Genomic DNA, 243,224 nt, shown 5'->3' with positions numbered 1-243,224 from the left:
TTGAAAATTTAATTGAAGAGTCTTTCTCTCCACTCACTAAAGGACGTCCTGCTCCACACTTTCCAGCACTCTCCTTTCTTCTGATCTCATTCGTGGTTAGTTTTTGTTTTTCTTCTATTTCCAGAGCAGTGCTCAGTTCTCTTATGGTGGTGATCTTGAGTATTGAACCCTAACCTCTGAAGTCCTAAACCTCAGAGGCTCAAACATGAGATTCTTTCATAATCACTATGCTATTTCCCTGATGCAGTCAGGTTCTGTAATAAATTTGAACCTGGGTCCTTGTGCATGTTAACATGTGCACTCAGCCAGGTGCGCCACTGCCCGGCCCCCATAAGTAAAATTTTAAATTATAAAATAGGGAGTCGGGGGTAGCACAGCTGGTTAAGCGCACGTGGCGCATAGCGCAAGGACCGAAGGACTGGCATAAGGATCCTGGTTTGAGACCCCGGCTCCCCACCTGCAGGGGAGTCCCTTCACAAGCGGTGAAGCAGATCTGCAGGTGTCTTTCTCTCCCTTTCTCTGTCTTCCCCTCCTCTCTCCATTTCTCTCTGTCCTATCCAACAATAACAACAACAACTACAACAAGAAAACAACAAGGGCAACAAAAGGGAATAAATAAATATAAGAAATAAATAGAATAAATTAAAATTTTTACACTATCTTTTTACTTATAGTATAATAAAGTAATAAATGGGATCTGTAAAGTAGTTCACTTGGATTGTAGTCCATTGCACTCTTTTGTCATGTACATTACCCACTGAGTTCCTATGGTCTTTTTCAATCTCTTTCTCTGCCTTAAAAAAACAATATTTTAAAAATTTATTTTGGGTAAAGTCAGAGAGAAACTGAAAGGGAGGACAGAGATTGAGAGAGAGAGAGAGATACTTGCAGCACTGTTTCACTTATGAAGTTGCCCCGTGCAAGTAGGAACTGTGGCCTTGATCTGGTGTCCTTGTGCATTGTGTCAAGTACAATCTACCAGAGCAGCCACTGCCTGGCCTCTACAACAACAACAATTATTAATTAATATTATTTTACTAGATGACATCTAAGGACCTACAAAGTTTGGACATAATATCAACAAATCATTGTGTTCACAGTCTATCTCTGGAAAACCCATTAAATTTAATTAATTAATTTCTTTATTTTTGTCAGAGCACTGCTTAGTTCTGGCTTATGATGCTGCTCAAGATTGAACCTGGACCTCTGTGACTCAGGCATGAGACTCTTTTTGCATCATCTCCCCACCTCTCTCTAATACATTTTATAATTATTTTATTTATTTATTTATTTATTTATTGCCTCCAGGGTTATCGCTGGGGCTCAGTGCCTGCACTACGAATCCACTGCGCCTGGAGGCTATTCTTTTCCCTTTTGTTGCCCTCTTTGTTTATCATTGTTATTGCTGTCATTGTTGGATAGGACAGAGAGAAATCAAGAAAGGAGGGGAGTACAGAGAAGGAAGAGAAAGATAGACATCTGCAGACCAGCTTCACCGCTTGTGAAGCGACCCTCCTTCAGGTGGGGAGCTGGGGGCTTAACAGGGATCCTTACACCAGTCTTTGCATTTGGCGCCATGTGAGCTTAACCCGCTGCACTACCGCCCGGTGCCCAGTTATTTTATTTTTTTATTAATGAGAGAGGAGGAGAGAGTACCAGAGTATGACTCTGGCATATGCTGTGCTGAGGATCAAACTTGGGACATCATACTTGATAGTCCAGCTTTATCCACTGTACCACATCCTAGGCCACTAGAAATACATTTTTAAAATTATTTTATTTTATTTTTAAATTTTTATTTATAAAATAGAAACACTGAAAAAAACAGGGTAAGAAGGGTACAATTCTACACAATTCCCACCACCAGAACTCTATCCCCTCCCCTCCCGATAGCTCTCCTATTCTTTATCCCTCTGGGAGTATGGACCCAGGGTGATTATGGGGTGCAGAAGGTGGAAGGTCTGGTTTCTGTAATTGCTTCCCAGCTGAACATGGACATTGGCAGGTCCATCCATACTCCCCAGCCCTCTCTCTTCCCCTAGTGGGGCAGGGCTCTGGGGAAGTGGGGCTCCAGGACACATTGGTGGGGTCGGCTGTCCAGGGAGGTCCAGTTGGCATCATGGTAGCATCTGGAACCTGGTAGCTGAAAAAAGAATTAATATGGGAATCAGACGGTAATGCAGCGGGTTAAGCGCACGTGGCGCAAAGAGCAAGGTCTCATCCAACTCTGAGGTGCCCGCGTGAATAAAGATTTGTGTTTCCTCTCCACCCCGCTCCGCTCCGGATCTCCTCTCTCTCCTCCGCGTTGCAGCCAGACACTGAAGGATCCCCTAAGGATCCCAGTTTGAGCCCCAGGCACCCCACCTGCAGGGAAGTCTCTCTGCAAGCCGTGAAGCAGGTCTGCAGGTGTCTTTCTCTCCCTTCTCTGTCTTCCCCTACTCTCTCCATTTCTCTTTGTCCTATCCAACAACAATGACAACAATAATAACTGCAACAATAAAAGAAGGACAACAAAAGGGAATAAATAAATAAAAAGAATTAAAATATAAAGCCGAAAAAATTGTTGACTAATCATGAACCTAAAGGCTGGAATATTGCAAATGAAGATTTGGGGTCTCCGTTTCGGAGATAGCTAGTAGGCCTATTTTAGTTATATTCCAAAAGGCCCATGACTATACTAGTTTTTTCCTGAGCCTGATATCTGATGCAGGTGAACCCAAGTTATTATCTGGAGAAATGATGTCATGGCTGGATAAAGGGAGAAATATATTTTAAACCCTATTTTTCCTCCTTCTCCTTCTTAATGAATCAATTTTTTTATTTGCATGGCCAATAATCATTTGTACTTTTTGCAATTTTTGTTTAATATCCCTTTAATAGGCTCTAAGCTCCCCAACCACTGGAATAAAGGTTACAAAAGTGGAAACTGGGGGCTGGGTGGTGGCACACCTGGTTAAGCGCACATGTTACAGTACACAAGGACTTGAGTTCAAGCCCCCAGTCCCCACCTGCATGGGGAGAGCTTCACAAGTGGTAGGCACGTCTGCAGGTGTCTTTCTGTCTCTCTTCCTCTCTATCACTCTCTTCCCTATCAATTTCTGATTCTATCCAATAAATAAATAAATAAATAAAGACAATAAAAATATTAAAAAACTGAAAATTTTCACCAACAGCCATTTCTAGAAATAAAGTGTTCTTTAAAAAAAGAGAGCACATTTATTTGTATTTATTTGTTAATGAGAAAGACTGAAAGATTTGAGCATCAGTTTGGTATATATGCTACCTGGGATCAAACTTAGGACCTGGTGCCTATCAGTCCAAAGTTTTACCACTTCCCAAGTTGCTGGTCTAGAGCTTTCTTTCTTTCTTTTTTATATAAAAAATTAATAATTTTAAATTTTATTTATTTTCCCTTTTGTTGCCCTTGTTGTAGTTACTATTGTTGTTATTGATGTCGTTGTTAGATAGGACAGAAAGAAATGGAGAGGAGAGGGGCGGGGGAGATAGCATAATGGTTATGCGAACAGATTCTCATGCCTGAGGCTCCAAAGTCCCAGGTTCAGTCCCCCGCACCACCATAAGCTAGAGCTGAGCAGTGCTCTGGTGTTTCTCTCTCTCTCCCTCTGCATCTCTCTCAAAAATAAAATAAAATATTAAAAAAATAAAGAAATGGAGAGAGGAGGGGAAGAAATAGAGGGGGAGAGAAAGATAGACACCTGCAGACCTGCTTCACCGCTTATGAAAGGACTCCCCCTGTAGGTGGGTAGCCGGGGCTGGAACCGATATCCTTACGCCAATCCTTGCACTTTGCGCCACTTGCGCTTAACCTCCTGTGCTACTGCCCGACTCCGTTATTTTTTTATTTTATTTTATTTTATTTTATTTTATTTTATTTTATTTTATTTTATTTTATTTTATTTTATTTTATTTTATTTTGCCTCAGCGTTATTGCTGGGGCTTAGTGCTTGCGCCATGAATACACTGCTCCTAGAGGCCATTCCCCCCCCTTTTGTTGCCCTTGTTGTTGTAGCCTTATTGTGGTTATTATTGTTGTTGATGTTGTTCGTTGTTGGATAGGACAGAGAGAAATCGAGAGAGGAGGGGAAGACAGAGAGAGTGGGAGAGAAAAATAGACACCTACAGACCTGCTTCACTTCCTGTCAAGCAACTGCACGGCAAGTGGGGAGGGGAGTCCTTGCGCTTTGCGCCACGTGCGTTTAACCCGCTGCGCTACCGCCCTACCAACAATTTTTTTAAAAAATCTTTATTCATTCATTCTCTTTTGTTCCCCTTGTTGTTTATTGATGTAGTTATTATTAGTGTTGCTGCTGTTGATGTCATCGTTTGTTGGATAGGACAGAAACGGAGAGAGGAGGGGAAGACAGAGGGAGATAAAGATAGACACCTGCAGACCTGCTTCACCACCTTTGAAGCGACTACCCTGCAGGTGAGGAGCTGGGGGTTCGAACAGGGATCCTTTCTTGGTCCTTGCGTTTTGCGCCATGTGTGCTTAATCCGCTGTGCTACCGCCCAACTCCCTTAGCTTTTTTTTAAAAAAATATTTATTTTCCCTTTTGTTGCCCTTGTTTTTTTTATTGTTGTAGTTATTATTGTTGATGTTATTGATGTCGTTGTTAGGACAGAGAGAAATGGAGAGAAGAGGGGAAGACAAAGAGGAGGAGAGAACGATAAATACCTGCAGACCTGCTTCACCGCTTGTGAAGTGATCCCCATGCAGGTGGGAAGCTGTTTGTGTAAGGGAAAACTGCTTAATTGTAATGTAAAAGGCTTTCCTGTCCAAGGATCTTAAATCCGAAGTTCAATCATCCACATCACCATTAACCAGTATAGCTGAGCAGTGTTTTGGTTAAAAGACAAAAAACACTTATTTCCATGCATGAAATTCAGGTTTGATATGCCACATATGTTACAGGTATTGGTGCTCACGTCTGACTGTCTTGCACAAAAAATAAATATTAAAACTATTATCTTTTTAAAAAGTAGTTACAGGCTACGTTTGTTATGAGACCTCACCAGCAAGCCTGAAAAGGTCTGATGAGATAAGCTAATAAATGACAGCTTTATTATTTTTATTTATTTTTATGATTTTTTAAAGATCTTATTTATAACCTTATTTATTAATGAGAAAGATAGAAGAGAGCAAAAGAACCAGATATCACTCTGGTACATGTGCTGCCGGGAATTGAACTTCACACATCATGCTTGAGAGTCCAATGCTTTATCCACTGTGCCACCTCCCAGACCACATGAACTTTTAAATTTATTTTATTATTATTTTAAAATAATTTATTTTCCCTTTTGTTGCCCTTGTTGTTTTATTGTTGTAGTTATTGTTGTTATTTATGTCATCGTCGTTAGATAGGACAGAGAGAAATAGAGAGAGATGGGGAAGACAGAGTGGGGAGAGAAAGATAAAGACACCTGCAGATCTGCTTCACTACCTGTGAAGCGACTCCCCTGCAGGTGGGGAGCCGGTGGCTCCACCCGGGATCCTTCAGCTGGCCCTGCGCTTCTTGCCACGTGAGCTTAAGCTGCTGTGCTACCGCCCGACTCCCTATTATTATTTTTTAAAAGCAGTAGAATAGTTTAATTGAAGTCGGTTTTTTAAATTTACTTTTAAAGATTTCTATTTTAATTAATTAATTAATTAATTATTGCCTGCAGGGTTATTTGCTGGGGCTTGTCGCCTGCGCTACGAGTCTACTGCTCCTGGAGGCCATTTTTTCCCATTTTATTGCCCTGGTTGTTGTTGTTGTTATTGTTGCCATTGATGTTGTTGTTGCTTAGGACAGAGAGAAATGGACAGAGGAGGGAAGACAGAGACGGGGAGAGAAAGATAGACACCTGCAGACCTGCTTCACCGCTTGTGATGCGACTCCCCTGCAGGTGGGGAGCTGGGGGCTTGAACCGGGATCCTTAGGCTTTGCGCTTTGTGCCACTTAACACACTGAGCTACCACCCGATCCCTGAACTTTTTTTTTTGCCTCCAGTGTTATGGTGCCTGTTCCTGGAGGCCCTTTTTCCCATTTGTTGCCCTTGTTGTTTATCGTTGTTGTTGTTGTCGTTGTTGGATAGGACAGAGAGAAATCAAGAGGAGGGGAAGACAGGGGGCAGAGAAAGACATCTGCAGACCTGCTTCACCGCTTGTGGCGACCTCCCCCTGCAGGTGGGGAGCCAGAGGCTCCAACTGGTATTCTTACGCGGTCCTTGAGCTTTGCACCATGTGCACTTAACCCACTGCGCAACCGCCCCACCCCCGATAAATAAAATAAAAAACGATAGGTATTTATTTTAATACCTATCCAGGTTACTTATCTATTTATTATATATTGGATAGAGACAGCCAATCGAAAGGGAAATGGGGAGCTAGGGAAGGACAGACCCCTGCAGCACTGCTTCACTCGCAAAGCCTTCCCCTGCAAGGTGGGGATGAGGGGGCTCAACCCGGGTCCTTGAGCATTGTAACATGTGCGCTAAACCAGGTGCGCCACCACCCCGCCTCCCCCCTTTAAACATCGCACTTGACTACCTGTTAAGGGTAAGAGGAGGCATAAGGAGTACGGAAGGCTGAAGCGAAAGGACTAACCCCGCAGCCCCCAGAGACCTTGCGCCCCGGGGTTCTGCCAGCTCACTTGGTAAACCCCACGAGCTACGTGAGGACGCAGCAGCGTGCGCGGCCCTGGGGGTGGCGCCCAGGGGGAGCTGGGAAGTGACGCCGGACGTGCGTACGTGCGTGCGTACGTGCTCGCTCACGGTGGCGGCGGCGGCGGATCGGAGAGGCCTGATCCGGGGACCGAGCTGGGACCGGGCCCCGGGCGGGGGCGGTGCGAGCGGCGCCCGTCGGATCCTGGGGGCGGGAGCGGATCCGGGGTGGGCGGTACTGGAGCGGAGCCCGGGAACGAGGTGGGGGGCCCCAGGGTCTCGGGTTGGGGGGTGGAGCCGCACTTCGTCGCCGCGGGGGTGCCGGGACTCCGGCCGCAGTGCCGCCGCCATCACGGACTTCCTGTGGGACAAGCGCACGGGCCTGGCCGCCAGAACGGTGAGCGCGCGGGCGGGAGGGGCGCGGGGCCGCACGGGAAGATGGCGACCGCCAGGCGGGCGGGCGGAGGCAGGCGCGGATGCGGGGCGAAGCGAGAGAGGCGGTGGAAGGGGTCGGCCGGCCTGCGCTCTACCTGGGAGGAAGCGCCTCTGGGGCCGGGGGATGGAGGAGCATCGGAGTGGTGCCGGGGAGGCGAGGCCACCCTGTCACTTGGGCGCTTGTGCGAGAGTTTTCACCCGAGGACGTCTGGAATTTCTGAGAAAGGGAAAGTCAGTCTTGAGAGCTGAGACGAGTTGCAGGAGAGAACTGCTCAGCGGTGGTGGGGAACTTCGGAGGCAGTGTGTGTGAGCGGGGGCAGTGCTGTAATGGACATAAGCAGGACTGGAGTGCGTCTTCTTGGCTTCCAGCCAGGCAAGAGGAAGTCGGCACCTTTCTCAGTTTGAGAAACTTGGCATATAAAAGTAACTCAGAATGGAGGCCAGATGGTGTCAGTAAGCCTTTTGCACACCTGATTCTCACCCCGCCCCTGGCTCCCAGGCTTATATCCCTGGGTCTGTTTCATTTCATTTTGCCCTCCTGTTCTCTTCTTTCTGGATTGTTGCCGAGACACCCCCCCCACCACCACCACTGTTTCCTTGAAGGAAAAAATAAAAAAGTTATGCACCATGCCATAACCATTCCAATAACTGGAAGGTGGCTAGCTCTTATCCATGTAATGCTGACATTAGTTAAAACCCAGTTATTTTGTACTTTTTCTGTTTAAAACAGATCACGGCTCGGCTCTGCCTTATGATGGCATTGAACCTGGAACCTCAGCATGAAAGTCTTTTTTAATTTTGAAAAATATTTATTTTCCCTTTTGCTGCCCTTATTGTGGTTATTGATGTCGTTGTTGTTGGATAGGACAGAGAGAAATGGAGAGAGGAGGGGAAGACAGAGGGGGAGAGAAAGACAGACACCTGCAGACCGGCTTCACCGCTTGTAAAGCAACTCCCCTGCAGGTGGGGAGCGAACCGGGATCCTTATGTAGGTCCTTGCGCTTTGCGCCTCGTGCGCTTAAGGAAAGTCTTTTTCTATAACCATTATGCTATGTCCTCAGTCCTATTTTACACGTTTTAAATGCTGCAGAGGAAAGACCAATGGGAAGCTGAGTGTGACTTGGGCCCACCTGTATTAAAATCTCTTGAGGGAGGTTTGACCAAAGGTATGAATATACGTGTGTGTGTGTGTGTGTGTGTGTATGTATATGTATATATATGCAAGGAAGGGAGCAGAGAGAGAACCAGAATATCACTGATAAATGCCACTGCAGCTTGAGAATCCCAATACTTTATTTACTGTGCCACATCCCAGGCTGATGTATGAACAGTTTTATGAAAGCTCAAGTAACTATACCTAAATCTCTGGACTTGCTTAGGTATGATATGCATCACTATATGTTGAAACCTGGTAAATTGAATTTCTGCCTTCAGGACATAACTGGTCTAGATAAGAGGACAAGACACTCTTTTTAAGATTAATGTTGGGAGTCGGGCAGTAACACAGCAAGTTAAGCGCAGGTAGCACAAAGCACAAGGACCAGCAGAAGGATCCTGGTTCAAGCCCCCAGCTGTAGGGGAGTCGCTTCATAAGCAGTGAAGCAGGTCTGCAGGTGTCTTTTCTCTCCCCCTCTCTCTTACCCTCCTCTCTCCATTTCTCTCTGTCCTATCTAAGAGCGACAACAACAATAGTAACTACAACAATAAAAAGAAACAAGGGCAACAAAAGGGAATAAACAAATACTTTTTTAAAAGAATGTTAGTTAATTCACATGAGACACAAAAAGACAGCACCAGAGTATCAGTTTGGCATGTACAATGCCAGAAATTGTACTCGTGCTTTTAAGTTCAGAAATCCAGAAACTTTTCCTGGCTCAGGCCACTTTTTTTTTAGATTATTTCTACAAAATAGGGATAGATAAAATGGAGCAACTTTCAGGTACATTGGGATGGGGGATCAAACTTGGAACCTTGGGCTTCTTCCAAGTTCAGTAGCCTACTTACTTTGCTACCTCCCAAATCCCTAGATTGAGTGACTCTTTCTTCCTTTACTTCCTCTCCTTTCTCTTTTTACTTTAATTATTGGATAGAGACACACAGAGAGAAATTGATAAGGAAGGGGGAGATAGGGAGAAAGACACTTGGAAACTGCTTCACTGCTTGTGAAAAGGTCCACACACAGAAGTGGGGATGGGACTTGGTCCTGGGTCCTTGCACATTACTAACATATGTGCTCTCTGCCAAACCCCCCCCCCCAAAGATTGATTTGCCTACTAATGAGATTGAGAAAGAGAACCCAGTGCAGGGATAGATAGCATAATGGTTATATGAAAAAAGACTTTCATACGTGAGGCTCCAAAGTCCCAGGTTCAATCCCCTGCACCACTTTAAGCCAGAGCTGAGCAGTGCTCTGGTTAAAAAAAGAGAGAGAGAGAGAGAGAAAACCCATAGTATAAATCTGCTACATGTAATTCTGAGGATTAAGCTTGGAATTTTGTGTTTGTTAAGTTCATTGCTGTAGCCACTGTTATACCTTCCAGCCTGTATCACTTTTAATTTTTTTAAAATTTTTTTATATTTATTCATTTTCCCTTTTGTTGCCTTTGTTTTTCATTGTTGTTGTAGTTATTATTGTTATTGATGTCATTGTTGTTGGATAGGACAGAGAAATCAAGAGAGGAGGAGAAGACGGGGAGAAAGATAGACACCTGCAGACTTGCTTCACTGCCAGTGAAGCGACCCCTTTGCAGGTGGGGAGCCTGGGGCTCAAACCCAGATCCTAATGCCAGTCCATGCGCTTTCCGCCATGTGTGCTTAACCTGCTGCACCACTGCCTGGCTCCCTAATTTTTTTTTTTTTTTTTTTAGAACCATAGAACCTCAGGCATAGTGGTCCAGGAGGTGGCGCAGTGGATAAAGCACTGACTCTCAAGCATGAGGTCCTGAGTTCAATCAATGGCAGCACTTGTACCGGAGTGATGTCTGGATCTTTCTCTCTTCCTATCTTTCTCATGAATAAAATATTTAAAAAAAAAAAAAGAAAGAACCTCGGGCATATAAGTCTTTTTGTGGGGCTGGGGGGTGGCGCACCTGGCAATGCGCAAAGACCTGGGTTCAAGCCCCCAGCCCCCACCTGCAGGGGGAAAGCTTCACAAGTGGTGAGGCATGTCTGCAGTACTGCAGGTGTCTCTCTGTCTCTCACCCTCTATATCCCTCCCTTCCGTCTCAATTTCTGACTGTATCTGTTCAATCGATAAATAAAGATAATTTTTAAAAAAAAATTTTTAAAAGCAGTCTTTTTGCAACACCAGTTTGCTATCTCCCAGCCTCATTCTATTGAGGTTTCTTTTTTTAACATTTATTTATTTATTCCCTTTTGTTGCCCTTAGTTTATTGTTGTAGTTATTGTTGTTGTTATTGATGTCATTGTTGGATAGGACAGAAATGGAAAGAGGAGGCGAAGACAGGGAAGACAAAGAAGGGGAGAGAAAGAGAGATACCTGCAGACCTGCTTCACCACTTGTGAAGTGACTCCCCTGCAGGTGGGGAGCCAGGGGCTGGAACCGGGAATCCTGTGCTTTGTGCCACATGTGCTTAACCTGCTGCGCTACTGCCCGACTCCCTCTTGAGTTTTAAGGAGCTCAGCTCCTTAGAACTCATCCAAGGATGAGTTGTGTTAGTCTCCATCAGTTAAAGCTTCACTGGTCACAAGCTATGGATGGGCCATATCTAGAGGTCTTTTTGATTTTTAAGTCTATTATTGTTATTATTTTTAAGATTTTATTTATTCATTCATAAAGAATGATAGGAGGAGAGTGGCGGGTAGATAGCATAATGGTTATGCAAAGAGACCTCATGCTTGAGGCTCCAAAGTCCCAGGTTCAGTCCCCTGTCCCACCATAAGCCAGAGCTGAACAATGTTCTGGAAAAAGAAAAAAAGAATGATAGGAGAAAGAACCATACATCACTTTGATACATGTGCTGCCGGGAATCAAACTCAGGATCCCATGCTTGAGAATCCAATGCTTTATCCACTGCGCTACCTCCTGGACCACTTATTTTTGTTTTTTAAAATGTTTATTTGTGATGGGGGTGAGAGAACCAGAACATGTTATGCTAGGATCTGAACTCAGGACTTCACGTTTGAGGGTCCAACACTTTATTCATTACACTACCTCCTGGGTTGCCTGATGGTCTTTATGAGCTATGTTAGTGGAAAATTAGTATAGATTTATTATTGTTATTTAAATGTCATTCATTTTCTGCCAGAATTAGAAGGTGAATTAGGAGTGGGCATTGACATACTTGGTTGAGAGCACATGTTTCTATTTGGGGATCTAGGTTTGAGCCCCTGCTCCCCACCTGCAGGGCTGGGGAGAATGCTTCACAAGTGGTGAAGCAGGTCTGCAGGTGTCTTTCTCTGCCTCTCATCTCCCCATACCCTCTTTTTTCCCCTCTTTATCCTATCAGATAAAATTTAAAAAAAAAATTAAGACACATAAATCTGATTGAAAACTAGGAAATAATTTTCACTGAGGAGGAAAGATAAAACCAGAGGAAGACAAGGAAGTTGTAAGTGGTGTAAAGAGGGAGAAACAGGACTGGGGAGATAGTGCAGGCAAATCATGCCTGTGGCCCAAAGGTCCCAGGTTCAAATCCCTGGCACTATTGTATGCCAGAGCTGAGCAGTACTCTGTGTGTCTTATTCTGTGTTTTCTCTCATTTAAATAAAATGAGTAGGGAAGAGGTGGTCGTGTACATGTTATGTGTGAGGACCCTGGTTCAAATCTATTTCCTACCTGCAGGGGGGAAGCTTTATGATCAGCGGACCAGTTGTATATCTTTCTCCTCATCTCTCCCTCTGTTAGAAAAAGAAAGGGGGGAAAAAAGGCCATTATGAATGGTGGATTCATTGAGCTGGCACTGACCCTCAAGAAAAAAGTGTTCGGGGTGCTGGGCGGTAGTGCAGTGGGTTAAGGGCATGTGGCAAAATGCAAGGACCGGCGTGAGGATCCTGGTTTGAGCCCCTGGCTCCCCACCTGCAGGGGGGTCGCTTCACAAACGGTGAAGCAGGCCTGCAGTTGTCTTATCCTTCTTTCCCCTTCTCTATCTTCCTCATCTCTCTCGATTTCTCTCTGTCCTATCTAACAACAACAACAGCTATAACAACAGTAACAATAAAGACAACAAGGGCAACAAAAATAGGAAAAATGGCCTCCAGGAGCATAGGATTTATGGTGCAGGCACCAAGCCCCAGCAGTAACCCTGGAGGCTAAAAAAAAAAAGTCTCCTATTGGAGGTTATATTGTTATGTGGAAAACTGAGAAATGTTATGCATGTATAAACTATTGTATTTACTGGCAACTGTAAAGCATTAATCTCCCAATAATGGAAAAAGAAATCTTAAAGGGAGTTGGGCAGTAGCGTAGTGGGTTAAGTGCACATGACCCAAAGCATAAGAATCCCGGTTCGAGCCCCCGGCTCCCCTCCAGCAGGAAGTGGCTTCACAAGCGGTGAAGCAGGTCTGCAGGTGTCTTGTCTTTCTCTACTCCTCACTGTCTCCCCTCCTCTCTCCATTTCTCACTCTCCTATCCAACAACGACAACATCAGTAACTACAACAATAAAATAATAAGGGCAACGAAAGGGAATGAATAAATACCAAAAATATTGAAAAAAAATATTTAAAAAAAAAAGAAAAAGGGGTCGGGCGGTAGCGCAGTGGGTTAAGCGTATGTGGCGCAAAGCTCAAGGACCATTGTAAGGATCCTGGTTCGAGCCCCCACCTCCCCACCTGCAGGGGGTTCACTTCACAGACGGTGAAGCAGGTCTGCAGGTGTTGATTTCTCTCTGTCCTTTCCAACAACATCAATGGCAAAAATAACAAGAAGGGCAACAGAATTGGGAAAAAGTGGCCTCCAGGAGCAGTTGATTCATAGTACAGGCACTGAGCCTCAGCAATAACACAAGTCTCCCCTCCCCAGAGATTATTTATTTATTTATTTTTAAGATTTATTTCTTTATTGGGGAATTAATGATTATTTATTTATTAACATGAGTCAGAACGTCATTCTGTTGTGTGTAGTGCTGAGGATCAGACTCCAGACCTTGTGCCTTTTAAGTCCAAAGCTCTTGCCACTGCATCACTCCGAGGTCATAATAAATCTTTTTTTTTTTTTAAAGAATGTATTTATTCATGAGAAAGACAGGTGGAGAGAGAGAAAGAACCAGACATCACTCTGGTACACGTTTTGCTGGGGATTGAACTCAGGACCTCATGGTTGAAAATCCAATGCTTTATCCACTGCGCCACCTCCTGGACCACAATAAATCCTTTTAAAGGGAGAATTAAAAATAAAAGCAGCATAGTACTTCGGGGCCAGCCAGTCCTGAGCATTTGTCACTATCTCTGCTTTTTTTTTTTTTCTCCCTTCCAGATGCCCCATCCCCGAAGGTACCATTCCTCAGATCGAGGAAGCCGTGGGAGTTACCATGAACACTATCGGAGCCGAAAGCATAAGCGAAGAAGAAGCCGTTCCTGGTCAAGTAGTAGTGACAGGACACGGCAGCGCAGGCGGGAGGACAGCTACCACGTGCGTTCTCGGAGGTAAGACCTTGGGAAGAGAAACTCAGAATGAAGCTCAGTGATGTATTTGTTCATCAGTTACTTGGTAATTACATGCTAAGGGAGTGGGTGAAAGTGACATTGGATAACAAAATAAACAGATATGGCCCGGGAAGTGGAGCAGTAGATAAAGTGGTAGACTCTGAAGTATGAGGTCCTGACTTTAGTTACCAGCATCACATGTCACAAAAGTGATGTTCTGGTTCTTTCTCCTCTCCTGTTGATAAATAAATCTTTTTTTTTTTTTTTTTTTAAGTGCTGTTTGACTCATGGCGCTGAAAGTGTTCTAGAAGAAACATCCAGAGAGTTTAGTTAGAGGAGGCCAGAATTTGTAGTCCAGGGCCAACTTCCCAGAATACATAACATCTCAATTTGTCTGAAGTGGAAAGGAGAGGTTTCTTAGGAAGAGGTAAAGCGTATGCCAAAAACTAGGGGATGAGGGTTAGCTCATAGCTAGCAGACAAGACAGAATTGACTTAGTGGCATATTCACTTGGGGGAATGATTGGGAGGGACAGTTTGGTGCACATTCTTGTGTTGGTCAGGGATAGGCTGGAGGAAGATAAGGCTCTTTGTCCCATGGCTTCACTGGAGGGGAGGGGCATTCCCCACAGTAACTGGTTCTGCAGATGTTTATTCATGGGTCTTACTTCACTTCTTTGGTCCTTGGTCCTCTTAGTGTAACTTGATAAATGTCCGAGAGCAATATTTCTACATAATCTTTTGTCCTTACTTCTTGAGGAGGACATTGTCACGTGGTGTGACAAGTACCCTGCTGTGAACTGATACACCTGACGGGTGTTTGTCATCCGATAGCAGCTATGATGACCGATCATCAGACCGGAGAGCATATGACCGGCGATACTGTGGCAGCTACAGACGAAACAACTACAGCCGGGGTCGGGGAGAGGCCTACTATGACACAGACTATAGGCATTCCTATGAATACCACCGGGAGAATAGCAGTTATCGTAGCCAGCGCAGCAGCCGCAGGAAGCACAGGCGGCGTAGGCGACGCAGCCGAACCTTCAGCCACTCGTCTTCGGTGAGTACTAGCCCAGGCCCTTCTCCCCCTCTTCTTCAGGTTCTCTGGGACCCTGGTAAGTGAGCAGTATCCTTGTTCTCAGCTGAGCATTGGGGCATGGACATTGAGGTACACTCTGAGTGTGTCTCCTCTCTTAGAAGCTCTCCATCTCTTGGAGACCCTGTATCTGCTTTGGAGATGGATGGGCACAGAACACCTGGCCCCGTGCTCTCCCTGGCATGCTGGGTTTTCCTCTGTTGGGAGCAACTCCTTAGCCCCGGAGGCCTCCACTCTTTAGTGGGGACCCTGCTTGTGCCTTTCTACCCCAAGCCCTGGGCTCTGTGGCTCCCTCAACAGGTGGGCTCGGGTGGGGGAAAGGGGAGATCTGTGTCTGCCTAGAAGGGCATTGTGTGGAGCATGGGGTCGTGGGTGACACTGGCAACGACACCACTTCTCCGCCCATGCCTATTCCTGTTCAGTTTTTTGGGTTTGGGACTTGGGATTATGCGCCACTCTCTCCTCCCCCCAATCCTCCTGACTGCATCTGACATGTTCCCTTCCACTGTCCCCCATCATCGTCTGTCCCCCCTGGCTGGGCGCCTGTGACCGGTGACCCCTACACCACCCACCCCGCCTCCCTCCGGCCCCCGCTCCGACACCTGGCTTGCTCCGACCCCCCCCGCCCCCCGACAGCAGCACAGCAGCCGGAGAGCCAAGAGTGTAGAGGACGACGCTGAGGGCCACCTCATCTACCACGTCGGGGACTGGCTACAAGAGCGATGTACAAGCCAAATCGTAACAATCCTATAGCCTGTAATGGTCCCATAGCCATCTTAACGTCCCAAGCCAACCCAAGTCACGGCCTCTTTTGCCTTTTCTCAGTGGTGTTATCTGGGTGGTTTGAGTTGCTGTTGAGAATTGACCTCTGCTGTCCACTCCCAGCTCTCATGGCCCCTGGGTTAAAGGTGGTGGGAGTCATGCAGGGGTTTTCTTCCCCTGTGACCATCTGTATCTGTTCCCCTCCTTCATCTCACCCCAGGTTACTTACCCTTTTTCTTCCAAATATGCTCATTCCTCTTCTTTTCTTCCTCCCTCTCCCCGACCCTGCTCTTATTTATTTCAGATGAAATTATAAGCACCTTGGGAGAAGGGACGTTTGGCCGAGTTGTACAGTGTGTGGACCATCGCAGGTAACTGTCAGCCCCCTACTCCATACCTTTAGGGCTTAGAGGTGTTACCTGGGGTTCTTCTGGGGATAAACCAAAATTAAGACTTTTTAAAATATTTATTTATTCCCTTTTGTTGCCCGTTTTTTTGTTGTTGTAGTTACTGTTATTGATGTCATCATTGTTAGATAGGACAGATAGAAATGGAGAGGAGGGGAAGACAGAGGGGGAGAGAAAGATAGACACCTGCAGACCTGCTTCACCGCTTGTGAAGCAACTCCCATATAGGTGGGGAGCTGGGGGCTCGAACCGGGTTCCTTACACTGGTCCTTGTGCTTAGCGCCACCTGCGCTTAACATGCTGTGCTACTGCCTGACTCCCAAATTAAGACTTCTTAATCTTTAGACAGTCACACTGAGTCAGAGATATTCTTGAGAATCTGACACAAACCTTTGCTGCCAATCTACAGGGGTGGGACTCGAGTTGCACTAAAGATAATTAAGAATGTGGAAAAGTACAAGGAAGCTGCTCGACTTGAAATCAATGTCCTGGAGAAAATCAACGAAAAGGACCCTGACAACAAGAAGTAAGCAGAGGCACATGTGAGGAATCAGACACATGATCTCTTCAGAGGAAAACCCTTGCCACCTGGTTTAAGCAGGCATGGGCATCGCCCTTCTCGTCCATTCTTTTTTGGTTCATCATCTTAGAGTAGTAGCACATTATGGCAGGAAGGGAGGTTCTGTGACATTCTTGCCAGAGAGTCCTACACTTTATCCACCTCCTGGACCACACTGACATTCCTTCACCCCCTGAGCCCCTTGTTTTTAGGGCAATTATAGTGCTCTGTGGTTTGCCTCAGCCTAGGAGAGCCTCTGTAAGAATATGCCGTAGGAATGGCTTAGACCAAGAATCAACATTTTCACACAAAAATGAATTGAGCTTTTAGTAGTTAGAATTTTATTAGTGAGGTTAAAGTCATTTACATGTAATGTTCCTGTTCACATACATTGGTACTTTAAATATGGAAAATGAGCATTCAGTTAAAGACATAATATATATAAACATGGTCTCAGTGGTGCCTAATGAGGAAGGGACTTTAGAAGTGACAGTGTAACAATTCAGAGTCCACACTGGATCTTGACACTTAAACAGATCTTTTGACAAGCAGATTTTTTTTTAACCTGTAACATGACAGGAAAATAACTTGAAGTTGTGTTTTTTTTCCTTTTGTTGCCCTTGTTTTTTTATTGTTGTTATTGATGTCATTGTTAGATAGGAGTGAGAGAAATGGAGAGCGATGGGGAAGACAGAGAGGGGAGAGAAAAACAGACACCTGCAGACCCGCTTCACTGCCTGTGAAGCAACTCCCCTGCAGGTGGGGAGCTGGGGCTTGAACCGGTATCCTTACACTGGTCCTTGTGCTTCGCACCATGTGCGCTTAACCTGCTGCGCTACTGCCCAACTCCCTTGAAGTTGTTTTTGAGTCTTCCCAGAAAGCTCAACTGGGTTTTGTTAATAATACTAGAGGGTATGTTTTTATCCAGATGATATGGGATCAACAGCTGTGCTGTCCCTGTTTATTGGAGGTGAGGTGGGCAGGTGGGACCTCATCAGACATTCTCTCCTCCCTCATCTCTCCCCAGCCTCTGTGTCCAGATGTTTGACTGGTTTGACTACCATGGCCACATGTGTATCTCCTTTGAGCTTCTGGGCCTTAGCACCTTCGATTTCCTCAAAGACAACAACTACCTGCCCTACCCCATCCACCAAGTGCGCCACATGGCCTTCCAGTTGTGCCAGGCCGTCAAGTGTGAGTGGGGTGGGCCAAGGTGAACTTTGGGGCAGCCTCTTCCTCCACAGAACCTCTCCCTTCAGCTGTGCACAAGTGAAGACCTGACACAGGCAGCTCAGGTATCCATACCTGTAGCTCACACATTTACTGTCTTGTCAGCTCCTCTTTTGACTCAACTCCTTGATTGCTATCTTCATCACTAAATGCTCTTGACTCCAACCCAGCAGGAGCTGGAAGAGAAAGCCTCTGAAGTTAAAGTGCTTAGTTACTTCTTCCTTCTCCTTCATTTATGTCAGGCAGTAAGCTCAAGGGTTTACATTTGTCTGAGATACGGTGCTCTCTGTTTCAGGTAGCGCAGTAGAAATCTGGACTGGCACATGCCGCTGCTGCTGCTTTATGACAATACAATGTCACATAGTCCGCAAGGTGCCAGATAAGCACAAAATGATACAAAAGTACAAATAATACACAAAATATGTACATGGGACATATGTACATATGTAGAATAACAATATAGGAAGCGTGCATATGGACATATGTAGTCCATATTTTCAAAAAAAAACTGTCCAGTAGTCACTTGGGCATAGCCTTCAGCTACAGAGAAACCGACATGCTATTTATTACACTAGCATTCCTTAATCCTTTTCTTCCACCACTCCTAAAGTAGTCTGCTGACTGTGAGCATGACTTAGAGCAGGCATTTCATTTGGATGTAGAACAGTTGAAAGTAGCCTAGTGACCATGGACCCCTCCCCTCACCAGCCTTGAGCAAGGTGACCAGACCAGCTGGTGCCAGTTAGCTCTAATCTCCCAGACTGTGCCTGACCTGGCATTCTCCCCTGCAGTCCTCCATGATAACAAGCTGACACATACGGACCTCAAACCTGAAAATATTCTGTTTGTGAATTCAGACTATGAGCTCACCTACAACCTAGAGAAGGTAAGATGGTCAGGGTCTACCCTTTGGCCCGGGGGTGGGAGGGGAGGGTAGACATCTCCACCACTTTGCCTTTTTCTTTTCAGTGTCCCACATGTTCTCCTGCTCTGGCTTCAACTAATGAGTAAAATTACAATACCAGAATGATGGGAAAGGGGAAAGTTAAGGCGAGTTTAAATTATTAGAGATCTTAGGAAAAGGGCCCTGGATAACTTTCCAGTAAAGGGAAATGCTTTGGGTCAGGAAAGCTCACCTCATCAGTGTGCCTGCTTTGTCATTCCCCAGGCTCAGCTTCTATACACACACACACACACACACACACACACACACACACACACACACACACACACACACACACACACACACTGAGGAAGCTTCTATAATGTGGTTTCTCTCTGCCTCTATCTAAACAAGTCATCTTAGAACAGTGAAGCCCTAGCAACAGGGACCAATAAAAAGGGTGAAAATGCTTTTAGCCTCTTAGTTTGGACTTCCTTCTTCTTTTTAAATGTTTATTTCCAAGAGATGCTGAACTTTCTAGACTAACTGGGAAGAATGGAGATCTTGTAGCCAAGGATGCTCTTTCTCTCAGCCACCCCTTTGCTACTTAGTCCATATTTTCAGAAAAATTGTCCAGTAGTCACCTGGGCGTAGCCAGCTATAGAGAAACCGACATATTATTACATTAGCATTCCTTAATCCTTTTCTTCCGCGACTCCTGAAGTAGTCTTCTGAGTATGGGCTGCTCAAAGATATTTTAAAAGCTTAGGACATTTTAGAGAATAGTGAACAGTCTCCAGCAGCAGAGAGTCATTTTCTTCCTGTTTTGCTCCTAGAAAAGAGACGAGCGCAGTGTGAAGAGCACTGCTGTTCGGGTGGTAGACTTTGGCAGTGCCACCTTTGACCATGAGCACCATAGTACCATCGTTTCCACACGCCATTACCGAGCACCAGAGGTCATCCTTGGTAAGGGGGTGGCACAAAGATGTCCCAAGTATGTGACATAGTGTGATGTGAGAGTGGAGCTCCCTAGTTCTCATAATGCTTTTTTTCTGTCTCACGTCACCCAGAGTTGGGCTGGTCACAGCCTTGTGATGTCTGGAGCATAGGCTGCATCATCTTCGAGTACTATGTTGGCTTCACTCTCTTCCAGGTAAGTTGTGATCACCTGAGATAATGTGATCTCGTCTTTATGGTGTCTCTTAGGACCAGCCTGCCTGCTCACTCCACACTGCTTATTTTCCTAGCAGATAGTCAGTCCCCAGTGTTCTTTTCCATCCTCATGCCCGATTCTGTCTTTCTTTCCCAGACCCATGACAACAGAGAGCACCTAGCCATGATGGAAAGGATCTTGGGTCCTATTCCCTCCCGGATGATCCGAAAGACAAGGTGAACTTTAAGTGGGGACTTAACCTTTTTCTGTTTTATTTCTATAAAACTGGCCTGCTTCACATAGTTTTCTTTAGTATTTCTCCTCCAGCTACTCCCAGATAAGGAGATCGGGGCGGGGGGTTATCCCACAATAAGAAGAAACTTCTGATTCCTTAACTCCCCCTTCCCCTCTAGGAAACAGAAATACTTTTACCGGGGTCACCTTGATTGGGATGAGAACACATCAGCTGGGCGCTATGTTCGAGAAAACTGCAAACCACTGCGGGTGAGCTGAGCTAGGGATAGATTGTCCATCACCTAGAGGTCACTTCATTCTGAGGGTGGTTTACTCCTAAATACAGTTCACCAACAGAGGCTTGGGAAGGGGGTTGGGGGTGGGGACAGATATCCGTAGAAGAGATATGAGGCAGTTTTTATTTATTTATTTTTATTTTGAGGCAATGGTTAGTCAGTCATACATGTCTGCCTTGAGCCACCCAGAAAAAACAGTGTTCTGGATTTTTTTTTGCCTCCAGGGTTATCACTGGGGCTCGGTGCCTGCACTATAAATCCACTGGTCCTGTGGCTGTTTTTTTGCTTTTTTTTTTCCTCTTTTGGATAGGACAGAGAGAAATTGAGAGAGATGGGGAAGATAGAGAGGGGGAGAGAAAGATATACACCTACAGACCTGCGCCACCACTTGTGAAGTGACCCTCCTACAGGTGGGGAGCTGGGGGCTCCAGCCAAGATCCTTGAATGAGTCCTTGTGTTTCATACTGTGTGTGCTTAACCCACTGCGCCACCACCCTGCCCCCTGTTCTGGTTTCCTTAGGTCAGACAGAATAAATTACCTTCAAAGAGCTTGCACTTTAATAAGGAACTAAAGATTCATGAACTTATCAAGGATGTTTAGAGTATGGAGGAGTAACCATGCCAGTGGGGAGGTAGACTGGGATGTAATGTCAGGGATACTGGTCTTTGTGTTGCTAAGGCATCACTCATGTGGGTAAGCAGAACCTTGGTTCTCCAAGATTGAAATCTGGGGCCTTGAAGACAGGCTGTGTAAGGCGCTGTGCTTCACCTTTTATCTGCCCTCCACCACCAGCGGTATCTGACCTCAGAGGCAGAGGAACACCACCAGCTCTTCGACCTGATTGAAAGCATGCTAGAATATGAACCTGCTAAGCGACTGACCTTGGGTGAAGCCCTGCAGCATCCATTCTTTGCCCGCCTCCGGGCGGAGCCACCCAACACCAAGTTGTGGGACTCCAGTCGGGATATCAGTCGGTGACGATGAGGCCCTGGACTCCCCCTGCATCTCTTACAGCAGTGGGCGTCCAGTCCAGGACACTGGTGCTTTTTTATACAAGAGAACAGAGCCAGGGTCCACTCCTTCCTCCTGGCTCCCTATATACCTGTGAATATGTGAAATAGTGTAAATACAAAAGAACTGGTAACTACCGCCTCAACCCCTGCTTTGTACAGAATGCTACTCTACCCCCAGCGTTACCACTCTCATCTGCCTTGTCCATCCAGTTGAATGGGGGCAGAATGAGGTAAACAGATGTGGCATCTATCCCGTGTTTTATAAGGAATTTTGTACAGTCTTTGTGAAATAAAATTACGTGCTACATCTGACCCCCATCCCTGGAAGCTGAGATGTGGGGGTGTTGGGGTGGCTGAAAGGCTAGGCCTGCGCTCCCACCTATAGAGCCACCTCCCTGTCCAGGTAACAGTTTTGTGAGATGGGTTGAGTTTCCATTCCCACTGGGAAGAGGCTAGGGGTGTGGGTGTGTGTGGCTGTGTGTGTGTGTGTGAGAGAGAGATATGGATGGAGATGGGTTAAAGGTTATTGCACTTATCTGGAAAAGTGATAAATTTCAAATCCTTAAGCTGGACTCTGGGTTAAGCCAGAAGCCTGGGAGAAAAATTTATTAGTCTGGGCTTCCCTCCAGAGTTGCACCAGGCTGGCTGAAGTAGTCGCTTGTCCTACATCCGGGCAGGACCGGTTTTGCGCGGGGCCTGCTGGGAAGTGTAGTTCGGTGGTGAGTCACGTGTGGTCTTGCCTGGCTACGCGGAATGGGTAGGAGGGGTCACGTGAGGCTCTTCCGTCTGGGCTGCTACGCAGGCGCATTGCAGCTGCAGAAATATTCAAGGTGCTTCCGGTATGCGTAGCCAATCGGTGCGGAGAAGCAGAGCGGCTGCAACGGGGAGCGCAGCCAGTGCCAGGGCAGGGGCGTGGGGGCGCGGGGCCACCCAGCCCACAAGTGCAAACATGGCTCAGAGTAGAGACAGCGGAAACCCTTTCGCCGAGACTGGGGAACTAGACAACCCGTTCCAGGTGACCTGCGCCGCACACCTTTGGGTAGCAGGGCTGACCCCATGGTTCTGGAGGAGGATTGGGGCTATCGCGTTCTCGTGCGTGACATCTGGCTCGGGGAAGGGCCGCCACGTGGGGATCCTACACCTGTGAGCGCGCGGGAGGCGGGCTTTGCCCAGTGAGGAAGTGGCGTGGCGGGGTGGAAAGTTGGGGCGAGTGTTGGAACGTTGAGGCCCCCAAGGTGCAACCCTTGGAGGCACAGGCAGTACATAAGCAGATGCTTCAGCCAGTGCGTCCCGGCACTCGAGGTGCCAGTTGAGCCCTAGGTCTCCACCCGCAGGACCCGGCGGTGATCCAGCACCGACCCAGCCCGCAGTACGCCACGCTAGATGTCTACAACCCTTTTGAGGCCCAAGAGGTGAGTTTCTGGAAACAGACTTCGGGAGGGCAGAGTTAAGGCGGGTGTTCCTTAAGCCCACCCCCTTTGGGTAGTGGGGCCTCTGTGCAGAGACAGGAAGTCGCTCTGTGATGGTAGCTCTGTGGGAGGGGCCAGCCAGAGGATGCCTGATCCCCGTAAAAATCAACAGCCCATCCGGTTTGAGCTTTTTTTTTTTTTTTTAAATATTTATTTACTTTCTTTTTTGTTGCCCTTGTTGTTTTATTATTGTTGTTATTGATGTCGTCATTGTTATATAGGACAGAGATAAGACACTTGCAGACCTACTTCACCGCCTGTGAAGCGACCTCCCACAGGTGGTGGGGAGCCAAGGGCTCGAACTGGGATCCTTAGGCAGGTCCTTGTGCTTTGCGCCACCTGCGCTTAACCCACTGCGCTACCGCTGACTCCCCCTGGTTTGAGCTTTTTTTTTTTTTTTTATTTCTTTATTGGGGAATTAATGTTTTACATTCAACAGTAAATACAATAGTTTGTACATGCATAACATTCTCCAGTTTCCCATTTAACAATACAACCCCCACTATGTCATTTATCATACTTCATGGACCTGTATTCTCCCCACCCCAGAGTCTTTTACTTTGGTGCAATACGACAATTCCATTTCAGGTTCTACTTGTGTTTTCTTTTCTGATCTTGTTTTGCTCTTAATGTGGGCCCTGTCAGCATCAGGAGACTGGGCGATTGTGCCTCAGGACTCCACCTGGGAAGGTTGCTTCCAATAAAATAAAGCATGTGATTGGTTGGAACCAGGAAGAAAACAAAGTGTGCTTTTAGAAGTCAGGGAGCCGAGACGATGAGACCTATTTGCCCCAATGGGTTAAAAATCAATAAAGAGCCAGGTAAAAAGCCAGGTCAAAGCCAGGTAAGCTTTGACTCTTAGTAAGAGTTTTATGTGTGGGGTGGTGAGGGCTGCTGTAGGGCACCCCAGAGGTTTCTGACAAAAATTCAGCCTGAGGTCTGGCCCACTGACCCAGGGAAGGGCTGCTGCTTCTGGGTCTAAAGGTTATCGGGCAGATGTCTACTGCATTCTGTGATCCTCAAGGTCTTTTCCAAACCCAACAGCCATCAGCACCCTACGAGTCTCCTGCCCCTGCTTCGTTGCCACCCCCCTCAGCAGCTCCCCCCTTACAGCCCTCCAGAAAGCTCAGTCCCACAGAACCCAAGAACTATGGTTCCTACAGCACCCAGGTGAGGGCCCTGGGGGCTGGGGGCAGGGAGAGGCACCAGACCTTGGGGCTCAGGGCTCACCTTGCCCTCTGCTCACCTTGGCCAGGCTTCAGCTGCAGCGGCCACAGCTGAACTGCTCAAGAAGCAGGAGGAGCTCAACCGGAAGGCGGAGGAGTTGGACCGGAGGGAGCGGGAGCTGCAACATGCTGCCCTTGGGGGCACAGCTAGTAAGCCATCCTGAGCAGCTTGGAGGCAGCTGTGGAGCAGCTCAGGGACTTGTCTGAAGGATTGGAAGAACAGAAAAGGACCTAAGAATTTGGAGTCTAACAGATTGATGAGTTTGAATTATGGTGTTCTAACAGTGGCCTCTGCAGGCAGGAGAGTCTGTTTTGTTAATAGTTTGTAATTGATTGTATCATTGTGAGGGTTAGCCAAGGTCACATGTCTAATGTGTTTGACACAGTGCCTAGAAGTGGTAGGTAGCAATAACCAGACTCAGAGAGATAGTCTACCAACTAGTGCACAGGCCTTGCCATGTGCTTGGTCCAGGTTGCAGCCCCAACACCAAATGTGAGATTCCATGATACCAGAGGAAGCTCTGGTGCTGTCTTGCTTCTTCCTTTCTGACTCTCTCTGCATGAAAAAGTGGCTTATGGGGCAGGGGTATGTAGCATAATGGTTATCTTCATTCCTGAGGCTTCAGAGTCCCAAGTTCAATCTCTAAACGCTAACAAACCAGAGCCGAGCAGTGCTCTTGTAATAACAATAATAATAATAATAATAATAAATGTATTTTTAAAAATAAAGTTAAAAAGAGGCCTATGAGTCATGTATGTACAAAGCTCCTGCTTTAAAAAAAAAAAAAAAAGTAGGGGCCAGGTGTTGGCATAGGATTCGAACCCCTGGTCTGTATCTGCAGGGTGGGAATTTCACAAATCCCAAATGGTACAGCAGGTCTGTGTATCTCACATCTCTCTCTCTCTTTTTTTTTCTTTTCCTCTATCAAAAAATTAAATAAAAATAAGTAAATAGCATTAAATACTCATTGTTATGGTATCTGTTTCACCTCCACTGTTCTCTTTGTGCCTTACAGCTCGACAGAAAAATTGGCCTCCCTTGCCTTCTTTTTGCCCAGTGCAGCCCTGCTTTTTCCAGGACATTTCCATGGAGATCCCCCATGAATTTCAGAAGACGGTATTTACCATGTACTACCTCTGGATGTGTGAGTATAGGTTTTAAGAGCTTGAACTTGTCCCCTGCCCTGAAGCCCACTTACCTCAAACTAGAGATTTTAGGACCAGAGTGATAGCTTAGTGGCTAGGGTATGTGTCATACTGTGTGTGAGGCCTGGGTTCAAGCCCATGTACTACATGGAAGCACCACAGCATCAGGGAAGCTTCAGTGCTGTGTGGTATGTCTCCTTTCTATTCATCTCTCCCTCTCCTTAATAAAACTTGTTCTGGAAATAACTCACTCTGATGGTGTGCTGCTTTGCCATGTATGCATGCAGGTTTGAGCCCAGCCTACCACTCTATGGGAGGAAGTTTCAGTGCTGTGATCTTGTTGACTCTGCCTTTCTGGATTTTTTTTTTCCTGCTTGGAGGTGGTGAAATTGTGTATGAGTGAGACCCTAGTGTGTGTGCGTGTGTGTGAAACACACGCACACACACACACACACACACACACACACGTGAAAACCCATCCTAAGCATTTGAATTTAATAATTTCTCTAAGGGTCTTCCTAGTTTGTTCCCTTTCTGGTAGTGAGAGCCAACTCCAGCCTTCTAGTGAGTTGGTGTTCTCTCCTTATCTAATCTACTTGGTCCACCCCCACCCCTAATAAATGTATTCTGCATCCTTTGCATGTCTTTGCAAAAAGGGGCTTCCAGATGACTGACACTTGATTCTCTTTGCCCTGTTGGGGATCCTGTGGAGGCTGGAGCTGCCTTCCCATGCTGACTCTGCACTTCTGTTGCAACTCTCCTCATCCTGTTCCTCCATTCCTTAGGCAGTACCCTGGCTCTTCTCCTGAATTTCCTTGCCTGCCTAGCCAGCTTCTGTGTGGAGACCAACAATGGTGCAGGCTTTGGGCTCTCTATCCTCTGGGCCCTGCTCTTCACGCCCTGCTCCTTTGTCTGCTGGTATCGCCCCATGTATAAGGCGTTCCGGTAAGTGAGGATGGTGGTGACTAGGGGATCTTGAATGAGCTATCCATTTCTCCTCCACCTCTAATTCTCCTTGCTTCTTTCTCTCTCCCCTCCCCCCTCCTTAGGAGTGATAGCTCATTCAACTTCTTCGTCTTCTTCTTCATTTTCTTCGTCCAGGATGTGCTGTACGTCCTCCAGGCCATCGGCATCCCAGGTTGGGGGTTCAGGTCTGTGAGGGTGCCAGACACCCACATCCTTTCATCTCATTCCTTGAGGCCAAGTCAGTGGTCCCTGAGGTAGGAGCTACTCACAACGGATGTGTGGTTTCTGCTCTTAGCAGTTTTTGTTTTAAGTTTTATTTGTGAGAAGGAGGGAGAGAGAACCAGAGCATCACTGGCAAGTGATGTCTGAGCCCAACACCTTAGTCATTGTGTCACCTCCTGGGCCATGGTGAACAGTGATATTTATTTATTTACTTATTTATTTTATTATTATTATCTTTATTTATTTATTGAATAGAGACAGCCAGAAACCAAGAGGGAAGGGGGGGAGATAGAGAGGAAGAGAAGCAGAGAGACACCTGCAGCACTGCTTCAACATTGCAAAGCTTTCCTCCTGCAGCTGGGGACCGGAGACTCGAACCTGGGTCCTTGCGCATTGTATGTGACATGTGCACTCAACCAGGTGCCGAGCCCGTGATATTTATTTTATTACTTATTTGATAAGACAGATTGAGAGGGGGAAGGGAAGACAGAAAGGGAGAGAGATGCCTGAAGCCCTGCTTCACTGCTCAAAAGCTTCCCGCTGCAGGTGGATTCTTTTATTTATTGATTGATTGATTCCCTTTTGTTGCCCTTGTTGTTTGTTGTAGTTATTATTGATGTCATTGTTGTTGGATAGGACAGAGAGAAATGGAGAGAGGAGGGGAAGACAGAGCGGAGAGAAAGATAGACATACCTGCAAACCTGATTCACCGCTTGTGAAGTGACTCCCCTGCAGGTGGGGAGCTGGGGGCTCGATCCGGGATCCTTAGGTCGGTCCTTGCGCTTTGCGCCACCTGCGCTTAACCCGCAGCGCTACTGCCCGACTCCCAGTGGATTCTTAAGACTTGAACTTGGGTTCATGCTCACTATAACTTGTGAGCTCAACCAGGTTTTCCACCACCCACCCCTTGGACAATGTTATATTTATTTATTTAGAATTTATCACTCTGGTACATGTGCTGCTGAGGATCGAACTCAGGACCTCATGGTTGAGAATTCAATGCTTTATCCACTGCGCCACCTCCTGGACCACAGACAATGTTATTTTAATGAAAGCTAGACCACACTTCCAGGCTTAAAGGGCCCAAGCAGAGCTCTCAGCAGGCACATACTGAGGGGTGGAGAGATGGCTCACTAAATAGAGAGCATTCTTTCAGTGTGTGAGGCTCTGGGTTCAAACCCTGGCACCAAATAGGAACACCATGGGTGGCACCAGGGGGCTTCATGGATACTTAAAAAAAAAACACTAATTGGGAGTCGGGCTGTAGCGCAGCGGCTTAAGTGCAGGTGGCGCAAAGCACAAGGACCGGCATAAGGATCCCGGTTCGAACCCCAGATCCCCACCTGCAGGGGAGTCGCTTCACAGGCGGTGAAGCAGGTCTGCAGGTGTCTATCTTTCTCTCCTCCTCTCTGTCTTCCCCTCCTCTCTCCATTTCTCTCTGTCCTACCCAACAATGACAACAACAATAATAACTACAACAATAAAACAACAAGGGCAACAAAAGGGAATAAATAAATTAAATAAATAAATAAATAAAAAACACTAATCACATTAAAGAGACTGTTCAGCAGCAGTAGCATACATGTGTGAGGTCCTGAGTTCATTCCTTGGCAGCACATTTTAAAAGCATGGTTGTACATTGTTTAATATGAAGAAGTTTCCAGGAGGCACATGGGTCCAGTACCCTAGGTGGAAGTGGGGAGGCAGGGTCCTGGGCAGAGAAAGGTCTGCAGTGAGGCTGTTGAGGACAGGCTGGAGAGCGGTGAATTGTGGTCTGGAAGTGGGTTGAACTGTAACAAGGGTGTTGTTAGGGAAACTGCCAGACTGATCAGGGTAGTGAGCCCTCACAGCAGAGGGCTGTGGGTGGGCAGAGGGCACAGTTGTGACCCGGTTGATAGAGAAGTTGGGAGAACAGGAGACAAGTCTGCCTCCTGACCACGTGGCACCCCAACCCTACCCTGACCTCTCTGCAGTGGCTGGATCTCAGCGCTGGTGGTGCTCAAGGTCAACACAGCAGTGGCTGTGCTGATGCTGTTGGTGGCCCTCTTCTTCACCAGCATTGCAGTCCTGGGCATTGTGATGCTGAAGCGGGTGAGGCTCCACAGGTGGGATGGGAGGGGGCTGCCATGCATCCCAGTGGCTTAGGTGGAGCATCCAGAAGATCTTGGGAAGACAGGATTATGGGCAGCTTTTCAGCTATGGCCCTGGGGCAAGAGTTCCCATTTGTGCCGGTGAAGGGGGGTGGGGGGACAGGAGTCCCTACCTGGTGGGGGTGGTGCTAGATTGGAGGGCACACATTGTGTGTGTGTGTGTGTGTGTGTGTGTGTGTGTGTGTGTGTGTGTGTGTGTGTGTGGTTGCTGGGTGGTGTCTAACCTCTCCTGGTTTGGCCCTGTTTCTGGCAGATCCACTCTCTGTACCGCCGCACAGGTGCCAGTTTCCAGAAGGCCCAGCAAGAGTTCGCTGCTGGGGTCTTCTCTAACCCTGCCGTGCGAACCGCTGCTGCCAACGCAGCTGCTGGTGCGGCTGGGAACGCCTTCCGCGGCCCCTAACCAAACCCCTGGCTGTAGTGCTTCCCTGGCCCTGCCACCTGCGGGAGTGATGTTGGCTGGCCCGAGTCCCTGCAGTCTCCTGGGACTCAGAGAGGCTCCCCTCCAGAGCCCTCAGTCCCACAGTCACAGCTGTTGGGCTTGAGGCTGGGGTCCTGGGGGGGGCCACATGACCCAGTCGCTGCCTCCACCACCTGCCACCAGGCCACAACACTGTCACCTCTCTTCCACGCCCCCAATCACTTACCCTTTGCTGTGCCAAGGCTGTTGCTTCGGTTATTTAAATAAATTGAAAGTGGAACTGGAACTCAAAGCCTCAGTTTCTGGGACTTTTTCAGGGTGCACAGGCCGGGTAACAGAGGGAGTGGGAGCAAATCCCCCTAAAGGGCAGGCAGGTGGGCCGGGTTAGGGAAAAATCCTGGTGGCGCCCTTGAAACAGAGGACAGCCCCGCAGGCTGGGCGTGGGCTGAGGACTTGAGGCCTCCCTGCCGGGCTCCATCCAGAGCCTTTGCCTCTGGGCTTCCGGGTGTGGCCGCGAAGTGCCCCTGGGCTGTCAGGCCAACAGTCCCCACAAGAGGGAGGCCTTGGAGCTGGACTACAGCTCCCGCCGTGCCCCACGCTGGTCGCCACGCCCCGGGCCCCGCCCGCTCCGTCGCGGTGCGGACCCAGAGCCAACACAGCCCAGCCGAGCCGAAGGTGGCTTGCGGGCCTCTCCCTGCCAGCGGTGCGACCCCTACGGGAACTGCTGGCAGGGCGCCGCGCCCAGAGTCCCCGCCCGCCAGCCCTCGGCTGCTCCCCGCCTGTGCCACCGCCCCTCCCGCGCCCCCGCCCCTTTCAGCCACCGCCCGGGCCGGCCTCCGCATCCAGCGGCCCGGGAGATGCGATGAGCCGGTGCCCCCGCGTCCCCGCCGCCGCCCTGGGCACGCTGCCCTCCCAGTGCCCGTGGCAGGGGGGGAGCGCTCCGCGGTCCCTCCGTGACGCCCCTTCCTCGGGTGCCCCCCCAGCTGGCGTCCCTGAGCCATGGCCCAGGGGACCCGGCCAGGGGGTGGGCTCTAGAGCGCCAGGGTTGGGGAGGAGGGAGTGCAGGGCCCCGGACTCCTCTGCTATGCTCCCGAGCGCTCCAACTCCGGGGGGCCGAGTGGGGCGCCGGGAGCCGGGCAGCAGGCATGATGCCCTCCCCTAGCGACTCCAGCCGCTCGCTGACCAGTCGGCCCAGCACCCGTGGCCTCACCCACCTCCGCCTCCACCGGCCCTGGCTTCAGGCCCTGCTTACCCTCGGGCTGGCGCAGGTGCTCCTGGGCATCCTGGTGGTCACCTTCAGCATGGTGGCCTCCTCCGTCACCACCACCGATAGCGTCAAGAGATCCTGCCCATCTTGGGCTGGATTCTCGGTGAGTTGGATGCCCCTGGGTGCCACAGAATCTTGGGGCGGAGATAGGAGGATGGGAGGCCCCTCGGCCCCAGTGCCCCCCACTACCACCACCAGTAGCTGCAAGTCCACATCCCTGGCCTGTGCTCCCCCTCTGGCCCCACCCTGTCCCCTCCCATGGTTGGGTGCTCCTGCAGGATCCTGCCCTGCCAGGCTGAGCCTGTGCCCACTCTGTCCCCAGCTGGCGTTCTCCGGGGTGGTTGGCATTGTGTCCTGGAAGCGGCCATTCACTCTAGTGGTAGGTGCCAGGGTCATGCCCACTGGGTGGCCGGTGTCCAGCACCTAAGGGGATGCCCACTTGTGCCTGGGAGGGGGTAGTGGGCTGTGCAGCTTGGGCCAGTTAGGAGGGTGGAGGGACGATCCTGGGGCCCCTCGCCCTGATCGTGTCCATTCCCTGCAGATCTCCTTCTTTTCTCTGCTCTCGGTGCTCTGTGTCATGCTCAGCATGGCTGGCTCTGTGCTGTCCTGCAAGAACGCTCAGCTGGCCCGAGACTTCCAGGAATGTTCCATGGTGAGGTTTCAGGGAGTGGAGTTGGGCAGTGCTGGCAAGGGCAGTATACAGAGGTTTTGCTCCTGTCTCCTACTACCTTGTTCTCATGCTCCCCCTAGGAAGGGAAAGTCTGTGTATGCTGCCCCTCCATCCGCCTTCTCCGGCCCTGCCCAGAGTCTGGGCAGGAGCTGAAAGTTGCTCTCAACTCTACCTGTGAGGAAGCCCGGGGAGCTCTCAAGGTATGCAGGCACCCCACTTCTGCCTGTCACTTCTGAGCCCCCAAAATGGGTGGGATTCATCATGCTCCCAGCTGCTTTCACACCCTCCCCCTCCCTCCCCCAGAACTTGCTCTTCAGCGTGTGTGGACTCACCGTCTGTGCTGCTGTGGTCTGCACCCTATCCGCCATTATCTGCTGCGTCCAGATCTTCTCCCTGGACCTCGTGCAAACAGTGAGAGCAGCTGCTGCAATGTGAACTGGGGGTGGGGGCATGCTAACCACAGAGCATACCCCTATGGAGCAAGTCCTTCTGCAAGGCTACTTAGCTAGTCCAAGGGAGGCCCAGGAGGGGACTGATGGGAAGCAGATGAAGTGTGGGGAGCCAGCCAGGGGCCACAGGAGGGGGATTTAAAGAGGAGGGATTTCCAGATGTGGAGGGCAGATCTGGAGGGGCTGAGTTGGGGCAGGGGAAGAAGTTAATGCCTCTGGCTGAGGCTTAAGGCTGGGTACCAGGAGTTGAACTCCTGGGATTCAGGCTTGATAATTGGGTGGCTTTCCAGCAGCTGGCCCCAGAGCACTCTGTCTCTGGCCCCCTGGGCTCCCTGGGCTGTGTATCCTCGCCCCCTGTCCCTCTGCCACACACCATGCTGGATCTGGAGGAGTTTGTGCCGCCTGTGCCCCCACCCCCCTATTACCCCCCAGAATACACCTGCAGCTCAGAGACTGACGCACAGAGGTGAGTCTCAGGGGGCCCAGCAGGGGGAACCTTTGTGTGTGGGGCCTCCCTTCCAGGTTGCCACCCTCTCTCTCCTCACCAGCATTACTTACAATGGCTCCATGGACAGCCCGGTGCCCCTGTACCCTACTGACTGCCCCCCTTCTTATGAGGCTGTTATGGGGCTTCGAGGTGACAGCCAGGTGAGGGCTGGGGTGTGGGGCAGGGTGGATCAGGAGTCTGGGCAGGGAAGGATGCAGTTCTCAGGACCTTGGTGACTCCAGGGCCCCCTCTGTGACCTTTGATCATCCCTCCCATGGGGGGGGGGGGAGTCCTCGTTCCACTTTACAGATGTGGAAACCAACACTCTTGTCAGGGACTGACCCCAGTGACAAAGCACTCAGAGGTGCTGTCCAGCCCGTGAGAGGGAGCTGTGTAAATGTAGGTCAGGACCCTGACCCCTGTGTTCCCTGCAGGCCACTCTCTTCGACCCTCAGTTTCACGATAGCTCCTGTGTCTGTGACCGAGTGGCCTCCATCGTGGACGGTGAGCCGGACTATAGAGAGAGTGTGGGTGGACAGGAGTTTCAGAGTTGAGCTAGATATTGGGTGGGGCCCAGAAGTTTCCGGATGGGTGTGAGGGTGAAGGGTCACGCTTCTGCGGGGACAGAGACTGGCTGCAGCCTGGGGAGAGGGAGGTGGTAAAGAGGAGGGTTGCCAGTGCCAGGGGTGCTGGGTGGAGAAGGCTGGTCCAGCCCGCACTCGCACTCGCAGGGCTGGGTGTACGCCTTGGGGACAGGGTGCCCCTAGCGGCCAGGAAGGGAGGAGCAGGCGAGGCAGCGGGGAGGAGCGGCTGAGTGCCCCCTGCTGCCCACAGTGTCCATGGACAGCGGGTCTCTGGTGCTGTCGGCCATCGGGGACCTGCCCGGGGGCTCCAGCCCTTCGGAAGACTCGTGTCTGCTGGAGCTGCAGGGCTCGGTGCGCTCGGTGGACTACGTGCTCTTCCGCTCCATCCAACGCAGCCGCGCCGGCTACTGCCTGAGCCTGGACTGCGGCTTGCGTGGCCCCTTCGAGGACAGTCCCCTGCCCCGCCGGCCCCCGCGCGCCGCCCGCTCCTACTCCTGCTCTGCTCCCGAGGCCCCGCCCGCGCCCGGCGTGCCAGCCGCCGCCCGCAGCTGCCACCGCCTGGAGGGCTGGCCGCCCTGGGCCGGGCCCTGCTTCCCCGAGCTGCGGCGCCGCATCCCCCGGGCGGCCAGCAGGCCCACAACCACCCCCCGCACAGCCCCACGGCGCTTCAGTGACAGCTCGGGCTCGCTCACCCCGCCCGGGCACCGACCAACATGCCCCGGGCCCCCATCCCCACTGTCGCTGCCCCGCTCCCACAGTGACCCGGGCATCTCCACCTTCAGCCACACAGGTAAGCGGGACTGCCGGCTCTGGGGCGTGGGGGTGGGGAGGTGGGGGGGAGGGGTGTCTGGTGGGGGGAGAGGCACAGGACCCTTTTCGAGCATCTGACTTCCCCCCCAAAATAGCAACAATAGCTTGTTTGTAGAAAAGGAAGGTTGGGGGGGGGGCGGGATACCATAATGGTTATGCAAAGAGTCTCATGCCTGAGATTCCCAGGTTCAATCCCCTGCATCACCATAAAGCAGAGTTGAGCAGTGCTCTGGTTTAAAAAAAATTTTTTTTTGACTTTTCTTTTTTTCTTTTCTCTAAACTGCCAAAAAGAGAAAGTAGATAGGGGGTGGGGATCGACAGCATAATGGTTATGCAAAAGAATTCCATGCCTGAGGCTCCAAGGTCCCAGATTCAATCCCCAGCAACACTACAAACCAGAGTTGAGCTGTGCTCTTGTTAGAAAAATAAAAGGGAAAAAAAGGCCAGGTTGATAGCTCAGTGGATTAAGTGCACATGGTGTAAAGCCAAGGTAAGGATCCCAGTTCAAGCCCCCCATCCCCTCCCTACCTGCAGAGGGGGGTTGCTTCACAGGTGGTGAAGCAAGTCTCTAGGTATCTCCCCCTCTCTGTTTTCCAGTCCTCTCTCAATGTCTCTCTGTCCTATCCAACAACGACGGCAGTAACAATAAACAAAAGGGGAAAAATAGCCTCCAGGAGCAGTGGGTTTGCAGTGCAGGCACTGGCCCCAGCAATACCCTGGAGGTAAAAAAAAAAAAAAAAAAGGGCATGGTAATGGCATATTGGGTTGAGTGCACACATTACCTTACACAACCCGGCTTCAGCCCCCTGGTCCCCACCTGCAGGGGGAAAGCTTCACTATCAGAGAAGGAGTGCTGCAAGTATGTCTCTCTTTTTTTTTTCTCCAGGGTTATCACTGTTGGGTCTGGTTCAGGAACTATAAATCCTTTGCTCCCTGTGGCCATTTTTTTTTTCTTTCTTTCTCTGTCTCTCTCTCTCTCTCTTTTTTTTTTTTTTTACCAGAGCACTGCTCAGCTCTGCTGGTTTATAGTGATGTGGGGGATTGAACCTGGGACCTCGGAGTCTATTTGCATAAGCATTATGCTACCTTCACCCACTCCTTCTTCCTCTTCTTCTTTTTTTTTTTTTTTTCTATTTTATTCAGTGGGACAGAGAGAAACTGAGAGAGGAAGGGGCAATAGAAAGGGAGAGAGAGAAAAAAAGAAAGAAAAATTTAAAAAATTAAAAAAAGAAAAAGAAAGGGAGAGAGAAGATAGTCAGGAAGGTGGTGCAGTGGATAAAGCATTGGGCTTTCAACCATGAGGTCCTGAGTTCAGTCCCCTGGCAACAGATGTACCAGAGTGATGTCTGGTTCTTTCTCTCTTCTTGTCTTTCTCATTAATAAATAGATAAAGGGAGTTGGGCTGTAGCGCAGCGGGTTAAGCGCAGGTGGCGCAAAGCACAAGGACCGGCATAAGGATCCCGGTTCGAACCCCGGCTCCCCACCTGCAGGGGAGTCGCTTCACAGGCGGTGAAGCAGGTCTGCAGGTGTCTGTCTTTCTCTCCTCCTCTCTGTCTTCCCCTCCTCTCTCCATTTTCTCTCTGTCCTATCCAACAACGACAACAATAATAACTACAACAATAAAACAACAAGGGCAACAAAAGGGAATAAATAAATAAAATAAATATAAAAAAATAAATAAAATAAAAAATAAATAAATAAATAGATAAAATCTATGAGAGAGAGAGAGAGAGAGAAAGACATCTGCAGACCTGCTTCACCACTTGTGAAGTGACTCCCCTGCAGGTGGGGAGTAGGGGCTCTAACCTGGGTCCTGGCACATGATAATAAGTGCTCTTAACTGGCTGTGCCACTGCCAGGCTCCCAGTGTCTCTGTTTCTGTCCTCCTCCCTTATCAATTTCTCTGTCATATCAAATAAAATAGAAAAAGAAAAAAGAGGGAGAGAGACAGAGATACTACAGCACTGCTCCACCACTCATGGAATATTTCCCCTACAGAAGTTCTCCCGTAGTAGCCTGGGGCATGAGCCCTGGCCCCTGGCTGGGTAATGTGTGTGCTCTACAGGGTGAGCACTACTTCTGACCCTCAGGATTGGGTTTTTGAAACCCAGTTTCTGACCTCCCAACTCAGGCCAGTTACCTAGCCTCTCTAAGTCTCAGTGGAGTTACTGAGAAATGAGATAGTGTGAGCAAAGCATTTGGCTCTGGCATACACAATACCCACCACTGCCACCATGAGGGCTGAAGGATATGAGCTGTGGCAGTTCCTGTGGGCCTGAGCTTTCGCTGGAGCCTGGGGAAGCACTGAGTGCTCCCTCTGAGTCCCCTTCTCTCTCCTCCCCAGCTGACTTCAGGGACATTTATACCGAAGTGCTTGAGGAAGAAGCTGCTTCCATTTCCTCTACAGACACAGGTCGGGCATGTGGTTGATACCAGGGAGTGGAGGGCTTGGGTGATGATATAGTGCCTGGCCCTCTCTGCACCTCCCACCCCACCTCCTCTCTCTCCAGGACTCTGTTCTGAAGCCTGCCTCTTCCATCTAGCCCCATGTCCTTCCCCCAAGCTGCTACGTGCCTGCTCAGCTGAGAAGCGCCGCCCTGTGCCCACCTTCCAGAAGGTGCCTCTACCTTCCGGCCCTGTACCTGCCCGCTCCCTGGGGGACCTGAAGGGCAGCTGGCCAGGTCGGGGCTTGGTCACTCGCTTCCTCCAGATGTCCAGGAAGGTCCCGGGCCCCAATGGAAATGGAAGCCATGGGCAAAAGCAGGTAGGAATTTGGAGACCTAGGGTAGCTACCTGGGAAAGATGAGAACCTCAGGGCCACACTGATGTCTCTTGCTGGGTGTCCTTCTAGGTGCCAAGGAGCCCCTGGGGACGGCCAGGCAGGGAAAGCCTCCACCTCCGCAGCTGTGGTGACCTGAGTTCTGGCCCTTCCCTGCGGCGCCTCCTCTCTGCCCGCAGGCTGGAGCGAGGGAACCGTCCCCACAGCCTCAGCCTTAATGGAGGCAGCCGGGAGACCGGGCTCTAACTAAGCAGCTCCACCAAATGCCTCTGCCACAGGCACTAGCTGATTGGGTGCAGTGGCCCCCTGTACCCCCTCATACTGGCTGGCATTGTGGGAAACGTGCTGAGCAACCCCAGAAGTGTCCCAAGCCCTCCCGCCTTCAGGGCCTCTGCTGCTTCCTCTGCCTCTGCCATGGGGGCTGCTGTGTTGTGCTGCATGGGCTTTGGGGCTGCAGAAAGACACCCTGCTTACAGCACTGGAAGGGGAAATGGCAGAAAGCCCCCCAGACCAAAGAGGAGTTCTGTCTGATCTGTCAGGGACTCTGGGACCAGGGTGGAGTTGTATCCTGGGGGGGGGGGGGGACTAAGGAGCTGTGTGCTTGGATGACAGGGCAGTGAGGCTCGGAGCTAAGAGGTGGGGCACTCTGGGTGGCTCTCAGTTCTGCCACCTCTAGCTGCATGACCTCAAGCAAGTTATTTAACCTCAGTTGCCTGATCCGTGAACCTATGCGGACGAATGTTTGTGAAGCTCATGACACACTTAAGTAAGCCTTCAATAAATTTCACTTCTTCCCATCTCTTCTGGCTCATTTTGTATCACCAGTAGAATTTCTCCACTATTGAGAAAAAAGCCCTTGTAGGGCCTGGGAGGTGGCGCAGTGAGTAGGGTGCTGAACTTGGAAGCATGACATCCTGAGTTCCATCCCAGGTGCCAGAGTGATACTCTGGTCCCCTCCTTTTGCCTCCAGCGTTATTGTTGGGGCTCACTGGTGCCAGCACTATGAATCCACTGCTCTTGGTCTCTTTTTATTGGATAAGACAGAGAGAAATTGGGAGGGGAGAGGGAGAAAGAGAGGTAGAGAGACACCTGCAGACCTGCTTCATGGCTTGTGTATTGACCCCTCTACATATGGGGAACTGGGGGTTCGAACCAGGATCCTTGCTCAGGACCTTGTGCTTCATACTATGTGCATTTAACCCAGTGTGCCACTATCTCTGTCTCTGTCTCTCTCGTATTGATAAATAAAATATCCAGGGGCATGGCTGTGGCACACCAGTAGAGCACCTAAGTTACCATGCTTAAGGGCCCAAGTTCAAGCCTCTGGTCTCCACCTGCATGGGGAAACTTTATTTTTTCAATTAATTCATTAATTAATTAAATTATTTCTTTTTAAATTTTTTAATATTTATTCACTTTTGTTGCCCTGTTGTTTTATTGTTGTAGTTATTGCTGTCATTGTTGGATAGGACAGAGATAAATGGAGAGAGGAGGGTAAGACAGAGAGGGGGAGAGAAAGACAGACACCTGCAGACCTGCTTCACCACTTGTGAAACGACTCCCCTGCAGGTGGGGGGGGGGGGCTCAAACAGGGATCCTTACACTTTTGTGCTTCGCATGCTACCGCCTGAACCCCTCCACTCCACTCTATTTTTTAAAATATTTTATTTATTTATTAGTGACAAGGATAGGAGGAAAGATAAAGAACCAGAGTGGTCTGGGAGGTAGCGCAGTGGATAAAACATTGGATTTTAGGGAGTCAGGTGGTAGTGCAGTGGGTTAAGCACACGTGGCACAAACTGTAAGGACCAGCCTAAGAATTCCGGTTCGAGCCCCCGGCTCCCCACCTGGAGGAGGGTTGCTTCACAGGTGGTGAAACAGGTCTGCAGGTGTCTTTCCCCCTCTCTGTCTTCGCCTCCTCTCTCCATTTCTCCCTATCCTATCCAACAACGACGATATCAGCAACAACAACGATAATAACTACAACAACAATAAAAATACAACAAGGGAAACAAAAGAGAAAATAAATAATATAAAAAATTAATTTAAAAAAAGAGAGCAAGGACCGGCGGAAGGATCCCGGTTCAAGCCCCCGGCTCCCCATGTGCAGGGGAGTCGCTTCATAGTCGGTGAAGCCTGTCTGCAAGTGTCTGTCTTTCTCTCCCCCTCTATGCCTTCCCGTCCTCTCTCCATTTCTCTCTGTCTCATCCAACAAAGATGACAACAATAACTACAACAATGAAACAACAAGGGCAACAAAAGGGAATAAATAAAGATTTAAAAAAAAAGTTAAAAAAAAAAACATTGGATTCTCAGCCATGGGGTCCTGAGTTCAGTCCCCAGCGGCACATGTACCAGAATTATGTCTGGTTCTTTCTCTTCTATCTCTCTCATGAATAAATAAATTCTTTAAAAAAAAAGAGAGAGAGAGAGAGATAGGACCAGACATCACCTTGGTACATGGGCTGCCAGGGATTGAACTCATGCTTGAGAGTCCAACATTATTCACTGTACCACTCTCAAACCACTACATTCCATCTTTCAAGCCTCTCTTTTGTTAGCATGTTTTTATTATATTTTTTAAATGATTTTTTAATTTTTTAAAATTTATTCACTATTTACTTATTTATCAGAACACTGCTCAGTTCTTGCTAATGGTGATGTGGGGGACTGAACCTGGGACCTTATAACCTCTAGGGTGAAAGTCTGTTTGCATAACCATTATTATATCTTCCCCACCCACATATTTTTTATTTTATTTATTTACAATTAATTTTTAAAAAGATTTAATTTTTTTCTTTTTCTTTTTTTTAAAATTTCTTTATTGGGGAATTAATGTTTTACATTCAACAGTAAATACAACAGTTTGTACATGTATAATATTTCCCAGTTTTCCATATAACAATACAACCCCCACTAGGTCCTCTGTCATCTTTCTTGGATCTGTATTCTCCCTACCTACCCCAGAGACTTTTACTTTGGTGCAATACACCAATTCCAGTTCAGGTTCTACTTGTGTTTTCTCTTCTGATCTTGTTTTTCAACTTCTGCCTGAGAGTGAGATCATCCCATATTCATCCTTCTGTTTCTGATTTATTTCACTTAACATGAATTTTTCAAGGTCCATCTTTGTATGGCTATGAACTGCCCTCTCAGTACTGCCTTAGCTGTGTCCCAAATATTTTGATAGCTGTGTCTTCATTTTCATTGAACTCATTTCGATTTCTTCCTTTATCTCCTCTTTGACCCAGTAGTTGTTAAGTAGTGTACTGTTGAGCTTTCACATTTTGGGAATTTTACTAATCTTTTGTTGATTGTTAAGTGTTGGTTTAATTCCAGTGTGGTCTGAGAAGATACTTGGGATGATTTCAGTGCTCTTGAATTTGCTGATGCTGTCTAACCTAACATATGGTCTATCCTTGAGAATGTCCCATGTGGACTGGAGCAGAATGTGTATTCCAGTTTCTTGGGATGAATGACTCTGAAAATGTCCAATAGTTCTAGTTCGTCTATCTCCTCATTTAGCTCCCTTATGTCTTTATTGATTTTCTGCCTGGATGATCTGTCAAGTTGGGAGAGTGCAGTGTTAAAGTCCCCTACTATGACTGTGTTGCTGTTAATATATTGCTGTAGCTCTTTCAGTAGACTTTTGATGTATTTAGATGGCTTCTCATTGGGTGCATAGATGCTAATAATTGTTAAGTTCTCTTAATTGACTGATCCACTGAGCATTAAGTAGTGTCCATCCCTATCTTTTTAATTTTTATTTATTTTAAGGTCTATCATGTCAGATATGAAAATAGCTGTACCTGCCCTTTTTTTGTGGGCTATTGGCCTGTATGATAGTTTTCCATCCTTTCACTTTGAGTCTGTGTTTGTCTTGTTTAGTTAGGTGGGTTTCCTGTAGACAGCATATTGTTGGGTTGTGTTTTCTGATCCATCTTCCTACTCTGTGCCTTTTAATAGGTGAATTCAGGCCATTGACATTTATTGATATCAAAGACTGAAGATATTTTAATGCCATTCTTGTAGATTTTTAGAGTATTCTAATATGTGGCTTATTTATGGTGGTCTGACTGTAGGAGACTTTTCAGAACTTCTTTCAGGGCAGGCTTGGTGACAGTTGATTCTTTGAACTGTTGCTTGTCTGAGAAGGTTTTGATGCTTCCATCTAGTCTGAATGGCAGTCTAGCAGGGTACAGTATTCTTGGCTGAAAGCCTTTCTCATTGAGCACTCAGTAGATATCTTGCCATTCTCTTCTGGCCTGTAGTGTTTGTGTGGAGAAGTCTGCTGCTAATCTTATGGGTTTTTCTCTATAGGTGACTCTTTTGTTTTTCTTTTGCAGCCTTCAGGATCCTTTCTTTATCCTTATTCCTTTTCATTCTAAATATGATGTGTCTTGGTGTCTTTAAGTCTGAGTTAATTCTGTTTGGGACCTTCCGGGCTTCTTGAACTTTTATGTCTTTGATGTTGTCTAGACAGACGTTCTAAGAAGTTATGGCCTGAATAATGCTTTCTTCCCCTCCCTCTCTTTCTTCTTCTTTTTTGTTTTTTTATTGTTGTAGTTATTATTGATGTCGTTGTTGTTGGATAGGTCAGAGAGAAATGGAGAGAGGAGGGGAAGACAGAGAGGGCGAGAGAAAGACACCTGAAGACCTGCTTCACCGTCTGTGAAGTGACTCCCCTGCAGGTGGGGAGCCAGGGTCTTTAACCAGGATCCTTCTGCTGGTCCTTGCATTTGTGCTTGTGCCACATATATTATTTCTTTTGAAGTCATCCTATAGGTCTCTGTTGTTGTTTTCAGTATCTCTTAATCTCTCTTTGAGATCTCTTACTTCTTTTTTAGTTATCTCTAATTTGTCCTCGATCTTGCTAATTCTGTCTTCAGTAGCATTTATTCTATTCTCTCTCCCCTCTACTGTTTTCTGTAGTTCATCTATTTTGCTACCCTGTTCTGATACTATTTTAGCTTGTTCAGCTAGTTGTGTTCTTAGCTAAGCTATTTCAGTTCTTTAATAACCTTGAGATAATTAGTGTTTTTTTCCAGAGTCTCATTTGTTGTGTCTGCATTTCTGATGACAATTCTTTCAAATTCTTTACTCACTCCTGTGGTTATTTCCTTAGTGTTTGGATGTCGACCTCATTATTATTTTTATTTGTCTATTTATTTCCTTTTTGTTGCCCTTATTTTTATTGTTGTAGCTATTGCTGTTGATGTTGTCATTGTTGGATAGAACAGAGAGAAATGGAGAGAGGAGGGGAAGATAGAGAGGAGGAGAGAAAGATAGACACCTGCAGACCTGCTTCACTGCCTATGAATCCAACCCCCTGTAGGTGGGGAGCCCGGGGCTGGAACCGGGATCCTTAATCTGGTCCTTGGGCTTTGCGCTACATGCATTTAATCTGCTCCACTACCACCCGACTCCCAACCTTATAATTTTGTGCTTCAGCCTTTGGGGGGCTTTTACCTGGACTCTTGTCCTAGTTCACTTCTCCAATATTTCTTCTTGTTGGTTTGACCATTTTATATAGTATGTTATGAGGTCCCTCTCTCAGTACTTTTCAAATTACTGATCACTCTTGCCTGGATTGACTTGTGTCTAAGTAAGGTAATTAAAGCATTCACAGTTGTGGAAATTGACAGTTGTTTCAGTATTATTTTAATCCCTGAGTTGGAGCTTAAAAGATTTAAGAGGCTTAAAAGCCTCTTTTGTTCTGTTCTTTTTCTTCCCTGTGGGCTATGAGAGCCCGAGGGCTTTTAAACTATAAGTAGGCTTCTTTAGCTCAATCACTAACTCCAGACCAAGAGATAAAGCAGGATATGGCAGAGATAATCCAGTGGTTATGCAAAGAGACTCTCACAGCCCCACCACTAGGCCACCAGGTATAGATCCTCTCCTGAGTTTCCTTGTTAGTTCACTGTCCCCTGGTGTCAACACACACACACACACACACACACACACACACACACACACACCCAGCCTCCAGATTCTGAGGGCAGTAGCAATGGAGACTCACAGTTGCATTTGGTGAGTCTCTGGGGAGTCATCTCCTCCCTTCAGCCGTCCCCTTGTTGGTGGAACAGACTGGCAGTGGTGTCTCAACTGATAAACTGCGAGACTGTTACCAACCACTTAATCTCTCCCTAGGCTCCTCTCTGTCCATGAGCCACACGTGTTTGCACTCACAGGTGATTTGTTGGGTTCCTGAAGTCGTTCTAGTCCTGTCTTGTTGCGGTCCCAGGTGATCTCCTTTGGTATTCCTAGTTGACCCGGGAGAGGAGAGAAAAACCATTTACTTATTTTTAAATATTTATTTATTTAGTCCCTTTTGTTGCCCTTGTTTTTATTATTGTAGTTATTATTGCTATTGATGTCACTGTTGTTGGATAGGACAGAGAGAAATGCAGAGAGGAGGGTAGACAGAGAGGGGGAGAGAAAGACACCTGCAAACCTGCTTCATCGCTTGTGAAGCAACTCCCCTGCACGTGGGGAGCCGGGGGCTTGAACCGGGATCCTTACACTGGTCCTTGCGCTTCGAGCCATGTGTGCTTAACCCGCTGTGCTTAACCCGACTCCCTTTATTTATTTATTTATTTATTTATTTATTTATTTATTTATTAATGAGAAAGATAGGAGGAGAGAGAGAAAGAACCAGACGTCAGTCTGGTACATGTGCTGCCGGGGATTGAATTCAGGACCTCATGCTTGAGAGTCTGATGCTTTATCCACTGCGCCACCTCCCAGACCACAATATTAATTTTTTAACCAGACACTACTTAGCTCTGGCTTATGGTGGTGCTAGGGATTGAACCTGGGACTTTGTACCTAGCCTCAGGCATGACAATCTTTTTACGTAACCATTATGCTTTCTCCACCCCCTGAATTTTTAATTAATTAATTAATTTTTACAAGAGCACTGTTCAGCTCTGGTTTATGGTGGTGCGGGGGATTGAACCTGGGACTTCAAAGCCTCAGGCATGAGAGTCTGTTTGCATAACCATTATGCTATCTACCCTCCGCCCTGAACTTTTTTTTTTTTATTTATTGATTGATTGTATTTTTTACCAGAGCATTGTTCAGCTCTGGTTTATGGTGGTACAGGGGATTGAACCTGGGACTATGGAACCTCAAGCATAAGAGTCTCTTTGCCTAACCATTATGCTGTCTACCTCGGCCCTACTTATTTATTTATTATTGGATAGAAACAGAAAGAAATTGAGAAGGGGGAGATAGGGAAAAAGAAAGAGACACCTGCAGCCCTACTTCACCACTCATGAAGCTTTCCCTCTGCAGGTGGGGTCCAGGAGCTTGAACTCAGGTCCTTGTAGACTGTAATATGTGCATTTAACCAGGTGTGGTACTGCCTGGCTCCTGAACTTTAAATTTTTTTTAACATAATTATAGGCTAGGGGTATAGATCGACTAAGTTGGAGGTATGGCTTGACCTGCCAATGACCATGTCCAGCAGAGAAGCAATTATAGAAGCTAGACCTTCCACCTTCTGCACCCCATAAAAATTTTTGGTCCATACTCCCAGAGGGATAAAGAATAGGGAAGTTTCCAAAGGAGGGGATGGAACACAAAATTCTGGTGGTGGGAACTGTGTAGAATTGTATTCTTGTTGGGAGTTGGGCGGTAGCGCAGCGGGTTAAGCGCATGTGGCGCAAAGTGCAAGGACCTGCATAAGGATCCCGGTTTGAGGCCCCGGCTCCCCACCTGCAGGGAAGTTGCTTCACAGGCGGTGAAGCAGGTCTGCAGGTGTCTATCTTTCTCTCACCTTCTCTGTCTTCACCTCTTCTCTCCATTTCTCTCTGTCCTATCTAACAATGACAACAACAATAGTAACTACAACAACAATAAAAAAAGACAACAAAGGAGAAAATAAATAATTAAAAAAAATAATTGTATCTTTGTTATCTTACAATCTTGCTAATCATTATTAAATTATTATTAAGGGGCTAGGTGGGGTGATGGCACACCTGGTTGAGTGCATATGTTACAATGTGCAGGGGCCCAGGTTCGAGCCCCTGGTCCCCACCTGCAAGGGGAAAGCTTTGCAAGTAGTGAAGCAGTGTTGCAGGTGTCTCTCTCTCTCCCTCTCTGTCACCCCTACCCTCTCAACTTCTGGCTGTCCCTATCCAGTAAATAAAGATAATGAAAATTAATAAAAGAAATATTATTTAAAAATTTAAAAAATAATTAATTTTAAAGTTTTTAAAAATTTTTCTTTTTTTTTTTTAATTTTTTTTATTTATGAAAGGATTAATTAACAAAACCATAGGGTAGGAGGGGTACAACTCCACACAATTCCCACCGCCCAATCTCCATATCCCACCCCCTCCCCAGTAGCTTTCCCATTCTCTATTCCTCTGGGAGTATGGACCCAGGGTCATTGTGGGTTGCAGAAGGTAGAAGGTCTGGCTTCTGTAATTGCTTCCCCGCTGAACATGGGCGTTGACTGGTCGGTCCATACTCCCAGTCTGCCTCTCTCTTTCCCTAGTAGGGTGGGTCTCTGGGGAAGCTGAGCTCCAGGACACATTGGTGGGGTCTTCAATCCAGAGAAGCCTGGCCGGCATCCTGATGACACCTGGAACCTGGTGACTGAAAAGAGAGTTAACATGCAAAACCAAACAAATTGTTGAGCAATCATGGACCCAAAGCTTGGACTTTGGAGAGGAAGTGTTAGGGAGGTACTCACTGCAAACTCTAGTGTACTTCTGCTTTCTTACTTTGGTGCCATACTCCAAACTCAGTCAATTTCTGCTTTGCGTTTCTACTTCTTTTTTTTGTTTGTTTTACATGCATAACATTCCCCAGATTCCCATTTAACAATACAACCCCCACTATTTCATTCATCATTTTTCATGGACCTGTATTCTCCCCACCCACCCACCCACCCCAGAGTCTTTTACTTTGGTGTAATACTCCAATTCCATTTCAGGTTCTACTTGTGTTTTCTTTTCTAATCTTGTTTTTCAACTTCGGCCTGAGAGTGAGATCATCCCGTATTCATCCTTCTGTTTCTGACTTATTTCACTCAACATGATTTTTTCAAGGTCCATCCAAGATCGGCTGAAAACGGTGAAGTCACCATTTTTTACAGCTGAGTAGTATTCCATTGTGTATATATACCACAACTTGCTCAGCCACTCATCTGTTGCTGGACACCTGGGTTGCTTCCAGGTTTTAGTTATTACAAATTGTGCTGCCAAGAACATATGTGTACACAGATCTTTTTGGATCGATGTGTTGGGTTCCTTAGGATATATCCCCAGGAGGGGAATTGCAGGGTCATAGGGTAGGTGCATTTCTAGCCTTCTGAGAGTTCTCCAGACTCTTCTCCACAGAGGTTGGACCAATTGACATTCCCACCAGCAGTGCAGGAGGGTTCCTTTGACCCCACACCCTCTCCTGCATTTGCTGCTGTTACCTTTTCTGATGTGTGACATTCTCACAGGAGTGAAGTGATATCTCATTGTTGTCTTGATTTGCATTTCTCTGACAATCAGAGACTTGGAGCATTTTTTCATGTGTTTCTCAGCCTTTTGGATCTCTTCTGTGGTGAATATTCTGTCCAAGTCCTCCCCCCATTTTTGGATGGGGTTATTTGTTGTCTTGTTGTTGAGTCTGGCAAGCTCTTTATATATGTTGGTTATTAAACTCTTGTCTGATGTATGGCATGTAAAGATCTTCTCCCATTCTTTGAGGGGTCTCTTGATTTGGGTAGTGGTTTCTTTTGCTGTGAAGAAGCTTTTTAATTTGATGTAGTCCCATAGGTTTATACTTGCCTTAGTCTTCCTTGTAATTGGATTCGTTTCATTTATGCGGTAAAAAGTTCTTCCAATATTTTCCTCTAAGTATCTGATAGTTTCTGGTCTAACATCCAAGTCCTTGATCCACTTGGAATTTACTTTTGTATTTGGTGAAATACAGTGATTCAGTTTCATTCTTCTGCATGTTTCAACCCATTGTTTCCAACACCATTTGTTGAAGAGACTCTGCTTCCCCCATATAATAGTCTGGGCCCCTTTGTCAAAGATTAGATGTCCATACGTGTGGGGCCTCAATATTAAATTTTTTACTTAAAAAACTTAAAAAACAAAACTTATGAGAAAGGAGAAAAAATCAGTGGTCCGGGAGGTGGCACAATGGATAAAGCACTGGACTCTCAAAGCATGAGGTCCTGAGTTTGATCCTGGCAGCACATGTACCAGAGTGATGTCTGGTTCTTTCCCTCTCTCCCTGTCTCTTATCCCTCTCATTAATAAATAAATAAAATATTTTTTAAAGAAAGGAAGATAGAGTCAGAGCATCACTCTGGAATATGTGATGCCAACAATTGAACTTAGAAGCTTATGCTTGAGGATCCAATGCTTTTTTTTTATATTTATTTTATTTATTTATTCCCTTTTTGTTGCCCTTGTTGTTTTATTGTTGTAGTTATTATTGTTGTTGTTGTTGTTGGATAGGACAGAGAGAAATGGAGAGAGGAGGGGAAGACAGAGAGGAGGAGAGAAAGATAGACACCTGCAGACCTGCTTCACCACCTGTGAAGCGACTCCCCTGCAGGTGGGGATCCGGGGTTTGAACCAGGATCCTTATGCCGGTCCTTGTGCTTTGCGCCACCTGTGCTTAACCCACTGCGCTACAGCCTGACTCCCAAGGGTCCAATGCTTAACTGTGTCACATCTCATGCTACTAAAGTATATCTTTTAAATTTTATTGATTTATTTCAATTATAGATAGATAGGTAGCACTGTTCAGCTTTGGGTCATGGTGGTACTGGGGTGAATTGAAAAAATTTTTTTAAACATGTATTTATTAATGACAGGAGGGGAGTATTGGGGGGAGAATCAGAACAGCACTCTGGCATATGAGGTGCAGAGGATCAATCTCTGGACCTCATGCTTGCAAAACTTCAGTATACTACCTGGTGTACCATCTCCTGGGCCACATTAAAAATTAAAATATAGGGAGTCAGGTGGTAGCGGGATACATTGTATCGACCTTCCCGTGGTGCATCCCGTGAGTACCCATTCATTGGGGAAACTGACGATCCTTCCTAGCCGACTGAATCCACATGGATCCCAGTCACTTTCAAAGCCATTAACTGGCTACGGAAGAAGGGCAAACGCTAGAAGAAGAAGAAGGTGGTAGTGCAGCGGGTTAAGCACATGTGGCGTGAAGCGCAAGGACTGGCGTAAGGATCCCGGTTCGAACCCCCCCCACACCTGCAGGGGAGTCACTTCACAGGTGGTGAAGCAGGTCTGCAGGTGTCTTTCTCTCCCCCTCTCTGTCTTCTCCTCTCTCCATTTCTCTCTGTCATATCTAACAACAACAACATCAATAATAACGACAACAATGAAACAAGGGCAACCAAAGGGAAAAAATGGCCTCCAGGAGCAGTGAATTTGTAGTGCAGGCACCGAGCACTAGCAATAAATAACCCTCGAGGAAAAAATAAAATATATACACAACAAAGTGTACCCCACCCAAAAAGAAGACACCCTACAGCATGGGGAAGATCTTTACATAACCAACATACATCAGACAAAGGACTAATAACCAAAATACATAGAGAGCTAAGTAAATTAAGCACCAAAAAAAAAAAAAAAATCTAGCAACTCCATTAGAAAATGGAGCCAGGACATGGACAGAAATTTCACTGAGGAAGAGATCTAGAGGGCCAACATACACGTGAACAGGTAGTCAAAGTCACTGGTCATCAGAGAAATGCAAATAAAGACAACAATGAGATACTACTTTGCACCTGTGAGAATGTCATTCATTAGAAAGGACAGAAATGACAAATGTTGGAGAGGATGTGTAGAAAAAGGGACACTTCTGTACTGCTGGTGGGAGTGCAAAAATGGTCCGACTACTGTGGAAAGCAATCTGGAGACTTGTCTGGACACCAGAAATGATCCTGAGGGGGCCGCGAGGTGGCACATCTGGTTGAGCGCACATGTTACAATGCACAAGGACTAGGGTTTGAGACCCAAGTCCCCACCTGCAGGGGGGGAACTTCACAACTGGTGAAGCAGTGCTGCAGGTGTCTCTTTGTCTCTCTCCTTCTCTATTACGCCCTTCCCTCTTGATTTCTGGCTGTCACTATTCAGTAAATAAAGATAATGAAAAAAAAAAAACCTTCTTTAAAAGAAGTTTTAAAAATGGACCTAACCCTACAACTCAAAAATTCCTCTCCTAGGAATTTACCCAAAGGAAACAGAAACATCTATCAGAAGAGATAGAGCTATGTATATCTATGTTCATATCAGCACAATTTTTAATTTCCAGAACCTGGAAGCAACCCCCAAATGTCCAACATCAGATGAGTGGCTAAAAAAACAAACAAACAAAAAAAAACATGTTATATATACACAATAGAATACTACTCAGATGTTAAAAATGTTGAAGTTGTCTCCTCTGCATCCTCTTAGATGAAACTTGAGGACATAATATTGAGTGAGAAGTCAAAAAGAGAAAGACGAATACCAAATGATCTTATTTTTAAAAAATATTAATTTATTTCCTTTTGTTGCCCTTTTTGTTTTATTGATGTTGTCGTTGTTGGACAGGACAGAGAAATGGGGAGAGATGGGGAAGACAGAGGGGGAGAGAAAGACACCCACAGACCTGTTTCACCACCTGTGAAGCGACTCCCCTGCCAGCGGGGGGCTGGTCCTTGCGCTTTGCGCCATGTGCACTTAACCCACTGCACTACCGCCCGGACTCCCATAATCTTACTTATTAACAAGACTTAATAAAGTAGGGATGGGGAGGAAGAGCACAAAGTGAAACATGGACTAGAAATAGTGTATTGCACTAAAGCAAAAGACTCTGGAGAAGGAGGGAGAGGGAGAAAATTTTGGGGGCCTAGTACATAATGAAATTGTATGTGTCACCGTAAAGCAGTAACTCCCTCAAAAAAAAAAAAAGACAAAATTTCAATAAATACATTCACATTCTGTTATATTGTACTTTACAAGCACTTGATAAATGATTAATATATGAATTTATGTTAATTGAGGTGCAGCTAATATCTGTAATAAGCACACTTCAAGATTTCAGAAATTTTCTGAAACAAATGTTTTACTTTTTTTATTTTTTAATTTTTAAAATTTTTTAAAGTTATTTTTTAACTAATTAATTTCTTTTTTAAATACTTATTTTTTTTCCCTTTTGTTGCCCTTGTTGTTTTATTGTTGTAGTTATTGTTGGTGTTATTGATGTCGTCATTGTTAGATAAGACAGAAAGAAATGGGGAAGACAGAGAGGGGGAGAGAAAGATAGACACCTGCAGACCTGCTTCACTGTCTGTGAAGCGGCTCCCTTGCAGGTGGGGAGCTGGAGGCTCTAACAGGGATCCTTATGCGCTTTGCGCCAGGTGCGCTTAACCCACTGCGTTACCTCCTGACTCCCTACTTTTTTTTTTTTTTTGACTGGAGTAAAAAAAAAAAATCCTGGAGAGTTCTTATGCTTAGTAATACATGCACTTAACCAGATACACCACCACTTGGCCCCCATGTTTTACTTTTTCTTTTCTCTCTCTTTTTTTACCAGAGCACTGATTAGCTCTGACTTAACGGTGGTGCAGGGGATTGAACCTGGGACTTTAGAGCTACAGGCATGAGAATCTCTTTGCATAACCATTATGCTATCTACCCCTGCCCCATATTTTACTTTTTCAATTAATTAATTTATATTGCATAGAGACAGAAATTGAGAGGGAAGGGGGAGATAATGAGAGATACCTGAAGCACTGCTTCACTACTTGTGAAGCTTTTCCCTTACAGGGGTTTGAACCCAGGTCCTTAAACAGTGTAATGTATACACTCAACCAAGTAGGCTATTGCCTCCCCCCCTTTAAGTTTTTATGTATTCATGAGGGAGAGAGGAGAGAGAGAGATGGAGAGAGAAAAAAGAATCAAAGCATCCGTGTGGTACATGTGTTGTTAGGGATTAAAATTGGGACCTCATGCTTGAGAGTCCAATGTTTTATCTACTTAGTGTCACTTTTTGGACCACTGAATGTTTGTTTATGCTATAGGGAGATAGAGAACCAGAACATCACCCTGGCATATATGATATTAGGGATAGAACTCGAGCTTCATGTTTGAGAGTCCCGTAGTTTATCCGTTGTGCCACTCTGTGGTCCACATTAAAAGTTTCTTTAAAAGTCTTTTTATTATTTTTATTTATTTATTGCATGGAGACAGCCAGAAATCAAGAGGGGATGGGGAAACAGAGAAGGAGAGAGACAGAGAGACACCTGCAGCTGTGCTTTACCACTCACCACTTGTGAAGCTTTCCCCCTGAAGGTGGGGACCAGGGACTTGAACCCAGGCCCTTGTGCACTGTAGTTTGTGCACTTAACCAGGTGCACCATCACCTGGGCCCCCAATTTTTTTTGGCATGTATTTATTAACTGGCTAGGTGGTGACACACCTGTTTGAGTAAACATATTACAATGTGCAAAGGCGGGAGTTGGGTGGTAGCGCAGCAGGTTAAGCACAGGTGGCTCAAAGCACAAGGGCTGGTGTAAGGATCCCGGAATTATGTTAAGTGAGCTAAGTCAGAAAGATAAAGATGAGTATGGGATGATCCCACTCATCAACAGAAGTTGACTAAGAAGATCTGAAAGGGAAACTAAAAGCAGGACTTGACCAAATTGTAAGTAGGGCACCAAAGTAAAAAACCTGTGGTGAGGAGCAGACATGCAGCTTCCTGGGACAGTGGGGGGTGGGAGTGGGTGGGAGGGATGGGTCACAGTCTTTTGGTGGTGGGAATGGTGTTTATGTACACTCCTAGCAAAATGTAGACATATAAATCAGTAATTAATATGAGAGGGGGAAAATCAATTGTATGTCTCAAAGTTTTTCAAAACACAAACTGAATCTTTTTAATATATAGGCTGTGTATTTGATATGCGGACTCTCTCAAAAGCCTAGACCAAGTAGATTAGAAGCATCCAATAGCACAGCTATATACAAGATACTGGATACTGTACAGCAAACCATAACAAAAGGACTTTTCAAAGTTAACCCAATTACCAAATAATGTGATGATAACATTAACTATCGATTGTCTTTTTGAACCCTAAGACAGCAGGAACCTCACATCTCCACTATAGAGCCCCTACTTCCCCCAGTCCTGGAACCCTTGGATAGGGCCCACTTTCCCGTATGCCTCTCCCAATTCATATCAAATAATATTGCATCCGCCGATCACAACCTAACCAACGCAACGATTGCCACCTCAACATGCTTCACCTCAGACTGTGTCCAGAGACTTCACGTGTGGAATGACAACCCTTCAGCTTCATTACTCGGGTGAGACCTTTCCTTTTATAGTACACTCTAATTTCATCTCAGGTGGTTCACTTTCTAACAAAGTCCCATAACCTAGATATACACCAGTTTCTGTGAGAGAGAGCTTATGTTCACACGTATCCATAAACTACTGCAAAATATATACCTGAAAGCAGAAGTATACTAGAGTTTGCAGTGAGTACCTCCTTAACACTTCCTCTCCACTATTCCAACCTTTGGGTCCATGATTGCTCAACAATTTGTTTGGCTTCGTTTGTTAACTCTCTTTTCAATCACCAGGTTCCAGATGTCATCAGGATGCTGGCCAGGCTTCCCTGGATTGAAGACCCTACCAATGTGTCCTGGAGCTCAGCTTCCCCAGAGACTCACCCTACTAGGGAAAGAGAGAGGCAGACTGGGAGTATGGACGGACCAGTCAAAGCCCATGTTCAGTGGGGAAGCAATTACAGAAGCCAGACCTTCTACCTTCTGCAACCCTCAATGACCCTGGGTCCATGCTCCCAGAGGAATAGAGAATGGGAAAGCTATCAGGGGAGGGGGTGGGTTATGGAGATTGGGTGGTGGGAATTGTGTGGAGTTGTACCCCTCCTACCCTATGGTTTTGTTAATTAATCCTTTCTTAAATAAAAAATAATAATAATAAATAAATAAAGATATTTTACTGGGATCTGGATTGTGACACATGCTCAAAGACCTGATTTCCTCTTTCTTTACCTTGTCCAGACCACCCAGCCCGAGATAGTCACCAGCTTCCCAACAATCTATTTTCCACTATCAGGTGATATATATTGTGTGACATTGAGGTTCTATCATTGGGGATAGAATCATCTCCATCTTGGGGCCGGGTGGTGGTGTACCTGGTTGAGCGCACATGTGACAGTGCCTAGCGACCCGGATTCGAGCCCCCGGTCCCCACTTGTAGAGGGAAAGCTTCACGACTGGTGAAGCAGGGCTACAGGTGTCTCTCTATCTCTCTCCCTATCTCCCCATTCATCTCAATTTCTGGCTGTCTATCCAATAAAGATAACAACAGAAAAAATTATCTCCATCTCCAAACTCCTTCGGAAACCTGGATTAAATGCAAATTGGATCACTCTATGCTTGAGTCAAACTGCCCCCTATAGGGGCCTTTGAATCTGCTTTCCCGAGCAAGAAAAGCTCTATGCTAAGCCCTGGGGAATGAAGAAAACATACTTGTTATGCAAAGACTTTCCTACTCGAGCCACAGAATTTTCTAGTCTGATCTGTGGCACCACCACAACCAGAGCTGACCACAACAAGAGCTGAGCGGCCCTCTGGTTTTTAAAAACAAACAAAAGAAAAGCTCTGCCCTACAGCTGTTGCAGGTTTTTGTTCCACCCATTCCAACCGCACCTGCAGTGTTCTTTCAGTTGTTAACCACTACCAAGAGCCTGGGTTTGCTCATCGCACTGGCTCTAACATGCAGTAGGTCCTCACTCGATAACTAAACACCCATCACCGAAGTGGGAGGAAGGGGGGGGGGGGGCTCTAGTAGCGCTCGCATGGGAGGCAGGGGCGCAGCCCAGAGATGGCGTCACCCTCCCAATCTTGAATAATTTACCATCACAACAACTCAGCCTCACGGAGCACTGGGATTTAGCCAGGAGACAGAAGGTAATAGGGCGGAGACTGGGGTTCCCAGTGGGCCAGCTTCTGAGCACTGGATGTTCTCTTTGCTGAAGCTCCCTAGGGAAGACGCTCCAGAACCCTGCTCATCTCTGGCAGGCCAGAGTACCGCGTCTCCCCCATCCATCACGCAGAAAATCTACCGCTTCTCTAACTCAACAACCCAGCAGATTGAGCTAGCACTCCATTTGGACTGGTCAACGAGAGCTGTCAGTCTTCAGGATGACCAATCAGATATGTGGAGAAGGCCTGTGTCCCGCCCCTCAAAACAGACCGCCGCGGCTGCTCAGCAGGGTGCGTCTCCCGCCGGGTGGCTCGCTGGGCTTTGACCCAGGGCTTCAGTCATCGCACAGCAGGTTGCGTGCGCGCTCCGCCCACTAGCTTTGTTGGCTGGCCGCAGTGGCTTCCTGCGGGTTTGCACCTCAACTCTCCTTTCTTGTCAGTTACTTTACTTTTTTTTTTTTTTTGCCTTCAGGGTTATCGCTGGGGCTCGGTGCCTACACCACAAATCCACTGCTCCTGATGGTCATTTCCCCCATTTTTTGTTGCCCTTGTTATTTTTGTCATTGCTGTTATTGGATAGGACAGAGAGAAATGGAGAGAAGAGGGGAAGACAGAGAGAGGAAGAGAAAGATAGACACTTGTAGACCTGCTTCACCACCTGTGAAGCGACCCCCTGCAGGTGGGGAGCCGGTCCTTAAGCGGATCCTTGCACTTCACGCTAAATGCGCTTAACCCGCTGTGCTACCCTGCCCCCAGTCAGTACTTTCCATTACACCAACATTGTGGAGATAGTATTTTACAGATGAGGAAGGGGGGAAGAAATGTTGCACCCTCCTCAGCTGGGGAGCTAGCACAATGGTAATGTGAAGAACCCCAGTCCCACCTGCATAAGGGAAGCTTCGCAATTGGTGAGATAGTGCTACAAATATATCTCTCCCCACCCTTTTTAATTTCTCTCTGTACTATCAAGTTAAACAAAAACAATGGGGTTGGGGCCGAGTGGTGGCATACCTGGTTGAACGCACATGTTACAATGCTCAGGGACCTGGATTTGAGCCCCAGGTTCCCACCTGCAAGGGGGAAAGCTTTACAAGTAGCGAAGCAGAGCTGCAGGTGTGTGTATGTCTCTCCCTCTCTCCCTCCCCCTTCCATCTTGATTTCTAGCTGTCACTATCCAATAAATAAAGATTTAAAAAAATAAGGCAGGGGTGATAACATAATTGTTATACAAATGTATTTTATGCCTGAGGATCTGAATCCCCAGCACCATCATAAGCCAGGACTGAGCAGTGTGCTCTGGTCTGCTTCTCTGTCTCTTCTGTGTATCTCTCATTAAAATAAATATTTTAAAAAACAATAAATAAAGGGTGGGCAGTGGCGCAACAGGTTAAGCGCACATGGCTCAAAGCTCAGGGACTGGTGTAAGGATACAGATTGAAGGAGTCTGGTAGCGCAGCGGCTTAAGCGCAGGTGGCATGAAGGACCAGCGCAAGCATCCCAGTTTGAGCCCCTGGCTCCCCACCTGCAGGGGAATCGCTTCACAGGCGGTGAAGCAGGTCTGCAGGTGTCTATTTTTCTCTCCTCCTCTCTGTCTTCCCCTCCTCTCCATTTTTCTGTGTCCTATCTAACGACGACATCAATAATAACAACAATAATAACTACAACAATAAAAAAAAAACAACAAGGGCAACAAAAGGGGGGAAAAAGGATTCTGATTGAAACCCCTTGCTCAACTACAGTAGGGATGCTTCACAAGTGGTGAAGCAGGTCTTTCTCTCCCCTCTCTGTCTTCCCCTCCTGTCTCAATTTCTCTCTGTCCTGTCCAGTTGTTATGGAAAATAGATGAACACAGAGTGCATACTCTCCTGATTCATCCTATGTAGATATTTTAATCTATGTGCCTGGTAGAGATTTATATTTCCTCTGTGATATAGGGATATATAGCCTAAGTCTCTGTGCCTGATGGGTCTCACAGCAAACAGTAACTGTAGTTGCTACCCCACTTCCCCTCCACGTTGCTAAGCTAATAGGCCCAAAGGTGCTTAAAGATAAAGATGACTAGGGAGGAATTCAGCTGTCTCTGGACTGATACATAGAGGCACTAGACCTCCCCTTCTCTGCCTATACCAAGGCCACAGATAAGAAGCATGTATAGCAATTACATGAAAGATTGCCTTTGTCTGTTTTCTGCCTACTTTGTATTAGTGAAATAAATCTGCTCCCTCTGTCCCTTTGGGGAAGGAGACAGATAAAACTGTGGGCTTTTCCAAGGTGCAGGGAGTACTTCCCAGAGTGATCCAGAGTCTCCTATACACTGGTGTAATAAACTCCTCTCTTTCACAAGAACCGGCTTTAGTCTTGTGCTTTGGAGATCACTTCTGCAACACAATAAAATGGGGAAAAAAATGGACTCCAGGAGCAGTGGATTCATAGTGCAGGCACTATGCCTCAGTGATAACCCTAGAGGTAGAAAAAAAATTAAAAACACTAAATTATGTCTTTAATAAAAACTATATAAACAGGGAGTCATGCGGTGGCACAGGGGGTTAAGCGCATGCACATGGCTGAAAGGGGATGGACCAGCATCAGGATCCCCTGGCTCCCCACCTGTAGGGGAGTTGCTTCACAGTCAGTGGAGCAGGTCTTCTGGTGTCTATCTTTCTCTCCTCCTCTCTGCCTTCCCCATCTCTCTCCATTTCTCTCTGTCTTATCCAACAACAATGACAGCAATAACAATAACAATAAAACAACAAGGACAACAAAAGGGAATAAATCAATAAATAAGTATTTTAAAAAATCTTTAAAATAAATAAATAAATAAACAAACAAAATATTCCAGTCTTCTTTTTGTACTAGCAGCCTCTGGGTAAACCATGTGCACAGTTAAAGCTGGGATAATGGCACAGGTGCTGGTGTGTGGAAGGAGAGAATTTCTTGGGCACAAGGACATCTGATCTGCACCTGAGAGTTGATAAAGGGCACAGAGGGGACTAAATGGAGGTGATGAGTGAAGAATGTATCCTGAGACAGAAGGAATGTAAAACTGGCTGGGGGCTGGTCTTTCTGCCTCAGTGTCTTAGTGTTTGACCCCTAGAGTCTGATTCAATTGAGCAAAGTGAAGTGTTAAAAAGTGTGACTGTAGGGAGTCACGTTGTAGTGCAGCGGGTTAAGCACAAGTGCAGGGACCGGCGTAAGGATCCTGGTTCAAGCCCCTGGCTCCCCACCTGCAGGAAGGTTGCTTCACAAGCGGTGAAACAGGTCTGCAGGTGTCTTTCTCTCTCCCCCTCTCTGTCTTCCTCTCCTCTCTCCATTTCTCTCTGTCCTATCCAACAATAACAACAACAATAGTAACTACAACAATAAAACAACAAGGGCAACAAAAGGGAATAAATAAATATTAAGAAAAGTGTGACTCTGATGTTGTCATTTGTGTGCACCAAATTCTCTAGCAAATTTCTATCTCAGAATTAAATTCAGACTTTATATTTTATTTTAATGAGAGAGGTACAGAGAGACAGAGAGAGAACACTGCTCAGCTCTGGTTTATGGTAGTGCTGAGGATTGAACCTGGGAGCTCAGAACCTCAGGTATGACAGACAGTCTTCTTGCAAAACAATTACTACACTGTCTCCCCAACCCAAAATCCAGACAATACATCGAATAAAAGAAAATAAATAAAAATAATAAAGAAAAGGCAATCAGGAGCCATGGATTTGTAGTGCTGGCATGGAGCCCAGTGATAACTCTGAAGGAAAAGAGAGAGAGAGAGAGAGATTGAGAGAGACAGGGAGAGGGAGAGGGAGAGGGAGAGAGATGGAGGAAAGAAAAAGAAAAAAATGTGTATTTATTTATTGGGGGGTTAATGTTTTATAGTTGACGTAAATACAATAGTTTGTACATTGATAACATTTCTCATTTTTCCACACAACAATACAACCCCCACTAGGTCCTCTGCCATCCTGTTCCAGGACCTGAACTTCCACATACACACACCCCAGAGTCTTTTACTTTGGTGCAATACACCAACTCCAGTCCAAGTTCTGCTTAGTGTTATCTCTTCTGATCTTGTTTTTCAACTTCTTCCTGTAAGTGAGATTATCCCATATTTATCCTTCTGTTTCTGACTTATTTCACTTAACATGATTTCTTCAAGCTCCATCCACGATGGGGGCTGAAAACAGTGAAACCACCATTTTTACTTTGAAAATGTCCAATAGTTCTGGTTTATCTACCTCTTCATTTAGCTCCCTTGTTTCTTTATTGATTTTCTTCCTGGATGATCTGTCAAGTTGAGAAAGTGGGGTGTTAAAGTCTCCTACTATTACTGTGTTGCTGTTGATATATTGCTGTAGCTCTTTCAGTAGACGTTTGATGTATTTAGATGGCCTCTCCTTAGGTGCATAGATGTTAATAATCATTAAGTCCTCTTGATTGATTGATCCTCTGAGAACTAAGTAATGTTCATCCCTATCTTTTTAAACCTTATTTTAAGGTCTAATGTGTCAGATATAAGCGTAGTTGTTCCTGCCCTTTTTTTGTGGTCCATTGACTTGTATGGTAGTTTCCATCCTTTCACTTTGAGTCTGTGTTTGTCTTGTTGAGTTAGGTGGGGATTCCTACAGACAACATATGGTTGGGTTGTGTTTTCTGATCCATCTTCTTACTCTGTGCCCTTTAATATGTGAATTCAGGCCATTGACATTTATTGATATTAATTATTGTAGATTTTTAGAGTGTTCTGATGTTTATGGTGGTCTGATTATTTACTTACTTATTTTTTGCCTCCAGGGTTACTACGAGGATTTGGTGCCTGCACTACATATCCACTGCTCCTGGAGGCTATTTTTCCTATTTTGTTGCCCTTGTTGTAGTTGTTATAACTGTTGTTATTATTGGATAGGACAGAGAGAAATCGAGAGAGGAGGGGAAGACAGAGAGGGGGAGAGAAAGACACCTGCAGACCTGCTTTGCAGCTTGTGAAGCGACTCCCTGGCAGGTGGGGAGCTGGGGGCTCAAATTGGTATCCTTAAGGCTGTCCTTACACTTTGCACCATATGCACTTAACCTGATGCTCTACCACCCAGCCTCCCTGATCTGATTGTTTATAGGAGACCTTTCAGAACTTCTTTCAGGGGGGTTGGGTGGTAGTGCAGCCAGTTAAGCGCACATGGCACAAAGTGCAAGAACCGGTGTAAAGATCCCAGTTCAAACCCTGGCTCCCCACCTGCAGGGGGTCACTTCACAAGCTGCAAAGCAGGTCTGCAGGTGTCTATCATTCTCTCCCCCTCACTGTCTCCTCTCCTCTCTTCATTTCTCTCTGTACAATCCAACAACATTAATGGCAACAATAACAATAACGACAACAACAAGGAATGTAACAAGGGCAACAGAAAATGGGGGAAAAGAATGCCCTTGAGGAGCAGTGGATTTTTGGTGTAGGCACTTCTTCTTCTAGCGTTTGCCCTTCTTCCGTAGCCAGTCAACAGAGTCAGGTTGAGCCTGATGTAAAGTTTCGAGACCTCCTCTGGGCTTCTTGAATCTTTATGTCTTTGGTATTGTCTAGACTAGAGAAATTTTCAGCTATTACGGCCTGGAGAATGCTTTCTTCCTCTCCTTCTCTTTCTTCCTCTGGTAAGCCAATAATGCATATATTGTTTCTTTTGAAGTCATCCCATAGGACTCTGTTGTTGTTTTCAGCATCTCTTAATCTCTTTTTGAGATCTCTTACTTCTTTTTTAGTTGTCTCTAATTCATCCTCAATCTTGCTAATTCTGTCTTCAGCCTCATAGATTCTATTCTCTCTGCCCTCTACTGCTTTCTGGAGTTCATCTATTTTGTTGCCCTGCTCTGATACTGTTTTAGCTTGTTCAGCTAGTTGCCTTCTTAGCTCAGCGATTTCAGCTTTCAGCTCTCTAATAACCATGAGATAATTAGAATTTTCTTCCATATTCTCATTTGTTGTTCCTGCATTTCTGATTACAATTTTTTCAAATTCTTTACTCACTCCTGTTATTATTTCCTTAGCTAATGTTTGGATGTTGAACTCGCTGTTTTGTGCTTCACCCTCTGGAGGACTTTTAGCTGGACTCTTGTACTGGTTCGAGTCTCCAATATTTTTTCTTGTTGTTTTAACCATTTTATATATTATGTTATGAGTTCCCTTTATCAGTACTTTTCAAATTATTGATCACTATTGCCTGGATTGACTTGTGTCTAAGTAATTTAATTAAAGGGTTTACCGTGGTGGAAGTTAACAGTTTTTTTCAATCCCTGAGTTGGAGCTCAGTGGTGTAAAAGCCTCTTTTTTTTTTCTTCCCTGTAGGCTATGGGAGCCTGAGGGCTTTTAAACTGTCAATAGGCTTCTTAGCTTTATCACTGACTCCTGACCAAGAGATAAAGCAGGGTGTGGCAGAAATAATCCAGTGGTTATGCAAAGAGACTTTCACAGCCCCTCAGCTATGCCAAGGAGGTATAGGTCTTCTCCTGAGTTTCCCGGTTAGATCTCTGTCCCCTGGTGTCCCTCCCTGTTGCTGCTCCAGATTCTGAGGGTAGTAGCAATGGAGACTCAGAGTTGCACTTGGTGAGTCTCTGGGGAGTCCTTTCCTCCCTTCAGCTGTCCCCTTGTTGTGGAGCAGACTGGAGGTGGTGTCTCCACTGATAAACTGCTGAATGTTAGCAGTCACTTAATCTCTCCTTAGGCCCCTCTCTCCTCTCTGTCACCAGCCACGCGTGTTTGTACTCACGGGTGATTTACTGGGTTCCTGTGGTCATTCTAGTCCTGTCTTGTTTCGGTCCGGGTGGTCTCCTTTGGTATTCCTAGTTGATCCGGGAGAGGAGAGGAGAGGAGAGGAGAGGAGAGGAGAGGAGAGGAGAGGAGAGGAGAGGAGAGGAGAGGAGAGGAGAGGAGAGGAGAGAAAGCGATCTGCAGCTGCTCGTAGCTCCGCCTCCGGAAGTCGAATCCCCTCAAGACCTCCTTTGAATCTGGAGAGGTGGCAGTCATTGACTTTGTGGATCATAGTCTGTCTGTAGCCGCAGGGGCAGTTCGGGTCATCTCTGGCTCCCCAGCGGATGGAACATAGCGGCGCACTGGCCATGGCCTGTTTGATAGCGATTGAGGAGGGCCCAATCATAACGTGCTAGGTCAAAGCCAGGTTGACGCTTGCAGGGGTCTGTGATGAGGTGTTTGTTCTTGACCTCAGCTGACTGCCAACTCTGTTTCCAAGAGTCTGGAACAGAGAAGTTCAGTGTAGGCGTAGGGGACCAGATTGGGTGATGAGACGTCAAGCGTTGGACAGGGTGGGTGAAGATATCCGCGTATATTGGCAGGTCCGGTCGAGCGTAGACGTGGGAAATGAACTTAGATGATGCCGCGTCTCGAACGACTATCTGGTGGGGCGATGTTGCTAAGAACTGGCAGCCATGGAACCAGGGTGGAACGGATGGTTCCAGAAATTATCCTCATGGAGGAATATAATTTGGAATCGACCAAGTGGACATGGGGGCTACAGAACCATACTGGGGCACAGTATTCTGCAGTGGAATAGCATAATGCCAGAGATGATGATCGCAATGTGGAAGCGCTCGCGCCCCATGAGGAGCTGGCCAGTCTTGCAATGATGTTATTCCTCGCGCCCACCTTTGCTGTTTTTATGAGATGTTCGTGAAATGACAGGGTGCGATCGAGAGTAACGCCAAGATAGACTGGCTGGGCTTCATGCCGGATTCTCATATTGTCAAGCTGCACATTAAGCTCACGCGAGGCCGAGGCATGGTGTAGATGGAAAACAGATGATACCGTTTTTGCAGTGCTAGGGATTAGTCGCCATTTTTTACAGTAATCAGATATCAGAGACATGTCTTTCGTGTTTCCTTGAGGATGTCGAACTTGGATGCCTGAGTTGCACAGCAGATGTCATCGGCATAGATGAACTTCCTTGAAGAAGTTTCTGGAAGGTCATTGATGTAAATATTAAATAGCGTAGGAGCCAGAAGAGAGCCCTGGGGGAGGCCACTTGAGACAAGTCTCCATCTGCTAGACTTGTCACCCAGATGCACCCGGAATCTTCTGTTTTGGAGAAGAAACGATATAGTGTTGGCCACCCATGGAGGCAGGCATCTTGAGAGTGTAAGCACTGAGCCCCAGTGATAACCCTGGAAGCAAAAAAAGAATTTCTTTCAGGGCAGGCTTGGTGATAGTTGATTCCTTCAACTGTTGCTTATCTAAGAAGGTTTTTATGCCTCCATCTAGTCTGAATGAAAGTCTAGCAGGATACAGTAGTCTTGGTTGAAAGCCTTTCTCATTGAGAGCTCGACAGATATCTTGTCATTCTTTTCTGGCCTATAGTGTTTATGTGGAGAAATCTGCTGCTAATTTATTTTTTTATATATTTATTGATTTTCACTTTTGTTGCCCTTGTTTTTTTTTTTGTTATTATTATTGTCGTTGTGGTTGGATACGACAGAGAGAAGTAGAGAGAGGAGGGGAAGACAGAGGGGAAGAGAAAGATAGATACCTGCAGACCTGCTTCACTGCCTGTGAAGTGACTCCCCTGCAGGTGGGGAGCCAGGGGCTCAAACCAGGATCCTTACGTCTGCTGCTAATCTTATGGGTTTTCCTCTATGAGTGACTCTTTTTTTTTTTTTTTTTTCTCTTGCAGCTTTCAGGATCCTTTCCTTATCCCTATTCCTTGAGAGCTTGTTTGGAGGTTCTAGCAAGGGAGCGCAGCTACTCATATACCCTTGACCGAAGACCGGTCCATCTCTATTCGGGAAGGTCGTCCTCTTTGTCCTCTTCGACGGAGTGCACAGCTTTGGGAGGGATGCACATAGAGTGGTGAGGGAGGAAGGGGACACCTGCCTAGCCAGCCAGATCTACTGAATCAACCCTGGCGATCAATGGGGTGACAGATGTCACAGCCAGATCACCCTCACATCCACCTTATCCTTATTCTTTTTCATTCTAAATATGATGTGTCTTGGTGTCTTTAAGTCTGGGTTAATTCTGTTTGGGACCCTCTGGGCTTCTTGAACCTTTATGTCTTTTATGTTGTCTAGACTAGGGAAGTTCTCAGCTATTATGTCCTGTAGAATGTTTTCTTCCCCTCCCTGTCTTCCTCTGGTAGGCCTATAATGCGTATATTATTTTTTAAAGTCACCCCATATATCTCTGTTGTTGTTTTCAGTATCTCTTAATCTCTTTTTGAGCTCTTTTACTTCTTTCTTAGTTTTTTTCTAATTTGTCCTAATCCTACTGCCCAGCTCCCTATATATATTTTTAACCAGTTTTTTTTTTTACTGCTCAGATCTGGCTTATGGTAGGTAGTGCAGGGAATTGAACCTGAGACTTCGGAGCCTCAGGCATTAGAGTCTCTTCATATAATCATTATGTTATCTACCCATGACCCTTAATTAGCTTGTTTTTTTATCTTTATTTATTTGATAGAGACAGACAGCCAGAAATTGAGGGTGGGGGAGATAGATATGGAGGAGACAGAGAGACATCTGCAGCACTACTTTGCCACCTGTGAAACTCTGCAGGTGGGGACTGCGGTCTCGAACCTAGGTCCTTGCACATTGTAACATGTACACTCAACCAGGTGCATCACCACCCAGCCACCTTAATTTGTGTTTTAAATCAGAGCACTGCCCAACTCCAGGGATTCCTCAGCATATGATGAAACTCCTCTAGAGCAGTGGTTCTCTGCCGCCCCCTACAGGCCAGTTTGTGAACTTAGTGAATATATGTTAGAGCTCACTTGGTGGAGTGCACACTTGACCATGCTTGATTATCTGAGTTTGAGCTTCCAGACACCCCATGGAAGCGTCAAAGGTGAGACTCATAAGCTGCAGAGTGCTGGTGTGGTTTCCCTCTTTCTTTCTCTCTCTCTGCCTCTCACTGTCTATCTAGCTGGGGAAAAAACCAAACAAAACTTCAGAGTTTTCTGGGCTGTCTCGGTGGTAGCACAGTGGAACACTGGTCTCTCAAATAAGAGCTGTGCATGTCCATGTGCCAGAGTGATGCTCCATTCCTCTCTCCCTCCATCCCTCTATACCTATCTCTCTTATAGACAAATAAAATAAATTTTATGTGTTTTTAATATTTATTTATTCCCTTTTGTTGCCCTTGTTGTTTTATTGTTTTTGATGTGGTCCTTGTTGGATAGGACAGAGAGAAACGGAGAGAGGAGGGGAAGGCAGAGAGGGGAAGAGAAAAGATAGACACTTGCAGACCTGCTTCACCACTTGTGAAGCTACTCCCCTGCAGGTAGGGAGCCGGGGCCTCAAATGAATGTTATCCTTTATGCTGGTCCTTGTGCTTTGCACCACCGCACTTAACCCGCTGAGTTACTGCCCAGCTCCTCCTTTTTTTTTTTTTTAAAGAATTTACTGGGAGTGGTGGAATCATGCAGGAGTGAAACCCCAGCAATAGCAAAAACAAACAAACAAACAACAACAACAAAAAAAACCCCTCTTTTCTAGTGATGAGATTATGGACTTATAACCAGGCAAATGATAAGTCTTGGTACCCTTTGGAGGAAGTATTTACATGTTTAAGGCAGGGCAGATTAGTTAGGACAAAAGACACCTAACCCCAATGCCATCTCAACACCAAACCAGAAGAACTTGTTGAACTCAAGATTGACCACTTCTTTAAGGTCCAAATAACAAACAAGAACTGGAAGAAAGCAGATGGAACCAAAATGGTGACTGAAATGTCCACTGGGAGACCCTGAGCCTCACTCTACACTCACTGTAATAAAGTTTCCACACTGGGGGGGGGGGTGTCCTATCATGCACTTGAGGCCATGACAGTTAAGTACAAACATGTTAAGTACATGTTAAGTACGAACATGATCAGAAAAGAGGAGTGCCCTGGATTCTTGGGCTCTGGGAAAACGTCATGTTTTCTAGGAAACCTGCCTTTCCTGAGAGAGAGCCCTTATCATATGACTCCCTGAAACTAGCAATATGCAGTTCACCCACACAGAGTCAGCTCACACCCCTCTGAGTATATTCTTGCTTCTCCCCATTTCAGTAAATCTCAGCTACCACTTACTGGTGCTTTTGTCCCTCTGTTCCCTCTGAACTGTGACTAGAATCTGTCTCCAGGTTCGAAAGGCACTTACTCTCACCTTGTATTTTCTTTTCTTTTTTTTTAAATATTTATTTATTTCCCTTTTGTTGCCCTTGTTTTTTTATTGTTGTTCTAGTCATTGTTGGATAGGACAGAGAGAAATGGAGAGAGGAGGGGAAGACAGAGAGGGGAGAGAAAGATAGACACCTGCAGACCTGCTTCACCGCCTGTGAAGCGACTCCCCTACAGGTGTGGAGCCGGGGGCTTGAACCGGGGTCCTCATGCCCATCCTTGCGCTTCTTGCCACCTGTGCTTAACCCACTGCACTACTGCCCAAATCCCTATATTTTATTTTTTTATTTGATAGGACAGAGAAATAGAGATGGAAAGGGGAGATAGATGATAGACAGACAGATAGATAGGCAGGCAGGCGAAGGACCAGGTGGTTAAGCATACACATTACAGTGTTTGAGGTCCCTGGTCTCCACCTGCAGGGGGGAGGTTTCATGACTGGTGAAGCAGGACTGCAGGTGTCTCTCTGTCTCTTCCCTTCTCTCTCACCACCCTTTCAACTTCTCTGCTCTACCACCTGGTTCCCATGAGTGGGGTTTTTTGTTTGTTTTTACCATAGCACTGCTCAGCTCTGGCTGATGGTGGTACTGGGACATCATAGGCTCAGGCATGAATGTTTCTGTATTCCCAGTCCTCCTTAACCTTTTTAATGCTATCGAGACCTCATGAATGCATAATTCTGCTGCCATTAAGACAAATTCTGTCTGCCTGTTTATGGGTGGGAAGACACCACAGCACAATTCTAGCATCAGAGTTTCTCTCAGTGCCATAGTGCTCCCATGTGGTCCTGGGGCTCTAGCCTGGTGCCAGGTGATGCCTCATCTCTAAAATGGAACACTGACAATAACTGCTTGTGAGAATGAAATAAGACAATGCAATGAAGTAGTTTCAGTCATCCACTCAATGAATAGTAGGTCTTGTAACCTCTGATTTTATTTAGAAAATAAAATGCCAAAGGCAAATAACATTGTGAGAGAAATCTGAGAGATGAAACTGGCCAGTAGGGGGGATAATTATAGACTGAAAGAGAAAATCAAATGACCTGGGAGATGGTGCAGTGGTTAGAGCATTAGATTTAAAAGCATAAGTCCTAAGCTTGATTTATGGCATCACGTGTCAGAGTGACAATCTGGTTCTTTTGTTATTTCCTTCTCTTTCTTATGGATAATATGTGGGTGGAGAACCTTAGCTACATCCTAGGACCCTGAGATCGGACTCATCTCAGGATTGATTCTTCAGTCACCATAACTGAAGAAATCTGAAGAAATCTAGAAGGATGCACCCAAACATCTCGAGATGAAGAAGGTGTCAGGTGTGCCACTGATCAAAATATTTATTAATAGGGAGTCGGGCTGTAGCGCAGCGGGTTAAGCGCAGGTGGCACAAAGCGCAAGGACTGGAGTAAGGATCCCGGTTCGAGCCCTTGGCTCCCCACCTGCAGGGGAGTCACTTCACAGGCGGTGAAGCAGGTCTGCAGGTGTCTGTCTTTCTCTCCCCATCTCTGTCTTCCCCTCCTCTCTCCATTTCTCTCTGTCCTACCCAACAATGACGACATCAGTAATAAAATAATAATAACTATAACAACAATAAAAAACAAGGACAACAAAAGGGAAAACAGATAAATATAAAATTTTTTAACAGTTTATTTTTTCCCTTTTTGTTGCCCTTGTTTATCGTTGTTGTTGTTGTTGTTATTATTGTTGTTGTTACTGATGTCCTCATTGTTGGATAGGACAGAGAGAAATCAAGAGAAGAGAGGAAGACAGAGGGGGGAGAGAAAGATAGACACCTGCAGACTTGTTTCACCGCTTGTGAAGTGGCTCCCCCTTCAGGTGGGGAGCCAGGGGCTCCAACTAGGATCCTGTGCACTTTCCGCCATGTGTGCGTAATCCACTGTGCCACTGCCTGGCTCCCTCTGTTCTTATTTCTAAATACATACATACATACATACATACATACATACAGAGCGAGAGAGAGAGAGGCCTGCAACACTGTTCCTATGAAGTTCCCCATTTGCAGGTGAGGAGAGCAGGCTTGAATTCTGGCCTTTACACATGGTAATAAGTGCACCACAACCTGCCCCCCACCTCTTGTGCATGTGTGCTATCTTGTTTTGTTTATAGACAGACAGACAGACAGATAGGCAGAGACCATATCACCAAAGTTTCCTCCAATATGGTAGGGATCAGGCTCAAATCATAGCAGAGCAGTGCACTACTCAAGTGAGTTATTTCACTATCATTGCTGCCACCCCCCCCATCACTTTGAGAAGAAAGAAGGTGTAAACTACATGTACATGTATGAAGAAGGAAATAAGGAAGGGGAAGGTGTTCTAAATAAGGCAGGGTAAATATCACAAGTGCTTAAGAAATGCTTGTGGAATGGATGAAGTGGGAGAGACAATGAGGTACTGCATATAATCTGCACAGTTCCCTCACAGGAGTGAGCCTGTGAGAAATTTCCAGTAAGAGCAGGATATTGACAGAGTGATGCACCTTGAGCTGCCAGATAGGATGAGTAAGCTTTTCCTTGAAAGAACTACAGCTCCCACCACCAACACTGGCCCAGCTGGTTGCAATGTCCTGAGGCCTATAGTTTTACCAGATGCGGGTTATCACTTCCTTTTAAAGATAAAACCATGGAGGCTGAGCAGTGGCACACCTGGTTGAGTGCACATATTACTGATAGGGATGCATATTCCTTAATATAACCTGCACTCATATTTCCCTCTTATCAGATCACAAATGGGGCAATTGCTGCTGTCCCCCACCCCCACTTGCTGGGTAGAACAGCACCAGGGGGCATCCTTTGAGATAAGAGCTGTTAAGGAGGGCTGAACCAGGGGGTCAATTCTGGCCTGAGATAATTCCATATGCTCCTCTGCCTAGTTACTTTGTGTCTGAATAACACATTGATTTTTTTGTTTAAATATTTACTTATTTATTCCCTTTTGTTGCCCTTGTTTTTTTATTGTTGTAGTTATTATTGTTGTTGTTATTGATGTCATTGTTGTTAGATAGGACAGAGAGAAATGGAGAGAGGAGGGAAAGAAAAGAGAGGGAGAGAAATATAGACACCTGCAGACCTGCTTCACCACCTGTGAAACAACTCCCCTGCAGGTGGGCAGTGAGGGCTCTAACCAGGATCCTTATGCTGGGCTTTGGGCCACATACCCTTAACCCACTGAGCTACCCCCCCACTCCCAGAACATTGATTTTTTTGACACATCCCTGTGAAAGTTCTTTCATCTTGTCCTGCTCCTTTGAAATGAAAATGTAACCATTATGTAACCATGTTGAAAAATACTATTTATTGGTCCCGAGAGGTGGCGCAGTGGCTAAGGCACTAGACTCTCAAGCATGAGGTCCTGAGTTCAATCCCCAGCAGCACATGTACCAGAGTGATGTCTGGTTCTTTCTCTCTCTCTCTCCTATCTTTCTCATTAATAAATAAATAAAATCTTTTAAAAATCGCTATTTAAACCTGTGCTGTTCCTTTGTTCAGGGCAGAGAAACTTTCTGAAGAGATTTGTTTCTCCTGCCCACTAGTGTAATAAAACTCCTCTCTTTACGCCATAATTTCAGTTTAAGCTTCATGTTTGGGCATAATTTCTGCCTGTATTCTCCTCCCTACCGAGCCCAGAGTCTTTTACTTTGCTGCAACACGCCAATTCCAGTTCAGGTTCAACTTGTGTTTTCTCTTCCGATCTTGTTTTTCAACTTCTGCCTGAGAGTGAGATCATCCCATATTCATCCTTCTGTTTCTGACTTATTTCACGTAACATTAATTTTTTTCAAGGTCCATCCAAGATTGGCTGAAAATGGTGAAGTCACCATTTTTAAAGCTGAGCAGTATTCCATTGTGTATATAGACCACAACTTGCTCAGCCACTCATCTGTTGTTGGACATATGGGTTGCTTCCAGGTTTTGGCTATTACAAATTGTAAGAACATACGTACACACAAATCTTTTTGGATGGGTATATTGGGTTCCTTAGGATATATATCCGGGAGAGGAATTGCCGGGTCATAGGGTAGGTCCATTTCTAGCCTTCTGAGAGTTCTCCAGACTGTTCTCCACAGAGGTTGGACCAACTGACATTCCCACCAGCAGTGTAGGAGGGTTCCTTTGACCCCACACCCTCTCCAGCATTTGCTGCTGTTACCTTTTCTGATGTGTGACATTCTCACAGGAGTGAAGTGGTATCTCATTGTATTTCTCTGACAATCAAAGACTTGGAGCATTTTTTTTATGTGTTTCTCGGCCTTTTGGATCTCTTCTTTTTTTAAATTTAATTTAATTTTATTTATTTATTCCCTTTTGTTGCCCTTGTTGTTTTTTTATTGTTGTAGTTATTATTGTTGTTGTCGTTGTTGGATAGGACAGAGAGAAATGGAGAGAGGAGGGGAAGACAGAGAGGAGGAGAGAAAGATAGACACCTGCAGACCTGCTTCACCGCCTGTGAAGTGACTCCCCTGCAGGTGGGGAGCCGGGGTTCGAACCGGGATCCTTATGCCGGTCCTTGTGCTTTGCGCCAACTGAGCTTAACCCACTGCGCTACAGCCCGACTCCCTTGGATCTCTTCTGTGGTGAATATTCTGTCCATATCCTCTCCCCATTTTGGATGGGGTTATTTATTTTCTTGTTTTTGATTTTGGCAAGCTCTTTATATATTTTGGTTATTAGCCTCTTGTCTGATGTATGGCATGTAAATACCTTCTCCCATTCTGTGAAGGGATCTCTTGGTTTGGGTAGTGGTTTCTTTTGCTGTGCAGAAGCTTTTTAATTTGATATAGTTCCATAGGTTTATGCTTGCCTTAGTCTTCTTTGTAATTGGATACATTTCATTGAAGATGTCTTTAAAATGTATGCGGAAAAGAGTTCTGCCAATATTTTCCTCTAAGTATCTGATAGTTTCTGGTCTAATATCCAAGTCCTTGATCCACTTGGAATTTACTTTTGTATTTGGTGAAATATAGTGGTTCAGTTTCATTCTTCTGCATTTTTCCAACGCCATTTGCTGAAGAGACTCTGCTTTCCCCATGTAATAGTCTGGGCACCTTTGTCAAAGATCAGATGTCCATAGGTGTGGGGGCTTACTTATGGGCTCTCAATTCTATTCCACTGGTCAGTGTGTCTAATCATGTTCCAGTACCAAGCAGTTTTGATGACAATGGCCCTATAATACAATTTGAGATCTGGTAGTGTGATGCCTCCAGTTCTGTTCTTTCTTCTCAAGGTTGTTTTGGCAATTCTAGGTCTTTTCTGGTTCCAGATAAACATTTATAGCATTTTTTCTATTCTCCTAAAAAATGTGCTTGGGATCTTGATGGGAATAGCATTAAATTTGTAGATGGTTCTGGGTAGTATATTCATTTTGATGATGTTAATTCTTCCAACCCATGAACATGGAATATCTTTCCACTTCTTTGTGTCTTTTTCTATTTCCTTGAGTAATGTCTCATAATTTTCAGTATACAAGTCTTTCACTTCTTTGGTTAGGTTTATTCCTAGATATTTTATTGTTTTTGATGCTGTAGTAAAAGGAATTGGTTTCTGGATTTCAATTCCTTCTAACTTAGTGTTTGCATAGAGGAATGCCACTGACTTTTGAATGTTAATTTTGTAGCCTGACACCTTACTGTATTGCCTGATGATTTCCAAAAGCTTCTTGCTGGATTCCTTAGATTTTTCTATGTATATTACCATGTCATCTGCAAATAGGGAGAGTTTGACTTCTTCTCTTCCAATCTGTATCCCTTTAATTCTTTGCTCCTGCCTGATTGCTATGGCAAGAACTCCCAACACTATGTTGAATAGTAATGGTGATAGTGGGCAGCCCTGTCTAGTACCTGATCTGAGGGGAAATGCTTCCAGTTTTTCACCATTGAGTATGATGTTGGCTGTAGGTTTGCTATATATAGACTCTACTATCTTGAGGAATTTTCCATCTCTTCCCATTTTTTGTAGTGTTTTGATCATAAAGGGATGTTGTATTTTGTCAAAGGCTTTCTCTGCATCTATTGATATGACCATGTGGTTTTTGGTCTTGCTTTTATTGATGTGGTAGATGACATTGATTGATTTACATATATTAAACCAACCTTGTATCCCTGGGATAAAACCCACTTGGTCATGATGAACAATCTTTTTAATACACTGCTGTATCCGGTTGGCTAGAATTTTGTTCAATATTTCAGCATCTATGTTCATCAGAGATATTGGTCTGTAGTTTTCTTTTTTGGTTGTGTCCCTGTCTGCTTTTGGTATCAAAGTGATTTTGGCTTCATAGAAGCTGGAAGGGAGTATTCTGGTGTCTTCAGTCTTCTGGAAGACTTTTAAAAGTAGAGGTATTCTTCTTTGAAGGTTTTGTAGAATTCATTTGTAAAACCATCTGGCCCAGGACTTTTATTTTTGGGAAGGTTTTTGATAACTGTTTGAACTTTATTAGCTGTGATGGGCCTGTCCATGTTATCTAGTTCCTCTTTACTTAATTTTGGAAGTTCATAGGTACCTAGGAAATTGTCCATTTCTTCCAGGTTCTCTAGCTTGTGGCATATAGTTGTTCATAGAAGTCTCACATGATATATTGAATTTCTGCAGTGTCTCTTGTAATAGCTCCTCTTTCATTTATGATCTGATTTATTTAGGTCGCCATGTGCGCTTAACCCTTTGCGCTACCGCCCAGCTCCCTGTTTTTGTTTTGTTTTTTTCTAACCAGAGCACTGCTCAGCTCTAGCTTATGGTGGTGTGGGTGATTGAACCTGGGACTTTGGAGCCTCAGGTATGAGAGTTTCTTTGCATAGCCATTGTGGTATCTACCCCCCATTTAAAAAATAATTTTATTTATTAACTCAAGATAGGGAGAGAGTGAGAACCAGAGCATCCCTCTGGCACATGGGATGACAGGGATTGAACCCATCACCTCAGGCTTCCAAGTCTAGCACCTTATACACTATTCCACCTCCTAGGCTCCAGAAAGAGCTAGTTATGTCTGGAAAGTCTTCACTAAGGTGACTGAAGAAAGAGAGGCACAACCATGCAGCTCTTGAGAGCTCACTGTGTTCTGGGCACAGGAGAGCCTGGGAGGCTGTGGCATCTCACCACTTCACAAGTGAGAGTCTAATTTGGCCTGGTCCTCAGTGTCTCTCATTTAATTATGTGCTGTCCATGTGGCCCCTTCAGGGAAGTGCCCTCCTCCCTGCACTGTGGAATTACAGCTTTATTCACTTCCTGACCATTGTGCTACTTTACACAATCCCAGTTGTGTGACTTAGCATTGAACTTCTTCAATTTCCCAAGATGAAATTGCGTCTGATGATGAAACTAGGCAAGCCCTAGTCTATTCAGATATGATTCTGTCATGAGTCTGTGCAGGGCCAACTTCTGGTCAGGCAAGGATATGCTCAATAGAGCACACATTATATCATGTACAAGGACCTGGGTTCAAGCCCCTAGTCCCCACCTGCAGAGGAAGAACTTCATAAACAGTGGAGATGTGCTGTAGATGTCTCCTCCACCTTTCTTACTGTGCTTCTATGTCAGGAAAAAAAAACAAAAAAACAAAAATACACCGGAGCGGGGCCTTAGCACAGTGGGTTAAGCACAGGTGGTGCAAAGCGCAAGGACCGGCTGAAGGATCCCCGTTCGAGCCCCTGGCTCCCCACCTACAGGGGAGTTGCTTCACAAGTGGTGAAGCAGGTCTGCAGGTGTCTATCTTTCTCTCCCCCTCTCTGTCTTCCCCTCCTCTCTCCATTTTTCTCTGTCCTATCTAACAATGATGATATCAATAACAACAACAATAAAAAAACAAGGGCAATAAAAGGGAAAATAAGTACATAAATAAATTAAATAAATAAATAAACCACTGACCACCTCTTTGGTAAAACCATGAAGATGCCTTAATCTTAATTTTTTTTTTTTAGTGATTTCTTTTTCTTTTTTTTAATATTTATTTATTTTCCCTTTTGTTGCTCTTGTTGTTTTTCATTTTTGTTTTAGTTATTATTGTTGCTTGTTATTGATATTGTCGTCGTTGGATAGGACAGAGAGAAATGGAGAGAGGAGGGGAAGACAGAGAGGGGGAGAGATAGACACCTGCAGACCTGCTTCACCGCCTGTGAAGTGACTCCCCTGTAGGTGGGGAGCCAGGGGCTCAAACTGGGATCCGTAAACCTTGTACTTTGTGCCACGTGCACTTAACATGCTGCGCTACTGCCCCACTCCCTCTTTTTTATTTTTCATCTTTCATTATTTCATTTTATTTGCTTTTTGGATAGAGAAACTGGAAAGGGGTAGTTGGGGGCGAGAGAGAGAGAGACACCTGCAGCATTGTTCCATCATTATTATTATTTTTAAGATTTAAAAAAATTATTTATTCCCTTTTGTTGCTCTTGTTGTTTTATTCTTGTAGTTATTATTGTTATTATTATTGTTGGATAGAACAGAGAGAAATGGAGAGAGGAGGCGAAGACAGAGGGGGAGAGAAAGACACCTGCAGACCTGTTTCACTGCTTGTGAAGTGACTCCCCTACAGGTGCGGAACTGGGGGCTCGAACCGGGATCCTTATGTCTTGCCCCACCTGTACTTAACCACTGTGCTACCGCACAACTCCCTATTATTATTATTTTTGTCTCCAGGGTTATTGCTGGGGCTCAGTGCCTGCACTATGAATCCACTGCTCCTGGAGGCTATTTTTTTCCTTTTGTTGCCCTTGTTGTTTATCGTTGTTGTTTTTTTTTTTACCAGAGCATTGTTCAGCTCTGGTTTATGGTGGTGCAGGGGATTGAACCTGGGGCTTTGGAGCCTCAAGCATGAGAGTCACTTTGCATAACCATTATGCTATTTACCCTCCGCCCTATTGTTGTTATTATTGTTGTTGTTATTGCTATCATTGCTGGATAGGACAGAGAGAAATCCAGAGAGGAGGGAAGGACAGAGGGGGAGAGAAAGCAGATCTGTTTCACCGCCTGTGAAGTGACCCCCTTGCAGGTGGAGAGCTGGGGGCTGGAACCAGGATCCTTTTGCAGGTCAGTGAGCTTTGTGCCATGTGTGCTTAACCTGCTGCACTACAGCCCAACCTCTTTTATTATTATAACCAGAACACTGTTTAGCTCGGGTTTATGGTGATGTGGGAGATTGAACCTGAGATCTCAGAGCCTCAGGCATGAGAGTCCATTTGCATAACCATTATGCTATCTCCCCCACCCCCACACTAAGAAACTCTTTGTACACACCTGCTACTGAGTTAGTCTTTTTTAAAAAATATTTATTTATTTATTTATTCCCTTTTGCTGCCTTTGTTGTTTTATTGTTGTTGTTATTGATGTTGTCGTTGTTGGATAGGACAGAGAGAAATGGAGACAGGAGGGGAAGACTAAGAGGGGGAGAGAAAGACAGACACCTGCAGACCTGCTTCACCACCTGTGAAGTGACTCTCCTGCAAGTGGGGAGCCGGGGGCTCGAACCGGGATCCTTCAGGCGGTCCTTGTGCTTTGCACCATGTGTGCTTGACCCACTGCGCTACTGCCCAACTCCCCTGAGTTAGTCTTTATGCATGAATTTCTGGGTTAGTGAAGCTTCCCTGCCTTATGAAGTGCTATCTGGCCAAGACTGTGTCCTTTCTTCCCACTATTCAGAAGGGACACAGGGATGAGGAGACAGCACAGCACAAGAGCTTATCCTGAGGTTCTAGCACCTCTCACATGGTGTCAAGGTTCAAATTTGAGCCTTGCACATGGGAAGGCACATGTCCTATCTGGTGAGCTATCTCTCTGACCTCAAAAGTTCTCTTTTCCATCCTTTCTCTCTCTCTCTCTCTCCACTCTCCCTTTTTAATTTTTTAATTATCTTCATTTATTTATTGGATAGAGACAGCCAGAAATCAAGTACGAAGGGGGTGATAGAGATGGAAAGGGACAGAGAGACACCTGCAACACTGCTTCACCAATCGCAAAGCTTTCCCCCTGCAGGTGAGGGCCGGGGGCTTGAACCCAGGTCCTTGAGCATTGTAACACTCCATCAGGTGCACCACCACCCAGCCCTCCTTGTCTTTCTATTTGCTTATTTATTTCATTTAATTAAAAATAATAATCTACTGCTTCAATTTGAGCGACATACATTTCTTTAAAAAATTAATTAATTTGATAGGACAAAGAGAAATTGAAGAGATGAGGGAAGGGGAGACAGAGAGATGGGGTAGGGGATTGAGAGAGAAAGAGAGATACCTACAGCCCTGCAAGTGAAGCTTCTTTGCTGCAGGAGGGTACTGGGGCTTGAACCCAGGTCTTTGCACATAGTAACATACGCATTCAACCAGGTGAGCTATCACTCAGCGCCTTGTTTATTTATTGTAAATATTATTTATGCTTTTTAAAAAATATTTTATTTATTTATTAATGAGAAAGATAGGAGAGAGAGAAAGAACCAGACATCACTCTGGCACATGTGCTGCCAGGGATCAAACTCAAGACCTCATGCTTGAGAGTCCAAAGCTTTACCACTGCGCCACCTCCCGGACCACTATAAATATTATTTATGAAAAAGAGGAGAGAGAGGGTGTCGGGCGGTGGCACAGTGGGTTAAGCGCACGTGGCGCAAATCGCCAGGACCTGCGTAAGGATCCCAGTTCGAGCCCCCGGCTCCCCACCTGCAGGGAAGTCGCTTCACAAGTGGTGAAGAAGGTCTGCAGGTGTCTGTCTTTCTCTCCTCCTCTCTGTCTTCCCCTCCTCTCTCCATTTCTCTCTGTCCTATCCAACAACAACGACATTAATAACCACAACAATGTTAAACAACAAGGGCAACAAAAAGGAAAATAAATAAATAAATAAATAAATAAACAAACTTAATTTAAAAAAAAAGAAAAGAAAAAGAGGAGAGAGAAAGTGGATTATTACACTGGTACATGTGATATCAGGGCTTGAACTCAGGACCTCATGCTTATTACCTTATTACTCAGGACCAACACCTTATCTTTTGTGCCACCTCCCAGGACACCAAAGATTTTATTTTATTTTAATTATCTTTATTTATTTATTGGATCGAGATAGCCCGAAATCAAGAGGGAAGGGGAGATAGAGAGGGAGAAATAAGAGAGACACTTGCAGCACTGCTTCACTACACACAGAGCTTTCTCCTTTCAGGTGGGGACCAGGAGTTAAACTTGGGTCCTTGCACATTACAACGTGTGTGTGCCACCACCTGGCCCTCCATTATTATTTATTTATTTGGCAAAACAGTACTCAGGTCTGGCTGATGATGGTGCTGGGATTGAACATGGGACCTCAGGGCCTCAGGCATGACATCTGTTTGCATAACCATTGTGCTATCTCCCTGGCCCTATGCATTTTTTTTTCCTCCAAGGTTATTGCTGGGACTTGGTGCTGGCACTACAAATCCATTACTCCTGGTAGCATTTTTTCCATTTTTATTGGATAGGACAGAGAAATTGTGAGGGGAAGGTTAGAGAAAGAGAGACCTGCAGATCTGCTTCATGGCTTGTGAAGCAACTCCCTGCAGGTGGGGGAGGCTGGGGCTCGAACTGGCAAACTAGCGCAGGTCCTTGCACTTTGTACTATGTGCACTTAACTCAGTGTGTTACTGCTCGGCCCCCGGAAGTTCTTTTTCTTTTTTAAATATAATTTTAAATGGAAACTTTACTTATTAAAGATTTTACTTATTTAGTCATGAAAAAGATAGGAGGAGAGAGTGAGAAAGAAAGAACCAGACATTACTCTGCTACATGTACTACCAGGGATAGAATTCAGGACCTCATGGTTGATATTCCAGTGCTTTATCCACTGCACTACCTCCCGGACTTTCTATCTAACTTTACTTAGATAAAAAAGAGAGAGAAAGAGAGGGAGGGAGAGAGAGAGAAATGGAGGACTCGAACATCACCTTGGCACGTAGGATGTCAGCGGTCAAACTTGGGACTTCATATTTCCAAATCCAGCACCTTACTCACTGCAGCACTTCCCAGGCCCTATTAGCATAATTTTTATGAGTATTACTTTACATTCTCTTCCCCGGAAAAGCTTTGTGCCTGCTGTGGCTCCCATTCTCCACTCAGGTTTTAATCTAGACGCTTCCTAAAGTTGTCATCCACACTTGCCTTCCGTAATTTCACAGGGCGGATAAGAGCCAACAGCCTGGAGCAATCTATCTGCCCTTTACGAATATGGGTGCAACTGCTTCACTTCCTGTATCACGTGACGTAACTGGATCATCACATGACCCATCTGCTCCTATGTGTCTGGAATGAACGCGCCGGGCTCACCACAGGGTACCGCAGGGAACTGCAACTGTTTTCAGTGAATCCTCAGTTCCTTGGAGGCTCTGAAATTCTACAGTCTTCCCTTTGGTGATCCTGGGGCGATGGAGCTGTCCAATCGTTCTAGAGAGGTGCGTTGACCCCGGCTCGCTGCTGATCTGGTTCCACAGCTGCTGGCATCCTGGCCAGACCGGCCCTGGTATTCAGTGAACAGTAGACTCGATTCAAACCCAGGGCATCACATCTGCTTGGTGGAGGGAGGGAAGGGGTGCCAGGGAAAAACAGGAAGGCAGAGGAGTGGATGAGCACCCTTGGTTGGGACCAGAGGGAGCTGTCATTGGCAGGGGCTTGTCCCATCCCAAGGAAAGGTAGCAGGAGAGCTTGTGGGAGGTGAGCCCAGTGGAAGCTGAGCCCTGACTAGGAGAGTAGGTGAGGGCAGAGGACTGCCATCTTCTTTTTAAATTTCTTTATTGGGGGCTTAATGTTTTACAGTCGACAGTAAATGAATCATCTTAAGTGAAATAAGTCAGAAACAGGAGGATTGCCTTCTAACCTCTCCTCATTCTACCTTCAGGAATGCCCCAAGCCCCTGAACAGGGGAGGGGCCATGGCTGCCAGCCTTGCAGGACTGGTGCTACTCCAGGCAGTGACAGGGGTACTGGGTAAGTTGGGGAGGAGGCTCTTGCTGTCGTGTGGAGGTGTGGAGGACCTTCCTTTCATTATTTTTTTTCTCCCACCAGAGCACTGCTCTGGCTCATGGCTCATGGTAGTGTTGGAAATTGAACCTGGCACCTTAGAGTCTCAGACATGAAAGCCTGCTGTACTGCCAGTAGTGGTACTCCCCCACCCCATTCCTTATGTGGGCTTTCTCTGTTTTAGATGGTCTTCTGGTGTAATGGAGGTGTACTTTTGTAGTTTTTTTTTAAATAAATAAACTTTATTTATTTATTCCTTTTTCCCTTTTGTTGCCCTTGTTGTTTTATTGTTGTAGTTATTGATGTCGTCGTTGTTGGATAGGACAGAGAGAAATGGAGAGAGGAAGGGAAGACAGAGGGGGAGAAAAAGATAGACCACCTGTGAAGCGACTATCCTGCAGGTGGGGAGCCGGGGGCTCGAACCAGGATCCTTATACCAGTCTGTGCGGTTTGTGCCATGTGTGCTCTGGTTTATGGTGGTGCGGGGGATTGAACCTGCAATTTTTCTTCTGTAGGTGTTCATTAAACTCTTTTGAGTGATTGAGGCCCATATTGTGGTGGGAGGTATACAACAGGAACATTTTTGAAATTGAATTCAAGGCCAGCAAAACAGTTACTGGATAGTGAGCTGCTTCCTCAAGTGCGTGATCTTGCATTGAACCTGGCTCCCCACTGCATTGAAGGAAATGGTGCTGTGGTCTCTTTCATTCTCTTTGCCGCTGTCTCTATCTAAAACAAACAGACAAAAAATAATAAAAATTAAAAAACAACACTTGAGTTAAGTCTTTCCAGCCAGCCAGCACCCTCCTCCTTAAGCCTGTGCCTCCTTCCTCACAGCTGCTCGCCCTTGCATCCCCAAAAGCTTCGGGTACAGCTCGGTGGTGTGTGTCTGCAATGCCACCTACTGTGATTCTCTGGACCCCTTGACCCTGCCTGCTCATGGCACCTTCAGCCGATACGAGAGCACCCGCAGTGGGCGCCGCATGGAGCTGAGCAAGGGACACTTCCAGGCTGACTACTCAGGCACAGGTATCCCTTGTCCCTAAGCCCAGCCCGCCTCCTCCTACTGCTTGATCTTGCTTGGTCCCCACTTCCCCATGCGCTGACATTGTGCCCGTTGTACTGCCCCTAGGTCTGCTGCTGACCCTGCAGCCTGATGAGAAGTTCCAGAAAATAAAGGGGTTTGGAGGAGCCATGACAGACGCGGCTGGTCTCAACATCCTGGGCCTGTCACCCACGGCCCGGGATTTGCTGCTCAGATCATACTTCTCTGAGGAAGGTGGGCAGGAGGGGGGACAGGGTGTAATACATGGTGCAAGTGATATTTTAAATATCCTTTACTAACATATATGGTGGTATAGGGGACTGTACCTAGGACTTTGGAACCTCAGGCATGAGAGTCTCTTTGCATAGCCATTATGCTATCTACCCTTGCTGATGTGCGCTCTGTCTCTTACCAGAGCACTGCTCAGCTCTGGTTTATTGCATATCCATTATGCTATCTATCCCTGACCCTGATGCTCTCTCTTCTCTGATCTTTCCTCTCCCCCTGATCCCCTAGCCCTGTCCCCTCTGACATCTGGGTTCTCAGTTGCTGCCTTGTGAGGAAGATTGGCTTTCCCATTCTGCATCAGGTGTTGGGTACTCTTAGCTTCACCCTGGGCCTGGGTTCCACTACTGCCTCCCAAGCTAACCTCCACTTCACCCCCATGATTGGTAGCTAGGTACCGCAGGCTCTCACAGCCCGGTCTGCTTGTGCAGGAATTGAATACAACATCATCCGAGTCCCCATGGCCAGCTGTGATTTCTCCATCCGCACACATACCTATGATGACACCCTGGATGATTTTCAGTTGCTTAACTTCAGCCTCCTGGAAGAGGATGTGAAGCTCAAGGTGGACACTCTAGCTGCCTCCAGTGTTGGAGGCACTGAATTCTGGGAGTGGTGGTGGTGGTGATGGTGGTGGGAGAGCCCCAGGCTTAAGCTACCCTCAGGGAGACACAGCCCCTGGCCTCTACTTTGTGTGCTGTCCTGAGGCTGAGGGAGGAGAGTGAGGGCTGATGGGCAGGCCTGCTGCACTGGTCAGGCCAGTCAGAACTGGGTGTTCCAGAGCTGGGTGTCTCTCTCCACTACCTGTTTCTAGATCCCTCTGATTCACCAGGCCCTGCAGTTGTCCCGGCGCCCTGTGTCACTCTTTGCCAGTCCCTGGACATCGCCCACATGGCTCAAGACCAATGGAAAAGTGAACGGGAAGGGATCACTCAAGGGCCAGCCAGGGGACCGCTACCACCAGACCTGGGCTAGATACTTTATCAAGTAAGACAGGAGAAAAGACCATGTCAATGAGCGCCATCTCTATCCTCGACACACTCCCCACCCCCCACAACGCTATCTGGGCCTGCTTCTCCTTCCATCCCTGACAGCTCTATTTTCTTTTAACAAGAGCACTAGTTCTTCATTAAAAAAATTTATTATCTTTATTTATTTATTGGACAGAGACAGTCAGAAATCTAGAGGGAAGGGGGAGATAGGGAAGGATACACCTGCAGCACTGCACCACTTGCAGAGCCTTCACTCAACGAGGTACACCACTAACTGGCTCCCAGTCCTGACACCTCTCAACTCACCTTTCTGCCTGATTCAAGTCTTCTCTCACTCATCAGGAGCCCTAGGCTCTGCCCCGCTTCCCACTCTGGGCTGAGCTCACATACCCTGTTCCCCCCCCCCGTCCAGGTTCCTGGATGCCTACGCTAAATATAAGCTGAAGTTCTGGGCAGTGACTGTGGAAAACGAGCCCACTGCAGGCCTACTCACTGGATACCCCTTCCAGTGCCTGGGCTTCACACCCGAGCACCAGCGAGACTTCATCTCCCGGGACCTGGGCCCTGCCCTGGCCAACAGCTCCCACAGGGATGTGCGTCTGCTTATGCTGGATGACCAGCGCCTGCTGCTGCCCCACTGGGCCCAGGTGGTAAGGCCAAGGTCTCCGGGGACTCACCACCCTTGGGTTTAATACCCACATGACTGACTCCCAGAATGCCTTCCTTAGCTCTTGAGCAACCTGGACTGGACTCAGTAGCACCTCTAAAGTGCGGGTGGTGGCGTGGTGACATCTTCTGGACCTCCAGGGCTCCATGAAAATTTTAAAACATTAAATATTTTGTTATTTATTTTAACAATTTATGAAAGAAAAGAGAGAACCAGAGTATCACCTGGGCAGGGATCAAATTCATGCTTGAGAGTCTAATACTGCACCACCTCCAGGATGGTTTTATTATTATTTACCAGAACATTACCCAGCTCTAGCTTATGTTATGGAGGATTGAACCTGGGACCTCAGAGCCTCAGACATTAGTCTTCTTGCATAACCTCTAATCTACTTCCCTTGCCCTCATTTATTATTATCTTTTAAAGATTTATCATTTATTTACTAGTGGGATGGGGTGAGAGAGTATGTGTTATTTTGGTACATTTGATGCCAGGATTGAACTCAGGACCTCATGCTCTTCGTCCAACCCTCTAGCCACTTGGAAATCTCTTGGGCTTCAGTATTCATTTATTTTCACAAGATCCAGAAAAAGAAGCTGACCATCTCTCCAGCATATGAAATACCAGGGATTGAACGCAGGACCTCAGGCATGCAAGTCCTGTGCTCTCTGGCTGCCCCAGTTACCCCTTTTTACTCCCTTTGGTTGCACTCCACCTGTCGCTGCTCCCCAAACTGGCTCTTCCAGACCCCATGCAGGGGCAGGTTCAACAGCTCCTTCCCCAGAAGCCCTCCCCTCTCATCCAGGTGCTGGCCGACCCTGAGGCTGCCAAGTACGTCTATGGCATCGCTGTACACTGGTACCTGGACTTTCTGGCTCCAGCCAAATCTACGCTTGGAGAGACACACCGCTTGTTCCCCAATACAGTGCTCTTTGCCTCAGAGGCCTGTGTGGGCTCCAAGTTCTGGGAGCAGAGTGTGCGATTGGGATCCTGGGACCGAGGCATGCAGTACAGCCACAGTATCATCACGGTGAGCCCCTAGTACTCCCTGGCATTCCCACCTGTTCTCGGGGACAGCAGACTCTGGTCCCCCCCTCCTTGCCTTGTCCTCACAGATTAAGTACCTTCCATGCTTGGGACTCAGGCAGTTCCACTGGCCTTGATGGCTCAGCTTCTCTCTTTCTCTTGTTTTTCCTGTTCACACATGCTCCTTCCACACCTGGGGTGCACTGTGGCCCCCATCTACCCATGTGACCCTGCACTCAGTCCTCTAGGGACTGGGTGTGGAGTTGGGTATCTCTTGCCTTGTTCTACTCCCAGAACCTCCTGTACCATGTAGTTGGCTGGACTGACTGGAACTTGGCCCTGAACCCTGAAGGGGGCCCCAACTGGGTACGCAACTTTGTGGACAGCCCCATCATCGTGGACATCCATAAGGACACATTCTACAAACAGCCCATGTTCTACCACCTCGGCCACTTCAGGTGGGTGGAAGGCAGGCTGTGTATCACCTGCAGGAAGGAGCAGGGAAGCATCTGGGGTGGGGACCTGGGATGGGCACACATCTCCCTCTTACACCACCTCAGCAGGAAGTGACTATCTGGTATCAGAGACTCAGGCTAAGCCTGATGCCCAGGCTGGGTTGGGAGGTGGGGGGGCAGAGCAGGCATTGGGCACAGGGCTGAGCTGTGCACAGGATGTTCTTATTTTTTGGTAGAGACAAAGGTGCAGAGAGCGCCACCACAGCACTGAAGCTTCTTTCAGTGCAGTTGGGGCCAGGCCCAAACCAGTGTTGTACACAGTCCCAGTGAGCCAGCCCAGTGTGCCTCTTAGGCGAGGCATGGATGGAAACTGAATGAGGCAAGGCCGGGGCTCCTGACCACGCCTATTCCCCCACCAGCAAGTTCATTCCTGAGGGCTCCCAGAGAGTGGGGCTGGATGTCAGCATGAAGACAGACTTGGAGACAGTGGCGCTTTTGCGCCCTGATGGAGCCGCAGTGGTGGTTGTGCTGAACCGGTGAGGCAGTGGGTGGGCTGGGGAGTGGACTGCCCATAGGCAATATGTGTGTCTTGGTGTGGTGACTCTCAGCTTCTCCTTTCCCCAGCTCCTCAAAGGACGTGCCTGTCACCATTAGGGACCCTGCCCTGGGCTTCCTGGAGACCATCTCGCCTGGCTACTCTATCCACACATACCTGTGGCCCCGCCAGAGCCCCTGATGGCAGGCGGACATTGGAGCTCTACCTGGTATTAAAGGGAGAGTAGGCTGACTCGCTTTCCGTGTTTAACAAGGGCACTGCAGGGCCAGGAGCTGAGGTGACGCAGGCCCCGAGGCAGCAGTTTGGGCAAGTGACTCACTCTCTTCCAAAGCTGGTGCCAAGGCTTGGAGACTGAGGGAGACAACCTAGAAACCCCAGGGCCCTCCCCCCACGTGCCTGTATGAGCGAGTGCTATGTGCTGACTGCCTGTGGACACTGGGTCCAGACTCATTGTGAGCGCACCACCTCTAGACAAGATGGGGGTGAGGTTGAGGGAAGGGAAAGGAGACTGGGGAAACTGATCCCCACCCAAAATGGAGTGCTATTCATTTTCCTGGAGAGACCCAAATGAGCAGTGCAGAAGCATTGGCAGGGAGCAGCCCAGGCACCTGTGGGTAGGCTCAGGCACCCAGGCAAGATGGCAACCTCTCCCAGGAGAGAGGTTCTGACGCCAGTCAGCGTGAGCAGGTTTATTCTGGAGTGGCACCCCATTTCCAAATATGTCACAGTGGGGAGACGCAGGGACCTCTGGAATGCATGGCAGTAGAAAAATCAGTCCTGGCAGCTGGAGGAGAGCTCACTCCTCGTCCTCCTCCTCAGCCATGCCCAGAGCCCGTGTGCCCAGACCCCGTGCTGGTGACGTCCTCTGGATTGAGACAATGCCGCTGAGCAGGGCATAGCCCACCATGGCCACCAGTCCTGCCAGCACTGATAGGACCTGGTTCCGACGCCGGTATGGCTCATCCTCTGTCTCTGGGGCTGCTGGTGTCTGATGTGGAGGTGATGCCTCAGCTGAGAAGTGAGGAAAGATGGAGTTAGTTCCTGGACACCCTGCCTGCTGTACCTGGGGGTAGCCCCCTGCACAGGTTCCCAGGTACCCCTTACCTCCATCCCAGGGGAAGTAGAGGCTGAGGATGTGGGAACAGTAGGTGCAGAGGTTGTGAAGGCCCCGCAGGTGGGCTTGCAGCTTTCCACTGGGCAGTTTGGCTTGAAGCAGCAAGGCCAGGTAGCTGAAGACGAAGGCATCCAGGGAGGCAGGGCTGGGCACACAGAGAGGGAAGAATGTAGGCGACAGGACAGAGATGGAATCAGGAGCAAGAGTCGGCCCTCAGAGGTGGGCTCTAAGCAACTGGGGGCCACACCAGGTGAAGGGAGGACAGGACATGCCATTCTGGCCCTGGGGTGGAGAGAGATGTCTGGTGGCGCCAGCCTGCCCCTGAATGGGACTCTATCCCAGGGCTGCATAAAGGGCACATTGAGTGCCCTAGAGCCTGTGGGCCCCTCCTGTGCCTGGCAGCCCTCCCTCCCACTGCAGAGGCCTTGGCTCCACCTCCTGCCCCACTGTCACCAGGACCACCATCCATCCCAAGGGGCTCATATCCACAGCCAGAGTCCATCCCACAACCCCCTCTCAACCTCTACCTTCTTCCAGACCACTTATTCCCCTAGAGTCAGACTCACGCATCACCAAAGAAGAATTTCTGAGTGCCCAGGCGCTGAGAGAGAAGGGTCAGACATTCCCGGGCCTCCTGGTACAGCTGGAAGGAAGATGTAGGGAGGCTTCTGGCTCTGGACACAGGGATGCCTCCCTCCTAGGCACCCCCTAGCTCTACCTCCTTCTCCAGCTCCTCCTCGCTCTCAGGTCTCTGCTCTCCACACAGAAGCTGCAGCCGCTCCATGTGCTGCCGCTGCATGTGGCCAGGCAAGAAGAAGTTGAGGGGAAAGGGCATGGCCTCTGCATACCACTTCCGGGTCACCTCCACATAGTTCTTGGTGTCCACCCAGAAAGTGTGTATCTGGAGGGGGTAGGCAGGTTGGTCTGAGCTGGCACACCTGCTGGGTCCCCTGAGATGCTACAGGCCTATGCGTGAGGGGAGGGAGGGGTTCTTCCCACTGCCCCCACCCCCCAAGTTCTGAGCACTCACCAGCACTGGAAGTAGCTTCTCCTCCAGCAGAGACATGAAAGCCAATGTGTCTGCTCCTTGTCGGGCTGACAGGTCATAATCAGCGTTGTACTTCTGCAGGGGAAACTTCCTATGAACTTTGGGTCCTCCAGGTTCTGGCTGGTATCGCCCTCACTAGCCTGAGGGGGAGAGCAGGGAGCTCTGCCTGCTGAGGCCCGGTGCTGGGGCCCAGCCAGGAGCCTGTTGCTGTTGGCAGAAAGCCTGTGCCTTGAAGCCTGTTGGCTTCCTGGTCCCTGTACCGTTGCGGGGAGCAAGGCTTGGCCACAAGCTCAGAGCAGCTCCCAGAGTCTCCACGGAGAGTTGGCAGCCTGCCTGCCACGGCCACTTCCTAGCAGTAACTCAACAACTAGGCAATGCCATCCCCATGCTCCCCAAACTGAGCAACTCTCAAGGCTTGTTTATTTGATACCTAGTGTTTGGCTCTTTGCCCTGTTTTATTCTTCAGCCCAGGTGTAGCCACATGTGCATTCTGTCCCCCCAGGGCTCAGGCTGCCACACTTCTCCAGGCTCCAGTGTTTGCTCTTTAGCACACCCCTCTACACCTATTTGAGGGAGCTTTGTCCCCAAACAACCTCTTTTTTTAAAAGACTTATTTGTCAGAGAGGGTGGGGAGAAGAGAGAAAACCTCATGCTGCAGAGTCTAATGCCTTATACACTGTGCTCGCTCCCAAGCCATTCTAGCTAACCTCTTGAACACGAGCCTTAAATCCCTCTAAACCTCTCAGTTCCTCCCCATGCAGAATGGAAGTAATGGGGGCCAGGTGGTGGTATAGCTGGTTGAGCACATGTGTTACCATGCACAAGGATCCTGGTTTAAGTCCTCTGTCCCCACCTGCTGGAAGGAAGCTTCATAAATAGTGAAACAGTGCTGCAGGTATCTCTCTGTCTCCTCTATCTCCTTCCTGCTAGATTTCTGTTTCTAGCAAATGGTAATAATAGGATGGAAGTAGTGATCTTTTTTGAAAAAATTTTTTTTAACTTATCTTTATTTATTCGAGGCAGCCAGAAATTGAGAGGAAGGGGGAAGGAGAGAGAGAGAGAGAGAGAGAGAGATGGGCAGAGAGACACCTGCAGTAATGCTTCACTACTCCTGAAGCTTTCCCCCTGCAAGTGGGGACTGGGGGCTTGAACCCCGGTCCTTGGGCATTGTAACACATGCACTCAACCAGGTGTGCCACCACCTGGCCCTGATATTTCTCTTTTTTATTAATCTTTTTAAGGTTTTATATACTTGATAGAGGAAGAATTTGAGAGGAAGATAAGAGGGACACTTGCAGCACTGCTTCCCTCTCTGCAGTTGGGGATCAGGGGCTTGAACTCAGGTCCTTGTGCATTGTAACATGTGAGAACCAGGTATACCACCAACCAACCCCCTGGTGGCTTGGTAACAAAAACCACAAATACATCTACGTTGTAACAAAAGGACTGGGCTCTTGTGAAACCAGCAATCCTTCTATCCCAAGGCACCTACCTCTTTTCGAAGTTGGGTGATGATTCTGTGTGGCACAGAGATGACCTCTCCATTACTGGTCCGAAGGGCAGGCAGACTTCCTGGCATAGAGAAAGAAGTATGCGCAGCAGACTCTCCACTTTCTGACCATCACACATAATTGTACTATGTCCCCATCTGTCTACTGCTCCTCCCTTAGTACACCCTACCCCCACCATGTTGGATACCTGAAGGGCTCCTCCAGGGGTTAGTGATCTTGTGCACCTTGAGAGGAACACCAGTGAATCTGGCATAGGTCTGTAGAAAAGGAAGCAGAAGGCAGAGGCTAAGGACAGGCCTCAAAAAGGATTCGAGGGGATTACATTGCTGAAACTTTTTGTGTTATGGTCGGTGATTACTACTTGCCACATACATAGACGTACTCAATCCAATTTTACAACAGGCTATGCAGGATTCCCAGAGCTCATGAGCACATCCAAGGTTAAAAGTCAGGAAAATCGGGGGGCCAGGTGGTAGCGCAGCAGGTTAAGGGCACATGGTGAGAAGCTCAAGGACCAGCGTAAGATCTTAGTTTGAGCCCCCACTCCCCACCTGCAGGGGGGTTGCTTCACAAGCAGTGAAGCAGGTCTGCAGGTGTCTATCTTTCTCCTCCCCCCTTCAAATTTCTCTGTCCTGTGCAGCAACAACAGCAGTAACAACAACGATAAACAAAATAGCCTCCAGGAGCAGTGGCTTTGTAGTGCAAGCACTGAACCCCAGCCATAAGCCTGTAGGCAAAAAAAAAAAGTCAGAAAAATCTCTCCCTCTCTCCTCTCAGATCATCTCCCTGGTGAACTCCTATTTTCATTCTCTTCTTAGAAACAGTGGTCCACACTCTGCTTTGGCAATCTTACTGTCCTGTTGCTACTGATACTCTCACATCCTAAACCTTCTATTGTATTAATCTGCTTTGCGTTTATTGCCTTTTTACAAGCACCTCCGGAGGAGGACTCACTGTTTAACACCCATGCACGCTAATGTTTGGTATTTGATAGAGACCTAGATATACACTTATTAAATGAAAAAAAAAGAATGAATGAGTGAACTAGTCTGACCCCATAGCTCTGTCTACAGAGCTTGGCTGTGGCCCTTCTGTTAAATAAGAAGCTCAATAAATGCTGTTCAGTGAGCAAGAAAGGGAGGCAGGGGAGAAACAAACACGGCCAAGCCCGAGAAGCCTGAGATCGTCCAGAGTTAGAAACCTACCAACGGAGATACAACGCCCAACGCGAAGTGCTGGCCCCCAAGGTCAAAGTCAGTGATAGGTGAGCACGGGCCAGCACCTACCCCCCTGAACCCTCCGACAAGGCCTCTTTCCATTCCTGTACAAACCCAAACTTGTATTAAGGCAGCTGGCTGCCTCAGTTTCCCTCCCTGCTCCCGGGCTGAGGCGGCCGGGCAAAATTCGGATGAGTGGCTAATCCGGGCCCCCGGGCCCCTCCCCAGGCCTCCGGGACGCCGCAGAGGGTGTCGGCGCTACCCCTCACCAGTACTGTTAGGCTATCCAGGTCCACCGACGGGAGCCCCCAGCCGCCGGACCAGCAGAACAGCTCCATGGGCGCCGCCATCTTGCTCGCCCTCTGCCCCGGAAGCTCCTCCCCCGGCGCGGCCGCGCTCTCCCGCGGGGACCCACCCTCAGTGGCGGCGCGGCGCGGGGGGCTGGGGAAGGCCCTCGGGGAGGCGCAGCTCCTGCGGGCGGAGCGGGCAGCCTGACAGCGAGGGTCCGATTTTAGTGTTTCGGGGCCGGGCGGCAGCCGGCGAATACGGACACGGCTCTCGCAGGGGGCAGAGGCCCTGGCCCAGGGTAGTCTCGGAGGATCCGGGCACCTCGGGGAGTCGGGACGCTTCGGCCGGGAGCAGTCCCGAACCCTGGACACGACGACGGGCTGTGGACTGGAGGGGCCCGGGCTCCGGGGGCAGGGGTGCGGGCTCTCGCTTATCTTCACGCGGGCCGGGCTTTTCCCGCGCCTCTCAGGGCTCGGCCCCCGGCAGGGGCTGCGGGGGGGTCCCCCGAGCCGCATGTTTTCCACAAGGCGTTAAGCTTGGAGCCGGCCCTGCGCCGCCCGTCTCCATGGAAACAAAACAGGGGCGGCGGCCTGCGGGACCTTGGGAGCTGGGAGGGGCGCGCGGGCGTTGCATTGGCAACGGGGCCGAGGCGAGCCCCCTCCCCCTCCATCCGGGTCACGGCCGTCCCCCCCCCCCCCCCCCCGCCTGACTGACCCCTGGCCGCTGCTGTCCGGGGCGTCCTTTCTCGGCGGCGTCGCATCTCAGTGACCGCGTTTCAGGCCGTCCCCGCTCCCCACCCGCGGGTGCGGCCAGACCCCAGATTCCCCGGAGGGAGTGGAATGGAAGCGGGGCACACGTCGGGAGGCTCCCGTACCCCCCACACACCATGAAAATAAACACTTGCTGGGTCCGAGCGGCCAGCCTCTTGCCATGTGGGCATCCCCTGAGCCCTCCAGCCAGCGCGGCCACTCCCTTGGCGTCGCCTCCTGCCGCCGGTGCAGTCAAGCCCAGTGTCTGGCGCTGCCTCTGCCAAGGGCTCCCGCCTGCTTCAGCCCGGGCTCCCAGAGAACAGTAGCAACCGGCTGGGGATATCCCCGGAGCCAGGGGGCACCTGGACCGTCGGGGGGAGGCGGGAGGCAGGCTTGCAGGACTCTGCCCAGGACCGACCCCAGAGCCGGCGAAGCCTCCTGGGTGATTGGCAGCTCTTTGTTTCAGCCCCCCCTCACGCCCCTGCCGGCACCCCCCCCCCCCCGGGCTCCCCTTGCAGTCCCTCCGCCCCCATCTCTTGCGCTCTCCGCCTCGCCTTTTCCCCTCCCCGCGCTTGCTTGCCAAGGCAGTGAGCCGGCCGGCCGAGCGGCATGGAGACGCGGCAGCTCCCGGGGGCCCCGGCCCTCCTCCTCCTCCTCCTCCTTTGCACCCTCTCATCTGCCAGTCAGAACCTGGAGGGTAAGCCTGTGCCCGGCTGCGAAGACCCTCTCGCCGCCTCCCTCCGCACTTTTGAACAGGGGGTGGTGGTGGGGAGGAGCGCTGAAACGGAGCTAGCTGGAGGAAAGTGGGGGGAAACTAAGGTCCCCTGAGGAGTGGATATCAGGCGGCGGGGGTGGCAGTGGAACGTCTGGTTGGCAGGGGACTCGGGCAGGGGACTTAGCTGGACGCCAAGGCTGCCTACTTGGGCTGGAACCCTAGCATCCCATTGCAAGCACCCCACGGCCTGGACGGGCAGCTGGAAAGTGGGGCGCTGTGTGGGCTCCTGGGCTCCTGGCTGCTCAGGACGGGTGGGGGTGGGGTGGGGTGGGGAGTGAGCTGTCCGGCCTCTCCCGGAGGTCTGGTGGTGGGCCGGGCCTGTGGAATGGGAGAGGGGACTGGAGCGATGACACAGACACAGATTCTTCGCTGGCTGGAAAGGAAACCACAGATTGGTCGAGACAGCGGAGACCAGGAGCTGGGTCTCCACTCCCGGAGGAGACAGCTAGGCGGTGCGAGGGCCGCAGCCCTCCTCAGCGGGCAGCTCTTCTTATCCCTTCGCGCGTGTGCTGAGCCCCCAGGCCGGCAGGAGGGGCCCTGGGATGTGGGGGTGGACCCAGCCGGGTGGAGTAAAGGGAAACCGCTTTCCCATTTCGGGGCTGCGGGCACCTGGTGACCACTCTGCCCGCCATCAGCACAGCGGTTCCCTGGCGCTACCTGGTGGGGGCATCTAGCATCTGCATGGCGCTCTTTCCAAATTACCAGTTGAGCCTCGCTAGAGGTGGTTCCCCAAAAGGTGGCCAAATGGAGAGAAAGGAAGATACAGGGATTGAATTTCCAGGTGACTAGCCTAGACGGCTGTTAAAAACATATCTTTATTTACTGTCAAATGTAAAACATTCTTCTTCTAGCGTTTGCCCTTCTTCCGTAGCCAGTCAACAGCGTCAGGTTGAGCCTGATGTAAAGTTTCGAGACCTCCTTTGAATCTGGAGAGGTGGCAGTCGTTGACTATGTGGGTCATAGTCTGTCTGTATTCCCCAATAAAGAAATAAAAAAATATGGACAGAAAAAAAAAAGAGGATAAAAAACCTTATATTTTGGGTAGGGGTAGATATAGCATAATGGTTATGCAAACAGACTGTCATGCCTGAGGCTTCAAAGTCCCAGGTTCAGTCCCCTACACCACCATAAACCAGAGCTGATCAGTGCTCTGGTGAAAAAAAGAAACATATCTCTTGAAAAAAAATTTTATTGAGCCCTGATCAGCTCTGGTATATGTTGCTGCTGAGAACTGAACTTGTAACCTCCTAGCCTCAGTCAGGTTCCCAAACCTGGCATTATCTCCCCACCCCCTACTACTTTGTTGGTAAAGGATTTGGCACCCTGTTTATAGTGATTTTGGCTTGGGGGCCGCTTCCCTGGAGGCTGCTGGCTCCCAAGGATTGGGATGGATGAAAGTTCCTGAGTCCAAGCCTGAGTCTCCAGGGTCCCAGGTTCAATCCCCAGCACCACCATAAGCCAGATCTGAGCAGTGCTCTGGTCTCTCTGCATATCTTACTCTGTATCTCTGTTTCTCTCATTAAAATATTAAAAGTGTTATTAATTTATTCTTTTGGGTGGGGGTAGATATACAAAGAGATTCTCATGCCTGAGGCTCCAAAGTCCCAGGTTCAATCCCCCACACCACCATAAGCCAGAGCTGAGCAGTGCTCTGGTTTTTAAAAAAAAGATATTGAAAGGGAAGGTGGGAGATAGGGAGAGACCTACAGTACTGCTTCACTGCTTGTGACACATTCCCTCTGTGGGTGGGTGTTGTTTTCGCCGGGCTGGCTTCACGGGTGGGTAACAGACGACCAGGGACTCATGGTCGAGCTGTTCGCAGTATCTCTTTATTCATGCAGGACGCAGCGCAATCTAAGCCGAGCTAGACTAAAACTAACACAACTACCAACTAACTAAAACGAACAATGTTGTCCTTACATACCTTCCAAGTAGGGTGTAAACAGGATGTGATGTAGAGAGGGTGGAGAGAAAAGTGACTGGTGAAAATCAGGGTGTGACAAGGAGAGGGGGCGGAGCAGGCAAGAATTCTATCACTGAACCACTAATGCCCTGGAGGGAGTGTGGTGCTTTATGTAAATATAAAAGTGATTTATGTAAATAGACGGCTTTGAATGGGATCAAACCAATCCCTATACAGGCATACAGGTGCTTGGTTACCCAACAGGTGGGGACTGGAGCTTGAACCCAGTTCCTTAAGCATTATGTGTATTTTCAACCAGGTATACCACTACCTGCCTGCTCCCCCTCCCACCTCCCATTTTAAAACCAGAGCATTGCTCAGCTCTGAGTTATAGTGGTGTCAGGGATCAAATCTGGGGTCTCCAGAGGTTCAAGCAAGGAAGTCTGTTGCAGAACCACCATGCTGTCTCCCTGGCGCCTAAAGGGGTTTCCTGTGTGTGTGAGGGGTAGCGTAGGGAGGGGGGACAGTGAGGCAGAATGCCCCATCTATGAAGGCCCCACAGCTTAGCAGGGGACCCACTCTTTGACCCCAAATCTTCCACCCAACTCACCCCTGCCTGACTAGTGATCGACCTGCTGACTGTGGCTGAGTCCCGGCAGATGGTCCCTGTTGTGGAGAAGATCCGGATGGCCTTACTCACTGTGGGGGACATCTACCTCTTGGCCACCTTCCGCCTGCCCCCCAAGCAGGGTGGTGTCCTCTTTGGCCTCTACTCCCGTCAGGATAACACGCGCTGGCTGGAAGCCTCCGTAGTGGGCAAGATCAACAAAGGTGACTGGTTCCCCCCACCCCAGGTCCAGGCCCCTTGTTTCTCCTTAGGCTCCACTGGCTATGCCCAGGGGCACCTGGTACAGGAGGCCTAAGCAGCCTGGCATGATGGGGTGTAGACTGAGAGTGCCTGTGGGAAGAAGGTCCTGGGGGCAGCTCAGAGGGATGGAGGGTTAGGTGCTACCTTGTCTGGAAACCACTGAAGACTTTGAATTAAATTTTTTTAATATTTGATAGAGACATCCAGAAATTGAAAGGGAAGGGGGCAATAGAGAAGACAAGAGACACAGACACACCTGCAGTCCTGCTTCAACACTTGCAAAGCTTTCCCCATGCAGGTGGGGACCAGGGGCTCAAACCTGGTCCTTGTGCATTGCAACATGTGTGCTCAACCAACTGTGCCACCACCTGCCCCCCTGAAGACTTTATTTTCACCATTTAAAGTTTTTCCAAGTTCATTAAAAATGGTTTTTTCTTTAGTTGATAGAACAGAGAGAAATTGAGGGGGTAGGAGGTAGAGGGAGACACACACACTTTCAGTACTTGCTTCACCTCTTGTGGAGCTTCTCCCCTGCAGGTGGGGGTCAGGGGCTCAAACCTGGATCCTTGCAGGATAACTTGTGTGCTTAACTGGAATGCCAGCAACATCCCACTCCTGCCCCCAAGATACTTAAAACCTAGGTGTGAACCCATCTGGAGATAGTTACCCTGTACTATACCTATCCCATACATGGTGACAAGGGACACCAGGATAGCCAGAAGGATAGTGCAGCATCAGTAGGCTCAGCAGGGAGACTGGGAAGGCCACGTGCCCATCCTGACGCCCCCTCCCGGGCAGTGTTGGTGCGCTATCAGCGGGAGGATGGCAAGGTACACACCGTGAGCCTCCAGCAAGCCAGCCTGGCAGATGGGCGTACACACACAGTGCTCTTGCGGTTGCGGGGCCCCGCCTGGCCCAGCCCTTCCCTGCAGCTCTATGTGGACTGCAAACTGGCGGACCAGCACTCTGGTCTCCTGCCCCTGGCCCCCATCCCTCCCTCGGAGGTGGACAGGCTGGACATCAGAACTGGACAGAAGGCATACCTGAGGCTGCAGGTGAGCAGAGAGGGAGGAACAGGGGGACCTGGGGGCAGGGGGTACAGCAGTGGGAGCACTGCCATCCTCTTCTGTGCCCATCCCCCACCTCCAGGGCTTCATGGAGTCTCTGAAGATGATCCTGGGTGGCTCCATGGCCCGTGTTGGGGCACTGAGTGAGTGTCTGTTCCAGGGGGACGAGTCCATCCATAGTGCAGGTAATAGACCAGTGACTGCCATCCCCCTTCCAGTGCCTATGGCCTTTGGGGGGTGGGGGTGCCATGCTCTCCAGCCCCCCCCCCCCATGCTCACTCCTCCAGCTCATTCTGTTAACCCAGACCACCTCCATCTCTGTGATCTTCAACTCCGCAAGGGGTGGGAGTCCAAAAATCTCATGCTCACCAGATGCCCCCAAATTTGAAGAGAAGATAGATGAGTTGTGGTGGGGTAAGGTCAGTGATCCTCTGGAGGTGAAGGTTCTGAGCACTCACCAGCTAGTCTGTCATTAACCGAGTCCACTTCTCCAGACTTCTCTTTTGTGGAGCCAGGGCCTCACACAAGCATGATTGCATTGTTCCCAGGTCAGCTTTTACATTCATTTAAACAGAAAGCGAATGAGTAGCTACCACAGCACTGGAATTTCACCTGGTGCTATGGCACTTCTAAGTAGTGCCAGAGTTTGAACCTGAGCCACATTCACAGCAAGGCACGTGCCTTACCTGGTGAGTTCTTTCTCTAGCCCCCTAAGACTTATGCATTACTATGAAAGAGAACAGAAAAGAAGGGGGTAAGAGAAGACTAGAGCTCTGCTCAGCTCAGGCTGAGGTCTCATGTTCATCTGAAGATTGAACATGAGACCTCTGGGGAGCTCAGACATGCAAATCACATGCTCTAACATGCTGAACTATCTCTGCAACCCCCACTTAAAAAATTTATTATCTTTATTGGATAGAGAAAGACAGAAATCAAGAGGGAAGGGGGAAATAGAGAGGGAGAGAGACAGACACCTGCAGCCCTGCTTCACCACATGCAAAGATTTCCTCCTGCAGGTGGGGCCCAGGGGCTTGAACCCAGGTCCTTGTGCACTATAACATGTGCACTCAACTAGGTCTGCCACCACCCGGCCCCACCCAGCCCCATTTAAAAATATTTATTCCCTTTTGTTGTGCTTTTTAAAAATTGTTGTTGGATAGGACAGAAATGGAGAGAGGAGGGGAAGACAAGAAGGGGGTAAGAAAGATAGACACCTGCAGACCTGCTTCACCGTCTGTGAAGCGACTCCCCTGCAGGTGGGGAGCTGGGGGCTCGCGTGCTTTGTGCCACTTGTGCTTAACCCACTGTACTATCACCGAACTCCCCAGCCCCCCCCCTTTTTTTAATGCAGTCCTCCGGAATGAGCGCAGTCTCATATGCACAGTGCTGCTGAGTGAGTTGTCTTCCTGGCCCATTCATTCTAATATTTGTGAAAGAGGGGGAGAGAGAACCAGAGCATCACTGACACATGTGACACTGGGGGACTGAACTCAGGATGTCATGCTGGAGAATCCAGTGCTCTGTCCATTGCATCATGCCCCCCCCCCATCACCATTTTTTATTTCCCAGAGAGAGGAGGGGGAGATAAGAGAGAAAAAGAGACAGCATACCATGGAGCTTCTCCTGGTACTGTCAACAGTGCTTGAACCCAGGGCATCACACATAGGGTGATCTACTGGATGAGTGACCTCCTGGACTTGGTATCTGAGAGGGAGGAAGTAGGAAATGTCGGGGCTCCATTGGAGCCAGCAGTGTTTCCTGCCAGCCAGCCCTGCCCTTTACCACCACTCCCTGCTAAAAACCCCACCTGTACCCCATTTGCCCTTCCCTTTCCTCCTCCCCCATCTTCACCCTCTGACTTTGCCTTCTCCTCCTCTTCAGTGACCCAAGCCCTTCACTCCGTCCTCGGTGAGTTGGTGATGGGGTGCAGAGGGCATGAAGGGACAGGCTCAAGTTGGGGTGAACTGCAGGAGCAGGTACCCCAGCCCTGAGCCTCTGCTCATCTGGCCTGCAACAGGGGAGCAGACCAAGGCCCTGGTCACCCAGCTCACCCTCTTCAACCAGATCCTGGTGGAGCTGCGCGATGACATCCGGGACCAGGTTTGCGGGAGCAGTGGGGTGGGCACCCATCCTGGTGGAGGTGAGGTTAGCAGGTGCTCACATTCCCTTGGCTTCCCATCCACCCCCAGGTGAAGGAGATGTCACTGATCCGAAACACCATCATGGAGTGCCAGGTGTGCGGTGAGTGCAGAGTGGGGAGATGGCACAGGGCAGATGGGTTCCTTGTGGGGCTCTGACTGTCCCCCCACTCAATCTCACCCCAGGATTCCATGAGCAGCGCTCCCACTGCAGCCCCAACCCTTGCTTCCGGGGTGTGGACTGCATGGAGGTGTATGAATACCCCGGCTACCGCTGTGGGCCCTGCCCCACTGGCCTCCAGGGCAATGGCACCCACTGTGCCGACATCAATGAGGTGAGGGCATGGGGGCCCCCAAAAGCGGGGTGAAGGCTGGGCAGAAGCAGAGGAAAGGGCTGGATGGTTCACTGGGAAAAGCCAGTGTCTACAGCTCAGGCTTGAGCCCCTGAACCTAATGGGAAGAGCTGTGTCGCGGAGGAAGCTTTGCTGCATGGTTGGTCAGTCGGTCTGTCTCTCAAAAAGCAGCTCTGAGTAGAGAAATTGTGAGGGAGGCCCTTGGAGTTCAGAAGGGGTCAGATACTGGGAAGGATATTCCCTTGAGCTTGACCTCTTCCTTCCCCTTCCCCTCAGTGCGCTCATGCTGACCCTTGCTTCCCCGGTGCCCGCTGTATCAACACCATGCCCGGCTTCCACTGCGAGGCCTGCCCGCCTGGCTACAGAGGAACCCGTGTGTCAGGTGTGGGCATCGACTACGCCCGGGCCAGCAAACAGGTCAGGCTTGGGAGTGTGATAGTTCGCCTGGGCTGTGCCCTGCTTTGCCAAGTGCTCAACACAGGTTAAACACTGCCCCCCCCCCCCCATTGGAGAAAGCTTCAGTGCTGTGGTCTTTACTTTTTGTCTTCCTATCTGAAAGTCCCAGGGATGGGCAGTGGTGCACCTGATTAAATGCACATTACCAAATGCAAGGACCCAGGTTTGAGCTCCCCATCTGCTGAGGTGGTGTGGAGGGGAAGCTTCATGAGCAGTGAAATAAGTACTCAAGGTGTCTCTTTTTCTTTTCTTTTTGCCTCCAAGGTTATCACCCAGCTCGGCTCAGTGACTGCACTAGGAATCCACTACTCCTGGAGGCTGTTTTTTCCCTTTTGTTGCCCTTGTTATCATTGTTGTCATTGATTCATTATTGTTGGATAGGTCAGAGAGAAATCGAGAGAGGAGGGGAAGATAGAGAGGGGGAAAGACACCTGCAGACCTGCTTCACTGCTTGTGAAGTGACCCTCTTCAGGTGGGGAGAGGGGCTCAAACTGAGATCCTTATGCCAGTCCATGCGCTTTGCACCATGTGTGCTTAACCCATTGTGCTGCCGCCTGGCCCTGGTGTCTCTGATTTTTTTAAAATTTATTTTTTAATATTTATTTATCCCCTTTTGTTGCCCTTGTTGTAGTTATTGATGTCGTTGTTGGATAGGACAGAGAGAAATGGAGAGAGGAGGGGAAGGCAGAGAGGGGGAGAGAAAGATAGACACCTGCAGACCTGCTTCACCGCCTGTGAAGCGACTCCCCTGCAGGTGGGGAACCGGGGGCTCAAACCGGGATCCTTATGCCGGTCCTTGTGCTTTGCGCCATGTGCGCTTAACCCACTGCGCTACAGCCCGGCTTCCTCTCTCTCAATTTCTTTCTGTCCTATCAAACAGGAAAAATGAAAAGTCCCAAACAATGGAGCCCCAGTGACACAAAACATAAAAAGGGGCTGGAGGGAACCAAATGACAGTACACCTGACTGAGCACACATGATGCAGTGCATAAGGACCCAGGTTCAAGTCCCCCTAGTCCCCACCTGCAAGGGGAAATCTTTGAAAGCTGTGAAGTATCTTTCTGCAAGTATGTTTTTGTCTCCCTCTCTCAGTTTCTCTGTCTCCAGTAATTTTTTTTTTTTGCCTCCAGGGTTATCTCTGGAGCTCGTGCGTACACTACGAATCCACTGCTCCTGTGGCCATTTTTTTTTTTTGGGATAGGACAGAAGTTGAGGGGAGAGAGGAAGATAGAAACACACCTGCAAACCTTCACTGCTTGTGAAGTGACCCCCCCCACTGGTGGACAGCTGGGGGGCTCAAATCAGGACCCTTGCAGAGGTCCTTACACTTGGTACTATGTACACTTTACCTGGTGTACCACCACTTGTCACCTGTTTTTAAATTCTTTAAAGAAAGGGTGTGGATTCACTGACTGGCTCTGCTCTGGTGTGTAGTCTCAGGTTCCAGTTCATATCCACAGGTCAGCTTCCAGTTCCCCTCCTGCACCTGAGGGGATATAGACACACAGTAGGTGCCACCATGTGTCTGTCCCCAGGTCTGCAATGACATCGATGAATGCAATGATGGCAACAATGGTGGCTGTGACCCCAACTCTATCTGCACCAACACCATGGTGAGCTGCACACCTGGGTGTGTCCCCGAAGTGATAATACAACCCTCCTCTGCCGCCACCCAACCACATAAGGCAGCTGTTCTCCACTGGTCTGCTTTGGGGTCCTTGCTCAGCCTCTGTCTCCCTGTGGTCTTTAGCAAGTCAGTTGCTTTGAGCTGCAGTTTTCTTTGAAAATAAGATCTGGGGCCAGCAAGAGCTCACTTGGATGGCATGCTGCTTTGCCATGTGCATGATCCAACTTCAAGGCTGGCCCCTACTGACTAAATGAGCTTCAGTGTGGGTATCTCTTTCACTCTCTGCTTCTCTATTTCTAACTGGAAAAAAAAAATCACCTGAGTGGTGAAGCCCAAGTGATAAAGAGAGAAAATAAAGCAAAGCAAAAGCTGTGACCTCTTGAGAGCAGAGCCCAGAGACACCACTTCAGTGGGCATCAGACTGTGGGGCCCTCACCCACACCCAAGTGGCCTCTTTCCTGAGCCTGGCCTCCCACCCTCAGGGCTCTTTCAGGTGCGGCCCCTGCCGCCTGGGCTTCCTGGGCAACCAGAGCCAAGGCTGCATCCCCGCACGGACCTGCCAGAGTCCAGCCCACAGCCCCTGCCACATCCATGCACACTGTCTCTTTGAACGCAACGGTGCTGTGTCCTGCTTGGTGAGCTGGGCTATAGGGTGAAGGGGGTGGCCTCTCAGGCTTGGAAGGTGGATCTGGACCTGCTTGGGAGCAGAGCCATGACAGGGGAGAGGTGGGACGCAGGCTTGTCACCTCTCATGCTCTCTCTGCCACCCCAGTGCAATGTGGGCTGGGCTGGCAATGGGAACGTTTGCGGGCCCGACACAGACATCGATGGTTACCCGGATCAGGCTCTACCCTGCATGGACAACAACAAGTACTGCAAACAGGTGTGGGGCCAGTGGGCCTGGGCAGGGGTGACAGGGCTCGGGGCACCCCAGGGCTCATCCAGTCCCCCCCCACCTGCCCTTCCAGGACAACTGCCTTCTGACACCCAACTCGGGGCAAGAAGATGCTGACAACGATGGTGTGGGTGACCAGTGTGATGATGACGCTGATGGGGATGGGATCAAGAATGTGGAGGTGATTCTAGGTCCTGTCCCCTGGTCCCAAAAGCTGGCCCCACTCTGGCAGCTATCTGGTGCCTCTAACTCAGTGAATGCTGTGGTCTCTGGCTGAGTGGGGCCACACTGGCAGGCAGGGGTGGTGATGACCACCAGGGCTCAGGGACCAGACTGGGTGTGTGAGGGGTGCCTGACTCCTCTCTCCCCCCACTCTGTACTGTAGGATAACTGCCGGCTGCTGCCCAACAAGGACCAGCAGAACTCAGACACAGATTCATTTGGTGATGCTTGTGACAACTGCCCCAATGTCCCCAACAATGACCAGAAAGACACGGATGGCAATGGGGAGGGCGATGCCTGTGACAACGATGTGGATGGGGATGGTGCGGCCTGGGGTAGAGGGGGTGGGAGGCCTGGAAGAACCTGGAAGCAGGTGGGTGGAGGGTAGATAGCCTAATGGTTATGCAAAGAGACCCATGCCTGAGACTCCAAAGTTCCAGGTTCAATCCCCTGTACCACCATAAGCCAGAGCTGAGCAGTGCCCTGGTGTAAAAAAAAAAAAGTGAATTCACTATAAAAAGGGGGGGGGCTGAGTGGTGGCTCACCTGATTAAGCACATATATTACAATGCTCAAGGACTCAAGCCCCCACCTGCAGAGGGGAAGCTTCACAACTAGTGAAGCCATGCTGCAGGTGTCTATCTCCCCCTTCCTCTCAATTTCTGACTGTCTGAAAAAGGAAAAAAAAAAGAGAAAATAAAGAACCTGGCAGCAGGTGGAAAGGAAGCAGGGTGGCAGCACTCTGAGGAGGGAAGCCAGCCCGGGCAGGTACCTGCCCTGGTATAATTCTGCTGAAGCTGCAGTGGATACAATGGATGGAGCTGGGGCTCTCACCACCTTGGGAGAACTTGTGACAGGGTCCCCCATCCCCTGGGGATCACCTCATGTCTTCCAGGTATCCCCAATGGACTGGACAACTGCCCAAAGGTCCCCAACCCCCTGCAGACAGATAGGGACGAGGATGGTGTGGGTGATGCCTGTGACAGCTGTCCTGAGATGAGCAACCCTACCCAGGTAGAGGAGGCAAAGGGCTGGGATGGGCAGGGGAGGAGGTCCAGCCCACCCCACTCCCCACCCACTTCAACAAGTACTCAGGCCACCCTCTGCAGAGAGGAGGCTGAGAACAGGCTTCTCTCTCACAGACAGATGCAGACAGCGACCTGGTGGGGGACGTCTGTGACACCAATGAAGACAGGTAGAGTCCTGGCCAAATGGAGGGTCTGCTATCAGACACTTCACCACCCCTCGGCCTCCAACTCCCACCCCTTAAATTGAGCCAGAAGTCCTCCCCCTACCTGCCATCCACATCCACTGCTGGATGTCCCCTCCTCTGGCTGGCAGGCCCCAAACAGACTCCCAAGATGAAGAGGGGTTGGTTACAGGACCTGAAGAGTTTTTACTCAGTGCTTGTTCCTCTGGACAGCGACGGGGATGGGCACCAGGACACCAAGGACAACTGCCCCCAGCTGCCCAACAGCTCCCAGCTGGATTCAGATAATGATGGGCTTGGAGACGAGTGTGATGGAGATGATGACAATGATGGTGTCCCAGATTATGTGCCTCCTGGTCCTGACAACTGTCGTCTGGTCCCCAACCCCAACCAGAAGGACTCAGATGGTAAAGCTGGGACTGATTGGGGGGTGCGACTCTGCTTAGAGGGCAGTGGCGGGTAGGGAAAGAGATCAGGTGCCTACCTGTGACAGTCAAACAGCTGTCACGACTGCTCGATTTGTCCCAGGCAATGGTGTGGGTGACGTGTGCGAGGATGACTTTGATAATGACGCAGTTGCTGACCCCCTGGATGTGTGTCCCGAGAGCTCAGAGGTGACCCTCACGGACTTCCGGGCCTACCAAACTGTGGTGCTGGACCCTGAGGGTGATGCCCAGATTGACCCAAATTGGGTCGTGCTCAATCAGGTATAGGGTGGCAGGCTGGGTGGGGTCACGGCAGACTGGTTCTGGGTGGAAATGGGCACTTGGCTCAGGCTTCATCCTCTCCCAAACCCACCAGGGCATGGAAATTGTCCAGACCATGAACAGCGACCCTGGGCTGGCAGTTGGTATGTGAGGAACAGCCTGCTCTGTCACTGCCATGGTAACATATGTGCTTTACTGGGTGCGTCACCGCCCAGCCCCGCTGTCATTTCCAAATGGCATGAGCCTTTGAGGCAGAGGGCAGAGGTACACTGGCTACACATGCAGTACCCCCATGCTGCCTTGCCCTGATAGTCCCCCCCCCACGGCTCCCCCCTCCAGGATACACAGCCTTCAATGGAGTGGACTTTGAAGGCACCTTCCATGTGAACACGGTGACCGACGATGACTATGCAGGCTTCCTCTTCAGCTACCAGGATAGTGGTCGATTCTATGTGGTCATGTGGAAGCAGACAGAGCAGACATACTGGCAGGCTACTCCCTTCCGGGCTGTGGCCCAGCCTGGGCTGCAGCTCAAGGTCCAGCACCCTGCCCCTGTGTCCCATCCAGGTTCCCTCCCCAAGCCTAGAACTGCCCCAGCGGGAAGCAGGTTTTATAGACAACCTGCCAGGAAACTGGCTAGCCAACACTCTCTGCTGTGTCCCTCAGGCAGTGACATCCATGTCTGGTCCTGGTGAGCACCTCCGAAATGCCCTGTGGCACACTGGCCACACCCCAGATCAGGTGCGGCTGCTGTGGACGGATCCCCGCAACGTGGGCTGGCGGGACAAGACCTCCTACCGCTGGCAGCTGCTGCACAGGCCTCAAGTGGGCTACATCCGGTGAGGGGAGGTACCAAGCCCAGAGGCAGGGCCCAGCACAGACTTTCAGGGGAGCCCTGTGCCTGGCCTGGGGCCATCCCCACACTATCTTCCTACTTCCAATGGCCTGAGTAGGCACTTGCCAGCAAATACTATTCTGTGCTCTGTTTTCTCCTCTGGGCTTCCTAAAGGTGGTCGTAGGGTGCATCTGGGAGACCCCAAACCCCAGGCCAGTCTGAGAGGCACAGCCTGTTTAGGAGTAGAGCCAGGGACTGGCCTCAGCAGTCTCACCTGGAAGGAGCGTCACTTACAGAAGAACAAGGGGGCCAGGCCAAATGACCTGTCATAGCTTTGCATGTTTCCTGGGGGGGGAGGATGCTGGGGGACAGCAGCAGCTGAGAATTCAGGGACTTTAGCTGGTGCCCCTTTAAGGTGCCCAGGGCTGCATAGGCACCAGGACTGGGAATGAGGGGGGTGGACCAGAGCCTGGGAAGCTGGTGACTTCACCCCCCAGCCCTTTGTGCTCATTGCCATGGCAACCCAATCCTCGCCTGGAATGCGGCTGGGGCTTTGAGATGCAAAGGGGGCTGGACAAAGAGCCCGGGGGCCCCAGGCCTGAGAAAAGCACCCCCTTCCCTGCCTCCTAAGCTCCCCCACTCCTTCCCCTCTCATGCCACTGGGAGAGCTCCAGGGGCGCTGGGGAGGAGTGGGGCACTGTGCCCACAGTCACTGGAGCCATGCTGGATGCCCCTCTCCTGGACAGGGTGAAGCTTTACGAAGGCCCCCAGCTGGTGGCAGACTCTGGGGTGATCATAGACACCTCCATGCGTGGGGGCCGCCTGGGGGTGTTCTGCTTCTCCCAGGAAAACATCATCTGGTCCAACCTCCAGTACAGATGCAATGGTAAGGTTCCAGGCTGACCCTCGCCTGACCTCTGACCCTGGCGGGTGGGCCAGCCAGGCCTCTGACCTCAGTCACTGACCCCACAGACACCGTGCCCGAGGACTTTGAGCCATTCCGGAGGCAGCTGCTGCAAGGAAGGATGTGACCACATGGCGGAGGGATCCAGAGTCCTGACCAGACATGGGGCCTTGGGGTCCCAATGGGAGACCCTGGGGTGTTACCTCCAGTGCCTCCACCAGACGGCTCCGTACTCCCCCACCCAGCTGCCCTCAGCCCCAGACCGGAGGTGGCCCGCTGTTTGGAGGGGAGGCTTCCAAAGGCTACTTCTCAGGCACCAGCCCCAGGAACGGTGGCAGCACTTCGCCATAAAGTTTGTTGTTTTCTAAGCCACTACAGGTGCTTCTTTTAGGGGGTTTTCCGGGCCGCGGTGGAGCCCGGGAAGGAATCGGGAGTTTGTGTTGGGGGTTTTGAGGATGGCAGCCAAGCTGAGCTTGAGGGTCCCGCCAGGGCGTCTGCTGAGAGTGTGGGGGGGTCCGGGGAAGGAGGATGACCCCCCCAGGTTCACTTACAGTGGTGGTGGCAGCGGCGACACAGCTGCATCCCGAGTCTCGATGGCTGGCGTGGGGGCCGGGGGGCCGAGGGGGCCGGAGGCCGGGACGAGTGCAATATTGGCGGGGAAAGAACAACACTGCACCGCGTCCCGTCCCTCCCGCCCGCCCGGGGCCGGGACCCCGCTGCCACTGGAAGGCGGGCTGGTCGGGCACACGCTGCGCCCGCGGCGGAGGCGGGGAGAGCCGGGCTGGTGGGGACGGCCGCACGAAGGGGAAAGGCAGCTGGCTGAAGCCCCCACACTGGCGCGCGGTAGCGCTTTAAGTACTCAGATCCCGCGGCGCGAGAGTGGTCGCCATGGAGACACGTGTCCCGGCAACCGGACTGAATGGGTGTTGCCGGGCGACGCGGGGCCGCTAGGCCCGCCCACCCGGAGCACCGCCTCCCGCCCTCGCGGGGCTTCCCCGTTTCTTCGCCTCCCCGCAGGGTCTGCACCTAGCTGAGCCAGAGGGAGCCTCCAGGCCCACGCACCCAAGTATTTATTTGTTTAGCCTCAGGGCTCCAGGACTCCAGGCTGACTTTAAAAAAGTACAGATTTAGGGAGTCGGGCGGTAGCGCAGCGGCTCTCCACTTGCAGGGGAGTCCCTTCACAGGCGGTGAGGCAGGTCTGCAGGTGTCTTTCTCTCCTCCACTCTGTCTTCCCCTCCTCTCTCCATTTCTCTCTGTCCTATCCAACAATGACTACAACAATAAAGCAACAAGGGCAACAAAAGGGAATGAATAAATAAAAAATATTTTTAAAAGAATTAAAAAATACATATTTATTTTGGATAGAGACAGAAATCAAGAGGGAAGGGAGAGATCCAGAGGAAAGAGAGAGACCTGCAGCACTGCTTCACTGCTTTGAAGCGTACCCCCTGCAGATAGTGACCTGGATCCTTGTGCATGGTAATGCACCACCACCCAGCTCTTCTAGGCTGAGTTTTTCAGGTAGAGAAAGCATGAGATAGAGATAGATAGATATATAGATAGATATAGAGAGAACCACTGAAGGTCCCTCCAATGTAGTGGGACCTAGGGTTCGAACTTGGGTGCTGCACATGATAGACAAAGCATTACACTACCCAGGTGAGCTATATTGCTCGCCCCAAAGATAGATTTATTAACTTATTAACATTTATTCGATAGGACAGAGAGAAATTGAGAGGCGCTAGAGAAAGGGAGAGAGAGAGAGAGAGAGAGAGTGAGGCACCTGCAGTTCTGCTTCACCACTAGTGAAACTTCCTCCCTGCAGGTGGGAACTGGGGGGTTGAACCCTGGCCTTTGCAAGTAATAAAAGTGTGCACTCAGTCAGATGTGCCACTGCTCCCCCCCCCATAGACTGGATTATTTATGAGTAAATGAAAGGTCAGAGAGTTCTGGCATGTGGCAGTGCAAAGGATTGAATCTGGGGCCTGCCCAATTTCAGGTATGAGAATCTGGCCTGCCTTACCTAGCTTTTATATATTCATTTATACCAGAGTGCTGTACAGCTCTTTTTTTATTCCCTTTTGTTGCCCTTGTTTTATTGTAGTTATTATTGTTGTTGTTATTGATGTCATCGTTGGATAGGACAGAGAGAAATGGAGAGAGGAGGGGAAGACAGAGGGGGAGAGAAAGATAGACACCTGCAGACCTGCTTCACCACTTGTGAAGCCACCCTCCTGCAGGTGGGGAACTAGGGGCTCAAACCAGGATCCTTAGGCCAGTCCTTGCACTACCTCCTGACTCCCTTAGCTCTGGTTTATGGTGGTGCCAGGGATTAACTTGGGACCTTGATCTCAGAGCCTTGGGTGCAAAAGTATTTTGCAGAACCATCACTTTATCTCTTTGACCTGTCCTCCCTTTTTTTCTTTTCTTTTACCAGAGCACTGCTCTGGCTCTGGCTCATAGTGGTGCAGGGGATTGAACCTGGGACTCTGGAGTCTCAGGCATGCTAGTCTCTTTGCATAACTATTATGCTATCTACTTCTGCCCCCAAATAGAATTCTTTTTTAAAAATGTATTTTCTTTTTAATTTTTTCTCTCTTTTTTTCTTTTTTCTTGCCTCCAGGGTTATCACTGGAGCTCGGTGCCTGCACTATGAATCCACTGCTCCTGGAAGCTATTTTTTCTCTTTTGTTGCCCTTGTTGTTTATAGGTGTTTTTTTTTAAAATGGTTTTTAATTCTTTTTAAAAAAATTTATTTATTTATTATTGGATAGAGACAGAAATTGAGAGGAAGGGAAGATAGAGATGGAGAGAGACCTACAGCCCTGCTTCACCACGAAGCTTTCCCCCTGCAGGTGGGGACCAAGGGCTTGAACCTGGGTCCTTGAGCACTGTAGTGTATGTGCTTAACCAGGTGCACCACCGCCTGGCCCCTATAGTTTTTTTTTTTTGTTTGTTTGTTTTTTTACCAGAGCACTGCTCAGCTCTGGCTTATGGTGTTGCAGGGGACTGAACCTGGAACCTCAGGCACTGTTTTTTTTTTAAGATTCATTTTATTTTATTTTATTTTATTTTATTTATTTTCCCTTTTTTGTTGCCCTTGTCTTTTTTTATTGTTGTTGTAGTTATTATTGTTGTTATTAATGTCGTTGTTGTTGGATAGGACAGAGAGAAATGGAGAGGGGAGGACAGAGGGGGAGAGAAAGATAGGCACCTGCAGACCTGCTTCACCGCCTATGAAGCGACTACCCTGCAGGTGGGGAGCCGGGGGCTCGAACCGGGATCCTTCTGCCTTCTGCTGGTCCTTGCGCTTTGCGCCACCTGCGCTTAACCCTCTGCGCTATCACCCGACTCCTACTGCTGTTGTTTTTATTAGATAGGACAGAGAGAAATCAAGAGAGGACAGAAAGACAGAGAAAAGGAGAGAAGGACAGACAACTCCAGACTTGCTTCACCCCTTATGAGGTGATCTCCTGCAGGCGGGGAGCCCGGGGCTTGAACCAGGATCCTTAAGCCAATCCTTGTGTTTCGTGCCATGTGCATTCAGCCCACTGCGCTACTGCCTGCCCCCTCATACAATTCTTAAATAATTATGGGCAGATAATATGATGGTTATCCAAAGAGACTCTTATGCCAGGTTCAGTCCCCTGCACTACCATAAACCAGAGCTGAGCAATGCTCTGGAAAGACAGAAAGGGGGTTTGCGGGGAGGAAAGAGAGAACTACAAAAGATGGAAAAATCATCTCAGAAAGGCATTAGGGGTAGAAGCTATAGCGTCCCTCTGCCTGAGTCACCACTATCCAATTTAAGCTCTTTGGGGACCGCGTGGTGGCTCTCCAGGTTGAGTGCACATGGACCTGGATTCAAGCCTGAAGTCCTCACCTGCAGGGGAAAAGCTTCACAAGTGGTGAAGCAGTGAGGCGGATATCTTCTGTCTCCCTCTTTACCTCCCCTTCCTCTCAACTTCTGGCTATCAATAAATAAATAAAGAAAGATAATTTAAAAAAAGAAAATTGAAAAGAAAAAAAAGAAAGTAGCTTAATTTTAAGAGAGACTGAGAACACTGCTCAGCTCTGGTTGATGGTGGTGCTGGGGATTGAACCTAGGACCTCAGAGCTTCAGGCATGAAAGTCTTTTGCAGAACTGTTGTGCTGTCTCCTGCCCCCTCCTAGTAGTTTTTTTTTTTTCTTTGCTGGGGGGAGTAATGATTTACAGTCAACAGTAAAATACAATACTTTGTACATGTGTAATATTTCTCATTTTCAAAAAATTTTTTATTAATCTCTATTTGATAGAGAGCCAGAAGTTGAGAGAAGTGGGGAGACAGGGAGAGAGATGCCTGCAGCCCTGCTTCACCATTTGTGAAGCTTTCCCCCTGCAGGTGGGGAACATTTCTCAGTTTCATATAACAGTTCATCCCCCTCTAGGTCCTCCTCTGCCATCATGTTCCAGAACCTGGACCCCCCTGCCCTAGAAGCTTTTACTTTGGTGCAGTATACCACCTCCCAGTAGTTTTTATTTGTATATGTTTTTATTAATCATTTCCCCCTATAGAGGCTGATAGAGCGAAGGAGACCACAGCACGGAAGTTTTCTTCAGTGCAGTGGGGGCCAGACTCTTACCTGGGTTGCCCTTGCTTACATGGCAAAGTGGCGCAGCATCCAAGTGAGCTATTTTGCTAGCCTGCATTAGTCATTTTTTATTAGTGGTTTACTAGTGGTTTACAACCCCCACAATGTTTTAAAGGTCCTATTACAACCAGCACTAGCGGAGCTAAGGACTGTTTTATCCTCCTTTGTGCGCGTGTTTACTTTAGCTCTCAGCTCTGGCATCATGGGGCACAAGAATCTTGCCCTGGACCCCTCCCATGCAAGTCAGCTCAGGTTCTGGCCCAGGACCGGTTTTCTCAAGTTTTGCTTCTGTAGGTTGGTAAGCTAAAAGGACTACTGTCGTGAGCCCACACACTAAGCTTTAAGTAAGGCTGTGACCTCAAACCTCCCTTCTCCCCTTCAAAATACTTCTCGGGCTGTTAAAACAGCACACCTAGCTAGTGCACCTGCTTTGCTACATACATGTGCCCCACCCAGGTTCCAGCCCAGCCCTTCCCATATTGAAGGAAGCTTTGGTAGTCTCTCTCTCTCTGTTTTCTTTCTTTCTTTTCTTTTTATTTTTTTATTATCTTTATTGGATAGAGACAGTCAGAAATCGAGAGGGTAGGGCAGATAGAGAGAGACAGAGAGACACCTGCAGCCCTGCTTCACCACTTGCAAAGCTTTCCATCTGCAGGTGGGGACCGGGGGCTCGAACCCGGGTCCTTGTGCACTGCAACGTGTGCGCTCAACGAGGTGCGCCACCACCCGGCCCCTCTTTCTTTCTTTTAAATATTTTTGTTAATTTCTAATTGGATAGAGACAGAAATTGAGGCAGAGGAGAGATAGAGAGTCAGAAAGACACCTGCAGCCCAGCTTCACCACTTGTGAAGCTCCCCCACTACAGGTAGGGACCAGGTGCTTAAACCTGGGTCACTGTGCACAGTAAGGTGTGTGCTTAATAAGGTGTGCCACTGCTTGGCCCCTCTCTGTTTTCTTTCTTTCTTTTTTTTTTTTTTTGAAGATTATTTTTTATATTTATTTATTTTCCCTTTTGTTGCCTTGTTTTTTTTATTGCTGTAGTAATTTTTATTGTTGTTGTTATTGGCTGAGGTCTCTGGGGACCTGGCAATGGCGGAATTAGTCAAGGTGTTCGAGCTCTTGGAAGTGATGGCTGCACCTGGCTTATGGCTGGTTTTTCTGGCTCATACGATGTTGTGATCTGGAGTGGTGGTAGGGCTATGGGTGCGAAAGTATTTTGGTAATCATGCACTTAACCTGTCCCTCCCTCCCTCTCTTCCTTCCTTTCTCCTTCCATCCTTCCTTTCTCCTTCCACCCTTTTCTGCGTCCTCCCTCCCTTTTCTTCTTCCTCCCTCCCTTTTCTCCTTCCTCCCTCCCTCCCTTCCTTTTCAGGCACGAAGTCTCATACTCTCATCTGCCCAGCAAAACTTTTTTAAATCCCCCCGAGGCCCAGCAGGTGGCGCAGTGGATACAGCAATGAACTCCAAAGTATACTGTTTGCCAGAGTGATGCTCTGGGTCTCTCGCTCTCATAAATCAATAAAAAGCCTTAAAAAACAAATAGAAAAGATAAGAATACTTCCCAGTTTTCCCAAATGCACACTTTCACAGAGTCCTGCCAGCACCTAATGCCCCCCCCAAGTCCCATCTCATAGGTGACACCTCCCACTCGCGGCCTTCTCCTCACCTCTCCCCTCCCATTCCGATGTCCTCACACACCCGAGTCCCTTCCACATACCTCAGGACCCCACCCACTTCCTCAGGCACCTTCCCAGCTTGCCCCCAGGAGTCTCGCGAGCCTCTCAACCCTTCTGTCGTCTTTGGAGCCATGCGCTGCCTCCCCAGTTTCTCTCTGCTCCCTCTCCCCCCTGAGCTGTGCGGGCCGGCAGCGGGAGGCAGGCCGCGGTGGCCGCTAGAGGGCGCGCGAGACCCTCCGGGAGGCCCAAAGCAGGACCCTAGGGCTGGGCCTGGAATTGGGGTGTGGGGTGGGGGTGGGGTGGAGGTGGGGTGGCGACTTCTTCCCCGCCCCCTTCTAGGGAAAAGCCGGGAAGGGACTGAGAGCCCGCGGGGCGGGGCCTGTGGGTTTCTAGGGGAGTGCGTGTGACCCACTGGGAGCGGTTCAGAAGGGTGGGGCTATTCCGGGAAGTAGATGGGGGGAGGTCCCCAACTGGCACCTGCCAAGCGTGAACAAACCTTTTCATTTCTCCTCAGCCCCAGTAGTGGGGCTTCAGGGGCCCTAGTGATAGTTGGGTGTGTGAGTGGGGGGTAGCTTTTTGTCCAAGATCTTGGCCTAGCCCACTGTCTGTCTGTCCTTTTTCCCACCATAGCTAGTGCCAACTCCCCCCCCCCAATGTCACAGACTACATTCCCCATCCCCCAAACACTCACCTTCTGGAGCCAGGGAGTGGTGGTTGAAATCGGTGAGGCTGATTGGAGAGCAAACAGGTTGTGGGGGGTTGAGCGATTTGGAGCCCAGCACAATCTAGGGGTCAGGCATGGCTGGGGAGAAGGAAGAAGAGGGAGGAGGGAGGGGAAGGGAGAGGGGGCGGGGTTTTGTCACCTGTCACCTGCTCTGGCTGAGCTCAGGCGGGGGACTGGTATAAAGCAGCAGGCACTTGCCTGTGCACTCCACCCTGGAAGGCTGCCTCCCACCAGCGACCATGACCCCTGGCACCCAGGCCCCCTGCTGGCTCCTGTTGCTGTGTTTCCTGTTTCAGTCTGCAGGTGAGGGGCTCCGGTGGGGATTGCCTGCTCAGGTACTGTTTCTGTGGGGACCACAGCACAGGTCCATGTAGGTCAAAATAAGGAAGAACGAGGTTGAGAGGTGGCCTCAGAGCAGGGCCACAGGTAGCAAATTTCTGGGAGTCTGGATGGGGGTGGGAGTGGGTGTCAGGAGAGTAGTGTCAGGAGAGCTCAGTAGCGAGGAATGGACCAACCAAGGGAGTGGAGATTGCACTGGAAAAACAGATGAGGGATGGTGTTGGGTGAGGGTTCCCCAGTCCCCCTGGCATAGTCTGGACAACAGAGGATGAGTATTTTCCTGTGTGCTGATGTGTCCCCACCCCAATCCTGTCACCTTGACCTCCTACTGCTGTTTCCATGGCACCTGAAGTCGTCACAGGTCTCAGCTCAAGTACAAAGGCTGTCACCACCCTGAAAAACAATACTGAAAATGGCAGTGAGATGACAACAACTGGAAGCTCCCACCTAACCCATAGCCTTACCGCCACTCCAGAGCACAACACCGTATCAGCCATAAAAACCAGCCATAAGTCGGGTGCAACCATCACTTCCAAGAGCTTGACAAATTACACCACTTCTAGGTCCCCGGAGACCTCAGCCAATGCCACCACTCACGGACCCTCAGAGAACTCAGTCAATACCACCACTTCCAGTCCCCCGGAAACCTCAGCCAATCCCACTATTCACAGGCCTCCAGACCCCACTCACAGGCCCCCAGACAGCTCAGCCAATACCACCACTCATGGGCCCCCGGACAGCTCAGCCAATGCCACCACTCACGGGCCCCCGGACACCTCAGCCAATGCCACCACGCATGGGCCCCCGGACAGCTCAGCCAATGCCACCACGCATGGGCCCCCGGACACCTCAGTCAATACCACCACTCATGGGCCCCCGGACACCTCAGCCAATGCCACCACTCACGGGCCCCCGGACACCTCAGCCAATGCCACCACGCATGGGCCCCCGGACAGCTCAGCCAATGCCACCACTCACGGGCCCCCGGACAACTCAGCCAATACCACCACTCATGGGCCCCCAGACAACTCAGCCAATACTACCACTCACAGGCCCCTGGACACCTCAGTCAATACCACCACTCACGGGCCCCCGGACACCTCAGCCAATACCACCACTCATGGGCCCCCAGGCAACTCAGCCAATACCACCACTCATGAACCCCCGGACAGCTCAGCCAATGCCACCACGCATGGGCCCCCGGACACCACAGCCAATGCCACCACTCACGGGCCCCCGGACACCTCAGCCAATGCCACCACGCATGGGCCCCCGGACAGCTCAGCCAATGCCACCACGCATGGGCCCCCGGACACCTCAGTCAATACCACCACTCATGGGCCCCCGGACACCTCAGCCAATGCCACCACGCATGGGCCCTCGGACACCTCAGTCAATACCACCACTCACGGGCCCCCGGACACCTCAGCCAATGCCACCACTCACAGGCCCCCGGACACCTCAGCCAATGCCACCACTCACAGGCCCCCGGACACCTCAGCCAATGCCACCACTCACGGGCCCCCGGACACTACAGCTAATGCCACCACTCACGGGCCCCCGGACACTACAGCTAATGCCACCACTCACGGGCCCCCGGACACCTCAGTCAATACCACCACTCACGGGCCCCCGGACACCTCAGCCAATGCCACCACTCACGGGCCCCCGGACACCTCAGCCAATGCCACCACGCACGGGTCCCCGGACACCTCAGCCAATGCCACCACTCACGGGCCCCTGGACACCTCAGCCAATGCCACCACTTCCAGTCCCCCGGACAACTCAGCCAATGCCACCACTCATAGGCCCCTGGAGACCTCAACCAGTGCTACCAGTCATACCCAAGACACAGCTACTACTTCCAAGCATCCGGAGACCTCGACCAAGGCTGCCACAACCTCAGTCAGCAAGAGCACTCTGTCCTCAGTACCGAGCCACTCTACTGTCTCCATTGCCCACATGAGTCCCAGCACCAGAACGGCAGCCAGCAGCATCCACCATGGGGAACCTCTCACTTCCCCCAACAGCACAATCTCATATCTCCTCTCCTTGTTCTCCCTGTCCTTTTGCATTTCTAATCTCAAATTCAACTCTTCCCTGAGAAACCCCACAACCAGCTACTACCAGCAGCTGCAGACCAACATCTCTGATCTGGTGAGTGCCTGCTCCCTGCCCCCAGGCTCCTTGCAAGCAGGCTTTTTCCTTTCCTTTTCTTTCTTTTTTCCCTTTCTTTCTTTCTTTTTAAAGATATTTATTTATATATTTATTGGATAGAGACAGATAAATCAAGAGGAGAGGGAAAGATAGAGAAGGAAAGAGAGAGACACGTTACAGCACAGCTTCACTGCTCATGAAGCTTCCTCCCTGTAGGTGAGGACTGGGCAGTGGGCGGTGGGGTGAAGGGGAGGGGGACCTCTAACCTGGGTTCTTGGGTGTGATAACATGTCTGCTCTACCAAGTGTACCACTGAACAGCCCTGGAAACAGTTTTTGCAGCTCCGAGGACACCAGGTACCACCCTTTAGCCCTTTCCCTTTCCTCCCAGTTTCTGCAGATCTACGGAAAGAATTTTATGGGTTTCTACAACATCAAATTCAGGTAGTGTCCTGGGTATGGACTCTGGGTACATGTTGTCATGGCTGGGGAGGGACTCTTGTAGGCTGGATGTCCCAGCCCAGCTGCCCATTCCTCTGTGCCCAGTCCAGGGTCCGTGGTGGTAGACTCAATCCTGGCCTTCCAAGAGGGCACGATCGATGCCCAGGAAGTGAAGGTGCAGTTTAACAAGTATGCAGGCAAAGCAGAACAATACCACCTGAACATCTCTATGTTTAATGGTGAGGCGACTTTTGGGTGGCACGGGCACACCCCTTTGGCAGGATGGCCCTGACCACTGACTGCCCTTCCTTTCAGTGAACGATGTGGCCTTTCCTTCCCCGACCCACGTGGGGTCAGGGGTGCCCGGCTGGGGTATCGCCCTTCTGGTGCTGGTGTGTGTCCTGGTGGCAGTGGCAATGTTCTATCTGGTTGCCCTGGTAAGTGCCAGCTTCGGGTCCACTTGCAGAGCCCTCCTGCTGGAAGCCCCCTTCGATGGCATTCATGTCCCTGTCTTCCCAGGCTGTGGTTCAGTGCCGCCGGAAGAGCTGTGGGGAGCTGGACATCTTTCCCAGTCGTGATGCCTACCACCCCATGAGCGAGTACCCCACCTACCACACCCATGGGCGTTTTGTGCCTCCCAGTACCACCAGGCGTAGCCCCTATGAGGAGGTGAAGCTGGGGCCCCAGGGTAGAGGGGGGGAGACCTGGGCTGGGCAGAGGCTGGTGGAGGGGGGGAGACCTGGGCTGGCAGATCTCTGGGAAAACCCAGAGATCTTAGGAGAGAGGCTGGAAGGCCTGGGAAATAGCTCACCTGGGTACTGCCCTGCTTTGCCATGTGTGAGACTGAGGTTGGAGCCCTGCCCACATTGCATTGCTGGAAGCTTTGGTGCTGTGGTTTCTCTCTTTCTTGCTTGCTTTCTTTAAACATATTTATATATTTTAATAGGACAGAGAGAAATTGAGAGGGGAGAGGAAAAGAGGGAGGAAGAGAGACAGAGAGATACCTGCAGCACTGCTCTACTGCTAGTGAAGCATACCCCCTGCAGGTGGGGACTCGGGAGCTTGAACCCTTGAGTATGGTGATGTGTGCTCTCAACTGGGTGTACTACCACCACCCAACTCACTCTTCCTCTCTCCTTTCCTTTTTTTCTATTTATTATTATTATTTAGTTTTTATTATCTTTATTTATTGATTGGATAGAGACAGTCAGAAATTGAGAGGGAAGGGAGGGATAGAGAGGGTGAGAGACAGAGAGACACCTGTAGCACTGCTTCACCACTTGTGAAGCTTTCCCCCTGCAGGTGGGAACTGGGGGCTTGAACCCAGGTCCTTACGCATTGTAACATGTGCGTTCACCCAGGTGCGCCACCACCTGGCCCCCATTATTATTTTTTAACTTGATAGATATGAGAGAAATTGAGAGGGGAGGAGAGATAGAGAGGGAGAGAGACACCTGTAGCCCTGCTTCACCACTTGTGAAGCTTCCCTGATGTAGGTGGGGACCAGGGGATTGACCTGGATTCTTATGCATAGTAATGTGTGCACTCAACCTTCCCTTCCCTCCCTCCCTCCCTCTCTTTCTTTCTTTCTTTCTTTCTTTCTCTCTTTTTTCTTTCCCAGGGCACTGCTCAGTTCTGGCTTATGGATAATGCTAGAAATTGAACCTGGGCCCTTTGGTGCCTCAGGCATGAATAGCTTTTTGCATCACCATTATGCTATCTCCCTTGCCCTCTTTAATTCTTTTTCACTGTCTGTCTACCTCTCATGGGTGGGGGGAAAGGAGTTAATCAACAGGGGTCTGACAAGAGTGGGACCCTAGGGAGTCTGGGGAGGAGGCCCAGAGGACAAAAAGGTACCCCACCCCACACTTTCCATGACCCTAAAGCAGCCAGGTTCAGAGGCTGGGCTGCTCACAGGGATGCCCAGGGGGCGGCTGCCCGGGGAGCCCTCTAGGGCCTCAGAGCTGGCGCCTGTCAACACTGGTAAGCCAAGGCTGGTGGGTAGGGACTTCACCAAGGTGGAAGGAAACTAAAGAGGCCAGGAGCCAAGCCTGGGGGTTCAGAGGTTCCTGATAGGGGGTGTGTGTGGTGGTGGGGGGCTGGCCCCCTTCTCCACAAACTGTGGTCAGTGGTTATTTCTGACACCCCAGCTGGGGGGAGGGGAGAGGTGCCCATTTTGTCTTCACCTAGGAGGCCCTTCGTCGAGTCCTGCACACTCACACGAGCAAAGAGTGGAGGGGAGAGGGCAGGAGGAAGGGTGAGGGGCTGCTTAGGGCCCAGCAGAAGGCAGGTGGAAAGGGAAAGGCAGGAAGGGGGAAGGAGGGAGGGGGCCCAGGGAGGAGGCCTGTTTACAGTCACCTGGCCCTTGCTCATAGCAGCTGCTGGCTTCCAGTTAACCCCTTGAAGGCCAGCTGAGTTCCCTCCTGATCTGCTGTTCAATCTAGGGTGCCATCCAGGAGTCCCCCAAGAAAAGCCCTACTCCTCACTCTGTACCTCTTCCCCACTCCCACCCCTCAGGTGTCTGCAGGCAATGGTGGAGGCAGCCTGTCTTACACTAACCCAGCAGCGGTGGCTTCAGCCAACTTGTAGGGGCCTGTTGCCCACCAGCGTCCATCCAGCCTATGTCAGGGCCCCGACGAAGCCCAACCCAGCCCCTGGGGATGTGCCTGGAACTTGTGGTGCAGGGACTTCGAGAGACAGTCCAGGGGGTGGGAGAGGGTGCCTGAACATAGCTGAATAAAGCATGGGCCACTTTTGTGCCAACCAGTTTCTGGCTTGCTAAAATGGGCAGCTTGGAGTGTGTGTTGTGTATGTGGAGCACCCCACCATGTGGAGGGTGCTAAGAAGGGGCCCTGGCAGGAGGAGTTGGAGGAATGAAGGTCAGGAGTGGGGATTTGAAGAGTGACAGGCGTGGAGAGGTAGGACACTGGGACATGGGAGTGACTGAGGAAAAACCCGTCACCTGTCCCCTGTGCCATGCCCGGTGGCACAGGAGGAAGGAGGAAGCGAAACCTAGACAGGCCCCAGAGGGCCTGTGCAGAACCTGCCAGCCTGCCGCCCTGCCCTCACCTTCCAGTCCCTGCCTGGGCTCCAGCATGCCTGGGCTCCAGCATGCCTTCTTCTCCCATTGGCACAATGCCCCAGGCAGCTCTATTCTTAGCAGCTTGGGTGTGAAGCAAGTCCTCAGGTGGAGGTGGAGATAACAGCCACAGAGTCAACACAGCAGATAACCTGGTGTCAGTCCGGCTTGGGGCCAGGTGCCTCCACCAGAGGATCTCCCCTCCTTGCACTGCCCCCACTCCCCAAGCCTTCCCGCTTGCCTGAGGGCCAGCACCCTTGGGAATGGGGAAATGGTTCCAGTTCCCTGGTCCCAAGAGCCCTTACCACTTTCCCTCGGGGCCACTGCCTGGCCCAGTCAGGCCTGTCAGAGCAACGCCTGCACTGAGGTGCCCCCTGGTGGCCAGGTACTGGTGCCTGCTGGGAGCCCCTGGATTAGTACCCCTTTTTTCTGGTGCTGGGCTGAGTGGGCAGCCTTGGTTGAAGATGCCTTCCCTCAGTGGCTGGACTCCACAGTCACCCCCAGGTTGAGGACCCCTTCCTTAGTGGTTGGGCTGAGTGGGCACCCCATCCCTGGTGGAGGGCCCCTCCCCTCAGGTGCTGGCTGAATGGTGAAGTGAGCCCCTGCTCACTTCCACCCTAACCCAGAAACTCAGGCCTACTGGGGCTCAGGGAGGCAGAGTGCCTAGCATCACACTTTATTGTCTACAGACCACAACAGTCACAGCTGCTGCTTTACACAGGCCTGGTGCTACCCACTGCAGGGAAACAGAGGCCTCACCAGGCTCTGCCTATCAGGGCACACCCCTTGGAGTCCCAGGAAAACCAGGCACAGAAGAAGGCGTAGGTGCAGGACAAGTAAAGCATGCAGGGCGAGCGTGGGCAGAGGCATGCGTGGAGGGGCGAACCCAAATAAATAACGCAGGGGACAGGCAGTGTCCTCCATCAGCCACCTGTCCCCGTTGAGGCTTCATTAGCCTGAAGGAGCAGGAGACCCGGGGAGTGAGCACTCTGTGTGCCCCAGGTGCCTCTCTGCCATCATCCTGGGGAGGCTCTGGGGAGAAAGAAGGGGAGACTGTCTCTAGGACTGGGGCATTGAAGGGTGCCAAGGACAGGGACTTGAGAGAGCTGGGGGCCTGGAGGTAATGGGGGTCACCACAGGCGAGGCCCCACCAGGAGAAGGCCTGGGAGACACAGGGGGCCAGGCATGAGGCTGCATGGAGGGGGGTTTGGGGAAGGAGGTGCAGGAGGAGGGAGCAGTGGCACCAGGCAGCGGGGAGGGGGGAGGGGTAGAGGAGTGGGGGGGCTGGGGAGGGAGGTCAGTCGAGCTTGGCGAAGCCCCCGATGGTGACCTTCCTTTCAGACTTGGTGCCCACGGGCTCCTGCAGCTGCACGGCACCACCCCCGATAAAGCAGAAGGCTGGGCACACAGGCCCCGAGCAGTCCAGGGGGCACTCCAGCAGCCCTCGGAATGACACAGCGTCCAGGAAGGACACTCGGCCCCGCTCGTAGTCCAGGCAGATGCCCAGGCGAGGTGGCAGGGGCACTGTGCAGCCAGCAGCTGGCCCATCCCGCCCCGTCAGCCCGGTGTGTGCACTGGCCCCAGCACCCAGCAGGATCTTGCCCATGCCGATGGTCAGGAAGGCGAAGGGTGGGGATGCCTCCACTGTAGCATCTTCAGCGCCGCTGTCATGCCCGCTGTCTGGGTCGTACCTGCAGAAGTGGCCGGGGTGAGGGCTGGGGTTCCAGGGAGCAGATAACTGAGCTGATGTTGGGGGGAGACATGTTAGAGAGACACACTAGCAGTTTAGGGTGGGGTGGGAAAGGGGTGTTGAGGTGCAGGAAAGATGGGGTATTGGCCAAGCATCTGGGAAGCAAGGTGGAGGGGAGAAGTGCTGTGGGGTTACCAAACTGGCAAAGAACTTTGATGGTGAAGAGTGTGGGGAGGGGGGCTGGACGGTGGCACACTGGGTAAAACACACATTACCATGCTCAAGGGCCTGGGTTCAAGCCCCTGGTCCCTACCTGCGGTGGTGGGAGGGAGCTTCACAGGCAGTGAAGCAGCGCTGCAGCTGTCGGTCCTTCTCTTTCCCTGTCTCCCCCTCCCCTCTCAATTTCTGTATCTACCCCAAAGAAATACATACATAAACAAATATTTTTAAAAAGTGTGAGGAGTATGAAGGATGACTTAGGTACTGGGGACTGTGCAAGGGTGGGGGAGTGTCAGGAAAGGAAGTATGGGGAGAGACATGAGGTGGACTCATGTCCCAGCTGAACATGCTAGAGGGATGTGGGGCTGGGGACAGTGGGGTTCAGGGAAATTGGAGCTGGAGAAAAAGCATGTGAGGAGCCAGAGAGCTGTAGCCAGGGAAATGATGCAGTGGATAGTGTTGGACTTTCAAGCGTGATTTACTGAGTTCAATCCCAGGCATCATACGTACTCTGGTTCCTTTTCTCATAAATGAACAAGTAAATATAGAGAGGGGTAGGGGATGAACACTAGAGTGTTTGGGAGAAAGGGCTCAAGGAGAAATGAATATGAGAGAATTTTAGCACAGGAGGTGGGTGGCACAGTGGATAAAACCTTGAATTCTTAAGCATAAGATCCTGAGTTTGATCCCTGGTATCACATGTACAAGAGTGATGCTCTGGTGGCCTCTCTTCCTCCTCCCTATATTTTACCTCCATTTCTGTCATAAAGAAATTGGGCAGGGGTAGATAGCATAATGGTTATGCAAAGAGACTCTCATGCCTGAGGCTCCAAAGTCCCAGGTTCAATCCCCTGTACCACCATAAGCCAGAGCTGAGCAGTGCTCTGGTAAAAAATAAAAAAAAAATAAAAAAAAAAAATTTAAAGAAATTTAAAGAAATAAAGTCTAAGAAAAGAGAGATAAAGAGACTGCTAAGAGAAACAACTCAGAGGGGCCGGGTGGTGTTGGTGCACATGGTTGAGTGCACATGTTGCAATGTGTGAGGACCCGGGTTCAAGTTCCAGGTCCCCACCTGCAGAGGGAAAGTTTTACAAGTGGTGAAGCAGGGCTGCTGGTGTCTCTCTGTCTCTCTCCCTATCTTCTCCCGCCCATTCAATTTCTGGATGTCTCTATCCAATAAATAAAGATAACACACATTTTTCCTTTTTTTTTTTTTTTGCCTCCAGGGTTATTGCTGGGGCTCAGTGCCTGCACCATGAATCCACTGCTCCTGGAGGTCATTTGTTTTCCCTTTTGTTGCCCTTGTTGTTTTATCATCATTGTGGTTATTATTATTGCTCTTATTGATGTTGTTGTTGTTGGATAGGACAGAGAGAAATGGAGAGAGGAGGGGAAGACAGAGGGGGAGAGAAAGATAGACACCTGCAGACCTGCTTCAATGCCTGTGAAGCGACCCCCCTATAGGTGGGGAGCTGGGGGCTTGAACTGGGATTCTTATGAGGGTCCTTGCACTTCATGCCATGTGTGCTTAACCCACTGCACTACTGCCCGAACCCCCCAATTTTTCAAAAGAATTTTTAAAATTTTATTTATTTTCCCTTTTGTTGCCCTTGTTGTCTTTTTATTGTTGTAGTTATTATTGCTATTGTTATTGATGCCGTGATTGTTAGATAGGACAGAGAGAAATGGAGAGAGGAGGGGGGAGGGAGAGGGGGAGAGAAAGAGAGACAACTACAGACCTGCTTCACCACCTGTGAAGCGACCCCGCTGCAGGTGGGGAGCTGGGGACTCGAACCGGGATCCTTACGCTGGTCCTTGCACTTTGTGCCACATGCGCTTAACCTGCTGCGCTACTGCCCGACTCCCCAATTTTTTAAAAAAGATTTTACTTATTTATTCATGAAGATAGAAGGAGAGAGAGAGAGAAAGAAAGAACCAGACATCACTCTGGTACATGTGCTGTTGGGGGTTGAACTCTGGACCTCATGCTAGAGAATCCAATGCTTTATCCACTGCGCCACCTCCCGGAATTTTTTTTAAAAAAGAGAAAGGACTCAGAGTGAAATAAATATGAGGGAAGGTAGCCCAGGAGGTAGTACAGTTGCTAAAGTGTCTAACTCTCATGTATGAGGTCCTGAGTTCAATCCCCAGCATCGTATGAGCCTGAACGATGCTCTGGTTCTCTCTCACTAATAAATCTCTTTATTTACTTTGCCGTTTTACATTCACAGTTATTTATCTAATACAATGGAAATATAAAGGAAAAAGGTTAAAGTGTCTCAATAAGGAAAGGACAGAGCTAGCTTTCACTAATAAATAAATTTTTTAAAAAAAAGATTGTAGGGGGGTTTGGGTGGTTAAGCACAAGGACCAGCATAAGGATCCCAATTTAAGCCCCGGCTTTCCACATGTAAGGGAGTTGCTTCATAGGCGGTGAAGCAGGTCTACAGGTGTCTCTCTTTCTCTCCCACTCTCTGTCTTCCCCATCTCTCTCCATTTCTCTCTGTCCTATTCAACAATGACGACATCATCATGAACAACAATAATAACTACAACAACAAGAAAACAACAAGGACAACAAAAGAGAAAAAAAAAGATTGTAGGAAGAGGTGCTAAACAGAACATAGGGGTGAATAGGACACAGAGCTGGAAGGGCCGAATTTTAATTAACTAACTAATTAATTAGTTGAAATCAGAGCACTGCTCAGCTCTAGCTTATGGTGGTGCTGGGAACTGAACCTCGTACCTTGGAGCCTCAGGCATGAAAGTCTTTTGCAGGAGTCAGGCGGTAGCACAGTGTGGTTAAGCGCAGATGGTGCAAAGCGCAAGGATGGGTGTAAGGATCCTGGTTTGAGTCCCCAGCTCCGCACTTGCAGTGGAGTCGCTTCACAAGCGGTGAAGCAGGTCTACAAGTGTCTATCTTTCTCTCCCCCTCTGTCTTCCCCATCTCTCTCCATTTCTCTCTGTCCTATCCAACAACGACATCAATAACAACAATGATAACTACAACAACAATAAAAAACAAGGGCAACAAAAGGGAATAAATTAATTAAAAATAAAATAAAATAAAGTACTTTAAAAAAAAAAAAAGAAAGTTGGGTAGTCAGGTGGTAGCGCAGTGAGTTAAGTACATGTGGCGCAAAGTGCAAGGACCGGCGTCAGGATCCTGGATTGAGCCTCCGGCTCCCCACCTGCAAGGGAGTCGCTTCACAGGCGGTGAAGCAGGTCTGCAGGTGTCTGTCTTTCTCTCCCTCTCTCTGTCTTCCCCTCCTCTCTCCATTTCTCTCTGTCCTGAATAACAACAACAGTAATAACTACAACAGCAATAAAAAGACAAGGGCAGCAAAAGGGAAAATAAATAAATAAATAAAATTAAAAAAAACTTTTTTTTTAAAAAAAAAGAAAGTCTTTTGCAGAACTACTGTGCTGTCTCCCCAATTCAGGAAGGGCACGGATCAGGTGGTGGTACACTTGGTTGAACGTACATGGTACAATGCTCATGGACCTGGGTTCAAGCCCCTAGTCCCCATCTGCAGGGGGAAAACTTTATGAGTGATGAAGCAGTGTTGCTGATGTCTCTCTTTTTCTTGCCTTCTCTTAAAAAAAATTTTTAAAAACAATATTTACTTATCCAATAGGATAGAGACAGTCAGAAACTGAGAGAAAAAGGGGAGATAGACAGGAAGAGAGACAGAGACCTTCAGACTGGGGTCTTGAGCCTGGGTCCTTGTACACTGTTACATGTGTGCTCAGCCAGGTGTGCCACTACCTGGCCCCCTTTTTTCTTGCCTTCTTTCTCCCCTTTTACTCTCAATTTCTCTGTCTCTATCCAATAATAGATAAATAAATAAATATTAAAATGGAAGGGAAAAAAGTGTCAAGTGGGTGAAGGGGCTGTTTGAGAGAAGGCTTTGTGAAGAGAAGATGTTGAAAGTAGGGTGAAAGGGAGAAAGGATGCGGAGGCCTAGACTGGGTAACACTCCTGGGTGACATGTGGAGGCGGTGGGGAGGTCTGTGTCATCTGTGTTCAGCCACTGGTCTCTAATCTCCTCATCACTGAATGCCCTTGCACTGGCTCTGCACTGCCCTGACCCCAGGTACCCCCTTGGCCCCCAGGCTCCCTCTGGTTTCCCCCAGAACTCCCATTATTCCATGCTTCTCCCATGCCCTGGGGTCCCGCATCCATTCCAGAGAGCCTGACCTGGGGCTGATGACATCGGCAGCACCCTGGAAGCTCTCCTGGAGTTTGCTCTCCAGTCCAACGCCCACCTTGACGAGGTAGGAGGCTGGGTCCACGGCACAGGCCCAGTAGCTGCGGCCCTGGGTTACGGCCACATCACCCAGCACCACATCCACGCTCAGATGGCAGCCGGTTAGCAGGCGCTCGGCGGCCAGTAGCAGGGGCAGGCCTGGAACGCTGCGCACGGCCCGCTGGTCCTTGCTGATAGCCAACCGCTCCCTGCTGCTGCCCCAGCGGCCATCCAGGAAGAAGTGCAGGACTGGGAGTGGAGGGACAGAGGGGGTTCAGGGACAGACACTGGGGTCACGTGGCTTCAGAATGTGAGACAAATTCCCGGGGAGGGGGTGTGGGCAGGGGGATTAGAGGAAGCAGGGCCTGGAGAACCAACACAGGGGCAGGCAAGGGAAGAGAAGGGGCATCCCACATGGACATGGGATGCCAAGGAAAGTCTTAGTGCCAACCACTGGTCTTTCAGACCATGGACTTTCTGCTCCTCTCTATGCTTTCCAGAGACCCTCCAGCTGATACCTGTGCCCCATGCCATGTGCCGTGCCAGTGCCATACTCATTTCTGGGGAGTCCCTTCACCAAGATATATTGAACTGGGGTTGGGTGGTGGTACACCTGGTTGAACACACATTATCAAGCCCCAAGTTCCCAACCTGCAGGGAGGAAGCTTCACAAGTGGTGAAACAGTACTGCAGGCTGTTTCTCTCTCTCTCCCTCTCTCTCACTTCCTCTCAATTTCTCTGTCTCTATCTGATTAATAATAATAATAATAAATTTACTGAGTCCTTATTCTGAGCCAGGAACTCTGCTCAGATGGGACAAGTATCGCCTTGTTTATTTCTCACAAAAGGGGCCGGGTGGTGGTGTATGTGACAGAATGTTACCACGTGCAAGGACCCAAGTCTCCATCTGCAGGGGGTAAAGTGTCTCTATCTCCCCCTTCTCTCTAAATTTCTCTATCTCTACCAAAAATAAATAGAGTATTAAAAATTAATTAATTAAATGTATTTAAACTTTTTTCTCTCAAAAGCCCACAGGGGAGGACTATTTGGAGAGGGTGAATGGCTGTCCTGGTGTCCCACAGCTGGGGTTTGAGCCCCGGCAGTGCAGCCTGAGATGGAGAGTGGCCTGCTTCATCGCCTCTCCAGCCCCATGGAGCACTTACCCGGAGCAGGGGGCGTATGCAGGTGCACGTCCTCACTGTACTCTCCGTAGCCCGCCTTGTTACAGCCTCGGACGCGCAACACGTATACAGAGCCTGTGTCTGGATTCTCCAGCAGGGCACTGGTGCCCCGCACCTCCTCCCGCCGCTGCCAGTGTGCAGGACCCGGCTGGGCAGGTGTGTCGGTGCGCCGGAACTCAATGGTGTAGTGCCAGGCTGGGGGCGAGTGTGGGGGCAGCCGCCAGCACAGGAAGATCTGGTCATAGGCGAAGGTGCGCTGGGTGTCAATGACAGGTGCCTCGGGCACTGTAGGGAAGAGACAGTGTCAGTAGGGGGCCTGGTGTGAGGGGGACTGGGGGGGTCAGGAGAGGAAGCAGCGGGGCCGGGGGGGTGAGTGTGAGTGAGGGCATTTTGGGGAGAGACTTATGTAGATGTGCAGGGCCCACCTCTCGTAGTGGAAAGCAAGAATGTGGGTCAGGGACTGGGGTCTTTTGTCCTTTCTGGGCCTCAGTTTTCTCCTTTGTCACATGAGGGTGCCAGGCCTGAATGGAGAGGGGCCCTGGGGGGAGGCAGGCCAAGGCCACCGGAACCCAGGCAAGCGAGCACTGGCAGGGGTGAGGGCATGGAGTAGAGAAGGGCAGGCAAGAGTGGGCAGGACAGGAAAGGGGGACCAGCAAAAGCCTGAAGCGGGGAGCCCAGGGGGCAGGGCTCACAAAGGAGAGGGGGTGGGAGGCCAGGACAGGACGAGGCTAGCTCCTGTAGAGGCCAGGAGAGGGGAGCAGTGAGGGGGTGAGCTGCCTGCAGTGGCGGGATGGGGGACCCTGCGGGGGCAAGGCCCCCCAGGACAGGGCCACTGACTTGCCTGGGGTGCTCCGGAGCAGAGTCGGCGGTGGCCGCGGCCTACAAACAAAGAGAGGGAGAAGCGGCGCTGAGCGTGGTGGGGGCAGTGTGGCCGGGTGGGCTGGGTGCGGGCAGGGGGTGGGCTAGGGAGGTCCCTGGTGGGCACTGCCCCCCGGGCCCGCTGCTGGGGGAAGGGGGAGACTCTAGGTGGACATAGGGCCCGGCCGTCTCCTCACCTCGAAGGAAGCTCAGCTCCGTCAGCAGCTTCATCTCGCGCCCCACATCCAGCTGGCAGTGGCGGAAGGAGGAGCTAGCCGCTGGCCGAAATGTCTGCAGGGACTCGGTGGCCCGTGTAATCCTGGTGGGGGTGGTGATGGTCACATGTTGCTTCGGGGCTGCCCCCAACCTCTGTCCTCTGCCACCCCCCAGAGGCCTGACATCTATTAGGGGTCTCTTCCTCATTTCTTTGAGCAAGCCTGGTGACAAGCTTCAGGGCCTTGTCTTCTACTGGGCAGGACAACAGACGTCACCTTGAACATGGGCTGCACAACCTGTACCTCCATGCTCCTGTGCCTCCCACCCCTCAGTACCTGTTGTGCAATTGCTTGGCAGCCTGCACAAAGCAGGGCTGGTCAGTCTCCTTCAGCACTTCCTGGGCATAGCCCACCAGCCCTGAGCCATCCAGCAGGCTGCGGTGCTCCTGGATCTGGGCACTGAGGCGGGCCAGCCGCTCCTGTTGGCACTCCTCAATGGCCGCCAGCAGCACAGCCCGCTTCTCCTCCAGCGCTGCCCCCAGCCCTCGCACCAGCTGGGAAACCTCCTCCTTGGCCTGCTGACCGCTCACCTGCCCGGAGAGCAAGCGATGCTCACTGTCTTCATCAGGGCTGTGCCCACGCCAGCCTCAACACATGAGGGTCACAGTGGAGCTAGCCCCCCCATCTTTCTAAGAGTGTTGCTCATGGCACCAAAGGCACTTACACACCCTGATAAAAGCTCAACTTGTCATCATGCGTGGTGACCTTTCTGGATACGCATGCCACCATTCTGACTTCTCAATGACAGTCCCAGAGGGGACACAGTGGATAAAGCATTGGACTCTCAGGCATGAAGTCCTGAGTTCAATCTCTGACATCACATGTCAGAATAGTGCCCTGGAGTGTGCGCTCTCTCCTTTCCTTCCTCCCATTCATTGATGAATAAGTATTTAAAGAAAAAGACTTATGGGGTGGCCCACGAGGTTGGTGCAGTGGATAGGAGTTGGACTCTCAAGCACGAGGTCTCAAATTCAATCCCTGGCATCACATGTGCCAGGGCGACGCTCTCGGTATTCTTTTACTTTCTTCTCTCTCTCTTTTAACATTTTAAAATAAATTAATTTATTTATCTATTTGATAGAGATAGAGGGAAATAGAAAGGGAGGGGTAGGGGGGTTGAGCTGTAGCGCAGCGGGTTAAGTGCATGTGGCACGAAACTTGAGGACTGTCGTAAGGATCCTAGTTCGAGCCCCCGGCTCCCCACCTGCAGGGGAGTCGCTTTACAAGCAGGTCTGCAGGTGTCTATCTTTCTCTCCCCCTCTCTGTCTTCCCCTCCTTTCTTCATTTTTTCAAAAAGAATTTACTTACTTATTCATGAGAAAGATAGGAGGAGAGAAAAAACCAGCCATCACTTTGGTACATGTGCTGCCGGGGATCAAAATCAGGACCTCATGCTTGAAAGTCTAGTGCTTAGCCACTACACCACCTCCAAGACCACTCTTTTTTTTTTTTTTTTTTTATCTATTTTCCCTTTTGTTGCCCTTGTCTTTTTTTTTTTATTGTTGTTGTAGTTATTATTGTTGTTGTTACTGATGTCGCCATAGATAGGTAGGACAGAGAGAAATGGAGAGAGGAGGGGAATACAGAGAGGGGGAGAGACAGACACCTTCAGACCTGCTTCACTGCTTGTGAAGTGACTCTCCTACAGGTGGGAAGCGGGGGGGGGGGGGGGGGGGCGGCTCAAACCGGGATCTTTATGCTGGTCCTTGCGCTTTGCACCACGAGCACTTAACCCACTGCACTACCGCCCGACTCCCTCCTTTTTCCGTTTCTCTCTGTCCTATCTGGCAACAACAATATCAATAATAACAAAAATAATAACTACAAAAACTATAAAAACAAGGGCAACAAAAAGAGGAAAATAAATAAATAAAATATTTTTTAAAAAAGAAAGGGAGTCGGGTGGTAGCACAGGGGTTAAGCGCAGGTGGCACAAAGCACCAGGACCAGCTTAAGGATCCTGGTTTGAGCCCTCGGCTCCCCACCTTTGGGGGAGTCAGTTCATAGGCGGTGAAGCAGGTCTGCAGGTGTCTTTCTCTCCCCCTCTCTGTCTTTCTCTCCCCCCTCCATTTTTCTCTGTCCTATCTAACAATGGCGACATCAGTAACAACAACAATAATAACTACAACAATAAACCAACAAGGGCAACCAAAGGGAATAAATAAATATTTAAAAAGAAAGAAAGAAAGGGAGGAGGAAGTTAGAGATGGAGAGATACACCTGCAGCACTGCTCACCACTCATGAAGCTTTCCTCCTGCAGGTGGGGACTTGGGGCTAGAACCCAGGTCCTTTCACTTTGTAACATGTGTGTTCACCTAAGTGAGCCATCACTCATCCCTTCTTCTCTCTATATATACATAGATATTTAAAAATATTTATTTATGTATTAATGGGGGCTGAGAGAGGAAACTAGAGCATCATTCTGGCACATTGGATGCCAGGGATCAAATTCAGGACCTCATGATTAAGAATTTAATGCTTCCTCCACTCTGCTAACTGCTGGGCTGCAGTAAGTAAATCTTTTTTTATTTTTGCCTCCAGGGATATTACTGGGGCTCAGTGCCTGCACTAAAAATCCACTGCTCCTGGAGGCTTTTTCCCTTTTGTTGTCAATCATTGTTGTTGTTATTATTATTGTTGTCATTGTTGTTGGATAGGACAGAGCAGAAGACAGAGAGGTGGAGAGAAAGAGAGACACCTGTAGACCTGTCTCACTTTCTGTGAAGTGACCCCCCCAGCAGGTAGGGAGCTGGGGGCTCAAATCGGGATCCTTGTGTCGGTCCTTGTGTTTTGTACCATGTGCACTTAACCCGCTGTGCTACTGCCCAACACCCCTTTTAATTTTTTTTTTCTCCAGAGCACTGCTCATCCTTGACTTATGGTGGTTCTGGGAAATTAAATAAATCTTTAAAAAATAAATAGATGGGTGGTCCAGGAGGTGGTGCAGTAATAAAGCTTTGGACTCTCAAGCAGGAGGCCCCGAGTTCGATCCCTGGCAGCACAAGTGCCACAGCCATGTCTGGTTCTTTCTCTCTCCTCCTATCTTTCTCATAAATAAATAAAATCTTTTAAAAAATAAAATAAATAGATGGGTTGGGCAATGGTGTACACAGGAGAGCACACACATTATGTGCAAGGACCCTGCCCCCACATGCAGGGGGGAAGCTTCACTGGCATGGAAGCAGTGCTATAGGTCTCTCTTCCTCTGTATTTCCCCCCTCAGTTTTTTTATATCCAATTAAAATAAGTAACTAAATATTAAATAAAAAAGAAAGAAGTCAGGGAGCAAAGTGGTGGTACATGGTTAAGTATACATGTTATCATGCACAAGAACTTGCGTTCAAGTTCCAGAACCCCACCTGCAGGGATTAAACTTTAGGAGTGGTGAAGCAATGCTTCAGGTATCTATCTGTCTATCTGTCTGTCTGTCTGTCTGTCTATCTATCTATCTCTATTTATTTATTTTAACATTGTTGTGGTTATTATTATCATTGTTATTGATGTCATTGCTGTTGGATAAGACAGAGAGAAATGGAGAGAGGAGGGGAAGACAGAGAGGGGGAGAGAAAGATAGACACCTGCAGACCTGCTTCACCGCCTGTGAAGCAACTCCCCTGCAGGTGGGGACCTGGGGGCTCGAACCAGAATCCTTCTGCATGCCCTTGCGCTTTGCGCCATGTGCGCTTAACCCACTGCACTACCGCCCGACTATTTATTTATTTACTTATTTATTTATTTATTTTGCCTTCAGGGTTATTGCTGGGGCTCGGTGCCTACACTATGAATCTACTGCTCATAGAGGCTATTTTTTTCCTTTTTTGTTGCCCTAGTTGTTTATTGCTATTGTTATTATTGTTGTTGTTGTTGGATAGGACAGAGAGATATTGAGACAGGACGGGAAGACAGAGGGGGGAGAGAAAGATAGACACCTGCAGACCTGTTTCACTGCTTGTGAAGCAACTCCCCTGCAGGTGGGGAGCTGGGGGCTCCAACCGGGATCCTTATGCCGGTCCTTGCACTTTGCTCCATGAGAGCTTAACCTGCTGCACTACTGCCTGACCCCTCTATCTATCTATCTGTCTATCTATCTATCTATCTCCTCCTTCCTCCTCAAATTCTCTCTATCTTTATGCAATATAAATTTTTAAAAAATAAATAAATGAGTGTAAATATTTTTAAAAGGACAAACAAAAGAGACCATAACCACCCTAACTTGTCCCCCGGCTTCCCTCACTCTCCTGTGGCCTGCCCCCATGTCAGCTGATTCAGCCACAGAGGTGGGGTCTTGCCTAGCCCAGGAAATAGGTGCTACCCTCAGCAGGCAGCTGAGCATCAGAGCTCATTTGCTCCCTTCCTGAGGCCTTGCCAGCTTTCTTGATGGCTGTGCCCAGGGCTTTGCTGCTCCCGTCACCTGGTTAACGAAGACGCCCACCTCCACATCTCCCATTGAGCTTCTGCACCTGGCCTGTGCCCTCCCTCACCTCTGTGTGTCTCACGGTCTCCTCCAGTTTGCAGATCTGGGTCTGCACGGTGTCCTGGTTGCCCAGGATGTATGTCAGGCTCTTTGTCAGCTTGTCCTGGGGGGAGGGGGAGAGAAAAGTGGGCAGCATGCTCGGCTCCTAAGCAGCTGGAGGAGGTGCTGTGGACATTCGGGGCTTGTAGGGGCATCCTCACCTTGAGGGCCTGGTAGGCGCTGAGCACGGGTGTGATCTTGTGCCCGCTGTGAGTACGCCGCACTCGGCAGAGCTGGCAGACCAGTCGCTGGCACGTCTTACAGTAGTGGGTCACCTCTTCCTTGTGGTCTGGGCACATCAGGCCCTGGGGACAGAAAAAATGATGAGATGGTCAGCCAGTGGCTTGGGGAAGGGGTGCTGTGTTGTGTGTGTGTATGGGGTGGTGGTGGGTGGAGGGACTCCTTGCACTTGCCAGAGGAATTCACAAGGGAGTGGTGCTACACAGTGCCACCCTGTGGTGAACACTGGCTCCAACCTGCCCTTCCAATTTGCTCCAGGCACCAGAATTCTTTCTCCTCAGGTCTATTTATTTCACAGGGGTGTGTGGTAATAGCAAAAACCAGTGATAATAATTAATCGTAGTTTTGTGGCTAATAATTAACCTTGCCCACTTCAGACCCTGCTGTCTCCCCCGTGTCCAGCACTGCACCAGGCACAAAGGCGCTGGGTAAATATTTGCCCAAAGAGTGAGTACACACAGACCTTTCTCAATGCACATACACCTTTCACAAGCATTATCTCACAGGAGCCTCTTAGCAAGCCCACAGGTCTGGTTCCTGCAGGCCAGAAACAATCCTACTCATTCAGCAGTTGAGACAGCTGCTCAAGAATGTGCAACAGGGGCCGGGCGGTAGCGCATCCGGTTAAGCGCACATGGCGCAAAACACAAAGACTGGCACAAGGATCCCAATTCGAGCCCCCGGCTCCCTACCTGCAGGGGGGTCGCTTCACAGGTGGTGAAGCAGGTCTTCAAGTGTCTATCTTTCTCTCTCCCTCCCTGTCTTCCCCTCCTTTGTCCATTTCTTTCTGTCTTATCAATAATAACAACAATAATAACAACAACAATAAACAAGGGCAACAAAAGGGAAAAAATAGCCTCCAGGAGCAGTGGATTCGTACTACAAGCCCCCAGCTCCAGCAATAACCCTGGAGGCAAAAAAAAAAAAGTGCAACAAAGGGGGCCAGTGAGATACCCTGGTGATGCACAAACAGACTTTCCTGCCTAAGCCTCCAGGGCTCCAGGTTCAGTCCCCACCACCACCATCAGCCAGAGCTGAGTGGTCCTCTGGGTGAAATAAGTCCCAAGACTGGTCTAGCGTTTTCTCTTGCTGTTATAGTAAAAGCTGCCTAGTAATGCAATTACCCCTTCCCAGCGCCAAGAAGCCCACAGTTCTGGGCACCCCACCCCCTGCACCACCAGCCACCCCACCCTACCCTGGCTCAGGCCCTGTGAGGACTGACTCACCTTGGGGCGGAAGGAGAGGGTGGGCAGGGTGGGCTCGTGCTGGGCCTTCTGGGTGCCCCACGGGTGGAAGAGCTTGAAGCACTCGTTGCAGAAGGTGGCGCGGCACTCGGTGCAGCCCTTGGTGGCCTCCAAAGGTGGGGGTTTGCACAGTTGGCACAGGATGGCACCCCCTACACTCACACTCTGACGGTACCGCTCTACCACACGCTCCAAAGTCAGGTTCCGGAAAAGCCCGGCCAGGCCCCGTTCCCCCAGCTCCACATCACCCTGGCACGCCGGGCAGGGGAACATGATCACCTGGGGGTGCAAAGTGCCTCGCTTCCTCCCCGGGTATGTCCCGAAGCCTGTGAATGGACAGGAAGTGGGGAGGGGGCTTACAGGGTGGTCTGGGAAGCTGGCCCAGACTGCTAGAGCACAGCACTTGAAGCTGAGCGGTGCTTTGGTTTCTCTCTCATAGTAAATAAAAGTTTATTACTATTATTATTATTTATTGCCAGGGTTACCACTGGGGCTCCAAGCCTGCCTGATTCCACCATCCCCACTGGGCTCTAGGTAGAGGGTAAGATACAGAGAGGGAAAGAGAGGTGGAGAGAAAGAAAGACATCACAGTACCACTCCACCACTTGTGAAGCTCCCCTTATGTATTTTATTGGGTAAGCTTCCTCTCGGTTTCTTAAAATTCCTTTTTTTGGGAGTCGGGTGGTAGCACAGTGTGTTAAGCACACATGGCACGAAGCACAAGGACTAGTGTAAGGATCCCGGTTCAAGCCCCAGCTCCCCACCTGCAGAGGAGTCACTTAACAGGCAGTGAATCAGGTCTGCAAGAGTCTTTTCTTTTCTTTTCTTTTCTTTTCTTTTCTTTTCTTTTCTTTTCTTTTCTTTTCTTTTCTTTATTTATTAGAAAGACAGGAGGAGAGAGAAAGAACCAGACATCACTCTGGCATATGTGCTGCCAGGGATCGAGCTCAGGACCTCATGCTTGAGAGTCCAAAGCTTCATCACTGTGCCACCTCCCAGAACGCAGGTGTCTATCTTTCTCTCCCCCTCTGTCTTCCCCTCCTCTCTCCATTTCTCTCTGTCCTAATGACAACATCAATAACAACAACAATAACAACAACAACAACAATAAAAAACAAAGGCACAAAAGGGGAAAATAAATAAATGTAAAAAATTAAATTCCTTTTTTTAAAAAAAGTATTTATTGAGAAAGATAGGAGGAAAGAGAGAAAGAACCAGACATCTTTCTGGTACATGTGCTGCCAGGAATTGAACTCAGGATCTCATGCTTGAGAGTCCAATACTTTATCCACTGTGCTACCTCCTGGACCACTTAAATTCCTTATTTTAAAAAAATGAAAATTATGGCCCAGAAGGTGGTGCCGTGCACTCTCAAGCATGAGGTCCTGAATTCCGTCCATGGCAATACATGTATCAGAATGATGCTCTGGTTCTCTCCCCCTGCTCTCTCTCAAGTTAATAAATCTCTCTCTGGGGGCCTGTTGGTAGCACTAAGATACTTTTATTTATTTAAAATGTTTTTAAAGATTTTATTATTTTATTAGTGAGAAAGATAGGAAGAGAGAGAGAGAGAACCAGACATCACTCTGGTACATGTGCTGCCGGGGATCGAACTTTGGATCTCATGCTTGAGAGTCCAGTACTTTATCCACTGTGCCACCTCCCAGACTACCTTTTTTTTTTTTTTTTTATCATGCAGCCCAGGACTTTCAAGCACGAGGTCCTCTGTTCTGTGTCTGGCATCACATGTGCCAGAGCAATGCTCTGGTTCTTTCTTTCTTCCACTCTATCTTGTGTTAGTAAATAAATAAAATCTTGGGGGCCAGGTGGTAGCATACCTGGTTGAGCATACATGTTACAATGTGCAAGGGTTCAAGCCCCCAGTTCCCACCTGCAGGGGGAAAGCTTTGCAATTGGTGAAGCAGGGCTGCATATAGCTCTTTTTCTCTCTCCCTATCTCCTGCTTCCCTCTCGATTTCTGGCTGTCTCCAATTAATAAATAAAGAAAACAAAAAAATCTCTCTAAAATAAATAATTAGTTGGATGGGGGTAGATAGCATAGTGGTTATGCAAAGAGACTCTCATGCCTGAGGCTCAGAAGTCCCAGGTTCAATCCCCCGCACCACAATAAGCCAGAGCTGTGCAGTGCTCTGGTGTTCCTTTCTGTGTCTTTCTCTCTGTATTTCTCTCAAAAATAAAATAAATAAAATATTTAAAAATAAATAAATGAATAAATAGTTAATTAAAAAAAGGAGAGATAGCATAATGATTATGGAAAGAGACTCTCATGCCTGAGGCTCCAAGGTCCAGGTTCAATCCTTTGCACAACCATAAACCAGAGCTCAACAGTGCTCTGAGGGGAAAAATATATTTAAAAAGTGGGGTGGAGTGATGAAGTTCAAACAGAACCTGAAAAAAAAAAATTTGGTTTGGCTACATATATCTCAGAATAAATCTTGAAGTTGTGGTCTGGGAGGTGGTGTAGTGGATAAAGCATCGGGCTCTCAAGCATGAGGTCCTGAGTTCAATCCCTGGCAGCACATGTACCAGGGTGATGCCTGGTCCTTTCTCTCTCCTCCTCTGTTTCTCTTTAATAAATAAACAAAATCTTAAAAAAAAAATAGGGAGTCAGGCAGTAGTGCAGTGGCTTAAGCACAGGTGGCGCAAATCCTAAGGACCAGCATAAGGATCCCGGTTGGAGCCCGGGCTCCCCATCTGTAGGGCAATCACTTCACAGGCGGTGAAGCAGGTGTACAGGTGTCTTTCTTCCCCCTCTCTGTCTTCCCCTCCTCTCTCCATTTCTCTCTGTCCTAACAATGACGACATCAATAACAACAATAACTACAAAAATAAAAAATAAATAATTATTTAAAAAATAAATCTTGAAGTTTTCATTTTCTTTTATTTTTAAAATATTTTTTCTCTTTTATTTATTATTAGAGAAAGAGAGAAAAGTGAGGGCACATGGGGAAAAAGAGAGAGAGAGAGAGAAGTTGAGGGGAGTGTGGAGATAGAGAATGAAAGAGACAGAGAAATACCTACAGCCCTTTCACCCTGCAGGTGGGAACCAGGGGCTTGAACCTGAGTCCTTGAGCACTGTAATGTATGCGCTTAACCAGGTGCGCCACCACCTGGCCCGTTGGAGTTTTCTTTCTTTCTTTCTTTCTTTCTTTCTTTCTTTCTTTCTTTCTTTCTTTCTTTCTTTCTTTCTTTTTCTAACTAGAGCACTGCTCAGTTCTGGCTTATGGTGGGCTGGGGATTGAACCTGGGACTGTGGAGCCTCAAGAATGAGAGTCTCTTTGCATAACCATTATGCTATTGGGGGAGTTGGGCGGTAGCGCAGCGGGTTAAGCGCACATGGCACAAAGCAAAAGGACGGTGGCATAAGGAACCATTTTGCTATCTACCCTCCGCCCTAGAGTTTTCTTAATAGCAACATTACAGTGCTCATTTTTCAGTGGATTTTTTTGTTTTTATTTACTTATTTTAAAGATTTTATTTATTTGTTAATGAGAAAGATAGGAGAAGAAAGAAAGAGCCAACCAGATTTCACTCTGGTATATGTGCTGCTGGGTATTGAACTCAGAGCCTCATGCTTGAGAGTTCAATGCTTTATCCACTGCACCATCTCCTGGACCCCGATTTTTTTTTTTTTGTTTTTATAAAGCAGGTTTCTTTAAAAAAAATTTTTTTTTATTACTAGAACACTGATCAACTCTGGCTTATGGTGGTACAGGGACTGAACCTGGGACTTTGGAGTCTCAGGTATAAAAGTCTCTGAATAACCATTATACTATCTACCTCGCTCCCTTTATTATTATTTAAAAAAATATTTATTTATTTACTTATCCCCTTTTGGTACCCTTGTTGTAGTTATTATTGTTGTTATTGATGTCATCGTTGTTGGATAGGTCAGAGAGAAATGGAGAGAGGAGGGGAAGACAGGGGTAGAGAAAGATAGACACTGCAGACCTGCTTCACCACCTGTGAAGCGACTCCCCTGCAGGTGGGGATCCTTCCGCTGGTCCTTGAACTTTGTACCACCTGCGCTTAAGCCTAAACCGCTGCGCTAATCCCTGTTGTCTCTTTTTTTCTTTTTTACACCAGAGCACTGCTCAGCTCTGGTTTATAGCGGTGTGTGGGATTGAACCTGGGACTTGACAGCATGAAAGTCTCTTTGAATAACCATTATGCTATACCCCCACCCTTTTTATTATCTTTATTTTGTGGATAGAAACAGCCAGAAATCCAGAAGGAAGGGGTGATAGAAAGGGAGAAAGGGAAACTCCTACAGCCCTGCTTCACCACTCACAATGACTTGAACCCTGGTGCTTGCGCATTGTAACATGTGCGCTCAGCCAGGTGCGCCACCACCGGGTCCCCAGTTGATATTGTATGGTTTGTATGGTCAGTGTATGATGTGATAAATGTCCAAATGTCCCTTAGCCGAAAAAACGTTCCCTACCTCTGCTCTATATGAAAAACAAAACAAAACATTTTAATTGTATTAAAACTGTGCTCTCCTTCTTAGGGTCTGCCTGGGTGGTATTCCCCACTCCCTGAAAGGCAGTGCTGGAAACCCCGCGTGTCCTCCTGAGGAGCACCTTAGTACGCCTGCCCCCCCCCACCCCCGCTTCAGCCCACCTGACTTGAGGAGCCGGTCCAAGCGGTCTGGCTTGGGGAGAGTTCTGCGGGCCAGGCGGGGACTCCGGGTGGAGGGGGTGGAGGCGGGTGAGGTGGGTTCGGAGCTGGGGTCCCCGCTGTGGCCTATATAGCCCTGCTGGCCTAGCACCTCCCGGGCGCAGGCCTGGCACACGTTGTGCGTACAGGGCAGCACTAGCGGCTGCTTGTACATCTCTTGGCACACCGGGCACAGGAGCTCCTTCTCCATGTTCTTCATGCTCGTCTGTGGAGGGACCGAGAACTGGTTCAGAGCTGGGACACCCGGACACGTCTCCATAGGTCCACTCGGCTGTGCTTAGAGACCCACCAGGTCTGGGGAGCCAACTGCCCAGGACTCTCTTCCTCAGCACCAGTCCTGGCCTAGCTGGCAGACCTTCCCCGCGCCGGCTCAGGCCTCCCTGCGCCCTCCCCCCTACCCCCCCACACCTGCCCCAGCCTCAAGCCTTAGGTCCTGCACTTGCCCAGCCCCAATGGGTGTGCGGTCCCGCTGGCTTCCAGACCCCCTAACAGTGACCTAATGCATTTCTGTCAAGGACACCGCCCATTCTGCAACTGGGGCGCCCTGGGGTCCCCCAGTGCTGGCATCACAGCCCCCCAGTAGTTCCCCGTCCCTATCGATGCTGCCCACTTCATCCTGGGCTGGCGGCAGTCCCCCAGCTCCCCGCCGCCTCCCCCAGCGCCCCCACCACCCTCTGGGGCAATCAGGTCAGCCGCAGCCCCTCCGCAAGCCCGGGGGGCCGGGCACCCCTCCTCCCCGCCCCACCCCACCGGAAGTCCCCCTCCCCTACAGGGAGGCGGGGGTCCCAGGCTCTGCCCCACCCCCACCCTTCACCTTGGTCCCTCTCTTCGCAGCCATCCTGGTCAGGGGCGCAGCTGACACAAAGGAGGGAGGGACAGGGAAGGAGGGGGAAGGAAGTGTGTGTGGGGGGGGAGCAGGGTTGGCACCGCCCCTGGGAGAGTCGGGCACCGGTTGCCATGACGACCGCAGGCTCGGAGGCAGCCCCGAGTGGGGGCGCAGTGGGGTGGGGTCTCGCCGAGGGCCGCAGATTGGGAACTGCACTCTGGGGCGGCTGCTCACACGCATCCCCCAGCTTGGCCTCTGTATTCTGGGGAGCCATCCAGGTGGCACACGCCCCCTCCATGGAATCCAGCTCCAGAGTCCGAACCCAGCTGGCCTCCACCCCGGCACGCAGCTCCCTGCCCCAAGCGCCCCAGAACACGGGCGTCTCCACGGCACCCCACTCTGGGCGTCCCAGGATGCATCTGCTCCGACCTGTGCACCTACATCCTCCCGGTCCCCTCCATCCTCTGCTTCCATCAGCCCCACTCTGCTGGGTCCCCACCTGTTCAGGGTCTCTGTCTGCCCCGATCCCTAAATGCTCTCCCCGCCCCTCCCCTCAACCCCACCTCAACTCACACTGATGCGGACCAGTGCATCCATGATGGAAGTGAAGGTCTGCAGGTCCTCGCCCTCAGCCATGGCGCTGTCATGCCCGCCTGACCGCCCCCAGCTGCCCAAGCCCGGCTGTGGCTGCGAACCCCAGGCTGGATGCGGATTCGGTGGGGCCGCGGGAGGGTGGGGGTGAGGTTCCACTGCGCATGCTCCAGGGACCGCCTGGACCAGCGCGGGTCGGAGTAGGAGGTGGGAAGCCGTCCTCCCCCACGTGGTGCTCGGGAGGCAGTCGGGGGCTGGGTGGCTTGGCAGGGTGCTACAGGGTAGGGCTGCTTCGCACCTTCGCGAGCTCGTGCGTGGCAGGGAGGCTCGTTCAGAAGGAGATGGGCTCCAGCTGGGAGCACTCCACTTCGGCTGGGGAGGATTTGGGGGGAAGTTTGGGGCGCAAGTACTACATGGAGCACAAATGTTAGTGAGGACAGAGGTGGGTTAGAGGTCACGAGACGGTCCTAGTATCCTGAAGAGCTAAGAGCTGCTTGTCCTGGGAGCCAGTGGGTGCTGGGGCGGGGCATAGGGCGGTGGGGGGTGCAGGGTGTGACAGGGCGGTGGCCAAGGCCTCTCCTGAATGCAATACTCCCTCCGAGCCGGCAGAGGGCACCGCGCTCTGGCGCTGCCGGGTAGGAACAGGAAGGCCGGCGGGGAAACGCAGCCCCGCTGGAGCTGGCGCATGCGCACCGCTTCTCACCCCTGGTTCGGCTCCCTTTTCTGCACTTGCGGCGCGCATTGGACTCAGGGGCGCGGCTCAATGGGTAACTGGACCGGTGGGAATCCGGGGCGCTGTCGTGGGGCTGGAGTCGGGATAAGGGGGTGCTCGCTAGTTCTTCCCGCCCCCCGCAGAGCTGACGTGTCCTGAGCTCCAGGGGGCGGAGCTGTGGACCTGAAAGAGCAGAAGGACTTGGGGGGGCTGTGGCCAGGGCCCCGGGGGGCTGTGGGGCTGTGGCAGAGGCCCCGGGGAGGGGTTGGGGGCCGAGCAGCAATACCCCTCAGCCGTGGACCTTGACCCGCCGCCTCTCGTGCCCCCAGCAGTGGGCACGGGCACCTCGCTGGCACTGTCCTCCCTCCTGTCGCTGCTGCTCTTCGCGGGCATGCAGATGTACAGCCGCCAGCTGGCTTCCACCGAGTGGCTCACCATCCAGGGCGGCCTGCTGGGCTCCGGCCTCTTCGTCTTTTCCCTCACTGTATCCTTGGCTGCAGGGAGAATGGGTGCGGGGCAGGGGGGAGGCATATGGGATGGTATCTTTCTTGGCTCCTCCACACCGCTGTTCCCTGCTCCTTAACCCTGTCAACCCAGGCCTTCAACAATCTGGAGAATCTTGTCTTTGGCAAAGGATTTCAAGCAAAGATCTTCCCTGAGAGTAAGTGAAAATTGAGATGTGAATATTTGAACCTTAACCTTTATCCTATGACTCACCTCCCCAACACAGCACTTGAGGAGAGGGGATATGTTTACTAAGAGTGTGTGGAGATGAGTATGCCCCCCCCCCCCCCTAAGTGGTTAGGGGGGTGCCAGAGCATCATTCTAGCACCTGTGATGTCAGGAATCAAGCTCAGGACCAAACTTTATCCACTGTGCTACCTCCGGGGCTACCAGACAAATAATTGACTTTTGTTGTTTTGAGCAGAGCACTGCTTAGCTCTGGCTGATGATGGTGCCGGGGATGGGACCTCAGAGCCTTCTGCAGGATTACATTATGCTGTACCCCCAGCCCTAGGCCCAGTTTGTGTGTGTATATACACTTCTTGGGGTGTTGTTCTTTGTTCCTACTGGAAAATGCAGTAGGACTGATGTCATTGAAGGTCCTGATAGGAAATGAACCCGTCAGTTCCCTCTATTGGAGATCATCTTGAAATGCCTTTGTGTAATGAGACATATACCGATGGCAGCAGGAATCTGGACCACATTAAAATGACCACTAAAGGGGGGGGGAAAAAAAGACCAGTAGGCTGTTTTCTGTCTGCAGTGATTCTTCTCATTGCTCCTGGAGTCAAAAGTCAATGTTTGGTTACTTATGGGGAATTAAATCCATAAAGCAAATTAGGTGTAAAGGCCACATCACCCAAAGACTGTCATGTGGTCCCAGAGTGACAGCAGATGACACAGATCTTCTGTGTCGCCTCTGGTAGCACCGACTGGCCCCATGGCCTTGATTTCTTTGCCCTCCTCTAGGTCTCACTCCCTTCAGTCCTCCTGGTTGTAGGCCTCAGCAGCCTTTGAGTTTATCTCTGCTAGATTAAAAAAAAAATTATATTTAGCTATTTATTTTCCCTTTTGTTGCCCTTGTTTTGTTTTTTTAATCATTGTTGTAGTTATTGATGTCATTGTTGTTGGATAGGACAGAGAGAAATCAAGAGAGGTGGGGAAGACAGAGAGGGGGAGAGAAAGATAGACACTTGCAGACCTGCTTCACTGCCTGTGAAGCGACTCCCCTGCAGGTGGGGAGCCGGGGGGGATCCTTAAGCCACCGGTCCTTGCGCTTTGTGCCACGTACGCTTAACCGGCTGTGCTATTGACTCCCCCAGATTTTTTTAAAGTATCTATTTATTTATTGGATAGAGACAGCCAGAAATTGAGAGTCAAGGGAGAAATAGAGAGGGAGAGAAACAGAGAGACACTTGCAGCCCTGCTTCACCACTCGTGACGCTTTCCCCCTGCAGATGGGAATCAGGGGCTTGAACTTGGGTCCTTGTGCACTGTAATGTGTGCACTCAACCAGGTGTGCCACCGCCTAGCCCCCTCTGCTAGATTTTGATATTTGTATTTTATTTTTAAAAAAATATTTATTTATTCCTTTTTGTTGCCCTTGTTGTTTTATTGTTATAATTATTATTATTGTCATCATTGTTGGATAGGAAAGAGAAATGGAGAGAGATGGGGAAGTCAGAGAGGTGGAGAGAAAGACACCTGCAGACTTGCTTCACTGCTTGTGAAGTGACCCCCCCCTGCAGGTGGGGAGCCGGGGGCTGGAACCAGGATCCTTATGCCAGTCCTTGTGCTTTACACCACCTGCGGTTAACCCGCTGCGCTACCACCCAACTCCCTGTATTTTATTTTATTATTTATTTACTTCACCAGAGCACTGTTCAGCTCTGATTAATGGTGATTCTGAGGATTGAACCTGAGGCCTCTGAGCCTCAGGAATGCAAGTCTTTTCGTAGACCCACTATGCTATCTCCCTGCTCAAATGTTTATTTTGTTAATTTGCTTCTGAAAAAAAGAGGGCAAGTCCTTGGCCTCCTTTGCTCCCCAACTGAGCAGGTAGGGTTCACTTACACTTCCTGCCCCCTGCCCAGTCCATTCTGGAGGGATTTTTTTTCCCTTTTGTTGCCCTTGTTTTTTAGTGTTATTGTAGTTATTATTGTTATTGATGTTGTCGTTGGATAGGACAGAGAGAAATCGAGAGAGGAGGAAAGACAGACACCTGCAGACCTGCTTCACCGCCTGTGAAGTGACGCCCCTGCAGGTGGGGAGCCGGGGGCTCGAACCAGGATCCTTCCGCTAGCCCTTGCACTCTGTGCACGTGCACTTAACCCGCTGCGCTACAGCCCGACTCCCCCATTCTGGACACTGTACCCTAGAAGTGAGATCCTCAGCACCAGCTCTGGCTAGCCTGTATTGCACTGAGTCCCCTTGGCTAGCTTCCACAGGAAAGGTCTTGATGCTCTTCTCCAGACTGGAGCAGACTTACCTTTCAGACTGCTTGCTGTCTCCTCTTCGCTCTACAGGGACTTCCAGGGTGGAGGTGCAGTGATATGTGGGGCAGCACTAGTAAGGCATCTCCTCCTGCATTCTGGCCTAGACTAAGGCCATCTGGGAGCCTCCCTGCAGACAGGACTCACAGTGCTCCTGACTACTTTCAGATGCCACATAGGGATGTCTAATATTTGCCTTCTGCCCACCTTGTCCTTGTTCTCTCTTGCCTCCCCCCAGTACTGCTCTGCCTTCTATTGGCTCTCTTCGCTTCTGGCCTCATCCACCGAGTCTGTGTTACAACCTGGTAAGTGCTTGGCACTGAATCCTTCAGACCCTCCCCGCCCCTTCTCCATGTCCCTGAACCCTGAGCTTGGGTTCTCTTCCTGATACTGTGCCCTTTCTCCACTGGTAGCTTCATCTTCTCCATGGTTGGGCTGTACTACATCAACAAGATCTCCTCCACTTTGTACCAAGCCACAGCTCCAGTCCTTACGCCTGCCAAGGTCACGGGCAAGGGCAAGAAGAGGAACTGACCGTGTTCAATAAAGTTGATTTTTTGTAGCTCTGTGAGTCTTGAGTTGCTGTGGGGGCCTTCTGCCAACAGCAGTGTGGGTGTGCGAAATAGGCATGTGCTGTTTTCAGACCTTGGGTACAGGGGTCCAGTGGGGGATGCACTTCCTCCAAGGTTCATTCCTACCATTTACTGAATGTCATCAGTGCCAGGCACTTTGCCAGGCCCTGGAGTGGGCATGTGCTTGTGTGAATGTCTTGCCATGGGAAAAGGGTGTATGAGTGATCTGTGATTTATATTTTTTCTCTTTTGGGTCATCATTGGGGCTTTACCACTCCAGGATGACTTTTTCAGGTAAATGGAGAGAGAGAGGGAGAAAGAAAATGAGAATATGAAAGAGTACACAGCACCGAACCTTTCTCCCTCAGTGTAGTGGGGGCCAGGCTTGAACCAGGAATACCCATTCAAGTGAACTGCTTTGCTGGCCCGTGATCTGTGATGTTGACCTTAAGAGAAAGGGACTTCACTGCAGAAGGTCTGTCCCTCAGAAGTGGCCCTTTATCTTGATACTTACCTATGGGTGCCACTGCTACCTGTGGGGACTTTGTCCCTCCACCCTGGGCAAACAAGCCCTATATCTCTTCTGTGCCAGGTCTACAGTGGGAACTCCCAGCCCTGTGGCCCTCTTGGACCAGTGGGTTCTGTTCCTGTCCAAGAGTTCTTTGCCCCTCTCCCCTTGGTTTTGGTACCTTTTGTCTTAAGAGTTTAGGAGTTTCTTAGTTTTTTTTTTTTTTTTTTTCAATCACAGTGTATAAAACAATAGGATGTGTGGGGGAGATAGTTTAGTAGAGAGCACGCTTTACCATGTGGGAGGATCCTGGTTCCACCCCACCCCCCCTTGAAACAGGAGCATCATGCAAGCAGGGCACCAGGGGAAGCGTCACAGATAGTGGAGTGGTACTTTCATGTCTCTGCTCTCTCAGACTTTCCTGGTCTATCTGAAATTGAAAGGAAAGAATCCTCTGGAGCAGTGGAATTACACAGGTACCTCACTCCAGCTCCTAAAACAAACCCAATAAGGATCAGCTCAGAAAGATAGCTCAGAGTGGGGCCTGTGCCTTGCATGCACACAAACCAGGTTTAAAAAAACACTGGGGGAGTTGGGCGGTAGCGCAGCCGTTTAAGCGCACATGGCACAAAGTGCAAGGACCGGCAAGGATCCCGGTTTGAGTCTACGGCTCCCCACCTGCAGGGGAGTCGCTTCACAAGCAGTGATTCAGGTCTGTAGGCGTCTATCTTTCTCTCCCTCTCTGTCTTCCCCTCCTCTCTCCATTTCTCTCTGTCCTATCCAACAATGACAACATCAATAACAATAATAACTACAACAACAAAAAACAAGGACAATAAAAGAGAAAAGAAAAACCCTGGCACTGGGGCCAGGTGGTGGTGCACTTGATTAAAGTGCACATATTACCATGTGCAAGGACCCGGGTTCAACTCTGCTCTCCACCTGCAGGGGGATGATTCACAAGCAGTGAAGCAGGTATGTAGGTGTGTCTATTTTTCTGTGCTGTCCAATAAAATGGAAAAGAATAGCCACCAGGAGTGGTAGATTCATGGTGCCAGCACCAAGCCCAGAGAGCTTGCCTAGCAGAGCACACACTTGTGTTGCCTTAGGACCCAGGTTTGCGTCTTACCCGGGGAGTGCGGATTCCACTGGGTGTGATAGAATCTTCTAGGGAAAAGCCCATGCACACATAGCGGTGCCTTGGCACTGAGGGGAGACCTGGTGCTGTGATACATCACTCCCTCTGAATGGAAAAGCAAGTGGCCAGAGAAGAGAAATGCATGTGATACCCTGGCCACACACTGCCACTATGAACAAAAGTAATGGGGACAAGGCCACTGGCCTTTGCTGGCCATGGTGGAGATGGTGCGTGTAGCTTCTCAGGTCCTGCTTTGTGCTCTGGTATAAGGGTTCCTCTAACTAGTGTTCCCATATAAGGGCATGGAGACATCCCCCTTCAGCATGGGAGCAGTGCTTCATGATGGAAGTAAAGACCCTACTGGAACAAACACTCTAGAGTGTTGCCGGGTTGGGAGTTCCTGGTGTAACAGGAATGGGTGCAACCACGGAGCCCCAAGTGTAAGTGACAGACCTGTTAAAACTGGCAAAGAGCCTGACAGGTCCCAGAGAGGAAGCCACTGGCTGTGTGGGTGGGGGGGTGAGGGGGTGGATGAGTGGATGGGGCAACACTCCTTCCTGCCTTATATAATATGCTTTCCAATACCTAAGCGGAGGTGGGTTCCTGCCATTCTAGGGAGAAGGTGGGGAGTCTTAGATGGAGGACACCCCCCCACCCGCTTTCCTTATTGGCGGTTACCATGACATTTGTCTGCCATGTTTTGGCTTCACTCTGTTCTTGCTGCCCCATTTCTGTGACTCCAACATAGTGTGACCAGAGAGATCCTGGCCTTCACCCTGCCTCAACAGGGGCATTAAAGACTCACCCCGCAGTTTTCGCAGCCCCCTCCCTCCAATCCCAGACCCCCTCACTCAGCCTGTGGAAGTGTTCTGCTGTTCACCCAGACTGCCAGCAGAGGGCGCCACGAACACATGTCTTCCCAGACTGGAGCACCACACACCCGCCCCCAGACTGCCAAGGCTTGCTCTGTGCCCAGGGCGGTTGCTGTGAAAGCCAACCTCCTCCGAGGACCTGAAGGACCCGGTCCTTGGGGAGCGTGGCATGTGGGAGCCTCTATCAGTCTCCTGGCACCCCAAGCTGGAAGCAGCTTTATCCCTGAGACGGGTGTGGCAGTGATGGGTAGGGGGAGGCATCAGGGGGGGTGGGTGTGGGGGAAGCCAGCTCTCTAGGAGATAGGGATGAGAGTGGACACAGTAGGAGGGACCTGGCCACCAAAGTCACCTTCAGGCTAGAAGAGACCTCTTGGAGCAGAAAGGTGCCACGACAATACCCAGCTACAGGGCACCTGCTGCCAGCCTCAGCACAGGCCCAGGATCAGCTCAGGATGGGGCACTGTGCCCCAGGGGTGGGCACATCCAATGGGCAGGTGGCTGTCCACTTTGACTCCCCAACCCATGGGCCCCTGGTGCCTAGTTGCAGGTTGCCAGCATCTGACCTGCCAATTAGCCACCTAATCACCATCATCAGGGTGCTGTGAGGCCACCCGAAGCTTGGAGGTGGGGGTTGAGGTGCTGACCTCTCAGCCTCTGGCCCCCTGGGGCTCTGCTCCGCCCACAAGGCAACTTGGGAGAAGCCAGCAGGCGGCCCTGGAGGACACAGGGAAACCAGATGTTTCCTCTGGCTCCCTCACACGTGCCCTGACACCCCCAGCTCAGGAAACCGGAGTAAATAATTCCGGGTGGGTGCTCTGTGCAGGCAGGCAGGCAGGCAGGCAGGCAGGCAGGCAGGCAGGCAGGCAGGCAGGCAGGCAGGCAGGCAGGCAGGCAGGCAGGCAGGCAAGCAGGCTGCCTTGGGCCTCTGAGGCACTCAAGGGAAGGAGGGGACACCACCCAGGAAGAGGGCAGTGGGAGGGTGGGGCCAGCTGGGCATCCTGGCACTGAGGCCATGCAGAGGGTCAGGGTGGGGTGGGGGTGCCAGGGCAGGCAGGGAGGGTTGTCCACGCCAGACCTTGGCTCCAGCCCTTTCCGGCTTCCATTGTCCTTGGTGAGAACAGGACTGTGTCCTGTTCCCACTGCCAGCCCTCCCCACGTCTGCTCCCTGGGGGCTCGGGAAGGATGTGGGGGAACAAGAGAGAGCCAGAGACTGGGGAGAGATGCTGAGAGACACAGAATCAGATACAAAAGGGGAAAGGGTCGGTCAAAAGCCAGCAATAGTCTCATTGTGAGCTGGGAGCCCTGGGTATGGTGGGAACCACAGAGGAAGGGGAAGGTGAATCCCCTCCTCCATCCCACTCCCAGCTTATCCTGCCACATGCACACTGCCAGGCTCAGGGTCACTGTCACATCCCTTGGGCAGGCACAGTTAGTAGCACTGAATCACTTTGCATTAGGTATATTTCTTTCTTTCTTTTAAGAATTAATTTATTCATGAGAAAAATAGAAGGGGATGTTGTCCGGGAGGTGGCACAGTGGCTAAGGCACTGAACTCTCAAGCATGAGGTGCCAAGTTCAATCCCTGGTAGCACAGGTACCAGAGTGATGTCTGGTTCTTTCTCTCCTACCTTTCTCATTAATAAATAAATTATATATATATATATATATATATATATATATATATATATATATATATATAAAGATAGAAGGGGAGAGAGAAAGAACCAGACATCACTCTGGTACATGTACAGCCAGGGACTGAACTCAGGATCTCATGGCTGAGAGTCCAGTGTTTTATCCACTGCACCACCTCCCGGACCACTTTGGTACATCATTTTTTTCTTTCATTTTTTAAAAGATAAAAAAATTATTTATTCCCTTTTGTTGTCCTTGTTGTCTTTTTATTGTTGCTGTAGTTGTTGTTATTGATGTCGTTGTTGTTGGATAGGACAGAGAGAAATGGAGAGAGGAGGGGAAGACAGAGGGTGAGAGAAAGACACCTGCAGACCTGTTTCACCACTTGTGAAGCGACTCCCCTGCAGGAGAGCGTGGGACTCCAACCGGGATCCTTACACCAATCCTTGTGCTTTGTGCCACATGCGCTTAACCCGCTGCGCTACCGCCTCACACCCAAAGATTTTTAAAAGTATTTATTTATTTATTTATTCCCTTTTGTTGCCCTTGTTTTATTGTTGTAGTTATTATTGTTATTGTCATTGTTGGATAGGACAGAGAGAAATGGAGAGAGGAGGGGAAGATAGAGAGGGGAAGAGAAAGACAGACACCTGCAGACCTGCTTCACCACCTGTGAAGCGACCCCTGCAGGTGGGGAGCCGGAGGCTCACAGCCGGATCTTGCGCTTTGTGCCATGTGCGCTTAACCCCGCTGTGCCACCAGGATTATCACTGGAGCTTAGTGATCACACCATGACTCCACAACTCCTTTTTTTAGATAGAGACAGAGATATTGAGTAGCGAAGTGGAGAAAGAGGGACTCCTGTAGCACCTCTTGCCACTTGTGAAGCTTCCCTACTGCAGGGAGGACCAGGGGCTTGAACAAGGGTCCTTGTACATGGTAACATGTGTGCTCTACCAGGTGTGCCACCACCTTGCCCTATCATTTACATTTCTTTACCTCCTCCTAAGAAAGTGTTCCCCTTCCCTCCTAAAAAAAACTTTCTCCCTAACCCTGCCCCCTCCCCAGCTGTCCCCTGGCTGAGTACTACATGGCCACAATGCTATTCTGCTGTCAGGTCGTCTGGAAGTGAAGAGAAGCCCAGGTCCCTTCTATTTCTGAGTTTCCAGTGTGCAGCCCCATAGGACACAGTATAGTCATGCTTGGCAAAAGATCCTTGCAGGGAATTTTTCCTCTGTAGGCCCTGTTTTATGAGATAAAATCCTGTGATCATGGGCATTTCAGATTTATTGTGCTATTGTTCTTTTGTAAATACCTGACAACTAATTGCACAACAATAAACATTCACAGGTCGAGGAGGTAGCACAACAATTTATACAATAGACTAGTATGTCTGAGGCCTCAGAGGCCCCAGGTTTAATCCTTGGTCAGAGTTGAGCTGTGCTCTGGTAAAAGAAAAATAAATAAATAAATAAATAAATAAATAAAATATTAGTTTATGGAGTCAGTCCCTTCTCTTTTCTGTCAAGGAGCAGCAGTGTGGGCATCTGTAGCCAGGATTGGGGGTAATATCAGCAGCCTAAGTCTGAGGTCCTGTGTGAATGAGACCTGAGCCAAATGGCCCTGGGATGGTGGTGCTGGTGTGGGTTGTTATAAGCAGCCCGGCTCCAGCACTGCCTTCACCTTAGGCCCTCAGGAGGGTCAGGGCTGCTATTGAATTAGAACCCCACAGAGCCAGTCACCCACCCCCAAACCCCCCTTTCTCCAACAGGAGCTATGGAGTGGCTGCTCTCAGACTGCTTCTCACCTGAGGGCTGGCAAAATATCTCCCCTAGACAGTGTGCTGCTTTGCCATGCTTGGGACCCAGGTTGAGCCCAACCCCCAACACACACACTTGGGGAAAGCATCAGTAGCTGCTTTCTCTCTGCCTTCTCTCTCCCTCCCTCCCTCTGTCTCTATATGACTAAATCTGATTAAAATAGTGAAGCCCCAGTGATAAGACATACACACACACACACACACACACACACACACACACACACATTTGACTGTAAAATGGGGTTTGTAGCACCTCCTTCAGCAGTGGTGGGTGATGAAGCTGATATAGATTAATATTATTGAAAATATTTTTGTTGGGCTGAGGAGACAGCATGATGGTTATGAAAAATGACTCCCATACCTAAGGTTCTGAGGTTCCAGGTTCAATCCCCAGCACCCCCAGAGGTCACAGCAGTGCTCTAGCTAAAATAATAATAATAATAATAACAATGGGGCTAGGCAGTAGTGCAGTGGGTTAAGTGCACATGGAGCGAAGTGCAAGGACCAGCTTAAGGATGCCGGTTTGAGCCCCGGGCTTCCCACCTGCAGGGGGGTGACTTCACAGATGGTGAAGCAGGTCTGCAGGTGTCTGTCTTTCTCTCCCCCCTCCTCTCTCCGTTTCTCTCTGTCTTGTCCAACAACAATGACATCAATGACAAGAATAATAATAACCACAACAATGATTGGAAAAAAAAAGGCAACAAAAGGGGAAAAAATAGCCTCCAGGAGCAGTGGATTAGTGATGCAGGCACCAAGCCCCAGCAATAAGCCTGAAGGCAAAAAAGAAAGAAAGAAAGAAAGAGAGAAAGAAAGGGAGAAAGTCAAAAAGACACCTAAATCCCTGCTTCAGCACTCATGAAACTTTTCCCCTGCAGGTGGAGACCAGGGGATTGAACCTGGGTCCTTGCACATTGTAATGTGAATGCTTAGCCAGGTGTGCCACCGCCTAGCCACCAATTTTTTTAAATATTTATTTATTTCCTTTCTGTTGCCCTTATTGTTTTTATTGTTGTAGTTATTATTGTTGATGTCATTGTTGTTGGATAGAACAGAGAGAAATGGAGAGAGGAGGGGAAGACAGGGGAGAGAAAGATAGACACCTGCAGACCTGCTTCACTATCTGTGAAGCGACTCCCCTGCATGTGGGGAGCTGGGGGCTGGAACTGGGATCCTTAAGCCAGTCCTTGCACTTTACGCCACATATGCTTAACCCGGTGGCGCTACTGCCCGACTCCCTACTTCATTTATTTTTATTATTTCATTTTATTTTATTCAGAGCACTGCTCATCTTTGGCTTATGGCAGTGCTGGGGATTGAACGTGAGACCTCAGAACCTTAGATGTGAAAGTCTTTTTCCTGACTAGCAATTCACTTGGATAGTGTGTTGCTTTGCCATCTGCATGACCCAGGTTTGAGCCTGGCTCCTACTGTGTTGAAGGAAGCTTTGGTATTGTAGTCTCTTTCACTGTCTAAAAAAAAAGAAAAAAGAAAAGAAAAGTCTTGGGGGGCCATGCAGTAGGTAGCACAGTGGGTTAAAGCATACATGGCATGAAGCACAAGGAGGACAAGTGTAAGGATCCCAGTTCGAGCCCCTGGCTCCCTACCTTCGGGGGCGGGGTTGCTTCACTGGCAGTGAAGCAGGTCTGTAGGTGTCTTTCTCTCCCCCTCTCTGTCTTCCCTTCCTCTCTCCATTTCTCTCTGTCCTATCCAACAACAGCAGCAATGGCAATGATAACAGTAACAACAAGGGCTACAAAGTAGGAAAAATGGCCTCCAGGAACAGTGGATTCATAGTGTGGCACTGGGCCCCAGTGGTAACGCTCAAGGGAAAGAAATAAAAAAGTTTATTTTGCATAGCCACTATGTTATTTCTCCCTCCTGGGAAGAAAGTTCTTTTTCTTTTTCCTTTTTTTCACTGGGGCTTCATGCCTGCACAATTCCATTCCCGCAGGCTAACTCTTTGTAGATAAAGCGTGAGAGACAAGAAGAGAAAGGCAGCTAGTACCACTTCACTGCTCCTGAAGTTTACCCTTTTGCATGTGGTGGCTCAAGCCAGGGTCCTTTACATGTAGCCAAGTGCATGCTCTATAGAGTGAGCTATCTCCTGGCTCCTGTGAGGGATTTTTTAAAAAATATTTTAACCAGAGCACTGTTCAGCTCTGGCTTATGTTGGTGTGGGGGATGGAACCTGGGACTTTGGAGCTTCAGGCATGAGAGTCTGTTTGCATAACCATTATGCTATCTACCCTCTGCCCGGATTTTTTTTAAATGTAACATACAAAGCAAATGGAAATTTAAAAGATTACCCTTCAAAATGAGAGAGTCTTTCAGGAGATGATGACATTGATGAAGCCTTGGACTCTCAAGCATGAGGTCCTGAACTCTACCTCTGGCACCATATGTGCCAGAGTAAGGATCTGGTTTCCCTCTCTTATTCTTTCTCGTATCTCAGTCTTATATAGGTGAGGTCTTGAAAGGAACACCTGGTTGATCCCTGGTGTAGTATGGAACAAAGTGGTGCCCTGATTTCTCTCTCTTTTTCGTATGAAATAAGTAAATATTAAAAATAATCAAGGTCTAGGACTTAGAGAAGTGAATACAAGATTGGACAATCAAGCATGAGTCATATCTACCAGAGTGATGCTCTGGTTAATTCTCACTCTCTCTACTCTCTCTCTCATTCTCTCTCACCCTTCTGTTAATTTCTCTCTCTCTCTCTCTCTCTCTCTCTCTCTCCTGTTAATATATGTATTTGGACTTGAAATACACCTGGGGCCATCTGCTTGCCAGCCCCTCACTGTTTCTGCTTTAAGAGGATTGAGACCTGGTCCTCTGCTCATTCTGCCCAACTTAACCCTAAACCCAACCCCAACCCCAACCCCAACCCTAACCGTAACCCCAACCCTAACCCTAACCCTAACCCTAACCCTAACCCTAACCCTAACCCTAACCCTAACCCTAACCCTAACCCTAACCTTAACCCAGGCCAGGAGGAGGGCAGGACTTGACAGGAAGAACCCCTGCCAATTCCCAGCCTCTGTAATGACAAGAATCAACCTTAAAATACAGTTGGGAGGGGGTCCGGCGGTGGTGCAGTGGGTTAAGCTCATGCGGCACAAAGCGCAGGGATCCCGGTTAGAGCTTCTGGCTCCCCACCTACAGGGGAGTCGCTTCACAGGCGGTGAAGCAGGTCTGTAGGTGTCTATCTTTCTCTCCCCCTCTCTGTCTTCCCCTCCTCTCCATTTCTCTCTGTCCTATCCAACAACGAACAACATCAACAATGGCAATAATAATAACCACAACGAGGCTACAACAACAAGGGCAACAAAAAGGGGGACAAAATGGCCTCTAGGAGCGGTGGATTCATGGTGCAGGCACCGAGCCCAGCAATAACCCTGAAGGGAAAAAAAATAAAGTTGGGTGACCTGGGACGTCGCACATTGGCTAGAGCACTGTAATTGTAAGCATGGTGTCTGGAGTTCTAGCCCCAGCATCACATGTACCAGAGCAATGCTCTGGTGTTCTTCTTTCTCTCTCTCTCTCTGTAGAGAAAATCTCAAACTTGAAAGTCACCTGCTCAAGATTGTCCATGATGGTGTGGCTAGGGCTGACATTCAGATTAAGCCATGCCTACCAAGTTGCTTAACTGAGACCTGGTTATAACACACAGTTGCAACAACACAATACCTGGCTCCAAATGCCTCTGTGACCTCATCTTTCCACTTGTCCCCCTCAGTCCAGCCTCCCCCCCATTCCTTTTGCTATCTCCTATCCCCTGGAGCCCTGTAGAGCCAGCCACTGCCCCTCCTCCACCATGCATCATAGTGTATCTCCTGCCTCCAGTGAAATAGCTTGCCTGGATTGTGAGTTGCTTTGTTCTGTGACAACCCAGTTCAAGCAATGGTGCTGTGGTTGATATCACTCTCTGCCTCCATGTGAAAGAAAGAAAAGAAGGAAGGAAGGAATAATAAAGAAAGAGGGAGGGAAAGAGAAATAGTGAACTGGGGAGATAGCATAATGTTTCTGCAAAAAGACTTTCATGCCTGAGGCACCAAAGGTCTCAGGTTCAACAACCAGCACCACTATAAGCCACAGCTGAAGAGTGCTCTAGTAAAATAAAGGAAAATAAAAAGAAATAATTAAAAATGGTACACCCATATTTTATACTATTTCTCATGATTTGATATGTTTTTTAAATATTTTAGTTATTTTAATGAGATACAGTGGGAAAAACACACATACACAAACAGAAAGAGAAAGAGATCACAGCATTGTTAAGCTCTGGGGATTGAACCTAGGACCCTGGAGCCTCAGGTATGAACATGTTTTTATATTTATTTATTTATTTATTTTCCCTTTTTTAAAAATTTATTTCTTTATTGGGGAATTAATGTTTTACATTCAACAGTAAATACAATAGTTTATACATGCATAACATTCCCCAGATTCCCATTTAACAATACAACCCCCACTACGTCATTTATCATCCTTCATGGACCTGTATTCTCCCCAGCCACCCACCCCAGAGTCTTCAACTTTGGTGCAATACACCAATTCCATTTCAGGTTCTACTTGTGTTTTCTTTTCTGATCTTGTTTTTCAACTTCGGCCTGAGAGTGAGATCATCCCATATTCATCCTTCTGTTTCTGACTTATTTCACTCAACATGAGTTTTTCAAGGTCCATCCAAGATCGGCTGAAAACGGTGAAGTCACCATTTTTTACAGCTGAGTAGTATTCCATTGTGTATATAGACCACAACTTGCTCAGCCACTCATCTGTTGTTGGACACCTGGGTTGCTTCCAGGTTTTGGCTATTACAAATTGTGCTGCCAAGAACATATGTGTACACAGATCTTTTTGGATGGATGTGTTGGGTTCCTTAGGATATATCCGCAGGAGAAGAATTGCAGGGTCATAGGGTAGGTCCATTTCTAGCCTTCTGAGAGTTCTCCAGACTGTTCTCCACAGAGGTTAGACCAATTGACATTCCCACCAGCAGTGTAGGAGGGTTCCTTTGACCCCACACCCTCTCCAGCATTTGCTGCTGTCACCTTTTCTGATGTATGACATTCTCACAGGAGTGAAGTGATATCTCATTGTTGTCTTTATTTGCACTTCTCTGACAATCAGAGACTTGGAGCATTTTTTCATGTGTTTCTCAGCCTTTTAGATCTCTTCTGTGGTGAATATTCTGTCCAAGTCCTCCCTCCATTTTTGGATGGGGTTATTTGTTGTCTTGTTGAGTCTGGCAAGCTCTTTATATATGTTGGTTATTAAACTCTTATCTGATGTATGGCATGTAAAGATCTTCTCCCATTCTGTGAGGGGTCTCTTGGTTTGGGTAGTGGTTTCTTTTGCTGTGAAGAAGATTTTTAATTTGATGTAGTCCCATAGGTTTATACTTGCCTTAGTCTTCTTTGTAGTTGGATTCGTTTCATTGAAAATGTCTTTAAAATTTATGCGGAAAAGAGTTCTGCCAATATTTTCCTCTAAGTATTTGATAGCTTGTGTTCTAACATCCAAGTCCTTGATCCACTTGGAATTTACTTTTGTATTTGGTGAAATACAGTGATTCAGTTTCATTCTTCTGCATGTTTCAACCCATTGTTTCCAACACCGTTTGTTGAAGAGACTCTGCTTTCCCCATGTAATAGTCTGGGCCCCTTTGTCAAAGATTAGATGTCCATAGGTGTGGGGCCTCATTTCTGGGCTCTCAATTCTATTCCACTGGTCAGTGTGTCTATTCATGTTCCAGTATCAAGCAGTTTTGATGACAATGGCCCTGTAATACAGTTTGAGATCTGGGAGTGTGATGCCTCCAGTTCTGTTCTTTTTTCTCAAGATTGTTTTGGCAATTCTAGGTCTTTTCTGGTTCCAGATAAACATTTGTAGCATTTTTTCTATTCTCCTAAAAAATGTGCTTGGGATCTTGATGGGGATAGCATTAAATTTGTAGATGACTCTGGGTAATATATTCATCTTGATGATGTTAATTCTTCCAACCCATGAACATGGAATATTTTTCCACTTCTTTGTGTCTTTTTCAATTTCTTTGAGTAGTGACTCATAATTTTCAGTATACAAGTCTTTCACTTCTTTGGCTAGGTTTACTCCTAGATATTTTATTGTTTTTGTTGCTATAGTAAAAGGAATTGATTTCTGGATTTCAATTTCTTCTAACTTAGTGTTTGCATAGAGGAATGCCATTGACTTTTGAATGTTAATTTTATAGCCTGACACCTTACTGTATTGCCTGATGATTTCCAAAAGCTTCTTGCTGGATTCCTTAGGTTTTTCCATGTATACTATCATGTCATCTGCAAATAAGGAGAGTTTGACTTCTTCTCTTCCAATCTGTATGCCTTTAATTCCTTGCTCCTGCCTGATTGCTATGGCAAGAACTTCCAACACTATGTTGAATAGTAAATGGTTCTTCTTCTAGCGTTTGCCCTTCTTCCGAAGTCAGTCAACAGCGTCAGGTTGAAAGCTGTCAGGAGCTGCTTGTTGCTGGCTTTGAAAGTGACTGGGATCCATGTGGATTCAGTCGGCTAGGAAGGATCATCAGTTTCCCCAATGAATGGGTACTCACGGGATGCACCACGAGAAGGTCGATCCAATGCATCCCAGTAAATGGTGATAGTGGGCAGCCCTGTCTAGTACCTGATCTGAGTGGAAATGCTTCCAGTTTTTCACCATTGAGTATGATGTTGGCTGTAGGTTTGCTATATATAGACTCCACTATCTTGAGGAATTTTCCATCTCTTCCCATTTTTTGTAGTGTTTTGATATAAAGGGATGTTGTATTTTGTCAAAGGCTTTCTCTGCATCAATTGATATGACCATGTGGTTTTTGGTCTTCCTTTGGTTGATGTGGTGGATCACATTGATTGATTTACGTATATTAAACCAACCTTGCATGCCTGGGATAAACCCCACTTGGTCATGATGAACAATCTTTTTGATATACTGCTGTATCCGATTGGCTAGAATTTTGTTTGATATTTTCGTATCTATGTTCATCAGAGATACTGGTCTGTAGTTTTCTTTTTTGGTTGTGTCCCTGTCTGCTTTTGGTATCAGAGTGATGTTAGCTTCATAGAAGCTGGCAGGGAGTATTCCAGTGTCTTCAATCTTCTGGAAGACTTTTAAAAGTAGAGGTATTAGTTCTTCTTTGAAGGTTTTGTAGAATTCATTTGTAAAACCATCTGGTCCAGGACTTTTATTTTTGGGAAGATTTTTGATAACTGTTTCAATTTCATTAGCTGTGGTGGGCCTGTTCATGTTATCCACTTCCTCTTTACTTAGTTTTGGAAGTTGGTAGGTATCTAGGAAATCATCCATTTCTTCCAGGTTCTCTAGCTTGGTGGCATATAGTTGTTCATAGAAGTCTCGCATGATATGTTGAATTTCTGCGGTGTCTGTTGTGATATCTCCTCTTTCATTTACTATCCAATTTATTTGGGTCTTCTCCCTTTTTTGTTTTGTAAGTCTGGCTAAAGGTTTGTCGATTTTGTTTACTCTTTCGAAGAACCAACATTTACTTTCGTTGATCTTTTGTATGATTTTCCTATTCTCAATGTTATTTATTTCTGCCCTAACTTTAGTGATTTCTGTCCTTCTGGTTGCTTTAGAGTTCCTTTGTTGTTCTTCTTCTAGGTCTTTAAGATGTGCAATCAGGCTGTTTATTTGTGCTTTTTCTTGTTTCCTAATGTGTGCTTGCATAGCTACGAACTTCCCTCTTAGGACTGCTTTAGCTGTGTCCCAAATATTTTGATAGCTTGTGTCTTCATTTTCATTGAACTCTCAAAACATTTTGATTTCTTCCTTTATTTCCTCTTTGATCCAGAAGTTGTTAAGAAGTGTACTGTTGAGCTTCCACATTTTGGCACTGTTACTAATCTTTTGTTGATTGTTATGTGTTAGTTTAATTCCACTGTGGTCTGAGAAGATGCTTGGGATGATTTCAGTGCTCTTGAATTTGCTGATGCTAATTTGTTTGTGGCCTAACATATGGTCTATCCTTGAGAATGACCCATGTGGATTTGAGTAAAATGTGTATTCCAGTTTCTTGGGATGAATGACTCTGAAAATGTCCAATAGTTCTAGTTTATCTATCTCTTCATTTAGCTCCCTTATGTCTTTATTGATTTTCTGCCTGGATGATCTGTCAAGTTGAGAGAGTGGGGTGTTGAAGTCCCCTACTATGATTGTGTTACTGTGAATATGTTGCTGTAGCTCTTTCAGTAGAAGTTTGATGTATTTAGATGGCTTCTCATTGGGTGCATAGATGTTAATAATTGTTAAGTCCTCTTGATTGACTGATCCTCTGAGCATTAAGTAGTGTCCATTCCTATCTTTTTTAATCTTATCTATTTTAAAGTCGATCATGTCAGATATGAGAATAGCTGTTCCTGCCCTTTTTTGTGGGCCATTGGCTTGTATGATAGTTTTCCATCCTTTCACTTTAAGTCTGTGTTTGTCTTGTTGAGTTAGGTGGGTTTCCTGTAGACAGCATATTGTTGGGTTGTGTTTTCTGATCCATCTTCCTACTCTGTGTCTTTTAATAGGTGAATTCAGGCCATTGACATTTATTGATATCAAAGATTGAAGATATTTTAATGCCATTCTTATAGAGTTTTAGAGTGTTTTGATATATGTCCTATTTGTGGTGGTCTGGTTGTTTATAGGAAACCTTTCAGAACTTCTTTCAGGGCAGGCTTGGTGATAGTTGATTCCTTCAACTGTTGCTTGTCTGAAAAGGTTTTGATGCCTCCATCTAGTCTGAATGACAGTCTAGCAGGATATAGTATTCTTGGCTGAAAGCCTTTCTCATTGAGCACTCGATAGATATCTTGCCATTCTCTTCTGGCCTGTAGTGTTTGTATAGAGAAGTCTGCTGCTAATCTTATGGGTTTTCCTTTGTAGGTGACTCTTGGTTTTTCTCTTGCAGCCTTGAGGATCCTTTCTTTATCCTTATTCCTTTCCATTCTAAGTATGATATGTCTTGGTGTCTTTAGGTCTGGGTTAATTCTATTTGGGACCCTCTGGGCTTCTTGAATCTTTATGTCTTTGATGTTGTCTAGACTAGAGAAATTTTCAGCTATTATGGCCTGGAAAATGCTTTTTTCCTCTCCTTCTCTTTCTTCCTCTGGTATGCCAATAATGCATATATTGTTTCTTTTGAAGTCATCCCATAGGACTCTGTTGTTGTTTTCAGCATCTCTTAATCTCTTTTTGAGATCTCTTACTTCTTTTTTAGTTGTCTCTAATTCATCCTCAATCTTGCTAATTCTGTCTTCAGCCTCATAGATTCTATTCTCTCTGCCCTCTACTGTTCTCTGGAGTTCATCTATTTTGTTGCCCTGCTCTGACACTGTTTTAGCTTGTTCAGCTTGTTGCATTCTTAGCTCAGCGATTTCAGCTTTCAGCTCTCTAATAACCATGAGATAATTAGTACTTTCTTCCATATTCTCATTTGTTGTTCCAGCATTTCTGATTACAATTTTTTCAAATTCTTTACTCACTCCTGTGATTATTTCCTTAGCTAATGTTTGGATGTTGAACTCGCTGTTTTGTGCTTCACCCTCTGGAGGACTTTTAGCTGGACTCTTGTCCTGGTTTGAGTCTCCAATATTTTTTCTTGTTGTTTAAACCATTTTATATATTATGTTATGAGTTCCCTTTATCAATGCTTTTCAAATTATTGATCACTATTGCCTGGATTGATTTGTGTCTAAGTAATTTAATTAAAGGTTTTACCGTGGTGGACGTTAACAGTTGTTTCAATCCCTGAGTTGGAGCTCAGTGGTTTAAAAGCCTCTTTTTTTTTTCTTCCCTGTAGGCTATGGGAGCCTGAGGGATTTTAAACTATCAATAGGCTTCTTAGCTTAATCACTGACTCCTGACCAAGAGATAAAACAGGGTGTGGCAGAGATAATCCAGTGGTTATGCAAAGGGACTTTCACAGCCCCTCAGCTATGCCACCAAGGTATAGATCTTCTCCTGAGTTTCCCGGTTAGATCTCTGTCCCTTGGTGTCCCTCCCTTTCACTGCTCCAGATTCTGAGGGTAGTAGCAGTGGAGACTCAGAGTTGCACTTGGTGAGTCTTTGGGGAGTCCTCTCCTCCCTTCAGCTGTCCCCTTCTTGGTGGAGCAGACTGGAGGTGGTGTCTCAACTGATAAACTGCTGAACTGTTACAAGCAGTCACTTAATCTCTCCTTAGGCTCCTCTCTCTGTCACCAGCTACATGTGTTTGTACTCCCGGGTGATTTACTGGGTTCTTGTGGTCTAGTCCTGTCTTATTTCCGTCCCGGGTGGTCTCCTTTGGTATTCCTAGTTGATCTGGGAGAGGAGAGGAGAGGAGAGAAAGCCATCTGCTGCTCGTAGCTCTGCCTCCGGAAGTCCTTATTTTCCTTTTTGTTGCCCTTGTTTTTTATTGTTGTGTAGTTATTATTGTTGTTGTTATTGATGTCATCATTGTTAGATAGGAATGAGAGAAATGGAGAGAGGAGGGGAAGACAGAGGGGGAGAGAAAGATAGACACCTGCAGACCTGCTTCACCTCCTGTGAACCGACTCCCCTGCAGGTAGGGAGCTGGGGGCTGGAACTGGGATCCTTAGGCTGGTCCTTGTGCTTCACATCAAGTGCGCTTAATCTGCTTCGCTTCCGCCTGACTCCCACTTTTTTTTTTTAATATTTATTTTATTTATTTATTCCCTTTTGTTGCCCTTGTTGTTTTATTGTTATAGTTATTATTGTTGTTGTCGTTGTTGGATAGGACAGAGAGAAATGGAGAGAGGAGGGGAAGACAGAGAGGAGGAGAGAAAGATAGACACCTGCAGACCTGCTTCACCGCCTGTGAGGCGACTCCCCTGCAGGTGGGGAGCCGGGGTTCGAACCGGGATCCTTATGCTGGTCCTTGTGCTTTGCGCCACCTGCGCTTAACCCGCTGCGCTACAGCCCGACTCCCTTTTTTTTTTATGTAATCAATATGCTGTCTCTCTAGTCCATGATTTGATATGTTGATCACCTCCTTTTGCTTCTCCCTCTCCATCCTCCTCTTCCTCCTTCAACTCCCCCTACTATTTACTCATTTATTTATTTATAAATATAGGAAGAGAGAAAGAATCAGATACCACTCTTCAGGGGTACATGTCTGCCAGGGAATCGAACTCAGGACCTCATGGTTGAGAGTTGAGTGCTTTATCCATTGCACCACCACCTGGACCACCTTCCTGCTCCTTCTTTTCTTCTTCCTCTTCCTTTTCCTCTTTCTCTGCCTCTTCTTTCTTCTTGCCACTGAGGTTTCACTGAAGCTCCTTAATTCCAGGGTCCAAGTGGACCCCTCCTCACAATTTTACCAAATAGAAATAAGGAGAAAGAGAGTGGAGAGGCACCATAACACCACTCCACGACTCCTGAAGCTTCCCCTGTGCAGGTGTGCTGGCAGGGGGCTCAAACCCCAGTCCTTGTGTGCGTCGCTGGACAAGCGATCTCCCTGTCCTTCCATTTTTTTTTAAAGATTCTATTTATTTATTAATGAGAAACATAGGAGGAGAGAGAAAGAACCAGGCATCACCCTGGTACATGTGCTGCCGGGGATTGAACTCAAGACCTCATGTTTGAGAGTCCGATGCTTTATCCACTGCGCCACCTCCTGGACCACCAACTTTAATTTTCTTGTCTGTCTCCCACCAATTCTTTGAAGCAGAGACTTTGGAACATTGTTTTCATTGAAAGCTTCCTGGAAGGCAGAAGCTTTGTTTGTTTTATTCCTTAGAATACTGCTGCTGACTGGCAGTTCCTCAGGTGAATGACAGGGCTGTCCAAATAGCTCTCCTGGGTAGTACACTGCTTTGCTACATGTGAAACCCAGGTTCGAGCTCGGTCCCCTACTGCATTGGAGGAAGCTTTGGTGCTGTGATTTCTTTCTCTCTCTCTGTCTCTGTCTCTCTGTCTGAAACAATAGGCCCAGAGGAGCAAAGCCCCAGTGACAACAAAATCCCTGACAAGTTGTAGAGTGTCCAGTATCAGCCTGGGTTTACTGTCAGCTGCCTGGGCCTGAGCTCAGCTGCCTCCCCCAGGCTGGCGTCCTTCCCTCCCGGATCTCCCGAGTACACCTTCTCCAGGAAGCCCTGACTCACCAGCTCTAATCAGCCAAGATCTCTGTTCCCACTACCTCTTGCAGGGCTGCCTGTAATTTTCTCAGTATGTGCTTTCCTGATTACATGTATGTGTGTGTCCTGTTGCCTCTCTAAAACTGCGGGTGCCCCAAGGGCAAGGACAAGACCACGCCAGTGAGCCACCTGGAACCTTCCCCAAGGACCCAGAGCCACCTGGAACCTTCCCCTAGGACCCTGTGGGCATCCAGAAAGTTTGACCCCAGCCCTTGGCAATGCCTGCATGGGGTCACTGCATTTTTTAGGGATGGGATCATCATCCTGGGGAGACCCCTCCAACACTATTATTATCAACATTATTTTAATATATATATATATATTTAATTCCTGAGAGAGACCTTCGTGGGTCTGTACCTGGGACCTGGGATCCTCAGGCAGGAAAATCTTTTGCATCATTCTCATCACTGTGCTGTCTCCCCAGCCCAAAGGGACTTTAGCAGTGAGGGCCCTGGCCTGCCTTTCCAGCTATGCTTTCTGCCAGCACTATTTGTCCCATAAGATCTTTTGCCACACAGGATTACTCACCAGCCTTTGTTCAGGTTTTCCCCGTGCTTGGTATTCTTACCTCCACTCGCCCCCACCCCCCACCGCCTGAATAGCTCTGACTCATCTTCCACTATCCACTTCCGCCTCTAGGGCCTCTCTGAAGCCCCCTCCCCTAACCATCTGAACCTCCATGTTCAGCACACTTGAGTATGGGGGGGGGGTCGGAAATGGGGTTTCTTTCCCTCTAAAACCAAAGCTAGAACCCTCCCAAGAAATCTGAGCTTAGCTTCAGACAAAGGCAAGTCATCTCAGAGGGCAACCAGGGGCTGTGCTGTGGAGGCTGGAGGGGATACTTCTGGCCCTGGAACAACTCTTGGCAGCCCCAGCAGGAATGATCCCAAATGTACCCTGCCTGCATGACCTTTCATCCTTAGAGCAGTCCTGGGAGTGAGAAACAGCTTGTTGGTACCAAATAGAGAAAGGAAGCAGTGGGAGCCAGGTGATGGTGGACCTAGTTGAGTGCATGTTCCAATGTGCAAGGACCCGGTTTGAGCCCCTGTCCCCACCTGCAGGGGGAAAGCTTTGCAAGTGGTGAAGCAGTGCTACAGGTGTCTCTTTGTCTCTGTCTCTCTGTTCCCTCTTGATTTCTGGCTGTCTCTATCCAATAAATAAATAAAGATGGTAGGGGCTAGGTGGTAGCACACCTGGCTGACTGCATATGTTACAATGCACAAGGACCCAGATTCGAGCCCCCAGTCCCCCCTTGTAGGGGCAAAGCTTCACACATGGTGAATCAATGCTACAGGTATCTTTCTGTCACTCTCCCTCTCTGTCACCCTCTTCTCTCTCAGTTTATGGCTGTCTCTACCCAATAAATAAAGATAATTTTTAAAAGCCTGCATGGCAAGAAAAATTTCTAAAAAATAAAAAAGATATTGGGGCCAGGCAGTGGCACACCTGGTTGAGCACTCACACTACAGTATGCAAGGACTAGGGTTCAAGCCCCGGGTCCCCACCTGCAGGTGGAAAGCTTCACAACCATTATGCTATCTACCCCTGCCCTATTTTTTAAGCTTTTAAAAATGTTTTTGTTTATTATTGTATAGAGACAGAGAGGAAATGAGAAGAGAGAGGAGAGAGAGGGGGAGAGAGACAGAGAGAGACACCTGCAGCCCTGCTTCATCACTTGTAAATTTTACCTCCTGCAGGTGGGGACCAGGGCCTGATCGATCCATACCACCAGCCTATAGAAAATCTTTTCCTAGTGTGGTAGGGCTCTGGGGAGATGGGGTTCCAGGACACATTGGTGAGGTTGTCTGCCCAAGAAAGTCAGGTTAGTGTCATGGTAGCATCTGCAACTTGATGGCTGAAAAGCATTAAGATGTGGCCTGGGAGGTGGCGCAGTGATAAAACTTTGGACTCTTAAGCATAAGGTCCTGAATTCGATCCCTGGCAGCACATGTGCCAGAGTGATATCTGGTTCTTTCTCTCTTCTCCTATCTTTCTCATTAATAAATAAAATCTTGGGAGTCGGGCGGTAGCGCAGCGGCTTAAGCGCAGGTGGCGCAAAGCACAAGGACGGGAGGAAGGATCCCGGTTTGAGCCCCTGGCTCCCCACCTGCAGGGGAGTTGCTTCACAGGCGGTGAAGCAGGTCTGCAGGTGTCTGTCTTTCACTCCCCCTCTGTCTTCCCCTCCTCTCTCCATTTCTCTCTGTCCTATCCAACAACGATGACATCAATAATAACCACAACAATAAAACAACAAGGACAACAAAAGGGAATAAATAAATAAATATAAAAATTAAAAATAAATAAATAAATAAATAAATAAAATCTTAAAAAAAAAAAAAGAATGTGGTCTGGGAGGTGTCGTAGTGGATAAAGCATTGGATTCTTTTTTTTTTTTTTTGCCTCCAGGGTTATCGCTGGGGCTCAGTGCCTGCACCTCAAATCCACTGCTCCAGTTTTTCCCCTTTTGTTGCCCTTGTTGTTTATTGGTGTTGTTGTTACTATTATTGTTGTCATTGTTGTCGGATAGGAAAGAGAGAAATTGAGATGGGAGGGGAAGACAGAGAGGGGGAGAGAAAGCGAGACAGACACTTGCAGACCTGCTTCACCGCCTGTGAAGCGACTCTCCTACAGGTCGGGAACCAGGGGCTCGAGCGGGGATCCTTACACCTGTCCTTGCGCTTTGTGCCACATATGCTTAACCCGCTGCACTACCACCAGGCCCCCAGCATTGGATTCTTAACCATGAGGTCCCGAGTTCGATCCCCAGCAGCACATGTACCACAGTTATGTCTGGTTCTTTCTCTCCTCCTATCTCTCTCAGGAATAGACAAATAAATTCTTTTAAAAAAAAAAAGAAAGAAAGAGGAGTTGGGCTGTAGCGCAGCGGGTTAAGCGCAGGTGGCGCTAAGCACAAGGACCCACATAAGGATCCTGGTTCAAGCCCTGGCTCCCCGCCTACAGGGGTGTCGCTTCACAAGCGGTGAAACAGGTCTGCAGGTGTCTGTCTTTCTCTCCTTCTCTCTGTCTTCCCCCTCCCCTCTCCATTTCTCTCTGTCCTATCCAACAACAATGACAACAATAATAACTACAACAATAAAACATCAAGGGCAACAAAAGGGAATAAGTAAATAAAAATAAATATAAAAAAAGAAAGAAAGAAAGAAAAGCATTAAGATATAAAGCAGAATAATTTGTTTAATAGTCAGGAACTTGGGGGTCATGTGGTAGCACATTGGGTTAAGCGCACGTGGCACAAAGTGCAAGGACCTGTTTAAGGATCCTGGTTTGATCCCCCAGGTCCCCACCTGCAGGGGAGTTGCTTCACAGGCGGTGAATCAGGTCTGCAGGTGTCTATCTTTCTCTCCCCTTCTCTGTCTTCCTCTCTTCTCTCGATTTCTCTCTGTCCTATCCAACAACGAGCGACATCAACAACAACAATTATAACCACAACAAGGCTACAACAACAAGGGCAATAAGGGGGGTAAAATAATGGCCTCCAGGAGCAGTGGATTCATGGTGCAAGCACTGAGCCCCAGCAATAACTCTGGAGGCAAAAAAGAAAAACAAAAAAACAGGAACTTAAACGTAAGAGTATTGTGCACCACAATGTGTGTGCTCACCTGACTGACTCTCTCTCTTTCTTCCTTTCCTTTTCTTTCTTTTTCCTCTACCAGAGCACCATAAGAGCTCTGCTGGGGATTGAACCTGGAACCTTGGGGCCTCAGGCATGAAAGTGGTGTTGCTGTCCATGGTGCTCCTGTGCCATAAAGGTCCTCATTCCTAGGTTCCTTGGCCTCTAGAACAATTAAAAATACTTTAGGGAGTCAGGCAGTAGCGCAGCAGGTTAAGCGCACATGGCACAAAGTGCAAGGACCCGCGTAAGGATCCCGGTTTGAGCCCCTGGCTCCCCGCCTGCAGGGGAGTCGCTTCACAAGCGGTGAAACAGGTCTGCAGGTGTCTATCTTTCTCTCCCCCTCTGTCTTTCCCTCCTCTCTCCATTTCTCTCTGTCCTATCCAACAATGATGATTACAACAATGATGATGATGACTACAACAATAAAACAAGGGCAACAAAAAGGAATAAATAAATAAAGATAAAACTTAAAAAATTTTAAAATAAATACTTTATTTATTAATGAGAGAGATAGGCAAGGAGAGAGAGAGAAAGAAAACCAGGTATCACTCTGTACAAGTGCTGCTGGGGATTGGACTTCAGACCTCATGCTTGAGCTTTCAGTGCTTTATCCACTGTGCCTCCTCTTGGACCATTTATTTATCACTTGCATTTCATGCCTATACAATTCTACCATTTCTAGAGTTGTTTGTTTATTTGCTTATTTATTTACTAATTAGAAAGGGAGATAGAAGAGAGACCACATAGCATGGCTCCACTGTTCATGAAGCTTCCTGCTTGCATATGCTTACGTGCTGTCCTGGGGTTCAAATCCAGGGCCTTGTGCATAGTAGTGTGTGTGTTCTCTACTGGGTAAATCACCTGCTTTCCCCCTCTAGAACAATTTTAAAGTATTTTATTTTTCTAACTTTTTCTTTTTTAATTTTTTTAATTATCTGTATTTATTGGATAGAGACAGCCAGAAATTGAGTAGGGGGAGACAGAGAGACAGCCCTGCTTCACCACTCGCAAAACTTTCCCCCTGCAAGTGGGGACCGGGGGCTTGAACCTGGGTCCTTGCGCATCTTAACATGTGTGCTCAACCAGGTGCACCACCACCCGATCCCATCACTTTTCTTTCTTTCTTCTTTCTTTTTTCCTTTCTTTCTTTTTTCCTTTCTTTCTTTCTTTCTTTCTTTCTTTCTTTCTTTCTTTCTTTTAACTTAGCTTTGGCTTATGGTGCAAGACATGAGAGTCTCTTAGCATAGCCATTATGCTGTCTCTCTTCCCTCCCCCAATTTATTTTATTTTTTATGAGAATGGGAGAGAAAAAAAACAAAACAAAAACAGGCCATATCCAGTCCTGCACTGTGCCTGCCAAGATGCTTCTTGGTCACTCACATGAAAGCTCTTTAATGCAGCAGAATTAATCTTGATATAAGAAGCGAGGTTGGGATCTAGGTTAATTTACTTTTCCAAACAGCAAACAGGTTGCAAATGGTTCTCAAATGATTTGTCTTTTCTCACTTACTGAAGCTGCCATCTGTAAGATCTGCTAAACTGATATATAGGGGCTGGTGAAATAGCTCACTTGAACAGTGCACTGCTTCGCCGCAGGCATAAACCAAGTTTAAAGCCCCCGCCATCATAGTGAAGGAAGTTTTGGTGCTGTGGTCTCTTTCATTCCCTTACTCATTGTCTTTATTTTTAAAAATAAAAAAATTTGTTTATGTAAATAAACACAAATATTTACATACACACACACACACACACACATATATGTGTGTGTGTGTGTGTGTATGTCATTGACTGAGGGAGTATAGTGTGACTGCATGTGGGTCACTGAAGTCCTGCCAACTGGGGTATGTCTCCTTCCCTCATTATGCAATGGCAATTGCAATGGTACTTAGGCTACACTGTGACCAACAGCCATCAAGACTGAGTGTGATAAGGCACATAAAGTGGTTGGTCACCATACCCTCAGGCTCACAATCACTGAATGTCAGTCACTGGGGTCAGTGCTCTGCCTTCCTGTCTCCTGATCCTGGGCCCAAGGATAATGTCACCTACCAACCAGCTCCCATTGGGACCAGACAGTTCTGCTACTTACTCTCTTTGTGACCTGGGGCAGGTACCTTACCTTTCATGTCTGTGTTTGAGTTTCCTTGTTCAAACACGGGGATATAAAAGTATCTGTCACTTACACATGTCACTGTCACCCCAGGGCTCAGTAGCCATGTATTATGTATGACTTGCAAGACACATAATAGCCTTTCAATGAATGTTTACTCTTTGTCTGGAGATTGTTATTATATGATGTTATAATTCACTATCTGTCTGTCATGAGGGTGGGACAAACACTTCCTTGTTACTCCCCTCCCCCCAATTTCTAGAGTGCGACAATATTTCAGGGCCATGGATGTGCAAAACTGATGCCTAATCTTCACTATGGTGGCAAGATGTGAAAGTGACCGTGTGACCCAAGAGGTGGCACAGTGGATAAAACACTGAACTTGAAAGTATGAGGTCCCACGTTTGATCCCTGGCATCACTTGTGCCAGAGTGATTCTCTGTTTCTCTCTCTTCCTTACCCTCTCTCATAACTAACTAAATAAATAGGAAGAAAAAGAAGGAAGGGAGGAAGGGAGGAAGGAAGAAAGGAAGGAAGGAAGGAAAGAAGGAAGGGAGGCAGGAAATTCAGTCAGTCACTGTGACCAGTCTTAATTGAGCAGTCAAAGATCAGAAGTTGGGGGTGGGGTGTATGACAAGATGGGGTGGGAGTGGAACTGTGAAGCACATTTAGAAAGAAGGGTCTATTATTTCTTTATTATTATTATTTTACCAGAGCACTGATCAACTCTGGTTGCATGCAACTAGATTGAGGACTTCAGAGCCTCAGGCTTCAGAGTCTCTTGCATAACCATTATGCTATCTACCCCTGCCCCAGGTTTTTATGTTTTTTGATGTGTTTTATTTTGAGGGTCAGAGAGATAGCTCATTGAGTAGGGCGACTGCATTGCCATGCCCAAACCCAGGCTCAAGCCCTGGCGCCACATGGGAGGCGGCACGGTCCTGAAGGAAGTGCTAGTGCTCTCGCTCCCCTCTCTAAAGAAATGTGCGCAGTTTGAACAGTCAGCTCACTGCAGCCTGGGAGGTGGTGCGGTGGATCCAGTATAGGGCTCTCAAGCATGAGATCCTGAGTTTGATCTCTGGCATTGCATATACCAGAGTGATGCTCTTTTCTCTCTCCTCCTTGCTCAAATAAGTACATCTTAAAAAATATATTTATCAGGAGTTGGGTAGTAGTGCAGCGGGTTAAGCGCAGGTGGTGCTAAGCGCAAGCACTGGCATAATGATCCCGGTTCAAGCCCCCGGCTCCCCAGCTGCAGGGGAGTCGCTTTACAAGTGGTGAAGCAGGTCTGCAGGTGTCTGTCTTTCTCTCCCCTCTCCATTTCTCTCTGTCATATCCAACAACATCAATAATAACTACAACAATAAGACAACAATGGCAACAAAAAGAAATAAAGAAAAAAGAAAAAAATATTTAAAAAATTATCTAAAAGCAACAATGGCAACGAAAGGGAAAATAAGGAAATAAATAAATATTAAAAAAATAATTAAAAAAATAATAATAATAATTTTATCTAGTGGGGAGTCAGGCGGTAGTGCAGCAGGTTATGGGCACGTGGCGTGAAGGGCAAGGACCAGCATAAGGATCCTGGTTCGAGCTTCTGGCTCCCCACCTGCAGGGGAGTCGCTTCACAGGCGGTGAAGCAGGTCTGCAGGTGTCTATCTTTCTCTCCCCCTCTCTGTCTTCCCCTCCTGTCTCCATTTCTCTCTGTATCTAACAAAGACAACATCAGTAACAACAAACACTACAACAACAATAAAAAACAAGGGAAACAAAAGGGAAACTAAATAACTAAATATAAAAAATATCTAGTGAAAGAGAGAGAGAAAGAGAAAGGGGAACAGAGTCTTGCTCCTATATATGAGGTAGTGCTGGGGCTTCAACCTCGGACCCTACCATATGCGAGTCTTGTATTCTACCTACTGAGTCACCTTTCCAGACATGAATATTTCTAAATAGCAAGATCACCTTGTTATTAAAATATATATTCTATATATTTAGAAAAGCAAAGCATCACTCTGGCATATATGATGCTGGGGATCAAACCTATGACATTATGCTTGGCGATCTAGAATTCTTCCATTGAGCTACCTTTTGGGTGCTCTCTCTCTCTCTCCCCTCTCTTTTCCTTCCTTCCTTCCTCCCTTCTTCCCTTCCTTCCTTCCTTCCTTCCTTCCTTCCTTCCTTCCTTCCTTCCTTCCTTCCTTCCTTTTCTTTGTGTGTGTGTTGGGGGGATAAACCTAAGGCCTCACACATGAATGACAGTACCAATGTGTGAGCTTACTGGCCTCAGTGCTTCCCTTCATTTTGTTTGTTTTGCTTTCATTATTTATTTATTTATTATTAGAACACTGCTCAGCTCTGGCTTATGCTGGTGCTGGGGATTGAACCTGAGACCTCAGAGCTTCAGGCATGAACCACTATGCTGTCACCCCAGCCCTCTCTTGATTCCTCTAACATGCTCCCCTCCTTCCCAATACAAATATATTCCAGTTTTTAGTTAAATCAATACCTATTGTTTACATTATTATGGCTGCAAAAATAGTCTTCACAGTTGAGTTATGTAGTGTTTGTGCTAAACTGTGAATTTGCAAGAACTGCTTTTAATTAATAGCAAGGAGATGGGACTGAGAAACTTCTTTCTTTTTTTAATATTTATTTTCCCTTTTGTTGCCCTTGTTGTTTTATTGTTGTAGTTATTATTGTTGTTATTGACGTTGTTGTAGTTGGATAGGACAGAGAGAAATGGAGAGAGGAGGGGAAGACAGAGAGGGGGAGAGAAAGACACCTGCAGACCTGCTTCACCACCTGTGAAGCGACGGGAACCAGGATCCTTAGGCAGGTCCTTGCATTTTGTGCCACGTGCACTTAACCCACTGTGCTACCAGTGGACTCCCAGAAACTTCTTTCTTTAACATAGGCAGTCAAAGACTTTTCTATTTGAATGCAGTGAAAATGGAATCTCTTTCTCTCCTCTCTCTCTCTCTCTCTCTCTCTCTCTCTCTCTCACACACACACACACACACACACACACACACACTCTGGGGCCTCACACATTCGCAGTTACACTGCTGACTTTTTCATTCTATTCTTTTGTCCAAGTTCAGTATTACTTTGTTGAGTGAATGTTAATGTACAATTGTTACAAGGGTACAGTCATGAATTTTTCCAAGATACGTATCAGTACATTTCACTCTTCCACGTCACCTTTCCACTTTTTCATTCTTTTTTTTTTAATGGAGAGGGAGGGGGCTCAGGGGAGGGAAAGAGGGCAGAGCCGCTGGAGCTTCACCCTGTGCCATGCCATTCCCATATGGTGTGGGCTGGACCACATGGCAAGGAATACTATTGGTAGGTGAACTATTTCTTGCTCACTCTCTCTCAAAAAAAAAAGGATAAGAAGGAGAGGAGGAGGAGGGACAACAACACTGAAGCTTCCTTCAGTGTGATGGGGGCCAGGCTAGATTCTGGGTTGCACACATAGCAAAGGAGGTGAGATGTTCTGCCAGGTGGCCAATGAACTCTCTCTAGTCCCTGGAGTAACCTACTTTTGCCTGATGGCCTAAGCCACCAGGAGCCTCAATGTCTAACCTTGGTGTGAAACTTTGGTCAATGTGATTATACACTGCACTCACCTTAATTATGGAGTTATCTATTACGTAATTACCTATAATTTATTACCTTCATTTTGTAGTTTCCCAGTCAGCCCTCTCAGCTGATCTCAGTGCAGGCTTAGGGGTGATTATTCTTCTCTTCTCTTCTCTTTCCTTTTCTTTTTCTTGTTAAAAAAATCATTTTATGAAGGGAGATTAATGGTTTACAATACAGATGTTGCTACATGGGTATAATTTCTCATCTGTGATTCTCCTTTTCACTGATTCCATGTATAACTTGAACCTGTCAAAACATAGTTTCCTTTTAAATGTTACTTTTTCCTGCACAGGGAAAATAGCTCACCTGGATAGTGTGCTGCACTGCCATGTGTTCGGCCTAGGTTTGAGCCTAGCCCCCACCCCACTGGAGGAGCCTTCAATGCTGTGGTCTCTCTTTGTCTTTTTATTAAATAAATAAATATTACCATTTCCCATATTCTGCTTTTCTTTTGCAGGATGAGCTACCCCAACAACTCTCCTAGTTTGGGAATCTCTTTTGTAACAGCAAAGTTAGTAATCTAATTCTCTTAGGGCTGGGTGGTGCTGCACCTGGTTGAGCGCACATGTTCAATGGGCAAAGACCCAGGTTTGTGTCCCCAGTTCCCACCTGCAGGGAGAAAGCTTTGTGAGTGGTGAAGCAGGGTTGCAGATGTCTGTCTTTCTCCCTATCACTCCTTTCACTCTTAATTTCTGGCTGTCTTTAGCTAATAAATAAAGGTAATAAAAAGTTTTTAAAAATTAAATCTAACTCTCTGATCCCAGGAATCTGTACAGTGGTTATCTGTGGATCTTGAGGCATAACATCCTGATTTTGGTCACTGGCGTTGCAGGTGCCAGAGAAGAGCTCTAGTTCTATCTCTATCTATCTCTTTTAAATTTTTTAAAATTGGGAGCTGGGTGGTGGCGCGCTGGTGCAGAGGGTTAAACGCACATGGCACAAAGCACAAAGACTGGCATAAGGATCCCGGCTCCCCATCTGCAGGGGGTTCACTTCACAAGCAGTGAAGCAGGTCTGCAGGTGTCTGTCTTTCTCTCCCTCTCTCTGTCTTCCCCTCCTCTTTCCATTTCTCTCTGTCCTATCTAACAACGACAGCAATAAAAACAGTAATAACAACAACAATAAACAACAAGGGCAACAAAAGGGAAAAAATAGCCTCTAGGAGCAGTGGATTCATAGTGTAGACACCAAGCCACATTGATAACCCTAGAGGCAAAAAAAATTTGTTTTAAATTATCTTTATTTATTGAATAGAGACTGCCAGAAATCGAGAGGGAAAGGTAGTAGAGAGGTGATAGAGACCAGCACTGCTTCACCACTTGCAAAGCTTTCCCCCCTGCAGATGGGGACTGGGGGCTCGAAGCCTGGTCCTTGCGTAGAGTAACATATGCACTCAACCAGGTGTGCCACCACCCAGTCCCCCAACTTTTAATTTCTTAGACATCTTCCTGGAGCCTTTATTTTTCTAATTCAGAAGTGTATTGCTCAAGATTCTTTTTTTTTTTTTTTTTAACCAGAGCATAGTGGTATTGGGGATTGAACCTGGGACTTTGAAGCCTCAGGCATGACAGTCTCTTTGCAAAACCATTATACTATCTCCCCTACCTGAGTTTTTTTTCTTCTTTTTTTAAATTTTTAAAAATTTTAAAAATATTTATTGATTCCCTTTTGTTGCCCTTGTTTTATTGTTGTAGTTATTGTTGTTCTTGATGTCGTTGTTGTTAGATAGGACAAAGAGAAATGGAGAGAGGAGGGGAAGACAGAGAGGGGGAGAGAAACACAGACACCTGCAGACCTGCTTCACTGCCTGTGAAGCGACTCCCCTGCAGGCAGGGAGCCGGGGGCTGGAACTGGGATCCTTATGCTGACCCTTGCACTTTGCACCACGTGTGCTTAACACGCTGTGCCACTGCCCAACTCCTTTTTTTTTTTTTATTTTTAAAGTTTTTTTTTTTTGTAGTTATTGTTGTTGTTATTGATGCCGTCGTTAGATAGGTCAGAGAGAAATAGAGAGAGGAAGGGAAGACAGAGAGAGGGAGAGAAAGACAGACACTTGCAGACCTGCTTCACCACCTGTAAAGCAACTCCCCTGCAGGTGGGGAGCCCAGGGATAGAACTGGAATCTTTAGGCCTGTCCCTGCGCTTTGCACCATGTGCACTTAACCCGCTGTGCTACCGCCTGACTCCCAAGTTTTGATTTGTTTTGAACTTTATTTACTATGATAGGACAGAGAGAAATTGAGTGAAGAGGGATAGAAAAAGAGACAGACACCTGTAGCAGTGCTTCACTGCTTGTGAAGCTTTCCCTTTTCCTGCAGGTGGGGACTGGGGGCTTGAACTTGGGTCCTTGTACATTGTAACATTAACTTAAGCAGGTGTGCTACTGCCTGGCCCTGCTTGAGTTTCTTTTAAAAATATATGACAAGGGGGCCGGGCAGTAGCAAAGTGGGTTAAGCGCAGATCGTGCGAAGCCCAAGGACCGTGTAAGGATACTGATTCCGAACCCCCTTCCATCTGCAGGGGTCGCTTCACAAGCAGTGAAGGAGGTCTTCAGGTGTCTTTCCCCTACTCTCTTCCCTTCTTATCTTGATTTCTCTGTCCTATCCAACAATTACAACAATAACAATAACAACAAGGGCAACGAAAATTGGAAAAAGTGGCTTCCAGGAACGGTGGATTCATAGTGCAGGTACAGAGCCCCAGCGATAACCCTGGAGGCCCCCAAATATATATATATGACAAGGTGGTCCAGGAAGTGGTACAGTGAATAAAGCCTTGGACTCTCAAACACGAGGTCCGAGTTGGATCTCTGGCATCGCATGTGCCTGAGTGATTCTCTCTTCCTCCTGTTAGAGCTCCAGTACCATACAAGGACACATCGTGGGAAACACTGGGAAAGCTCTATGGATGCATGGATAGTGGAGTAGTGTGTCAAAGTGTCTACCCTCTCTGTCTCTTTTATTATTATTATTATTATCTTTATTTATTTATTGGATAGACAGAAATTAAGAGGGAAAGGGGAGATAGAGAGGAAGAGATACTGAGAGACACCTGCAGCACTGCTTCACCACTCACAAAGCTTTCCCCCTGCAGGCGGGAACCGGGGCCTTGAAACCTGGTCCTTGTGCACTGTAACATGTGCACTCAACCAGGTGCCCCCCATCCACCCCCTTGTCTCCCTCCCTCACTCTAAAAAAAAAAAAAGTATATAGTGGACTGAGAGATGGGTCAGTGTGCACTTTACCATGCAGGAGGACTTGGGTTCAAGTCCTGGTCCACCACACAGAGGGACCCTCTCCCTTCCACCCTCTCTCTAAAAGAAAAATAAAAGTCCTCTGGGAGTGGTGGATTTCCCAGTGAAGCTCTAGAGAGGCCCTGGTGACAAGATTTCGGGAAAGAAAGAAAAAAGGAGAGAGGATGGGAGCTGAAGAGTGGGGAGGGAAGGAAAACCTCTATTCTAAAAGTTATGGCATAATTGATGGTTGTAGTTGCAGCTGCTTTCCAGACTCCTGCTCTGTCCCTTCACCCTAGGAGGGGTCCTGTGTCTTACAGTCTCTTTTAGTCCAAAGTCTATCTTGGTGCTCAAGGGCCCTTGGAGTAAAGGAATGAATAAAAGAACAAATATGCCAAAGAATGAAAGGCATTTCTGTACATAAATGAGTTTGAGAGAAAGGTACTACATTCCGGGGGTCGGGCGGTAGCACAGCAGGTTAAGCCCACATGGCACAAAGTGGCAGGACCGGCATAAGGATCCTGGTTCGAGACCCCAGCTCCCCACCTGCGCGGGGGGGGGGGGGGGGGGGGGGTGTCGCCTAACAAGGGTGAAGCAAGTCAGCAGGTGTCTAACTCTTTGTCCTATCCAATAACAACAACAATAGTAACAGCAACATTAATAACAAAGCAGAAATAACAAATAATAGTAACCACAACAACGATAAAACAGCAAGGGCAACAAAAAGGAAAAAATAGCCTCCAGGAGCAGTGGATTTGTGGTGCAGGCACAGAGCCCCATCGATAACCCTGGAGGAAAAAAAAAAGCACTACATTCCCACATTTTTGTGACTTTTAAGGTTGTCCCAGGCTCCACGCCAGCCTGGACTGGGGTCCTAAAGGTAGGGAACAACATCGCAGCCTCTGGGAATCTCAGAGCCCAGCGAGCTGAATTAGTCCCTCTCTGGCGAGGCCGCCACAAAACTACAATTCCCAGAAGGCCGCACGTAGCCTGCGCAAGCGTCGTGGAGACTTCCGGTTGCCTGTACCGATCAGGCGTGGAAAGGGAGCAGCGGAACAGACTGGTGAGTTTGGGTCTTGGGAGAAATAGTGAGGACTGGAACCACGACTGGGCGGCGCCGATCTCGGTGTTTCAGGCAGAGGCGAGCGAGGACGGCGTTGCCAGGGTCCCCCAGCTCTTCTTTTTGTCCCTGCAGTAAACATGACGAAGCTCACTCAATGGCTTTGGGCGCTGGTGCTCCTGGGCTCCGCCTGGGCCGCCCTGACCCTGGGGGCGCTGGAGTTGCCCCCCGCCTGCCAGGAGATCCTGTGGCCGCTGCCCGCCTACCTGCTGGTGTCGGCCGGCTGCTATGCCCTGGGCACCGTGGGCTACCGCGTGGCCACTTTCCACGACTGCGAGGACGCTGCCCGCGAGCTGCAGAGTCAGATCCAGGAGGCCAGAGCCGACTTAACCCGCAGGGGAATGCGCTTCTGACAGCCCTCGCTGCTCCCTCTCTCCCTCCCCAATAAAGAACAGCTTTATTTTCTGTTTAGTTTGAGTGTGGAGAATGGGAATTGGGGGGCTCTGACAACTGTCAAGATCAACCACCTTCTCAACTTTTGTCTTTACCTCCAGATGGTAAACCTTGGATTCCAATGGAAGCATCAGATCCTTTAAGAGGGAAATATCATTTAACTTGTCCTGGTCCTACTCCTCCTCTTACTTATTAGTTAGTAAGAGAGAAAGCAGCAGATCACTTTGACACTTGTGGTGTTGAGGATTGTATTTAAGACATTAAGATGCTTTAAAGTCCAACAATTTATCCACTGTGCCACCTCTCAGACTGCGTCTTTCCAATGCACTGCTTTTTAAAGTCTACACAAGCCCTGTTCTTCTTTTCTAACTTATTGCATATGAGAATGTCTTTTATATTTGGGGGCCTCCAGGGTTATCACTGGGGCTTGGTGCCTGCACTACGAATCCACTGCTCCTGGAGGCACTTTTTCCTATTTTGTTGTAGTTTTCAGACACTTTCTGAGCCAACCCTAGCAACTCAGTAATACCCAGATAAGCAGTACATATATGCCTTCCACAAAACAGGCAGTCTGAGAGTCACTGAAAAGACAAATGAGCTTACCGGGACAGGAGATGGCTCACCCAGTAGAACATACATTCTTGAGGACCTGGGTTCAAGCCCATAATCCCCATCTGCAAGTGAGAAGTTTCATGAGCAGTGCTGCAGGTGTCTTGCCCCCATTGATATATATATTAATAAAAGGTGGGGGTAGTGGTGCATCTGGTATAGCGTATGTGTTACAATGGTCACTGACCTGACTCAAGCCCGTCTTTGAAGCTTGAAAGGTGCCAAGGTGTCTTTCTTTCCCATTCCCTCTAATTTTTATTTATGTATCATTGGATAGAGACAGAGATATTGAGAAGGGAGAGAGAGATAGAAAGGGAAAGAGACACCTGCAGCCCTAGTTCACCACTAACGAAGCTTTCCCACTGAAGTAAGGCTTGAACCCAGGTCCTTATGGATTGTAATGTATGTGCTTAAACAGGTGCACCACCATTTGGCTTCTCCACTCCCTAACTCCACCTACCCCCTTCTCAATTTCTGTCTCTATCCAGTAAATAAATAAAATATCAAAAAAAAAAAAAGGGGAAAAAAGTAAATTTGAGGGGGCAGGGAACAGTTTATTTTAAGGCACATTCTGAAGATTTCATCCCAACCTCCAACATTAAAAAATAAATCTCTGAAATAAACAAAAAATCTGATTCATCTCCCAGGACCCATCTAATCATAACTATTTTCTTTGGTCCTTCAGTTCTCCAAAATTGTCTCTGTGACATTCTTGGAGCTAGTTGGCAGCAACAGCTTGGAAAAAAAAAAAAAAAAAGAGCTCTCTTTGGTGACAGGTCAGCCTTAATGCGCCCAGTAGTCAGGTTTGTAGCAGCTGATAGTTTCTGTCTTTCTCCTTGTGGTACTTCCAGAAAAGCCACAGGCAGATAAAGCTAGTGAAGATTCCTGGACAGTTGGGCACCTGAAACATCAAGGTGGGAAGCGAGGAGACAGCTGAAGTCACACCTTGCACACCTATCCCTCCTTCCCTGTTCTGCTCACCATGATGTAGGGATCTCCAAGTTGAAACCCATAGAGGGTCCAGCAGGCAGAGGAGAAGAGGGAGGCAATGGTGAGTGGCAAGGAGAGACGCTGCGTTGATTTAGTCTGAATGACCTTGGCCTGTGGGAAATGATTGAAAGAACCCTCTAGCCCGGGAATGTAGTTAAGAGCATAGTATTTCTGAAAAATATCTCATGCTTGAGACTTCAAGGTCCCAGGTTCAATGCCCAGCACCATCATAAACCAGAGCTGAGCAGTGCTCTGGTCTTTTTCTGTATTCCTTTCATTTAAATAAACTAAAATATTAAATAAATAAAGGCAAACCCAGTCTTTCCTCCTGCCTCTACCTGCCCAGTCTTATTCTAAAATTGATCTGTTTCTTCCTCTGTGAATGTGAGTTATGGACTCTGGCTGTGGGCACCTGGCCCTTCTTAGCTCCCCGAAGCCTCCTCCCTGGCCACTCACCAGCTCAGCCATGGGTGAGAGGTACATGCAGATGGTGCAGAAACTGCATAAGAGGCCCAGATGTTGAAGCTGCACCTCCTTGGGCACCAGGAGCCAAAAATAGCTGAAAGCCAGAAGAAAGACCCCCAGCAGGGTTGCAGTCTTTAGGAGCTCTGTACGCTGCAGGGGGAGAGAGAGGGAGCAGCCTTACTTCTAGAGATGCCCACAACCTTCTCTGGCTCCCCTGCAGGATTCATCCATCCAGTCTGGCGCTCCAGTGGGGGAGCCACCCTTTGAGTTTTCAGGGCTGCACTTTCCCCAACAGTGTCTGGTCACTCACGATACTGGAATAGAAGTGTGTGTGTGAACCTGGGATAATTTAGCAGGAACCTGAGTAACGGCACGTGTTGATTGTGAAAGCAGAGCTAGTAGGGCACCAAAGTAAAAACCCTGTGGTGAGGGGTAGACATGCAGCTTCCTGGGCTGGTGGGGGGTGGGGGGGGGGTGGGATGGGACACAGTCTTTTGGTGGTGGGAATGGTGTTTATGTACACTTCTATTAAAGTGTAGTCATATAAATCACTAGTTAATTAATATGAGAGGGGGAAAATTGATTGTATGTCTCGAAGTTTTTAAAACACAGACTGAGTCTTTTTAATATATAGGCTGTGTATTTGATATGCGGACTCTCTCAAAAGCCTAGACCAAGTAGATCAGAAGCAACCGGTGGCACAGCTATATACAAGATACTGGGCACTATACAGCAAACCCTATCAAAACGACTTTTCAAAGTTAACCCAATTACCAAATAATGTGATGATAACAATAACTATCCATTGTCGTTTTGAACCCTAAGACAGCAGGAACCTCACATCTCCACTATAGAGCTTATATTTCCCCCAGTCCTGGAACCTTAGGATAGGGCCCACTTTCCCACATGCCTCTCCCAATTCATATCAAATAATATTGCATCTGCCAATCGCAACCTAATCAATGCAACGATTGCCACTTCAACATGCTTCAGCTCAGACTGTGTCCAGAGACTTGAGGTGTGGAATGACAACCCTTCAGCTTCATTACTTGGGTGAGACCTTTCCTTTCATAGTATTCTCTAATTCCATCCCAGGTGGATCACTTTCTAACAAAGTCCCAAAACCTAGATATAGACCAGGTTCTGTGAGACAGAGCATATGTTCACACGTATCCATAAACTAGTGCAAAATATATACCTGAACGCAGAAGTACACTAGAGTTTGCAGTGAGTACCCCCCCCACACACACTTCCTCTCCACTATTCCAACCTTTGCGTCCATGATTGCTCAACAATTTGTTTGGCTTTGTATGTTAACTCTCTTTTCAGCCACCAGGTTCCAGATGCCATCAGGACCTGGCCAGGGTTCCCTGGACTGAAGACCCCACCAATGTGTCCTGGAGCTCAGCTTCCCCAGAGACCCACCCTACTAGGAAAAGAGAAAGGCAGACTGGGAGTACGGATTGACCAGTCAACGTCCATGTTCAGCGGGGAAGCAATTACAGAAGCCAGACCTCCCACCTTCTGCAACCCACAACGACCCTGGGTCCATGCTTCCAGAGGGATAGAGAATGGGAAAGCTATCGGGGAGGGGATGGGATATGGAGATTGGGTGGCGGGAATTGTGTGGAGTTGTAAGCCTCCTATCCTATGGTTTTGTTAATGTCTCCTTTCTTAAATAAAAAATAAATTAAAATAATAGAGAAAAAGAAAGCAGAGCTAGTAATCTTCTGGGCCATTGTTGAAGGGATTAACTAGTTTAAAGCCCTTTCCCTCAGTTTGCTGGGGGAGCAAGGTACCTTTAGGTTAGGCAGGGCTCACAGCCTTACCAGGGTGGGGATGGTGGAGGAATGCTTCCTGCAGGAAAAGCAGAAAGCGGCTATGCTGGTTGGGTTTCTAGGAAACGATGTTTGCATTGCCAGCGGGGCAGGACGGGCCCCTACCTTCCGAGGGCTGTAGTGCAGATACACCAAGACATACAGGGTCTGAAGCACAGCGCCCACCACGTTGACGATGATGATGGTCCAGTCTCCCTTCAAGGCCCCATAACTCAGCCAGCCCAGGGTGCTGCGGGACGGAGCGGGGGGACGTTGGGCCGCGGGGTTGAGTGCGCGAGGGGGGCCCAGGGCCTCTGCCAGAGTCCTCACCCCTCACCCGCTTCCCGTCACCCCCTCTCACTTGACATCCATGACGAGAAAGGGCAGGAACTGTACTCTGTCCACGTTCTGGGTCATCCATATATGCCTGAGGTCCGAGCTGTAACGGGACCCCAACGCAGGGGTCAGGGGTGGAGGCTGAATCCCCCGAAGCCGGGCATCCTCCCCAGACAGCTGCAGACCCTAGGCCCGCCCTCCGCGCCCCGGCGTTGCCCTTGGGGTGCAGTGACCCGCTCCGCCCTGGCACCCTGGCCCCTCATCCCGATTCCACTTTGACCCCGGGCTCTGGACGCGGAGGCGTCTCGGTTCCCGCTCTCTCTCGACTTCCTGGTCCTGTCCCGGCCCGGCCACCCGCTCACAGGCTGGAGGAGAACATGCAGAGGGTGAAGAACACGCAAGCCCCAGAGAGCAGCGAGCTGCCCACGCCGGCCACCTCCATGCCGGCGCGAGTGGGGTCCAGCTCCCTGGGCCAGCGAACTCGGCTGGAGCCCCGCCCCCGCACAGGGCACGCCCCGGAAGTAAGACCGGAACCCGCCCCTAGAAAATGCGAGGCGTGCTCAAGCTCCGCCTGTTTGGCCACACCCATCTTCCTGACCACGCCCCCGGCGCTCGCTGTCTCACAGGGTTTCCGAGTCCCTGTGCGGTTCAGACCTGTGGGGGCCTCCTAGGCTCTTTTATTTATTTATTTATTTTTTAATTTTTTATTTAAGAAAGGATTAGTGAACAAAAACATAAGGTAGAAGGGGTACAACTCCACACAATTCCCACCACCCAATCCCCATAATCCCCCCCTCCCATGATAGCTTTCCCATTCTCTAGCCCTCTGGGAGCATGGACCCAGGGTCATTGAGGGATGCAGAAGGTAGGTCTGGCTTCTGTAATTGCTTCCCCGCTGAACATGGGCGTTGACTGGTCGGTCCATACTCCCAGTCTGCCTCTCTCTTTCCCTAGTAAGGTGTGTCTCTGGGGAAGCTGAGCTCCAGGACATATTGGTGGGGTCTTCAATCCAGGGAAGCCTGGCCAGCATCCTGGTGGCATCTGGAACCTGGTGATTGAAAAGAGAGTTAACATATGAGGCCAAACAATTTGTTGAGCAATCATGGATCCCAAGCTTGGAATAGTGGAGAGGAAGTGTTAGGGAGGTACTCACTGCAAACTCTAGTGTACTTCTGCTTTCAGGTATATATTTTGCAGTAGTTTATGGATACGTATGCACATAAGCTCTCTCTCACAGAAACTGGTGTATATCTAGATTATGGGACTTTGTTAGAAAGTGAACTACCTGAGATGAAATTAGAGTGTACTATTAAAGGAAAGGTCTCACCCGAGTAATGAAGCTGAAGGGTTGTCATTCCACACGTGAAGTCTCTGGATACAGTCTGAGGTGAAGCATATTGAGGTGGCAATCGTTGCTTTGGTTAGGTTGTGATCAGCGGATGCAATATTATTTGGTTTGGATTGGGAGATGCATACAGGAAAGTGGGCCCTATCCAAGGGTTCCAGGACTGGGGGAAGTAGGGGCTCTATAGTGAAGATGTGAGGTTCCTGCTGTCTTAGGGTTCAAAAAGACAATCGATAGTTAATATTATCATCACTTTATTTGTTAATTGGGTTAACTTTGAAAAGTCCCTTTGTTATGGTTTGCTGTACAGTACCCAGTATCTTGTATATAGCTGTGCTGCCTCCTAGGCTCTTAGGGTTAGTTCCCTGCTTACCTCTGGGATCACCTGGCCTCCACTTCTAGTTAGTGAACAAAAAAACCATAACTTGCTAGATCCAGCTAGAGCCACAACCACCCACGGCAGGCGACTTTCTTCCCTGTCTCTCCCTGGTTATTACAGCACACCCCCCCCCATTGGGCAACTTTCAGTGACTTGCCCAATGTCACCCTGCCCCTGTCCTACGAACCTTGGTGGGGCGGGATACATGCCTCAGCTGGCATTAGTTCCAGCAGCTTGCACACCTGACTCACCCACTGCTGGGGACCAGAAAGGGTTGGTATGCCCAGCCCAGGACTAAAAGGGTGGGGTGTGTCAGGAAGAACTTCCCAAGTGGGCCGGTTACTAACAGTCCCTTAAACTATTAGTCCGATTTGGTCCATGGGGCTGTAAACAAAATACACGAAGCGAAAAGAAAATGACTTAAAAAAAAAAAAAAAGAAATAGGGAATAAAAAGAAGAAAGTGAATCTTTAAGGGCCCAGGAGATAGCCAGTAGAGCACATACTTGATCATGCATCAGGAATAGGGTTTGAACTCTAGCCACCACATGGGAGCACCATGCAAGAGGGAAGCTGGGGTATCTCTCAGCTTCCATCAGGTTTACCCTCTGGCTAAAGGGAAATGGAGCTTATGCTTTAATGGGGGGGGGGGGTAGGCTTAGTCCCAACTTGCCTGAGAAACAAGAGAAACAATTAACAATTTATTATAATAGAAGCTGCTTTCTTTCAACATGAGTTGAAAGAGTGGGGGAGGGGGGGTTACAGCACAGGCTGATTTTCCAACAAAAGGGAAAATAGGAAAATAAATGATGCCTACTGCCTATCTGTGGGAGGTGACAGTGGGCAGGAGGGGTTGCCCATGGGACAGTCTTGCCTTAGGAATACTCATTCAAGAAACAGACCCATCAAGACCCGGTTGGAAGTCTGATCCTGAGACAAGGGTGACAGATGCAGCCTAGAAGCCTAGATGCAGCCTAGGAGATTATGGGCCACACTTATTGTCCTGAACAGGTTCCCATGGAGGCAACACCCCTTCCCTCTGAAATGAGGGGCACCACACTGATTCTACATTGGGATGGAGAGGCAGATAGGAATCCCCCTTCCCCACACAGAAAAAGCACAAACAAAACCCCCAAAACAAAAATACACATTGCTTTATTTTAAGACAAAGAACACTGTATAAAAACAAAACAAAACAAAACTCCAGTTGTAGAAATTAGCATAGACACACAGCAAGTTTATATACACTCTGCACACACGTGGGCCCTGCCCTTTAGGCTGACTCCAGGCACAGACTGCACAGTTGACGCCTTTACAGCTACACTTGGGAACAGGTTGGCACAGCCGCCCTGCTGGCACAGTCCTGGGAGAGAATGAGGTGCCAGGTTACAGATCTCTCCATGGCAGTTCCACAGACTAATGTCTCAGGGAGAGAGGCTGGGTCAGCCCAAGCACACTGTCCTTCGGTCCCCTGCTCCTGTGTGGGACACTGGCCTTCTCATTTCCTTCTCTCAGTTCATTGGGGCACCCCGGTTCCCTCTAGGCTGGGCACCCCTGCCAGGCCCCTTCTAGCTCAGCTCCCATGGTGCTTCCTTCCTAGGAGGCTCCATCTGCACAGCTGATTTCTTTGGCTTGTGGGTAGGACCAGCAGGGAAAGAAGTGTCCCCACACCTTTGCCCCACTCTCAGGTGGAGGTAGGTCTGCACTGCCAGGCTGGTTGACTGGCCTCCTGGGGTTGAAGCCCTGGATCCTGACCTGTCTTGAGGTTTCTGGCTGGCAGCTTCATGTGTGTGGTGGGCCTAGGTCCCAGGACCAGGGTTGTTGCGCAGGTTGCAGGGGCCTGCCCCTGCCTGCTCGGCCCAGCTCCAATCCTCAGGCCAGATGCAGAGGCCTACTCATGGGGCTTGCAGCAGCAAGAAGGGCAGTAGCAGCACGGCCCAGGCGAGTGGGGAGAGTCGAGGGGCAGCGCTGTGCCCGATGCTGTGCAGCACCTGCACAATGGGGTCATCTGCAAGGGAAGAGGCCAGAGGCCTCCAAGGTGAGCAGCACTGCCAGCCTATAGGCCAGCAAAGTTGTCCCACCCTGTTCTGTTTGAGGGGCCACCTCCTCAAACCCTTCTTTCTGTGTCTTCAGCCCAATGTGATACCCACCTGCTACAAATTTCTTGTCCAGCGCGTTGACATGAGCCTGAGGACTGTGAGCTGAAAGTCAAGAGTAGAGGGAGGTCAGGGGTTGGGGCAGAGAGCCAGAAGTGTGGGCTGCTAAGTGGCAGGACAGTCAACTCCACCATACCTCCCCAGACCACTGCCCTGCATAGGGGTGGGAGGGTCCACAGGGCCCCAATACTCACTGATTTTGCCATTGACCATCACCTTCAACCTCATACACTGGTCTTCTTGGTGGTGGATGGGTTTGGCTGTAAGATCAACCCTCAGGTTATTAAGGAACACTTGGAGAAGATATAAGCCCAGATGTCTCTTCAGCCCTGCTCCATTTATTTATTTATATTTTATTTATTTGTTATCTTTTACCAGAAGACTGTTCAGCTCTAGCTTAAGGTAGTGTAGGGGATTGAAAGTGGCACTTTGGATTCTCAGGCATGAGTTTCTTTGCATAACCACTATGCTATTCCTTCACATTATTTATTTATTTATTTATTTACTTTAGTGCTACTAGGGTTATTACTGGGGGTTGGTGTTTACACAACAAATTCACTGCTCCTGGTGGCCATCTTGTATCCCCCTTCTTTTTATTTAATAAAGACAGAAAGAAATTGAGAGGGAAGGGGGAATAGAGAGGGAGACAGGAGAGACACTTGCAGCACTACTTCACTGCCCATGAAGCTACCTCCTGGTAAGAGGGAACTGGGGATAGGTCCTTGTGCAATGTAATGTATGCATGCTATAGGGTACACCACTGCCTGCCCCCTTGCTCCTTATCTCTGGCTCTTTTTTTTTTTAAGATTTTATTTATTCATGAGAAAGATAGGAGGAGAGAGAAAAGGAACCAGACATTAACATGCTGCTGGGGCCTGAACTCATGACCTCATGCTTGAGAGTCCAATGCTTTATCCACTGCACCACCACCTGGACCACTATCTCTGGCTCTTGTCTGCTTTACCTCTTGCCTGCTTTCTGCTCCACATTCAGCTCAAGCTCCTTTGATTGTAGAGTTGGTGAAAGACTAGAGACAATATCCCCTCCCCACACTTCATCTCCTTCATTCTTCCAGGTCTGAAGTTGGGTGAAACTTTCTCTACGCGTTGCCTTTACCCAGACCACTTAATTATTATTGCTGTTGTTGTTATTATAAACCATAGCACTGCTCAACTCTGGTTTATAGTGGTGTGGGGGACTGAATGTGTAACTTCAGAGTCTCAGGCATGAGAGTTTTTTGCATAACCATTATGCTGTCTTCCCTGCTCTTAGTTAATATTTTAAAAATCTTATGTTGTTATTTATTTAGAGTTAGAGAGATGCTGGGGATTGAATGTGGGTCCTCATGTTTGAGAGTCCAGAATTCTACCACCATGCCCCTTCCCAGGCCCCATGGGGCCATTTTATCCCCAGCACTAGCTCAGACCCCACTGTAGGGTGAGTTCTGGCCCCTTTCTACACCCAGTGTGGGTTATGCCCTCAAGCCCACCAGCAGCTCTCCCCTGACCACAGGATCAGCCCCAAACTCAAGCATCCTCTCTCACCACTTCCAATGTGCCTCCCACTCCCTCCAGGACAGCCTTCACTGAGCTGTGACGTTCCCACTGCACATGTCCCCTCGTGCCTGGCCACCCTCTTCTACTTATCCTCAGATCAGGAGTGATTTCCCCAGGGGCCCTTTGCTCTCATCTGCATGTCACCCTGCTCTAACGGCCTATTGACCTAAGTTCCCTTCCAGCTTCCTGGAGGCAAGGGCCCCTGTAGTGTCACTTATCTCTGTACCAGCCTCACTAGACCCAGTGGCAAGCACAATAGAAGCTTAGTCCACAATTGTTAGGCAAGTGAATGAAAACAGGATGGGGGTGGGAGACCTCTGTAGCTCCACTTCTCACTAAAGGGGGACCCACAAAAGCAGGGGGCTGGTGGTGCCCCAGTGACACTCACAGATGTAGTAGTAGCTGTGCCCCTCTTTGAATTCCTTGCCCAGGGTGAAGGGTGTGAAGCGATGAAATTTCTCTGACAATTTCTCAGGGCCATGTCTGGCACTGGGCTGGTTGCACTTCCAGCGGACCTGGTCCTTGGACTGGGGCTGGCACAGCTGGTACTGCTCGTGTTCCACCAGGTATAGAGTGTAACGCTCCTGGGCAGCCTCAGCCACAGAGTTGTCCTCATAATGGGGACAGATGATGTCCAGGTAGTCATTCAGCTGCACATGTACTGTGTAGTCCTCATCCTGGAACCTGGTGGGGGGCAGACGGGTCACCCCTCAGTAGGTGCACTGCAGCTCTGAGCCCTTGGCACTCACAGGATCCCTCACACTTCCAGTCACCCCCCCCCCAGCCCTAAGACTGAAAACTAAAACCAAACCCTGACTCCCAGTATTTACTGATCTTCATCTCTGAAATCTCCTCCACCAGCATTGTCTCCTGTTAATCCTCCCAACAGCACCCCTTAGAAGCTTTCAGGGAGCAGAACAATCCTCATCGGCCCCTTGATGTGTAACAGAGGGTGGCTCCTAGATCCTTCTTGAGCTCACTCCTCCTCTTTTCACCATAACTACTAGTTGCTTCTTTAACTGGTGTCAGACTTTGGTCTGGGACCTACCAACCCCCACCCCACCCCCAGCACCTTCCTTTCCATCTGCTGGTTTCTCTTTTTAAAAGATAGGTTTGTGTGAGGGTGGGGGTGGGTTTAAGATAGCATAATGGTTATGCAAAGAGACTTTCAAGGCTAAGGCTCCAGAGTCCCAGGTTCTACCCCCTTCCCCATAAGCAAGAGCTGAGCAGTGCTCTGGTAAAGAAAAAAAACCGAACAAGCAAACAAACAAAAAATCCAAACAGGGGGAGTGAGGGGGGGGGGGGCGCGCTTGAGCTAGGCCACAACACTGAAGCTCCCCCCAATGAGCCTGGGTTGCACGCCTGACAGAGCAGCACACTATTCAAGTTAGCCATTCTGCCAACTGGGTTTCTTTTCCCAGCCCTCCGGGATACACCCTCAAACCTTAGTTGCACTTTCTCCCCCCAGACAGTCAAGCCCCACAGCCCTCTAACTTAGAGTCATTTCATCTGTCCACTTGAGTTCTCCAACTTCTCCTTTAAAAAAAAAAAAAAAAAAGATTTTATTTATTTATGAGAAAGATAGGAGAAGAGAGAAAGAACCAGACATCACTCTGGCACATGTGCTGCCAGGGATCGAACTCAGGACCTCATGTTTGAGAGTCCAAAGCTTTACCACTGCACCACCTCCCGGACCACCCAACCTCTCCTTCTAGCTACTCAAGATTTCTGTTCAGATTTCCCTGCACCTCTATATGCCCCTGGCCTTTCAGCTCCCCAAAGGCTTAAGTCTTCAGTAGGGAGCAGGGGCCTCCCCATCCTCCTCCCAAGGTGCAGGCAGTGCCCCTCCCCCAGGCCCACAGGCTCCAGCCTGACTGCCCACTGCCCCTCCCCCCAGACACCTGGCTCCAGCCAGGGTGGGGACATGTAGAGGACATGTAGAGAGTTCCCCTACCTCCCTCTGTGGGCTGGTCAGCTTCTCTGAATTCCCCCCAAATGCTGCCAGCTGGAGACTCAGCAAGTTGGCTGCCAACTTGCTTGGAACACCAGCCCTGGGCACAGGGTGGGGGAAGGGCAGGCAGCAGGTTCAGAGGCCCAAGAGGTGAGCACCCACTGTCCAGCCTGTCTGACCCCTAAAAGGCCGGCTCTGGAGAGCGGCAACATGCCAAGTAAGCCTGGCTAGGCTGGGCCAGGGAGGGAGGGATGTGGGGGGGGGAGAGGAGCAAGTAGAGAGGCTTTTAAAATTCCTCTCTGGAGAGATAAACACAGAAGCCATTTGAGAACAGGTATTTCAGCTCGGGCCTGGCATCTCTCTCCCATTCCCGTGACGGCCCATGACTCACTTGTAAGCCACCTCTGCCACTCCTGGGAACCTGAAGCCAGTCTCTGGGACCCTGGGGGAGGGTGTGTGTGTGCCCACTTGCCCTGGGCTTTGGCCACTGGGTAGATGGTGGGGGCCCTGCCGCTCTAGCACCAGGCAACCCAGTGCCCAGCTTAGAACAGCACCACCCTAGACGCCTCTGAGCCGAGCTGTCCCCTGCCCAGGGCCTGGAGATCCCAGGGCAGATGCCCACTGCCCTGAGTCACCAGTGCCAGCCTTATGCTGCCCAGCCTACTGCCACCTCATCTCTGCCCCTGAGTTGGGGTTGGCTGATTTGGCCACACATAGTGCTTGGGCCCGGCGTGTGTGGCAGCTGGACTGGTGACTGGCAAGGTGGGGGCACCCATAAAGCTGGAAGGTGCCCTCCTCCTTCCCCTCCTCCACCAAGGGATAAAATTTGTAGGTCCCAGTGCTCCTCTGGGAAAAGGGGGCGCTGAGGGGGTGGCAAGGAAGAGGCTCTTTCCTGAAAGGGAGGAAACCTGGGAGCTTGGGAACGGAAAAGGCCTGGGTTCTCCCCACCCGGCTCCCGGCTTCCTGTCCCCTCCTCCTCCGCCGCCGCCGCCACCACCTGGCAGGGCAAACGCAGGGACTTTGCTCCCTCTGGCTCTGACACTTAACACAAGCTGCAGATTGGGTCGAGGCCGCGACTGCAGCGCCGGCGCGTGGGGGAGGGCAGACGGTCAGCCTAGGGGCCAGAGGGCTGTGCCATGAGACTTGGCAGCTGGCCGCCTCTCAACCACCCCCATCGAGGACGCTGGCACCTCTCCTCTCAGGTTGGGGGTTGGGGGGCCAAGAGCTTCCTGACCTCGGCCCCTCCCCCTGCCCGTCTCTCCACAGATCCCATTCCCATAACTTCAGAAAACTCAAGAGCAAGAACAAAGGGCTCTCGGGGCTGCTTCCTCCCGGCACCATTTGCCTCCAGCCCGAAACCTGCCCAGGAGAAATTAACTCCTTCCTGCCCAAAGCCCCACACCTCCACTCCAGCTGCAATTTTACAACTTGGGGTCACAAACAGGTGACTCCCGCAGTCTACTCTTCATCCAGCACGGACCTCACTCAGGCCACCTCAAGAGATCCCTAAGAGGGTACCCCCAGAGTCATCTTAACTACAGAGTGACCACTGTCCAGCCCTGGGGGGTCCAGGCCCGCAGTGAGGACTGCTAGCCCTGATTTCACGCAGGTAGTTGTCAGTGTGGGCGGGGTGCCCAGTGACACTGGGGCTTTCTCTAGGAAGGGTCTAGAGTGCTAGAGTCCTAGCAACTAGGATGGCTCCTGCTGGAAGGCAGGCGGCGTGGCAGACGCCCCGCTCCGGGGAGTTGCAGGGGTTTGCCTCCCGAGGAGGCAAAGGGGACAGCGAGCGCCCGTGCAAGTGGGCGCGGGCCCGGGCCCCCCTCCCGCCTCGACTTCCTCCCTAGCACTCAGTTGCAAGCCGGCGGGAGACCCAGCCGAGCAGCGGCGGAGACTCGGGGCTTACTTGGGGTTGGAACTGTTCCAGAAGACGGTGTGGCGCTCGGCGGCAGCCAGGCTGCAGCACAACCCCAGGAGCGGGGCCCAGAGGAACTCCATGGCGGGGCGGGCGGGGTGCTGCCAGGCTCCGACTTTCCGCTGGATGGCTCCGAGGCGCCCGGAGCTCCGCGCTCGTAACACTGGGCCCCGCGCTGCGCAGCTCCGCCTTTTGGGCCCGAGCCGCCCCGCCCCACCCGGCCCGCCCCTCCCCTCCCCTTCGCTCTATGCCCTGCTGCTGCCGCCCCAGGGCTAGAGGGCAGGGGGCTGGGGGCTGGGGAGCTGGGGCTGCGGGCCTCCGCTGCGGGTAAGGGTGCTAAGGGTGGGGGTGGCCCGGTGGCTGCAAACTGCTGAGCAGGGGTGAGGGAACTAACTTGCATCCTTGGGTGTGCGGACTGGAGATTGCGTGACGGGGCTCCACTGCCCTTCTGTGGGGTGCGAGGCAGGGGTTCATTGCCGCAGCTGTCTTTGGTCTGGCACCCCGGGGTCCCCGCATTCCCACACTCCGTACCGCAGCACCCTTCCTCCCCCCCGACTCTGTACCGGCCGCCCCTCCCCACACGCGCGGCTGTTTGTGTCCGGTCTGTCAATGTTGTCTTTGTTCAGGGAGTTGTGTCATCGCCTGGGACCCGGGAATCAAGTGCTACCCTGTGTGCGATCTAGTGTGTGCGTCCCGGGCGCGAGGCGTCGCTAGGGGTGCTATGGGGCGGGTGGCGCTCGGGATCCTGCACCCCCGCAGGGGGGATCCTGACGCCCCCCGTGCGTGTGAATGTGGCAGCACCGTATGCCCCTGCATCTGGACCGAGAATCGGAGCTAGGCGGGTGATAAGCTGTGACCACACATGTGCATCTGGTGTGTGCGATCGCGAGGTGACTGCCCGAGTAAGCGTAGTCACAACCTGGGGGAGAACCTGAGGCGCGCGCGCTAAGGCCAGGGAGCCGCGGGTGCAGAGCTGGGAACCTCGCCGGCGGGGCGGGGACCGGCGGCCCGGCTCCTGCTGGGCTCCCGAAACCCGCTCCTCCTCCCCGGCGCCTGGTAAACAAACCCGCTGGAATTCTCCTCCCCCTCTCCCCTCCTGCCGGCTTGCTGGAGGGGCTGGGCAGGCTGGTGTTTGATCTGGCTGTGGAGGCAGGGTCCCGGCGAGTGTGCGGGGTCTCAGTGGGTGCGCGAGGCCGTCGATGGGTGTCGCCGGTGCGCATCCCGGGCCCTATGTGCAGCTGCTCAGCTCCCCAGGCCGTTTCATCCGGCTTTTTACAGCCAGGCCTGGCGACAGCTTCTGTAATTACAGGGGGCCCCGACGCCGCGACTAGTCCGCCACTGACCCAGGCGAGGAGAAGCCTGGGGGCGGGAGAAGGCCGTAGTCCTAGGGCACAAGCCGCTGGAGGCCGCCTCGCCTCGCGCCACCAGGTGCTGAAGCACGGTACTCCCCTCCCCCACTACAATCCCCTCCCCCAGCGCTCCTGCCTGGGGCGACGTGCTCGGCCCCGCGTCCTCCCACCTGCAGCCAGCCTCCGCCTGCCCTCCGGGGCAAAGTTTTTCCTCCCCTACCCGCCCCCCCCGCCCTCCTGCCAAGGCTGTGCCTCACCCATGTTTTGCTCAGCGGGGTGGACACCTGGCTGTCGGCCTCCCACGTGCCCTACCGCTGCGTGACCCCTTCCCTGTCTGTGTCTCCCGTGGCCAGAAACACCCCAAAAGCAGAGAACCTTGTTTGGGTCACGCCGTCTCGCTAAGCCTGGGATAGTATACCGCACACAGTACATGCTCAATAAACCCCAGTGGCATGAGAGACGTCACTGCTGAGTGACAGTGCCACACTTTTGCTGGACTTAGTACTCTCATGAGGAGCTGGGAAGGACGTGGAGGGGAGGGGGGGTCCAGGAACGTGCCTCTCTCTGCCTCAGGAGCTGGTTTGGGGAGCATGAGGGATCTCAGCTGATTGCCAGTGTGTGGGGTCCCTGGGCCGCGCGCTTGGACCGGGCAGGTTCGGGCTCGTTGGGCCCAGCCCAGCGGGGCCACGTCTGTTCCCGCCCTGCCTGCTACTAGATCCAGAACAAACCGGGTGGAGAAGGGGGAGAAGTGTCTGGGCTCGAACTCCACCCTATGCGGAGCTCTCCTCCCCAGGTTTGGCTTTTCACCTGGGGTCTTGAATTCAGAACCCTTCTTCCATTAAAAAATATTTATTTATGATACAGAGTGAGACCAGAGCACTGCTCAGCTCTGCCTAATGGTGGTCCTGAGAACTGAACCTGGGACTCCAGAGCTTCAGGCATGAAATCTGTCTCCCCAGCCCAGAACAATTCTGAGTATTTGTGCTTTGGGGTTAAGAGGGTCATTCTCTGACTTAACTGGGGCAGGTGGTCACTGAGATTGGCACCAAGGATGTGAAGATGAAACTAAGAAAAACCCCGCCATCTGTAGTGCATTAAACTTGCCTGTCCTAGGCTCAGAGGTACCAAGTTTGATCCTTGGCACCACCATACCACCATAGGTCAGAGGTGGTGAGAGAGAGGGAGGTAGAGGGAAAGAGAGAGATGGCATTTTCCAAACAGTAGGGCAAATGGTCAAGCCACTGTTTAGTGCAGGGGGGCAAGTCTGCTGACCCTCAAAGGCATGCACTCTCACTGTGCTGACACTGCCCACCCGTCTAGCTCAAGTCCGGGCCTCGGAGTTGTAAGCCCCACGTGATGCTGGCGTGAGGCTGCGGTGAAGACCGGGTCTGGAGACTTGTCCTGCAGTGCGTCCAGCCCTCCACAGCCCCTTACTTGTCCTGGCGGGCCCGGCTGACTCTTTGCTGTGAGCCACCTTTCACCGTTGTGTGTGCTGGCGCTCAGCACCGCCACCCCGGGGCGAACATCTGTGCTCACTGGCGGCAGCAGAGTGATGTGTCTGTCTGCTTGTCTGGGAAATTCCCCTGCGGAGACCTTGCTGGGAATTCCTGAGGGACAACGTTAACCCTCAGAGTCCCAGTGAGGGCTCTGCCCCTGAGGGCTAGCACAGCCAGAGCAGCCTCTACTTCATTCTCTCAGTGTCACCATGATAAGTGGGTCTGGAGAGGCGACTCACCGTTAGGACAACTACTTTGCTATGCTCACCCCCCCCCCCCATTCTTGGCACCACTTGCACAGGGGACGCTTCCCTGCTGTGATGCCCCTATATGAAGGAGAAAGTGGTCTGAGAGTGAGAATTTGTGAATGTCTGAGGCTCTATCTCAAACAAACAAACAAATACACGTTAAAAAGTAGAGAATAAAAGGTTGTGGGAACCCCGCCAGCCGTTGTTAACTGCTGCTTCCCCTCTTCCTCCTTCTTCGTCTTCCCTGTGGTTCATGGATCCAAGCTTAAAGAGAAAGATCAGAGATCTTCAGCTCTGTGCTATGGTGGTGTGAGGGATTGAACTTGCCACCAGGGAGCCTCAGGCATGGAAGTCTTTTGCATAAGCATTATGCTATCTCCCCAGCCCATCATCATGATCCTCTCTCTCTCTTCCCCTTTTCAAAAGATGGAGAGATGGAGACAGAAAGACAGAGGAAAAGACAGTATTGAAGCTTCCTTCAATGCAGTGAGGGCCAGACTCCAGCCTCAGCAGCACACTATCCAGGTGAACTATTTTGTCCACCTCCTGTTAACATTTCTCATAACTCATTCTCTTTCTCTCTACCAGAACATTATTCAGATCTGGTTTATAGTGGTGCTGGAATTGAACCTGGATCTCACTCCCAGGCGTGAGAGTCTTTCTGCTCATCATTATGCTATCTTCCCCACCCTTTCTCCTTCTCCCTCTCTCTTTCTCTCTCAAGGCTTTGATTCCGCTAGTCCAGGCAGTCTATGAGAAAGATAGAAGGGGAGAGAGAACACACCAGAGTATCACCCTGGTACAGGTGATATCAAGGAGTAAATTCAAGAACTCTTGCTTGAGAGTCCAGCACTTGACCCACTATGCCCCTTCCATACTACGCAGGTCCTTGAGCTTCTCACCATGTGCCCTTAACCTGCTGTGCTACCACCTGGCCCCCAATTTTCCTGACTTTTAACTGCTCAGTGACTTTTAACCTTGGATGTGCTCATGAGCTCTGGGAATCCCGCATAGCATGTTGTAAAATTGGATTGAGCACGACTATGTAGGTAGCAAGTAGTAGGCACAGACCATAACACAAAAGGTTTCAGCAGTGTAATCCCCTTGAATCTTTTTTTTTTTTTTTTTTGCCATGGTTTACCTCCTGTGGTGGCTGTGGGCTTGACCCCTGAACCCAGGTCCTCAGGCATGGTACAGAGTGTGTCCCACTGGGTGAGATAGTTACAGGCCTCTGCCTCCTGTTCACATTTCTTTTCTTTCTTCTTCTTTTTTTTTTTCCAGGTGACTTAGACTTTTATTGAAAACAAAACCTGTTAGGGAAAGAGAAAGAGAGGTAGAGAAAGAGTGAGAGAAAGGGGACTGAGAACTGACTTACATATTGCTCACATGTTAGTCAGTGGAAAAAAGAGACCCTGTTCACATTTCTAGCCTTTTGCTTGTGAGATTTGAGATAGTGAAATCCATGTGGCTCATCTTCACTGTGTACTTTTTCCTGCTAATGTTAGGGCAGAGGGTATTACATGTTATAAACTCTTTGTAAACAAAAGTTTACTGCTTTTAAAGGGAGTATAATGTTTCCCTAGGTATGTCAGAGATTGCTGTTGTTATGAGTCCCATTTCTTCTTCTTTTAGCGTTTGCCCTTCTTCCGTAGTCAGTCAACAGCGTCAGGTTGAAAGCTGTCAGGAGCTGCTTGTTGCTGGCTTTGAAAGTGACTGGGATCCATGTGGATTCAGTCGGCTAGGAAGGATCGTCAGTTTCCCCAATGAATGGGTACTCAACGGGATGCACCACGAGAAGGTCGATCCAATGCATCCCATGAGTCTCACTAGAAATAAAGCACACCCACATACACACTCAGGCACTCTCTGCTTTAATTTACTTAGATATTTATGTGTGTGTTAGTGGGAGAAAGAGAGAGAAGGAGGAGGAGGAGAAGAAAAAGAAAGGAGGGAAAGAGAGAAACAGAGCATCACTCTGCCATATGCTATGCTGAGGATCAAACTTGGGACCTCATGCTTGAGAGCCCAACACTTAATCTACTATACCACCTCCAGAATTTTCTATTTTATTTATTTAAATATTTTTAAAATATTTATTTATTCCATTTTGTTGCCCTTGTTGTTTTATTGTTGTATTTATTATTGTTGTTGATGTCATCATTGTTGGATAGGACAGAGAGAAATGAAGAGAGGAGGGGAAGACAGAGAGGGGGAGAGAAAGACAGACACCTGCAGACCTGCTTCGCCGCCTGTGAAGCAACTCCCCTGCAGGTGGGGAGCCAGGGGCTCGAACCGGGAACCTTATGCTGGTCCTTGGCGCTTGGTGCCGTGTGCGCTTAACCCGCTGTGCTACCGCCCGACTCCCTATTTATTTATTTATTATTGGACAGAGACAGAGAAAAATTGAGAGGAGAGGGGGAGATAGAGAGAGGGAAAGAGACAGAGAGGAGACATCTGCAGGCCTCCTTTAGCACTTGTGAAGTATTCCCCCTGCAGGTGGAGACCAGTGGCTTGAACCTGGGTCCTTGCACACTGCACTGTGTGTACTTAACCAAGTGTACCACTGCCTAACCCCTCAGAATTCCTAATTTTATCCTGACTATTTCTTTCTCTCTCTCTCTCTCTCTCTTTTTTTTTTTTTGCTTCCTGGGATTTTTTTCTGGATCTCCAGGCCTGTATGATACCTTTATTCTGATGGGTGTTTATTTACTTATTTTAGATAAAGAGAGAGAGAAAGAGAGGAGAAACAGACCATAGCTTGCTTTTTCATTCCTGAAGTGTCTGCTTTGCAAGGTACATTCAAGTGGTGGCTGGAGGTTTTTGAGCCCAGATCTTTATACATAGTAAAATGTGTGTTCTATAAGATGAGCTGTCTCCTAGTCCCTCAAGCACTCTTTAGTTGCTGAGCAGTTGAAAGGTTCTTAGGACATACAAGTAGGTTTAGCAAAATAGCTTGCCTAGATAGTGCACTGCTGTTTTTTGTTTTTTTGTTTTTTTAACCAGAGCACTGCTCTCAGCTCTGGCTTATGGTGGTGCAGGGAATTGAATCTGGGACTTTGGAACCTCAGGCATGAGAGTCTGTTTACATAACTATTATGTTATCTACCCCTGCCCTATAGTGCTCTGCTTTGTTATGTATACAACCCAGGTTTGAACCAGGCTTTCACCACATTAAAGAAAGCTTCACTGCTGTGGTCTCTTTCACTCTCTCTCCCTGTTTCTTTTTCCCTCTTTCCCTCTCCCTCTCTCCCTCTCTCCCTCTCTCAGTCTGAAAAAGTTGACCTAGAGTCATGAAACCTAGTGATGAAAACAAGCGATAACAAAACCCCCCAGTAGTCCAGGAAGTTGCACATTGGTCTTTCAAGCATGAGGTCCTACTTTTTTTTTTTTGATTTTTTTATTGGGGAATTAATGTTTTACATTCAACAGTAAATACAATAGTTTGTACATGCATAACATTTCTCAGTTTTCCATATAACAATACAACCCCCACTAGGTCCTCTGTCATCCTTCTTGGATCTGTATTCTCCCCCCTACCTACCCCAGAGTCTTTTACTTTGGTGCAACATGCCAATTCAGGTTCTACTTGTGTTTTTGTTTCTGATCTTGTTTTTCAACTTCGGCCTGAGAGTGAGATCATCCCATATTCATCCTTCTGTTTCTGACTTATTTCACTTAACATGAATTTTTCAAGGTCCATCCAAGATGGGCTGAAAATGGTGAAGTCACCATTTTTTACAGTTGAGTAGTATTCCATTGTGTATATATACTACAACTTGCTCAGCCACTCATCTGTTGTTGGACACCTGGGTTGCTTCCAGGTTTTGGCTATTACAAATTGTGCTGCTAAGAACATATGTGTACACAGATCTTTATGAATGGGTGTGTTGGGTTCCTTAGGATATATCCCCAGGAGAGGAATTGCAGGATCATAGGGTAGGTCCATTTCTAGCCTTCTGAGAATTCTCCAGACTGTTCTCCACAGAGGAGGTCCTACTTTTGATCCCTGACAGCACATGTATCAGAGTGATGTCTGGTTCGTTTTCTCTCTCCTCCTATCCCTCCCATAAATAAATAAATAAAACATTAAAAAAAAAAACAACACAAAATGTACATATAATCCTGAAGTGGACCAGGCTCAAGGGTGGGGCTCAGGGATTGGTGGAGGACAACAGATGAGCATCCTGTGCCATGGAGCTGTCATTCTTGGGGGAATCTATCTAGATTTTGAAGAATTTCATAGAAATGGAAAAATAATCTTTTCTTTCTTTTTTGAAGATTTTATTTATTTATTAATGAGAAGATAGGAGAGAGAGAGAAAAACCCAGTCATCACTCTGGTACATGTGCTCACAGGGATTGAACTCAGGACCTCATGCTTGAGAGTCTAGTGCCTTAGCCACTGCGCCACCTCTTGGACCACAAGAAAATAATATTTTCTTATGCTGGGAAGATACCATAATGGTTCTGCAAAAGACTGTCATGCCTGGGGCTCCAAAGCCCAGGTTCAGTTCCCAGCACCACCATAAACCAGAATTGAGCAGTGCTCTGGTACAAAAAATGATAAATGAATAAATAGTTTTGTCTTTTCTCTTTATTTTCTCCTCTTTCTGAGAGAGAGAGAGATACACAGAAGCTTCCTTCAACATAGTGAGGACTGGGCTTGAACCTGGGTCATGCATGTAGCAAAGCAGCTCACTATCCACTGGCCTGGAAAAGACTTTTGATGTGCCCTGAACCTCTACTCTTGGGAGGATGGGTCCAGTTTTCTTTTTCTTTTTTAAATTTATTTCTTTATTGGGGAATTAATGTTTTACATTCAACAGTAAATACAATAGTTTGTACATGCATAACATTCCCCAGTTTCCCATTTAACAATACAACCCCCACTATGTCATTTATCATCCTTCATGGACCTGTATTCTCCCCACCCACCCACCCCAGAGTCTTCTACTTTGGTGCAATACGCCAATTCCATTTCAGGTTCTACTTGTGTTTTCTTTTCTGATCTTGTTTTTCAACTTCTGCCTGAGAGTGAGATCATCCCATATTCATCCTTCTGTTTCTGACTTATTTCACTCAACATGATTTTTTCAAGGTCCATCCAAGATCGGCTGAAAACGGTGAAGTCACCATTTTTTACAGCTGAGTAGTATTTCATTGTGTATATAGACCACAACTTGCTCAGCCACTCATCTGTTGTTGGACACCTGGGTTGTTTCCAGGTTTTGGCTATTACAAATTGTGCTGCCAAGAACATATGTGTACACAGATCTTTTTGGATGGATGTGTTGGGTTCCTTAAGATATGTCCCCAAGAGAGGAATTGCAGGATCATAGGGTAGGTCCATTTCTAGCCTTCTGAGAGTTCTCCAGACTGTTCTCCACAGAGGCTGGACCAATGTACATTCCCACCAGCAGTGCAGGAGGGTTCCTTTGACCCCACAGCCTCTCCAGCATTTGATGCTGTTACCTTTTCTGATGTATGACATTCTCACAGGAGTGAAGTGGTATCTCATTGTTGTCTTGATTTGCATTTCTCTGACAATCAGAGACTTGGAGCATTTTTTCATGTGTTTCTCAGCCTTTTGGATCTCTTCTGTGGTGAATATTCTGTCCAAGTCCTCCCCCCATTTTTGGATGGGGTTATTTGTTGTCTTGTTGTTGAGTCTGGCAAGCTCTTTATATATGTTGGTTATTAAACTCTTATCTGATGTATGGCATGTAAAGATCTTCTCCCATTCTGTGAGGGGTCTCTTGGTTTGGGTAGTGATTTCTTTTGCTGTGCAGAAGCTTTTTAATTTGATGTAGTCCCATAGGTTTATACTTGCCTTAGTCTTCTTTGTAACTGGATTCGTTTCATTGAGAATGTCTTTAAAATGTATGTGGAAAAGAGTTCTGCCAATATTTTCCTCTATCTTTCTTTCTTTCTTTCTTTTTTTTTTTTTTTGTTGTTGTTTTCCCAGGCCCAGTTTTCTTACTGACAGCTTCAGTGACCACAACCAAAGCATGTGTACTCTCCCTGGTGTCTAATGGCAGTGGAGATCAGATAGGAAAGACACCCTGTCTCATTGATGCCAGAGTCAAGAAGAGAAGGGGCAGAGGGTCGGACTGTAGCTCAGCGGGTTAAGTGCACATGGTATAAAGTGCAAGGACCAGTGTAAGGATCCCAGTTCAAGCCCCCTGGCTCCCCACCTGCAGGGAAGTCGCTTCACAAGCAGTGAAGCAGGTCTGCAGGTGTCTATCTTTCTCTCCCTCTCTCTGTCTTCCCCTCCTCTCTCCATTTCTCTCTGTCCTATCCGACAACGACAACGACATTAACAACAATAATAACTACAACAATAAAACAAGGGCAACAAAAAAGGGAAAATAAATAAATAAAATAAATATTAAAAAAAAAGAAGGGAAGGGCAGGTGGGTGGGGCCAGGGGGAAGGAGGAACTCTTCTAGAAAGAGTGGACGAAGCTTCTACACAGAAAGCTCCCGAAGGTGTTTCACACTGCTGTCTCTCCCACCTTAAATTGATCATTCATGCCAGTCTGCGGTGGGGGTGTGTGGAGACAGCATGAAGGCGCATGGAGATTTGTGCAACAGGCTTTCATGCCTGAGACTTCCACACCTCTGGTTCAAAACAAAACTTAACAAAAACTCTGTAGTGGGAGGTTCTGGGGAATGCATCCTTGCCCTAGAGGAATGTGGTGGACTGGCATTTATGTCATTATAATAGTAGATAAGGATCTTGATGGAGGTATAAATGGGACAGCAGGTCAGGCTCCCCAGGGGAGGAGAGTGTGACAGAGGCTGGCTACTTGACAAGGGTTTGGGAAGCTGAGTGGGAGCTCAGCTGCTCTCCTTTGGGGAGAAGGGGACAGAGTGCACAGGCAGATGGTAAGACTGTGCAGAGTCCTCTGGGGCAACTAAGTTCAGCTGTGTCTTGGGAGGGGCAGGATATAAGGGCAGGAGGTGGCTTGCTCAGGTTCTGGGCATCACTCTGTAGCCCACACATGCTTATTTTATTTACTTGTTTAATTTTATTTTTAAACATGCATTTTTTAGTGGGGCTAGTTGAGTGCACATGTTACCATGTGCATGCTGGGGGGAAGTTCATGAGCATTAATGCAATGCTGCAGGTATCTTTCTTTCTCTCTCCCTTCCCTTCTCTCAATTTCTATAAAAAAGAAGAAAAAAGATGTATTTATTTATGAGTGATAGGAAGAATATTTGCAGTGCTGGAGTTTGACCTCAGGGCCTCATTGTGCTCTTTCTGCTGAGCTACTTCTCCAACCATCTCAGGCCCTTTTTTCCAAATTTTATTTATTTATTAATGAAAGAGATAGGAAGAAAGGAAGAAAGAAAGAAAGAAAGAAAGAGAACCAGATATCACTCTGGGATATGCATTTTTGGGGACTGAACTCATGCTTGATTCTCTTTTTTAAGCTTTTGGATAGAAATTAAGAGAAATTGACAGGGAAGGGGGAGGGAAAGGGCGAGAAGTGAGAGTCACCTGCAGCACTACTTAGCCACTTGTGAAGCAAGGACGGGATGCTGCAGAGTCCGACACTTTATCCACAGAACCTACCAGATTGCCTTGTGCTCTTTTTATCTGGTAAGAAAATATTTTCTGGCAGCTTTCCAGAAAGCCTAGCCTCCGGGCAGATAATCTATTCCATGTTCTTGAAAAGGCCTGACTCAGGGGAAGAGAAGAGCATTTTTTTTTTTGCCACCAGGGTTTTCTCTGTGGCTGTGTGCATGCACAACTCCACAACTTCTTGTGGAGCCTCTGCTTCTTCTTTTCTTTTCTTCTTCTTTTTAATAGCTTTATTATTTTTAAAGATTTTTTATTATTTATTTATTTACCTTTTTGTTGCCTTTGTTGTCTTTTTTATTGTTGTTGTAGTTATTATTGTTGTTATTGATGTCGTCATTGTTAGATAGGACAGAGAGAAATGGAGAGAGATGGGGAAGACAGAGGAGGTGAGAGAAAGACACCTGCAGACCTGCTTCACCGCCTGTGAAGCGACTCCCCTGCAGGTGGGGAGCCGGGGGCTTGAACCGGGGTCCTTCTGCCAGTCCTTGCGCTTTGAGCCACGTGCGTTTAACCCACTGTGCTACCGCCCGACTCCCAAGATTTTATTTATTAATGAGAAAGATAGGAGGAGAGAGAAAAAAGCAGACATCACTCTGGCACATGTACTTCGGGGGATCGAACTCAGGACCTCATGCTTGAGAGTTCAAAGCTTTATCACTGCGCCACCTCCAGGACCACTTTTTTTTCTTCCTTTCTTATTTGCTTTTTAATTTTTTAATTTATTTTAGACAGAGTTAGAATTCAGAGGGAAGGAGGAGGGAAAGGGGGGAGGGAGGGAGGGAGAGAGAGAGAGAGAGACCTGCAGCATTGTTTCACCACTTATGAAATATCGCCGGGAGTCGGGCGGTTGGCATAAGGATTCCGGTTCGAGCTCCCCACCTGCAGGAGGTCGCTTCACAAGCAGTGAAGCAGGTCTGCAGGTGTCTCTCTTTCTCTCCTCCTCTCTGTCTTCCCCATCTCTCTCCATTTCTCTCTGTCCTATCCAACAACAACAGCTATGACAACAATAACAACTAAAACAAGCACAACAAGGGCAACAAAATGGGAAGAAATAACCTCCAGGAGCAGTGGATTCGTAGTGCAGACACCGAGGCTCCGCAATAACCCTGGAGGCAAAAAAGAAAAAAAGAAAAGAAAAAAAAAGAAATATCGCCCCCTGCAGGTGGGGGCCAGAGAGCTTGAACCTGTGTCGTGCATTGTAATGTATGTGCTCACCCAGGTGCACCACCACCTAGCCCATTCTTTCTTTTCTAGATAGTGAGAGATAGGGAGAAAGAGGGAGACAGAGAGGAGAGGCCCCACAGCATTGTTATCCCTGTGAAGCTTCTCTGTGTAGGTGCTTCCGAGATATCTGGGGACTCAAACCTGGATCCTTGTACATGATAATATGTATTCTATTTGGTAAACCCCCCTTTTATTATTTATTTATTTATTTGCCACCAGGATTAACTTTAGGGTTTGGCGCCTACTACATAGGCTTACTGTTACCAATGAAAATTTTTCCTTTTTTTCTTTTCTTCATATCAATATATTATATGAGAGAGAGAGAGAGAGAGTCAGTCTAGTCTACAGCACCAAAGCTTCCTCCAGTGCAGTGGGGGCTGGGCTCGAACCTGGGTTAGACACATCCCAAAGCAGCTCACTATTGAGGTGAACTATTTCGCCAGCCTTTTTGATAGTGGATGGGGGACACACAGAGAGGAGAGGTACCTGTATTAATTCTGCACGTCTCATGAAACTTCCCCACTGGAACAGAGCTTGAACCCAAAGTCTTTGCATGGTAACATGTTCACTCATTTGGGTGTGCCACCACCCAGACCCTTAGTCTTTTAAATCTCTCTCTCTCTCTCTCTCTCTCTCTCTCTCTATATATATATATATATATATTCCCTTTTTGTTACCCTTGTTGTTTTATTGTTGTTGTTATTGATGTCATCATTGTTGGATAGGACAGAGAGAATTGGAGAGAGGAGAGTAAGACAGAAAGGGGAGAGAAAGATAGACACCTGCAGATCTGCTTCACCGCTTGTGAAGCAACTCCCCTGCAGGTGGGGAGCCAGGGCCTTGAACCAGGATCCTTACTCTGGTCCTTGCGCTTAGCGACACCTGTACTTAACCCACTGCGCTACTGCCCGACTCCCAGTCATATATATATATATATATATATATATATATATATATATTATATATAAATTTTAAAAAGATTTTATGTATTTATTAATGGGAAAGATAGGAGGAGAGAGAAAGAACCAGACATCACTCTGGCACATGTGCTGCTGGGGATCAAACTCAGGACCTCATGCTTGAGAGTCCAAAGCTTTATCATTACACCACCTCCCAGACCACTATATTTTAAAGATTTATTTACCTATCTGTGAAGGAGAAGGAAGAGGTCCTGAGTTAAATCCCAGGCTGCTTGTCAGAGTGACACTCTAGTTCTCTTTCTCTTTCTTATTCTCATAAATAGACAAATAAATATTGAAAATATGTATTTTTCTATTTCATGTAAGACAGGGAAGGTTTCATTGGCGAAAGAGAAAGCAGAGCAGCAGTCCAGTACATGCAACATTGGGTATTGAACCAGGAGCCTCAGATGTGCAAGTCTGGTGCTCTAAGACCTGGGCTGACCACTGCTATAGAATCATCCTCATCATCATTATCCTCCTTAATGAGGAAGAGAGAACCAGAGTGTCACTTTGGCACATGAAATACATGTTGGGGTCGAACTTGGAAACTCATCCTTGAAAATCTATCACTTTAGTCACAGCACCACCTCCTGGGTCATTTCCATGAAATTATTATTAAGTTAAGCAAATTATTCTCATGAGAGAGAAGAAGGAGAGAGTGAACCAGAGCACTGCACTGGCACATGCTATGCTGGAGACAGAACTTAGGGTCCATTAAATTTCAAAGCTCTAGCCACTGTGCTTTCTCCCAGGTCACAACACAGAATTACTATAAGGATCAGATGAAATTACAGGTGTGAGGGCTGGGATGTACCTCACTCAGTAAAGCATGTATCTTTTTTTTAAAAAAAATTTTATATTTATTTATTTATTTTCCCTTTTGATGCCCTTGCTTCTCATTGTTGTAGTTACTGTTGTCGTCATTGTTGGATAGGACAGAGAGAAATGGAGAGAGAAGGGGAAGGCAGAGGGGGGAGAGAAAGACAGACACCTGCAGACCTGCTTCACCACTTGTGAAGGGACTCCCCTTGCAGGTGGGCTTGAACCAGGATCCTTATGCAGGTCCTTGCGCTTTGCACCATGTGTGCTTAACCCGCTGCGCTACCGCCCGACTCCCTAAAGCATGTATCTTATCATGCATGAAATCCCGGCTTTGACCCCCTGGTACCACATGGAAGTACCAGGGCACTGGGGAAAACTCCAAGGATGATGATGTGGTGCAATGGTGTCTCTCCCTCTTTCTGTCTGAAATGAAAAAGTTCTCTGGGGCTGCAAATGACAGCTGGTGGTGTGGTGACAACGAGGCTGAAGACAGATGTGAGGCCACCATGTGGAAGCACAATGCAAAGTGGAAGCTTCACGAGTGGTGTACTGGTGTTATGGTGTCTTACTTTGTCTCTCTGTCTCTTGTTCCCTCTCTTTCACTGCCTATCTGAAAAAAAAAAGGTGCTTGTGGTGTGTATGGGGGAAGAGGATGGCATGACTCACTAGGCTGATTTGGGGTAAAAATATGCTAATATTGGGTAGGTGTGAAAAGGAGGAACCTTCAGAATATTGAGAAAGTGAGGAATAGGAGCCCCAGGAACACAAATAACACAAATTAACACACTTTGCCCCTGAGGTTGCCACCAGAGAGAGGCAGTGTGACTGTCCTCTTGTTACCTGTAAACTGGTTTGGGCCACTGAGCAGTCACTCACCTCCCTGTGGTCACACAGCCAGTGGTGAAAGTAAGCTGATGAGAGGGTCCTGGCTTGGTGGGCACTGCCCAGCTGTTCTAACAGCTGACTTGAGCCTCAGGCTTAGGCATAGGTGTGTGGGTTACACAGAGACAAGAACATTCTGGACACCTCTGTAGGCTGTGGAGGGATGATGAGCCTCCCTTCCATTCAACCTCAGATACCCAGGTAGAGCTGGGGTTATGAACATCTACAGACAGTGTTCTGTGAGATGGTGCAGTGGGGAAGGTGCTGTGCTCTCGGGCATAAGGTCACAATTTTGATCCCTGGGATTGTACGTGGGCAAGTGATGGTCTGATACAATCTGTCTCTCTCTTTCTCATGAATTAATCTTTAAAAAAAGTCTACAGAGGGTTGAGTGGTGTTACAACTGATAAAGTGCACAAGTTACCATGTGTGAGGACCCAGATTTGAGCCCCCCCCCAGTTCCCACCTGCAGGGGGGGAAGCTTCACAAGTAGTTGGGGGGTGCTGCAGGTATCTCTCTTTTTCCCTCTCTCTCTGGCCCTGTTACTTTATTTCTCTATCATAATAGAAAAAAAGTCTACAAATAAAATATCCACTCTTTAAGCCTTTTCTGCAAGAACTCAGCCAAACAGATGCTTGCACCCAGGGCTTCCTGTGAAAGGAAGGATGGAGAGATATGGGGAGCTGAGGGTTCACTCTCCACCAGATGCTTCCTATGAGCCTGGCTGCCCCATGTCCCAGGCCTTGCAAGTCAGCATTGCAGACTCCACCTTGCTCTCCACATGTGTACATCTATTAGGAGCCTGCATGTAGAGCTCCAAAATGAACAGGCCTGGGATGCAGACCCGAGTGGAGGGGTGGGGTGAGGGGAGCGTCATGATTCTTGAAGTTTTACAGATCACTGAGGTGTGGCGAGTCATTCATTCCTCAGGAGAGGACTTCCTCAAGCCAGATATAAAACTCTGGGCAAACAACCATAGAGGGACCCCTTCCAGGTTGGAAACCTAGTGAGGACACCCACTACAGCCATATGGATACATATGACAGGGCCCTGGCATTAATTACCCAGATGGCTATGTGACAGAGCCTCTTGTCCCCCACAGGCCATTGCCCTGAATAAACCCTGATTTCTACTCTTAGAGAAAGCTATTTCATTGGGATCCATATCTGCCATCTTTGTCCATATCCTATTGGCAACCTGGAATAAACTCACCTTCCCTGCAGCAGACTTTGTCTCTCATTTTTTATTTTATAGCTACCAGGGTTATCCTTGGGCTTGGTGCCTACAATACAATCCACTCCCTATGACCATTTTTTCTTTTTCCCCTCTACCTCCCCCCCATTTTTATTTGATGCAGCCAAAAGAGAGTGAGAGGAGCAGGGGAGATAGAGAGGGAGATAGAAAAATAGACACTGGCAGCACTGCTTCACTACTCATGAAGATCCCCACTACAGGTTGGGAGTAAGGGCTTGAATCCAGGTTCTTGTGCATGATAACACATGGGCTCAACTAGTGTGTCACTGCCTGGCCCCCAAGCCCTTGCCTCTTGAATAGCAGCCTTTGAGTCAGTAACAGTCTCTCTCTGTCCCTCAAGGCAGCGTCCACCTTCTCTGGATCTTGTATGAACTATTGGATTTTCCTTCCAGTAACTTCTTTTCCTGCTTTCTTTCTTTTTTTTGTTTTGTTTTATTTTGTTACTTTTTGTTTGCTATTATGTTTTATTTTATGTATTTATTTTAGATAGAGAAAGAGAGAAATTGAGAGGGAAGGGAGAGAGAGACACTGGTTCACCAATAATGAAGCTTCTCCCTATTAGTAGGGACTGGGGGCTTGAATCAAGGTGCTCAGTTGGAACTACTACCACTCAGCTCTGGGTTTCTGGGCTCTATCCCAGAATGGTACGACAGTCAGAATGGAGGAGAGAGTTTTGAGTTTGGATGGAGAAGTCTGGGTCCAGTTATAGCCAAGGAGAGAGAACCATTGGTAAAAGCCTGGAGTCACACAGGGGAAACTGAGACACCAGCTCCCAGAAGGAAGGAGTTTTTGGGGCAGGATTGAGATTCATCTTGGTGAAGAGGGTCAAGGCAATTGTTTCCAGGGTGTAGGTGAGGGGGGGAGGGAGGAGGAGAGGCCTTGGAAGAAGTCACAAACTTTGTCCCTAGACCACTTGCTTCTGCAAGGCTGTTTTGATTCCAGCCCCAGCAGAATGATGGGGGGTTGGGGTGTGCCTGAGACAGACTGGGGCATGAGCTTTGGCAAAGCACAGGGTGCTTCAGTTTCCTCATCATAACCCCTGCCTTGGGGCTCTGGGTGAGGGTTAAGTTGGAGAATGTGTGTGTCTCCTGGAGAGACCTAGGACTGCACAGTTCTGGGGCGATTATGAAGGTTTTTTAACTGCAGGGCTCACGGGGATGGGAGTGACCCCCAGCCACTGGCTCCACATTCCACCTGCTTCCACGTGGCCTCTGGGCCACCTAAAGTCCCTTCACCGGGAACAAGGCCTGACTCTGCTTCTGCTGCTGGCATGTGCTGGGGCTGAGCTTCTGGACCCGGGGCAGGGTATGAGGGCACCTTCTTTGCTGGCAATCCCTGAGCATGGGGTCACTGGCTTGTCCACGTTTTGGGGGTTGGTGTGCCATTCCTGGTGTGTCTCTAATCACAGCTAATTCCATCTGGGGGACCATAGAGAGTAGAGGAGGGTATTCTCTGTGTCTGTTCTCTTTCTCCTCCTCCTTTTCCTCATTATTATTACTGGATAGAGACAGATATCGAGAAGGAAAAGGAGGTCAGAGAGGAAGAGACACCTGTAGCACTCCTCTACATTTTTAATTAAAAATTTATTTATTTATTCCCTTTTGTTGCCCCTTTTATTGTTGTAGTTATTATTGTTGTTGTTATTGATGTTGTCGTTGGATAGGACAGAGAGAAATGGAGAGGGGAGGGGAAGACAGAGAGAGGGAGAGAAAGACAGACACTTGCAGACCTGCTTCACTGCTAGCGAAGAGACTCCCCTGCAGGTGAGGAGACTGGGACCTGAACTGGGATCCTTAAGCTGGTCCTTGCGCTTTGAGCCACCTGTGCTTAACCCACTGCACTACCGCCCGACTCCCCACTCCTCTACTTCTTGTGAAGATTTCCCCTGCAGGTGGGGTCCATATTTTTGCACCCAGGTACTTGTGCGTGGCAACCTATGACTTCACCAGGTGTGCCACCTCCTGGCCCTTCGTGTCTGCTCTTGACTTTGCTATGAAGCAGTGTAGGGAGCAGTGCAGGGACTTTGGGTGGCATCTGGAAGGTCCCCCATGGATCAAGTCACGGAGTTTGGGCTGCACTCCTGAGAGTCCTATAAGGCTGGGCACCATGGATGAAACCAATGAAATGGAAAAAGAAAAAGAAAAAAAAAAGGAATGAAATGCCCCCCACCCCCATCACCCTTGGCCTCCCACAGGAGACCAAGCTGGGTGGCAGGAGGGTGAAGCACAGGCCTGTTGGGGTGATTTTATACGAGGGGCTTGGGACCCACCTCAGGCGAGTGGAGCAAGCTGTAAAATTGGAAGGCACGTCTTAAAATTGTTTAAGACCCTCCCGTGTGTTTCCTGTCTGGCACCACGGCCGGGGGGGCTAGTCCCCCAGCGCCTGTGTGGCCAGGCCACGTGTTAATGACTGGGCTTAGAGGCAGTGGTGTCCTGGCCGCCAGTGTCAGCCACCAGCAAAGGGGCCCTTGTTGGTGGGGTATGTGTTCCCAGGGCTGGAATGTGTACAGGGGGGCAGGGAGCGGGGCTCGGACTGGGAGGTGAGCATCTTTGTACATTGTAAATCCTGGCTTTGGGGCCTGGCTGGATGGGAACACAGGTGCGAGGGTGTTTTGTTTTTTCCTTTTTTTTTTTTTTTTTTTTTTTTTTTTTACCACCACACTTATCCCCGAGGCTCAGTGATAAATCTACCCCCTACCTCCTCCACTCCATTTTTTTCTTTATTTGACAGGACAGAAAGAAATTGAAGTGGGGGGATTGGGCAGTAACATAGTGGGTTAAGAGCACATGCCCCAAAGCGCAAGGACCAGCATAAAGATTCAGGTTCAAGCTCCTGGCTCCTCACCTGCAGACTGGGGTCACTTCATAAGCAGTGAAGCAGGTCTGCAGGTGTCTATCTTTCTCTCCCCCTCTCTCTCCATTTCTGTCTGTTCTATCCAACAACAACTACATCAGTAACAACAATAATAATAACACAGCAATGATAAAACAACAAGGGCAACGGAAAGGGGGAGAAATAGCCTCCAGGAGCAGTGGATTCGTGGTGCAGGCACTGAGCCACCGCAGCAATAACCCTGAAGGAAAAAAAAAATGAGCAGGAATGGGGAGGGAGAGATAGGGAGAGAAACAGAGAAACACCTGCAGCACTGCTTCTCTGCTCATGAAGTTCCCCCTTGTAGTGGGGACTGGAGGTTGAACCTAGGTTCTTGAACATGGTAACAAGTGCTTTAATGGGTACACATGCCTGGCCCCTAGATTTGTTCTTTTTATAATTTTTTTTATTAACTTTATTTATTTATTGGATAGAGACAACCAGAAGTTGAGAGGAAGGGGGAGACAGAGAGGGAAAGAGACAGAGACACCTGCAGCCCTGCTTCACCACTTGCAAAGATTTCCCCCTGAAGGTGGGGACTGGGGGCTCAAAACTGGGTCCTTGAGCATAGTAACATGTACGCTCAACCAGGTGCACCACCACCCAGCCCCAGTTTTTTTTTAAATTAACTGGAGCACTGCTCAGCTCTGGCTTATGGTGGTATGGGGGATTGAACCTGGGATTTTGGAGCCTCAGACATGACTGTTTGCATAACCATTATGCTGTCTACCGCCCACACCCCCACCCCGCCGTAACCGGTTTGTTCTTTTTAGTACTCACATCAGGAGATGTGATGCAACATCCTAACTAGAATATCACAAGATTAGATGGGGCTGCCCCAGCCCTCCCTTGCCATGGTCCCTTCCATCATTGTCATTGTCTTTCACTCCTGCCCCCCCCCAACTGTTTGGGATGCCTGGGATGTTGTCACCAGCTGTCAGAACCCTAGTCATCCTGCCCACAGTGAGAATTAGTCACTCTCTCTCTCGGGCCCCTGTGACATTTTGTCTTTTACAATGTTTACTTTGTTGCATCCCTTCTGAGAGGAAGCTAGATCTGTGTCACTTGTCCCTGTTGCAGGAGGGTGGTGTGTGTGTGTGTGTGTGTGTGTGTGTGTGTTGGGGGGTGGGGTGGGGAGGACGGCAGGACTGTGTTCCCATGGCTGATGTTTTAATGTCTTCTTCCCAGATGCCCCTTAGTATTGGTTATTTTTTTTCCCAGTAAAGAGGATGATGATGATAATATAGAGACAGAGAATCAGAGACAGAGAGAGAGAGAGAGAGGAGAGAAAGAGACCCCAGCACCTAAGCTTCTCCCAATGTGGTGAGGGCTGGGTTTAAACTTAGGTCTGGTGCATGTGGCAAAGCAGAACATTATCCAGGTGAGCTATTTTGCTAGCTCTGTAAAACAGAATTTTTTTTCAAACCAAAGATCCTGCCTCGGCAAAAACCTAATTGGGAAGAAGTCATCATTCTTGAGAATGCTGTTGTTTTTTTTTTTATTTTATGTTTGGACTTTGCCTCGTAGAGTGTAATAGTATTTATTTATATTACAAGGTTTATTTACTAATTACTTAGGGTGAGTGTGAGAACGAGAATATTACCCTGGCACATATGATGCTAGGGTTAGAACTCAGAACTTCATGTTTTACCCACTGTGTACCTCTCAGTCAAGTTGTTTACTTTGGAATGTGTGGAATTAAAAATCTAATCAGAAGAACTAATCTCTTCTTGAGAGACAGGTAGAAGAGGGAACTGGAACGTCACTTTGGCACATTTGATGCTGGGGACCAAACTCATAACCTCATGCTTGAGAGTCCAGTGTTTTTTTTTTTTTTATAATTTATTTCTTTATTGGGGAATTAATGTTTTACATTCAACAGTAAATACAACAGTTTGTACATGCATAACATTCTCCAGATTCCCATTTAACAATACAACTCCCATTATGTCATTCATCATCTTTCATGGACCTGTATTCTCCCCACCCACCCCAGAGTCTTTTACTTTGGTACGATACACCAATTCCATTTCAGGTTCTACTTGTGTTTTCTTTTCTGATCTTGTTTTTCAACTTCGGCCTGAGAGTGAGATCATCCCATATTCATCCTTCTGTTTCTGACTTATTTCACTCAACATGATTTTTTCAAGGTCCATCCAAGATCGGCTGAAAACGGTGAAGTCACCATTTTTTACAGCTGAGTAGTATTCCATTGTGTATATAGACCACAACTTGCTCAGCCACTCATCTGTTGTTGGACACCTGGGTTGCTTCCAGGTTTTGGCTATTACAAATTGTGCTGCCAAGAACATGTGTACACAGATCTTTTTGGATGGATGTGTTGGGTTCCTTAGGATATATCCCCAGGAGAGGAATTGCAGGGTCATAGGGTAGGTCCATTTCTAGCCTTCTGAGAGTTCTCCAGACTGTTCTCCACAGAGGTTGGACCAACTGACATTCCCACCAGCAGTGCAGGAGGGTTCCTTTGACCCCACAGCCTCTCCAGCATTTGCTGCTGTTACCTTTTCTGATGTAAGACATTCTCACAGGAGTGAAGTGGTATCTCATTGTTGTCTTGATTTGCATTTCTCTGACAATCAGAGACTTAGAGCATTTTTTCATGTGTTTCTCAGCCTTTTGGATCTCTTCTGTGGTGAATATTCTGTCCAAGTCCTCCCCCCATTTTTGGATGGGGTTATTTGTTGTCTTGTTGTTGAGTCTGGCAAGCTCTTTATATATGTTGGTTATTAAACTCTTATCTGATGTATGGCATGTAAAGATCTTCTCCCATTCTGTGAGGGGTCTCTTGGTTTGGGTAGTGATTTCTTTTGCTGTGAAGAAGCTTTTTAGTTTGATGTAGTCCCATAGGTTTATACTTGCCTTAGTCTTCTTTGTAATTGGATTCGTTTCATTGAAAATGTCTTTAAAATGTATGTGGAAAAAAGTTCTGCCAATATTTTCATCTAAGTATTTGATAGTTTCTGGTCTAACATCCAAGTCCTTGATCCACTTGGAATTTACTTTTGTATTTGGTGAAATACAGTGGTTCAGTTTCATTCTTCTGCATGTTTCAACCCATTGTTTCCAACACCGTTTGTTGAAGAGACTCTGCTTTCCCCATGTAATAGTCTGGGCCCCTTTGTCAAAGATTAGATGTCCATAGGTGTGGGGCCTCATTTCTGGGCTCTCAATTCTATTCCACTGGTCAGTGTGTCTGTTCATGTTCCAGTACCAAGCAGTTTTGATGACAATGGCCCTATAATACAGTTTGAAATCTGGGAGTGTGATGCCTCCAGTTCTGTTCTTTTTTCTCAAGATTGTTTTGGCAATTCTAGGTCTTTTCTGGTTCCAGATAAACATTTGTAGCATTTGTTCTATTCTCCTAAAAAATGTGCTTGGGATCTTGATGGGGATAGCATTAAATTTGTAGATGGCTCTCGGTAATATATTCATTTTGATGATGTTAATTCTTCCAACCCATGAACATGGAATATCTTTCCACTTCTTTGTGTCTTTTTCAGTTTCTTTGAGTAGTGACTCATAATTTTCAGTATACAAGTCTTTCACTTCTTTGGCTAGGTTTACTCCTAGATATTTTATTGTTTTTGTTGCTATAGAAAAAGGAACTGATTTCTGGATTTCAATTTCTTCTAACTTAGTGTTTGCATAGAGGAATGCCACTGACTTTTGAATGTTAATTTTATAGCCTGACACCTTACTGTATTGCCTGATGATTTCCAAAAGCTTCTTGCTGGATTCCTTAGGTTTTTCCATGTATACTATCATGTCATCTGCAAATAAGGACAGTTTGACTTCTTCTCTTCCAATCTGTATCCCTTGAATTCCTTGTTCCTGCCTGATTGCTATGGCAAGAACTTCCAACACTATGTTGAATAGTAATGGTGATAGTGGGCATCCCTGTCTAGTACCTGATCTGAGTGGAAATGCTTCCAGTTTTTCACCATTGAGTATGATGTTGGCTGTAGGTTTGCTATATATAGACTCCACTATCTTCAGGAATTTTCCATCTCTTCCCATTTTTTGTAGTGTTTTGATTATAAAGGGATGTTGTATTTTGTCAACGGCTTTCTCTGCATCAATTGCTATGACCATGTGGTTTTTGGTCTTCCTTTGGTTGATGTGGTGGATCACATTGATTGCCTTACGTATATTAAACCAACCTTGCATGCCTGGGATAAACCCCACTTGGTCATGATGAACAATCTTTTTGATATACTGCTGTAACCGGTTGGCTAGAATTTTGTTCAATAATTTTGCATCTATGTTCATCAGAGATATTGGTCTGTAGTTTTCTTTTTTGGTTGTGTCCCTATCTGCTTTTGGTAGCAGGGTGATGTTGGCTTCATAGAAGCTGGCAGGGAGTATTCCAGTGTCTTCAATCTTCTGGAAGACTTTTAAAAGTAGAGTTATTAGTTCTTTTTTGAAGGTTTTGTAGAATTCATTTGTAAAACCATCTGGTCCCGGACTTTTATTTTTGGGAAGATTTTTGATAACTGTTTCAATTTCATTAGCTGTGATGGGCCTGTTCATGTTATCCACTTCCTCTTTACTTAGTTTTGGAAGTTGGTAGGTATCTAGGAAATCATCCATTTCTTCCAGGTTCTCTAGCTTGGTGGCATATAGTTGTTCATAGAAGTCTCGCATGATATGTTGAATTTCTGCGGTGTCTGTTGTGATATCTCCTCTTTCATTTACTATCCGATTTATTTGGGTCTTCTCCCCTTTTTGTTTTGTGAGTCTGGCTAAAGGTTTGTCGATTTTGTTTACTCTTTCGAAGAACCAACGTTTACTTTCATTGATCTTTTGTATGGTTTTCCTATTCTCAATGTTATTTATTTCTGCCCTAACTTTAGTGATTTCTGTCCTTCTGGTTGCTTTAGAGTTCCTTTGTTGTTGTTCTTCTAGGTCTTTAAGATGTGCAATCAGGCTGTTTATTTGTGCTTTTTCTTGTTTCCTAATGTGTACTTGTATAGCTATGAATTTCCCTCTTAGGACTGCTTTAGCTGTGTCCTAAATATTTTGATAGCTTGTGTCTTCATTTTCATTGAACTCTCAAAACATTTTGATTTCTTCCTTGATTTCCTTTTTGACCCAGTAGTTGTTAAGAAGTGTACTGTTGAGCTTCCACATTCTGGGACTGTTACTAATCTTTTGTTGATTGTTAAGTGTTAGTTTAATTCCACTGTGGTCTGAGAAGATGCTTGGGATGATTTCAGTGCTCTTGAATTGGCTGATGCTGTCTTTGTGGCCTAACATATGGTCTATCCTTGAGAATGACCCATGTGGATTTGAGTAAAATGTGTATTCCAGTTTCTTGGGATGAATGACTCTGAAAATGTCCAATAGTTCTAGTTTATCTATCTCTTCATTTAGCTCCCTTATGTCTTTACTGATTTTCTTCCTGGATGATCTGTCAAGTTGAGAGAGTGGGGTGTTGAAGTCCCCTACTATGATTGTGTTACTGTGAATATATTGCTGTAGCTCTTTCAGTAGAAGTTTGATGTATCTAGATGGCTTCTCATTGGGTGCATAGATGTTAATAATTGTTAAGTCCTCTTGATTGACTGATCCTCTGAGCATTAAGTAGTGTCCATTCCTATCTTTTTTAATCTTATCTATTTTAAAGTCGATCATGTCAGATATGAGAATAGCTGTTCCTGCCCTTTTTTGTGGGCCATTTGCTTGTATGATAGTTTTCCATCCTTTTACTTTAAGTCTGTGTTTGTCTTGTTGAGTTAGGTGAGTTTCCTGTAGACAACACATTGTTGGGTTGTGTTTTCTGATCCATCTTCCTACTCTGTGTCTTTTAATAGGTGAATTCAGGCCATTGACATTTATTGATATCAAAGATTGAAGATATTTTAACGCCATTCTTGTAGAGTTTTAGAGTGTTTTGATATATGTCCTATTTGTGGTGGTCTGATTGTTTATAGACCTTTCAGAACTTCTTTCAGGGCAGGCTTGGTGATGGTTGCTTCCTTCAACTGTTGCTTGTCTGAGAAGGTTTTGATGCTTCCATCTAGTCTGAATCAGTCTAGCAGGATATAGTATTCTTGGCTGAAAGCCTTTCACATTGAGCACTCGATAGATATCTTGCCATTCTCTTCTGGCCTGTAGTGTTTGTACGGAGAAGTCTGCTGCTAATCTTATGGGTTTTCCTTTGTAGGTGACTCTTTGTTTTTCTTTTGCAGCCTTGAGGATCCTTTCTTTATCCTTATTCCTTTCCATTCTAAGTATGACATGTCTTGGTGTCTTTAGGTCTGGGTTAATTCTGTTTGGGACCCTCTGGGCTTCTTGAATCTTTATGTCTTTGATGTTGTCTAGACTAGAGAAATTTTCAGCTATTATGGCCTGGAGAATGCTTTCTTCTTCTCCTTCTCTTTCTTCCTCTGGTATGCCAATAATGCATATATTGTTTCTTTTGAAGTCATCCCATAGGACTCTGTTGTTGTTTTCAGCATCTCTTAATCTCTTTTTGAGATCTCTTACTTCTTTTTTAGTTGTCTCTAATTCATCCTCAATCTTGCTAATTCTGTCTTCAGCTCATAGATTCTATTCTCTCTGCCCTCTACTGTTCTCTGGAGTTCATCTATTTTGTTGCCCTGCTCTGATACTGTTTTAGCTTGTTCAGCTAGCTGCATTCTTAGCTCAGCGATTTCAGCTTTCAGCTCTCTAATAACCATGAGATAATTAGTATTTTCTTCCATATTCTCATTTGTTGTTCCAGCATTTCTGATTACAATTTTTTCAAATTCTTTACTCACTCCTGTTATTATTTCCTTAGCTAATGTTTGGATGTTGAACTCGTTGTTTCGTGCTTCACCCTCTGGAGGACTTTTAGCTGTACTCTTGTCCTGGTTCGAGTCTCCAATATTTTTTCTTGTTGTTTAAACCATTTTATATATTATGTTATGTGTTCCCTTTATCAGTACTTTTCAAATTATTGATCACTATTGCCTGGATTGACTTGTGTCTAAGTACGTTAATTAAAGGATTTACAGTGGTGGAAGTTAACAGTTGTTTCAATCCCTGAGTTGGAGCTCAGTGGTTTAAAAACCTCTTTTTTTTTTTCTTCCCTGTAGGCTATGGGAGCCTGAGGGCTTTTAAACTATCAATAGGCTTCTTAGCTTAATCACTGACTCCTGACCAAGAGATAAAGCAGGGTGTGGCAGAGATAATCCAGTGGTTATGCAAAGAGACTTTCAGAGCCCCTCAGCTATGCCACCGAGGTATAGGTCTTCTCCTGAGTTTCCCGGTTAGATCTCTGTCCCCTGGTGTCCCTCCCTTTCACTGCTCCAGATTCTGAGGGTAGTAGCAGTGGAGACTCAGAGTTGCACTTGGTGAGTCTCTGGGGAGTCCTCTCCTCCCTTAAGCTGTCCCCTTGTTGGTGGAGCAGACTGGAGGTGGTGTCTCAACTGATAAACTGCTGAACTGTTACAAGCAGTCACTTAATCTCTCCTTAGGCTCCTCTCTCTGTCACCAGCCACATGTGTTTGTACTCACGGGTGATTTACTGGGTTCCTGTGGTCATTCTAGTCCTGTCTTGTTTCGGTCCCAGGCGGTCTCCTTTGGTATTCCTAGTTGCTCTGGGAGAGGAGAGGAGAGGAGAGGAGAGGAGAGGAGAGGAGAGGAGAGGAGAGGAGAGGAGAGGAGAGGAGAGGAGAGGAGAGGAGAGGAGAGGAGAGAAATCAATCTGCTGCTCGTAGCTCTGCCTCCAGAAGTTGAATCGGAGTCCAGTGTTTTATACACCATGCCACCTCCTGAGCTGCAAAGAAGGAAGTTTCATTTCATTCTTCATAATGTCTGTCTCCTTAGCAAACCTTTGTCTGGGGACATTTTTCTAGCATCTGACTGGGGACAAGCTGATGCTTAGGAGTCCAGTGGGCCACAGGTTCAAATCTGTGCTAGTGCAATTGGGAGGGGCATAGTAGATACAGCACTGGACTTCCAAGCATGAGGTTATGAGCTTGATCCTTAGCAGCACATATGCCGGAGTGATGCTCTGGTTCTCTCTCTCTTTCTCTTTCTCTCTCTCTTTTCCTAGAAATAAATACATTTACAAGGTAATAAGTCTATGCTGGCAGCAGTTGAGTCTCAGTCCTCTCATCAATGGAGTATAAGAAATAATAAATTGGGAGTCAGGTGGTAGTGCAGCTGGTTAAGTGCATGTGGCGCCAAGCGCAAGGACCGGCATAAGTATCTTGGTTCTAGCCCCCAGCTCCCCACCTGCAGGAGAGTCGCTTCACAGGTGGTGAAGCAGGTCTGCAGGTGTCTATCTTTCTCTCTCCGTCTCTGTCTTCCCCTCCTCTCTCCATTTCTCTCTGTCCTATCCAACAACAATGACATCAACAACAATAACAACTACAGCAACAATAAAAAGACAACAAGGGCAACAAAAGGGAAAACAAATAAATAAAATAAAAATCTTTTTTTTTAAAAGAAATAATAAATTCTTCCCTGGAGGTTGTGGGACTCTTGTAAATCATGAGGTGCAGATGTGAGCACACTGGCCTTAGACTCCTTCCTCCAGGCTCTCTCCCCACCACCCTCTAGTCTTTTATGCTTCTAATTCTCAGATGAGGAGTAAGCTCAACTTGTCAGGCTAGAGACTGGCATACCTGAGGGTCTGAGTTCAAAACTTAGTGCTGCCTGTCCTGGAGTGGTACACTGGTGCCCCTCTTGTTCTCTTATTGTGAAACTCTCTGATATGCAATGAATAAAAAAAAAGTCAAGGGTCAAGTGGTAACTCAGCTTGTAGAGCACTACATGTTGCCGTGGGCAATGACCTGGGTTCTAGTCCCCAGTCCTATCTGCAGAGGGCGTGGTTGAGCAGTGCTTCAGATGCCCCCCATTTAAAATATTTACTTATTTATTCCCTTTCGTTGCCCTTACTGTTTTATTGATGTTGTCCTTGTTCGATAGGACAAAGAGAAATGGAGAGGGGAGGGGATGAAACAGGTGGGGGCGAGAAAGAGAGACACCTGCAGACCTGCTTCACCACTTGTGAAGTGGCCCCCCTGCAGGTGGGGAGCCAGGGGCTTGAACCTGGATCCTTATGCCGGTCCTTGCCTTTGTGCCATGTGCGCTTAACCTGCTGTGCTACCGTCTGACTCACACACACACACACATTTATTTATTTCTTGAGAAAAAGAGAGGCAGAGAGACCCAGAGCATCACTCTGGTATATGCATTGCTGGGGATCAAACTCAGGAACTCATGCTTGAGAGTCTAACACCTTATCCACTATACCATCTTTCAGTCTGCTACCTTCCCTCCTCTTTGATTCTCTTTCCCTATTTCTCTGTCTCATCCTCTATGAAAAGAAAAGAAAAACCTCCCTGCCAGCTTCTATGAAGCCAACATCACCCTGCTACCAAAAGCAGATAGGGACACAACCAAAAAAGAAAACTACAGACCAATATCTCTGATGAACATAGATGCGAAAATATTGAACAAAATTCTAGCCAACCGGATACAGCAGTATATCAAAAAGATTGTTCATCATGACCAAGTGGGGTTTATCCCAGGCATGCAAGGTTGGTTTAATATACGTAAATCAATCAATGTGATTCACCACATCAACAAAAGCAGACCAAAAACCACATGGTCATATCAATAGATACAGAGAAAGCCTTTGACAAAATCCAACATCCCTTTATGATCAAAACACTACAAAAAATGGGAAGAGATGGAAAATTCCTGAAGATAGTGGAGTCTATATATAGCAAACCTACAGCCAACATCATACTCAATGGTGAAAAACTGGAAGCATTTCCACTCAGATCAGGTACTAGACAGGGATGCCCACTATCACCATTACTATTCAACATAGTGTTGGAAGTTCTTGCCATAGCAATCAGGCAGGAACAAGGAATTCAAGGGATACAGATTGGAAGAGAAGAAGTCAAACTGTCCTTATTTGCAGATGACATGATAGTATACATGGAAAAACCTAAGGAATCCAGCAAGAAGCTTTTGGAAATCATCAGGCAATACAGTAAGGTGTCAGGCTATAAAATTAACATTCAAAAGTCAGTGGCATTCCTCTATGCAAACACTAAGTTAGAAGAAATTGAAATCCAGAAATCAGTTCCTTTTTCTATAGCAACAAAAACAATAAAATATCTAGGAGTAAACCTAGCCAAAGAAGTGAAAGACTTGTATACTGAAAATTATGAGTCACTACTCAAAGAAACTGAAAAAGACACAAAGAAGTGGAAAGATATTCCATGTTCATGGGTTGGAAGAATTAACATCATCAAAATGAATATATTACCGAGAGCCATCTACAAATTTAATGCTATCCCCATCAAGATCCCAAGCACATTTTTTAGGAGAATAGAACAAATGCTACAAATGTTTATCTGGAACCAGAAAAGACCTAGAATTGCCAAAACAATCTTGAGAAAAAAGAACAGAACTGGAGGCATCACACTCCCAGATTTCAAACTGTATTATAGGGCCATTGTCATCAAAACTGCTTGGTACTGGAACATGAACAGACACACTGACCAGTGGAATAGAATTGAGAGCCCAGAAATGAGGCCCCACACCTATGGACATCTAATCTTTGACAAAGGGGCCCAGACTATTACATGGGGAAAGCAGAGTCTCTTCAACAAACGGTGTTGGAAACAATGGGTTGAAACATGCAGAAGAATGAAACTGAATCACTGTATTTCACCAAATATAAGTGGATCAAGGACTTGGATGTTAGACCAGAAACTATCAAATACTTAGATGAAAATATTGGCAGAACTTTTTTCCACATACATTTTAAAGACATTTTCAATGAAACGAATCCAATTACAAAGAAGACTAAGGCAAGTATAAACCTATGGGACTACATCAAACTAAAAAGCTTCTTCACAGCAAAAGAAATCACTACCCAAACCAAGAGACCCCTCACAGAATGGGAGAAGATCTTTACATGCCATACATCAGATAAGAGTTTAATAACCAACATATATAAAGAGCTTGCCAGACTCAACAACAAGACAACAAATAACCCCATCCAAAAATGGGGGGAGGACTTGGACAGAATATTCACCACAGAAGAGATCTAAAAGGCTGAGAAACACATGAAAAAATGCTCCAAGTCTCTGATTGTCAGAGAAGTGCAAATCAAGACAACAATGAGATATCACTTCACTCCTGTGAGAATGTCCTACATCAGAAAAGGTAACAGCAGCAAATGCTGGAGAGGCTGTGGGGTCAAAGGAACCCTCCTGCACTGCTGGTGGGAATGTAAATTGGTCCAACCTCTGTGGAGAACAGTCTGGAGAACTCTCAGAAGGCTAGAAATGGACCTACCCTATGACCCTGCAATTCCTCTCCTGGGGATATATCCTAAGGAACCCAACACATCCATCCAAAAAGATCTGTGTACACATGTTCTTGGCAGCACAATTTGTAATAGCCAAAACCTGGAAGCAACCCAGGTGTCCAACAACAGATGAGTGGCTGAGCAAGTTGTGGTCTATATACACAATGGAATATTACTCAGCTGTAAAAAATGGTGACTTCACCGTTTTCAGCCGATCTTGGATGGACCTTGAAAAAATCATGTTGAGTGAAATAAGTCAGAAACAGAAGGATGAATATGGGATGATCTCACTCTCAGGCAGAAGTTGAAAAACAAGATCAGAAAAGAAAACACAAGTAGAACCTGAAATGGAATTGGCGTATTGCACCAAAGTAGAAGACTCTGGGGTGGGTGGGTGGGGAGAATACAGGTCCATGAAGGATGATAAATGACATAGTGGGGGTTGTATTTTTAAATGGGAAACTGGGGAATGTTATGTATGTACAAACTATTGTATTTACTGTTGATTGTAAACATTAATTCCCCAATAAAGAAATAAATTAAAAAAAAAAAAAGAAAAGAAAAACCTCTGGGGATGGCAGAGTGGTGCAGGCACTGTGTCTCAGTGATAGCCTTGATGTCTAAAAGTTAATTAAACCAAATTTAAATTAAACCTATCAATTTTTAATTTTTTTTTTTTGCCTCCAAGGTTATTGCTGGGGCTCAGTACCTGCACCATGAATCCACTGCTCCTGGAGTCTATTTTCCCCCTTTTGTTGCCCTAGTTGTTTTTATATCATTGATGTGGCTATTATTATTGTTGTTATTGATGTTGTTGGACAGGACAAAGAGAAAAGGAGAGAGGAGGGGAGGAAAGAGAGGGGGAGAGAAAGATAGACACCTGCAAACCTGCTTCACTGCTTGTGAAGTGACCCCTCTGCAGGTGGGGAGCCCAGGGCTTGAACTGGAATTCTTACCCTAGTCCTTGCACTTTGGGGCATGTGTGCTTAACCCATTGCACTACCACCTGACCCCCTCAATTTTTTAATATTTATTTATTTTCCATTTTGTTGCCCTTGTTGTTTTATTGTTGTAGTTATTATTGATGTCATCATTGTTGGATAAGACAGAGAGAAATGGAGAGAGGAGGGGAAGACAGAGAGGGAGAGAGAAAGAGAGACACCTGCAGACCTGCTTTACCACCTGTGAAGTGACTCCCCTGCAGGTGGGGAGCCAGGGGCTCGAACCGGGATGCTTATGTAGGTCCTTGATCTTTGCGCCAAGTGTGCTTTAATCCATTGCGCTATTGCCCAACTCCCTCTTTCTCTTCTTCTTCTTTTTTTTTTTTAAGATTTTATTTATTTTATTAATGAGAAAGATGGGAGGAGAGAGAGAAAGAGCCAGACATCACTCTGGTACATGTGCTGCCAGGCATTGAACTCAGGACCTCATGCTTGAAAGTCTAGTTCCTTAGCCACTGCGCCACCTCCTGGACCACCCTCTTTCTCTTCTTAAAGATTTTATTTATTGGGAGTCGGGCTGTAGCGCAGCGGGTTAAGCGCAGGTGGCGCAAAGCACAAGTACCGGCATAAGGATCCTGGTTCGAACCCCGGCTCCCCACCTGCAGGGGAGTCGCTTCACAGGTGGTGAAGCAGGTCTGCAGGTGTCTATCTTTCTCTCCTCCTCTCTGTCTTCCCCTCCTCTCTCCATTTCTCTCTGTCCTATCCAACAACGACGACAACAATAATAACTACAACAATAAAACAACAAGGGCAACAAAAGGGAATAAATAAATAAAATAAATATTAAAAAAAAGATTTTATTTATTTATGAGAAAAATAGGAGGAGATATAGAGAAAAAACCAGACATCACTTTGATAAATGTGCTGCCAGGGATCTAACTTAAGACTTCATGCTAGAGAGTCCAATGCATTATCCATTGGGCCACCTCCCAGACCACTTTCTCCCTCTCTATCTTTTTTTTTTTAATATTTATTTATTCTCTCTTGTTGCCCTTGTTATTTTATTACTGTAGTTATTATTGTTGTCATCGTTGTTGGATGGGACAGAGAGAAATGGAGAGAGGAGGGGAAGACAGAGAGGGGTAGAGAAAGACAGACACCTACAGACCTGCTTCACTGCTTGTGAAGTGACTCCCCTATAGGTGTGGAGCTGGGGCTAGAACCGGGATGCTTAAGCAGGTCCTTGCACTTCATGCCCAGCGCTTAACCACCCAACTCCCTCTCTCTCTCTGTCTTCCCCTTCCCTCTTGACTTCTCTATGTCTTTATCCAGTGAATAAATGAATAAACACATTTTTAAAAGGTGTTCGTTGCTGCTCTGAACTTTAGCTGGGGGTCTGCTGACTTCACATCAAGCCCCACTTCATAGTGGAAGCCTTCCTGGCTGCCTGGTCCAGGCCTGGCCCTGTGGCTCCTGTGGCCTGTCCTGATAGACACTTTCTGGCATTGCACCCAGGCAACTCCTGCTTTTACTTATTAACAGTGATAACCACCTGCTGACTACCTATCATGCCAGTCACGAAGGAACTTTTACAGCCTGTCGTCACCTTGTCAGGTGGAATTGGTGTCCTCACAGAGGCCAGGGAAGGGGGGTTCAATGCCACCCAGCTGGCACACCTGGTGTCATATCTCATGCCAGGTGTGTCGTGCACTGTTGACTCCAGACTGCCCTGAGCAGGGCAAAGGCTTGACACCTTGGGTCCCTGTTTTTGTCCTCAGGGATCACAACAGAGAACGAGGCTCTCTCTAAAATGCTGAGCCCTTTTCCCAAGTCCTGAAAAATTTACCCCCAAGAGCTGGAAAAATAACTCACCTGGACAGTGTGCCCGCTTTGTTGTGCCACTGCCACATGGGAGGAAGCTGCATTCTGTGGTTTTGGTTTCTTTCCCTCCCTCCTTCCCTTTGTAACCTTCTCCTCCTTCTTTTCCAAAGCACTGCTCAGCTCTTGTTTATGATGATGTGGGGGTGGGGGTGGGGAGTAAACCTGGGGCTTAGGAGCCTCAGGTGTGTAAGAGTCTCTTTGCATAACCATTATATTAAGAAAGCTATTTCAGTGCACCCCTTCCTTCCTTCCTCCTTTCCTTCTCTTCTCTTTCCCCTTCCTCCTTCTGTTCCTTCTTTTGCACAAGCACAATTTCATGGTTCCTGGACCTCTTCTTTCAGAGAGAGAGAGAGAGAGAGAAGGCACAACATCTGAGCCTCTCCTGGTGCTGCCATGATAATCTCATGTGGGGTCATGGCTCAAACCCAGTCCAAGCATGGCATATGCCATCTTTAGCTCCTTTAAAAAATTTTTTTAAATATATATTTATTTTCCCTTTTGTTGCCTTTTATTGTTGTTGTAACATAGGACAGAGAGAAATGGAGAGGGGAGGGGAAGACAGGGGGAAGGACACCTGCAGACCTGCTTCACCGCTTGTGAAGCGATTCCCCTGCAGGTGGGGAGCCCGGGGCTCGAACCGGGATCCTTACGCTGGTCCTTGTACTTCATGCCACGTGAGTGTAACCCGCTGCGCTACCTCTGGACCCCCCTTTAGCTCCTTTTAAAAATTATTTATTGGGTGGTCTGGGAGGTGGTGCAGTGGATAAAGCATTGGACTCTTAAGCATGAGGTCCTGAGTTCAATCCCTGGCAGCACATGTACCAGAGTAAAGTCTGGTTCTTTCTCTCTCTCCTATCTTTCTCATTAATAAATTTAAAAAATCTTTAAAAAATATTTTTTGGGGCTAGGCAGTTCAAGCCTTCTCTCCCCACCTACAGGGGGAAAGCTTCACAAGTGGTGAAGCAGGGCTACAAGTGTCTCTTTCCCTCTCTATCTCCCCTTCCCCTCTCAATTACTCTCTGTCCCTATCCAACAATAAATAAAGACATATGAAAAAACATTTACTTACTGTGGAAGACATTTTTTTTTTTTTTTGTCTCCATGGTTATTGCTGGAGTTTGGTGCCTGCACTACGAATCCACTGCTCCTGGAGGTCATTTTTCTCATTTTTTGTTGCCCTTGTTGTTGTGCTTGTAGTTGTTATTATTGTTATTGTTATCATAGCTGTTGTTGGATAGGACAGAGAGAAATGGAGAGAGGAGGGGAAGATAGAGAGGAGGAGAGAAAGATAGACACCTGCAGACCTGCTTCACTGCTTGCTAAGCGACGCCCCTGCAGGTGGGAAGCCTGGGGCTTGAACTGGGATCCTTACATCGGTCCTTGCACTTTGTGCCATGTGCACTTAATCCACTGCACTACTGCCCAGCTCTCTGGAAGACCTTTTCTTTAGTCATTTTTGTGGCAGGTGAGAATTCTACCACTGAACCACCCATGCAACTCTTTAGTCATTTTTGTTTACAACCAAAATTCCAGATGCTCAAAACTAGTATCATTGCCAGTAAGCTTCTCACAGACCCTGGAAAAAGTTTTGACCTTGCATCCCATGTGTTCTGCCATGCTTTAGCTAAGTGAACTTTTAGGAGCAGGCTACATCTAATTTTCAAACAAATTCTCTTGCCCATAATTTCACTTGGAGAGACCAAGTCCCCTAGGATCACATCACACACATAGCTGTCAGAACAGGGTTCCCGAGAGCTTTGCTTTATTTATTGCATGGCTTACTCCAGTTGGTTTAAAGACAACTCGCTTCCCACTGCATTTTTTTCTCCAATCATACACTAGCCAGAGTTGGATTTTCTGGAAAGCCTTTAGCTCAGGGGCAGGAAGGAAGATAATAATAGCTTTTCGACTGACACCCATATCCCTGTCCTTGGCTGCTATGACATTCAGTTCCTTCAGCTAAGCCTTTCAAGTAGAGACTGAGAGGTACCAGATTTGAACTCACCTGGCTTTGGGCTTTCATGTGGGAGGACTCTTAGAAGGGCTGGGTAGTGGTGAACTGTGTGCAAGGGCCCAGTTTCGAGCCCCAGTTCACCACTGTGAGTGGTGAAACAGTGCTGTGGGTGTCTCTCTTTCCCTCTCTACTTCCCTTTCCACTCCCAATTTCTTTGTCTCTATTCAAAATAAATAAATACAAATATTTTTAAAAGACTTTCATTGGGGTGGTCAGGCTGTAGCGCAGCGGGTTAAGCGCAGGTGGCACAAAGCGCAAGGACCGGCATAAGGATCCCGGTTCCAGTCCCCAGATCCCCACCTGCAGGGAAGTCGCTTCACAGGCGGTGAAGCAGGTCTGCAGGTGTCTATCTTTCTCTCCTCCTTCTGTCTTCCCCTCCTCTCTCCATTTCTCTCTGTCCTATCCAACAATGACGACATCAATAACAACAATAATAGTAACCACAACAAGGATAAAACAACAAGGGCAACAAAAGAGAAAAAAATAGCCTCCAGGAGCAGTGGATTCATAGAGCAGGCACCGAGCCCCAGCAATAACCCTGGAGGCAAAAAAAAAAAAAGGCTTTTGTTGATTTTTAGTCCTCTCTCTCTCACGCACACATACTTTGTTTAATATATTTTTATTACCATCAGGGTTATTACTGGGGTTCAGCGTTAACACTATAGATCCACCACTCTTGGCACCTATTTTTTCCCTTATTTTTATTGGCTAGGACAGAGAGAAATTGAGAGGGGAGAGGGAGATAGAGAAGGATAGAGAAAGACAGACACTTGCAGACCTGCTTCACTACTTGTGAAGTGTCCCCCCCCCTGCAGTTGGGGAGCAGGGGCTTGACCCCAGGTCCTTGAGCATGATAATATGTGCACTTAACCTGGTGTTCCACCACCTGCCCCCCTAAATTTTTTATTTCTTTTAAAAAAATTTTTAAAAATTATTTTCCCTTTTGTTGCCCTTGTTTCTTTTTTAAAGGTTTTATTTATTTATTTATTTATTTATTTATTAGAAAGATAGGAGAGAGAAAGAACCAGACATCACTCTAGCACATGTGCTGCCAGGGATCGAACTCAGGACCTCATGCTTGAGAGTCCAAAGGCTTATCACTACGCCACCTCCTGGACCACCCCTTGTTTCTTACTGTTGTTGTAGTTATTATTGTTGTTATTGATGTCGCCATTGTTAGGACAGAGAGAAATGGAAAGATGAGGGAAAGACGGGGAGAGAAAGATAGACACCTGCAGACCTGCTTTACCTCCTGTGAAGCAACTCCCCCTGCAGGTGGGGAGCCCGGGGCTCAACCGGGTCCTTTCGCTTCGTGCCATATGCGCTTAACCCACCGCACTACCACCAGATTCATTTTTTTATTTCTTTATTAATGAGAGAGAATGTCAGAGGGAGAGAGAGATATATGGGACAGAGGTCAGAGAAGCACTCTGGCATATGCAGTACCAGAGACTAAACTTGGAACCATGAGCTTACCACTCCAAAGTTCTACCACTACTCTAGTTTCCAGGCTAACTGGGCTCCTGTTTTTATTACTAAAATACTTATTTCCAGGCTGATAAAATAGTTCTTTGCCATGTATGAACCCCAGGTTTGAGCCCGGCCCCCACTGCATTGAGGAAAGCTTAGGTGCTGTGGTCTCTTTCACTCTCTCTCTACCTCTCTGTCTCTCTGTGTCTATCTGAAAACAACAACAAAATGTATTTCTTTGGCAGTGTTGGAGACTGAACTAGGGCCTTTTACCTGTATAGGTACCACAGCTGAGCAGCCTCTCCAAACTGATTTTCCTCATTCACTTCTTTTTTAGATTTACTTATTTATTTTGTTAATGAGGTGAAGGGAAGCATAGTGAGAGCCAGGAGAACCAGATCAACACACTGGTATACTTGATAATGAGGATTAATTCAGAACCTCATGCTTGAGGGTCCAATGTTCTATCCACTGCACCACTTCCAGGGTTGCTAATTCTTCTTTCTTTATTTTTTTATTTTTTAAATGTTTTTTTTTTATTGTCTTTATTTATTGGATAGAGACAGCCAGAAATCGAGAGGGAAGGAGGTGATAGAGAGGGAGAGAGACAGAGAGACACCTGCAGCCCTGCTTCACCACTCACAAAGCTTTCCCCCTGCAGGTGGGGACCGGGGGCTCAAACCCGGGTCCTTGAGCGTTGTAATATGTGTGCTCAACCAGGTGCGCCACCACCCGGCCCCTCTTTCTTTATTTTTAAAAAATATTTATTTATTCCCTTTTGTTGTCTTTTTTTGTTGTTGTTGTAGTTATTATTGATGTCGTTGTTGTTGGATAGGACAGAGAGAAATGTAGAGAGGAGGGGAAGACATAGAGGGGGAGAGAAAGATAGACACCTGCAGACCTGTCTCACCACCTCTGAAGTGACCCACCAGCAGATGGGGAGCTGGGTGCTCAAACTGAGGTCCTTGCGCCAGTCCTTGTGCTTTGCATCTCCTGCACTTAACCCGCTGCACTACCGCCTGACTCCCAATTCTTCTTTATTATAGGGAAAGAAAGGAGAGGAGAGACAGACAGAGACTGCTACTAAATTAAGGTTTCCTTGCCCAGCTCTCAGAGTGCCAACTAGTCAAAAAGACAAGGACTGGGACCAGTGAAATAGCTCACCTGGATAGTGCACTGCTTTGCCACATGCACAGCCCAGTTTCTAGCCCAGCCTCTACTTCATTGAAGGAAATGGTGCAGGGGTCTCTCTCTCATTCTCCCTCCTTCCCTCCCTCCCTCCCTCCCTCCCTCTCCCTCTTTCTAAAAAAAAAATGTTAAAAGTAGTTTATTTATTTATTTATTTACTATTGAATAGAGACAGGAATGGAGAGTGGAGGGTATGAGGGAAGGGGGAGTGTGAGAGAAGAAAGAGACCTACAGCACTGCTTCACTACCTGTGAAGCTTTTCTCCTGCAGGTGAGGACCAGGGGCTTATACCCAGGTCTTTGATGATTGTAACATGTGTGCTCAACCAGGTGCACCATCACCTAGTTCCTTGTCTCTTTCATATACTCTGCTTCTCTATCTGAAGAAAGAAAAAAAAAAGGCTGTTGCAGGGAATGCAAGTTTATTCCAGGTTGCCAGAGGAACATGGAAGATGGCAGATGTGGGTCTCAAGCACTTTGCTCTGAGGCTGAGTCTCATGGCTTATACAGGGCAGTGGCCAGTGTGTGTGTGTGTGTGGGGGGGGACAAGGGGTTCTGTCATATGACCATATGGCTGATGCCAAGGTCCTGTCACATCTGTCCATCAGGCTGCAGGCGGGGTCTCCTCAGCAGGTTATTTACTCATCTAGAAGAGGTCTGTGACAAGGAATGAATTACCATAACCAGTGCTCTGTGAAACTTCAAGACATAATTTTTTGTTTAAATTATGAGAGCACTGTTCATCCCTGGTTTATGGGGCCAGAATTTGAATCTGGGCCTGGGAATCTTGCATACCCATTGTGCTATCTCCTTGCCTGAAACAGAATCAGGAAGCAATCTGTCCCCAGGGGTCCAAAGCCCAGCCCCACTGGCTCCTAGAGCACTAAGTGATGGGCCCCATGGTAGCCAGCCATACACGTGTGAGAGCGAGAGGGAGTCTGTTGTGTTCACTTGCAAGGAGAGAGGGAAGGGAGTGAGACACCCTGCAGCTCTGCCACTTGCCAACTAAGCTCTCCCTAGTGCTGTTCATGATACTCCCTTGTGGTGCTGGGGCTCTAACCCAGGGTTACAGCTTTGTAAGACATGAATGTGCTGTTTCCCAACCCTGAGTTATTCATTTTACGTGTGTGTGTGTGTGTGTGTGAGAGAGAGAGAGAGAGAGAGAACGAGAACTCTGCCATTTTATGGCAGCCATCAAACCCAGGGCCTCACACTGCAGGGTCCTGGGGGACTGATTTGCTGAGCAAGGATGGAGCTGTGAAGAACCCCCCCACTCCCACTCTTCAGTACCATGAGTCCCCAGAGACCTCATCACAGCTCTGATGTAAACACTGTCTACAAGCCAAAGACTCACATGTTTTTGAAAAGAGTTTTTTATTTTAATGGGAAGCAAAGAGGTGGGGAGGAGGAGCACTGCTCAGCCTTGGCATGTGGTGGTTCTGGGGATCAAACTTGAGACCTCTGGAACTTAGTCACACAAGCTTAGTGCACTAGTCTGTGCTATCTCCCAGGACCCACATGATGATTTCCTCTTCTTTTCTTCTCCTCTCTTTCTTTTTTTTCTCTCTTCTCTCTTTCTTCCTCCCTCTCCTCTTAGTCCCTCTTCTTTTCTTCTTCCTTTTCCTCCTCATTTCTTCTCCTCCTGCTACCCCTATTCCCCCTTTCCTCATCTTCTCCCTCTTTTGTCTCTTCCTCCTTTTCTCCTCCTCCTGATCCTTCTCCTTCTTCTTCCTCACCTCCTCCTCTTCTTTCTCCAGATTTATTATATTTATATGTGCCAGAGGCTCACTGCAGTGTGTGTGGTGCTGAGGCTGGAACCAGGAGTTTCTTGAGGGCCTGTCCAGAGCTCTCTCCTCATAAATTTTGTAACTCCCTGACCTCTCTGCAGTCTCAGGCTGGAGTCCTGTCCCCAGATAACTGGCGTGCCACATTCCTCCACCTGCCTGCCTGCACTGAACATGCACCTGTCTCAACCAACATCCATGTGAGTGTAGACAGGAGAGAACACACACACGTGTGTACCAGCATGTGCATGTGTATGTACACATAGAGGTACATTCCTTCCTCATTTATTTATTTATTTATTTATTTATTTATTTATTCCCTTTTGTTGCCCTTGTTGTTATATTGCTGTAGTTATTACTGTTGTTGTTACTGATGTCATTGTTGGATAGGACAGAGAGAAATGGAGGGGGGGGAGACAGAGAGGGGGAGAGAAAGAGAGACACCTACAGATCTGCTTCACCACCTGCGAAGCGACTCCCCTGCAGGTGGGGAGCCAGGGGTTCGAACCGGGATCCTTACTCCGGTCCTTGCACTTTGCACCACCTGCGCTTAACCTGCTGCGCTACTGCCCGACTCCCTCCTTCCTCATTTCTATTTCTCCCTGCTCCAGTGTAGCCTTTTTGGAACAGGGACTTCGTTACTTACTTTAGCAAACACAGCTGGGCATTTATAAGGGTCTGAAAGATAGCAAGGGCATTGGATTCATCTCTAAACACCAAGCTTTTGGATAAAAATGACAATCCAGGGAGTTAGGCGGTAGCGCAGTGGGTTAAGCACATGTGGCTAGAGCGCAAAGACCTGCGTGAGGATCCCAGTTCGAGCCTCCGGCTCCCCACCTGCGGAGGGGGGGTCGCTTCACAGGCAGGACTGCAGGACTGCAGGTATCTATCTTTCTTTTTTTTTTTTTTTTTACATTTTTTAAAACTTTGAACAGATTAACAGCCTTCTGAATTTTTATTTCTTTTCTTTTTTTTCTATTTTTTTTCTTTTTTTTTTTGTAGTTTTTTTATTTTTTTTTTTTATTTAAGAAAGGATTAATTAACAAAACCATAGGGTAGGAGGGGTACAACTCCACACAATTCCCACCGTCCAATCTCCATATCCCACCCTCTCCCCCGATAGCTTTCCCATTCTCTATCCCTCTGGGAGCATGGACCCAGGGTCATTGAGGGTTGCAGAAGGTAGAAGGTCTGGCTTCTGTAATTGCTTCCCCGCTGAACATGGGCGTTGACTGGTCGGTCCATACTCCCAGTCTGCCTCTCTCTTTCCCTAGTAGGGTGGGTCTCTGGGGAAGCTGAGCTCCAGGACATATTGGTGGGGTCTTCAGTCCAGGGAAGTCTGGCCGGCATCCTGATGACACCTGGAACCTGGTGATGCAAACTCTAGTGTACTTCTGCTTTCTTACTTTGGTGCCATACTCCAAACTCAGTCAATTTCTGCTTTGCGTTTCTACTTCTTTTTTTTTTTTTTTTTTTAACATGCATAACAGTCCCCAGATTCCCATTTAACAATACAACCCCCACTATTTCATTCATCATTTTTCATGGACCTGTATTCTCCCCACCTACCCACCCACCCCAGAGTCTTTTACTTTGGTGTAATACTCCAATTCCATTTCAGGGTTGACTTGTGTTTTCTTTTCTAATCTTGTTTTTCAACTTTGGCCTGAGAGTGAGATCATCCTGTATTCATCCTTCTGTTTCTGACTTATTTCACTCAACATAATTTTTTCAAGGTCCATCCGGTATCTATCTTTCTTTCCCCCTCTGTCTTCCCCTCCTCTCTCCATTTCTCTCTGTCCTATCCAACAACAACATCAATAATAACTACAACAATAAAACAACAAGGGCAACAAAAGGGAAAATAAATAAATGAATAAATATTTTTTAAAAATTAAAAAAAATGATAATCCAGCAGCCTGGGAGATGACTGTGTGGGTAAAGTGCTGGACTTTTAAGCAGTGAGATTCCGAGTTCGAGCCCTGGCATCACTGTGCCTGAGTGATGCTCTGGTTCTCTCTCTCTCTCTCTCTCAATTAAGTAAAACGAGCAGTCTGCATGGTAAGTGGGGAAACCCTTGTGCCCATCCTCTTTCCTGAAAATCAAGGTTGTGTGTCCAGGAGTGAACTTAAAGAGCTTCTGGGAAAAGTTCAAGAGCATGGTCCTAGAGGAAAGGCCAACATCTAGAAAAGATGACAAAAATCACTTAGTGTTATTTTCCCCTTTCTTTTTGTCCACAAGTATTTATTAAGCATCTACTATTTGAAGGAGACAATATTAAGACATAGTTATTTATTAATGAGAGAGATAAAGAGAAGCAGAACATCACTCTGACAGCTTTCAACCTGATCTGTTGACTGGCTACGGAAGAAGGGCAAACGCTAGAAGAAGAACTCTGGCACATGTGATGATGGGGATCGTACTTGGAATCACATGCCTGAGAGTTTATCCACTACATCACTTTCCAGGTGACAACAGACAATACTTTAATGCATAAACAAAGCTGACATAGGTCTTGACCCAGAAGATATGCACTGGGTCCCTGTGTCATGATGCAGCATTTTGTGTCCCGTGCTGACATAGGGGTGGCTTGCCATGATCAGCAGGGGCATGAGGACACCCCCCGCCAGGAACAAGACAGAGACAGAAGCTTTAGAGTTATAAGATAATTATATTGGCAAGAAATCAGAACAGCCAGGAAGATGGCTCAGCAGGGAGAGTACAGGACTTGTACCTGTGAGGCCCAGGTTCTATCCCCGGTACCCTGTATTATCACAGCAGTGCTCTCTGATCCTCTCTCTCTCTCTCTCTTTCATAAAATAAATTGGTTAGGCCCCCATGGCATTGAAGGAAGGTTTGGTTTTGTGGGTGTGTGTGTGTGCCTGTCTGTCTGTCTGTCTGCATTTATCTAAAAAGAAATAAATATGTATTGCACCAAAGCAAAGGGTTCTGGGGAGGGTGGGAGAGGAAGGGTAGGAAGAAAACTTTGGGGACATAATAATGAAATTGTATGCATATACAATCAATGATTGTAAAGCATTAACCCCTTCAATAAAAAATATAAAATAAACAGATTAGTGACCTGGGAGGTGCCACAGTAGATAAAGTATGAGGTCCAAAGTTCAGTCCCCAGTGTCACTTGTGCTAGACTGATGTTCTGGTTCTCTCTCATATGTTAATAAATAATTTTTTAAAACAATAACAAAAGGGAGTCCGGTGGTGGCGCAGCAGGTTAAGCACAGGTGGTACAAAGTGCAAGGACTGGCATAAGGATCCTGGTTCCAGCCCCCGGCTCCCCACCTGCAGGGGAGTCCCTTCACAGGCAGTGAAGCTGATCTGCAGGTATCTATCTTTCTCTCCCCCTCTCTGTCTTCCCCTCCTCTCTCCATTTCTCTCTGTCCTATCCAACAATGACGACATCCATAACAACAACAATAATAACTAAAACAACAATAAAATAAACAAGGGCAACAAAAGGGAAAATAAATAAATATGTATAAAAAATAACAAAGGAGGAAGTGAAAATCCACAGCAATGCTAACTGCCTCTTTCATAAGCTACTGCTGAGAGGCTGGCCAAGTAGCTCCCCTGGATAGTGCACGTGCTTTGCCAGACCTGTGTTCAAGTCCAACCCCCACTGCATGGGAGGGAGCCGCAGTACTATACTGACATTCTCCTTTTCTCTTGGTCTCTGTTTTTCTGACTGAAAAAGCTGGCCCACAGCAGTAAAGTCTCAACAGCAATAACAAAAGACTGCCATCAAAGGGAATGAAATTTCACTTATTGAAGCATTGTGGAAAGAACTGACTTTTCTTCTTCTTTTTTTTTTTTTTTTCCAAGAAAAATTTTCCATAATCATTCCTAGGTCTGTCTGTCTGTCTGTTTCCTGTCAAGTGCCAAGGAATGAACTAAGGGCCTTGTACATATATGACACTACCCAGTGGCTCCCCCACCTTCTGCTTTTAGTCTATATACTTAGAGGAAGAGAGATGGGGCCAGGTGGTGGCACATCTGGTTGAGCACACACATTACAATTCATAAGGACCCAGGATCGAGCCCCCAGTTCCCACCTGCAGGGGAAAGCTTTGTGAGTGGTGAAGCAGTGTTGCAGGTGTGTCTCTGTCTCTTGCCCTATCACCCCCTTTCTCGATTTCTGGCTGTTTCTATCCAATGAATAAATAAAGATAATGAAGATTAAAAAGAGAAGGGGTGGGAGGGAGAGCATGACGTGTGTGCGCCCTCTCCCTCCTCCACGCTGCTACCTCCTTCTTCTGCCGCTCCTGGTGCTGCTTGTGTGCTGGTTTGGTGTGGACCTGGTACCTCTTTTGTGAAGCGGCAAGTGAGGAGACCCTGGCATTCGCCATGGCCAACGAAAAGCCCAAGGAAGGAGTCAAGACTGAGAACAACGACCATATTAATCTGAAGGTGGCGGGTCAGGATGGTTCGGTGGTGCAGTTTAAGATTAAGAGGCAAGTAGGGCACCAAAGTAAAAACCCTGTGGTGAGGGGTAGACATGCAGCTTCCTGGGACAGTGGGGGGGTGGGAGTGGGTGGGAGGGATGGGTCACAGTCTTTTGGTGGTGGGAATGGTGTTTATATACACTCCTAGCAAAATGTAGACATATAAATCAGTAGTTAATTAATATGAGAGGGGGAAAAATCAATTGTATGTCTCAAAATTTTTCAAAACACAAACTGAATCTTTTTAATATATAGGCTGTGTATTTGATATGCGGACTCTCTCAAAAGCCTAGACCAAGTAGATTAGAAGCATCCAATAGCACAGCTATATACAAGATACTGGGTACTGTACAGCAAACCATAACAAAGGGACTTTTCAAAGTTAACCCAATTACCAAATAATGTGATGATAACATTAACTATCCATTGTCTTTTTGAACCCTAAGACAGCAGGAACCTCACATCTCCACTATAGAACCCCTACTTCCCCCAGTCCTGGAACCCTTGGATAGGGCCCACTTTCCCGTATGCCTCTCCCAACCCATACCAAATAATATTGCATCTGCCAATCACAACCTAACCAACGCAATGATTGCCACCTCAACATGCTTCACCTCAGACTGTGTCCAGAGACTTCACGTATGGAATGACAACCCTTCAGCTTCATTACTCGGGTGAGACCTTTCCTTTTATAGTACACTCTAATTTCATCTCAGGTGGTTCACTTTCTAACAAAGTCCCATAACCTAGATATACACCAGTTTCTGTGAGAGAGAGCTTATGTTCACACGTATCCATAAACTAATGCAAAATATATACCTGAAAGCAGAAGTACACTAGAGTTTGCAGTGAGTACCTCCCTAACACTTCCTCTCCACTATTCCAAGCTTGGGGCCCATGATTGCTCAACAATTTGTTTGGCCTCGTATGTTAACTCTCTTTTCAATCACCAGGTTCCAGATGCCACCAGGATGCTGGCCAGGCCCCTGGATTGAAGACCCCACCAATGTGTCCTGGAGCTCAGCTTCCCCAGAGACACACCCTATTAGGGAAAGAGAGAGGCAGACTGGGAGTATGGACCGACCAGTCAACGCCCATGTTCAGCGGGGAAGCAATTACAGAAGCCAGACCTTCTACCTTCTGCAACCCTCAATGACCCTGGGTCCATGCTCCCAGAGGGATAGAGAATGGGAAAGCTATCAGGGGAGGGGGTGGGTTATGGAGATTGGGTGGTGGGAATTGTGTGGAGTTGTACCCCTCCTACCCTATGGTTTTGTTAATTAATCCTTTCTTAAATAAAAAAAAAAAAGATTAAGAGGCATACACCACTTAGTAAACTAATGAAAGCCTATTGTGAATGACAGGGATTGTCAATGAGGCAGATCAGATTCCGATTTGACCAGCAGCCAATCAATGAAACAGATACACCTGCACAGTTGGAAATGGAGGATGAAGATACAATTGATGTGTTCCAGCAGCAGACAGGAGGTGTCTACTAAAAAGGGAACCTGCTACTTTACTCCAGAGCTCTGTTCCTCCAGACCGAGAAGACATTCTCAATTAGAAAACCGCAATTTGGTTGCACCACATCCTGACTACTACAGTCTAGTTTTTCTCTATTCTTTCATTTTCCCCTTCCCCATTCCTTTATTGTACATAAAGTAACTGGTGTATGTGCACAAGCATATTGCTTTTTTTTTTTTTTTAACTCAATGGCCAATGGTATGTTCTGTTTGACATCAAATGGAGATGGGATGGGGAAAATATTGGTTCTGTGAAAATACCCCCTTTCTCCATTAGTGGCATGCTCATTCAGCTTTTATCTTTATATTCCAGTAAGTTATTTTGCTCTCAATGTTTAACAAAAAGAACAACATAAAAATTCTTACATACCTTGTTTGATTGGAGAATCTTAATGTTTTTCATTTATCATTGTAAAACCAAGGACAATTTTATAACTTTTTTGTATGTAGCTGTTACATGTAGGGCAATCTGTCTTTAAGTAGGGATAAATTACTCTAAAAGAGATGAATCCTAGATAGTTTTCCCTTCAAGTCAAGCGTCTTGTTGTTTAAATAAACTTCTTGTTTAAAAAAAAAAAGAGAGAGAAGGGGAGGAAGAGGAAGGGAAGCAGAGGAAGGAGGAGGATCAGGGAGAGAGAGAGAGAGAGAGACAGACAGAGACAGAGATGGGGCCAGGCAGTGGTGCACCTGCCTAACTGTTCGCATTACTGTGTGCAAGGATCCAGGATCAAGCCCCTGGTCCCCACCTTCACTGTGGGACTGTGTGAAAGCGTGGTAGAGCTTAGGGAAGCTCTCCCATCCTCGGATGGAGGTCTGGAAAGACATCCCGCTTGTTAGCCTCTCTCATAGAGATGAGCCAAGAGGGAAAAGTCTCCCAGACTCAGCTTTCCCTTGTTAGTCTCTCAGGCTCACAGAAATCCTGTAGGCCTCTTACACTTAGTTTCTCCCTGCTAGCAGCAGGTCACATGGCTGCCTGCTTTAAGGTTCATTCAAAGTTCATATAGTTACTCAAAGTTCACACATCCACCCCACCTTTTTGATCACAAAGGAGAACACACTCTATCATATACCTCCCCAACACCAGACAGTAGCCTCAAAATGTTATTTCCTTATGTCCTTTGATATCTATGACTTACATCAGGTATTGTTTATCTTCTCTCTACCTCACCTTACTGGTTTAACCCCTATGCTTCTCTCAAATGTCTTTGGATAATTAACCTGCCCGCATCATGGAAAATAATCGTCTTGACCTTTATTTTATTTTATTTTATTTTATTTTTTAAAGATTTCATTTACTTATGAGAAAGATAGGAGGAGAGAGAAAGAACCAGACATCACTCTGGCACATGTGCTGCCTGGGATTGAACTTGGGACCTCATGCTTGAGAGTCCAAAGCTTTACCACTGTGCCACCTCTGGGACCACTTGTCTTGACCTTTATGTATCACATCAATTCTTGCCATACCAGCCCCCTACCATAGGGGAAAGCTGACCTTTAAGAAACCTGTAATTTCTGATGTATTTGAAAAATGTTCTTTGTTTAACTTTCTATATAAACCCAAGCCCATCTTCAAATAAATGAGTGTTTGTGCCATACTCCCCAGGTCCTCTTTCTTTATCACGCAGTAACTAGAACTGGTGAGAGAGCCTTGGTAAGCTTACCTCCTGGCTGGAGCCACCTGGTGTGAGTGCCAGCATTTCACAAGTAGTGAAGCAGGTCTGCAGGTGTCCCTCCTTCTCTCTCTCTTTTTCTTTTTAAAAATATTTATTTATTTATTTTCCCTTTTGTTGCCCTTATTTTTATTGTTGCTGTAGTTATTATTGTTGTTATTGATGTCATCGTTAGATAGGACAGAGAGAAATGGAGAGAGGAGGGGAAGACAGGGGGAGAGAAAGATAGACACCTGCAGACCTGCTTCACTGCCTGTGAAGCGACACCTCTGCAGGTAGGGAGCTGGGGGCTCGAACTGGGATCCTTACGCTGGTCCTTGAGCTTCGTGCCACGTGTGCTTAACCCACTGTGCTACCGCCCGACTCCCTCTCTCTCCCTTTCTACCTCCTCCTCCCCTCTCAATTTCTTTCTGTCTCTATCCAGTAATAAATAAATAAATAAATAAATAAATAAATAAATAAATATAGTAAAAGAGAGAGAGAGAGAGCGAGATCCTTGGTGGTGACTCAGTGGAAAAATGTTGGACTCTCAAGCATGAGGCCCTGAATTTGATCCCCAGAGAAAGTGATGCTCTAGTTCGATCTTTTACCAACACAGAAATAACTCTAACCATTTTTTTCAACTCTGATGAATCAATTTTCATTTGTTTGTTTTGATTTGCCATTAGGGTTATCAATGGGTTCAGTGCCTGAACAACTCTACAACTCCTGGTGGCCTATTTGTTGTTGTTGTTGTTGTTTTTCTTCTTCTAGATAGAGAGCAAGGAATGAGAGAGAGAGACATAAAGGAGAAACACTGCAGCACTACTCTACCTATTCTCGTTAAGCCCCCCTCTATGCTCCCATATGGTGACAAATCCCAGGTTCCTCACTGTGATCAAATCTGTGCTCTATCAGGCAAGCCACCTATTGACTCCTGTTGGGTGATTTTTTTTTTAACTTTTCTTAAACTTTTTTTTTTTTTACTGTTGTTGTAGTTATTATTGTTGTTGTTATTGATGTCATTGTTGGATAGGACAGAGAAAAATGGAGAGAGGAGGGGAAGACAGAGATGGGGAGAGAAAGAGAGACACCTGCAGACCTGCTTCACTGCTTGTGAAGTGACCCCCCTGCAGGTGGGGAAGGGTGATTTTTATTTTCTTTTTGCTTAGCTATCCTTTGTTCATGTTGTATGATCAATGTATATTATTTTTGTAATATTGGGGCAACACAAAACCAAAATTGATTCAGTTGGATTATAACATAACAAAATGTGTTCTAGAGAGAGGGAGCGAGCTGGGGAGACAGCATAATGGTTCTCCAAACAACTTTCATACTAAAAGCCTCCAAGGTGCTAGATACAATTCCCATCATCACTAAAAGCCAGATTTTAACAGTTCTCTGGAAATAAATAAATAACCTCCTGAGTGTCATACCCTAAGCATTAAAAGAAAAAAGAGAGAGAGACAGAAATTGAGATGGAAGTGGAAGATGGAGAAGGAGAAAGAGAGACACCTACAGCACTGCTTCACTTCTGGTGAAGCTTCTCCCTTTTAGGTGGGGTTGGGGCTTGAACCTGGGTGGGTGCACACTGTAATGTGTGTGCTCAACCAATTATGCCACCACCTGGCCTCCTTAGATATTTTTATTTATTTATTCCCTTTTGTTGCCCTTGTTTGTTTTTTTTTTGTGGTGGTTATTATTGTTGTCGTCATTGTTGGACAGTACAGAGAGAAATGGAGAGAGGAAGGGAAGACAGAGACAGGGAGAGAAAGACACCTGCAAACCTGCTTCACCGCCTGTGAAGCGACTCCCCTGCAGGTGGGGAGCCAGGGCTCGAACTGGGATCCTTATGCCGGTCCTTGTGCTTTGCACCAGGTGCGCTTAACCCACTGCGCTACCACCTGACTCCCCCTAGATATTTTTTAAACCAGAGCATTGCTTAGCTCTGGTTTATGGTAGGGCTGGGGAATTGAACCTAGGACCTAAGATCCTCAGGCATGAAGGTCTTTCTACATAACCACTATGCTATCTTCCCAGTTCTAGCCATTTTTAAATCACTGCTGGTGAAACTTCCACCCTGTGGATGGGGATTAAGGGCTTGAATCTGGGTTGTTATACACTGTTGTGTGCATGCTCAACCAAATGCGCCACCACCTGGCCTCCTTAGGCATTTTAATTTAATTTTTATTTATTTTTAATTTTTTAAAATTTATTTCCCCTTTTGTTGCCCTTTTTTATTGTTGTTGTAGTTATTATTGTTGATGTCATTGTTGTTAGATAGGACAGAGAAATGAAGAGAGAAGGGGAAGACAGAGAGGGGGAGAGAAAGATAGACACCTGTAGACCTGCTCCACCACCTGTGAAACAACTCCCCTGCAGGTGGGGAGCCGGGGGCTCGAACCAGGATCCTTAGGCTGCTGGTCCTTGAGCTTTGTGCCACGTGCGCTTAACCCGCTGTGCTAACGTCCGACTCCCCTTAGGCATTTTTTAAACCTCTAAGGAGGGCATCCTCCTCCTTTTGTCTGGGGCTTAGTCCTCTATTGTGGACAGTGACAGTAGTTTATTTGACCCTCTATGTGAAGCAAGACACTTGGCTTGTCCTCTCAGTTCCCTATTGTAAGAGCACGCCACAGTGAATCTCTGTCTACACAGATAGTCTCAGTACTGCCAGGACCAATTTTAGGACCTGTTCCTGGAAGTGGGGTGTAGGGTTAAAAGGCAGAGGCATTCAGAAACCTGCTCCCTCTTCCTGGTGCCCATCCTGAGCACTCATCTGCCTTCTCCCTGTGTCCAGTTCACCTGCTGCCTGAGGTCCCATCATCAGACCAGCTTATATTTGGATTGTGGCCAAACAGATAAATGAATGATGCTCTCTCAATGTAATTTTTGTTTTTAAATATTTAAAACAAAATAAGACAGAGAGAAATGGAGAGGGGAAGAGGAGACAGGGAGGGAGACACTTGCAGCACTACTTCACTACTTGTGAAGCTCCCCCCCCCCACCCCCCCCCGCAGATCCTTACACATGGTAACGTGTATTTAACCCAGTGCACCACTGCCTGACCCCTTGATGTAGTTTTAACTTCATCTTATGCCTGGGGCCCCAGAATCCCAGGTTTTATTCCTGGTGTTATCATATGTATATTAGAGCTGAGCAGTACTCTGGTGTCTCTCTCAAATAAATCTTAACAAAAAAAAAAAAAAGGAAAGACAAAAGCCAATAAAACATAATGAAGTGTAGAGTGTTGCTTTGTTTTCTCTCCTTCCTCCCCACATCTCAATTTTTTCCTTTGCCATCAGACACCATACTAAGCTTTGTCAAGACAAAGTACAGGGCCAGGCAGTGTGCACTGGATTAAACACACACATCCTGGTTAAGCACATACATTACAGTGCACAAGAACCTGGGTTAAAACCCCTGGTCCCCACCTGCAGGGGGAAGCTTCACAAGTGGTGAAGCAGGGCTGCAGGTGTCTCTATCTTTCCCTCCCCTCTCAATTTCTCTGTCTCTCTGTCTCGATCTAATAAATATTATATATATATATATATATATATATGGTGTTGATGAGCTTCGTAGAGCGCACATGTTACCTTGTGCATGGGCCCAGGTTCAAACCCCCAGTCTCCACTTTCAAGAAGGAAACTTCACAAGTGTTGCAACAGTATTGCAAGTGTCTTTCTTTCTGTCTCTATAGAAGAAAAGGAAAGAAGGCGGGGGAGACAGCACAATGGTTCTGCAAAAGGCTTTCATGCTTGAGGCTTTGAGATCCAAGTTCAATTTCCAGCACCACCATAGTCAGAGCTAAGCAGTACTCCGGTCTCTCCATCTTTATCTTTCCTCTGTATCTCTCTCATTAAAACAAACAATATTTATTAAAAGGAGAGAAAAAGGAAAGTAAAGAAAAATGTTTCAGGGAGTGGTGGCTTCCTTATACAGGCACTGAGCCCCAGCCCAGGGGACATTCAGTGCCTCAGGCACATCAGCACAGTCACTGCACCAACCCTAGGCCTTCTAATTCTTTTCTTTTCTTTTCTTTTCTTTTCTTTTCTTTTCTTTTCTTTTCTTTTCTTTTCTTTTCCTTTCCTTGACACCAGGGCTTTATACCCATCCAATTACACTGCACCTGGTGAACGATATTATTTATGTATGTATTCACATGCATTTTTTTAGATAGAGTGAAAGGCAGAGAGGGAGCAAGATAAAGAGAAGGAGAACCACCAAAGCACAGCTTCACTCATGAAGCATATCAGCTCTACAGCACATTAAACTTGGGGCCTCATGCCTGCCAAGTCCAGTGTTCTTCTACTGTGCCACCTCCTCAGCTGACTTTTCTGATTCTGATGAAAACTAGTCATCTTGCCAGGGAGCTCCACAAGCCCTAAGTACAAACAATATGTAGAAGGCTAGGGAATGAATGGGCTGTGGAGAAAGCATGATGGTTATGCCTGAGGCTCTGAGTTCTCAGGTTCAATCCCATCACCACCATAAACCAGAGTTGAGCAGTGCTCTGGGGAAAAGAAAGAGGAAGAGGAAGAGGAAGAGGAAGAGGAGGGAAAGAAAGAAAGAGGAAAGTTAGGGAAGACATTTTGTAACCTTTATTGCTGAACCATGAAGGATAAAAAGAAGACTAAGAGCAGTCAAAAGAAACAAAGCACATGAGAAAGCGAGGAAAAGGGAGTCGGGCAGTAGCGCAGCGGGTTAAGCGCGAGGACCGGCGTAAGGATCCCGGTTCGAGCCCCCGGCTCCCCACCTGCAGGGGAGTCGCTTCACAGGCGGTGAAGCAGGTCTGCAGGTGTCTGTCTTTCTCTCCCCCTCTCTGTCTTCCCCTCCTCTCTCCATTTCTCTCTGTCCCACCCAACAACAACATCATCAACAACAACAACAACAATAATAAATGACAACAATAAAAAACAACAAGGGCAACAAAAAAGAAAATAAATAAATATAAAAAATTTTAAAAAAAAGAAAGTGAGGAAAAAGAGATGAAGCAGGTTTGTGGAAGTTATGTGAGCTTGGAGACAGCAGGACAATGTCTTCAGTGAACTCAAAAGTAGAAATAGGCATTCTGGAAATTAGTAGAGATCTGTTTCAAAAAAGAAGGCAGAGTAGAGATGCTTTCAGATGTTCAAAAGGTAAAGGAAACTATCACTGGCAGACCAGCTCAATAAGGTACTGATGTGGACCCGGAGGTGGCGCAGTGGATAAAGCACTGGATTCTTGACCATGAGGTCCTGAGTTCAACCCCTGGCAGCACATGTACCAGAGTGTTGTCTGGTTCTTTCTCTCCTCCTATCTTTCTCATGAATAAATAAATAATTTTTTTAAAATAATAATAATAAGGCACTGAAAAAATCCTTTCAAACAGAAGAAAAATCCCACCACCTGGAAATTCTTGTCTACACAAAGGAAGGCAGAGCACGGGGATGGCAAGAACATAGGTAAACATTAAAGACTTGTTCACATTTTCTTGTCTTTTCTCTTTTTTAAAAAAGATTTTCTTTATTTATTAATGAGGAAGATGGGAGGAGAGAGAAAGAACCAGACATCACTCTGGCACATGTGCTGCTGGGGATCGAACTCAGGACTTCATGCTTGAGAGTCCAAAGCTTTATCGCTGTGCCACCTCCCAGACCACTTCACATTTTCTTTTTCTTTTCTTTTTTTAAAGATTTTATTTATTTATTAGAAACATAGGAGGAGAGAGAGAGAAAGAGCCAGACATCACTCTGGTACATGTGCTGCTGGGGATTGAACTCAGGGCCTCATGCTTGAGAGTCTGATGCTTTATCCACTGCGCCACTTCCCGGACCACTCACACATTTTTTTTTTCTTTTTTAAAGGTTTACTTCATATGAGCTAGAGAATTTCAGATGAGAGCAAGAATCCAGGGCACCCCTCCAGTAGAGATAGTGCCAGGGATCAAACTGGGAGCATTGGGCAGCTGAATCCTGTGCTCTAGAAGCTGAGCTATTTCCCTGGCCATCTCATCTCATTTCTTTTTTTTCTTTTACTTTTTAATTTATTTATTTTTAATTATTTTTAATTTTATTTATTCCCTTTTGTTGCCCTTATTGGTTTATTGTTGTAGTTATTATTGTTGTTATTGATGTCGTTGTTGTTGGATGGGACAGAGAGAAATGGAGAGAGGAGGGAAGACAAAGAGGGGGAGAGAAAGATAGACACCTGCAGACCTGCTTCACCACTTGTGAAGTGACCCCCCTGTAGGTGGGGAGCAAGGGGGTTGAACCAGGAACTTTATGGTGGTCCTTATGCTTTGTGCCATGTGTGCTTAAGCCACTGTGCTACCACCCGACCCCTCACCCCCCCCTTTTTTTTTTAAGAATTTACTTATTTATTCATGAGAAGGGAGAGAGAAAGAAAGAACCAGATATCATATTGGTACATTTGCTGCCAAGGACTGAACTTGGGACCTCATACTTGAGAATCCAATGCTTTATCCATTGTGAAACCTCCCGGACCACACTTTTTTTTTTTTTTTTTTAATTTAAGAAAGGAGACATTAACAAAACCATAGGATAGGAGGCTTACAATTCCACACAGTTCCCACCACCCAATCTCCATATCCCATCCCCTCCCCTGATAGTTTTCCCATTCTCTAACCCTCTGTGAGTATGGACCCAGGGTCATTGTGGGTTGCAGAAGGTGGAAGGTCTGGCTTCTGTAATTGCTTCCCCACTGAACATGGGCGTTGACTGGTCAATCCATACTCCCAGTCTGCCTCTCTCTTTCCCTAGTAGGATGGGTCTCTGGGGAAGCGGGGCTCCAGGACACATTGGTGGGGTCCTCAGTCCAGGGAAGTCTGGTCAGCACCATGCTGACATCCAGAACTTGGTGGCTGAAAAGAGAGTTAACATACAAAGCCAAAGAAATTGTTGAACAATCATGGACCTAAAGGCTGGACTAGTGCAGATGAAGTGTTGGGGGGTACTCACTGTAGACTCTTGTGTACTTCTGCTTTCAGGTATATATTTTGCCCTGGTTTATGGATACATGTGAACATATGCTCTATCTCAGGGGACCTCGTCTATATCTAGGTTTGGGGACTTTATTGGGGAGTAGACCACCTGGGATGGAATTAGAAAATACTATGAAAGGAAAGGTCTCACCTGAGTGATGAAGCTGAAGGGTTGTCATTCCACACCTGAAGTCTCTGGACACAGTCTGAAGTGAAGCATGCTGGGGTGGCACTCGTTGTGTTGATTAGGTTGTGATCGGTGGATGCAATATTATTTGATATGAATTGAGAGAAGCATGCAGGAAAGTGGGCCCCACACAAAGGTTCCAAGACTGTGGGAAATACAGGCTCTATAGTGGAAATGTGAGGTTCCTGCTGTCTTAGGGTTCAAGAAGACAATGGATAGTTATTGTTATCATCACATTTTTTGGTAATTGGGTTAACTTTGAAAAGTCCCTTTGTTAGGGTTTGCTGTATAATACCCAGCATCTTGTATATAGCTGTGCCACTGGTTGCTTCTGTTCTATCTGGTCTAGACTTTTGAGAGTCAGCATATCAAAGACTCAGCCTATGTATCAAAAAGACTCAGTCTGTGTTTTAAAAAGTTTGAGACATAGGATCAATTTTTCCCCTCTCATATTAATTAACTAGTGGTTTATATGACTACACTTTACTAGGAGTGTATATAAACACCATTCCCACCACCAAAAGACTGTGTCCCATCTCACCCTCTTTGTCCTCCCCGCCCCGCCACCCCGGGAAGCCGAATGTCCACCCTCCCCCTCACCACAGGGTTTTTACTTTGGTGCCCTACTCCAGACCACACTTTTTAAAAATGTCTTTATTGGAGGATTAATGTTTTACAGTTGACAGTAAAATACAGTAGTTCCATCTCATTTATTATTTTAAAAATTATCTTTAGGGAATGACTAGGGGAAATAGCTCAACTGGTAGAATTCTTACACCTGAGGTTTCTAGTTCACTCACCAGCACCATGTGCACTAGGGTGGTGCTCTGGCTTCTCTCTCTCTCTCATAAGAAACTCTCTCCCTCGTGTATAATAAACAAAATAATAATAATAATAAATCTATTTTTAAAAATCGCTCTAGGGGCTGGGAAAACAGCAAAATGGTTATGCAAATGACTTTCATGCCTGAGGCTCTGAGGTCCCAGGTTCAATTCCCAGCACCACCATTAGCCAGAGCTGAACAGTGCTCTTTCTGGTCAAGTAGTAGTAGTAGTAGCAGTAGCAGCAGCAGCAGCAGCAGCAGTAGCAGTAGCAGCAGCAGCAGCAGCAGCAGCAGCAGTAGTAATCTCTTTAGAAGTCAGGGAACTGTCTCAGCAGTAGAACACATGCCTCTTATGTCTGAGGCCCTGGATTTGATCCCAGCACCTCCCAATGGCAAGAGAGACAAAAACAAATACATCATAAACAGCAATGGTATTTTAGTCTCTGTGTCTCATATACACAAGCACAGAATGGCTAAACAGAGGAGCTCGGGTTTACTATTTCTGCTATCACAGCCAAGCTACACCAATATGTGTAGTGACTTACACCAAACTTGACCTGGTACCCTAATGAACAAGATTGCTGTAGCAAGAGACCAGATTACAGTATCAGGACAGAAAGGAGACAGAGGGACACCCTCACCAAAAAAAGAGACTCCACCCATAGTGACAAGCTGCAGCTGGAAAGCCATCTATGGGGTGAGACTTCTCTCCTCATTCATTATCAAATAAATAAATATTTTTAGAAAGGCTTACCCAGTGGTCCGGGAGGTGGCACAACATATAAAGCATTGAACTCTCAAGCATGAGGTCCTGAGTTCAATCCCTGGCAGCACATATACCAGAGGTTCTCTCTCTCTTCCTATCTTTCTCATGAATAAATAAATAAAATCTTTAAAAAATAAAAGAAAGAAAGAAAGAAAGAAAGGTTTACCCAGTCATTAATGAGAGGAGGGGAGAGAGCCAGAGCACTGCTTCCTCTGGCACATGATGGTAGGGATCAAATTCAGGACTTCATGCTTGGAACTCCAACTCCTTGTCTGGTGTACCACATCCCGGTCACACTAACTGAATAAATCTTTAAAATAATGGATTGGGAGTCAGGCGGTAGCGCAGCAAGTTAAGCGCGAAGCACAAGGACCCGCATAAGGATCTTGGTTCGAGCCCCCAGCTTCCCACCTGCAGGGGAATCGGTTCACAGGTGGTTAAGCAGGTCTGCAGGTGTCTCTCTTTCTCTCCCCCTCTCTGTCTTCCCCTCCTCTCTCCATTTCTCTCTATCCCGTCCAACAACAACATGATCATCAACAACAACAATAACTACAACAACAATAAAAAACGAGGGCAACAAAAGGGAAAATAAATAAATAAATAAATAAATAAATTTATATTAAAAATAATAAAAAATATCTTTTTTTTAAGCACAGGGCAACTTTGCATATCTCAGACAAAATAGATTTTGAGCTAAAAAAGGCAAGAGTGGGTCTGGGAGGTGGACAACCCAGTAGAGTGCATACTTTCCCGTGTGTAAGAACTAGGTTCCAGCCCTTGGTCACCATATGGGAAAACCTTCAGTGTGGGACCTTCATGAGCTGTGGAATAGCGAGTGCTGCAGTGTCTCTCCTTCTCTCTCTGTCTCACTCTTCCTCTCATCTTCTGTCTGGAAAGAAGAAAAAAAAAGAAATGACTCTTGGGAGTGTTGGGAGTCATGCAGACACTGAACTCTAGCCTAACCTTTGTGAAAAAGAATAAAAGAGAAAGGGGGCTGGGAGGTGACACATTCAGTTAATCGCACACACACATTACCATGTACAAGGACCAAGGTTCCAGCCCTCACTCCCTACCTGCAGGAGGGAAGCTTCATAAGCAGTGAAACAGGTCTGCAGGTGTCTCTCTCTCTTCCTCACTATCTCTCTTTCCCCTCTCAATTTCTGTCTGTCCTATCCAATAAGAAACAGAACGAAAATTTTAAAACGGAATAAATGGATGCTGGGACCAGTTGATTTGTAGTGCCAGCACCAAGCCACAGAAATAATCCTGAAGGGGGCCAGGTGGTAGCACAGCGGGCTAGCTTACATGGCGTAAGGATCCGGTTTGAGCCCCCTGCTCCTCACCTGCAGGGGGGTCACCTCACAAGTGGTGAAGCAGGTCTGTAGGTGTCTGTCTCTCCCCCTCTCTGTCTTCCCCATACCTCTCTGTCCTATCCAACAACAACAACAGCTATCACAACAATAGCAATAATGACAACAACAAGGGCAACAAAAAAATTGGAAAACTGGCCTCCAAAAGCAAAGGATTTGTGGTGTAGGCACTAAGCCCCAGCAATATCCCTGGAGGCAACAACAGCAAAATAAGTGAAAGAAAGAAAGAAAGAAAGAAAGAAAGAAAGAAAGAAAGAATCCTGGTTAAAAAGTGAATAAAATAGAAAAATAATGAGAAGATGGATATTATACAATTAAGATATCAATCCATTGAGCAGACTTAGCACTCATTAATATTTTTTGTTTTTTTAATTATTATTTATTTTCCCTTTTGTTGCTCGTTTTTTTACTGTTGTTGTTGATGATGTTGTTACTG

At 47.8% G+C, this 243,224-nt stretch overlaps 12 protein-coding genes and 1 pseudogene across 28 annotated transcripts; 9 read left to right on the top strand and 4 right to left on the bottom strand.

Moving 5' to 3' along the window:
• Positions 1 to 6,753: 6,753 nt before the first annotated feature.
• CLK2 (CDC like kinase 2) lies at positions 6,754 to 21,651 on the top strand. 4 transcript variants are annotated; one of them, XM_016189220.2, is made up of 13 exons: positions 6,754 to 7,060; positions 13,534 to 13,703; positions 14,540 to 14,765; positions 15,441 to 15,525; positions 15,868 to 15,934; positions 16,380 to 16,496; positions 17,557 to 17,723; positions 18,551 to 18,645; positions 19,479 to 19,608; positions 19,713 to 19,795; positions 19,952 to 20,031; positions 20,209 to 20,299; positions 21,119 to 21,651. In XM_016189220.2, the coding sequence occupies exons 2-13, from the start codon at positions 13,534 to 13,536 to the stop codon at positions 21,302 to 21,304; spliced, it is 1,497 nt and encodes a 498-aa protein (XP_016044706.1). In that variant the 5' UTR covers positions 6,754 to 7,060; the 3' UTR covers positions 21,305 to 21,651. The 4 variants fall into 4 exon arrangements, with proteins under 4 accessions (XP_016044706.1, XP_007525383.1, XP_007525382.1 ...); XM_007525321.3 differs by having other exon boundaries at positions 14,537 to 14,765; XM_007525320.3 differs by having other exon boundaries at positions 14,537 to 14,765; positions 15,438 to 15,525.
• A 526-nt stretch (positions 21,652 to 22,177) lies between these two features.
• SCAMP3 (secretory carrier membrane protein 3) lies at positions 22,178 to 29,222 on the top strand. Its single transcript, XM_016189223.2, has 9 exons — positions 22,178 to 22,354; positions 22,674 to 22,751; positions 23,853 to 23,978; positions 24,064 to 24,184; positions 25,051 to 25,179; positions 25,966 to 26,125; positions 26,230 to 26,331; positions 28,342 to 28,459; positions 28,772 to 29,222. Exons 1-9 carry the CDS (start codon positions 22,181 to 22,183, stop codon positions 28,916 to 28,918), a joined length of 1,155 nt encoding a protein of 384 aa, XP_016044709.2. The 5' UTR covers positions 22,178 to 22,180; the 3' UTR covers positions 28,919 to 29,222.
• Positions 27,304 to 177,020, bottom strand: SLC50A1 (solute carrier family 50 member 1). 5 transcript variants are annotated; one of them, XR_009552525.1, is made up of 7 exons: positions 176,779 to 177,020; positions 176,442 to 176,519; positions 176,093 to 176,330; positions 174,255 to 174,413; positions 173,790 to 173,909; positions 172,570 to 172,873; positions 27,304 to 27,391 (listed from the first exon to the last, which is right to left on the bottom strand). XR_009552525.1 is itself a non-coding variant. In XM_060201568.1 (6 exons), exons 1-6 carry the CDS (start codon positions 177,003 to 177,005, stop codon positions 172,799 to 172,801), a joined length of 897 nt encoding a protein of 298 aa, XP_060057551.1. In that variant the 5' UTR covers positions 177,006 to 177,020; the 3' UTR covers positions 172,347 to 172,798. The 5 variants fall into 5 exon arrangements, 4 of the variants coding, with proteins under 4 accessions (XP_060057551.1, XP_060057549.1, XP_007525398.2 ...); XM_060201568.1 differs by lacking the exon at positions 27,304 to 27,391 and having other exon boundaries at positions 172,347 to 172,873; XM_060201566.1 differs by lacking the exons at positions 27,304 to 27,391; positions 172,570 to 172,873 and adding an exon at positions 173,342 to 173,709.
• Positions 30,070 to 36,781, top strand: ENTREP3 (endosomal transmembrane epsin interactor 3). Of its 5 annotated transcripts, none has more exons than XM_007525323.3 (12): positions 30,070 to 30,306; positions 30,526 to 30,582; positions 30,745 to 30,855; positions 30,954 to 31,073; positions 31,177 to 31,284; positions 31,616 to 31,788; positions 31,871 to 31,970; positions 32,244 to 32,313; positions 32,644 to 33,183; positions 35,548 to 35,616; positions 35,714 to 35,967; positions 36,055 to 36,781. In XM_007525323.3, exons 1-12 carry the CDS (start codon positions 30,082 to 30,084, stop codon positions 36,226 to 36,228), a joined length of 2,001 nt encoding a protein of 666 aa, XP_007525385.1. In that variant the 5' UTR covers positions 30,070 to 30,081; the 3' UTR covers positions 36,229 to 36,781. The 5 variants fall into 5 exon arrangements, with proteins under 5 accessions (XP_007525385.1, XP_060057547.1, XP_016044711.1 ...); XM_060201564.1 differs by having other exon boundaries at positions 31,613 to 31,788; positions 35,747 to 35,967; XM_016189225.2 differs by having other exon boundaries at positions 31,613 to 31,788.
• On the top strand, positions 76,367 to 82,337 carry GBA1 (glucosylceramidase beta 1). 4 transcript variants are annotated; one of them, XM_007525402.3, is made up of 11 exons: positions 76,367 to 76,516; positions 76,960 to 77,047; positions 77,918 to 78,109; positions 78,213 to 78,359; positions 78,842 to 78,975; positions 79,225 to 79,397; positions 79,815 to 80,052; positions 80,875 to 81,099; positions 81,390 to 81,553; positions 81,970 to 82,086; positions 82,175 to 82,337. In XM_007525402.3, exons 1-11 carry the CDS (start codon positions 76,490 to 76,492, stop codon positions 82,284 to 82,286), a joined length of 1,617 nt encoding a protein of 538 aa, XP_007525464.1. In that variant the 5' UTR covers positions 76,367 to 76,489; the 3' UTR covers positions 82,287 to 82,337. The 4 variants fall into 4 exon arrangements, with proteins under 4 accessions (XP_007525464.1, XP_060057546.1, XP_060057544.1 ...); XM_060201563.1 differs by lacking the exon at positions 76,367 to 76,516 and adding an exon at positions 76,657 to 76,775; XM_060201561.1 differs by lacking the exon at positions 76,367 to 76,516 and adding an exon at positions 76,692 to 76,814.
• Positions 82,781 to 87,405, bottom strand: MTX1 (metaxin 1). Its single transcript, XM_016189193.2, has 8 exons — positions 87,266 to 87,405; positions 85,967 to 86,036; positions 85,761 to 85,840; positions 84,251 to 84,343; positions 83,939 to 84,121; positions 83,787 to 83,863; positions 83,211 to 83,365; positions 82,781 to 83,117 (listed from the first exon to the last, which is right to left on the bottom strand). Exons 1-8 carry the CDS (start codon positions 87,344 to 87,346, stop codon positions 82,903 to 82,905), a joined length of 954 nt encoding a protein of 317 aa, XP_016044679.2. The 5' UTR covers positions 87,347 to 87,405; the 3' UTR covers positions 82,781 to 82,902.
• On the top strand, positions 88,564 to 102,364 carry THBS3 (thrombospondin 3). The gene is made up of 23 exons (XM_007525328.3): positions 88,564 to 88,730; positions 91,336 to 91,542; positions 92,378 to 92,634; positions 92,729 to 92,831; positions 94,528 to 94,554; positions 94,664 to 94,746; positions 94,836 to 94,887; positions 94,971 to 95,119; positions 95,414 to 95,554; positions 97,129 to 97,206; positions 97,703 to 97,855; positions 97,993 to 98,103; positions 98,189 to 98,296; positions 98,501 to 98,660; positions 99,232 to 99,350; positions 99,479 to 99,531; positions 99,760 to 99,953; positions 100,075 to 100,253; positions 100,348 to 100,396; positions 100,593 to 100,789; positions 100,920 to 101,092; positions 101,835 to 101,974; positions 102,061 to 102,364. The coding sequence occupies exons 1-23, from the start codon at positions 88,643 to 88,645 to the stop codon at positions 102,117 to 102,119; spliced, it is 2,880 nt and encodes a 959-aa protein (XP_007525390.1). The 5' UTR covers positions 88,564 to 88,642; the 3' UTR covers positions 102,120 to 102,364.
• Positions 109,174 to 114,724, top strand: MUC1 (mucin 1, cell surface associated). The gene is made up of 7 exons (XM_060201558.1): positions 109,174 to 109,327; positions 109,716 to 111,520; positions 111,911 to 111,963; positions 112,066 to 112,199; positions 112,276 to 112,397; positions 112,480 to 112,629; positions 114,478 to 114,724. The coding sequence occupies exons 1-7, from the start codon at positions 109,264 to 109,266 to the stop codon at positions 114,547 to 114,549; spliced, it is 2,400 nt and encodes a 799-aa protein (XP_060057541.1). The 5' UTR covers positions 109,174 to 109,263; the 3' UTR covers positions 114,550 to 114,724.
• On the bottom strand, positions 115,686 to 136,111 carry TRIM46 (tripartite motif containing 46). 3 transcript variants are annotated; one of them, XM_007525331.3, is made up of 10 exons: positions 135,611 to 136,111; positions 134,155 to 134,416; positions 129,493 to 129,836; positions 128,188 to 128,331; positions 127,995 to 128,090; positions 123,789 to 124,042; positions 123,435 to 123,556; positions 122,362 to 122,664; positions 121,150 to 121,447; positions 115,686 to 116,730 (listed from the first exon to the last, which is right to left on the bottom strand). In XM_007525331.3, the coding sequence occupies exons 1-10, from the start codon at positions 135,671 to 135,673 to the stop codon at positions 116,337 to 116,339; spliced, it is 2,280 nt and encodes a 759-aa protein (XP_007525393.1). In that variant the 5' UTR covers positions 135,674 to 136,111; the 3' UTR covers positions 115,686 to 116,336. The 3 variants fall into 3 exon arrangements, with proteins under 3 accessions (XP_007525393.1, XP_016044713.1, XP_060057543.1); XM_016189227.2 differs by lacking the exon at positions 135,611 to 136,111 and adding an exon at positions 135,026 to 135,078; XM_060201560.1 differs by lacking the exon at positions 121,150 to 121,447 and having other exon boundaries at positions 116,514 to 116,730.
• On the top strand, positions 136,221 to 139,898 carry KRTCAP2 (keratinocyte associated protein 2). The gene is made up of 5 exons (XM_007525334.3): positions 136,221 to 136,395; positions 136,670 to 136,824; positions 136,938 to 137,001; positions 139,575 to 139,641; positions 139,750 to 139,898. The coding sequence occupies exons 1-5, from the start codon at positions 136,314 to 136,316 to the stop codon at positions 139,868 to 139,870; spliced, it is 489 nt and encodes a 162-aa protein (XP_007525396.3). The 5' UTR covers positions 136,221 to 136,313; the 3' UTR covers positions 139,871 to 139,898.
• On the top strand, positions 171,688 to 172,215 carry DPM3 (dolichyl-phosphate mannosyltransferase subunit 3, regulatory). Its single transcript, XM_007525335.3, has 2 exons — positions 171,688 to 171,749; positions 171,882 to 172,215. Exon 2 carries the CDS (start codon positions 171,887 to 171,889, stop codon positions 172,157 to 172,159), a length of 273 nt encoding a protein of 90 aa, XP_007525397.1. The 5' UTR covers positions 171,688 to 171,749; positions 171,882 to 171,886; the 3' UTR covers positions 172,160 to 172,215.
• Positions 177,021 to 179,276: 2,256 nt separating the features above from the next.
• Positions 179,277 to 185,893, bottom strand: EFNA1 (ephrin A1). Its single transcript, XM_007525403.3, has 5 exons — positions 185,705 to 185,893; positions 182,239 to 182,534; positions 180,489 to 180,554; positions 180,289 to 180,339; positions 179,277 to 180,146 (listed from the first exon to the last, which is right to left on the bottom strand). Exons 1-5 carry the CDS (start codon positions 185,794 to 185,796, stop codon positions 180,034 to 180,036), a joined length of 618 nt encoding a protein of 205 aa, XP_007525465.2. The 5' UTR covers positions 185,797 to 185,893; the 3' UTR covers positions 179,277 to 180,033.
• Positions 185,894 to 229,290: 43,397 nt separating this feature from the next.
• Positions 229,291 to 231,173, top strand: LOC103115566 (small ubiquitin-related modifier 2-like; annotated as a pseudogene).
• Positions 231,174 to 243,224: the final 12,051 nt, after the last annotated feature.

Source organism: Erinaceus europaeus, chromosome 11, assembly GCF_950295315.1.
Source record: "Erinaceus europaeus chromosome 11, mEriEur2.1, whole genome shotgun sequence".
In the NCBI taxonomy this organism is placed as follows: Eukaryota; Metazoa; Chordata; class Mammalia; order Eulipotyphla; family Erinaceidae; genus Erinaceus; species Erinaceus europaeus.
This window is presented reverse-complemented; position numbering and strand designations above follow the sequence as displayed.

Coding starts and splice junctions, on each gene's coding strand:
- CLK2 (XM_007525320.3), top strand. CDS start 13,534: ATGCCCCATCCCCGAAGGTACCATTCCTCAGATCGAGGAAGCCGTGGG. Junction 15,526..15,867: donor GGACTGGCTACAAGAGCGAT/GTACAAGCCAAA, acceptor TATTTATTTCAG/ATGAAATTATAAGCACCTTG. Junction 18,646..19,478: donor TCACCTACAACCTAGAGAAG/GTAAGATGGTCA, acceptor TTTTGCTCCTAG/AAAAGAGACGAGCGCAGTGT.
- SCAMP3 (XM_016189223.2), top strand. CDS start 22,181: ATGCGTAGCCAATCGGTGCGGAGAAGCAGAGCGGCTGCAACGGGGAGC. Junction 22,752..23,852: donor ACCCTTTTGAGGCCCAAGAG/GTGAGTTTCTGG, acceptor CAAACCCAACAG/CCATCAGCACCCTACGAGTC. Junction 28,460..28,771: donor GCATTGTGATGCTGAAGCGG/GTGAGGCTCCAC, acceptor TGTTTCTGGCAG/ATCCACTCTCTGTACCGCCG.
- THBS3 (XM_007525328.3), top strand. CDS start 88,643: ATGGAGACGCGGCAGCTCCCGGGGGCCCCGGCCCTCCTCCTCCTCCTC. Junction 98,104..98,188: donor ACAACAAGTACTGCAAACAG/GTGTGGGGCCAG, acceptor CTGCCCTTCCAG/GACAACTGCCTTCTGACACC. Junction 99,532..99,759: donor TGTGACACCAATGAAGACAG/GTAGAGTCCTGG, acceptor TCCTCTGGACAG/CGACGGGGATGGGCACCAGG.
- EFNA1 (XM_007525403.3), bottom strand. CDS start 185,796: ATGGAGTTCCTCTGGGCCCCGCTCCTGGGGTTGTGCTGCAGCCTGGCT. Junction 180,555..182,238: donor GCACAGCTACTACTACATCT/GTGAGTGTCACT, acceptor TTGATCTTACAG/CCAAACCCATCCACCACCAA. Junction 180,147..180,288: donor GGACAAGAAATTTGTAGCAG/GTGGGTATCACA, acceptor CTTCCCTTGCAG/ATGACCCCATTGTGCAGGTG.
- KRTCAP2 (XM_007525334.3), top strand. CDS start 136,314: ATGCGCACCGCTTCTCACCCCTGGTTCGGCTCCCTTTTCTGCACTTGC. Junction 136,825..136,937: donor TCTTCGTCTTTTCCCTCACT/GTATCCTTGGCT, acceptor CTGTCAACCCAG/GCCTTCAACAATCTGGAGAA. Junction 137,002..139,574: donor AGCAAAGATCTTCCCTGAGA/GTAAGTGAAAAT, acceptor GCCTCCCCCCAG/TACTGCTCTGCCTTCTATTG.
- MUC1 (XM_060201558.1), top strand. CDS start 109,264: ATGACCCCTGGCACCCAGGCCCCCTGCTGGCTCCTGTTGCTGTGTTTC. Junction 112,398..112,479: donor TGTTCTATCTGGTTGCCCTG/GTAAGTGCCAGC, acceptor CTGTCTTCCCAG/GCTGTGGTTCAGTGCCGCCG. Junction 112,630..114,477: donor GGCGTAGCCCCTATGAGGAG/GTGAAGCTGGGG, acceptor CCCACCCCTCAG/GTGTCTGCAGGCAATGGTGG.
- TRIM46 (XM_007525331.3), bottom strand. CDS start 135,673: ATGGCTGAGGGCGAGGACCTGCAGACCTTCACTTCCATCATGGATGCA. Junction 124,043..127,994: donor AGACCGTGAGACACACAGAG/GTGAGGGAGGGC, acceptor CTCTCCGGGCAG/GTGAGCGGTCAGCAGGCCAA. Junction 121,448..122,361: donor GCATACGCCCCCTGCTCCGG/GTAAGTGCTCCA, acceptor CTCCACTCCCAG/TCCTGCACTTCTTCCTGGAT.
- SLC50A1 (XM_060201566.1), bottom strand. CDS start 177,005: ATGGGTGTGGCCAAACAGGCGGAGCTTGAGCACGCCTCGCATTTTCTA. Junction 176,331..176,441: donor TTTCTCGTCATGGATGTCAA/GTGAGAGGGGGT, acceptor TCCGTCCCGCAG/CACCCTGGGCTGGCTGAGTT. Junction 174,414..176,092: donor CCTCCACCATCCCCACCCTG/GTAAGGCTGTGA, acceptor CTCCCCCTGCAG/CGTACAGAGCTCCTAAAGAC.
- DPM3 (XM_007525335.3), top strand. CDS start 171,887: ATGACGAAGCTCACTCAATGGCTTTGGGCGCTGGTGCTCCTGGGCTCC.
- ENTREP3 (XM_016189225.2), top strand. CDS start 30,082: ATGATGCCCTCCCCTAGCGACTCCAGCCGCTCGCTGACCAGTCGGCCC. Junction 35,617..35,713: donor CATTTCCTCTACAGACACAG/GTCGGGCATGTG, acceptor CTCTCTCTCCAG/GACTCTGTTCTGAAGCCTGC. Junction 35,968..36,054: donor GAAGCCATGGGCAAAAGCAG/GTAGGAATTTGG, acceptor GTGTCCTTCTAG/GTGCCAAGGAGCCCCTGGGG.
- GBA1 (XM_007525402.3), top strand. CDS start 76,490: ATGGAGCTGTCCAATCGTTCTAGAGAG. Junction 78,976..79,224: donor AAGAGGATGTGAAGCTCAAG/GTGGACACTCTA, acceptor ACCTGTTTCTAG/ATCCCTCTGATTCACCAGGC. Junction 80,053..80,874: donor TGCCCCACTGGGCCCAGGTG/GTAAGGCCAAGG, acceptor CCTCTCATCCAG/GTGCTGGCCGACCCTGAGGC.
- MTX1 (XM_016189193.2), bottom strand. CDS start 87,346: ATGGCGGCGCCCATGGAGCTGTTCTGCTGGTCCGGCGGCTGGGGGCTC. Junction 85,841..85,966: donor CCCCTGGAGGAGCCCTTCAG/GTATCCAACATG, acceptor TCTCTATGCCAG/GAAGTCTGCCTGCCCTTCGG. Junction 84,344..85,760: donor TCACCCAACTTCGAAAAGAG/GTAGGTGCCTTG, acceptor TTTCCCCTGCAG/AAGTACAACGCTGATTATGA.